General features: G+C 28.2%; 2 protein-coding genes across 11 annotated transcripts; both read right to left on the bottom strand.

Moving 5' to 3' along the window:
- Positions 1-7,926: 7,926 nt before the first annotated feature.
- Positions 7,927-183,330, bottom strand: LOC129976229 (phospholipid-transporting ATPase IA-like). 10 transcript variants are annotated; one of them, XM_056089694.1, is made up of 43 exons: positions 183,192-183,330; positions 164,905-164,963; positions 70,316-70,409; positions 58,481-58,592; positions 57,605-57,704; positions 57,413-57,511; positions 55,307-55,352; positions 55,062-55,176; positions 54,637-54,706; positions 53,865-53,992; positions 53,252-53,322; positions 52,320-52,360; positions 52,185-52,241; positions 51,440-51,548; positions 51,155-51,282; positions 50,285-50,451; positions 48,442-48,499; positions 46,465-46,576; positions 44,677-44,759; positions 43,938-43,987; positions 43,687-43,756; positions 41,278-41,362; positions 40,075-40,127; positions 39,893-39,979; positions 39,726-39,773; positions 38,168-38,258; positions 37,723-37,787; positions 35,453-35,542; positions 34,494-34,576; positions 33,269-33,374; positions 32,737-32,814; positions 32,229-32,339; positions 32,065-32,139; positions 29,527-29,649; positions 29,319-29,397; positions 29,178-29,239; positions 26,755-26,811; positions 25,444-25,551; positions 25,094-25,182; positions 23,693-23,794; positions 20,086-20,174; positions 16,294-16,337; positions 7,927-14,982 (listed from the first exon to the last, which is right to left on the bottom strand). In XM_056089694.1, the coding sequence occupies exons 3-43, from the start codon at positions 70,344-70,346 to the stop codon at positions 14,929-14,931; spliced, it is 3,426 nt and encodes a 1,141-aa protein (XP_055945669.1). In that variant the 5' UTR covers positions 70,347-70,409; positions 164,905-164,963; positions 183,192-183,330; the 3' UTR covers positions 7,927-14,928. The 10 variants fall into 10 exon arrangements, 9 of the variants coding, with proteins under 9 accessions (XP_055945669.1, XP_055945670.1, XP_055945671.1 ...); XM_056089695.1 differs by lacking the exon at positions 183,192-183,330 and adding an exon at positions 175,017-175,127; XM_056089696.1 differs by lacking the exon at positions 183,192-183,330 and adding an exon at positions 173,405-173,495.
- LOC129975457 (uncharacterized) lies at positions 110,663-111,175 on the bottom strand. Its single transcript, XM_056088519.1, has one exon. It carries the CDS (start codon positions 111,173-111,175, stop codon positions 110,663-110,665), a length of 513 nt encoding a protein of 170 aa, XP_055944494.1.
- Positions 183,331-221,701: the final 38,371 nt, after the last annotated feature.

Genomic DNA, 221,701 nt, shown 5'->3' with positions numbered 1-221,701 from the left:
TCAGATTTCACTTTTTGTGTAATGACATTCTATATATGAAATGAAGGTTTTTATTTATTATTCTTTTATAAATCTGTATGAACAGAAGGAATATGTTAGGTAATTCACTGATGGTAGGCTTGTCCTTGTTTCTTTTTGTGCTGCCAACTTTGATTATGATAGATTATAAGAAGCAAAATTTAAGCATATTTATTTATTTTTATTTGCCATGATTGACATAAAAACAATAATTAGAAATAAAAAGACAGCATTTTGTATTTAAGAGTCAAACAAAGAGCTCAAAAAATAATAAAACAGAATCAGTAAGAAAAAAGTCTTTACCAAAATATGAATAAAAATAAAATTTGATCTAAATAACTATTTGTACCCAAATAACAGAACACCAAACAGATGTCCTTTACTAAAGAATTTTACTGGGATAGTTTGATTACAATAGTTCTGTGACTCCATAAATTCAAATGTTTAGGCATTAATTAAGATGAATGCATATTCCTCAGTGAATATCTATTTTATTCTTTGAAGTCTTCCCTTGCAGACACGGTCATGTTAAAAAAGTGTATTTTTGAAAGATATGATATATGTTCTCTGAAATTCAAATCAAAATGGCCTGCTGGTTTGACAATCCATTTGTATTGTATTGTCACTTTGCACTTATAACCTATGTTTGATACAGTTCTCCATCATCACCTATAGAGACAACCTCCACAGTAGATACTTTTGTTGTATCAATCTTTGTTGTGTATTTTCCTATATCTTGTTAATTAATTTTATGTCTTCTACAATGATTTGTTCTTCCTCTTTAACATTCATTTTGCATTGGTTGGGGGATTGTAAGAAAATAGAATGGTCTCTCTATCTCTCTTAGAAGTATTGCCTCCCCCTTCAGTATTTATTTCATTATAATAGATGTTTTCAGTGTAATTATGTATATATATGTCCATAGATTAGAATTATTGAATTCTTAATGTGTTAGGATCTTATGTTTTTATTGGTTTCATTTTGTCCATTTCATCTATGTCGCAATAATATTATTAACATTGTTGGAATGAAATTTTGGTATTTATTTATCTTTATAGCACCCAGGTTTTATTGCTAAAATACTTGCAATATGTATAAGGGATTTTGATGAACTTGGTGTTATCTGAAAATTGCCAAATAACCCAGGGGCTGTAAAATAATCAAGTATCAAAATTTTTATTGAATGAATCTAAATATTAGGCTGTGCTTAACATATATTTTGGTCAAGGAAAGTATTATATATTTTAAACGATTTCTTTAATAAAAATTTATGGTTTGCAAAATTGTATGCTTATGTATTAAAAAATTGTTTTTTATTGGTAAATTTTAAAATGAAACTATGTTATGATATTTATAAGAAAATTCTTTGCTTTTCTGATAAAATGTTGTGTTTTTCTTTTTAAATTTCAAATTTTATTAGATTATTTGGATTATGGATGTCATATTATAAAAATGTATTAAATGTTAAAAAAGTGAGAGCAATTTATATATTTATTTTTTAATAAATTAAGCTAATGAGTAATTCAAATTAACTGTATAAAATTATTATTTTCCCATTCAAGATCATTACTTAGAATTTTTCTTATAAGTTAAATAATTTTTGATTTTATTAGTGTATAAAAATATCACTTTCCTTTATGAGATAAGTAGTTATTATTCAAAAATGCGATGTGTACCTGAGAAATGATGTATTTGCAATCTGTCTCTTAATGTTGATGAAAATAGAAGATATTTTTGATACTTTTCATTCTAAAAGATAGAGAAAAACAATCCTGATTATTTAAATAGGTTTAGTTAACTCTTTTACACATTTAGTAAAAAAATTGGCATCACTTCAAAGATAAAATATACACATGTTTTTCAAAGTGTTACTTTGTCTTCCAATCTTCTTCCTCTTTTGATTTTTTGATACAATAGCAAGAACAATTAAAAACAGAAAACATAGTCTTTCATCTGATTCAGAGATATTTTGATAATCTAACTGCTTAATTTCTACATGTTTTTTAACAAGCTGGTTATTATCTATGAATTATGATGTGCTTGTTGAAGATTCATAATCTGAAAATCAAAATTTCTATAAGATGGAGCCTAGATCTATCAAATTTTACATATAATTATTTAGTAGATAGTTATCTTTAAGAGAAAGATTCCCAAAATTTTATTTAGTCTTAAAGTTTTCCTGCAATAAGGTCAATGTATATTATTGCATAGAAGAATAATTTTTACATTACTTAAAAAATTAATTTTTTTTAATGATATCGGTTGTATTTCCATACTATATATTTTTTTTCTAATTTTATTAATTTTTTAAAAACATTTTCAAATATATTTTGCAGTACTTTTAATCATTTTATTTATTGTATTTATACACAAGCACATTGTGACAATATCAAATACATTTCTTGTGTGCATGTTATTACAACTATATAATTACACTTAAAAAATAAAATAACAATAGAAATCAAGTCTAAAATATTATCATGTTATTATTAACATGTGTGAAACTAGAGGTTTGAATCTCCTTTAAATTTTTTACACTATGGTACATATCATTGTCAAAATTTTATTATTGATCTGCAAATATTCTCATGGTTTAAAAAACTAAAATCTAGACTTAACTTTTATAATTAGGATATAAAAGAATATGAGAAGACCTTTTAACCTTTCTCCGCTTAAAGCTCGTATTAGGGTGGAGAATTTAATCGTAATACATAAAAACTAGAGGGGTGGAGGTATGTGAAATACTAAATGATTATTAGATTATAAGAAATTTATTTGAATACATTTGTTTGGAAAATTTTAAAGAAATCTTTAAAATAAAAAGGGATTCTATAAATTATTTTCTCTTATCATTATTGAAGATTGGGATATTCTGTTGGGATAAAATGTGGTGTTTATGATTTTTTGATTCCAAAATTCATATAGAATATTTATTTTAGAGTTGACACTCATAGATTAAGAAGCCTTAAATAAAACAAGTATCTGTGTATCCATTGTTGACTGTAATTTTCTTATGTAGTTTAGATTATTGGTATGATTTTATGTGACTCATTTTGATTAGTATTTTGTGATAAGAATAAGGAATAAACCATGTAATCTAAGCATAAGAAAACAAACAAGTATTGTGCCAATGTGTCATTTTTTAGATAGTTCCATTAGATATTGGAAATAAAGTTTATTTTTATTTAGTGCTTTGTTATTACTGTGAATTTTCTTTATATATATATATATTTATATATCTTCAGTGATTTTTACTATGAGATTTTGATAGAGATTTCTTTGACACATGTTGATTTAGGAAAGGGAATCTTAGGTATCTTTAAAAGAATGTTGTAAGCATTAGGAATTTTTATTCTTCCACTCGGAGCGTGAGAAAATTCTGAAGTCAGTACATTTATGGAGCACGTATAGAATTAATTAAATAAATAAAAACTGAAATTGGGTCAGAAAATAAGAGATTATTTTAGAAAATTAATATGGGCCAATTTAAAATAAAAATTAGGAAATTAATTAAGATGCATTTTAGATTTTAAAATATCATTATATATGTATAGTGTAAACACAATTTTTTTAAGCAGTTTCGTGGCCGAAGACAGAAGACACTTTTGAATTTTTAAACTAAATTTATTCCATTCCATAATTTATGCATAATTTATCCCATTGCATAATTTATGTACAAGAACAGATGACGAAATTGACATCCGTTCACAAGTGATACAAGAGCAGAAGAGAGCGAAATTTTCCCTTCGGTAGTTTTTACAATGAGATTTTGATAGGGATTTTTTACACGCGTCGATTTAGTAAGGGAAACTATAGGTTTTTTTTAAAAAAGAATTTACCTAACTTGACAGATTTTTATCCCTTCAAGCGGAGCGTGTTAAAGTGCTGATTAAAGAGCTCGTGTAGTATTAATTAAAAAATGTTTGGTAATATCTTAAATTCTTTCTAAATAAAAATGACCATCTATAAGAAGTTATGTAAAATTGCAGCACAAATTGTTAATTATTGGGTAAAAAAACAGCTCAGTTTAGAAATACGCTTAAAATTAATTCATTAATTTTAAATACGGATTAATTATTTTAGATTAATTAATTAAATTTTTTGTTCATTATTTATTTGCATCTACATCTTCTTGTGACATTTATTTTTAGGGCCTCGCGATAACTCTTCAAAAATGCAAATCTTCGCCAACCATCTTGCAAAATCTTGGTACCATGTTTAATGGAGTTTGGCGATTTTGGCCAATTGGTCGTAAAAGTAACTAAGCAACTCTAGCCATTTAGATCCCATCAAAATCTGTCCTGTCCAATAGATTATCCCGAAGATGCCGGTTGGTGTCGTAGCTCTGGGAAGAGTTAAATAATGTGTCACCTTAGTAATTATTTTTTATTAAATGAGTATAAATTTAAAATATATATATATATTCTAAGAGAAAAAACATTATGGAACAGTTTATGCTATTAAAGACAAAGAATGTTAAAGTATGATAAAGTTTATATACATTTTTTTACAGTTTTTTAATGAAATGTTAGTAAGATATGTGTCCATTCCTCATTACGATGCATACATAGCATCAGTTGCACATGCTCTTGATCAGCTAATCTTCCTGAAACTGTGGTAAACTCTGTTACTTTAGTTTAGGTGCCATCGGAAGATCTTTGCTGAATGGCAGTGGATTGTGCTTAGCCACGCGTTTCTTAAGGTTTTCATATATATGTAATATGGAATTAAAGTCAGTTGAGCACACAGACCATCCTTTCAATATAATCCTTCTCTTTCAATAGTCACTAAAATATCCCATATAATGATGGCAGACATTATCATCCATGAGAATTGAAACGAAAATTGTGTGCACGACGTTCCATTATGTCCTGCCATTAAGTAATCTGTTTCTTTAGTGATCTAGACTGTATCATCACCGTCAACTTCCAAGATGGCGGAAGAATATTCAATGTACGAGAACCTTGAATCGGACAGTAAACAAATTCTGCTTTCATCGGTGAGCCAGTACATTTTCCCAATACTGAACACTCCTATTGTCGCACTGGTGATGTCTCTCTTTTAATTGTTGACAATATTGACAGGAGCGCATTTAAATGGCTTTCTCTTTGCAAAAGCGGTCATATACATATATATATATATATATTTATCAATTTGACAACATCTGATTATTTCTTATCCGATTACTTCTTTTTTAGGTAATCTTTATATAATGATTCTTATTTGCTAACATTTTGACTAGTTGATCAGAACCATAACATTTAATAACTGTTCCAACTTCATAAAATGTTATGTATTGTAATATTATTATGTAACAAAATGTTAACTACATGTATTTTTTATTCTGTTAGCACAAAATACTCAACAATATGTCACACTATCTTCATGACATAGTTCAGCATTCAGAATATTGAGCAACTTCAAGGAAATATCGTTGTTTAGTTAGTCTACTTAAAATATATTGTATTAATTGCATCATATCATTTTCTATATCAAGAAAAAACATACGTACAAGGCATGCAAATGGCATTATAATTTACTCCATCTATTCTCCTAGTCTATGAATTATATGCCTATCATATAATTCAGTATATTTGCTTACTTTTCAACCAAAGAGCAACCCATTTCTGGCTAACCATTGGTCATTCACAATATATTTTTATGTGCAAAAATTAGTATTATATGTTTGTACCTTAATTTATAAACATCAGTGTATTCAGATTATTAAGGAGAATATATATGTGTGTAAAGGCTCTATATAGGTTTGATTGTTTAACTTGCAGCTAACAAATTTCGCACAGACATGTTTAGGACGGCGAGAATATGGACTTCGGAGCAATTTTTTGAAATGCTCATTGAAATTTTAATTAATTAAAAATTAGGCGAGGTGTTAATATTTTTTCCGTTATTAGTCCCCAAAATAAAAATGTGCAAAACTAATTTTTACACCATTTAAAAAAATTTCTTTTTTAATGATACCAATTTATTTATGCATATATTTTTTTCTTAATTTTGGTACTTTTTTTTAATTGACTTTAACAAACAGAAAAAGTACGAAATAGACTTATAACAGAAAATAGAAACATATTGTCACATCTTTCTCAATATTTTATACTTTTCTCCTTCTTGGAAAATATTAATAATATTTCATACTTTTGTTCTTCTTAGCATTTGCTTGAATTCAAATGCCAGCCATCTTTCCATGAAAACCCAGGAAATATACATAATTGCTGTTTTATTTCTTTTACGATATGTATGAAATCTTGGAATGGTTAAATAAAATGATAATGTTATATTCAATTAAGAAATATTTTGCTAAATATTAACATGAAAAAAAGAATTATCATATCTTTAATTTAACTATGCATACAATTAGATCTTCTTATGCTGACTTGAGCAAGCAGTAGTATTTAAACTATCTATGAGTAGAAGACATTCTACAGTAAGAAACATTTTAAAATAATTCTTTAATTTTGGTTTCTATTTGTTTGCCTATATACAAACAACCAGTATAAAGAAGATTAGAAGAAGAAGAAGGAAAAAAAAAAAATATTCTAATACCAAGTATAAAGGGGAGAGATATTAATAAATCCATCACAAAATTAAATAAATAAAAAAACAGCATAGACAAACCAGCATGATTTCTAACATTAATTATAAGCTCTCTGCATTGAAAAGATGAAATTCATAATTACTCATCATTTTGATATATTAATATACTACCTCAAAGGAAAATAAGGGCTTTTTTTAGGCAAACGTCATGATGCAGAATCATAGTCAGATAATGAGGATGGCATCTGAGCAGGTAACACATTCTGCACCAAATTAACATATGCATATATGGCCTCATTATTAATTTTTAATATATACACCAAAGCCACCTCAGTGCATTTGATTTTCATGAAATTAGGTTTTAAACCTGGAACCTTCTGGGAGCAAAGCAAAGCTAAGTCATTAAGCTACCTACTAATAACTCATGAATATGCAAAGGCATAAGTTAATAATCTCAATGATTATGAATCAAACAGAAGACCATTATTCTTAAGTTAATAATTCCTGGGATATTTCTTATAATTTGGTGCAACATCATTACTAAGGAACCAAGAATAAAAGTACTGAACAATGTAATAACAATTTTATTCCAGAAACTTACACTTATTACACATAACAATGAGAGGCAGAGTATATAATGAGCAGTCATTTACAACATACAGAATATAGTTTAAAGTTGTCTGACTAAATTAACATAACAATTCTTAGATAAATATCAGAAATTCAAACAAACAGATACTCAAAATAATCTACATTTTCTTCAATACTGATATTTTGTACAATATTTAAAATAATAGAAACAATTTCAAGACTAAAAAAAGAATTTTCATTTTGTATATAAATATATATTTTCAGTTATTTTTTACAGATTTGTAATAGTTTGAAATTTATGAAAAAAGAAGTTTTGATAGTTTGAAACATAATTTATTCAGATAACTTTTTTAGATTTTTTCTAACAGAAATACCCATAATTTTTCACTTATGCCATAACATTTAGAAAAATAGATGAAATATTCTTTTTTCTTTAAATAGAATTAATTCATATTCAGTCCAGACATCCGTTTTTATATTTTATAACTAGAATAGCAATTAATTAACATTCTAACATAAAATTAAAGATTTATCAAACAATAACAAATATAATTATATATACATAACTATTTATAAATTTTGAATATACAATTTAATTAGTGCTTTATTTGATTTCAGGAATAAAAAACATTTAAAGTAAAATATTAATTTCAAAATAAATATTTACATTTTTTGAAAAAAAAATTAATAAAATGTTTTTTGCTTGAAAATAAAATGTTAAAATTATATATACCATCAAACATGGCTTTTTTTTTTTTTTTTTTTTTTTTTTTTAAACAGGCAACAAAATTTGTAAACATATTATTGAGATCAGAATTAGAATTTTGGTCCATATAAATATACAAAATTATTTGCAGTTTACAGAATTTTGGATTAAAATAGTTTTTTAAAATCAATCCATTCAAAAACAATAGTTCAATATCACAATAATTTTGATAAATATTGCATAAAAAATTGTGCAATATTCATATTAAGTAGAATCTCTTAAACTTGACAGCCAATATCTCATTAAGTCCCATTATTTGAAAAAATATATGGTTTCTTAATTCTAAACATGAGCATTATGGTAACAAAACTTGAATTTCTGCAGCATTGTCAGAACTGATACTGAACATGACTCGCAACAATTGCAATGAAATATTTATTCCCAAACTGCAGTTTCATTTTTCCTTTCCTGATCAAATCTGACAGTTCATCACTCATTAAAATTCAGGTCCTTTATCTTAACTTTGGGTGCTATGCTTTTGTACATGTTGGACCTCATCATAACATTTGTAACAGATATTCTACTAAACAAGTGAGAAAGAATGCAAATTTTTGCTTCTAAGAAATGAAACTATACTGGCCTTAAAAAAAAAAAGGAACTCTTAGTTTATGAAAAATGCCACATAAAATACTTTTTGAAAAGATAATTAATTGAAATACTAATGCAGTATGAAAGAAAAAAAAATTCAAAGGTCTTGTAAAGTCTCCCAACAAAAGAGCGAAAAAAAAAAAAAAGTGTTGCGGAAGGAATATAAACTTTCATACTTTTTCCAGCACAATAATTCTATTTCACTATACTTCTACCTTGTATTTGGTTTTAAAATTAAAAAAAAAAGTTATATTTGAGTTAAGAATGAATTTAATTTGTAAATTTCTCCTGTATTAATATCTATCTTGGCATTAAGAATTATTTTTAATTGTACTAATTATTGTACTTTTAAAACAGGTTAAGAACAAATTAGACTTATGTTGTGTTAGCTTCAAAATAGTTAAAATATTTTAATTTAGAAATCAACTTCAATTTTTTATTCATGAACACATCATCCACTTTTTTACATTGACTCTTTTATATACAATTAAATTCAAAATTCATACATTCCCAATTTAACAAATTAAATAATTTTAATATACTTACAGATAAAAATTACACATAAAACCATATATCTATTTTACTTCCTCAAATAATATAAAAATATTAACAGTCAATTCAACTAATACTAACTGTTTTTACAAAAAAAATCTGTACAAACAAAATCAAATACTTTATTGGTTCAATTTTTTTTAGCAATTAGTGATTATTCTTAATTAAATGTTGGGATAGGTTTTAATCAATTGATCATTTCAGAATAAATAAGCAAAATATTACAAAAATCAAACCGAATAAGTATTTTAACTTATTACATGCACATAAACAAAACTACACAAAATAATTAAGAAAAATCCACAAATGATATAATTAAATAACAACAAAAAAAAAGGTACTAAAAAGTAAAATGACTAGTAGTAAGATGTGTAACTAGAAAATTTGCTTAAATATAAAGATGCAGTACATTTAAATAACACACTGATACTCACACAATAAACATCATTTGTACAGTATTAAAAAACTATTGACGCATGAAAGCAGGACATTTTGATAAAGATATGAAGACAGTTGACGCCATTACTACTTCAAAACAAAACAGTGCTCACATGCATTGCTATTCACATCTAATCATACTACTACAATAGCACACTTAAAAATTTGGAATGCTTGCTTTAAATGTAAGATTACACACATATACAGAAAAAGTTTTTAAAAACATACTACCTATGTGAGAAGAGATAAATTGCACATACACATCTTCAAAAATACAATATGTGAAAATAAGTAGTTCCTATTGTTTGATTTTATCTACTTCATTGTTCTTCCATTATATAATAAACTGTATACATGAGCTGCACAAAGATTTGATAGCTGACAAAAATTTGAACATCTATTTGAAATCATAAACATTTCCGGACAATATGAACAAAAAAATACCAAATTTGCATATTCAGATAATTTTCAAATACAGATATGTAAATCATTTGTAGAGCAGCATATGTGTCACAGATTTAAAACAAATTTTTATATAGACTGATGGAAATATATTATGAATGAATTAAAATTATTAGAAGCCCCAGAGCAAATAAATTCAGATTTAAAAGTTTTGATTTTAAGAAATAAAAGCAAACAACAAAAGTCCCTAACGTTTTGCTTTTGTAATTTTATTTCAAGTTATCTATCCATATCTAAAAACAAATGACTAACATAAATTTTTGAGGAAAACATACTAAAGTTAATGTCTAATTTTGAATTCTATTTTAGGTTGGAATTATCAATTTTGAATTTATATAGATGAGAAGGGCAATGTATAAACTAATTGCTTTGTTAATATATCGCATATCACACTAGAAGACATATAATCTGATTAGAAGAGTAAATACTAGGCCTATATAAATAACAGAACTTTGGTGAAATTGCATTTTGTGTCAGTATTTCTCCAACCAAACTCCGTAACTGAGATATTTGACTTGTAATGATACAAATATGAAATATTGGTTATTTGTTTTAAAGTTAACAATATTTATCTTTAATACACACAGAAAAAATCTCAATTTTTGCAATATTGAAATATTAGAATGTTTGAAGGTATAGATTCGAATAAAAAAATTATGCCAATTAACAATCTAGAAATGTTGTATGTAACACCTTATTCCATGCCCTTGCATTGCAGATCAAGAAACATGCAGAAAGAAGTTGACAAAGGTTTGTCAAGCACAATTTGTCAATATCAACTCACGAAATCACGAAGCTTCAATATGTATGGAATGAAAATTCTGACAACAAGTAAGCTGGCATTTAAAAATATATTAGAAATGTGCAACTCTCAGGTGATAATATATATTGTAATTTTAAAATAATATTTTTTCTTCTGAATAATAAAATTATATTAAGGTATTTTTTCAAAAAATTCTGCTCGATTTTCAATATTATTTAATTAGCTGTAACTGATAAGATTAAATATGATCATCAAATTTTACATGCAATAAAACATGAACAGGTAAGTTTTACAGACATTTTCAATTATTAAAAAGAAAAAACAATCTTTTCTGACATCAATCAGCCTAATGAATTAAAAGAGATCCCACAATATATGTAAATAAATTAAAATTTTGATTGCATACAAAATCCTTTATTTTAGCAATTCAATAATTTAAACTTATCATAATAGGTAATAAAGTTGTTCCCATTAACCAGAAGCATAAATTGTATGCTTATGGAGGAAGCACATATATAAGTCAGAAGTTCAAATTTGAAGTATACTAAAAAACAAATTAAAGCCAACATCAGAAATTTTATAAAAAAAATATACTGACTATTGTTTAGAAATAAGGTATTGGTATTTGAATGAATGATTTTTTTATAACATTTCCATAGTAAAGAATATATATTAGTTACGCTTGGTGAAAGCACACCAGTAATACAGGATCTATACAGACACAAATATCATATCTTAGCTACCATTTCTTATAAAAAAGGAAAATTAATAATAATCCATAATAATCTTAATTTTAAGAATTGAGATCCTAATGACGCTATACACATAGGTCTCATGGGTTTAAAGAATAAATTCTGAATTAATAAGAGTCAATGAAGTATTAAAAAAAAAAAAAAAGAGAACTGACATAAAAAGAGGGATTGGAATTAATATTTCCAAACAATTGATTTAAAAATAATTTTATATTTAAAATGCTTGGAAAAATCCATAGAAATTAAAAATTTATATATACTTTGAGTATCTGGCATTAGGGAATGACAGCCTGTGTTGCTAAAGATCCAATTTAAAATCAATCAATGCTCTGAGTCTTCCAAATGAGTAAGTTAATTGTTATTAAAAATGAATAAAATTCTTGTGACAAAAATATTTAATCTCAATAATATACTACCAATATAAAATTAACTATAAAATTTCATAAAATATTTTGTACAACATTATGCAATCATGATAAATTAATTGCACAGCATTTCTTAGGGGGGGGGGAGAGCCATGTGCATTTTATTTCTTTGCAAAGTAACATCTTTTTAAACAAAGCCTTGATACAAATAGCTAAAAATCATGCATCTGAAAGGACTAATTTTAAATATTTTATTTTGTTCAAACATTCAACGACAATTTTGGCTCTGAAGCTTAGTGTATTAAAGGCAATGAAATACTATCAATGCTCTAAAAAAAAAAAAAAAACAGCTCTGCTCTTGGGGGAAAAAAAAAAAATGCATAGGGACAGTTTTTTATAAACCGTTTTTTGCACATATGTCAGGAAAGCTGGATTATCAAGCTAACTGCTAAATAAGAACAAATAAGAGTATTTTAATAATTTTATTTAACTTGATTTGTTTCATACTTGTAAAGATAAAATTTTATAACTTATATTAATTTACTTCCAGTACTAGCATCCTAATATTTCGTAAATTTATGAATTCTCAATAACAATATAGTGTTTTATTATTTTCTGAGCTTAATTATCATTTAAAAAATTAAATTTTGATTCCATGAGTGGGGCCAATTGGTAGAGAACTTAAGAAAGAAATGATTTCAAGATTCCATAATATTTACAGTAATGAATTATAAATTATAGACTAAATGTTTATTATACAGTACTTAGAATTTGAAATTCCTCATAGATTTTCCATGCACTGAATGCTAGGAACATGAAAGAGTCCATTTTAAATATTTTTAAAAAGGAAAGTAAATAAATAATAAATTAAACAGGTTTTTAAAACTTATATTTCACTTATGTTAAATAATATTAGTGAAGCATCGTCAGAAAAATGGAATTAACAGATTTTAGAATGCAAGTAAACAATGGAAATAACTGGGATTCTATGTGTCCTGACTTTCCCATCAAGTTAGTGTGAGAAAATATACAGGACAATACAACTAATATACAACAGTTGAATGTTTGACAAAATAATATAATTAAAATAGCCATTTAAAACATCTAGAGTAGTAAAGTTAAAGCCACCTTCTATATAATTGAAAACAAGACAATTAGTCTTCTATAGCTAGAAAACAAACTCTATGCATATGAAATTACAAAACTATATATTGCTTTAGCAATAGAAACATCTATAATTATGAACAATGCAATAAATATCATATAAGATATTTAAATAAATTACCAGATTAAAAATAATCTCATGAATCAGATTGGATAAAATACATACTAGTTACATAAAAATCTACAAACAGTATAAAAAAAGCCACATACAAACAGTCGACACACATGCTGCACAAGGATCCCAAATAAGGCTGATACAAAAGCCCGATAATGTATCACAGAGAACAACACTTACCAATCACACCAGATTAAGAGAAATAATTAAGTGAACTATGAATAAAATTATTTAAGATATCTAAAACCTTAATAATAAAATGAAAATTTAGAGACTTTTTCAAGTGAAGTACTTAAAAATCTTTTAATATTATCACACTTAAGCAATAATTAATGTTATCCGTCCACAGGACCAAAAAGATTAAGCTATAATAACAAAGAATATATATATACATATCTCATAAAAGAAATCTATTACAATTTTTAAATGTTCATTAAATAATTTAATGGTAATATTTAATTTTCATATTATTTGCAGAACATTTTTCATTTCAATATAAAAATTTCTTCAGTCCTAAGTATAATAAGTGAAATTCAAAAATCTTATTTACACAGCCTCATTAAATGTTTTCTCATTGTTTGGACCACAGTTAAAGTTAACTTCTCTGTGATGATAAAGTGATTTTAAATGCATGATCATCCAAGAATTGGAAATTCTACTTACGAAGAAAAGATGCTGGCAAAAAATTGCTGTACAGACTCATTTGCAGTAATGATGGAATAGAGCTGAAAATTCTCTTTGTATCAAATATTCGAATTGTTTAACAATAATTAAGTAAAATTTCACAACCAAACAGCAGCCATAATTATGCCGGTGAGGTATTAAATATTTATAAGTACTGAATACATTAAATATAATTGAAAAAAGTTTTTATATTCTTTTTTATTTCTATCAAATATAATTATATTTCCAGATGAAGAAGAATATTTAAAGATGCACATATTTTGAATTAATAATTAGAGAACTTTCACATTAATATCTTATAATTTTTAACAATATTTTTAGAATAAAGTACTTAATTGAAAAATGTTATGTTTTGGTACAAAGTACTCAACATTTAAAAAATAGTATTTGAATGCTACAATCTTCAAAATGTTGAGTACTTCACACTAAAAAATAATATTTCTCAGCATATTTTTTAGAACATTTCTTCTCTAAAAGATTCAAAAGGAGAATGAGTAAATCTTCCCTTATTAAATCATAATATCAATTAAAATCCGAAAAAAAATTTCAAAAACCAAACAAACTGTAATTTAAGAAGTACCACAATAAATTTTCATCCCAAACAAGAAATTGTAACTCTGAAAAACTCACACAAATTGGAAGCCTTTGCAAATAATGAAATCACTCCACATTTTTAAACAATATCTGAAAGTTCTCATTATATATATATATATATATACAGTTTTTAATTAAGTTGAAATGCTGTAATTCTTATATTGGCAATAATGATAGTTTATTGAGTTTAATTTGAATTTAGTTGAAAAGAATACTCACCATTTCGTTTCATAAAAATAAATAAATTTCTAAGAATAAATATCTTTTAAAAGTCATAATATGTAGAAAAATTTAAACCAAAATAATAATAGTAATAATCTGGTGTGACAAGCCACATTTTAAGTACATTTATCAACAAACACATAAAATGCATTAAAGTAGTATTTCTTGTTTAATCATTTAATCACATATCTTGACATGTCACAACAAGACCAATTTAATGGTGTTCTTTTCACATAGTTTTGGAATGACCAACATTGAAGTTGCTCGAAAAGTGGCAACATGATGATTCCAGGTATGTAGTATTACACACCTTGTGGCTTCGTTTTTGTAGTGTCATAGGCACGGATCAATTCAGACTGCACAAATGAAAATTATTTTTAAATGATGCAAAAATAAATAATAAGTGTAACAAATATCATCACTTTAATATGATATAAACTGGTTTTTCTGAGAATTAACACTCTATGAATAGCAAATAATTTACAAAAATCACGTGAAAGAAATTAATTAAGATCAATAGTAACAGACAGAAAAATCATAACCATTGGATAATATGAAAAGTATTTATATGCTGTTTGGGCTATATAAAGAATTCCACAAATTTAAACTTCTATTATACAGAATACTGATGGATTGAAAAATAGTATATAGTCTGATAGCATTTGAGAATTCAAACAATCCTACAAGACTATAAAAAATTAATTTGTCAATTTTTTGAAAGTAGCATTGTTTGTGATCTATACCATTTAATATCATTAATAAAGCTGAGTATGTGTGTATTGACATTCTACAAGTAAGACTGCTTGATCTACAGCTAACAAATTTGCATATGTATACATATCTTGAAGGGTGTGAATATGCACCTCAGGGCAATTTTTTGAAATTCTAACTAGAATATATATATATAATTTTAGTTCCTAAAAATATGTTGCATTATTGCCTTGAAATTCAAACTACTTTCATTATTTGATTAAATATTGAATGTCATGATTTTCTTCCAACACTAAAGAAGGAGGATTCTATTTCATATTTATATAGTTTACAAGAGAAATAAAACAGTGGAGCTATAACATCATGAAGTTTAGAAGATAGATGAAAAGAATATTTACTTTTTTAATAAAAATATAATATGGGATGTTATGGGATTATCTGCATTAGTAAAGTTCATGCACACAAAAACAACACAAGTAAGACAATTAAAATTAAATTATTTTATGTCAGATAATTTGGTGTAATCATGGACATTTGATGAATGTCATAACTAAACAATTTATCTGAAATAAAATATAACCAATATTCTTAGTAAATAACGGTAAGAAGTTAAAAAAAAAAAAAAGTTATATTATTTTGAAAGCTAATTTTTAATAGTACTATTATGTCATGGAATTTAATTCTATAAAAATGTACAATGGACAGAACAGATATCAGGTTATTAAAATTACACTGCTTTAATATCAGTTATAATTTCATGCTTAAAAATATCTTATTGGAGAAATCATGTAAATTAAATTATACACAAGAGATTTGATTGAAAGTATAAAATCCCATTTTCCCAGTAAATTAGCTGATTCTCAAAGATGGCTAGTACACAGTATTTTATACTATGAATTTTTTATCAATATAACCGGCACAAATAAAATAAAGGAAAAATGTGTAGTAAAACATACCTGAGGTACAGCACCGTGTTCTTCTTGAGAAAATGCAAATCCATCTGGAGGGAAAAAATAAATAATAACATATTAAAATGAGTTAAAACTAAGTGAAAGAAAATGTACAAGATGCCTCAGAAACAAAATAAACTCACAAGCATCTTTTAAAACTATAAACATTAATATTCTTAATTTTTTTTAATATAAATGTATTTCAAAAGTTGTTAGTAACTCCTATAAAATTAGACTTTATAAAGGCACAGCCCCACCCCCACCAGCTATAAGAAATTTGACTTGGTATATAGTGAGTAGATATTACTACGCTGAATGCATTTTAATCATCAAAAACAAGCATATATATTGCTTCATACAGTTTTTGATAAATATTAGATTTATATTTCGGACCTGGTCATCAATCAACAGAAATATAAAGGGCAAATAACAAGTTAATAAAAGTTAAAATAATTTTAAAAAATTTAATACCATTTAAAAATACATAAAAAAATAAAATTAATATTTAAAATTATTAACATGCACATATCTTCCTTAACAAAGTGTGGATGATTGTTCATTTTAATAAAGATATTTCAGATAGATAAATTTTATTATTATTAATAGTCAAAAAAAGTATCTAAAATATAAGTTGCAAAATTTTTGAACTTTATCGCTTAAATTACACCACCATCAAATGTTGCTATAATATCTCAGAAAAATGCATATAAAATGCTTATTTTAAAATTTTCTATTAGGAACTTTGGCATTTAGAAAATCCAATATTTCTCAAAACTTTTTCCCATGCTTACATTATTGTTCCCCAAAATGCATTTTATAAAAAATTTTTTATTATAGAATTATGAAGCTTAAAGTCAAATACTCTGGATATTACATTTTATCATATAAAAATTCTATTTGTTGATCTGAGCAAATAGCCTGCCTTATCAATTATGATTGAAGGCAAATATTTCTATGCGTAAGTGAAGTCCACTGAAAAAGTGTCCTGGGAAAATAATTAGCAAATGATATTTATTTCACAACTACATAATTGATATCTTTTTTTTTCTCCAAGGATATAAACTATCTTCAGTACGAGAAGTATAATTCAAATTTGATTATAATGTAACAGAAGTAAACTCAAAAAGGTTTATATTATTAATGGTACATCCTGGGCACTTAGAGACTTCAAATTGTTAAGAATTTGAAGTCTCTGAGACTGAACATTTTAACAATAATTTCCTAATTCTTCCAACATATGGAAAGATACTAAGATTTAAATCTCATATATTATAAATTAAAAATATTGGATTTCATTTATTAAATTCAGTCACATGCCATTATTCTTAACTTCTTATGATGCAATTATATGATGTATTTTGAATAGAATGTATTCTGAAGATGAAGATAGATATTTAATAATCTTGCAGATTGAGCTAATTTATTCAATGTGTATAGAAGCAAGCAGAATATCAATATATGATAATAAAATTCATTGAAACTCTATAGCAAAACAAAGTACTTGCATTTGGTACAAATATTCATTAGATAAATGCAAAATGAAAAGAATTCTAAGAATTCTTATCATATTTTATTTCTGAAAGACACTATTTCAATTAAAAATAGTTCAGCATTAGGATTATTTTAAAGAAAATTTTCTTCTGATAATCCAAGTGTACCATCATTTTAATGAAATAAAACTAGTAAATCTTTCATACTTCCATTATTTGTGAAAAAAAAAGAAAGATTAAATAACAAATTGAAAAATTATGTCTAGAACAACGGTAATTTAATTTTTTCAAGTTAAAGCTTTATACTAATTTCATTAAACAATTGAAAGTCACTCACAGTAATATTATAAATTCTAACATTTTTACAAAGCGAGTCAAGACAATGAAATATTCAATACGAGGACATACTTAAACAGTAAATAATAATAACACTTTTGAAGCATTTAATATTTATATGCAGCATTAGCTTATCATCTAAAACGGAAAAGAAGACATCTTTCATTAAATTGATTTAATTTTTTAGTTGACTACAAGTAAAAGAAAAAAAAAAAAAAAAAAAAAAAAACATGAACACTGTATGAATTAAAATTTCAAATTCAATCCAAACTCATACAACCACTCATAAATAGAAATTTATCCAACAAAAAAAGTTTCTTTTAATGCATATATTAACATTTATAAAATAAATATCAAATTATTGGTTAAATATGATTTATTAATTTTAAAGCAATAGTAAAATTTATTACAAAGTTAAACAATGCATTCTTCTTCTTCTTTTTTTATGGAAGAAGAAATGAGATACTAATTTAAAGAAGATATTTTAGAAGATACTTGTATTCTAATATATATATATATATATATATATATATATATGTATATAATACAAGTATATATCTATATACTATAAACACATTCTTGTATTCTATTAGAGGTTATTGTAAGCAATTTACTTACTAACAAACAACAGGTTTATAAGTTGAGACAACATAAAAATACTGTTATTGTCAATAATATTTAGTCTCTACTTAGGAATTATTTACATAGGTCTAAAATTATATTTAATAAATAAATATATATATATAAAACATTTTTCCTATTAAGTTAAATATTAGACTACATATTTTGAAAATGCCTTGAAAAAAATTATCTTCAGTTATTGATAAATGTCATTATATGGAAAATAATTTCTCTTAACTATTTATAAATTACATGCTCATATTTAATAATTAAAATAAAGAATACAAGGCTGATGTGAAAAACAGCTGTATGCCAAATATTAAGAATTCACTATTTTTTTAATACTATAACTAATAAGCATAATAAATATTTTATTTATAGATAAAAAATATACTTGTCTAAATTCTGCATGGAAAATTCACTGCATATGCTATACTTAAGATTATGCATTCCATTTGCTCTAAATTTTAAAAATGTACATTTAAATTATTTAAACAGGAATAACTTTTAACAATCTAAAAAGCAATTTCACAACACTTTTGCTGACATTGCAGTAACTGATGCCCTAGTTTAGAATTTTCACATCAGTACTTTATAGAAATGGATGTCATTGATGAAATTAAGCAGTCTTAACTAATCCTGAAAACGGAAATTATTAATCCTCATAGAAAGACTAGTACTATGCCATCACCTCATCTGTAGAAAAATAAAGTTCTAGATAGGGAGACAGCGATCTGTCTCATCTGTACTCCAAACTGAGTCCCTAAAAAAAGACAATTTTCTTGATGAGTTTCTTTTAATTAAAAAAAAACAACTAGTGAGGAGTAAAACGAAGGTTAGGTATTGGACATCAGACTCATGGAGTCGCTGAAGGAATGAATCTCCAACACTTCACCACGAAAACATTTGGAATTTGCAGCACTGGACAGTACAATACACATGGGGTTTAATTTTTCGTACATTTCACAATATTAAAATTAATTTCATATTTAACAATAACAATATAAATAAATAAATAAGATCTAAACAAAATTAAATATAATCTAAATGGAATATATTATTCTATTTAAGCATATGATTTACTACAAATCTCATATCAGCAGTTTAGAACTTTATAGATCGAATTATCACTAATATTTTAATGATTCCACATTTATGTTTATATGTTTCGAAAATGTTTTATTCCTTTAGAATCTATTTCTAGATGGTAACTTAGTAATCTCCAAAGGGGAAAAAACCTTTCAAGCTAAATCTTAGCTGGTGAATATTATATGATTTATATTGCACAATTAGCAACCATTTGTACCGCCATGCAACTAAAAAAAACTATGAATATCAAAAAATTACTCACGCTGAAGTTCCATCTCTAGTGGAACAGCAGAAACGTGAGATGAGGGTCTTCGAAAAACATTTTTTAGCAATCTAGCTGTTTCAGTAAGCCTAGATAATAACAAAAATGAAGCTATACAAAATAACTAGAATTGAAACTATTAGAGAGTGCAATTTTTTGTTATTAAAAAGTCTAGAAATTCATTCTAAAATGTTACAAAGCAAAAAAAAAAAAAAAAAAAAAAAAAAAAAAAAATTGATTAGTAATATTAATAGAAAATGTGTTTCATTTTTACTATTCAGCATTCATATATGTAGTATTGAAATTCTGCATGAAAAACAATGATTTACATAAATCTTATAATGATTTACATAAATGATTTAAATAAAATATCATTTAACACAACTTGATGCACATATTCAGAACTTCAGCAGGAATTATTCAAACTACAATTACCAGTTTCATCAGTTTGAGAAAGAAGAAAAGAATCTATATTAGACTAAAACAAAGCCTATACAACTTCCAAAAAGCCTTGTTGCTAAATATCAATACAGAACAATAATGTTCTTTATTGAATGGATATTATATAGATTGCTTCTTTATTATTCTGTATCTCTCATCATATATGATAATTAAAAGCAGGTTAGCTCCCAATATCAAATTTCATTGCCTACAAATAGGTAGGTTTTTCTATTCAATTCTTATATTTCTATCATGGATTGCAATTGTGATACTAATCATATCATCATTCTAATTCAAATCTAAGAGATTATAATTTTGAAATTAAGTCTAGCTTTTCAAAAATTAGACAATTTAAAGGAATCGTTACGAAAAATTTCAAATATTTTCTTCTTAAAATGGTTTAATACTATATTAGACAATTATTATAAATCTGGCACTAATTTTCTTAGAATATTTTGCAGAATATGATGTTTAAATGTAAAAAACAAAAACCTCTTTCATGTGCAATAAAGAAGATAAATCGAATGAGGAAAAAAGTAAGTGCAAATAAGAGAATATTGATTATATTTAAAAATCATTCAAGATTTTATACATGCTTTTATAAAGAAACAAACTAGACCATTTTTTTTATGCAGAAAAAAATCACTAATAAAGTGTTAAAGGAAGGAAGGGATAGAATAATGCATGCACAAATTCAAATTAAACGTTTTATTACAAATATAAATATACACAAAAGCACAATCACATTACATCAGGAAGGTAATAACACAACATGGAGGGAACACATAACACATATTTTAAAATACAAAAATAAACTTGTAACATTTAAAATTTATAAAACATCAATAGAAATAAATATTTAATATCTTGTACATAAATATTTACTTGTAAAATTTATAAAACAACAATAGAAATAAATATTTGATACCTTGTACATAAATAATTACTTTTAAACTTTAAGTCAAAAGTTTTTTGGCAACAAAGAAACTAGACTAACATTAAAACTCTTTATATAATTTTATTTCCAGTTCCTTTTAATTTAATACTAGTGATGATAAAGAAAATACCTGAATTACTACATAAAATATTATTTGATCAATTTTCTTTCATTTGTATTTGGAGTAATTTCTTCATTTATTTCATGTCATAGTGAAGATTTTAAAAGTATTTATTTTAGAGGATGACAGGGAGACTGAAATTTGATAAGCTTTGAATATTAAAATTTCTGAGTATATATTCTAAGCTACACTTTGTGTACACTTTTTTTGCATTTCAGGAAGACTTGTGTATAGTGGCACATAAGTAAAATGAAAATTCTAACTCTGGGGTTACAGATATCCCATTTATATCATATCTCTATTAGCAAAAAATGCCTAAGAACATTTTATGATACATTCACAATACTGATCAGCATTCAGAATATCATAAAACATTGTGGAGATAACGCACAATTGTGCTAATAGGGTCATCTCAAAGAAAATGCATAAAAATAAGGCTCAGAGGAAAAAAAAATTGAAGTAATTAACTAAACAAGATTTATAGATTGAAAAATATGTTTTCATTTTTAAAAAGTTGATAAATCTTTATTTATTCTCTCTTTTTTAAAGTTGATTGCATAAAATTAGAATAGAAGAGTATTCAGGCAAGAGCAGCAGGGAATATATAGGATGTCAATTCTAATTGTAATCCAATAGCTAATTTCTAAAATTTAAAGATAAGTACATGTTTCTAATCAGAAGACAGTTTTAAATGATGCAAAAAATTATATTTTATTTTGTTCCAGCCAATAAAAATACGCTAACAAAATTATGAAATTTAAATTAAGCACCCTGGTCTTATTAGTCACATTTTCCAAGATGTTCTTGATATGCTAACATTTTAAATAAAAAAGTTCCACACTCTTTTGACTAAAGCTGGTCAAGTTACAAAATTTTACATTTCTTAGGCTAATTTAACAATGGCTTTGAAGACGCACTATCTGTTGATTAAAGTGTGGCTATTTAAATGTTTATAATTCATATCTTTATAACTTGCTAAATTTTAGCTACAAAACAGTGGAACTATTCATTGTTTAAAACTTTGTGTCATAAATATTGCATAAAATATGACAAACAGATATAGAGCATAGGATAAAAATTGAAATTTCATTTTTTTTTTCAGAAGTAAATTTATTGATTCAAACAATATAAAAAGTAACTCACAACATCATTTAAACCAATTTTCATTTAGAAATACATGCTATCTCGAAAGGTTTAGAAATTAGCTATTGGGTCACAATTAGAATAGTTCATACCAACAATATCTTCAGTATGTGTTTGTATTTTCATAAAAATATTATCTTCTATATATGTTCTAAGTAAACATATATATATAAAGAAAAAAAAAAAGATAAATGCATTGAATTGGTGCATTCTGATGCACAGATGATGAGCTTTATATTCCTTTCCAAATATCATAAACAATAATAATTAATTGGATGCAATTTTAAAAGACTGCAAATTCTTTAACCCCAAAAATATTATGTTTCAAACTGGAATCGTTAAGTAAATTAAACTTCAATGGATCACAAACTAAATCATGCAAGCATTTTATCAAAAAAATAATTGTAAATCAAGGCAAAAAAAAAAAAAATTAATTTTACAGAACTGAAATAAAATACAAAATAAATGCATAATAAAATGTTACAATGTGCTAAAAATGTTCTACATTGTGCAAAAAGGCCAAGCAAAAGATTTTAAACGGAAATATAAAATTGAGCAAAAATAAATCAATACAATACAAGTAATGAAACACACAAGTATAAATTCTAATATAAATCTTAAAAAGAAGTATTTATGTTTTCCTTAGAAAAAATAAAAGTTGATTTACCTTCTGGTAGGTACAAAATAAAAATTAAGCTGCTTATTTTAGAATTAATAAAAATTCAACATTAAAAAGTGATTCATTGTCCAAAGATAAATCACATTAGATTTTATATTAAGCTCATGCTTTATGCACAAACCATACAAATCACAAAATAAATTACTAATACTATATATAATTTCACTATTAATGCAAAAATAGGAACTCTTTGCAAACTATGCATTGATACAATGCAAAGTAAAATATAGTTCTTTATGTTTAAAATATAGTTCAATGTTCTTTAGGAAGAAGATGCATTAGTCACCTCTGTTTCGTTGCAAGAACAATAACATTGGCAGGATCAATATTTGTAATTTCACTTTCTCGAACAGCCTCTGCTAAGCTTTTGCATGCTGTTCTTCTAATACTGAAAATTAGAGAAATTAATTATTTAAAATTAAACACCAACTACCCACACTTTCATACTAAATAAGATAATAACATTTAAATAAACTTACAAAATCTCATAATCTAAGAAAAACATTCATATTCACTACAACAAAACTCTTTAAAGAATGCTATAGATATAAAAATATTTTAAATGCTTCATTGGGTTTCTATGTTCTAAACTTAAAATAATTCATATCAAAAGAATTTTTTTATTTCTTTTAGTTTTCTGAAAAGGAGGTGGTATGACATATGTCTAATCGCTCCTCAAAGAAACTGAATATTCCACCAGGCCATTCGAAGCCTCTGCCATTATTTGTTATCTCTCATCTATATCAGTCCAGTTTCTTCAAACACCATAAAAATATGAGTATCTGTGATTGTAAAAGAAAAAATTTCATACCATCAGAACTCAAATCTTATCCTATTTTATAATATTTTGACATCCAACAACTTCTTTGAAAGCTTCAGAATAAAGCTGGCCAATTAAGCTAAATTTAACTTCAATATAATCTTACTCCCCTCTTATGTTTTTTAGAAAGGAAGAAATAGGAATTTGTCAATACAAGCAAACAAATACAGTTATTCAGCTATGGTTAAAAAAAAAAAATCTAAGGACAAAAATTTGCTAAAGGACTCTAAATTCAGCAATAATCATCAAGAAAAATTGTACTCCAGTGGTAATTTATGAAAAGTTATGTGGGTTTTCCTTGAATATTATCAGTAGCTTAGTTATATTATACAATATTGTATGTCTTGAAAAATACAAAAGTGGAAGAAAATGATAAACTGAAAAAAAAAAAAAATTCAGTCATTTAAAAAAACTGCAGAATGTTTTATTGAAAAATAAAAGAATAAAACCTAATAATTCGATAATGCAAGATTATTTAAGTTAAAAAAAAAAAGAATATCTTTATTGCAATACATTTGTTAAAAATAAATTCATACATAGCAATTTTTAAAAATATATTATGTGAAAAATTAATTTTTTGGGACAATTCTGAAATTTTATTAACAGAAAAAGAATAAATTTAAATTTAATTTAACAACAATTTATTTAATTTTCAATGGCACTGTAGTTTTATAAAAGAAAAGAAACATTAAAATATTCATTAAAATAAGTTTTGCTGCATCATGACAAGGAAAAAATTGTATAAATTTTTTTTGAAAAAATGGAACAGACAATTCATTATCCCTTAAGTGATTATGAAATAATAATAAAAACAAGCTTTCAAATTTATTAAAATAAAATTATTTCCACTTAAGATTTCATACTTACACTTTAAAAGTGAAATCTCCAATAAGAGCAATAAATGGTATAATAATTAATCCCATCCAAAATACAGCTGATGAGAGCAACATGTGATCCTATGGTAGAAAAACAACAAAATGCAATTTTTATTGGACAAATGAAAGACAACATTCAATGCTAGTACATTAAAGTAAAATTTTAGGCAAAATAAAAATAAACCAAAATTCCAATTTGGTATTACTACAGAGAATATTCTACGCCTACAAAAAAAAAAAAAAAAAAAAAAAAACTATAAAGAAGGGCTTTTTCTCTGGAATAAGATATTAATATAATAAATAAGAGCTTGAAATAATGATGTTACAATGGACTAGACTTACCATGCCCACCATATCTGCTGCAATAGGTAGGGTAGGCCAGCAATTACTGTATCCCCAGAGAAATATAAACCAACTAGCTATGCTGCCCCATATAGCAAGATGAGTTAACTATAGGAAAAAAAAAAAAAAAAAAAGACATTTGCTATATATAGAAGTGCTAATCGAAATTTTATATCTATTATGCAAAATATATCAACTAAGACAATTTTAAAAATATTATTCTATTAGATTTATTAAGGAAAAAAATCATGATTAATCAAAAATTTTATAAATGCATTCTCTGTAAAAGACCTTTTAAGTTACTGAATAAGTAAATCAAGTATTATACAGTTTTATTTTGACTTAAATGTATTCATATATGTGCAAGTTGCAATAAAAAATTTAAATTATTTGAATTAAAACAAACAAATTTGAAACTAGATTAATTGAATACTGCTTTTAAAAACTCACTGTATGCTTTTTTTTTCAATTAATGAAAAAGCATTAATTATTCACATTTTTTACTTTGATTGATATCTAAATTCATTTTAATAATAAAAACTTTCAAAGTTTTAACTGAAAGTCCTTTTCAATTCCTTTTACATTCAAATGATATATGATTTAATTTCAAACCAATAAAACTTTTAACAGGAAACAGTTTGTTTATATAGGGTAATTAAAAATAAATATAGTGATAACAAATGGCTATAACTATTTAATGAAAAAGAATTTATCAATAAGATTATCAAATAATGTAGACGGAGCTTCAAAATTTTGTATACATACGCCATAGATATTCTATGTGACTCCCCTTGCTCACATGGACAATATCTCACATGGCATTTCCTGCCATACATTCTGAAGCATGTCTGCAGTCACTGACGCAAGCACATAACAAATACATACTTTGGTTCCCATGGGAGTGCATACACATGTATGTGCTTTCCATGCCCAAAACAATTGAAGAACTAAAAGTACACATTTGTAATGTGTTTGTGTCGGTGACTGCAGACATGTTTCAGAATGTGTAGCATGAAATGAACTACTGCCTAGATACTGTTCGTGTGACCAAGGGAAGTCACATAGAACATCTATGGCATATATGTACAAAATTTTAAAGTTCCGTCTACATTATGTGTTAATCTTGTCGATAATTCTTTTTCATTAAATAGCTTTAGTCATCTATAAAAGCTATATTCATTTTGAATTACCCTGTAGTTTAAAACACATAAAGTTCTTTTAATTTTATTTTCATGATATATAATATATAAATGAATCAAATACACGAAAAGAGCACAAAGGTTAATAGATGTATATAAAAAATGAACATACCCAAGTCCAGGCATTCATTTCTAAACCAGCTTTTAAACAAACTGTAACAACCACAAACTGAAAAAAAAATATTCACATTAAAATGCAAGGTAAAAATATACATGTTGAATTAATGAGAATTATGAAATAAAAGCAAATGGATTTTATTTGTAATTTTAATTGTTAATTATATGAATTCATACATACTGGTTTTGTATTTATAATTTTAAATTTATCAGTCTTATGAAATTTTTAAGAAGGAAAATCTCATTTCAACAGAGCAAACAAGTTGACATGAATTCATTCTTTCATAAATATTACTATAAAAGGCTATAAAAAATATATGCATATTCTGTCTTACTACGCTTAGAGTTTTGTTTGAACAAAACTTATTAAATTCGAAAGATAGCAGTAAGTAATAAAGAACATTAGAATTTTTGTAAAGATTTTACTATACAATAAAAATAAGATACCAAATTTGTCACACAAATACTTTTTTTGAAAGCAAAGACCATCTAAAAGTGGATATTTATAAAATTAATTCAGAATAATGAAAATTGTAAAAAATATCACAATCAACACTTACTAATAATTAACCAGCATACATTTGTGATTCTAAATTTATATAAAAAATTAGTTTGAATCATTTCACAGCATTTATTTGAGATTTTCTGTTTTTATTCAATTAATTAAATTATTGTCACAGATAGTTATATTTATTTATCATAGTTTATTTTTGGAAAACAACAACAAAATGAGTGGAAGCTGTAAAATTAAATTTTCTGCATTGATTAAAAAAAATAGACTAATAGATGAAATAGATTAATTTATAATTCATAATTTTTGTCACTTTATAAAATAATTTTATGGGAACAAAATTCAAATCAATCTCAGTCAAGTGAAAAAGCAAATAGGATGCATTAATAGAATACTTCATTAAGTTCAAATTAATAGCTAAAAGAAATTTAGTGATGATTCAATATTTGAAATAGCATGAATTATAATGCAATTTGACAGTGATAAATAGTTAGAAACAAAACACAGTTTAATCAAATAAATTTTTTGTTTCTAGAACCAATAACAAGATATATTTTGAGCTGGATTTTTAATTTTAAATGATGGTTAGAAATGAAATAGATAAGATTTCAGTCAGCATCACCTTAATTTCAATGCAACACCAGTGAAAGTACATTTAACAAGAATGAATTTAACCTGCACTACTCTTCGTTATGCACTAAGCCATTGGCAGAATCATGTCTTGAAAAAGCAGCCCTCATGTCAAAGAGAGGGGAGGGGATAAAAACAACCACAACTGAGTTTTTATAAACAGGTTCTCAAATAAACATAGAGATGCCCAATAATTGAAGGATAGGTTCTAATATTTAGAAATAAAAAACTTCATTTTATTCACAAACAAAAGAAGTTCACCACTTTTTTTGTTTTGCTTTCTTGTATATGAAGTATACAAAGAGGAAGTGTTGCAATTCTTAAAAATAAATAAATAAAACTAGAGATATTGTTGAAACTCATGTTTAAGGATTTCCTGAGTTAGAAATACACATTTTTAGAATGATGTCTCTCTGTTTGTCTGTGAGCATGATAAATCAAAAGTGCTCTGAGATACATAGAAGAAATCTGGTATATAGACTTTACACCACATGCGTAGATTTCAATCAGATTTTGAATGAAATCTATTCAGGGGAAGTTTGTCTGTTTTCTTGTCCAAATGTAAGTAAAAAGATCAATACAAAACATAAAGAGGTAGATAAATAAATTGTTGTATGGCGTAGCATCTAAAATGTAGATTTTTATTAACTTTTGAAACAAATGGGCTTCAATCTGCTAAAGGATTGATTGTCTAATTTACCTGGAAATTGTCTACTTTACCTTTACCTACATGTGGAAATACCTGGCTGGTATTTCCACAAGAATGCAAATCCATTAACTAAAAAAAAAATTGGAATGACTTAAAAAAAAACAAACAAAAAAAAAAAAAACGAAATTTGTTATGAGATCTCACGACAGCATTTGCAAGTTTTTTGTTAAATTTTGATTTCAATTGGCCAAGAAAAAAGGCGCCCAAAATACAAATTCGATTTTTCAGATACTTGTGTATTAACTATATGTCAGGGTTTATTTGAAAATAAATAAATAAATGCCAAAGGGCACAAGAAAGATTGAATAAAAATGCTAGATTCATACCAAAGATCAATATTTTATAATTATTGTTTGCCAATGACTGGCTATTGTGACCTCTGTCTGTGACCTTACTCAATGTCAACAATTTTATATGGGGAGAGGGGGGGGGATAAAAATTTTATTAGAGAATGCTAAAAAGTTCTGGCTTTAACAAATTTTTTAAATTTGCTTTCTTAAAAGAAAGGATATTAATAAATCACCAATATATCTTTGCCATAAATATATTAAGAATCAAATCTGCTTACCGTATACACCATGTTACCAAAAACAAGGTAACCTCCATCTCTGCCATTTGACCAAACAATGTCTGAAATATAAAAAGGAAAAATTAAGCCAAGAAGGAAACAATTGGAAACAAAGGAATCTCTACAAAGGTTTATACTTACCATTATCTACGCTTAAGTATGTCAGCCAAAATAGTAACACTGAGTGAGCAATGGAATCAAATATCCAAACCCAAAACACCTAAAATAATTAGCATATTAAAAAATGCTTAGCATTTCAAAAAAATATATATATTATTTTCATTTCTTAGAAAAGTTATTTAAGTTTAAAATTTCCATTAACAACAAAAAAATTCTTTAAATTTCTTACATGCACATTAAAGAATTCAGATGACTGGGAACTTTTATACATTGCTGGAAATTTAAGCATGGTTTCTGCACTACAGGTGCGGTCGAACAAACCTATCGCCAACGGTGGAGCAGCTGTAAATATCTGAAAAATATATATATATATAAACATGAGTATGAATCATTTTATTGAGAGAATGGAATGTTCAAATTCTATACAACATCTTAAGATCTTCAGAATTTAATAGAGTATTTTTATAAAATGCATGTTAAAATTTGATTTATTAATATCCAGACTCAAAGTGCTCATTTCGGGAAACATTGTTTAAACTGTTGTCCAAGGGATGGCACTATTACAGTGTTAGGTATATACTGAGCATGAGAAATAAAACCTGAGGAAATGAAATACCATAATCCAGGATGTAAAGGCAAATCTTGTATAAGATGCATAAACAGAGCATTTACTAATATGCACAAAACAAGAACTGTTTTTATGAATTTCATCATAAATAATCATCATAGTATCATTTAAAAAAATTGTATTCAAATTTTAATCACAAATGTATGGTAACTTTACTAGCACATAACCTTAAAATACCTCACTGGATCCATTTAATTAACTGAATTAAGGATTTTGAAAAATATTTTTTTCTTTTTTAATGATGATATTTAATTAAAAAATTACTAAGGTGATTTAAGAAATAACTATTAGTTTTTACTAAGATATTAAAAAGTTAATATTCATAACATTAATCAAAAGTTGTGAATTTCAATTGTTTATATTTCCATTCTTTTTAGAAAGATCTTTCCTGTGAGATCTTAATCATATCTCCCAGGAAATATGGTTAAGATCTTAATCATAAATTCAGCTAATTTTAATTAATCTGTGATGATAACTGAAAGGATTATACAAATAAGAGGATACAAACTAACTTAAGCAAAAATAAATTTATGTTTTTGGTCAATTATTTATTGAATATTATATAAATAAAAATTTACAATAAAATATCTGAAGTATATGCTAGGCCAAAAGAGGAACATTAAAAATTTTTTTTCCTGAAGCTATTTATTGAAATATTCAGCATTCCACTCAATATTACAGAGAAATATCAAATACACTAACTACTATCTAAAAATCGCACTGCAATAAAATGCCATTAAATTTCTAGAACCTTTTAGGATTGTTACTGATTGGTCAAATTTCTATATCAGTTAAATAAGGATGAATAAGAGTTTATTTTTATCAGTGCATTTAAATTCTCACAAGAAGTGTAATTCTCGGATCACATTTTTAATCTGTCTATTCATGCTTCAAATAATTCAGAAAAAAAAAAAAAAAAACACGTCTTGGATGAAACTATTGATTATTTATCATTCAGAATGCAATAAGAACAAAATGATAGGAATAAACAACGTATAACTATGCAGGGATATATTATGTACATTAAAAGGACTGTACAATGCATATGTAAAAGTTAAGAGATGGTTGATTATATATTTCATTAGACTTTTATAGCCATTACATTCTCTGTAAAAATGCATGCAGCATGTGCATTGAAATACCTGATGGGTGCTGACACAGATAAATATTTGCACAGAGGTATTTTCAGAAGAATATGGCGGAAATAATTTTTTTCTCTGCTTTTATGTTGCTTATGGGAGAGGAAATCTTCCAAAAGGAAAGATAGTTTAAATGTACATCATATGCTTGTATTGATAATGGTGAATGTGCTTACAAACTTATAGTAAAACATAATTTTGATGTAAATATTTGGCCTAAAATTACCGAGGACTACTGATAATTATATTTAAATCTAGTCCAAGATGAAAGGTGTTAAATATTTCAAGAGAGAGATATGCCAAAATGTTCTGACAAGCATTAGGTTTAGTAATCTCAAATAATACTGCCAATGATTGCAATAATCATGTTAGTAAGCCCTCAAACATCATTTTTGGGACAAGGATAGGTAAGAAATGTCATCACAAGCCTACTTTGCTCAGAATACTTCTTTGAAACTATTGGAAAGCTTTGGCATCTGAAAACTCTTTGAACATTAATTGAAATTTTATTGTGCCAGCAAGTAAACATCTCCAACAACCATCTATGACATTCTATGAGTTTTCAGTAATATTAAAGATACAAAAATAACAATTTTAAACATATATTGCAGCTTGTGAGAGCAATTTTAAACACTTTCTATGACTGCTCATTTCACAAATATATCTATTAATAAAACCTTTTTCTAATTTGAATGAAGTCTTTTCATTTTTACATACCCTAAAAATCACATATTTATACCTCTATACTGAAATATGTTACAAATTCAATACTGATAGTACTGTACATATTGAAAAATATATGCAGAATATTAGAATATAAGTAAATTGCAATATATTGAAGATTTAAACAGTATAATATTTACAGTACTACATCAAAAAATATATACATCAAAGATAAAGCTGAGTAAAGGCTTTTCTCAGATGTACAAAACAAAACATAGAGAAATAAAAATAAAAGCACACACACAAAAAAAAGGGAATAAAATAAACAAAGGCATACCACATTGTACAAACCAATAGTCCACCGTTCGAAAAGAGTTTGACCAGACCACCCACTGACAATTGCAAACCAAAGCTGAAAAAATATAATTTTTATTCAGATTACAAACATAATTTTTATTAGCATGATTCACAAAAATACTATAAAATATGATGCCTACTTACCTCAATTACATATAAGCAAATGTTTTTGTGGAATGAATATAAAATGAGCTTGCACAAACGTCCATGACTCCAAGCTCCATGAACAAAGAGGAGTCGAGTCAAATAACGAAACTAAACACCAAAAGAAAAAAATGAAAAGGAATCATTTCAAGAAAATATTAAAAACAACTTAAAAGAATATCCCCCTTTCTCTCAAATAAAAGAACTCAGAAGCAACTAAATATCTTAGAAAATAAAATTTAATTATATAAAAAAATGCTAATCAAAAATATTGATCTCAAATATTTTATGAAAATAATTCCTGTTTATATTCAGTTCAGTTAAATTCAACATGAAGTTTTTTCATTTTATATCACTGAATGAAAACATAATACAATACATTAATCAGTATATATCATTAAATAATACACAATAATGCTATTTCTGAATGATGCTGTAAAAATGAAACATAGTTCAATAAATTTATTATCAAAATAGATATCAAATGATAACATAAGAAGTTCATTACCTGAGCAATAGAGTAATCAGATGCACATGCAGCTTGCAATCCCTCTACTCCACTAATGCCTATACCAACATGAGCAGCCTAAAAATAATAAATACATATTAAAATCAATATGCAGTGAAAAAATTTATAACTATATGAATTAAAGTATTATAAATTAATACATATTAAAAAGAGTTAACCATTTTAAGATACTGAAACTGTCTAAAAAGGCCTTAGGCAGTTTCAGCTTCTGATCAGGTGGTTTCAATCTTGAAGTCCTGTATTAATAACTTTTATGATTTAATTTCCAAAGATATAATAAAAATTTTTTCTTCAATTTAATTTGTTGGTTTCTACAATATTGACTTGAACCCAATTTCCTCTTTTTCAAATACAAATAAAACAAAAACTTCAGTTTTGTTTGTGAATTACAAATAAAATCAAAGCCATAAAAAAGAATTAAAAACAATCAAGATTATAAGAATTAAATAATCACAATAACAATTATTATAAAAGCAAAATAAGTACAAAAATCAATTTCTTCAAAACATACCTGTATCATGGCTACATCATTTGCACCATCGCCTATAGCTAAAGTGACCATATTTGTTGCTAAATGTACCATTTCAACTATTTCAGCCTTCTGCATTGGTGACACTCTGAAATGCAATAAACATTTTTCATGTTTAACAAAGAGAAGACAGTAAATAAAAGATGAAAAATATAGCTTTAATAGCATACAAAATCAAACTTATTAAAGAATTTAACAACCAAAGACAAATATTTGCATATGCATTTGCATACTGTCTGTTAAATAAATCTTTGCATAAAATTTATGTGAAGAATTACATAGCTTTAATTCAACCTCAGGTTTTAAATCAGTGAATATAAAAATTTATAAAAAAAAAAGATCTAAAAGCAGCACTAAGTTTGAATTGTGGTGAATATTACTGCTACATCTACTACAAACCAGTGGGATCTCCTTGAAACTTTCTCATATATACATGTGCGATATTAAAAGCATGCTATTGGAGAAAAATAGCTACAAAAGTGTCTATTAGTGTTTGAATTTTGGTGATTAATCTGTGAAATGGGGCTATTACACAAACACCAGAGCACTAAATGTATATTAGGAATTTGTTGGCAATCACAAAGATCATTTATCACATTTTATATATTTAAATCAATGCAGTTTTGAGTTATGGTGTTCATACAAAAGTATTGGCAGTCAATCCCTAAATAAACTTGATCCCAATTTTGATAAGTATTAACATTTTACATGTTAAACCAGCATAGTTCTTTTTGTTTTGTAGTTATTGTGTTAACTCATATTGAGATAGCCAGACAGGCAGATTGCCTCTAAACAGATTCACAAAGAAAAGCATAGTTCCAAAAATACATTTTTCAGAAAAAAGGTCTAAAATATGGAGATTTACTAAAATTTCAAGTTTAAATTTTTTGATAATCAAATACTTTTTCTTGGCATATTTTATACAGAAGACAGTAAAAATTAAATTCATTAGAAGGACCTTTCAAACACATTGATTTCTTTAATTCAGGTTGCATCTTTAAAGGAATTGACACAATTTTTAACATGCTACAAAATATCTAAATTTGATCATATAGACAGATCTTAATATAGGTCTTAAATATTACAAGCAATTCTACTAAATCAGAAATTTGGAGGTTCTGTTTGATATGTTTTGCTCTGAAGTATTATCATATACAAATCCTTTTCAGAAACAAAGTAAAATTTTTTATTCCAATAGTAATATTACCTGCAGCAGATAACACTCTTGCAAGACAAGGCAATGTCAACAAAATCCCTTCTAACATCAGAAGAAAGAGCATATTTTAAAGTCTGAAAACAAACATCAAATTATAAATTTAATTATTTTGCATACACACACAAAAATGAAGATTATAAATAAAAATAGCATAAAAATAGGAATACAAATGGAAAAAAATGAATTCAAGATCCTGAAGATTTTATCGAAAGTTACTTTCAAGCAGCAATTTAAAAGCTTTTTTTTTTAAATGAGAGGTCCGGCAATCTTGCACAAATCATTCCTGCTTTGAATCACCATCCAAGGTCACCTTTAATAAACTCTTTGGGTAGGATCAATTTTTTCCTCATTTTTATTCCTACTGTTATTCATTGAATTTTTTTTTTATTTATTTTTAGATATTGCAGTATTTGCACACTCAAATGGCAATTTTTCTTCAAATCTTTTTTTATTTTTATTATTATTATTTAAACTATTTTAATCAAATAGTTTTGTTCTTTTTTCAATTTTGCGTTAACTATTTTTAGATTTTTCTTATTTTATATGTAATTTTATCAAATCTTTATTAAATTGAGAAATTTTCAAATAAAACAGCAAAATTTATTCATAAAGGGACAAATTTTAAAAATATTTAATATTGCTCCTACTAGATTCATACAACACCATTTCAAAGGCAAAAAGGTAATCCAAATATTATACAAATCTTTGCTGAGGAATAAGATAAATACAAAATACAGTAGTTGTCTGTACTAAAAATTAGCAAAAATGTAGCAAATGTGTGGTACATGGAGAAGAGAATTTTCTATTTCCTCTAGATCATATTAGTTTCTAGCAATCTGGTCTCTTAGTCCAAATTTGGTAACTGGAGTTTTAATACCTAGTTTTACTTTTAACATAAGGAATGAAAAGTCCGAATAACATTTGAAATTTCATCTAAAAGAATGACTTGCCTTTCCATCGATAATCAAAGCAACATCATGTTCTTTCCTTAATAAATCACCAAAATCTTGCATGTGGCGTCGAATAGCTTCTCTAGTGTTCTAAAAAGAGAAAGAAAGAAGGGGTGAATGAGATGAATAACTAATAAACAAAACCTTTTACTTTCATCAAAGTAAATAATATTCAGGAAAGAAAATGTAAAATTTATACAAAAGTTAAAAGCTTAAAATGGCTATCAGATTTCGAACATATCAAAGATGCACAGATGAATATATCAAAGATTGGTAGAAAGTTCAGCTTCTGATCTTAAAACTGTATATTAAGATTACTAACCTTTGTAGAATGTCCTTTTTACAAAAGGTTATTCCACAAATGAGCTTTAAAGTGATACAGTTTACCTTTATAATGCAGCTGGTTATCCAATTTTCTAAGTCTGATTAAGAAGTGGATATAGTAAAATTACAAAAGGGCATTACAAAACAAGTAATACTAAGCAATCTTTCACCTTTGCCTTTATTCTGAAATTACAGAATAGTATGCATAATCAAAAATGCACTCAAGTGTGAAGAAAAGATTTTTAAGTAAGAAATTTATTTAAGGTATGATCTACAAAATTCTCTAAACATTCTACTGGAACAATTCTGAAATATTCTCTAAACCATTGTGGCCAGCATTTCTACTGTTTGATTCCCTGACATTTTTCAGATGTTTCTAATATCTTCAAAAGGGTGCAGTTTTATTTTAGTCTCTTTAATTATCATACAATATGTTCTTAACTTTATTTAAAAAATCGTTCTACTTTTTAAACTAAAATCAATTTAAAATAAAATTTAATTCTCAGAAAAAAAACCATAATTTTTGCTTATTGAAATTTAGATAAGCTGCAATTATGTAAAACCATTCCTTTTTTTTGCAAGTATATCAACCAACACTAGAAGATCATATGAAAAAGTTTGCAAAAATGTTTTTTTTTAATTACCCCGATTTACACTGCATTGTTACAATTACAAACATATGGCTCGTTTATTCTAAGTTCTAGCAAGAGATTGGTGTTTTGCTAGAACTTATTTAATCTAGTATTAGAGAATTTTCCAACAAAGGAAAAACGCCAGAATCTGAGCACGATCAATGCGAATCTGGATCAAGTTATGAACATATAGATAACTTATAAACTGCCATATTGAGTAATTTCGCTCTGTATTGAGGACTCTATAATCCTTAAATTAGACAGTTCAGTAAATTTCTTAATTTACAACTATTTTATCTAGGTACATAACAGGATCACCAAAAATCTCTTGTTTCACACCATACTAGCAATTTCTTTGAAATTCCTGCATTTCGACAGTCAAAATTTCCCCAAAAAATATTTTATTGAGCAAACATCGCTTCCTTTAATTAGTTTTAAAAGTTTCATTTTTTTTCTTTTGATTTATAACTTGTTTAAATGAAAAGAACAATTCAAAATTAAAAGTGGAGATCCATTTTGATACTTTATGCCGTGCGGAACTCTAATAACTTTGAGAAGCCCCCCCACCCCAAGAAAAAAAATCAGTTGGCAGAAGCCTGTGTTTTTATTCCTCGAATAAATACGAATCCCTACAAATTGCAGTTGATTTCATTAAAAAAAAAAAAAAAACGCACACACAGAATAGCAACCGAAAAAAACCTGAAATACTTTTCCCCCTTAACATTACATTTGAAAATTGTAGGTGGCATGTATACGGCGCTCTTCAAGCATAAAATCATAAAAATAACAGAATCTGGTTTTAGTTACGCTCTTTTTTTCCATAGAACGCAAAACATTTTCGCTAATTATGTCAATAACTTGTTGTTCTAAAAAAGTAAACAAAAACTTTAGTGAAAATATTATATATTTATACATATATGAAATAAATTAGAGATGATGTTTAATCTTTCTCTTCCATAGTCTCTTTTAGATTACCAGCAAAAGTTTAATTTTCATTTATTACTAACGATGCTTCATTCTACGTATGAAAAAATACCAGCAAATTATCATGCTCGCTAAAAATTACTAATTTATAAAAAAAATTTCCAATTTTATAATAAATTTTCCTGGCTTTTTCCGAATTTCCTGGTTCACTGGCCATCCTGTAAACATTCTGAATCAATGTTTTATTTAGCATCATTTTATCTAATTATTATTCATATTTTATATTATAATTAAAAGTAATAAATATACAATTTCAACAGACATGGGAAGGGGAATTAAAAAACAATAAATAAATATATTTCTTTTCATAACTTAAAGCTAAAAACTTACATCCAAACTATTTTCATTTATCACCATAAGAGCCATGGATGGACTTAGTAATTTGCAAGAGTAACCTACAAAAGAAATCACATTATTGATTTAATATATAAAAAAAATCCCAATTGAAATGTTTTTGAAATTTCAGATTACGAAAACAACATTTTAAATTTAATTCTGTAAATATATTATGTTTAAAGAATTTATGGTAACTTTCCCAAATTTCATATAAATATCATTTTTTCAACTAATTTTTTAAAGTATTTTAAGTGTAACAAATGCAGAGTGAAATAAATATTAAAGTATCAATATCACTATATATATGAAGCTAGATGATGATTCACAAAGAATATGCCCACTGGAATATAGCAACAAAGAGAAATGATAATAAACTGCTTTACAATAACATTTTTTTTTTTTTTCACTTTTAAGAAAGTAAGAGGAAGAAGAAACTCACCAATATTTATAGCAGTTTCTTGTTTATCGCCAGTTAGAATCCAAAATTTTATTTCTGCTTTCAATAAATCAGAAATAGCTTCAGGTACACCCTGAAAAAGAACACCAAACAGGTTTAACTTAAAAAAAACAAACAAACAAAAACAATGAAAAATAATAAATTTTTTTAAAAAAATGCATGCAATTTTGTGGTAATAAACACAAATATTTTGATGAACATGTACATGTTCTAAAGAAAAATATATATATAAACCCTCTGATATGCAAACAAAAGGGAGAAAAAAAATCCCACTATTAAAGGAATGAGCATCTCAAGTTGCAATAAAGATGAATGTATGTATATATTAGTGTACTACAGTCCAGACTGTTTTCCTTAGAGCTGACAAATTTGTTACATATATATTTTGGAGGTTGGGAATGACCACCTCAGTTATTTTTTTAAATGCAAACTAATTAAAAATTAGTCATAATGTTGATATTTTATTGATATGATTTTCAAAAAAGTTAGAGACCCAAAATGTTTTTTTATGTTCATCTTAGAATTAAAAAAATTATCTTTTCAATGGTAAAAATTTTTTTGCTGTAATTTTTTTTCTATTTATTTACATGATTTTCAAATATATATATATTAGGCATAATTTTTAGTATATACCACAGTTCAGGTGAAACTCAATTAATCTTCATTGATACACTTCACTGCTACAAATATTGTAAACCTCCCCCCCCCTCCTTTGTTGATGATCAAAATATGAAAATTTGGTTAGTTCCCCTCCCTGTTGAATAGATTTCGATATAAGACATAATTTTGATAAGTTTTAAAAATTTTGTTCCATTTAAAATCAAGATTTAACTTTAGAACTAAGCAACGGGAAAATATTTTTAAATCTGTCCATGAAAAATACTGCTGCTCTTTCTTCTGATATAAGTGGATGAATATATAAAGAAATACAAAGCAGATCAGAATGGTTTAAGGCTTCTAAAACATTATAAATTGAAGTTTAAAAATACTTTGATAAGGAATGTGCTAAAACAAAGTTACACAAAATATTTATTTGAAATTCTTAATATGCATTAATAAGAACAAACAATAAGTCACCAAACATGGCTAGTTGTAAAAAAAAGGAATGCAATAAAAGAAGAAGAAAAAAAAAAAGCTAAAATTAAGTTTTTAGCACAGTATTATACAGTACCCTCCCGAGTATCCATTTCTCGACTATCCGGTCTAATTTTCTTTTATCGTAAGAAAATGAGGAAGGAAGGTATCTATTAAAGACTTTTCAAAACCTAAAAATTGTAAGTTTTGATTCTTATCTTAGGATTACCTTTTCATATCTGTGTAATCATTTATCAGTGAAAAATAAAATCAATTTGAGCCAATCTTCTTAAGAACTAGGCTTACGATTTACATTAGGCTGGCTTATCCAGCTTTTTTTTTATCCGGTCAATACTTCCGCCAAATTAGGTTGGATACTCGCGAGTGTACTATACTAATATAATATTGTATTACTTATATTTATTGTACTTACTGATACTTGCAGTATATTTATAAACGTACTTACTTCTTGCAATTTATCTTCAATGGCAGTGGCTCCTAACAGAGTCAGATTCTAAAAAAAAAAATAAGTTTAAAAATTAATCACATTATTATATACAGTTAAAATCAATTATCTACATGATGGGGGGAAAAACACCTCAAATAGATTAAAAATTAATATCAATAACTTACAGTTTCTATTAGTTGAGCAGCATCTTGTATTTTCCTTTCTCTGTATTGAATAGCTGTGCTTGCCTTATGAAAGGTTTCGCTCCATTGCTGAAAATGGAGGTATAAAATATGTAATCATAGCTAAAGAAATTCTAGAATTTTTTTGGACATTTTGAGAAATTTCAAGACATTATGATACTAACCTCATAAAATTCTACAGGAATTTCAGCAACTGCCAAGCATAATGTCCTTAAACCTAAAGTAAAAGACTCAGTAAACAATGGTTTTCATTATATATATGGAAACAATTAATTCATAAATTTGATCAAAAGTCAAAAATGTTTAACAGCATATATATTTTCTTTTCCAGAAAATAATATCATACAATGTAAAGGCAGAGGTTTTAGAAATTTTATCTGAACCTATTTTAATCTAGAAAGCCATAAACTTATTAACCTAAAACTAATTTATCATAACATTAAATTCATCTGATTTCCCCATATTTGTAGTTGCAATACATTTGTATCACTATTAAAATGTTATTGTTCAGATATGGTGACATCATATGATCTTGAAGAGCTTTCATAGAAATTTACTTCAAATTTGATATTGCAGTTATTAAGGCTGACTTTTTTCACACCATCTATAGAATATATAATAATAAAAATAAATGAATTTAATATTCATGATTTAGTGTAGTAGTAGTTATTAATGCTTCAGTTACCAGTTAATTTGGAGGGGGGATGAGAGAGAGAGAGAGAGAGAGAATAAAAAATTATTTCACATAATAAGTACTTTTCAAGTTGTAGGTTATGATTCCAAATGAAATCACATAGATAAATCATAGATAGCAAAATTTATCATTTGGCCTTTTTAAAAAATTTAAATATTTGCAAACAAAAACAGTTGTAGAAAAAGCCAACTTTAAGAAGTTTGTTAAAATATTTAATAGAATTTTTATTTATCATTTCTTACTTATTTTCAAAAACAAAAAAAATATTGTTTTTATTGTTTGAAAATATTTTATTACTTTTCTGATGGAGTAAAGAAAGTTTTTTTTTTCACTCATAAAATGCCCGAAGTGAAATTTTTTTTAAGTAGCTATATATATATATGTAATGAAGCAAAAAGAAAATTAAAATAAATAAATAAATAAATAAATAAAAAATAATCCCCATTTTGTTTTTTACACATAACATTTATTGCAAGGGTAATGAAATGAACAAATCAAAATTCTATTAAAGTCTTCAGTGAACGTTTATATCATACAGTTTAACTTAATTACTCACTGTTTTTTTTTTGCATTACTGAAACTACTTAATACTAAGATGAAACAGGTAACAAATACACTTAGGGAAAAACCAAACCAAAATTATACAAGAAATAAACGGGGTCAGATTACAAACCATTGCTTGCGAATTCCTTCAAATGTTCCAGAGTGACATCCTTATGCATTTGGCGATCACTCAATCTTTCATAAATTACTGTATCCTAAAAAGCAAGTTAAAATTAAAAACTAGAAACAAATTAAAACATAATAGGAAATAGCAAAATTAAAAAATATAATTTCAACAACAACAAAAAAATAATGTAAATACTATAATAGGAAATAGCTTTCAAGTGGCACTTATAATGATAGTCCCTAAAAGCAACTGATGATTATTACAAAATAAAATAAATATCAAAAATACCCAATTTATAAAATTTTTATCAGAAAAAAAAATAAGTATCCAAATTTACAAATTACTGAATTATAATCTTTTATGGAAAAAAAAAAAAACAAAAAAACAAAAAAACAAAAAAAAACAGGAATCAAAATTTTGCTTTTATTAAAGTAATATAGAAATTTTATTCAGGTGAGTTTACTACTGCATTCAATTTCCAAGTATATACTTTTTTGGTAAATTAGTAAAGAAAGTTTAATATAAATAACAGAGAAAATATTTCATATATTTTTAATTGCTTTCAATTAATACATTAAGTACATTATTTAATTAAACATTTAGCCACACAAAGAATAAAAGTAAGATTTGCCAAACATTTTATAAAATACATACTTTTATTAACATATCTTGAAAAGTAAAGAAAATCAATAACATATCAAAGTTTCCAAAAATAAATGAAGGTTATTTTGCAATTGAATAAATGGAAATGAATAATCAATGTAATTTTGCAAAAGAAATAGTGTTTCAATACTTGTAACTATATTATACAATATTATATAAAATAACTGGTGGTATCAATCTGTATTATTTTCACAGAATTAATATTTTTAACAGCAAAATTGCTTGAAATATTTAAAATTCTTTCATATTTAATTTGTTATGTAATAATTAAAGAAGTTTGCAATAAGAAATTAAAATTTTTTATTTTTGTATAAAATTTTTATTTAAATAAGCTATTTAAAAAAAATTATGAAAAAGAAAAAAGAAGAAAGAAGCATTCTTCAATATCACAACTTAAGAAAGAAGAGCACCAATCACAAACATTTACAAATTTTTTATAACATAAATTCAAATTAAAATCAAAAGCTTAATGATGCTAAAAAAGAAAATAAAATGAAACAACCCCTTTGGGACAAATGCTACAGATGTTTGCTTATGATGGATTCCTTTCAGGGCAGTTCTTCGTTTCCGGCTTTTGGAACGAAATAATTTCTATAAGATGGCTACTAGTCATGTTTACAAGATCAGTTATCTATTTGGCAGGTGGAGGGTGTATATCTATGAATGATAGATCTATAGATTTATCTGAAGAGAGTAGCAAATTATTACATTATTTATGGTATAATTAAAAACTTAAATGACACATATTTTGTTTGAGACAAGATAAAAAAATGAGACACCTGCCTAGAAATATAGTGTAATATCAATTTCTACACTGATCTGCATTTTTAGATTTTTTATTTGACTTTAAAGGATTAATTATTATAATTTTTATGATGTATTTTAAAATATCAATTGCAATTACTTTTTTTGTGTTCTTATATTTTGCATCTATAATCTGGTTTTAATTTAAGTACTATCGATCATAACAAAATACACAGTACATATTATTTTTAAAAAAATTAACTATTAAGTATTTTTGTTAATTTTTTAATCATGATTAAAAATATGATATCTATTATCACATATTTAAAAACTGTTTCATATCTATGCAAGGGGTAGTTTTTAAGAATTATTATGCACACTGTTGTGAAATATAATGTTCTTTAGGCTTATCAGGAAAAAATGCTCTGGCCTGTACAGACAGTTGATGTTTGCTTGATTCCATCCTGTGTGTGATTTTTTTTTCTGCACATATCTGTCCCAAAAGGGTTAAAAAATATTTACAAAAAAAATTCCCACTTTCTGATATACAAAAGTTATTATTAAACAGAAATGAAAAATCTAATTATCAATATTGCTGTATAGTTCATATTCAAATTAGCAAATAATTTTTAAAATGTTGAAATAACAAGCATATTTGATATTCTGGAAATGGATGAGAAGAGTTTATATACTCAATAAATGAAACTAATACACAATGACATGGGGAATGAAATGGGGAAAGGAAACGACAATACACAACATATATGGGGGAATCAATATAAATTTAGGGAGGTGCAAATGCAATACAATAAAATTTAAAATTCTTTCTGAAATTATTGTGTTTTATTTCATATGCTTTGAATTCCAATACTAACAAATATTCTTTACATTTAAAAGCAATTAACAGATGAAAAGTTAATTTCAGCAATAGATACAATGAAAAATAAATAAAAATAAAAAACAAACCAGCATACTCTTAATACATTCAATTGAAAATATACTTACAGCTCCTTTGCAGTAAAGTTTTATTTTTCCATCCGGACCTCTCACAATTACAGACATTCTTTTACGATCGCTATAAATGAAAACAAATTTTAAATAATCAGAACTTTTGAATCACAAGAAAATAAAATTTCTTTAACAACTAGATTAAAATATTTTAAATAATCAGAACCAAATTTTAAATAATCAGAACTTTTGAATCACAAGAAAATAAAATTTCTTTAACAACTATATTAAAATATTTAGTATCATACCTTGTAAATTCCAGAACATTAAGGATGGCATATGTTTCCTCTTTATCCAACTGAAAAACAATATCAAATTATTATGATATATGCAGATATAAACTATGGAGCTAAAAAATGGGATATATAAATGAAGAATGGGATATAGTATTTGTGCTGAAACTGCAGAATAAGGTTAATGTAATTATTAATTTAACTAATCAATTATTAATATACATTTAGCAAAGGATATACATTTTAAATTAGCTCTAAATAACATATATTAGATTTTATTGAAAAGGAGAAAAATCAAAGAGAAGAATGTAACAAAGTAATAGGCACAAATTTACAAACAAACAAAACAAAAACATAATGCAAATACCCAAAAGGCACGCAGTTAGTTCTTTAAAGGTACAATAATAAAGACTTAAAGAAAAGTTTTTTTTTTTTTTTTTTTTTTTTTAAGCAATCACAAATTGTTACAAAATCAAAAATTCAACATAGGAATTAGACAATAATAATAATAATAATAATAATAATGCAGCTGAAAATCTTATGACTCTACAATATTTAAAATAATAATAAATATTTCAATATTTGGCAAATTTTTGAATAATAAATACTTCAATAATATGGCACTTAAGCAATAAAAAGCAACAGGCATTAATTAAGCATCATTTACTGACATTAAAGCTTCATTATTCAGTGTTAAAAATGAACATACTTCTTCAAAACCAAAATACAAATTAGATTAAAATGCAAAACTTACTGCTTTAATTATAACAGAATCTGGTGTTCGTGTTGTAAAAACAAAGCCAAGTTGCTTTGCTCCTTTTACTAGAGCTCCTTCATCTATGAAAAACATATATAGCATTTGAGAAAACAAGAAAAGATAACTAAAGATGTATAGAAATGTAACTTTTCAGGTGCTTTTTTAATAATAATAGGAATTAAGAGATTATAAAATTACATTAAAAGATCACAAAATTAAAGAAAAGTTTTCTATTATCTATAACATGTTGCAAGCGAAAGACTGCAATCATAGTCTGAAAAAGATCAAATGTTAAAAAAAGTGAGATTACAATCTCATTTACATGGTAGACAGCTGAGAACTCACAATCTGTGATTTTGAAGGAATTGGAACTGGGAAATTGGATTTGTCTGCTACATGTTCAAAGACATGGAAAATTGTGCACAATGCAAAGAGTTAATTTCAGATCTTGCTTAATAACAAAATGATTAATCCAAAATGAAAAACAAAATTTACTCAAAGTATGTTTCACTTCATTCCTAATCTTGAAAAATGTCGAAAATTAATTAGAAAAAAAATTGACATAAAATCTGAATATGAAAAAAATTCTGTGACTAATTCAATCACTTATTCATATCCTTAACTGTAAAAAAATGGCTTTTCTTATTCTTCATGTTCAATTTCAAAATAATTAATGTTCAGCTTTCTCTTACATATTTTTTTTTGTAAGCATTATATTTTATTCGCTTTGTGATTGGTAGATAGGGAGTCCCAGACACATGGCATTTGAAGTTTGTTTTAGCAATATTATTTGATGTTGCAATTATTATATGCCATAGTAAGTATTTATATTGCAATTAAGGCGAAATGTAAAAAAGAAAGAAAAAGTAAACTTTAATTAACATCAAATGCATTTAAAACAATATTATTTCTTGATTCTACTTTTAAATACACCGTTTCTGGCAACACTGATGCATAGCTTTCTATTTTATTTACCGCTCCCAAGTAATGGAAATTTATTATTTGAATATCTAAGCAATATACATGCTAACTCTACATTTAAAAAAATAATAATGAGGCATCTAGTAATGTTAGATAAAGAAAAAAAAAGAAGAAAAAAAAAAGAAAGAAAAACTGTGCAAGATCCTGCCAATTTGAAAAGAAATACTGATTGTGAAACTGCTACATTGGCAGCAAAATGTGAAAAATTGATTTAATATTTAGATATAGGCAAGACTCAATCCCTCAGAAAACCCCATTAATCTGAGAACATACGTGAATGGAGGGCAACATTGGGGTTGGCGAGCAAAAGTGAGCATGGGGGGGGGGAGCCACCCAAGTTTATTTATAAAAAAAATCAATCACTCAAAAATTCTCTAACTTAAAGTATATTACAGTAAGTTAATACAGTATATTAGTTCAATATACTGTATTAAATTCTATAAAGGTCTCATTAATAATAATTGGTTTTTTGAGTTAGAAATAGTATAGTGCCAATATGAATTTTTACTTTTAGTATTTAATAATCAGACAATGTCTAAAAAATTTTTCACAATCTCAATATTATTTCATCTGGCAAAAATTGCTTCTTATTCAAAATTTCACTTTTTACTACATACTACAAGTCTGAAAATGCTTTGTTCTCATGTCAAATAAAATTTAGAGAGATAATTTGAATATTTATTAAACATTCTATTAAAGAAATTTTGATTCAATTTTGTAATTCTGATAGCATTAATGCAAATAAAATAAGAAATAACTTCACAATTGAGGTTTATTTTTATTGATATACTATGATAATATTACCTGGAGAAGCAGCTTGATACAGGAGATCTCCGGTCTCTTCTTCTTTTTCTGGAACTACAGTGTGGCAAACTGCCATCAAGGTCAAAAATTCTTTTATATATGCAGCAGTGGGCTGAGAAATTTAAAACAGTGTTAAATGCACATATTGAAAAATAAAAATAGCTAGCAGGGGAACAAAGCACCAATTTTACCAATAGACATATAATGCAGCTTTTAAAATAAAAATTTAAAAAAAATTGGACAGGCCTTAAAATATTTTTCTGTAGTATTCTTCACAAATATAAAATGCTCTGTTAAAAGTGTCTTTGGTGAATTTCAATAGCTTCACTAGTATTTAGGTAGTTTCAGTCACTATTCCAATATTGATACATTTTTCTCAGTCTTAGAAATTGAACTGATTTATGCAGAAGAAAAAGGAAGTGATTTCCTTTTCTAACAGTGTTGTTTAGTTTTTACATCTATGACAACCATCTTTTAATCTAGCAATGTTTAAAGAGAACAGAACTTTTTAGATGAGGGAAAAAAAAAATTTTAAATTCCCTACATTTTTCCTATTTTATAGATGATTTTTAAATTCCCTGTGTTTTCCTGATTTTCTTGGTACCATAGTAACTCTGCCTTAGCTGTAGAATAGCTCATTAAAGCTGAAGCCGCATATAGAATATCATTCCCTCACCCTTTTTTTATTCCAAAAAGATAAAATGTGAATTTATTTGCTTTGTTTCAAGGATTAGTTGAAGATCAGTCAGACTTTTAAATAAAACATCTTGAATGTATAGAATAGTGCAACATACAAATGCATCCGTTAAAGAACTATACAAATGGCACATCTGCCCACATTTCAAAGACCATTTCAATTCTGTATCGAGGCAATATGAAGACAAAACTATGTAATTGGTGTAATAATATTATTCCCAGCTGCTGGTCTTGTTAAAGATTCTTTCCTTGTATGGGCTTCCTACTTACTACCTCTACCTCACTTTCCACTTTCTTCTAGACAGAAAGAATTAGAGATTGATAACTCTCCCATATCCTTCTAGAATTTTGCACATAATGAGAATAGGTAAAGAAAGAAGTTAAGTAGTATTCCAAAATATTTGTAAACTTTTCCAAGAGAAATCAAAAAATCAAAGATATAGAAAAATTTAATTAAGTTTATGCTATCCATTCAAAATGATTCCACACCTTTTTATAATATAATAAAACATTTTCAATAAATATATTACTGAATTAATATATTATACATGATTAAATTTGCCACTTCCAATAATTATACCATTTTAAAATCAGCATTTAAATTGTAACATATTTGAGAAAATTTTAAAATACAGTTCTCCATTCCCTTAGAGCACTCATCTTCTGGAACAGGAGGGGGGGGGGGAGAGTATAATTTAAATTTCAGACAAAAAGTTGATAAAAGTAATGAGTATTACAAAATAACTATATAAATGAAATTTAATCATTATGTTGTTATTACCAGTCATTGAATACAATGCAGACATTTATATAAAATAAAAACAAAGAAATTAACCAACATATGATAATAGAGACATTACTCTCTCTCTCTCTCTCTCTCTCTCTCTCTCTCTCTCTCTCTCTCACACACACACACACACACACACACACACACACACACACACACACACACACACACACACACACACACACACACACACACACACACACACACACACACACACACACACACACACACACACACACACACACACACACACACACACACACACACACACACACAATCGTTTGGAGAAGTTGAAAAATCAAGGCACAAAGCAAAAGAGACATCAAAAATTTAATCAGAGCAATACAAAGTTCAAGACAAAATGTGAAATGATAAAAAGTAGTTACAGCAAACATTAAACAGACAAAAATCAATAAATATTCATTAAAATTAATGTTTAAATTTAAATTAAATTTCAAAATTATTATATTAATTAAATAATAGATACAACTTACATGGTTATTTACGTAATTATTTAGCAAATCTGTACCATCAAAATCCATTTCAGGAGAGCTAAAATATACAAAAAATAAAAAAAGAAATAGAATTTAGTCATTTCTCATATTTTATGAGCAATGAGAATAGATGACAATAACCTAAAAGAAAATTAATATTGTTTCTCAAATAAACATTTTAAAATGAAACAATACATTCTCTACTTTAAAGTATATATTCATCAGCAAACAAGAAAATATAAAATTCAATATCTGAATCAAGATTTAAGAGGTCAATTTTGCTCACTCTATATATACATACACGACAAAAAATTACAATTCTTATGTTTAGATTTTTTTTTTTAAATATTTATTCAAACACAAAATTTAAAAACAATAAAATATTATAAGCGGGAGAGCATCTAAAAATTATGTTAAAACTTTTCAAATGAATCATTTTTATGAAAATAAACTCCATTGCAATGCATGCATAAACTAAATTAATAAACTGAAAAATAGGGATAATAATTTTACCAAAAGAAAGTTTTTAAGTGTGCCGTTATTAAAGATGGAAGAATAGAAATTAGATGGAATAATGAAAATTGAAGCAAATCAATGAAAATGACAACATTTTAGGTAAGTTATTAAAAAATACACACCAATATATTGTTTTGCAAATGAAGCAACTTCATATTCCCATTTAAATTTAAAATTAAACTAATAAAAACAGACACTTTTTCATTTATTTAAGATTTAATCTCTCAAAAATCTAGGATTATGAGTAATTAAGTTTGTTTAAAAACAGAAAATTCTTTTAAAATTCATTTTATCATGTCACAGAGTATATCATGCTCCATCATGAAGCTATATTCATAAGACAAATAACTCAGCAACTTTAAGAAATAATAAATAATTATGTTAAAAGACATCTGATTTTATAAGTATTAGGATTTTGTAAGACTGCAAGAGTTTGCAAGTCAATTTTTCAAAATCCAAAAATTTTTTTACTATAAAATGCATTTTTTCAATACAATTTTTAAATTTCAAGTATACTGATTTCCGAGTTATAAATGATACTGTAAGAAGAATAGCTGAGTATAAAATTTCTGAAATATGTTTGGCAAAAATCATGCATTAAATATATAAATAAGCATTATGTAATTAAAACTTATTATTGAAACAATCTAAAATCAAAATTATTTCGGAATCAAACTAAAAAATAAAACAGAAAAAGCACCATTGTATTTAGAGAGTGCAAATGCAGCTACTACTAAAACACAGATGAATCTAGACAATTAGTAATAAAAACCAAGTTAATAGGGAAAAAAGTATCAAAATTAAATAAAATAAAATAAGAATCCGGCCTGAAGACTTTCTCAAGGGTCACCCTCAGGCAGGGATTCACAATAAGGGATTCTTTCTGTGAGGAATCCAGACTAATTTGTCCAACAGTATTGATTCCTCGTGATCCGAAAATAAATTAAATGAATACAACCACTAATAAGCAAAAAAAATAAAAAATAACCATATAACTCTCATAACCAAACCATATACTTTTAATTTATTGTTTTGTTTCTTTTCTGTTAAAATGGTGTATCTCTTAGACCTAATTTCAGGGGATTTTCGGATCACGAGGAGTCAATACTGTTGGATTCCTCACAGAAAAAATCCCTTATTTTGAATCCCTGCCTGAGGGTGACCCTTGAGAAAGTCTTCAGGCTGAATTCTTATTTTATTTGATTCAATTTTGATACTTTTTTCCCTATTAACTTGGTTTTTATTGCATTTAATTCTAATCAAAAAACAGTACTATATTCACTATTATCAAATCATTTAAAAATCGTATTATATTTATTAATATTACCCATATTTGACACCAGCAATAGAACATTGTTTGAAAACCATAACATTTTCTGTCAATGTGCCTGTTTTGTCAGAGAATATGTATTTCACTTGACCCAGCTCTTCATTTAAGTTAGATGTACGAGCCATTGCTGGAGTATCAGTAGCCTTATCATACATATTGATATCCTGTGCAAAAAAAAAAAAAAAAAAAAAAATGCAGTTTTTAATGAAATCTAGCATAATTAAAAATCACATAAATAAAAAACTAGAAATTAAATCACATAAATAAAAAACTAGACATTAAATCACATAAATAAAAAACTAGACAAAAAAGAGTAAGAGATCTTTTTACATTCGTTAGAAGAATAGATATGTTGTTACTACAAGGTTTTACAAACTGAAGATAGTTCAATCTCATTTTTCTTCAATAATAAGAAATATAGCCTTTATATATATGTTAAATCAATGAAAGAGTAAAACTATCTGTAAAGTTATGATAGGGAATCTGTACAATAGATTTTAGATTTTAAGGAAACAGAAACTCTAATGCTCTTGTAGTACATTATACAAATAAGTTCATATGCAACAGAGGGGAAAAAAATCCTGCTAGTATAGATTCTGTATTATTAATAAGGAAAGGTTTCAGAAAAATAAAAAATGACATAATAAATATATTTCATTATATCATTTTCTAAATACATTTTTTGAAAGAACTTATATTTAATATTGAAATGTATAATTGCACTGCTTACTGACAATAACAATCACATTATGTAAGACAAGACATCAGAAGACAAAGGATATTTTATTTTTAAAACAAAAGAAAAATCCAATTTTTATCACTCAAAAGTAAAAGTTTGAATCCCATTTTAAGAGAAGAAATTCTCACCATGTTAATAAATATGGCTTGAACATATCGCACTAACTCCAAGGTCACTTGAAGACTAATAGGTATCAAATTGTTGTAGAGGATGATAAAGGTCAGAAAGGTGTATCCAAAATTTGAGCTGGAGAGATCTGCAAATGAATTCAAACAATATAATTTTTGCTAGTATAAAGCTCTTTTGTTTGATATTTATTATTTTAAAATATTTAAATTTTAAAACCAAACAATTTTCTTCTCTATTTTTTAATGTTCAGTTGAAATTTTGCAGGCAGTTAGAAATATACATACCATCAATACCAAGGTACCAATCTGTTGCAACATGACCCTTCATCCATAACTCACTAGCTATTGCACTTATAAGGCACAGGATGATGAGAAGTAGAAACAACATCAAAATCTATAAATTAACAAAAATCAATTTTTAAAAAATAACTAATTTTGATCAAAAAGTGAACAATTGATGTCAAACAAGCTTGAAATTACTATCAAGGTACAGTTGAAATTACTTGCTATTTAAAAAATAAGCACAAAGAAAAGTAATTAAAAATGAACATATTCATATTTTAAAATATTATGATCTCTTCATATAGAAGAAATTCAAAAGTTTTTAAAAAATATATATTACACAAAAGTTTTAAATGGCTGAATCCCTGCCTCTAATTTCTTAAGTTATTTTGAATAAAAGAAGCATTTAATATTTTAAATTAATTTGAAATAAATAATTTATAACAATCTTGGGATCAAAGTTATTTTTATAAAGCATGATAAAGTACATAATAATTTTTACATGTAAAATATCTAATAATTTATTTAGCAAAATTTTTGAACACATATGTTTTATATTTCAAAAGCAATCAAAGTTAAATTCACATAGTATATACAAACAAAGCAGAACATAAATGAAACAAAGAATTTGATGAAATTAACTATTTAAAAACAATCAAATAAAATTAACAATAAAAAATTTTTTAATAAATATATGCAATTGTAAGGAAATAAAGTTTTTAAATCAAATTAATTCTAAATAAAATACCTGGTTATTGGTTATTCGGTCCACAGTGGATCGCTTAAGAGGAGCTGTTTTTGAATTCTGGAATACAAAAATAAAAATAAATGATCTTTAAACTTAACAGCTAATTAATAACATTAACAGAATTGTTATACATACCATCATAAGTTTTGTTTCATGTCCAGTGTAAACAACAATTCCTAAAAAGAAAAAAGTATATGTTTTAAATGGTACATATGCATTATCTATAAAAGTATATTAACTATGCACTGGTCAAGTTTCTTAATCCTGGATACACATTATCCAGGTATAAATATGACAAAAACCCAAATTAATGCAATGAAGCAAGTAGGAATTGCTTTTAAAATACAGCTGTAATTTTTTTTTCAAAACATAAGCATTTGAATGCAACATTTTTCCAAATATGTCACCGTATTATATATGTACGTTATTGTGCAAATAAGAGAGTGTTTAAATTTGCACAGCAAATCATATTATTAGGTAAGTTTCAATAGCAAATACAAAAATTCATAGAACTGATAGTTGGTTCTTTATTAAATAAGTACATTTATTTAGAAGCTGTAAACTAATCTTCAAATTATAATACAAAATTAAACATTCTGTTTCCACACATCTTCTACAAACAAAATCTTCTTTTAATAGGACTAATATTATTATAGAAATAGATGAAATATTATTATAGAAATAGATGAAATATTATTATAGAAATAGATGAAATATTATTATAGAAATAGATGAAATATTATTATAGAAATAGAATAAAATAACCCCAAAAGATGTAAATTCCTTTGTACATCAAGTATACATTTTAAATATTGAAGAAATAAACAAATGTGTCTATTTTATGATAAATATTTTCAAGGTAATATGTCTTAAAATAGTTTTAAAAGAGGCTTGATGGATTTTAATCAAAACATTTAATGGTCATTTTAATTTTAAAAAATCATTAGTGAAAACTGTGTTTAGTGCCATCTGTTGTTATGATATTCAATAATTCTAGAAATAATGATAATTTCTTTATTTGTCATATTATTAAATATATTACATGAAAAGAAAATTTGAATATTTACCAAAGACCCAATTTGTATTTCTCAATTTAGCTCCTCGCAAAAGCAACTGGTCAGCTCCCAATGGAAGTGTTCTGCATAAATTGATAGACACAGTTAAATGGAATAAACCAAAATGTAGTTTCATCTAAAATAATTGCTATAACTATTTATAGCTAGTAATAATTCAAATTTAGTAAAAGAAAAGCTACACAGAATATATAGTAATATTCTGTGTGCAAACAAAAACCCCTCAATATGTGCAAACAAACACATATTAACACATAAAGGTTCTGTGTGTTCCAACAAAAAGCCCTCAATATGATCTGAATTTTAAATAAGTGGCATATTTTTAAAATACTTAGTTTTAAACATCAACAAACAATATTTTGTGTAAAAGTTACATGTAGATAATAAATAACTATTCAATTAAATCATTATGCTTATGTATTATAAACAATATTTTATGTTCCTTTTCATTTAAAATGAAACATATAATAATTTAAGGCTCATTTTGTAGTTCATAGATATATAGAAATAAATGTGACATCATTCTTCATTGAAAAGTTAAATAGACAGCTGTGACTGATTGAATTATAAAAATTACTGGTACAAGTCTATGAATATCAATACTTACTGTTTGCCAGTTATTCTTAGGTTTCCAGTAAATTCATATAAATGCCTATTAGGAGCTTCACACTCCAAAGTTCCACGTAAACGCCCCAAATCCTTTGGTGTTAACCAATTAGAAGTTTGAGGAAGACCCTAAGGAAATTTGTCATTAATGTGACATATTAACAATATGATATGAAGATATTATACATTAATGTTATCAATATAAAAGTATTTTATTTAAAAGTTGCAATTAACTACTTTAAATTACATACAATTTGCAAATCAAAAAGGAAAGTCCTCTTATAAAATTAAACAGGCAGAAAAAAAATTTAAAAAATGCAACATCAATTTCAATTTATTAAATGAAAGATACTTGCATACTAAAGCATACCACTGGTGAAATTCAGTATTAAGCACATGCCATGACAAATACAGAAACATTTTATCTATACTATTAGCATGCTACTTTTGGCATTTTATCATTGGAATGTGGTTGGTTGCCATAACCAGAGAAAATGTTGACACTTAATCATTGACACACTAATAATATGTAAATATCAAATAAAATAACCATCCACTGCCCCATTTTTTTTTGTTTTACTTATAATTTCAGTCTAGATAACAATATGATAAACAAATGATATAAGAATGACATGCCAATTTAAATGTAATAATTATTTAAGGAAAAGAAACCATAAAAATTTTCCAAAATAATTTTTGATGGAATAGAAAAAATAAGCAGAAGCTCATTAGAGATAGATACAAAATGCATGCATAAATATAACTGGCCTTACTTGTCTAATTTTTAAATTAGTCTCGCCATCTAAGTTTGCAGTTTCAATGTAGCACATTGCATGAGGTTCACTAAAAGTAAAATAACAAAATACTGTTTCATTAAATAATAATTTAAACAGCTGAAATACCTTGTAAGATTTTCAGAACATTTATACATTCTCATTAAAAAAAATAATAAAAAAATAATTTATATTAAAAATCATAAAATAGAACAGTAAATAACATAAGAATGCACACATATCTATAATGTCAATAAATAATTCTAATATAGATATTTATAAATGTATGAAAATATTTATAAGTATCTTCATACATTATAAATATCTTCATACATTATAAATATCTTTATACATTAAATAACGAAATCATTCTATCACTAATTATTTAAGTAACTATATTGACAGTAATTTTAAAATAAAATCACCTAGATGATAGTAATACAAGATCTGCAGGAAAGAAACGACCACTAGTGATTTTTAGGATATCTCCAACAACGACATCAGTCCACTTAATTGTTGTCCAAACGCCATTTCTGAGACCTGAAATAATTGATTATTTAAAGAATGGTAATCAATAAATTCTTACAATGTACATAACTAACAATATTATTTTGTTTTAAATAATTATTTTAGAATATTATAAATAGAAGGAAAAAAAGTCATAATTTACCTAAGACTTCAGCTTTATTTACTGAATCATCAGCAAAATGTCTTTTCTATTAAAAAATATTTAAAAATATGAATTTTCATATTAAATAAACAATATAAATTTATTGATTTTATAAAATAAAATTAAAGGTATTAAATTCGAGTTCAAAGGATTTAAGTAAATTTATATGCAAAGAATAGACAACATTAATATTGCATAAAAGTGATTTAAATGAATTTGTAAAATCTAAAATAAAATAAAAATAATAAACATAATTCAATTAATAAGAGTATATTTTTATATCAGAAAAATAATCCAAGAAATAATCATGCTGCAAAATAATTTCATATGGTTCAAATGAAATCAAATATCTTTCATCTCCTCTCTCTCCTTCTTATTAGTATTTCGATTTCCAACAATTAATTTTAGAATTAACAAAACTTAATGTCTTAGATTTTGGACTTAATTATTTTTAAAGTGCTAATTCTTACAAATATAGCCATAAATAAAATATATAAAAAGTGTTCATCAACTGATTAAATATAAAAGTTAATTTGTGTGATGACTAGAATATAAGTCTAATGTTATAAAATGATGATATTCGATTAATAATATTTACTAAACTTTTCAGTTTGACATTTCTTGTAAATTAAACTGAAAAACTGATAAAAGATTTTATTTATTCAATTGTTTAAAATGCTTCTAGCATTTAATATCAGTAGAGAAACAATAGACTGTCCCTTTATTACGTAAGATGATTTCCTGAAAATGTCATTTTTATATATAAAGGTTTAGACAAATCTTATGATTATACTGAGGATAGATACCAAAGCATATCAGTTTCATTTAAGAATACAAAAATAGAAATATCATATGAGAGTATGAAGGAGGATTGTTTAGTCTAAAACCAATTGTGTTAGATGAACTATTATTAATTCCAGTAAAAAATATAGTGCTAGTAGAACAGAACTGTACAGCAATGTTGAGATAAACTTAGTATATGAGGCAGCAACTCAAAATGAGCAAGAGATTATGCATTATATCATATGAGATTTTAAATAATGATGTGTTCCATTTTGAATCATTTGCTCTGAAAGTTGCTTGATCTTTCCTCATTAACCCTCATTATGGCAGAGCAACTTCAGCAATATCATTTAACAAACTCGCTCCATCATATTTCTTTACAGTGTGCATACAATGTTTCCTCCTATTCATTTCTAAATATGCTTGATTTGCTTCGAGTACCTGACCTACTATTAAAGTTTGCAGTAAAATTTTTAATTTTCTGAGCAATCAAATATTTTGAACTTATAGCTTTTAGGTTAGAAAATTAACTTCTGAAATGAGTGACCTAAATTGTTTTGTATTTAACCATATCTATGAAATATAAAGAAGGTTTTATCCATGGATGTTTAATATATATATATATATATATATATATATATATATATATATATATATATATATATATAAATACGACTTAACTGCTTTAAAATCAAACATACAAAATGAAAATAAATAAAATCGATTCAGCTGTTGAGCTGTTTATTCACCTTTACTTTGATTCACTATCTAAGAATGTCTTTAAAACGAAATAACAACATGTAGAGCTTCATTTTATTGTTAATATTAACCTTTATTCCGTTTACTACTAACCTGGGCATGCAAGTTTTATATTGGTGGGCCATTTTTGGACTAGTTTCTGTTTCAAAAAAAGTGTGCAGGAAGTAAAGGAATAATAACCAAGGATGCTCTCACTTTACAACCTGCACCCCTTATTTGAAAATAACCAATATAGAATACATTGCCAAGTTGGGCCGGGTTAGTAATGAGAGGGTTATATTAAAATTCTTTAAATCTAAATTAATATCTATTGAAATAACATTAATTATTCATATTTTATCATAATGTTAAATTTAAATGAAATGTAACATAGTTGTAAAATCAGCAAAAATACAGGTTAAACTTTGCTACTAGTTTTAAAATTTCACACATTAAATTAACAAAAATTTCACACATAAACACATTCATAATATCCTAAATTTAAATACTACAAAATCTAATATTATCAGAATAATAAATCATATACTAAATAATATTTATAAAAGAAATTTAATAAATACTAACAATATCTTCAGCTATTTCCTTAATTGCTGATATACTTAGAATAAAAATCAAAGGAACAGCTGTGGTGTAGCGACCAGTAGGTGAGACATTTGGAATTTGCTATAAGAGAAAAAATTACGTTAAACAGGTTTTAACAGTTTTAAATGAAGGCAAGATTTTAAAATAAAAATTAGTTAGTAAACTAAAGCATACTTGAAGAAGTGCAATAAATAAGAAAAATATGTTTGAGTATCTTCTGAACTGTTCAAATAGAAACTTTGGCAGAAATGAGAAGACATTGTATTTGGCAGTGCTGGAAAATAAATAAATAAAATGTATTACTATTACAGTTTAAAATATTCAGAATTCTTTTCTTATATACAAATTTTCATATTCACTTTTAAAACATTATTAAAGAATTACATCTACAACTAATTCATTAATGTTTAATTGCAAATTTACTTACTTGGATATATTTACTAAATTTATATTGTAAAAATAAATTTAGTAAATATATCCAATTCTTCTTAAATCAAATCAAATCAAATATTATAAAATAATATTTTTTTTCACTGTTTTAGGAAGATAGGAGCATGTCTTTGCTTAATAAACAATATCATCAATTTGTAATTTTTCAAATTTGATAAGAAGAAAAAACAGAATAATTTGGAAACAATAAAGATTATTTTTATTTTTTCACATATGATACTAATAAGCTATCTCGTGTAATATGAGAAAAAAATGCCGACCCCCAAAAAAATATGGAAAAATGTGATAGGCTGTGTTATTCATTAAGCAATGACATAGTATGTAATTTATAGGTGATTCAGTTGCTCTTCGACATGCTACTTATATAAATTAGACAATAGTACAACATACATCAGAAAATTAATTTATAAATCAGATTCTATACTGCTGAAAAAACTACTACAATCTAATTTTTTATTAATTCCTATATCACTAATTTATCTTATAAATATAACAACAATAAAGTGATATCTTGTATATAATATTTATTTAATTCAGGAATGCATAAAATCCATGTGCTAATAATCAAGATATAAAAATGTACATGATATAAATTATTACCTTATTCTGTTGATGCAAAATTTTTGTTTTTGAACAGCATTTAAGTGAATGACTCTGTGTTCTACTATGTCAGGAATTTCTGTAATCCCAGAAGTCTGGTCATCATCGTCATCTGATGAAATGAAAAAGATTGATATAAAAAGTTTATATTTAACACTTTTGAACAAGAATATTTCTAATAATTAGAGAACTTTAAAAACAGAAAGAAAAAAAAAATATCTTAACATTTGGAGACTTCTGAATAACGTGTGGCAGAATCTAAGTTTTTCAAAACAAAATGTATCTCATTCAATGTTATGGCAGGCAATATGATTTGTAAGATTTTTAAAAACCAAAGTTTCTCACTTAAATTTGAAAAAAAAAAAAAAAAAAAATCTCTAAAAACATCAATAAATTTATTAAAATAACACATTAAATAAAAGTTTTTGAGTAATATATATTTATTTTGAAATTTTACATTCCAGTATCTTGGGCTTATCATTATGGTCTGCATTCCTTCAGATAATTTCAAAATTATCTGATGGAACAAAGTAAAATCCAGCATGAGATGGTCTCCACAGTTAATAATACTATATATCTTATCATGCTGTAACTTCCCACCTAAAAAAAATTAATTTTGAGAAATATGTTTGAATGCAAAGTGTTTCAAAACTGTTTTTGAGGATTTTATTGACAGAATACATCTAAATTCACTCTGCAATATATAATTGCCACTCAAGCAGAGAAGCAGTAATTACTGCACCTTGAAATGACAAAAATACAAAAACTGAAAAAGAGAAAGCAATAAAATTAAGGAAAAAATCATGCAAACTCCTCAAAAGAACAATCACCAATCACTGAGGCAGTAAGTGGTAAAGGCATCATATATTTCTTCTGTAATTGTTGCAATTACATTCTAGGAACAAAATAATTAGGAATGTAGATGACCAAAATATGAACCCTCATGTAAATTCAGATATAAGAGACTGAGTGACCATGGTTTTATGATGTTATCACCTAAAGTGGAAAGTATTCTCTAGAACTTTATTGTTTGGGTCTACATATATAAGTGCAATTCATTAAACCACTGTGATGAATTCTATTCATATAGGTGAGCCGCATTTACATGCATGATGAATAGAATATATATAAGTGCAATCATCGTATCACAACACACCTTAAAATTTGTATCATGAATTATACTCTGACAAATGAAAACATTTAGTTTAAAGATTCTCCTAAAATTTTTTAGAGAGATTACATTGCTTTTTTCTGATGTACTATTTTCAGCTAACTTTATTATTTTTTTTTCAATGAATAAAATGTTAAATTAAAATCAACTAAAAAAGAAAGAAAGAAACTCAACTTTTCATTGCCTACAAGAAAAGCATTACAACATTTTTCAAATTCATGTAATGTTGCAGTTTTCAAATATTTAGGTTGGCATCACTAACTGATCATCTACTCAACATATTAGAAAATGATACAAATTTTATTAGTATTCTAACAACAAAAGCCTCATATTCTAATGGATATATATAGCATCAAAACTTTGAAAAATGAGATATTGCTTGAGTTTATTCTTTATGGTCACTTTTGAAAGGACTGACAGCAAATAGTTAAATATCGAATCAAAGCATATTTTGCTGTATTAAATTAAATATACTGAAATATCCATAACTTTATGTACAATATTGTTTGGTATCTATTAAAATCAAATAATTGAACAAAAAAATGCATAATAATTTTTGTTACATATAAAATTATGATTTGAAATCTATTTAAACATGAAAACCTAATTTTTAAAAATTCAAAGAATTTATAACTAAATATCATTTAGAGATAACAGATTTAAAAACGTATCAATCAGTACTGATTTTAAAATTTTGTTGTCTTTAAATATAATTTTATATATAATTTTAAATCTTTCTGCTAGTATAGTTGCTGTATGTCCAATATAATAAATGAATCAATAACTTCTGTTCTAAGATCTTTTTCTCCCTTCAAAATTGTCTCAACTCAAATGTAAAACATTCGGATAAATGATATTTCTTCCCATCATGATGTTTTGAAATTCATTTTGTATTTCTAAACTTCCAGAGAAATAGATAACATTATAAATTCAATTCTGAAGAAAACATGAAACATGAATGCCTAAGTATTTATTTCCAGTGTTAAAAAACGTAGAAAAATTACTCAATAAGAATAAGAGCTTTTCAATAATAAACAATATTGAAAACAATCAAATCAAAAGTGCATACTGAAATTGAAAAATCCAATGAATAATTTAAACATTATATGTTAAATGAAATACAGTTATATATTTCGATTTGAAATTTCTCTTAAAAAATAGTTCAAACAGCAGCACTAATTATATAATTAAACTGAAAACTGAAAAGAAATCCACTTCTTTATTTCAGTGCATTTTGCATAGTAAAACATTTCACTTTTTCAAAATAAATAAATAAAAAATTCACCAACATTTAACTGTGAGAATAAATGTCTGTAATATTTTATAAACAAAGATAATTGATTATATAACTCAAACAAAATTTGAAGGAAGCTCAAATATTTAATTACCACGCCATGATAATTTCAAATCAATTATATATATATATATATATATATATATATATATATATATATAAACTTAATCTAATATGATGAATGGCATATACATGTACCAAAGTTTTGTAATAGTATTTTCAAAAGTATCTTTGCATTATTCTGTCTAAAGTGAATCATATTATTTTAAAAACTTTCATAATTTTATTATATACTAGCTATCTTTTTCAAACAGCTGGTTTGCCAGGATTAATGCTCACTAAAATTTTCAATTAAATATTTTATACAACTTGGTCTCTTAACAGTATCTTTAATAAAATATTTATATGCTCAAAATTCTGATAGTCATATAACTCATATTATTACAGAAGCCTTACGATGTTCTGTTCAATGTACTATGTACCTCTCTAATTTAAAGTTCCCATAAACTTTAAACTTTAAATTAAATTGGAAGTGATTAAACTTCAATCAAAACAAAAACATTTTTTTGCTGAAACCAAGCATTTTGTTTTTAAAAGATTGTTCAGCATTTTAGTTTTATGTGCACTAAAGAATAATTTTCATAATTTATACAATATCTCAAAGAATTCAATACAAATTTCTCTGATTTACCCTGAAACTCAGTTTTTAATTTTTCTTTCAAAAGAATTTAATTGATGTAAATTTATTTTATAACAACAATTTATTTTGTTTTTATCAATAAATATACTTTAAAAAATTATGAAGTTTAAATTTTAAACTGTCTTTTAGGGAATCAAATTTTGTGAATTATTCTTGACACTCCAACTTTTCAAATTAAAAAAAAAGGGGGGGGACAAGATCTGTAATCAAATTAGACTAAATTATGAAGTTTTGAATGTTACAATATTAAAACAAACATTTTCATAATCTTAGGCAAATCAGCTTTTGAGACAGTCAATGAAGTGGTCTAAAACTCATGTTTTTATATAATATTAATATTCAAATTATCATAACTTGTTCATTTCAGTCCCAATATAATGAACTTTTCTTTTTATTTAAAACTATAATCTTTGGCAACCAACTGGTTTGAGAGAATATTGATTATATTCTCCCAAGACATAACTTCATATTCATGATTCTGTCAAATTATCAACACATAAAAAAACTTGTTAATTTAATTGTCAAATACATATGCTTGTTTTATTATGTACTTGAACCTTTCTCATAGAGATCAGTTCCATGACATCATGGTGCTACTGAAAACTTAAATATCCAATTCATTTATTTTCTAAATTTTGAAATATTGTAATTTCATTCTTTATATGCCTTATATACTAAATCAATGTTAAACAGAAACTTTATTTTTTAGCTCTCAAAAATGGGGGGGGGAAGGAAACATGATCAGATATTTGAATAAATAATATAAACATATGAACTTTAGCACGACAATTTAATGTATTTTTGAAATCAAACAAAAAAATTCTTTTAAAAATTTGCATAAATTTATATATCTATTAAATTGGTATCATGAATATATATATATATATTTATATTTTGAAATGGCATAAATTTATTTTTTGTGATAATATTTGTAGAAGTTATTGTTGAAAAATGATAAAATTCAGCTTTAACTAATAAAAATTTCAAAAAAAAAAACCTCTTATGTGCATTTTATTCACATTCTCCAAAATATACAAGTGCCAAATTTGGTATCAGTAGATCAAATGCTCTGGTAGAGTACCAACACACCCATTCACCTTTATTATTAGTTAGACTTTAATAATTATTTTTTCTAATAAACCATACAATTCAAAAACTTTTTATTAATTTGAAAATGCTATAAATTTTATAATATATGAATAGTTAATATTCAGGAGAAAGAAATCATATTTTAATTAGTAGATAAAATAGCGTTATTCAATTTACTTCGATGTTTCTCATCATAATTAAAAATAATTCTCTTATTATTACTGAAGATTTATTTATATATATATAGGCAATTGAGTGGTAGAGTTATCCAGATGTAGATTATTTTACAAAAGGAGATACGAAGAAGCAGATAAGAGAAAGGTGGGGAATTGTCCATTAATGTTATAAGAAATTCATAATAAAAATTCAATAAAATCAATTTTAAGAAGCATTGAAATATATTTATATATATTAAAAAAATAAGAATAAATTAAATGAAGTGTTAAAATTTTTTGTAGGAATTGTGACATTTCCAGTTTTTTCACTTTCAATTTTGAAAAAAAAAACAAAAACAAAAAAAAACACACCTTAGATTGAAGTTTTGAAAATGTGAGTTAAGAAAATAAGAACAACAACAAAAATACAATTTCAATGCCCCTCCCCCCCTTCATGCATTGTTCTTTTCAAAAGTGTTCACAAGAATTCAAATAAACACTGAAATTATACGTGATTCTGTCAAAGAATCTGAATTGCATCTCATGTTTTAGTTAAAAGATTAACATCCTTTTAACATATGCATTCACTTATGAAGCAAGTGATGTCTATAACTAACATTAAAAGAAACTACAGCTATTTTTAATCAAACTACAATTTTAAACAGTAGTTCCCATCAATAATAAGTTGGATTAATTATCTCAATTATAAAAATCTGGGCGGTTCTTTTTTTTTTCTTTAATAATTGTAAATAACCGTGCATATTAACTAATCTGTTATGCAAAATCAGCATGCAATTATTTAGATTCCATTTTTAATCAGCAAGCAAAAAAGTAGTTTTTGAATAATAAAGTGAGTACTGATACATAGCATACATCCAACCATATTTTGACAGCTAGCTCCACATACAGCCATCAGAAGAAATAAATAGCAAGTGGTTTTAAGCAGTGCTGAAAGGTTTTTTGTGTACGGTTTTAGTGATCAAACAAAATGTAAACAAAGTAGGAGGTAAGGTGTTGGGGTTGGTTTCACTGTACGTCATCCGGTGACGATTATTTCAAAATCCATATTATTACATAATCTTGTTATGTATTATGATACTTTATCGCATATTTAAGGAAAAATCAGGCAAATTTTAATTATCGATACCTCCAAGCTCTCCTAAATCCCCATAAATTCCAGGTTTCATGGTCGCATTTCCTAATTAAGTGTCTGCAAAAATTGAAAAGTTTACAATCCTACTTCATAACTGAAAATGCAACGAAATACCGTTGCCATTCATGAAGAGATAAAAAAAAAAGACCATTGTTGTGCTGCATCTGGCAGTAGATATTACGTCAGTTGTAACAGCTACAAGAGGATTTGTCGAAATGGAATATCAGATTTACAACTTGGCGCTGTTTCTCTCCTCAGCTTTGTTTTTATTTCGCTTATTTCAAAATTTTTGGCGAAGCAGCCTGTAATTTGACGGGGTGATTTAGATAGAGATAAAAGGCAGTGTTAACTAAGAACTCAAAATGTCAACGGAGGTTTCATCTTTGCTTTAAAAAGAAACTGAAGCTGAGAAGATATTTACAGCAAAATTAACACTGAATTTACTGTAATGAATAAAGTTTTGGGGGTCAACAGCCTCCATTAAAAATTTAATTTCAAAAAAAAAAAAAAACTGGAATAAATTTTGAAAATTAATTAAGTTTAAAGAAAGCTCCATGCTTGCATTTCATTTTCTTGAGAATTATCGTAATTACAAGGGATTATTTATGTTAATAACTTCTACATATTTTTAATCTTTTATTATCAAAGGAAAACCTTAGGGAATGCTCTCCTCGAATTTTCTCGCTTTCCACTTTCATGAAATTGCTACCCTTCTTCCACCCGCATAAAATTATGGATCTTGGGATAAGCATGTAAAGACAAGCGTGCTCAGATTATCAATTTTTAGAGTTCGACTCTCATGAGAATTATGCGCTTCTAAATATAGTTTAAAAAACTATTTCTTTTACATTAAATGCATGGTAATGGTGTATAATAGTTTCGAACAATAAATTTTTCGTCTAAATATAGCATTTTTAATGAAATTTAACTTGTGATCTTTGGCGATTAATCTCTGACACACAATGCATAAGTACTAAAAAATTGAATACATATTTGAATGTCTTTTTATCCGATCGATTATCATCGAATTTCGAAGTAGTACTACAACTGTAGTCACAAGATCGCATGAAAAATTTTAGTTACTATATTTACATGCACGTGAAAGTACGAATTGTCAGACGTTCAATTCCTTTTCTGATTTGTATCAAAATTTTATACGTATCTGCATTTTAAATACTAAAACTGTGTGCTAGATATTTTCCATCCAGCTCTTTACGTTTTGTAGTTATCGTGGTTATTTGCATTCTGAGAACCGAACAGACATATTTCTTTTTAATGGATCTCGTTTAAAATTTTATGGAAATCTACATATTTAATGTTAAATTCATATACCAAATTTCATTCATCTATCTCAATGCGGCTTTGTGTTAAGAAACAAGCAGATATAAATCGATAATTCAAGGGTGTCTGAAACATTTAAATTTGTCAAAATATCAGGTTTGAAATTTTTTGACGATTATGCTTTATATATATATATATATATATATATATATATATATATATATATATATATATGAGAAAGTAAAAATTAAAGAATATTCAAGTCTAATTCCAAACATCGTAGTAAAATATTGCGAACAAGACATTGTGTTAAGACCAACTTAGTGCATCTAATATGCGCACAAAACATGTATTTAATATCGTATAGGAAGCAACAATTTGAACAAAGAAAGTATTGAAAAATATACTTGAGAGAAATGGGACGTGCTTGGCACCGAAGATCACCATAATTTGGATTGTGAATAAAATGCATGATTTTTCAAATAAATATTATATCTGCTGTAAAATTTAGTGTGTATAAAAAGAATAAGCTAGGAATTATTGTTTCTTAAAGAACTTGTTTTTTAATAAGAAGTAGAAGTGAGATTCCCCAAACTTCTGAATTGAACAATTTCTGTGAAATTTTGATATCTTAATTATATTGGAGCTCGCCTATCTCAGTGAAGTCTAGAAATCGTCGAGTAACAGTGAAAATAAACAAGCATCGAATATTAAATAAGGTTTCTGTCTGTGTAATAGTTTATTAATTCATTGTTGCTGTAGATTTTGAAGTACATCTAAATTAGAATTATCTTGATATTTAGGTTTTCCTTGAATGTTTTAATATCAAGAAAATCTAAAGCAAATTATTATCTTGGCTTTTAGAATGGTTACTTTGATTCATTTTGTTTGTGTGTGTCTCTGCTCTTGTGTATGTAGATGGAATCTCTTGATGCCTACATCTGGAAATAGGGGATAATAGCTATTGTTGCTATAAATCCTTACCTATTATTTCTTTCAAGAACTAAGGTTTTGCTACTCCCAGAAAAGAGGGAACAGGTCGCTTTCTTCCAATTATGCTATCTACAGATTTAGAGGAAGGTGAGAACAGGGTATCATCCGTATATTGTTCACCGTCTTCAGTTCTGCAGATTAATCTTTTGATACCACGTTTGAAATAGATAACATACAATGTAATCTATCTGATTCAACGTTTCTGTTTAATGTTATGTAATAGGAACCAATATGAGTCTTGGTCTTCATTCTGAACTCTTGGGATCTTGGTCCTCATTTTGATTTAGAATATAAAATTCGAAGATTGCATTTTCTAAGCCAAATGGAGAAATCCCTTAATTTTAATGCTTTCCAAAATGGTAAAATATATTATTAAAGTAAATTTTGAAAATAAATAAAAATCATAGCTAAGAAAATGCGAAATCTTTTATGTTAACTCATTTTTTCATATAAATCGTTCTTTTTCTGGCTTATACAAATCATCAAATGAAAAAGATTCTAAAAAGGTAACATATTTTTAAAATAAACATTATACCGAACATTTTATTGTAAGCTGATCATTACAATAGTCGCTGGAAAGCAGCGGAAAAAACAAACAAACAAAAAAACAGCAGCTACTATTTAAGGTTAATCAGATAAATTTAGCTGTTCAAAAGCTTGTTTAAAAACATTATTATCAGCTGTCCTTTCTATAAATATTATTTTAAACTATAGCATAAATCATAAAATAAAAAGAAATGAAGTTTTCTAAAGGCACACAATATATAACAAATATACAATATATATTTATGGAAAAGTTTATTATAAAACATTGCATCTATCGTTGGAAAGCATTGAAAGACTAATAAAGAAAAGAACAGCTGCTGTTGAAGGCTATCCAGGTAAATTTAGCTGTTCAAAGCTTTGAGCAAAAGCATTATTATGAATTCGCTGTTTATGCAATACTGTACACTGTATTGTACCCAGCTGTCTATATTTATCTTTCAATTCATCGACCGTTTTTACAAAAGCGGTTTTTATTTGTTCTAAAATACGCGTGTAATGATCAAATAACATGCTTCCATGAAATTAATGTAACACAAATAAAAATATCCATAAGGTCAAGGATTTAAAATAAATATTTTGACGGCAATATGGATGCTCTCTTCATACTTTTATGATCTCACAAAAAAATATTCTAGTTTTCGTTTTTATGTAAAAGTATATGTACTTTTTTTTAATTAAAAAAAAGCAATCGCTGTTTATTATCGTTATATAAATATAAGTAAGAAAATATGAGATAAAAAATAAAATGACACGAATTTATTGTTTTGAAACATAGAATTTATAAACTTGTTATGATTTTTCTTTGATTCAAAATCAGAAATATTTCAGAGAGAAAGCTTTTCTTATCGCCCCCTTTTCCTTCATCTAGCTGTTTTTTTTTCTAAAAATTAAAATAAACACAGAAATAAATGCTTTATTAAAAGACGTATTTAATAGGAAGATCTGATATGATAACAGAACTGAAACGTTAAATTACTAGGGAAACAATTTCAAAATTTTAGGACATTCTATTAGCATTATTTAAATACATCACTGACTGGAAAAATAATGATGTGCATTGTCCAGTTAAGTTTAGGCCAAACAAATCTCTCTAATTTATTCTCATTATAAATTCTACAAACATGTTCCTATGTATATATGCTTTATTTTGTCATGCCTGAATTATTCTTTAAGTTTATACTAGAAACCAGGGGCAGACTTAGAAGGCTAAGCAACAGGTTAGAACCCTTGAATTGAAGAAGGTCGCAGGCTGATCGACTTAAAAATATTATTAGTTTAATTCCCAAAGTAATAAATTTATAAAAAATATTAATTCTACGAATTACTAAATAGTAAGGCTACAATGTGTGTTTATACTGAATAATTAAAATTATTATTAAATAAGCACAAATAAAATCAATTACATATTTGTAACATATTGGATAATTATTTATTTGTTGACATGATTATGCCATGTGATAGCTCCTGTAATAAATAAATTTAATGCTATATATCAATTAATTATTTCCATATAATCTATTATAATGAAAAAAAGATTTTATTTGTAAATAAGGAAATCAGTACCAAAATTCATGGTAAATGTTTTATTACCTTAGTCATTTGTTCCTTGATATACATATAGAAACAATAAATGAATAAAAGCACATATTTTCACAAGTTATTAAATTAAACCAGCAAGGATGGTCTCCCAAAAACTTTCTCGCATGCTCTCCAACAAAAAAAATTGTGGATTTTGAGACGCGAACTTGTGGACTCTCATAAAAATGTGTACTTTGGGTAAGGCTATGAATGCCCCACATGGGGTTGTCGAACATAGTTGCAAAATATAGATTTGTGGTATTATATATATATATATGTATATAGCATTTTAACTGAATCTATCGTGTGATTACGTACTTTGGTACCTTTTTTTTCCCAATCGTTTGGAACTGAAATTCAACATGGATCACATGATGATGATGTTGTGTCCGCGTTACCACGGAAATGGGTTGCAGTAGCTTTTGAGTGTAAAGACCCCTGAGCACCCGAGGGCAGCAGTCTGACTTCTAGCTCATGAAACTCACACACATTTGCTTGCACAACCCCTTTTTAAAGGGGGGGGGGCACATTCACGCATAGAATACAGATGAAGAACAACCATGCCCTAATCAGGATTCGAACCCGGGACGCCCAGATTACGGGGAAGAGACGCTACCCCAATGCCAGGACGTCGACAACATGGATCACATACCGAATTTCATTGATTTAAGTTATTGCGTTTATTTGAATTCTAAAGTACAGACCGACAGATGGTCAATCCCTTGATAGATTTGGTACAAAATTTGATATGAATGTGCATTTTAAATGCTAAACTTGTGTAAGAAATTTTATCTGTTTAGTTCTTTACGTTTTGCAGTTCACTTGCATTCGAACATTCAGACAAACAGACTTCCTCTGAATAGATTTCGTTCAAAATTTTATAGAAATCTACAAATTTGGTCAAAAATACGTATGCCAAATAATACATATCATCCTTCTAGCTCAAAATGGATTTCTGTTATCGTGCTTACAGACAGACAGACATAATGCTAACCAGTGTGAGAAGTCTCCAAAAACATTCTTGCAAATTCTCTAATAAAGGTATTATCCCAGAGAACGCCTTGTTTAGCATTGATGTACAAAAGTTACGAAATATTCACCTTTGGCGTGAATTCAGCCTTTTTCTGAAATTATCGTGCAATCTTGGCGAATTATTTGGCGACAAATTGCTAGCACGCTGTTAATAGTATCCGAAAATCGAATTTGTATTTTAGACGCATTTTTCGCAACCAGTTGAAATGAAAATTTAACACAGAACTTAAGTTATAGTCACATAATTACACATCAAATTTGATATATTTGAATCACTGCGTCTCTGAGTTGTTATATTTACATGTTTTTCAAAGAACAGATTGATTGACGATGGTCAATCCCTTATGGATTTGGCTCGAAATTTGATATGCATCTAGACTATAGATGTTAATTCTGTATATCGCATTTTATCTATCTAGCTCTTTGGAATTATCGTGTTAAATTATATTCAAACAGTCGGACAGACAGATTTCGTTTTAGAGGATTTTGCTCAAAATTTGATAGAAATCTGGAAATTTGGTGTAAAGATCGTATACCAAATTTCATTCGTCTGGAACAAAGTGTTTCTGAATTATCTTTGTCATGGTCAGACAGAAAATGTGAGACATTTTTAGAAAACACATTTTCTAAAAATGGAAAGGTCGAAACGTGGAGGTACATCAAAATCTCGAGTTCAAATGACTATTATAATATTTTATAATCTCTTCCGCAGAGATTTTTTAAACTTGCTGAAATTTTATTGTATTACTATAAAATTTATCGAAACGTCATTTATGCAAAAATAGCAATTCTTTCCTTGGCATTCCTAAAGTAAATGTCATTCCTTCTCACAATTACACTTACCATGTACAGTGCCGGGATTCTGCTCCGTCATCTTGATATCATACGTCACATGAAAAACTGTTTGCCAGATTTCGTGAACATATGTTTCATATACCTAAAGAGGAGAAATGAATTGTTTCAATAGTTGTTTAGAAACAGTTCATAAAAAGTAATAAAGGGTCGAGAATTCTAATGATTTTTATGACATACAATATACGTTGAATGTAATTTTATGTTTAAGGGAGTGGAAACATAGGTATATAATTAAAGTCTTAAAAATGTCTCTATCTTTTCCTATATAAATATTTATGTATATTATATCTATATTTATGTATGTATATTATATTAATATTTATCTGTTTTTATACTATAAGTAATATAATCTCTTGATTTAATTTAAATCCTAATTAATTTTCTAATTCTTAAAATAGCCCATGTTACTTCATTCTAAGATGTCATTTTATTTCTTGATCCAAATCTCACATTTTTATTTAATTATTTTTGACACGCGCTGTAGAAAACTGATGACTATTGCAGTTTCTCACTTCTCCAGAAGGGATAAAAGTTCCTCACACTTGCACATACCTTTCAAACCTGCCTAAGATTTTTTTTTCTTAGTGGGCGCTTGTCAAAGAAATCATTATCAGAATCTCTTAGTAAAATCCCTCAAAGGAAAAATTTTCTTTTCTTAGTGAACGTTTAACAAAGAAATCATTATCAGAATCTCTTAGTAAAATTCCTCAAAAGAAAAATTTTCTTTTCTTAGTGGACGCTTGTCAAAGAAATCGTTATGAGAATCTCTTAGTAAAATCCCTCAAAGGAAAAATTTCTATCATTTTACTCTTGTGTTCTGGTGCAAACGGATGTATTCCACATTTCTTCCCCTTGTACAAATTATGGCTCCCGTGGTGAAATAAATAGAAATTAAATATCAAAATTTGTCTTCTTTTCGGGCACGCATCTGAAATATTATACTTGTCACTATCAAATTATTATGTTTACAATATTATATATGTAAACATACTTTTTCAGGTGCATGGCCGAAAAGAAGAAACTTTTGGAATTCATTTCAACTTATTTTATACGGGAAGCAGATTGGTGCGATAAGACGGAGCGTCAGTGTACATCGCGACATTAAAGCAAAAGAGGCTGACACTGTAGATAGACTTAGGAAAGGGAATCTTAGGTATTTCTGAAAAAATAAAATGTGTAGGAGTTTGGAGTTTTTATCTCTTCGTTCTGAGTGTACAAGCCATCAAATTTTTTAGAGCATGTGGTAGAAATAATTAAATAAAAAAGTACGATTTGGATTAGGAAATAAGTGAAAGGGCTAATTTAAGATAAAAATCAGGAAATTAGGATTGAAATTAAATTTTAAAATATCATTACACACACACACACACACACACACACACACATAAACACACAAACACATATTTGGTTAAATAAAAGGAAGACATATATTTATAAGACATACATTAATCTTTATATATAGAGAGTATATTTATAGTTGCATAATAGTATTACATAAATAATGAATAACATTGAAAGAAATGTCAGTTAACCTATATTTTGTTGAAACACTTGATATCAAACTGTTGTTTTTAAATCAAATAATGTGATCGATTCACCAAAAATATGGATTTCACTCCCACGGCTTCAGCAAATAGTTTGTTTATTCAGCTTATCAGTAGAAAAATAGATTTATAGTTTTGATCGAGAATTCGGTCGTTGAATATCCGAACAAACATGCAGATAAATGTTAGAATTACTCATTTTATATAACAAAATTGTTACATAACGCCGCTTGCTTTATTATTAACAATGTGAGTAACAGTTTCTATATCCAGTAATTGGTGAATTGGATACTTTGGATTCTTTCAGTGATACATAAACGGTTATCGATGAACACGGTAATAAATCAGTTTTACGGCGCCGTAGTCGTGAGTTAAAAATACGTATCTTTGTTCTGACATAATTTGTTTGGACATATGCCGAATGATTATATTCGGTTTTCTTTGTCTGGTTGCTTCTAACGATATGCTTGGTTCAATTGACAAAGTAGGATCTGTTACAAAAATTTGTTAACTATGAATTTTGATCCAAAATTGAATTGGAGATAAACTGACGATGTGTGCATCGATTGAGTTACTAAATTTTGCAAATATAATAATTTATTTGGAATTTTGAGATTTGCGTATTGATTCCATAACATTGGCGAACACAGTCAAATTTTAGCTATGAATAATATGACATTTTTGGATTTCTTTTGGCGATCAAACGCTAGAATGATAATAATATGATATATTTGGCGAGTGTTTTTGGTAATCACGAGCTGACATGTAATTAATATACGGTTACAAAATATCTCTTCTTAATTCTTCAATTAATAAATAAGAAGAAAGTGCCTATATTGACTCTACAGACCTTTCGTCCCAGAGTTACTAAATGTATCATAAATAAATTTTGGAGAGTGATAATGTGTGTCTCGAAGTGATTTGTTCGAAATTTTCATTAATTAAAAATTAAAATAGATATTTTGAGTTCTTCCATGTTACCTCAAAAAATATATTGCAGAAAACTGATTTTTACACTATTTTAAAATTTAGAAAAATTATCATATAAATAATTATAATTTAATTCATGTGCGGATGTTTCCAAATTTTGATCAATTTTTTTAAAAATGTATTTTTTTAGAATTTTCAAAAACATCTTGTACTTTAATGAATTTCAAATCGTTTTCATCAATTCATTAAATATATAATCATATAATTATCTCTCATTATTGAAAGCTAAGAAAGAAAGATTCTATTTATCGTTGCCACAATTTATATAAGAAATCTTAAAATGAAATTTGAAATTTTAATTAGTTAAAAATTAAGGTAATTATTTTTTGCGTTCTTCCGCCCTAGCTCAAGAAAACCTAACTGCCCAAAATTGATATTCATACTCTTTTAAAATTTAAAAACAAATATTTTCAATAACGCCGTGTATTTTACAAAGAATTTGAAATCGTTTTTGTTAATTTATCAAATATACAATGACGTGAGTATTTCCCATTATTAAAAGATTAAAAACGAAAGATTTAGCTTATCGTTGCCACAATTTATATGAAAAATCTTAAAATGAAATTTAAAATTTTAATTAATTAAAAATTAAAATAATTTTTTCCGTTCTTCCATGTTAGCTCAAGAAAATATGTTGCACAAAAATGATTTTTACATTATTTAAAAATTTAAAAAATTATCATTTCAATAATTATAATTTAATTATTGTGCAAAAGTTCCTCAATTTTGGCAATTTTTTTAAAAAGGAATTTTTTTGGAATTTTCAACTATACTTTGTATTTCAAGAATTTTAAATCGTTTTCATTAATTCACCAAATATATAATCACGTAATTAACTTCCATTATTGAAAGCCAAAAAAGAAAGATTCAGCATATCGTTGCCACAATTTATATGAGAAATCTGAAAATGAAATTACGTTATCTAAACGACAAAGTAAAATGTGAAATATATTGCTAAATAGTGATGCTTTTAATGGCATTATAATGTCTACTCCAATTCCTTTATCTCTATTAAAATTGCGTGATATTCTTTCATTGGTGAAAACAAGGGGAAAAAGATTTTTTTTTAATATCTACGCAGTTTGCATGAAAAATAAGGAAATGAAGTCACAATACCACGAATGACAGAAGATAGATAAATCGGAAAATTACATTTTAATACCACCATCGTGTTATAAGACCTGATCCACTAGAATGGTACCTATACGCAATGAGCAGAAGAAAAAAACTTTTAAAGTAAACGTTTTAATATCTGTCACATTTTGATGTCAAGAATACTTTGTTGAAAGAATCATAATCATCAAATTATGTATCAGAGATGTAAATGAAATTAAATAGAACTATCATCCAGTGATCACAAAAAGTAATAAATGGAAGTTTGGTTGTATTCCTTTCCTGTGAATCTACAGTTTTTACCTGATCTTGATAAAATTTTGCATGTATTTTTCAAAACAAGAGAAAAGTCATGATCAATTTTTCAAAGTCCAGAAGTTAATTAAAATATTAATTAAAATTTAAACAAGTTTTTTGGTGTATTACATATATATATTTGGAAGATGTTATCCCACAAAAATAATTTTTAAACTATCTTAAAATTCAAAAAATATTTTTATTTTTCTTTAATTTTAATATTTTAAAAATTATTTTGATATGCAATCTATAATAATAATAATATTTTTTTGTATTTGTTTTTATTGCTAAATTCAAATTATTATTAAATATTAATTTGAATTTATAAAATTCAAATTATTTTTGTCATTTCATCAAACAATTCAATTACATTCCTGTGTCATTGCTGAAATTTCGTGTCCAATCATGACAATTTCAGTATTCACGAAAAAATGAGGCAGTTGCAACCTGTTTCAAAGCAGATTGTAATGCAATAAATCCATTTTCATCTGGTCTAGCTTAAAAGCGGTAGTTTGTACACTGTCTCAGAATTTCCGACAGTCCTTTGATGAAAGAATAAGATGCTTGGAGTGTAAAACGACTTCCTTCCATAGTAACAAGTGCCGCTACCCATTTTGTGAGAAAACTGCGATGTGAATAGGCCGCATTGACAATGCAATGGTTTGTCTTTATATCATTATAATAGTCTTACTACTGAAAAGGGCTTCTGATGCTTGTCCGAAAAATAAACAAAGTGTCGGTATCCTTATATATCATTCATCGTTACCAGAGAACATCAGTGGAAAATTTCTTTTATAAATGGCCATAAAATCTTTCCAATTTTGAGCTAACAACACGTGAAAATAGAAAGTAAAACCCTTTCAAAATACACAATATACGCCAAAAACCTATTTATAAATAGTGAATTCCTCCTCAACCCCTACCGCCCTAAGGCACAGGGGAAACTACTGTGAAAAAGCCGCGATTGTCGAAGATAACGAGGACCTCCTGCAGTGGTCAGTAGAGTAGCCACTTTTAATAACCATCTCCCCTAAAACGGCTGGCAGCCGCCCCAAACCGACCCATGTGGATGTTATAGGGTAAATTCTCAAACCGCCCCGCTGGAATCGAGAGGGTTAAAATGTTTTTGAGTCCCCTTGTTCACAAATATAATTCCAACAAATGGGAGGGATCACTCTGAAACTCTCTCGAATATTTTCCTATAAATGTTTATCCCCTCCTTCATATAAAATTGGGACCTTGGGTACGGCCAAGAATACCTTTCATAGCATTGGTGAATGATATTTATGTAGTTCCAAGATAACATATTGAAAATTCCACTGATTTAAGTCATTGCATTCTTAAATTATTTCGTTCACATTCATGCGAAAGTACAAACGGACGGATGATCAAAGACCATTAGGCGAATTTGATTCAAAATATGGCAATTACATATATTTTAAATTCTAAATCTGTGCATCCAATTTTATTTGCCTTGCTCTTTTCGTTTTGAAGTTAACGAGTTCACTTGTACTTGAACAATCAGAAAGAACTCTTCAGAATGAATTTCGTTCAAAATTTGATATAAATCTACACATTTAATCGTTCTCTTGACGATCGTGATCTTTTCCGAGGTCCAAAATTTTGTATAGGAAAAGGGAGGAGGCTACATTTTATTAGCTAATATGCAGGAAAATTTAGGAGGAACTACTTTCGCTGGCGTTTTCTTCTAATTGTGTGACCGACTAAAAGTAATAATTAAATGAATAATGATGACAGAAAATATAAATTAGAAAAACTGAATGATATTTCAATTTTTTTTTCTTTTGAAATTACAGAATTGAAAACTTGCTCTAATTATATTGCTCAGCAGAGCTAAAATTACGCCTTGTAAATGATGTCTTTGTCTCTAAATTTCAGTTCTAAAAACTAAAATTCTGAGACTGTGTTGATGAGAAATTAAAAGTTCAACTTCAAAGCCCTCGAATTTGCAACACCCTAGTAGTATAATTTCGGCCATGAGGCCGGAAGGCTCTTGGCACGGAACCTGTCTCTGTTGACGATCTGTCAGGTATACAGATATAATGGTCGTTAAATCCGACTTTGGTGGTCAAGCATTCTCTTACTTACGTGGTGCGCGAATTTGGGAGTTCCTTCCAAAATAACCCTCACATTACTTCAAAACTGGAAATTAATGTAGCTAAACTAAACTCGCAGAACGATAGATGTTGGACCTGAATTGGCACAGACAACAAACTGCAAAAGGTTAAAATCTACGAAAATGCGATGCTTTTATTTTACCGCAACTAATAATTTTTTATTTCAATATCTACCGTAAATAAATTTATTTCTAGCAATCATCTTTTTTTATGAGATTAGAGGGGAAAAAAATCTATTGGAAGATTATATTTGTCTATCAATAAAGTTATCTAATGCAACCGACTCTTTTTATTGGAATAAACATAAACAGATGTGAAATGTGCGTATGCAACTTATGACATAAAATTTGAAATGACTTAAAGATATTTAACTTATTAAATATAAAAAAATATTATTTTATTTATGATACCTCTACTAATCATAAAAATTAATGTTTGTATGCTTGTGTGGGTTGGCGCTCTACAGGTGAAACAGTTTGACCAAATTTGTCGCCTATATACCTTGGAAGAGGGAAATGAGTACCTCGGTGCGATTTTTTCTAATTAGAATTTTAATTAATTAAAAATTAAGCGACATTTTGAATTTATTCGCATTAACTTTCAAAAATATTTTTTCATAAAAATAATTTTTACCCCACAAAATTAAAAAAAATGTCCATTTACTTATATAAATTTAAATGTACAGCATTTTTTTTTTTCTGAATTTTGGCATATATCACTTTTTTTTATCTGATTTTTAACAACATATTATTAAATTGTTGCCCTGAAATTGAAACCGTTTTCAATGTTTCATCAAATGTTTAATGACGTGATTTTTTTTCCATTGTTGAAGAAAAGTCTGTTTATTATCTGTGTAGTTTACAAGGCAAATAAGAAATTTAAATCGCAATATCACAAAATTTAGAAACTATTTGAGCTTCCAGTTTCCTATAGCACTAGGACATCTTAGGACACGATTACGTTAGAAACATTCACACACAGTACAAACAGAGGAGGGATTAAGCTATTAACCAATTAAATGCTTCGACGTATATATGTACGTCAATTCAAATCTTCCTTTTGGCGCAATCAACGTGCAGTTTTTTAATCTAATAAAAATGGAATCTTATTCGCTTTATTGCGATTTTTTCTCAAACTAGTACATAACCACGTGCATTGCGTTCGACGTGTATGTGTGGCATCGCTTCGCTTTAAAAAGGGGGTCTCGAGGGACATTCAAAAATAAATTATCGGTTAACAAATTAAAATAACAGATTATTGTAAAATAAATAAGATTTTGATGAGCATTTCGTTTAATATTATTCACAATATGGGGAATAAAAATATTTCGTTGAAGAAATTATTTGGATCAAGTTATGCAAAAGAGATTCATTTGAAACTAAAGACAACTAAAGACTACATGACCGGTGAATTGGCTGGTCACCAAAGGCAACTAGCATTTAATAAACGAGAAAATGCATCAGAAGTGGTCATTCTGAAACTTTCTCGCATGCTCTCTAATAAAGTACTTGTGCCGTGTATTAAGCTTATACCATGGACAAACAATAATAACGAAAGCGCATACTAGGATGCGATCTTTGATGATTAATTGCAGGGATTCTGTTAATACACAAGTGTTAAAATAGGAATGTATATTTTGGATGCCTTCTTTCGACCCAATAAAAATTAAAACTTGACCCCGAACTGCAATTGTCAAAAAACCACAAACTAAATTTCATATATTTCTGTCTTAGTGTTTTTGACCTATCGCGTTTACCTGCTTGTGAAAGTGTAGACCGTCAGGCTGCACTTAGTTGAAATTTTTAATTGAATTTACTTTAGTTGAACTTTTTTTAGTTGAATTTGCATTAGTTGAATTTACTTTCAAATTTGATACTTATTCACACTTTAGCTATTAAAACTGTTTCCCAATTTTTTTTTTTTCCATTCTGATTTTTTCCTTTCGGAATTACCATATTAAATTATCGTATTCATGCTTTAGCTGTTGAATCTGTTTTCCAAATTTTTCCCAATTGGATATTTTTTGTTTAGGAATTACCATATTAACTTATATACGGGCACAATTTTACCCATCTAGCTCAAAGCATTTTTGAATTATCGAATTCACTGGCATAGCGATATTAATTCCAAAAATGTATTTTTTCGACTCAGGGTGGTCTGAAACATGAAAATTTGTCAAAATCTCGATTTCAAAATTTTTTTTTTAAAAAATCAGTACTCTTTTTCTTTATATACTTCATATACGAGAAAATAAGAATCACCAAAATCAGAAATCAAAATTTTAATTAAAACTATCAACAATAGGGAAACATAATAAACCCGAATGGCCCCCCTCCCCACCATTATCTTAAATATTTTACCGCCGGTTAAATTCCGGCATGTTGTTAATATTACATCTGTCATTTCAGCTGCGAATGCAAAACAGCATTGCAAAAGTACAGGTATTCGTCCCCAGTTAATCTTCTTCAACCATCTAGAATGAGTGATGTAGTTTCAAACAAAAATTATTCAACTGGTATTTCATGAAAATACTCACCTGTTTGTTCAGCCGTCCCAATTCTTATCTCTTCATTCCGCAGCACAAATTTTGTTCTCATTCGCGATATTTACTTGAAAGACGAAGAATAAACACAGACGACTTTCGTATTTCGAATCTTTTTCTTTAGCTGAAGATCCACCCTTTTCCAATAGCAGGAGAAGGGAATAAATATACAAATAAGCGTAATCTCGGAAGATGTAACTTCTTTTTTCTTGAAGATTCACGAATCTTTCTGGCGTATTATTCCTTGTCAGTAGATCGACGATTGTGGTTTGTTATCTGTGTAAAGGTTTCTTCGGATATCGATGTGAAGCCATTTCGAAAGTGAAAATAGATACTCGTGGGTAGTTTATCAATTTGTGATAACAAACGATGTACACGGGATTCTCATATAATTGAACACTCAAAATGAGTCAAAAATATGTTATTGCGTCATGTATCCGATAAATAATCCTATATAACGCTTACAATAAATTTAACATCATCATTAATTTTTTACTTACTCGTATACCTACGTAGTATAGAAAAGGTAAAGTGAATTCGAACTGGAGATTTTGACGATTCTTCACGTTTTATACCTCCCTGAGTTCGAGAAACACATTTTTGGAAAAGGTATTCTGTCTGTCTATCTGTAACAAAGATAACTCAAACACGATTTAAGATAAACGGATGAAATTTGGTATACGGGTTTAAAACCAAATTTGCATCAAATTTTAAGTCCGTCTGTCTGAGTATAAACATGATAACTACAAAACGAAGAGAGCTTGTGACAGAATTGGGATTAGTGAGGATAGAACCTGGGACCTTGTGATTCGCAGCCCAGTAACATGACCATTATACAAAAGCAATTGCTCTTATAGCGTAGCTGTTAACTGGCTTTTAAGCTTTCTCCACAGACTCTCCCTCCAGTGAGTCGAACGATATGACTGTTGAGTGGCGATGTTTTAGCTGTTGAATCTAATGCGCCTGTACCCATTTGAGTAGCGCCAAGCGTTATGGCGAGCGTGTGTGGGTGAGTGGTCGCTGATGCTGTTGCTGTGTCATGTGAGTCTGATGAGTTTGCGATGCTGTGGGTAGATTTCGCCACAACAGCTGTAAGAAAGTTGAAGGATCACGTCCGGGTCACCAATGTGGCGGATTGCGATGCGCGAGGATAGAACCTCGGACCTTGTTGTTCCCAGCCCAGTAACATGACCATTATACAAAAGCAATTGCTCGAGTAGCGTAGCTGTTAACTGGCTTATAAGCTTTCACCACAAGCTAAATCGATAAAATCCGGTACACAGATACAAGATATAGTACACAGAAGTCTGTCTGTCCGGCTGATCGAAATAAATTAACACACGAAAACTAAAAAAGGAAGAAAGCCAGATAGATAAAACTATCTATCTCTATATATATCTAGATAGATAAAGATTTAACATTGATAATGCAAATATTTATCAAATTTTAAGCTAAATCCAATAAAGAGTTGATCGTCTATTGGTCTGTACTCTTTGGTTGAACTGATGACTTAAATTTTAAATTTGATACGTGACTTTGTGACCACAATTGTAATACTAAATCAAATTTTGGTTTCAATCAGATGGTAAGTCAGCCATCTGACTCTCCGACCCGCCACGAAGGCACACGGATTTAAATCATAAAACTGAATGACCGGACCGCAGCAACAGCAACGCTGGCGGGAACTGTGGTTGAGTCCTAAGGGCCATCACCGGTCACGGTACAACCCTCCCCGAAGGAAGTACGTTCCGTCATCGATGGGAGGAGTCAGATCCCCCACCTATTTGTGTACCCTCCAGGGTGGCGAGATCCAACCACCATGCCAGAAGCATCTCATCCTCATTTCGAGGTGCCCCCCCTCCCGTGAGTTACCAATCAGATGGTAAAAACGCGCCCGAAACATGAATTCGACTATCGCATACAATTAATTGCGTGCCATAGAATAACCGCTAAAAACTCGCCAAGAATCTTACAAAAGATTCAGTAAAAATGCTAAATCCATGTCAGAGGTTAATAATTTTTAAGTATTGTTCGCCAACCCATCCAAGGCATTCTCTGTCTTAACTAAGGTCTTTAATATTTCGTGGGGTGTAAGGGGTAACACCTTTATTAGAGAGCGTTGACATTAACATTACGGTTTGTTTTAAAAATGATGATGTCGTGCCCACGTTACCACGGAAAGGGGGTGCAGTAGCTTCTGAGGGTAAATATCCCTGAGCACCCGAGGGCAGAAGTCTGACTTCTAGCTCATATGAAGATGAAACTCACACATTCGCTTGCACAACCCCTTTTCACAGGGGGGGAACATTCACACACCTCACAGATAGAACAAGAACCATGTCCGCACCAGGATTCGAACCCGGGATATCCAGATCAGATGCGCTACCCCTATGCAAGGACGCCGGCTGTTTTAAAAATTGTTTTCAAATATAAAATAATTTTTTATAAGAGAGGTACTGAAACCAAGTTTCTTGAAGGTAATCTACTACTAAATATTTTTTTTTTATTTCTAATTGTCGTAATATATGTTTGCTAAGAATTGCTTGTATAGATATTAAGCGAAAAGAAATGAGACATACCAGTTTTGGGAAAAAAATGGAGTCCCGTAGCTCACATTGAGGACATATATGGAATTTAATACCACTCTGACTTTCTCATGCAGCAATTCAATCAAGTCATCGAAGTCCACTTGTTGCCTATGTAGAAGCTTTAGAGGATTTTGATTCGCTGTCACTTCGAATGCGAAAGTTTCTCCGAATAGAATGGTTTATCAAAATATTGGAGATAACAGATATCAAGTATTACAAAAACTGCAGCAATACATTTCAATATTACATTATACTTATAAAAACACCCAAGTGGGTTGTTAAATGGTTAGCACAAAAATGAAAGATGACTGAATTTTAGTGGATAATCTTTAAGCAAAAAGTATACATCTTTGTCAATTTCCAATGCAATTCGTCAAAGAATAGATAGTTTTTTTATTATTTTCTCATATACGAAGCATACCCGAGAAAGTATTGTAAGTGTGAAAAAGATTCGAATTAGAGATTTTGGTAATGTGTCTTCCTATTGTCCGACAAACACATTTTTGTCTATATGTATATTTTGGTATATGGTCTTCACACCAAATTTGTAAATTTCTATCAAATTGTAAATAAAATCCATTCAGACGAAGTGGTTGTCATGTTTTCCGAATACACGATAACCACAAAACTTAAAGAATTAAACGTATAACATTTAATACTCAGATTTAACATTTATAATATAGATCCTTTCAAATTTAGAACCAACTCTGTGAAGCGGTCGGTTGTCTGTCAATTTGCACTCTGACATGCATTTAAACTTGATAACTTAAAAGCAAGTTGACTTAAATCAGTGAAATTTGATATGTAACTACTTCTGATTGGTGTTCTGTGACTCCATTATAATTTTACGTAAAATTTTAGTTTCAAGCGGCTGTAAAAATGTTTCTCAAAACATATATTCGGATTTTTGGTACTTTTGCATTAACCTCATGTCAATATTAATCGTCAAAGATAGCATATTAAATTCAGTAAAAAATCTAGAATGATGCGACAAACAGATCTTTTATGACTATTGTTTACTAATGTTAGTTAGGTAATACACAAGTAAAGATTTTCTTTAATGTACTACAAAGTATGCTTTCGTTCTTCCTTACTAGAAGAATTTTACAAATAGCAATCCATATAATTAATATAAATATCAAATTCAAATAACCAGTCCTACAGCCTTAACGACAGATCCGATTCCGCTGATTTTCATATCATATAAAAGCTCATGACACCTAGATATGTCACCAGTTGTCGTTTGTCTACCACCATCTTTCATTTTCAAAGAAAAATTTTTAAACACTTCATTACTGTATACTCTATTTGGGGAAAAATCACGACAGAATCCCCAACCCCAATTATTGAACAGATTTCGCCAATTTTTATTTCATTTGAAAGTGAATCACCTTTATACATTTTAAATGGTCGCTTGTCTCTCTACGCCCTTAATTGCGGAAAGATATCACAAAATAAAACTTTGGCAGAATCTTCAGTCTCAACAATTAAAGTGATTTCACCCATCTGCTTATTAATTTATTTTTTAATTAACACTAATAGCAAACCCCCGAGAATGTCCCAATTTATTGATCAAATATAATTTAGAATAGGATTTACGTTTGGAGTCATAAGATGCAGTTTATCAAAATTGGTTAATATTACTAAATTAATGCTATTGATATGGAGGGAGTAGCTGGTCGCTGAAGACGGATAGTATGATATAATTAATAAACAATCACGGTCTGTTCGATATGAGTCATAAAAATACAGTTTACAAGTTTAGAAACATTATCAATATTTTTTTCCCTGGAATGTTCCAAATACATGCAATAACAATGTATCCATGAGTTAAAAAAAATGTCTCAAGAATTTTGTTCACATGAAGGTCGAATGAGGGAATTAATAAATCTTTCATTTCATTGACATCAAGTGAACAGCTTGTCAAAATCAGTATTATTCTATTTAAGAACAATAAGTTTATGAGGAAAAAAAAATCTGAAAATTTTTTAATAAAGAATAATAGTAAATAATTATAATAATTTGCTGAAATTCTTCTAATTCTTTCCGTCTCTTGTTGGCAATAATATGACAAAATAAAACAGCCTTCGACAAAAAAAAAAAAAAAAAAAAAAAAAAAAAAATCCTTCTACTTTATGACACGTGCAACATTTTCTTCTTATAAATAATGCAAACTGGGCCATTCTAAATTGAAAAGCATGAACAAGATTATTATTAGAACAATAAAGATTCCAAGCTCCAATTAAAGAAAGCCATGGAAAAAAAGGAGTGATAAAAAAAAGTTTGATACAAATTATATCACGTGATTTATAAGTGGATATAATTATCTAGTTTTACTCCGTCCGAATTTCGTGCATCAGACTGTAAACAAAAAATGTTTTGTGATTGGTCAAAAGTTAATTGCAAGAAAATCCTTGTAATTAAAAATAAAATAAAAGAAATCAAAAGATTTAACAGATTTCTGGATTCTTTAAAGAATGTAAATGTTTTGAATTATTTATTAAAAAAACATTTGCAATGTCATTTTTTGAAAACGATTGTTTAAAAAAAATGCATAAAATGAGAGACCTTTTTTTATTATTGTAAAACAAAATTATGCTTTTAGATTTAAAACTAGGTTAAAATAACCGCCTATACAAACTACTTACTGTTAATAATAAAAACGAAAGTATGCATGTCATTTGAGCTAGAATTGTCAAATTTAGCCTTATGCTAAATACCTTGAATGAAGAAATTGTGCACATCAAGGCCATATTTAAGAATAATTATTATAAATTAAAATGATATGAGAATGTTTGGCATTTTGTAGCACTAGCAACTGAAAATAGAATCGCTAAAATGATATTACATCAATTTAAAATTCAAAATATTAATGTTTTAATGATTCCAATTTAGATATTTTATAATTTACTATTTTTTTAAAAAAAATCCTACAATATTTGTGATTTTTCTTTGCATTTTTATCACGAAATCAAATTGAAATTATCGTTTTATCAAATTCTTTAATCACATCTTTGTTTTATGGGATTCTTTAATCACAGTTTTAAAAAGAAATTACCTTTTTCTTTGACATTATCTTCCTTTTCACTTGCTCTTTTATTTCGAAAATCACATATCTAACAATATACATGGGTAATAATGTAATGTTTAAGACATTTTACTTTTTTATATCATTTCAACTAAAATGTTTAGGTTTTCTTTTTTATTTCAGTATTTTAAAATCTGAAATGCATCCAGTTGACTTATGGTAGTTTTTAAATGTTAGAAACTCGACATTGTTAACATATCTAATACTCTATTATATAAATTGAATTATATAGCATTTTTTATTTTTCCTTGAAGTTCAAATTTTGGGAGATATAATAAACTTTTAATTAAGATTGCTTATGATATAAAAATCAGAACAGATATGAGACTGTTAAACTTCCTTAAATGTCTAACATAATCGGTAATTCCTAGTAACTTATTCAATGAAATTTAAATAGCATGAGTAGTAAAAGAGATATAAATTATCGGATATACAATTTATAAAATATAAAGAGAACAATTTGGCTGCCAAAAGGATTTAGCGCATAATTTAATTTCATTTAACTCTAAAAATATATAGGGTAATCTAACAGTTTTAATTAAAAAGTTACTCAAAATAACTTTAATCATATATTCTAAATATATTACAAATTCAAAAAGTTTCTATACAATTCATATCTAATAATGATAACAAACAGTAATTCTTTTAATATATATATATACTAAACAATATTAATTGATTAGACAAGGTTTAAGAACTTAGAAGAACTGAAATATTCATTAAAGTTTTAATATAAAAGGAATAATTATAATACAAAAGAAGAAAAATAATGTAGCTAATTTTAATAAAATATTTAAACACTCTTTTTTATTGAACTGTAGTTTTGTTGTATTTTAATTATATTCCGCTCATTAATTTATAATCCATCTTTATAAATAGCACGGAATTTTGAAATATTTTTTTAAAAAATTCATTGCATGATGGGTAACAGATATGGAATCAAAATTGGTTTAAACTGATAGATTAATCAATTATCAAGCTTTGAAAATACTGAAGTAATGCATTTTCATCACAAATGAAGAAAAGATGAGAACTTTATCAAATGCAGGGAGAGAAAATTCAATTACGATAATTTATCTTTGCAAAAATATAACAAATCAAGAGAGTAAAGCTGAATAATTATTTCAAACAACAAAATAAATTTTCATATAATTACTATAGCAATTCAAAATGTAAAATGAATTCCCGTTTTGAATTGCTGTGGTGCCCTTTAACATGGAACACGTGAGCACAAAATCAATTTGATTTTATAAATAAATCACCTTCTTAAATAAAAATAAACGAGTAATTAGAGGATAGTATAAAAAGCTGAAAATTTTACAATTAAATATTATGAAAATGTATATTATTATTTCAAATTGTTGATTCGTATGACATATTAAAATAGCAGACGATTTTTTTGCTTTATCATTTTGCAACGCAGTTAAAGAACAATGCTATGATTATTTTGATAAAAGAGACATTTATAAATCGAAAAATTATGAGGTTTAAGGATGTAACTAGGTAAAATATCTAAATTTACAAAATTCTTCTTTTAAATCAAAGAAATTTCATTCAGATGTTTCATTTATTTCACAAAAGAACATACTAAAGCGAAATAAAAGAGATAATAGCATGTTATAGCGGGAAAATAATAATTAAATTTTCCGCCAATTTTGTTATTAACTGGTTCGAAAACTTAACTTCATTTTTTTAATAATCATTTCGTTCGCTTTTGAATTTAAAAATGCTTCTTTAATAAGAAATCTTTTGAAGCAATGTTCTAAACGTACTCATTAAATCCACCTTAATTTTTTCAAATCAACGAAAATGAATGCGAAGAATTTGTATTCAAGTATTCGAACTTTTGTCTCCGATTTCAGGAAGGTTAACATCACGTATTCCATTAAAGAACAAATCTCAACCAGTTTTGAACATTTTAATTTAGTCAATGTCATCTTCAAAACGGACTCGTGTTCTGTGAAATGTTTTCTTAATTCTTTAGTAGCGCAACAACTTAACTTGAAATGGGGGCACAATTATGCCATGTAAACGCACCTGTTTTGCAGAAACAATGAGACTGCATCCAGTTTATCATGATTATGAGTTTTTTTAAGGAACTCAAGGGCAGTCAAAAATATAAACGGAATACCATTTCTTTCCTGTTTCGTATTAACTTCTGAGGGTAGGCTATTGAGTGCAAGTCCTTGAATCAGACTTTGATAGCAATTTCTCCATCGCAATTTATGCTATATTAAAGGAAAATATGAGAATATCGAACAAATCAGCGTTTGCATTTTTCATATTTCGGGCAAAGGAAAACAGCTGTTTAAAAATAAAACTGTTGCCATTGAATCTTAACAATAGCTAGACAGAATTTATATAAACAAATTATTCATTGAAAGTAATCCGATATCACATATAATTTCATATCTTCTTTATACCATATTGCAGGAAAAAGTGAGAAAATCGAGCAAATCATTTACCTTTTACGTATTTCAGAGAAGAGGAAAACAGCTGTTTAAAAATAAAGTATGTTGCCTTCAAATCTTCACAATCCTTAGGTCGAGTTAAAAATGAATAAATCTGCCATTGAAAGTAATCCGAGCTTATCTATTTTTTATTTCTTCATAAAGAGGGAAAAATCAGATATATAAAACTGAGCATAGAATTTGTAAAAAAGTTCAGTCATAAAAGTTGTAAAAGTTTATTATAAGTTATTTATTACTTATTTTTCTTCAAAAAGCAGAGATTCTAAATTTTACTATTTTTTAAAAAAAAATTTAATTTAGTTGGAAGATAACAAAATTCTAAACTACCATTAAAACTGAAAATTTTATGAAAATTTCCATAAAATATTATTCAGAAACCAAGTCGTTCCTCATAGTTACAAGGAAAATATTTTAGGAAAAAAGGATTTGTTTATAATTAGTTTTTAGAATATTTTGTTAAATTCTAAGTAGAAGTATGTTTGACTGCTCAAAAATCGTTCGCTGAATTTGATTTTTTAGTAGTATCATCTCGATCAATATCTCGATAATTTTAATATTAGTTACATTAGGGTTTTATGCAGATCAAAAAAGTCAGATTCAATCCATTATATATTTATTTTGTAAATCTAAAGAAAACTGGAATAAGTAAAACCAGTTATAATTTATTTTTTCTTTTGTTTTAAAATAAAATAATTTGAGATTATTTTTAAATATAACGAAAGAATTTGACTAAAATTTGTATTTTAAATCCTAAAACTTGTGTTTTAAATTGCCTGTTTAAAACTCTCTTTCAAAACATTTTTCATGCAATTTTTAAAATGCAACACTAACAATAGCAAAAAGAAACTCCACATTTCTTTTAAAGCCCTAATTGTTTTCCAAAAGATAAATGTCCTTTTTTTCCTCCAATATCTGTGCTCTACTTTTCTATTTCGTTCCAAGAAAAAAAATAAAGATGTTTTATTTTATGTCTTTAATGGAACGTATTGATTTCTTTTAATGTTACACGAAATGAACATTCTGTCGAAAAAGATAAAGACAACGGCTTTGATACACGATAAAAAGAAATTAGCATTTACGGTATGTTTTCCTCATACTTTATTATAATGCAATTTTTGCAAACAGATTTCAGCTTTCAGGAATTGCAAACTTTAAATGAATAAATAAGGGGGGGGGGAATCAAATAAGCAACTGTTCAAAGTCTGAAAACGAAGCATATGTTTTTACAAAAAAGAAAAAAAACAACAAAAAAAACAACTAAAGATCTATTGAAAGAGCAACAAAAAAAATAGCAGTATTTTTTATTTCTTTGCTTTTGCCGAATAAATTCTAGACAACATGTCCATATTTATTATTATTGTTTCAGGCATTATAGTGTTTCTGTTTTTGTTATAAGAACTGTCTGAAAATCATGCAGCATATAAATAGGAATTGCTCATGTAGTATTTATTGAGTGAGATCATTTTGTATACACATTTTATGTACAAACATGATGGAAACTTGGGAAACGAGGTCGACGTTGTTATTCTCTTCAACTAGCTTTTTTTTTTCATTTTTTATTTCACCTTACTGTTATATCATATTCTAACCTTTCAAAGTCATCTCTTCCATTGCAAATAATAAAGTTTTTGTTAATAAGATTGTGTTAAGTTAAATTCAAAAATCAAATGATGAATCTTAAGAACATTTAAGAACAAATTTAATGATGATCTTAAGAACATTTATTGAATCTATTTTTTCCCCTTTTCTTTTCATTCAATTTTTGAAATAATATTTGATCATTAGTTTGTTCACCGGGATTAATGGATGCTAAAAATTTCGATTAAATATTTCATGCAATTTCTTGTCAATGGCATCTTCAGAAAAAGAAAAGCTTCATAATTTTTTAAAGCTTCAAATTTTGATAAACATGTGACTCGTACTTTTGAATGAAGCTTTGGATCATTTTGGTCACTGTGCTTTGCATCTTCTTAAATTTCTATTATTTTCCCCTATATTTGAATTTTAATTAGCAACTGAATTTTAATTTATATAATAACTTTGAGGGCGAAACTAAACATTTATATATTTATATTATATATATGTATATAAAAAATTTATATTAATTATTTAGCTAAGTTTGGTAATTTACATATCTCAGGGGAGTATTCATTAAAAAAATATAACTAAAAAGATGTGTTGAAACTAAGTTTCTAGCTAAAAGAAAGGTAATACACTTTTATACATCTAATTATATCATGGGAAAGATCAGCAATGTTTAAAAATGAACGCACTGAAAAAAGTTTTTAACCATCGCTTAGTTGCAAAGTTAAAACTTAAGATTAAATAAATTAAAATTTTGTTAATAAGATATGTTACAAAAATTCAAAAATTTCATCAAAAGCATAATTTAAATATAAATTTACTCAAGATAGAAAAATTTTTCCTTCATATTTTAATCTCAAAAAGGGACTAAAGCCAAAAAGAAATATCAGTAGTAACAATGAAAATAATTTCAGATTCAGTTTAACAACGAAATATCTCTGTCTCTACAATTAATAAAGATCTCTCTACAAAAACTACTCTGTCTCTACAAATAATAAATATGAATGTCTCTCTGTGTGTGTTGACTCGCTACAGCCCAGATTGTTTGAACTAAAGCTAACAAATTTAGCACTGTTATATCTTGAAGGGTGCGAATGTGCACTTAAAAGAGTTTCTTCCCTTCAAAATTTTAATTAAAATTTCAAGCAATTACAAAATAAGCTGAATTTTGGAATTTTATAGCGATAATTTCAAAAAAAAAGTTGCACAAAAATTAATTTTATATCGTTTCCAAATTTAAAATAATGCCTTTTCGATGACAAAAATTTAACAAAAGTTTGCAAATTTTTACTGAATTTAAAAAAATTTTTCAAAATATCTTTTGTTTAATTTCAACAATAGATTACAATTGTTACCCTAAAATTCAAACCATTTTCATGATTTCATCAAATGTACTATCGTGTAATTTTTCTCCATTATTAAAAGCTAAATAAGGAAGAATTTTTTTTTTAAATATCTGTACAGTTTACAAGAAGAACAAAAAGTTAATTTACAATACCCTTAAATTAGAAGGTAGATGGAATACATATTTACATTTATAATGGCGACATGATGTCTCCATAAGCGAAATTCATGTGCACAATGAACAGAACATTTGTACTTTGGCTTTAATGTGTGATATTTTGACGGTCATGAAGGTATATTTAAGCGATTTAACTGAAATTAAATATAACCTATACCTCCGGGAAACCATATAGTCCGCTAAGGTTACGAGTATTGCGACAAGTGACGGAGACGCAACATGAAGTGACTTCACTTCAAATTTCACAAAAGAATAACTTAAAATATTATAATTCTTCTGTCCACTGTATTCCAGATATTTCATAACTAACAGCGGAAAGGGTCTTGAAATTTGCTCGTGTAATTACAGTACACTCCCGATTATCCGCGGAATTGGGTGGCGCGGCCGCCGAAGATAACAAAAATCGCGGATAATCCGAAAAAAGCTAAAAACGGGTATAGCAAAAGAGAAAATAGTCATTCCAACTTTGAAAAATCGTTTTATGTACAATAAAACGTAAAATAAATATAACGCTTAATATTTTAGTATATCACTCAAAACTAACCTAAAATGCATTTTGTTAAAGAAAACATAAAAATGCTTTGTATTTACGAGAGGCGTCAAGAATACACAGAAAAATTAATACATATGTACTGTTTTAATACTGTAATGTATTATGTAATTACAAAAGCATAACTGTAAAACTGCACCTTTTTAAAAAAATCAGTCAAAAAAAAAAAAAAAAAAAAACTTTATGCGGCAGGCGCGGATAATCGGGAGTCTACTGTACTAATAAAGGTGTTGTCTGGACTTGTACAAAATCGTAAACAAGAAACAACTCTAGACAAAGAGTGCACTAAATCCCGCATGTGAACTTTTTATATTTCGTAGTACAGAAAAGAAAACAAAATATGTATTTTGAATGCCCTTTTTTTAACAGATTGAAGCAGAAATTTGACACGTAAGTACAATTTTAATAATCAGTTTACATAACAAATTTCATTTATCATGTTTACTTATATGAGAATGTGCAGATAGACAGGCAGTTATGCTCTTAAAGAAATGGATACAAAATTTAGTTCAAATATATAATTAATATATCAAAATTGTGTACTAAATTTTATTTACCTTGCTATTTGTATTTTGTAGTTACTGTGTACTCTAACCGAGAGATAGTCAAAGTTTGTGTGAATGTGTTTCGTTCAAAATTCGATACAAATCTATTAACTTGTTTTAAAAATCTCATATCAAATTTAATTCTTCTAGCACTCTCTTATTAAAGATTCGCCAAAACATCGAGTCAAATTAATTTGGCAGATTACAGTACACATACGGAATCTACTTTGCATATTCCATACTCCAGAAATTTAAATTAGTCAAATGAAATTAATTTTGAAGCAAGAAAATTATTTGTAATTTATAAAAGTATACTTTTAGTCCTAGCTGCAAATATGTCCAAACAGAAAACTTCCCATTTTTACTTTATACATTCTGTGTTTTGTAGTTACTGTTTTATACTGTGCTTTATAGTTACAATTTCCTTTGAATTTTAATAATATATTTGTATATAATAAAATCCACGAGACCTTCATTTCATAATTGAAATGAAGGTTGAATTTTGTTTTTGAATCCATTTTTTGGAAAGTTACACTGATTTTTATATTTGCAATTATATACGTTTCAATTGCTATTTTGCATCTCTAAAAGCTATTTTTTTAAATTCTTTTCTTTGGCAGAATTTTCTTACGAAAAACCTCATGAAATAAAATCTAATGCATATTTTTTGTTCAAATTTGGTAAATAGTATTTTAATATGTTCTGCAGTTCCTGAGTTAGTGAATGTTTCTAAATGATCTATTCATTTAGAAACATTCTAGTGTTGTTTTAATGTTTCAAAATACGAAAAAAAGGGAAAATTTCGTGTTATTTAACATTCTGACTTCAATATTTAAATATTAGATAACAATACAGCTTATTTTTTAGTTCAGGAACTTGGTAATACAATTCTTAAACTATCTGTGAAATTTTAAACAAATTATTTGATAAACTTATATGATATATGAATTAAAACTTTTGCTTTATACATCTTTTTAGCCAAAAACGCCTCCTTTTTTTAATTGATATATTTTGGTTTCATGCAGGTTTCTTTCAATCTTTTTTATGCAAAAATTCGAAAATATAATTATTTAAAAGTGTTTATAAAAATTAATCCCGGACGTAATCGCATACTTTTTTAGATTTACCATCATTTTATATTTTTAAAATATATATAAGTAGAAAGAATTAAATGTTTCTTTATCATTAGAGATAATTTTTATGGCGGCATGTATATAGATAAGAAATTAAGGTCAGAGTAATGAAAGAATTTATTACTTAATTGATATTGAAAATTGTATGATTATATTTGAATATATAATAGTAGTTGCTAATAATTTATTACAAGATCAAAGTTTCATCATTATATTGTTGAAAGCTCATTGAAAAAATGAAATGGATTTCCTTACAGACTGAAATATAAAAATTAATTATTAAATAAAAATTAATTATATTAAATCAAAAATTAGCCTTTAATTAATCTAAACTTCCCATATAGTAAGGGCTCTCCAAGCATATACTTTACATAACGGGAAAAAAAGGCCGGGATAACATGGTTGGTAGGGTATTAGACTCGCATCTCTTAGTGTGTGAGTTCAAAGCCCACCGGCTGAAGACTCTCCGTGTGTGTGGTGACTGGAGCACGTATAAATCAGTCGTGGTGACAAAGTCCTCCAAGTCGAGTGTAATACCGCTGGGGATAGTGGTTCAAGGGTGATCGTTTTCTGATTCATGTCTAAATTACGATCTGAGGATGAGTGAATGAAATGCATGAATGAAGTCCGCCCTGTAAAAAGCTTTGTGACGCGTGTGTAGCTAAGTCGTACGCTTGACCCTAGTTAGAGCTACCGAAAAAACAAGAAACATTCACTCGGCTTGAATCGCTAACAGATAACTGTCAGCGGGCTTGTAAAGTACCATAGGTCACAACAAACATAACAGAAATAGTATCCATAAGTATTTATTTAAGATGAATATTTAACTCTGTTACTTCAGACCTCTTTTTCTCTTCAAATAATAGATGAATTGCATAATAATAAAAATAAATAGCGTTAAAGCTCCTATAAGTCTAAAATATTTTTTTCAGAAATATGGATATCATAATAAAATCATAAAAGCCCGAAGTTATGTGAATTGCTTTTTTATGTTATTCATTTCTTTTGATTATAATTTCCTTTCTTTTAATATTTTTAACCCCTCCTGCTATTCTACTTTTAATTAAAAATTGTGATTTATACATTTTAAAATATTAATTAAAAGAGTGTTTATAGAAACTTTTATTTTTATTATTTTCTAACTTCGATATAATCCTTAATCTATTAATATAAGCATTTTGGAATTTTCTAATAATTTTTTTTTTCAAATTCATTAGCAGAAGGTGTTTCTCGTATGAAATGAACAAGGTTAATTAAAAACCATTCGATTAACTGATATTAAAATTCTACAAAAATTAAATATTACATGTTGTCTAAAATCTACAATTTTACGAAGTTTTAGAGCCGTAGTACATCAGGAGATAAAGGAAGAATTAGTTACAAAATTTCACATTTACAAACTTGAAAGAAGTCAAGCGAAATAAATAAGTGCAAAAATACATACCTTTGTAGACGAATCATGTGATCTGTAATTTCAGTCGAAAAAAGATGGCATAGGTACACGAATTCTTTTAACTGTTAGGTTATGGAAGTTAATTGCTTTGTGTCAACTTTGTTGTCATTACTGTAACTATTTTCACTTGTATATCCCATTGCATTTTTTGAAAACATTTCGTAAAGAACAAGCATGCAGTGTTTCAATTGAGACGGGAATAAAGGCCATTAAGCAGATTAATAGAGCAATCTGCATAAAGCAAGAAAGAGTAAGTAATTATGTTAAAAATTTGATGAATGCATATGAGAACAGTTGAAAATTTTTAGTTCATGATAAAGTTTGCTGAAATATTAAATATAATGTTATTAGTGTTAACTATATAATTAATTAATTAATTAATTAGTCATTAACTAATATTCTAAATAATGAATAAAGAGCTAAATAAATTTTAACTGCTCTTTATAATTAATATAAAACATATTCTATATTTATTTTATCTTTATATCTTATATTTATTATATTTTATTATATTTATATCTTATTTATCTTATTATCTTAGAGATATATTTGAATTTCTATCCTTAATATTAATAAGGATGAATTTGCCTGTGCGTGCATTGATGCTGTGCAAGCCAAAATGTTTTCACTTAGAATTACCAAATTTTGCAAAAACATATCCAAAAGAGTGGAATTGGACATAGAGTTATTTTTTGAAATTGTAATTAATAAAAAATTAACCAAATATCGAGGGGTTTTTTTCATCATAGTTACGAAAAATTGTTCAATTTAATTTTAAATGAATTCCAGTGGAATTTTTTCTTAGATTTTAAAAGATATTTTTAAAAATAATTTTTAATAATTTTAAGCAACAAATTTCATAACAGCATTGAAATTCAAACCATTTTCATTCTTTCATTAAATATTTAATCGCATTGTTTTTTTGTTTTTTTTCATTTGCTGAAAGCTAAGGAAAGAGAAAGATTCTGCTTACTATCTGCACAGTTTTCATGAGAATTTAGAAGGAATAATTACATTCGTGCAATAGACAACGAGAAATTTGAAATAGATTATTCAGAAACAAAATTTTAATGGTAGTATGATGTCATGAAACTCGACTCCATTAAGAAGGCTTATGGTGCCCAATAACAGAATAAGATAGGAGTTAATAAAATAGCCGGGCTATAATATCTGTCATAATATATCTAAAAATATTTTATTGATGGAATCAAGTATCTCAAATTTTGCATAAGATATTTAATTGAAATTAAACACAACCAATATTCCTAACGAAAAAGTTGGCCCCCCAAAGGTGGCAAATATCTCATTAAACAGATAATCTTATTGTTATAAACCTTTCTGTCAATTGACATTGCTGAAGAAAGATTTGGGCTTAAAACTGGATTTTAAAGTCATTTTTGAATTTTTTAGTGTAAAAATCTCGGATGAATTCGTAGATGGACCTTCCTGCCCAAAAGGGGGGGGGTGAAGGGTAGAAATTTTCATTTCTCTAAAACTTCCTTAATATTGAAGACAGAAAAATAATTCAAATTAGCGCATTATTAGGACGAACAACTTGTATTTTGAGTTTTTCGATAGTTGCAATTGCTTCGAAGTTAGAGTCTAAAAAGTGATTTTCTAACAATAATTTTGTCTTATTCTAACATCAGCATTTTATGTTGCCAGTTTTGGAAAAAGAATGAAATAAAACATCTGCTTTTCTTTCATTTCCATAGTTAAAAAACGATTAAATGCATGTGGATTAAAGATTAAAAACCTAAATAAAACTAATTAAATAAGAATTAAATTAAATTAATAAAATAAAATAAAATAAATAAAATTACATTGAATTAATTGAATAAAATAAAATAAAATAAATAAAATTACATTGAATTAATTGAATAAAATAAAATAAAATAAATAAAATTACATTGAATTAATTGAATAAAATTAAATAAAAATTAATAAATAAAATTAAAACTAATTAAATAAAATAAAGAGAAAAAAGATCTAATGGCAATATTATTTAAAAATGATCAGCTTAAAAATTTCTAGAAGCTGCGTGTTTTTTTAATTCTTCCTCCATTTTTTTTAAAAACTGAATCTTATTATTCCTGAGTTTTTGTTAATTTGATGATGCTTTAGTTTGGTGTCTGTCGCATTACTGAGAGTATACTGTATTAAAAAATACCATAATAATAAAAGACAGCCATTATGGTTTTAATCCACGTTTGGATGCTTTTATTAACCGCATAAATCGTGATTAATTACCCAAAAATATCATGTTAGTCGTTATGTTCTATGTTCGTTATGACTATGTTCGTTAAAGGCATGTCGTTAAGCCAAAAGTTTGCAATGACATGCAATTAATGTACAAATGCCAAGAAATTTTTTGAAAAAAATGTTGATAAATTTCTTTTTAATCTAATGAATAATTATAATGAAATATTTAAATTCGCATGAGATAAGATCCAATATTAAATAAGAAAAGCAGACGAATATTTTCCTCCAACATATATGAAATATTAAACAATATATTCGTACTTTCTACCATAAAACGTTATTTATTTTATTTAAGCGAAAAAACAATATTTGCAAACGATAATTATTTTCTTCAAATGTATTTAAAACGCAGAGATAAATTTTCAGTTGTTACCGATTAATACAAACTTTTAGCTTCACAGCTTTTCAATAATATAAACTTAATAAGAAATTTAGATTTGTATATTATTTTTGTATTTTGAGTTATTTGTACTATGATATTATTTATGTTACAATAAATACTGAATTTTTCGATAACAATATAAGCATTATCTATTCAATATGTAATATTTTATTTTTACTTTATCGTGTACGAAGTATAGAAAAGGTAATGTCAAAAAGTTCAAGCTCGAGATTTTGATGAAACTCTATCGGACGTCTCTGAGACCGAAAAACATATTTTTGACATTATGGTTGTCTGTCAATCCGTCTGTCTGTGACAAAGATAAGTCAAGAAAATTTTGAAATAGAAAATGATATTTCATATATGGTCTTTTCACCAAATTTGTAGATTCTCATCAACTAGCGAGAAAAATCTACTTGAAGGAAGTCTCTTTGAGTACACATGGACTCAATAATTACAAAACGCAAAGAACTATGTAAATAAAATTTGGTACATAGGTTTAGCATCTAAAATAGAGTTCCGTATCACATTTGGAACAAATTCTTTCGAGCGGTTGATCATCTGTCGGTTCGTAATTTTTTCATGACAGCAAATGCGATAATTCATAAACCAAAGACTTAAATCAATGGAATTCATTATATATTTTTGAAACTACAATTGTAGTTCCTTTTCAAATACTTTTGTGTGATTCGGTCTGCAAAATGATGTTCAAAATACGTATTCTCAAAATAGATTCAGTAGAAATGGTAGATTCATGCCAACGATATGTACTTTGTAACTATCGCTGAATCTGTAATTTGTAACTACTTTGCATGGCGTTAGTGAGCGCCATTAAAGGTATTCGTGACCTAAATTAAAGGCCACAGTTTTTATCTGGAGAGAGGGGTGGGGATTAATTGGAGGATATTAGAGAAATGTTTAGGGAAAAGCATTCTCTTTAGTTTTTGTCTAAGGAATGAAAGAAACATGATGAAAAGCAATCTACCTTTTCCTTCCAGCTTGCCGAATGGAATTATTTTAGTTATATTTTTCCCAAATTTAATGATTTAACACAGTATGTCATTAATAAATCTACCAGAATCCAAACGTAGAAGCGATTAGTATTAATTTGCTTTTCTCATTTATAAGCTATACAAAAAGAAAATATGGAACTTGACAAAAAAAGTTAGAACACAACAGCTTGATAATTTTTATGTTTTAGATTTCCTTGAATTCGAAAATTCAGTATTTAAAATGCATGTCTGTGAACACAAATAATTAAAAAAATAAGATGTTATAATTTTTGATATGCATATCTTAACACGAAAGCTGCATATTTGTATATAAATTTGGACCAAAGTCATCGAAAGTTTTTCTATCCATACAAACCCGAATACTTACAGACCAGCGAGGCAAATATTGAGAAAATATCCGTCCTTTTTTTAAAAAGACACTTGTTTGACTTAAAATTAAAGAATGATTTATTTAAAAAAAAATTTATCCACAGAAACAGTCATTTCTCCATCTTTCGTACATTAAACGAATTCCGTGAAGAAAAAGGTTTGATTGTTTAGAGGTAATCCAGCTGTGAAGCCACTTTTTGACATTTGAGTGGATACTGAACCGCTCACCAGTGCATATAGTGAAACAAGTAGTAGTCTGTAGGAGCAATATCTGGTGAATATTACAGGTTGGGAAACACATCCCAATGAAATAAATTTGACGTTTCATTCACTGGTTTGGTAACATGTTAGCAAGTTTATAATGAACGTTTCTTCTTCAAGTGTTGTTCTAATTGATTAATTGTTACTTGTATCACTCACCATTGGTGGTTTGCATCCAAATTAGATTTAGATTCATTTGTTTTTTGTTTTTTTTGCATTTTTCTTTGCTCTTTGCCATATATATTGAAATAATCATATTTAAATTTCTGATACTACTCTGCAAACTGTATGCGATGGGGCATGCCCACCATAAATGTCCAATAGCAACCAATGTGTTTTTGCTGCAGTTTTCTTTATAATAAAATGATTTAACTTAACCTCTCCCCCCAAAATGCTGTTTATTTGGCACAAAACGGCATCGTTTATTCATTGTCGCTTTTTAATTCCCCTCAGCATATTTAATCCAAACAAGAATTTCTATTTCTTAACTGGCAACTATTCAGTTCCTAATACACTCAAGTGCGTATCAAATGTGTCTCTGAAACTCTGTTTTTATTGAATTTTCTTAATTTATGTTCATTATCTTTCTATGCTTAATCGATAAATAAGTTACTTTTATTACTGCTTATATCAAATTAAAATGTTGTGTTACCTAGAAGAATTATTTATCTTCACGGGTATAAAAGATCCCATTTGAAAATGTTTGATTCAATTATGCACTTACACAAAAGGAAACTTAATCAACAATTATTTTAAAAAATGGTTAGAAAACAAAACAAAAAAAAATCAAATAAATTAATGGAAAGATATATAAACAGGATGCAATTCTTTACATCGGCGACAATTCTATACCCACGAAGCCCTTTTTAGTAGTTTTGGTATTTATGGAATGCAATGAGACAAATTTCAAATAATCTAAGATAATATATCTTTCATATGAAATTCTTCCGATTTAGCTTAATTAACCAGAGAAGATCTTTTATTGAATTAAAAAAAATATTTATACTTTACAAAGTTTTTGCATTTTTTTTCTTAGCTAGAAAATACAAAATGACTTGAAATCCTATAGTTTCAGATATTACAAATTGATTGCAAATCAAGTAATATTATCACACAAATGAAAAAAAATTCTTAAACAAAATAAATTGACAAATTATCTTATAAGCTAACATATGCATCAATAATTTATAAATTTATGTCACAGCCAAGGAAATTATTACTTTTATGTTTAAATAATAATCAGCTGTACTTCGTTTAATGGAAATAGAATGCATATGAAAATATCGAAAAAGACTGTTATAATAACCTTGCTAAGTAGATCCTTATTAACAATTAGGCATATTTTATGTAAGTATATATTGGCAACTTGGTATATATATAGTATATATTGGCCTTGGTATATATAGTACTTGGTATATATAGTAAAGTATATATTGGCCAAAAATATAAACGAAAGCACAAAATGATTTAGAAATTTGTATAAATTAGCTCACAGGTGGGCGGTGCGATGCAATAAGATACAAATAGATAGAAAAAAAAATGTATAATTTTTAAAATATTTTCCAATTAAATTGTTTTAAAATATGTGGGGATTTATTACAAATATTATAATTCTAAATTATTTCTGACTTTCTGATTGCTTTCAGAATTTTTTAAATGGGATACCAGCCACCTCTTATATACTATTACGTCAATGATTTTGGCCCAAGCCGATTGGTTTCCGACTTCAAAAGAATAAGAGGGTTCTGGAAGGACATAAATTCTTTTAGCGGAAGAAGCATAAAATAAGTCCACGTGAGGAAAACTATTTGATTTTTTCGTCCTCCAGATGACTTAAACCCTCCCTCGAAAAATCTTGGAAACACCATTTATCGGTTGGAAAAAAATAGAAGAAATACAAGTTTATTATGCCACACTAAGTGAAAAGCACTCTGCAGGTATCTCAAACTTTCATTCCCCGATCTGTTAAGTGCTTGTAACTCATCAAGGCTTTGTATAGGCACCGATATTTGGTGATTTCAGTTTATTTTATTGCAAGCCGTATATTCCCAAATACACCGCTTTACGTGAAACACTCTAAACTTATCTGTGACTCTATCATCCCATCTCTGTTTATTGGTTAAGGTCAGGTGTAAAATGTTCTGTAAATTTATTACACTTTAAAACATTCGCAACCTATTTTAATTACTCAATCTCTGCCCTGGTCCACTTAGATAATTAAGCGAGAGGGATTGTTAATGATCACATTTTTGGCACCTGGATGCCAACTTTAAAAGGAAATAAAACGTAAAAGAAAAGATAAGAAACGTATAAAAAAGAGGAAAAATTGGAAATTCGCAACATAGGTCGCAGAAGGTTGAATTTTATTATTTAGGTTTTTCATCGATTTGGGTTGGAAAAAGAAAAGAGATTTTATTTCTTTTAATGGGGAATGCTCTAAATATAAATACTCTTTAATATTCTTGACATTTCTTTGGGATATGCCAAAACAGATACTAAAAACGGCAGCTATTTAAAGACAAATAAATGCAGCGGCAAGGTTTGGCACACCTACTTTTACCTGATAGAAACTGTGCCGTTATATGTGAAAAGTCGCTTTAAAATTATTCGATATTAAAGGAGAGAACTTCTGAAGGTTTTGCTTATATAGCTGAAGGACATATAACGGCTTAACTTATTGCTTATATAGCTGAAGAACATAAATTCGATTCATAAATGACATTTTATATCTTCTGTAATTGTATCTTAGATAAAAAAAAGAAAAAAAAATTGCAAGATTTGCGGTGCATGTGGCAACAAAGAAAATACTTTGTTTTAGCTTTCTCAGTACATCTGATGGTTTATTTAATAAAGTAATGCTCTTTTAATGCCTTGACTTAAAATAAAGAAAATGCGCTACATTTTAATGGCTCTGAAAAGTATCCATACCCATATGACATAAATATATGTATCCTTTCGAGCATTCTGAGGATATCCAAGCTTATTTTGATTTTGAAAGTGAGAACAGGCATACAAAGATTGGATTTTTGTTTTTCCAAATTTTTTCCATAAGCTGTCCAATGCTTCTCGAAGCTCATTGGTGAATTCAAACTGCTTTCAACCAGCAAAAATTTGAAGAACAAGTTTTGTTCAGATGTTTTCCATCATGTTAAAATAGGGATTTTAACTGAAACAATTTTTAACTCCATTGACAGTATGAATGGAGGCACCGTCTTGTTTAGACCGCCATTCTTCTTCTCTCAATTCGAAGCCATAAGAAAGAAGTTTAAAAGTTAGCAATTGAATATAGTCTGTATGCTTCTGTCTACCATTAAGTTCTGCATATTCAATGATAATCAAATCCTTGAACTTCCACCTCCATTTGTGGAGTTGCATAAAACTATTCTTTATTCTTCAGACAATGCCAGTAGTTATGATAATCGTCTGGAGCATTCGAGTTGAATTTGTTGTCATCTGAAATATTCACAGAAGTCCATTTTTGGTGTATAGCATGTCTTCTTTAGTCCGGGAGGATAAACGGTGATCAATACGTGTGTGATTCCCTTTCGATTGATGCTTCCACTTTTTAAAAATGAGATCGTTGGATCTTTTTATGTAATTGTAAACTGTTTGCTTTGACATATGACTAAGTCCTGCTTGATTTTGAACCTTGGCAACATTTTCATACTCTTTTTAAACTGGTGAGCAAATTGTCCTTCATTGGTAGGCGTTCACTTTTTAAGATTACCCGTCTTCTTTCTCTTTTCATTTCTGTCTGGATTTCTGATAAAGTTGGAAACTCTATTGGGACTCTTTGGGAAATCTCTCAGATACTTTTTCCATCAATTTTATATTTAAAAAAATTAGTCCCTTTAAAATCATTTAAGGGTAATTCTCTAGAACAATGTGAAAAGAAATAAATAACGCAATTTCTAGCAAAATGAACTTTTTTTGACGAAATAAATCAAAGAAAAGTCAGCAGTTATTCTTTTATTTGCGCACAGACAACCAAATAAAAATTTTCAGCAGAACGTACTTCTACTTTTTTTTTTACACAATGGAAAGCATACATGCTAGTTGGTTTTTTAAATTAGCGTTACTGGTAGACATTTTATTTTTACGTGAAATCAAAGGAAAACTTTTTAAATAAACTCTGTACAAGAATCTGGTAATCAGGATAAAAATATAAAACATAATCAATAAAAAAACAATTATCCTTGTACGTTTTTTACACAATGCATGTCTTGGTCGTTTTCTCTGTAAAATAATTTTTAACTTCAAATTTTGATTGACATGTGACTCACGTTTTTAAAAAAAATTTTACACCGTTATTTTCATTTTGCTACATAGATTTCCCTAATTTTTTTCTCTGTATCTTTAATGCATTTAATATTATCACAGGAAAGAGCAATATTGTTTAATAATGGATGCAATTTAAAAATCTCACCGTTGTTTGATTCTGAAATTAAACCTTTATTGTAAGTGCAAAAAAAAAAAAAAAATTGGACAGTTTTCTTTAAAGTATATCTAACATTGAAAATTACTCAGTGTGAAGCCGAATCTGAATATCTTGAACATCGACAATGGGAAAAAAGATGCCAAAAATGAAATAATAAAAGCAAAAATGAAAACTATTTAATTTTACTTCAACAACAAAATATATTACTATAAAATACATTTAAAATATTTTGTATAATAATTAAAATATAAAAAAAATATATAGAAAATAAATTGGTATTATTCAAAAGATATTTTTTTGGTTTTTAAAATTATCGAAAAATTATTTTTGTGCTGTAATATTTTTGGAAGTTGAGGTGAATAAACATCAGAATTTTGCTTCATTTTTAATTAAGAAATATTCTAATATTAATAAAAAAATCTAATATTAATAAAACGCCGTTTAATGATTATTTTCAAATATATGGTTACATTATTTCTAAATTATTCATTTTATCCATTAGTTTTTTATGATTTTAAAAATGTGTGCGCTATTTTCAGACATATGTAATGATTATTATCCGAGTTATTAAGATAGTGTTATTACCTATCAATATGACTCAGCATTTAACTCAAATGCCATAAATATTAAATATAGCTACTAGTTTACTGCGAAATGTATGAAAAATTTTACTTATGCAAATTTGGCTGGAAATTTTAGGTCAAGGGAAAGAAATCCTCACCATTTTTTCTGAACTCTAACACCCACAATAAAATAACAGAATATTTGTGGTTTTTATGTGGTATTTCCCTCAAATGAACTTTTAGTGACATCAGCACAAAGAAAGAAACGAGAACCACTTCTTGAAGTGAAATGACTAGCGATCGTGGAAGAAGCATTGTAAAAGAAGCATTACCAATTAAAGCGAGATAATAACTCTGAGAGTTGAAGGCCAATCGGTGCAAAGAAAATAAGAATTTAAAGTAATAAATGAATAAAGACAAGTCAAACGTATAAACAAATCTTTAGGTTAATGTGTGCAACATGAATATCTGTGATATATGTTCAGAATCGCCGTAAAATAAACATCCGTTTGAAGACATCTGCTGATAATATTAATGAACAGAATGAAACAGAATTTTATATACAAATTGCCGGAAGCTAGAAGGGATTGAAAAAAAAAGCACCAAACAATAGAAGCAAGTAATTTCGGTACTATCGGAAGGAAAACGTTGAAATCAACAATTACAACAAATGTATAGAATGCGGATGATGCTAAATTTTATTAAAGTTATAAAAATAAATTTATAATCAGTAAATAAACAGCTTTTATGTTAACGTATGTAATGTGAACATCTGATTCACGTAAGGATGACTAAAAATCACTGTTCTTGTTTGAAGGCTTCTGCAGCTAATCATTTCTTTTTTTGTTCCACATGAGGTTAAATCAACATTTAACCTAATTTAATCAATATTTTTAAAATGCTGATCTGACATTTGTGTAAAAGATAAACATTATACAACTATTTTCTTTGTGTATAAGATGAACATTGACAAGTTTTTTGCCTTTTTTTAAGCAATTTATAGGGTTTGTGTATGAAATTTGATTTTATTCTATTCATAGATTTTAGCAATAGTTGCCTCCAAACGGAGAAGGTTATTTCATTTATCACATGACCACCACTGGGGTGGGGCACCCGAAATGTGGGGTTTCGACTCTAGCCACCTCTGTGGTCTTAATAACGGTATGAATTTAAATCATTCTCTCTCCCCCCCCCTAATGATAGGTCGTGCCTCATTCAGAAGGGATGGTATCGTGGCGGTAATGCCCATTAGGTTTCATGCATAATTCCTACCTCTTTCCTATAACAGCACCCCAGACCATTGAATCAACTCCATGCAGGATTGAACATTTTGCTGAAGCTCTTGTCTTTAGTTCTCTCCTAATGTAAAAAGACCAATATGCATTCTCTCTGGAGGGTCCTTTATTATTTGAAAGTGTCCAATATCATCAAATATCGTTTGTTCCTTCGTGCTAGGTGGGGTAGTTCTTCGGCGGTCCCATCAAATGTCCTGCATGGCCTCTGGCTAGGTCGGGGTATTACTTGCATTCCATACAGGGTAATTTTGGGATAGAGCGAATATAATCCAGTTATTTATTTACTGTATAATGATTTCGTAAATTGCTCTTTCAAAGACAAAATAGAGGAAACTTCTCATAATAGAGAGGAAATTTGTGATCCTCATATAAATTAATGAGAATGCAGCTTTTCCCTTCGGAAGTAGAAGCTTGATTATAAGACATAAATAAGTATAAGTACCTCAGGTTCAGATTATTGAGAAAGAAAAACATGGAATATATTTTATATAAAATGTTCTTGTACCACGAATTAAACATCACATTATTTATAATTTTACTGTATTTTAGATCATAAAAAGAAGTTATTTAACTAACAAATTAATCATTTGAGCATACAAAAAATATAATCCATTTTGAATTTGACACGAAATTATAAAAACAAAACACACATTTAAAAATATTGCTATAATAATAGACTTCTCTGCTAATCAATACTTTCTAGATTGATTTTTCTGAATCATTTAAACAAGAGCGTATACACGCAAAATTAATGTAAAATCAATAACGATGTTCACTACCATAGCAATCTAATTGTCCAGCAATTTTATCGGGTATCATGTTTGATTCTCTACAAACAGTAAAACAAATAGCCTCCAAACTGGATAAATGGAATTAAAATTTTCTCATTCTCCTGCCGAAAGCAGCAATTTACTCTATGAAACGATTTGCATTGAGCTTTTTTCAAACTTTCCAACACTTTTTCTTATTTTCATATGCTTGCTCTTATTTGTCGCATCACGTAACAATGATTCGAATTCATATTAAATATTCATCATCTGATAAAAACTAAAAATTATTAACCTCCAAATTGCTAACTTGGGATGTTCAAACAAATTCTTTAAACAATTTAAGAGAGAATCGAACTGTAATTAAACTTCCTTCATCTGTCTTTATTTCATTTTAAAAATCTACTCTTAATTATATATTTGTGGTAATTACGTGTACAATTAAGATTATTTAGTATCGTCACAACTCGTATGAATATCAATTATTCAATAACTTTAAAAAAATGTGAAATATTATTTTAAAATATACTTTAAAATATTTTTTAAAAATTATGAAATTCAGAGAAAATAATTACAATAATAAAATTTGAGTTTTTTAACTCTTAATTTTAAAATTGTACGAAAATCAATTAAAAATTTTAAAATTGTTGAAACAATTTTTGTGCTAGATCAATTTCTAAAATTATTGAGCAAAAAAACTTTAAAATATTGATTACTTTTTATTATAAAAATTTAAATTTTTAAGAACTGTTTATTACGAATACCTATTTATCATTCACAAAATTTGCATTATTTTACAAAATTATTTATTTGGTGACTACGAAAATAAAGTTTTTTAATCGACCTTCTTGCGAGCCTGTTTCAGATGTGTGGCCATAGACAACTGCCTAGTCTGGCAATTCGGAAATCCGGACAGACGAAAACAATAATAGGATTTACACTTCTCGTATAAGAAATATATATATAAAAAATAATACAATCGTCCAAAAAATCGACATCCAAATTCCGATTAATCTTAAAGCTTTATCCCTCCCCCCCCCCCTCAAGATCTAAAAAAAAACTTTGGAATTATGTCTGTCTGTCCATTCGTCTCACTTCCTGTCCACTACACTGTTTCAATACCTGGAAGACTATAATGCCATGAACATGAAGTGGTGTTGCGTCTGTCACTCTGCCTGTTCGACAGCATGTGAATACGATAACTTAAAAACGGATAGAGTTACAAATGGATGAAATTTGGAACAAGATTTTATCATCGGAAATATAAATGTAAAGTAAATTTTAGGCTAAATGTATCAGAATTTAACCACTTGCTTGCCTCTTTGTTCGTGTGTATTTAAAACGCGATAAATAAAAAGTACAACAACTTAAATAAATTAAATTTGCTATGCCATCTTTTGATAAGAATATTTGTCTATTAAAATTTGGACCAGTAAGTCGAGAGGGAGGAATTCAAAATTCAATAATCCGATAACAGAAGTCCAATTTTCATCATTATACTATCAAGCATAAAAAACTATATATTGAGTCCCTGCAGTCTGAAGTGTGGGAGGTAAGGACGCATTTTTGCGAACTTGCTGAGACGTTTTAGTGTTTGTCGCTTCATTCTTCCCCTTTGACACGTTCAGGGGATGCACATTTTCGAAAGGAGAACTGAAAAGAAGGTATTGTTACGAAATTTCCGGGGGTTCGTTTGGATAGTGGGAGTTATATGGTGTGGAGAACGCTCAATCAGCAGGCGGCAGTAGAAAATAAAAACAGCGACGTTTATTTACACGAAGACACACAGAACAGCACAAAGACGACAACTAGATACAGCACAGAAGACGATTATCTTCAGCCGAGACGTGCAGCAACAACAGCATACACAGAAGCATATAACAAGACTCTACTGCAGACAGTAGCGCACAGCTTAGTTCAGCACTAGCTTCACTCCGTCGCTGCTCCGCTTAACTCTGGAAGGCTAGTTCTTTAGCGTGGATTCCGACTACGACTGGTTCACGACTCTCTTCTCTGTCGCTTCCGACTACGACTCAATTCACGACACTCGACAGCTGCGGCTGCTTCCTTTTATAGGTCTCAGGAGGCGGGGCTAGAAGCCTCTCAACCAATCAGGAACATTCGAGGAGTAACTCGGTTCCTACTGGACGGTTCGGGAAAATTCACGATGTTTCGGGTATAATCTATTTTGGCGCCCAAGTCGCCAAATTCGTCGCCAAGTCGCCAAATGGTCGCCAAGTTTGTCGCCAAGCTCTGGGACCTCCTATGGAACCAACTATGCTGGGAAGCAGTATCACAGATTCGTAACTATTATATTGTCTACGAGTCGATGGGTGAGAATTCCCGCTGGCTCCATTCAGTTTTGTGTTTTACGACAGTTTGATGAATTGGATTTTTCTGAATAAGTAAAATTGATGTTTATCGACATACCTAGACAGTTTACACAAAAGGATGCGTGACCTTAGAATTAACAACTTTACATTATATGAAGTGTTTGCGAATGCACGATGTGCAGAAGTTTGTAGTGATCGAACTGTGTGATCATCTCGCTTCCAATCGAGGTTAAGTTTTATGTCTCCCAAGAGCAAATGAAAACATATTTGGCAAAATTCCTAACTTACTCATAACTTAAATCGCTTTTATGGGAATAAAGTTACAGTGAATGAGGTCAAACGCGATATTATGTAATAAATAAAAAGGAGTTTCATGACAATTTATGAGCTTTTTGAAAAAAATAAAACTAAAGTAACGACGATGTTGCCAAAGTTTAAACTGAAAATACGTTGCTTTTCCTTTTACTTTTGGCTGAAAGAGTTCCATAAATTAGGAGAAATGAAGTGCACGAATATTGGATAACACAACATAAATAATCCATGAACATCGATTGAATTTTGCGAAAAACTTGCAGGCGTCAAATACGCATTTGTTTTTATCATCTAGTTACCAAAAATAGTTAGAGAAAATTATTTTTTTTCCTTTTTGCTAAGGGGTGAGTTAAACATTGAATCTTTGTGTTTGAAGATGAATATTTGTTTGTATGTCTTATACGCAGATCAGGAACTTTTGTCTTATTTTCATTAGATTTGGTTCACCTACTCTTAAAAATACACTGTCAACATTCAATTTGATATCAAATCAAATAAAACATTAATTAATTAAAAATAAGAAAGTTTTTTTGATGTTTTTTCATCTATATCTGCCGAAGATGTTATCTTTTATATACTGTTCTAAAGCTCAAAAAATTACCTTTTTAAATGTTACAAATTTCATTTCCTTGTAGTTTTTTTTCTCTAATTTTAATAATTTTTAAAAATTTAATTGCATGGACAACCTGCAGTACTATTTTATCATTATGATGAAATTCAAACTAACTGCATTGTCTGTCGAAATTTCACATCTTGCCAGAGTTGAAATGAAGATGCAAGTTACTATCTTTGAGCATTAACCCCATTTTCGCATTTATTTCATATAAAGCATTCACTTTTTTTATTTTCTCGTATATATAGTATCGAGGAAATATAGCAGTCATCAAAAAAATTCGAACTCGAGATTTTGAAGAATCTCCAAGTGGCAGACTTCCCTGAGTTCGAAAAACACATTTTTGGAAAATATCCGTCTGTCTGTCTTTGTGTGACAAATAGGACACCGGTGGCCTGGTGGTAAGGCTTCGGCTTGTGAGCCGTAATGTTTCAGGTTCGAGACCCGATTCCACCGAAGAAACGTCGAGTAAGGGGGTCTGTTGCACGTTAAATCCGTCATGCCAAACGTCCTCCAGCTAGTGTGGGGCGGAGAGCGTTCTCATCATCTGACCGCGGTTCAAAATTACAAGGTCCGTCCCAAAAGAGCCCTAGTGTTGCTTTACAACGGGACGTTAAAATACCTAAACTAAACTAAACTAAATAACTCAAAAACACTTTGAGCTAGATGGTTGAAATTTAGTATGCGTTTTTTACACTAAATTTGGAGAATTTCATCAAATTCTGAGTAAAATCTTTTTGGAGGAATTCCGTCTGTCTGACTGTTCGAATAAAGTTAACACGATGTTAGCAAAACGAAGTGAGATAGATAAAATTCGTCATACAGATTTTATATCTATAAATACCAGTCAAATGTTAAGTCAAATTGTACTACTAGTTGACCGTATGTCAGTCTACTTTCAGAAACATGTAAACGCGATAATTCAAAACCGCAATGACATAAATATATCAAATTTTGCAAGGGATTTTATTATTATAATGACGGTTCTCTGTCAAAGTTTTGTTTCAATCGATTGATAAAAACACGTGTAGGACACAAATCCTATTTGTGGATAATACTAACTCATTCCAGGAATTAATCGCCAAATATGGCACGATAGATTCAGTACAAATGCTAAATTCACGCCAAAAATTAATATTTCGTAATTATTGTACACCAGTGAGGCGTTTTCTGGCATGACAAGTTTGTTAGAGAATATGCGAGAAAGTTTTGGAGAAACCAGTAAAGCTGGTATAACTTGCGTGCATTCAAAAATGTGTAGTAGACTGATTGCACTAACTTCAAAATTTTCATTCTTATCATAGAACATGAGCGAATTTTAAATATATGAATTTCACATTAACAGAATTATATTATTATTATTTTTTTTAAATTTTGAAGTCTTAAAAGCCAAAATCCCAGAGAACGGGTTAGTAACTCATAACTAGGCATTTTATAAAGAAGAGAATAAAGAAAGGGAAACTTCTATATCAAATTTTACTTTGTTACGTACAAAAAAATTGTTTTCTAAAATCGTGCCAAACTTTTTTTGATTCTATCGGTACGGCGGAGATCATACTTCAACCTACTCTTTAGTACCTTAATTTATCATTTAGTTTCTATAAAAAGGTTTTCGTTACCAAGAAACGAACAAGAGATTCCAATAATTACTCCAATTTCCTATCTAAGTCGGAAGAAAATAAGTTTGTATTTAAAGTTTCGAAAAAACCAGAAAAACTTTCATATCAAAAGAGAAGTTGCATCTACTGCTAAGTTATACTACTTGCTAAATTATACGACCCCTTTAGATTAACTGGAGCTATTGTTAGTAGATCAAAAAATTTTCTCTTCAAACTTTGGTTAGAGAAAATAATTGGGACAATGAATTTTCTGAATAATTTAACTATGAATAGCATCACTTTGAAGTAAACTGGAAATATTTCCATAGATATTTTTTGAATGATTTTCCAACATTTACCGTTTTTCTTAGACATTATGAAACTTCCGCTGCTACATTTGGAATAGCAATATCTATGTTAAGTTATAATGAAATTTTTTTCCAACAACTGAATTGCTTGCAAGTAAATCAAGGATATCATCTTTACTGATGTTATCAGAAAAACAGGAAGGTTAAGTATCTCTATATGAAGATGACCCCTTAACAAAAATGTAAAATATTTCTCAATGTAATTATGGCATAATAGTAAAAATTGGTACTCCTGAAACCGTTCTCATGACATCAGATAAAGATAGTACTACTTCCTCTAAAATTCCATCTTTTTCCCAATAAGAATTTTCAAGTTTTTCCACATGACGGCAATGAGCCTCCCATTCCTTGGAAGACACTCCGCCCAAAGCATCGCACAACAGATTCTGTAAGTTTTCTAAACTTAAGTCTCCTGTTATATTTCTCTCTTTGATGAGTCTTTTGACTGAAGACCAAACGTATTCAATCGCATTTAAATCGCAATGGTAGGGGGGAAGTCGCAAGACATAATGCCCATTTTCTTTTATTATGCTGTCAATTTTATATATGATTTCTTTAGGGCGATTCCTATCAATTGGCGAATACAGTTCCGCTTTCCTCATTTTCATATCGCATTCTATTCCGTTATTAATCAGCCAATCGGTCATTTCTTTCTTCGTACTGTATTTGGTAGGTGTCGGATTTGCAACTTTTGTGTGATATGGAGCATTGTCCATGCACACGACACTTTTTGGGCGCAAATTTGGAATGAGTTTTTCCAACACTCATTTCTCAAAATTTTCATAATTCATTTGGCCATGATAATCACCAGTTTTAGTTGACGCTTTGTAAATTAATTGAGCGCCAGGAATAAATCCCGTGGACGAGCCAGCATGCACAATGATCAATCGATTTTTGGAATTTACATTTATTTCGGCTCCTGAAATTGTATCACTTTGCCAGCATTTTCTAAATGTTAGATTACTGTCGACCCACGTTTCATCAATGAAAACTATTTATTTATTTTTACTTTTACTTATTTACTTTTTTTATTTACTTTTTCTGTACTGCCTCATTTGTTTCTCCAAAACACAATATCAGGTCCTTCGATGAGAAATTTTCTTTTATTCGCGCATTTCTTCCAGCGAAAATTCATTGAATGCAAAACTTTCCTCAATGATTCCTTATTCCAATGAAAATTCAACTTCTCTCTCAATACGGGAAGTAATTTTCTTAAAGAAGGCACTTTCTTTTGCTGGACGTAAAAATCTTGAACTGTTTGACGAATAACACATTTGTCGAAGTCGTCAATTTCACAATTTCGGTCAATAGGCCTTTTACGGTGCTTTCCAGGAGTACTCAAAACTTCCGTTTTGTCCAGTGTCGAAACTTCATTTTTAATTTTTCCTAATAGTGCCTTCCGACACTCCAGTCGCCTGAGCAGCTCTTTTCATGGCTTGTGGAAGAGGAACCTTCAAAGATTTTGCTGCAGCTTCTTCGGAGCAGAACTCTGCAACATTATGCACAATTTTACGTGCTTGTGATTTTAAAGTCTCTCCTTTCTTAAATCGAAAAGGCATTTTAAAGGATGTCAAAATTTACGAGACAAAAAAATATTAAATAATAAAATGCAGTTAATATTAACCAAAGAAAAGATTAATAAAATATAAAAGAAATAAGTTAAGCGAATATAAAGATACGTGCAACTGCGATTAAAGCGAGAAGACGAATGAGCAATAGATTTTCTGTTATCGCTTCACATTGACGCCAAGAAAAACAATACCCCCCCCCAGACTTCTTTCCGATTCCACCCATTGAAAATGGATCATCCCTACCGCAACCTGTTTCTATAGCGCCCGCCGTAAACATAGACGAATGTCTAGCAGTATTCTTGTCGTGGACAGACAGTATGTAAAATTTTAAATAGATATAAAAAGGCTTGATTTCTCCCAAGGATTTTCTATGCACAAGACCTTTAAATAGACGATACTACATTTAAAATGTCACTTTTCGTTTCCATCTACGTTGAAAGACAGCAAAATAAGGTTGAATGGATCGATTTTCTTTTCCACGATAGTACATGAACTTTCATAAATATTCTATAAGGTACACTGATACTTATCCTACATTATCAACTTGAGTTATTCATTGTTTACAAATATGGATTACTTTCATTTACATATGGTAAGACATCGATTTTTCATTTGTTGAAAATAATGGAGAAAATAGCTGCAAATTTTGTTTTAAACCGAGTTTCGATGGCATCAAAAAAGGACATTACTATACGAAATTCTGAATAATAATCTGAGTTTCTGTTGAAAAATTCTGAATAGTTTTCGCATGATGCAGTTTTAATCTAAGGCTTATAAATAAAAATGCATGGTTAAAAAACAAAAAAATTATAAAAAATAATCTATACTTATAATAAAGCTCAATGTGTGTGTGTGTGTGTGTTGGCACTCTACAGGCCAGGTCATTTGACATAAAGCTACCAAATTTGGTACATGTATACCTTAGAGGTCGGGAATGTGCACCTGGGGTCATTTTTTTTGAAATTTTAATTATTAATTAAAAACTAACTTTCCCGCCAAAAAAATCTTCCATTTTCCCCACCGCCAACTTTTCCGCCAAAAAAATCTTCCATTTTCCCCACCGCCAAATGAGTAAGGCTTTATTTTTATTTTTTCTCCCAACAGTAATAAGGCTAGGGTTAACATTTTACGGCGGATGATTTCAAACGATTCTGTTTATTTTCTTAATGTTTTATGCATTTAAAATTAAACATTGTTAATTAATCCATGTTTCAGATTCATTCTGAAGTACTTTTGAATTAAAATAACACAGAATAAAGGAAATTAAAAATGTCTAATCTGCATAGCGAACCCCAACTGGTGTAGAAAAATTCACGCATTTGCGTTACCGTAAAAGGCGAAGAAAATTCACGCATGCGCACTGTGTTCTGATTGTTGGCATGGCAACCATTATCAACGGACGATTTAAATTACTTTTAGGTTAGTTGCATGCTTTTGTAATTAAATTGTATTTATGTTAGTTATATATTTTTTTTATATAAGCTTATAGTTTTAAGTACATCGTTTTTTACGTAGTTTTTTTAAACCTGTTTTCGACCGATTATTTTAAACGATTAATTTTATTTTCTTAGTGTTTGATGCATTTAAAATGAAACATTGTTAATGAATCGATCCGTTCATGATGAATCTGAGAAAATTTTGTTGACAAATTCTTGAGATATTACATAAACTAAGAAAGATATTCTTTAGTGCCCATAAAGTTTAAACGCTCAGTGACTCTATTATCAGTAATCATATTATTAAAAAAAATGCTTTGTTTCAATAAAAAAATATTATTATATTAATTGCAGATTAATCCTTTACACTTTAATTTAAAGCATAAATTCTACGAGGGGTAACAGAAAATTAGAGAGATACATATCACGATATGACTGAAGGCCTTTATAATATTATGAGTGAATTATATGACTATCAAAATTTGAAGTTTTAAAATATTTTGCTGAAGAATCTATTAAAGTTGGAATTGCATAAAATATTTAATTATTAAAATTTTAACGAACATTAAGATTGGCGAACCGGCTGGTCGCCAAAGGCGGCTAGTAATAAATAAAATAGAAATTAGAGGAAATGCCCCCAGACACAGCTTTCATAAACTTTTCGTATATTTACATAATATAGTAAGTTTTCTACTCAGTATTTAACATAGTAAAGGAAATAGAACATGCATTTTTGTTTTCTCCATTGACTAGTTACATTCGAAATTTGACGTATGTCTAGAATTTCAGGGTCAATACCACAAGGAAAAATTTCATTTATATAGCTTATTGTATTTTTGAGCTATTGTAATCGAACAGATAAATCGACAGACGCAATTTCATTCTTGATGCTATCTAAGATGCGGAACAGAGAAACCAAAATCTAATAGTCATTTTTTTTATCAGTACAATAATTTCTTTTAGTTTATTTTGTAATCTGAAAAAGTAAAGAAATAGGCTTAATGTAATAAATTTTTAATAAATATTACTTATGTGCTGATTATGTAAAGATTCACATGATAGATTCAGAAAAATTGCAAAATTAAGATTAATATTTCAAAGTATTGTAACCAAGGTCATGGGACGTCGCTCTAGTATAAAACCTTTATTAGAGAGTCTGCGAGAAAGTTTTAGGGAGACCACACCTGCTGGTTATTTTACTGCTCTTATAAACTTTGACTTTATATATTAAATACAATTTTAAAACTTTTGAATCTGATATGTTTTACACAGGATATTTATTATATGAGACGTTGGAAAGAATATTTATGATCCGAATGCTGTAAAGTGAAAATAGTTTTATGCAAGGAGTAATCAAAAAACTTTTTATCGCCAAGACAAAACAAAAATTGATAATATAAGAATAAGATTCTATTTATGAGATTGTAAACTCATAAATAGAGTAAACTAGTAAAATCATATCCTTGTCTTAACTTAAATAATCAGGAGTACTCAAAATACACCAAAACACATTAATGAAAAAGTAAACATTTTAAAAGAAATCCATTAAATTATTATAATTGCTGATTTCTTTATTTTAAACTGCATTATGTCATTAAACAGAATATATCATTTAATAGAAACAAATTTCTTTGAGTATTGCATATTATAAAAGACATATTAAAAAACATATTATAAAAGAAATTATATTTATTCTCTCAGATGATCGATGTAAAAGTATGTTTTCTAATAGATAATAATTTTCTGGGATTCTTTCTGCAACATAATAAGATATCGAATCAAATAAATTTAAAATAAAAAAAATAATAATAACTTTAATTTTAACATGCAGACGATAATTTTCTCGAATTCTTTCTGCAACATAATGAGCTATAGAATCAAATAAATTTAAAACAACAAAAAATAATAATAACTTGAATTTCAACATGCAGACGATAATATTTTAAAGGTAGAACAATTCCAAGAAAATGAAATTATTTAAATCCTTTCACAAATATTTCTTAAACTGGTTTTTAGAATTCCTTTTGTGATCCATTAGACTTTCAAGAACGACTTTAAGCCCTGTTTTCAGAGAGTTCTTAATAATTTATTCATGTATATATCCAAGCTGGCAATTCCAGTTTGTTTATTGAATTATTTGAAAACTGTTATTATTTTGTCAATCTTCAAGCAAATTTTGCTTTTAGTTTGATAACAAGATTTTATACTTTGAAAATTTTCTTCCTGTATTGGGAAATTTGTTAAATATTTTATGAATGCAACGGATTTTACTTTAATTTGTTACTTTATTGGAATTTAAAAGTGTTTTTTTTATAAAAACTTGAATCAAATTTTTATAAGGTCAGATATTCATTCATTTTCATTTGTGCATTTCTATAAAATTACATGCACAAAACATTCTTTAGATTGCATAAGCTTCATAGTATGTTAAAAATTAGTGTTTATTTACTTAGAAATCTCATTTCAAAGTTATTAGATCAAAGTAATTGGACGTTAGAGGTTATGCATTGTTCGGTTATAATCATTCTTTAAAGAAATAATGTAAACATTTTGTTTAACACTTACATAGATATGAGAGACTTATTTTCAATTCATTTCAAAGAATTAAAAACTGAAGCTGTCTTGGTTCATCGGAGAATCTGACTGTTTTAGTATAAAAGAGATACTAAAGAAATTGAAAACAGCGAAAGTAGACTTCCTAAAAATTTACTCATATTCTCTCAAATAAGGAAATTATTTCCCTCCCGACCTCCAGATAAAATTATGCATATGATGCAAAATCGTGTATGTCTGTATGATATTGGCAAAGCATAATTACGAAATATCGATCTTTAGGCTTCAATTTAGCTATTTAATGAATACAGCCTGCTATCTTTGGTGATTATTCGTTGACATACTGTTAATACGCAAATATCAGAAAACCGAATGTGTGTATTACATGCCTTTTTTACATGACGATCGAAGTTATATTTTGACAAATACCTACAATTATAGTCACAAAATTACATACCAAATTTTATTTAACTAAATCATTGTTTTTTCCATTCAGATATTATGTTTGCATGCATGCGATTGCATGGATCAATATACCTTCAGCCCTTTGATTAATTTGATTTAAGAGTCGGTAAGAATTTACATTTAAAATGCTAAGATTGAGCACCAATTTTATTTATTTAGATTTTTGCATTTTGCATTATCATGTTTACTTGCACTCTGACCGACATACAGACTTCCTCAATATAGATTTCCTCCGAGTTTTGATAGAAATTTACAAATTTGGTGTAAAATCCTTATATAAAATTTTATCTCTAACTAAAAACGTCTTGAAATATCACGTTCCGAGAAAGAAAGAATTGATTCCAAAAACTTTTTTAATATATACTCAGGAAGGATTTAAAACATCGACATTCAACAAAAGTTCGAATTTTTTGATTATTATTACATACTTTCTCGCTGTGTACTTCACATTCGAAAAAAAAGATAAGATATAAGGACAAGGAAGTAAAAAGAAAAAGAAAGGGAAGTACACATCATTTTAGTAGTTTACTTTCAGTAAGTTCAAGTAGGAAAAGTAGGCCTTTGCATAGAGCCTCACAACTTAGCGATATTTTTTGTGAGAGTTTCAGAGAAATTTATTTTCCTTTACTTGCATCGACTCTTGTATTTGTCGATGTACTTACAAGCACTCATGTTAAAATCAGATATCGTTTCAATTTCTAATAATTATTATTAAAACTTTATTTATTCTAAATCATTGTCATATGAATGTCTTCCAAATGCTTTTTTGCAGTAAGTTGATTTATTCACAAATCGATACTGGCAAACTTTGTATTATTATATTTAATTACCACATCACTAGCCGGCGTCCTGGCCTAGGGATAGCGCATCCTCCCCGTGGTCTAGGCGTTCCGGGTTCGAGTACTGGTTCGGGCATGGTTGTTCTCTTCCTTGTGTTCTCTCTGTGAGGTGCGTGAATGAGCCCCCCCCCCCTGTAAAAAGGGGTTGTGCAAGCGAGCGTGTGTGTTATCTTCAATTAAGCTAGAAGTCAGACTTCTGCCTTCGGGTGCTCAGGGGTCTTTACCCTCAGAAGCTACTGCGCAAAAAATTGGCTTAAAATAGTGACACGACAAAAAAAAAAAATACTAGAGCTTTATCAAGAAGCTCAGTGAAATCTGTATAGAGAAAGTTTATCTGTCCGAGTACAAGCATTATAGTCGCAGGGGCATGGAGAGGTGTTATGTTCGAATACAATTGGATATGATAATGTAAAATGCAAACAGCTGGATAGATTAAATTTTGGTAAATAGTCTTAACGTTTAATGTGTAGAATCTTACGAAATTTTGGACCAAATTAGTCAAAAGTCTGTGGGTCCGTACATTCGAAAGCATATAAACATGGTAAGTAAAAAAAGAAATGGCTCGCCGGCGTCCTGGCATAGGGGTAGCGCGTCTTCCCCGTGATCTGGGCGTCCCGGGTTCGAGTCCCGGTTTGGGCATGGTTGTTCTTCTGTTGTTCTATCTGTGAGATGTGTGAATGTGCCCTCCTGTAAAAAGGGGTTGTGCACGCGAATGGATGATGCGTGAGTGGCAAAGTCGTACTCTTGGCCCTAGTTGACGCTGCTATACAAAATAAGAGACGTCCCCCTCAGGCTTAAATCGCTGTCTTCGTAACAGCGGGCTTGTCAGTGGCAAGTGCCATAAGAAACAAACAGAAATGGCTTAAATAAATGAAATTTGATACTAAATCTTGTTATAAAAAGTTCTAGTTCTATATCAAATTTTAGAGACAGTCGGTCAAAAGAAAGGCTCCAGAATGCATAATTGATTTTCTTCACTCTACTATGAAGTACAAAACGCTCAAATGCTTAACTTTGAAAATAAAAATCTGAGAATTCGTAATGTTCACTTCCTTACTCAAGATTAGAATTCTTATCTGGAGAGAGAATCATAATACTTTCGTTCGAGAATATGCGAGAAAGTGTCTGTGAGACCACTCCCACTGGTTTTATTAATACAAAACTAAACAATCCGGCAGCACTTGATTTCTTCAAACCAGGCCAAAGAGTCAAAAACCGGGAGTGTCCCGTAAAATCCGGGACGTCTTTTATTATTAATAAACACTTTATGTCTAAAAAAAAGATTAATTGCCCGCATAATCGAACGGCTACTCAACCGAATATTTATTATAAGATTGAATAAATGTCTTTGAATGTGTAAGTGTTATCACAATTCCGAATGTTCTAGAATAAAAATGAAATATTCCACTACTTTAAAAGTGAAGAAGAAATACTTTGTAATTTCTTTTTGTTGCAAAACGAACGTCAATGCCTTATATCCTGCAAGCAAATCAGCTTTATTAACATTGTCCTTCTACAGAAGCGCTGTTTTATACGAGATGGAATGTTAATTTCCATCTATGGCGTGAAATGCATAAATAAATTAGAATTATGATTTATATAATGATGAAAAATGCTATCAAAAAAGATAAGAACAACTACTCATAATTCTTTTCAAATAACATTTTGTGCATAATATACCCCATTGAAGCTATTTAAAAAAAGAAAGGAAGAAAAAAAAGAAAAAAACCAACCATCTGTCTTGACGTTTCTGCAGAAAACTTCCTGCTACTGTAATGATGACGTCATGTCTAGGCCTGACGGGTAATATGTATTTCATTGTTTACCAAGCAGATGACTTCCCTGTTTTCTAATGGGAGAAGGTTTTTATTAGGCAAATGGTTATGACCCTAAGGCAATTTCGGTGAAATTGCTATTTGATTTAACGCAATTAATTTATTCATTTTTTGACGAGATAAATGCGGTACATCATTGTGAATGTTCAAACATTGATGACGAAAGCCATTAATGTGGTGTAATTAGGTTGTTATGACTACTTAAAGACCTTCTTTTTTTTGTGGAAGCTGATTAAACATCATAAAAGCTAGGACGGAATTTTTGAAATTGAAAGTTTAAAACAGAGTATTGTTCAATTAATTAACCAAAAAAACATAGTCAAACTATGAATTAAAACCTCTGATATCATTTATAATTGAACACACATAGACAAAACGGAAATAATTCAATAAAAAATAAGATATATTTGTGTTCAGAAAATATTAATGAGAAAAATATTTATGTTGCTTCCTCCCCCCAAATTAATTAAAGCATTGTATATAGTCTGTTGGGATTAGAAATGGTTCCGTTTTGCATTATGTCGCGTAACGATTTAATTTAAACATTTCACTTTTTCAATTTCTTGAAGAAATGCAAGCGATAATTTAAGGAAATTCTTTCAGCACGCTTTTTTTTTTTTTTTGCAAATATTAATTTTAATAAAAAAATTTTCTTATAACTGTGAGCGTTATTTTGTCACACAATCGAATTTGCCTAGTTCCATATCAATTTTATGGATTAAAAACCAAACTAATGTTCCAGTATTTTGGTTATTGGAAAAGTTTTATTTATAATATTTTGTCGATATTAAATACTGACTCAACACATTAAGTACTGCTGCCAGTAATCAGCTCGAAATCTATAAAATAATGGACGTTCATAATAGCATTACTGAATGCAGTTTATCTACAAGAAATTGTATTATTTTTAGTCAATTTCCGATTGTAATTTGTTTACTCATATATGATTTATGAATCATCAATGCAATCAGTTTTTTTTCTCGTGAAGTCAAGTTAATTTATTTACTTAGTTATAAGAAAAATGGGTTAAATGTTGTTTTTTATCACCTTTACCATATACTAAAAAATATACTTTTACTAATAGACAACTATTAGATGACCGACTATAAAAAAAATTTGATTATGATTAAACGTGAACTTTCAGAAAATGATAATTACTCATCGAAAGGTTTACGAAGTATTTTTTAAATGATTAATTTGTTTTGAAATTGGCTTAAGACAGATAAATATAAAACATTCATATTTGGTATAATTAAATCAGAATGATGGAAAATCTCAGCAACATGAGGAATGCCGAAGTTCATTAACGTGTACTATGTGAAAACCGTGTTTTAAACCGTTTTTATTTGAGGATTGAAAAGAATTTGAAAATATCAATTCAATTGATAAAGAATCAATTTTTGCCTTCCAGGTTTACAAAGCGATTTTTTTTGTAGTTGTAAATTTTGTAGTACATTTCTAAATCATTTCTGATTTTTACTTTCTACGTAGTGTAGAGAAAACATAACAATCGTAAAAAAAAAAATCGAATTCGAACTCGAATTTTTGACTAATCTCCACATTTTATCCTTCTGTCTGTCTGTGACAAAGATACCTTGAAAACGCTTTCAGCTAGACTTTAAAATTTTGTATACTGTCTTTACATCAAATTTGTATATTTCTATTGAATTTTTGGTCAAATCTATTCAAGGAAAATCCATCTGTCCAGCTGTTCAAATATAAATTCATACGATAAGTACAAAACGAAGAGATCTAGATAGATAAGATTCTGTACACAGATTTAACATCTATAGTGTAGATACTACTCAGAATTTGAGACAAAACCAACAACAGGTTGACTGTCTATCAGTCCATGTTATGGTAAAATTATATTTCTATTGAAAACATTAAGACCAAGATACGAATAAACGAATTTATTGAAATAATTTTCAAGCATTCATCTAACAAACCAGATGGTCGTCAAAAGCGATTGGAACAGAAATATACTTGAAGACTTATTTAAAAGATATAGATGCTAAAAATAAATACAAAGGAGGGAAAAAATCTGTTTTATTGTTGTCTACCTGACAAAATGTTACTTCTTTATCATATGAGTCATTTTCTGCATCAGTAAATCGTAATCATTAGATAGAAAGTCAGCGATCAACCACATACATATGAAATACCAAATGTTAACTTTGATTAAATAATGATCCAACAAACGAACAACGAGATAAATCTCATTGAATATAACTGCGGCAATAACCTTTCAATAAGCTTCTCTTCTATTATTGTTTGGAGATATGTACCTGTGTTGGCAGCTAAATGAAAGGAAAAGAATACTAAAAATAATAAAATATGGATAATGATAAGTCAAGGTTCGAAGCTGAGTAAGTCTGGCTTTGATCAAACAAAGCTGCACCTTGGAAAAATTCCGCCAACGTGTCTTTACAGTAGTGAGATTCTCTTTTAATGCCTCGTATACGTAGTATAGAGAAAGTATAGCAATCGTCAAAAAATTCGAACACCAGATTTTGATGAATCTTCGCGTTTCAGACCTCTTCGAGTTCGAAAAACACATTTTGGGTAAATTTCCGTCTGGGACAAATATAACTCATAAAGGTTTTGAGCTAAACGTTTTTTTTTTTTTTTTCCTTGTCGTGTGACTATTTAAGCCAAATTTTACGCAGTAGCTTCTGAGGGTAAAGACCCCTAAGCACCCGAGGGCTGAAGTCTCACTTCTAACTCAACTGAAGATAGTATACACACACTCGTTTGCACAATCCCTTTTATACAGGGGGGGGGGGTTCATTCACGCAGCTCACAGAAAGAAAAAAAGGAAGAGAACAACCATGCCCGAACTAGGGACGCTTAGATCCAGGGGAAGACGCGTTACCCCTAGGCCAAGACGCCGACAGCTACACTGTTGAAATTTGGTATAAGGTCTTAGCATATACCAAATTAGCGGATTTCTATCCAATTTTAGCAAAATTTGATCGGAGGAAGTTTGTCTGTCCTGCTGTTCGAATATAAGTTAACATGATAACTGCAAAAAGAAGACAGTTAGATAAATGAAATTCAGTATAGAGATTTAACATCTATAGGGAAGATACCTGTTAAATTTTGAGACAGATCCATCAACGGGTTAACTATCTGTCGGTCTGTACTTTCAGAAATATCAACTCATAGCCGCAGTGACTTTAATATATCTAATTTGATATGGAATTTTGTTACTACGATTGTAGTTTTGTGTCACATTTTTTTTCAGTCGGTTGAGAAAAAGACGTCAGAAGCACAAATTCGATTCGGGTATTATTAAACACTTGTCAAGGATTAATCAACAAAATCCTCGCCCAGGATGGCACAATAGATTCAGCAAAAATGCTAAAATTCACACGAAAAATATTTCATAATTATTGTACGCTAGTGCCACGTAAGGCATTCTTTAGGATGACAAGTTTATTAAAGTGTATGCGAGAAAGGTTTTGGGAAGATCACTCCAGCTTGTATATTATGTAAACTTACTAAAACATTACATTTTTTTCAAGCAGTTCACCGTTGCTTATAACATACTTCAATGAATGTATCGTGTTAGAAACATTGTATGGAATTTATAGATTAAAGTAGCCGTCTTTAGTGACAAGCTGTTCACCCACCATTTTAATGGCTTTAATTTAGTAAAGTAAAGCCTTTTTTATTAAATATATTTCATAACACCAAATGAAAATACAATTTTAAATAATATTCACAATGCAAACAGGGAACTTTCTGATAGTTATTTACGTAAAATTAAAAAAAATCTTGAAATCGTTCTATTTGTTGAAGCTGGAGGTTCCGCCAAAGCTTTACTTTGCTATATCTTTTGAAAATGGAAGGCAGATGGGGGCAGGCTATTAAAGAGGATATATTTAAGTGTTTTCAGCTTTTAAATAAAACAAAAATTTGCGAATTTATGTAATGGATAGCATTGGGAAATTTGATAACAGTTTGTTTGTTTTTCTGTAGAGGATATATAATAAAGTAGTGATTTAGGATATTTTGTCGAAAATGGAAAAGAACAGGCTATCATTGATAACTTATAAAAGAGTCGTGGGCTCTTCTGATGAAAGGGATAGAATGTTTAAGTCTGGGTAACTCTGTCTTTTTTTTTCATACTTTCTCGTGTACGAATTATGTAAAGAAAAATATTGAAATCTTCAAAAAATTCGCACCATATATTTTGACAAACATCCATTTTTCAGACCTTTTTGAGTCCTAGATGAACTCAGAAACTTGGAATCAAATTCGTCAATGGTTTATAGTCTGTTGGTCTGTTTTTTCAAAAGCATGCAAGTACAAAAACTTAAAAATTCAATGACCTAAATTTAGTACTCGATTTTGAGACTATTGCAGTTCTATGTCTAATTTTGATTCCAATCTGTCAGAATATAGGCATCCAAAAGACATATTAGGTTTTCGGTTACTTATGTATTAACCGCACACCAGGATTAATAGCCCACCAGCGGAATTGATCTCCCAAAACATTTCTCCCATACTCTCTAATAAGCTTGTCATACCAGAGATTGGCATGCACTAGTTACGAAATATTAATTTTTGGCGTGTATTTAGCATTTTTACTGAATGGATCGTCCTTGGTGAGTTATTTGGCAATGAATCCCTGGCACGCGTTAATAACATCCCAAAATCAGATTCGTGTTTTAGACAGGTTTTTCTCAATCGATTGAAACAAAAATTTGACTCAGAACTATAATTGTAGCAACAAAATCCCATATCAAATTTGATATGTTTAAGTCTTTGCGTTTATATGATGCTATTGCTTTTGCATTTTTCTGAACTTACAGATTAACAGACAGTCAACATACTGTTAGATTTGGCTCAACATTCTATTTGCGTCTACACTATAGATGTTAAATCTTTGTACCGAATTTTATCTATCTAGCTCTCTTCGTTTTATAATTATCATGTTAACTTATATTCGAATATTCGTTCACACGGACATCCTTTGAACAGATTTTACTCAAAATTTGACAGAAAATTTTTCACATTTGTTGTAAAGACCGTATACTAAATTTCAATCGTCTTGCTCAAAGCATATTTGTCACAAACAAACAGACAGACGGACATTATCCAAAAATGTATTTTTCCGACTCAGTGAGATCCCAAAAGTGAAGATTCATCAAACTCTCGAGGTCTGGATTTTTTTTATTTTTTTTTGGCAATTACTATATTTTCGCTATACTACGTATACTCGAAAATAAAAAAGTCGCCAAAGGTCGATCGCATGAGGGATTCAATAAAAAGGCCAAACATCTATTTCGTAACTATCGCTCGTCAATGCCATGCAGGACATTCAAGACTTTATCTATACTCTATAATTTTATTTTATGCGAGTGTACGAGTGGGCCAGTTTCTCTGATTTCTATACGGATTGTAAAATGAAGCAGTCTTTTTGAGATTTCTTGCGAAAATGGAAAGCTTAGAAACAATTGACCCTTCATCACTTATCTGGGGTTCATAACATTTTATGTGAATTAAAAATTGACGAAATAGGTCCAAAGTTTGGAGCCAATGGGCTCTGTTATACCTCTTCGCTTTTTACAATTTACACAGTGCACTAGTATTTTTGAGAAGTCTCCCAGAAATATGTGAAGGGAACGTAGGCAATCATTGATGACATAGTTAGAGATCTTTCAAATGAAATGGCGAAATCGATCAGTAGTTGGAGTTATTTTCAGATTTCCAAATTATTTTCAATATATAGATGGCAGTATGGTAGCAAAGAAATTATTTGTATCCGAAAATTATAGAACATCCATTTAAAAAAGAACCGGAAAAAATGTTTTTTTCAACCATTACAAGCGACGAATGCAACAACAAAATCAAGAATAAAATATTTATTCTTGAAACTAAATAAAACTTATAGTAAAATGTATAACTGAATAATTTAAAATTAATTAATTAATTATTTCTGAATAATCATCTGTATTTTTAAGACGACGGATTAAGAATAATTACTGTGTTTTCACAACGTCATGAATTTCTTGATATAGAAACGGTTGTTAAGCAACATCTGAGATAAATAGAAAGAATAAAACCTTTGGTTGCTAAGCAACGTATATTAGAGTTTGTTTGCACTTACAAAGAATAAATATATAGTTTGTTGTCTTATGTATTGATTCGCTAAATTTTTGATAAATGTTGTAAGATTTATGCATACTTAAAATGTAATTAGTTATAGGTAAACATCACTGCTTGCACATTTAGTACCTGAAAAAAGTTTCTTTTGAATATATATATTTTTTATTTTAATTCACATTTATTACAAAAAAATGCACAATGTGCGTGCATTTTTGGTAATAAATTTGATTTATAGGGAAGTAAAGACATCTGAGCTTTCCATATAGTATACTTTTCATTTAAGAAATCATCATCACTTCCATTTAATTGAAATTTTGAACCCAAATTCAAATATGTTTTTTGAAATTTCTATTATTTTTATCATTATTTTTTCGTGTCTTATTTTTTAACGAATTACACTAATAAAAACATTTGCATTCTAAGGGGATTTAAATTGATCAAACTACAAAAAATAATTAAACTAAATAAATATTAAATATCCAATTAAGCTTTTTAAAATAATTGCAGAAAGATTTTAATCCTTTTGACTTGGCCGTTGAAAATTTTAATTTATCTTATTTTATGCAAACGAAAATAGTCTTTCTGTTAAAAGACGATTTTTAGTTTATCTGGAATTTTGACGCTAATAATAAAATTCCAAAACATTAAAATAAATTAAATATTTTCAGTAAATTTAGTAAATTTAATTAAAACTGATTCAGGATATTACTTGACCTAAATGATATATTTCAATATTATATGAAATTATATAACTATATATATAATATTATATATATTATATAAATATAATATTCTTATATTTAGATATACGAAACTAGCGGTAGTGATTTCCTCGAAGCTTCCTCGTATATTCTCTAACAAATATACTTTTGTATTATTAAATGTATGTAACTGGTAAATAATAATTGGACAGAGGCGTGTTTGAGTGTGATCTTTGGCTTTTAATCGCTGAAATGCTGTTAATACACATCCCATAAAATCGAATATGTGTTTTACATACCTTTTTCCCGACCTATTTAAAGTAAAATTTGGCACACAACTGCAGTTGTAGTCAGAAAACATACCAAATTTTATACCTTTAGGTCATTGCGTTTTTTGAGTTACGTGCTTACACGCTTGTGAAAGTATAAGCTGACAGTCGGTCAATCCCTTGAAGATTTTGATTTCCAATTTGATACCTACGTATATATATTTCAGATGTTAAATCTGTGCATCAAATTATACCATCTAAATGACTTTATTTTTTTTGTTAATTTATATTTGGGCAGCCGAAAAGACGGACTTTCTGTCTGGAGTTCGTTCAATATTTGATAGAAATCTACAAATTTGAAGTAGAGACCACATACCAAATTTCATCTACCTAACTCAAATTATTTTTGAAACTATTGTATTCACAGACAAACAAATTCTAGAAGTGCGTTTTTTGGACTCAAGGAGTTCTGCAATACGGAGATCCGTCAAAATATCGAATTCGAAATTTTTGAAGGTCACAATATTTTCTCTTAACAAAAATTACCCAATTTTTTGCTCAAATATTGATATCCAATATTCGTTACATAATAAAGGTGAAGCTACAGACTCTGAACATATATATAAATTCTCGATAAATAGCGAAATTCTGAGGGAAATAAAAAGAAAGAAAAGATACGAGAGAAGACCGAAGCTTCTACTAAGGAAAAGAATTATATGACATTTTTTTGCAATGGAATAATAAGAATATTAAAATGGTCATTTTTGCAGGATGAAAAGTCAACCATCTAACTCTCCGACCCGCCCTAAGGCACACGGATTTAAACCATAAAACTGAATGACCGGACCGCTGCAACAGCAATTGGCGGGAACTGTGGTTGAGTACTAAGGGCCGTCACCGGCCACGGTACAACCCTCCCCGAAGGAAGTACGTCCCGTCATCGATGGGAGGAGCCAGATCCCCCACCTATTAGTGTACCTTCCAGGGTGGCGAGATCCAACCACCATGCCGGAAGCATCTCATCCTCATTTCGAGGTGCCCCTCCGAGGGTCTTTGCAGGATGAAAAATAAATTTTGAATTGAATCATTTGGTTTATACAGCAGTTCAGCTAAGAATAGCTGTTTAATATTAACGTAGATAGTATTGTTGACACAACTTTCTGGAAGAATACTATTACTTTTTTCGGTTTCCATGTCTTCGAATTTCTGGTTTTACTTATTAGATTAGCAATCTAATAAGTAAAAGTTTGAGTTTAATATAATATAATTTTTTTAAAGAGAAGAGGTGGGGAACCTTTTAAGCACTTCAATCTACATTTTAGAAACCGAATCTGCAGAGAACCCTTTCATCTACTGCACATTGAATTTTTTCTTCCTGAATTGGTTCCTGAAATTTCTTGTTGTTCCTTTCAGGTCTAGGAAGTGAGGATCTAGGCCTCTTGTACCTTTTTCTACGCAGAATGAAAGGTCTCTGCTGGCCATAAGTGTCGTAGCCTGTGTTGACATTTTTGCTGTTGGCTGAACATTTTTTGTTGTATCTCCAACTATGCTGTAATTTTGAATTACATCGTATGCGCGGGCTATTTGTCTGAATGACACAACCATTTTCTTGAGCATCTTGTATTTGTAAGTATTGAACAAATTCTGTGTCATTACGTTGCTGCAATGTGCTTCAAGAGCAGTAGGTAAAGATTCCCATTTCCATCCGTCTTTTTCACTTCTTGGCATTGTATCCCAGGCTGTAGTTGTTGTTTTGTCATTCAAAGTAGCGTACAGGGTCACCACGTTACAACAAGTTTTAATCCTTTTTTTAATCATCCTTCTTGTCATTCTTCCTTTTCTGTAATTCCTTTTTTTAAAGTTGTAGCATGAGGTCCATCGTGTCCTCCTCTTGTTCAAATTCCGACACAAATAGCACACGTTCTTTCTGACAGAAGTTTTAATGGGCATAAGAGATCTTTAGCTTAGAGATAGAAGGCAAATATTACTAAATACAATTTTATAAAATATATTTCTTGATATAAATATGTGGCTTGATGAAGATTTCTACCATAAAAGATTTTTGCAAATTATGTAAAGATACGTAAATATTCAAGGTCTTCATAGTGCCTTATTAATAATAATCTTGCAACCCAAATTTTAGAAATCTCTTTGTTTATATATCACATAATGTGATAGATAGCAGATTTTTCGTTTAATAGATTGAATCTATAATTAGAATCGGCTTTGATCTTGCAATTATCCAGCTTCGAAATTGAAGCTCCATCGCTACTTTACAGTGGGTTTAACAGATTTCCGAAAAAGAAATTAATTTTTGCAAATTTTTTTTATTTCATTTATTTTCCGATTTGATGTAAACGTATCTAAGACTGGAATCTGGCTTTTATTTTGCTTTTTTTAACAGTCTAAAGAAAACAAACCGAGTTGATGTCCCTCCTCATACAGTAAGTAGTAATTTGATGAAATCGAGCATCAGACCTGTAATTTTCCAGCTCAGAAATCAAAAGATAAGAAAAAGAAAAAAAATTGCGGTGCACATTTCCACCTTCCAAAGTATATATGTGCTGAATTTGGTAGTTATAGATCAAATGAGCAAGCCTGTAGAGCGCTAACACACAAACTTTTATTTTTATTATTAGTATAGATATTATTCAAAAGATACACTGTCTAAAGCATTTATTTTTTAAATATTGTTTTAAACACCTTTTATCGTGTCAAAGACAGATATATTATTTGATTTTTCCTTTGGAACATGAATGTAATCTAAAAAATTGTTGCGCTTCAAAGATTTTTAACAATATATCCATCTTTTAACAGCATTTCATCACTTCGTTGCATTAGAATGAAACAGTAAGACTGACGAAATTTGCTGCAGAATCAATACATTATAAATGAAAGGAAAGTGGGAAAAAAAGAGATTCATATCAATAGACATTCTTTTAGCGTACAAAATAAAACCATGCCAGTTCTCTGGTTATTAATCATCACGTTAGCTAAAAATACTTTTACGTAAGAAAAAAAAGTTAGACTATTCTCTTTTGGTTTTGCCATGAAGTGGATAGTACAAAAATAAAAATTCAAAAAGTGGGACGTTCTTGAATGTGGGCATATTCGAGAGGCGTATTACCATTGAGCTGCTTGCTGCCTAGGGTCGTTAAGTTGAGAGGTGGTGGTAGGCAAATTAGTTAAAAACGTTATTTTCCTAGTTGTAAAATTGAATTAGCAAAAATATAATAAGCAAAAAAAAATTATTAGGATAGTATTAAATTTTATTAAGTCTAATTGATCAAATTTCTACAAGCTTTATTGTTTTCACTTAGTTATTTCCGTATTTTAAAACATCGAACTTATACGCCAGTGATAATTTTTACAAATATGCAGTTTTGATTCGTATTAAATAAATAAAATTAAATGCATTTCCGAAATTATCATTATAAGAAATAACCTAAAATAATTCATTAATATGTTGTTTAAATATTAAAAAAATGTGTTGAAGTGCGAAACTAAATTGACCAGTTTATTAAAAAGTAGAGGAAGCCTCAAAAGAAGTAAAGAGCCTTGGGCTGTAAAATGCCTAAATCTGCCATTGGATATTTCCACATTTCGACTGAATCCAACATCACACCATAAAAATGTTCTTTTGAAAATTAAAGTATGCTTCAATGGAGAGAAATAATTTAACTGAATAATGATCGAAATTTAGTCGAACATTAGGCTCCACATTTTTTAAAAGTGCACGGAATTTGTAAACAAAGTAAATAAATAAAATATGATTTCGTTTTGTCTGTTTAAACAAATTTTTCGTAATCGTCATACGCATTAACTCTTGCCGATCGTGATGATTATATCTTTAATGCATTTTTTTAGAACACACCAAAATCGCGTCCTTCAGCCTTAACCTTCAATTCTTATTCCAATAAGAAAGTGAGTATAATTTATACCAGCAGACTGATCAGCTCATAGTTTTCTCATATATTCTCTAATAAATGACGAACATTAGTTACGAAGGAGCCTATTAGATATTAGGCAATTCTTTTGGTGATTAATCGTTGATGCGGTTAAAACATAAGTGAAAGAGAAACCAAATATGTATTTCGGGCGCTTCTTTTTCCCGAACGATTAAAATCAGATCTGACACAGAACCACACTTGTAGTCACAAAATCACATGCCGAATTTCATACATTTAAGCTATAACAGATCTGAGTTATAGCATTTACATTCTTATAAAAGTACAGACAGACAGATAGAGAACCCCTCCACAGATTTTTTCAAATTCGATAAGTATCTACATTTCAGATGGTAAATCTGTGCACTCATTTTTTATCTATCTATCTCCCTTGGGGTTTAATGATCATTTAGCTTATATTCAAACAAGCTGAAAATCATTCAAAATTTCATAGAAATCTTCAAATTTGGTGTAAAAACCATGCATCAAATAGTCAAGACATCTTTACAGAGAGAGTGGAAAAAAGACATAATTCCAAATATGTATTTTTTGGATTCCGATATATTGGAAATGTGGAGATACTTCAAAATCTCGATTATTAAATTACTTTCTCTATACGTTTCGGGACCAAAACTTACCACCAGGCTAAAGCGGGCCAGTATATTTATTACAAAAAATACAAGAAAGCTTTAGAAAGACCATTTCCGTTGATTAATAGTATGTTATAATTTTTTATAAATTGTATTTATATAAATGCATTAATTTTTTATAAGTTAAAGGTATTTCGTGGGTTTTTTTTTTTTCTCCTTTTGCTGTTTTCAAAGTCGGGTGATATTAAAAATCATTCAATTCTTTATTCGTCATTTCTCGATCGCAAATCGAAATAAATTATTCTGCTTCTTCTTTCATACCTAGAAGCCCTTTTTAATTAATTCCTTTTGCAATTTGTACAATTATTTAGTTTCGTTTTCAATATGGTAACACAACCGACTTTCAGCATCTCACTGCTTATAAATAAAATTTCAGCCATGGACAAATTAAATGGAAACATTTAAGATAACGTGCATGTGTAAACTCTCGTTCTGAAAATCCTCGCTCAGCAAGGGTTTATTGTGCAATCGCAGAAGTTTTTCAAATAGCTCTGTTTCGATCATCCGATGCTGACTATGATCATCCGGACTACAAATGTTTACGAAATCAGATTCAGGTTGACTATACCTACCCCTGGTATTTGACAATAAGTGATGGCGCTATATAAACCCTTGAACCACATATTTTCGTGGAAACTTAATATAATTTTAATTGCAAGTTTTAAAACCAAGTAAGGGTCGGTATAACCTGGTTGGTAGAGAGTTGGATTCACGTCCCTTAGGTTGCGAGCTCGAACCCCGCCGGCCGAAGATTCCCCACGTGCTTGGTGGCTGACGCGCGTATAAATCTGTCGTGGTCGCAAAGTCCTCCATGTCGAGAATGATACCACTGGGGGTACTGGATCAGGGCTGATCTTTCTCTAATTAAGGTCTCAATTACAATCTGTGGATGAGTGAGTGAAATGCATGAATGAAGTCTGCCCCGTAAAAAGGGTTGTGACGTGTGTGTAGCTAAGTCGTTCTCTTGGCCCTAGATGGCGCTACTATAAAAACAAGAGACACTCCCTCACCGGCTTAAAATCGCTGTCTTCGTAACAGTGGGCTTGTCCATGGCAAGTGCCATAAGAAACAACAACAAAACCAAATAAAGATGAAAGCTGGATAAATTTTAAATGACATAGTCAGTATTCATATATCAAAGTTAGTGGGGTAACTTTCTCAAGTTTGAAGCAAATAGTTATTCTCCAAGCAATAATATAATAGTTATTAAACTTTTGCTTTTGTACAGTTTTTATATTAAAATGTTCTTACAAGCTTTATCAATATTTTTTTAACGAAGGACATTCGCAAGCATATAGTAGATCAAAAAATCGTACAGAACCAGTTTAAAAAGGAGCTATCGTGCTTTTAAATATTTGTATACAATTTTTAAAACTATTAACATAAATATTGTTCTGCGTATCCTTACATCTATTTGGATCTTGTGTGTTTATTTATTACGTAACATTGGAATGGCTTATTAACTATCTTTCTATAAATGTCTCAGTTATACATATGCATATAGTCAGAGAGAGATTTTGTTACATTATACGTTTCATAGCAGCACAGTAATATAACTCATATATACTAATGTGTAGACTACAGTGCTTGAAACGAAGTCAGGCAGGGATAGACGACGTCCTCGGAACTCTGTATGGTGCATATTAACCCTATGAGCCCAGTTTCGCCCCAAATTTCCCGTTCGACAAAGCCACAAATCCTGCATTTTCGGGTGCATACCTGTAGTCTTAGGATAAAAAGTAATTCGCAATCCCTCCCTCGCAAGGAAAAATCGCTTCCATTCTGTTTCCGTGCATGAAAAATTACCCCTGTTTAAGAATTGGAATTTTCTCGCTAAACAGGCTCATAAAGCCAAAGCTGATTCTTAGTTCAACATTCATCGATTCAAGACAGAAGTTAGGAGAGTGGAACTCTGATTTAGATAACATTCTTTTCATTGAATCATAATGCAAAATGACAGGATCTGTCTCCAATAGCCCTTTTTGGTTCCGAAATGAGAAATTTATTTAAGTATTCAAATTTGAAATATAATAAAAATGTCATTTTGTATTTAGGTTGAAACGTGGTAATAAAGGCTTTGTTTGGAGCTGGAAGGTTCCAGGTTCGAAACCGATTCTGTAGAAGAATTATCATGTAATTAGATTTGGTGGACGTTAAATCCATTGGTATTAAATGTGCTCTCGTTGGCGAGGGGTGGAGGCTCGGAAAAGAGTGTGTCCCTATTATCTGATCATTGCGCTAAGTTGTGTAGTTCGTTTTCTAAATACCTCTCGTTTTGCTTCAGAGCAGTGTGAAAATATAACTTAATAAGCATTCCATATCTAATAGCAGTCAGATGTTAAAAAAATAATTAAAAAAACGCCTATCATTTGTATAAAATTCTATTGCTTATTAAAAATCAAAGGCACCGAAATTGAAAAACAAAGCAAGCGTTGAACGACAAAAATTATCAAATATCCTACATAATAAGGAAGATGATTTCTCTCAGAAAACTTCCAAGTTCGCCTGAACTTGAAGATTCGGCACGCGATTGAATTGTAATCTCAATGCCATGGTGATTGATTGCGTGCTCATGAACAGAGAATAATACGAACAAGAATAATCAAGTTCCTGCGCACGTATTGTGGTCTAGCTCAAGAATAACTCAGCATGTGACCTTGAACGGGAAGGCAGGAAATAGACCAATGGTCACGTGACACAATCGTTTTCTAGGACAAGAACATCTGTGGGGAAACAATCGACTACTTTCGAAAACAAATGAAAAGGGAAAAATTGCTGTTATTAAATACTTTTAATACAATTTGATGTATTGCATGGACATTTCAGAACTGTTGATTTCACATTTCATTTGTAAAAACAAACTGTTGAACCGGCATTTTAGAATGCTTTTATAATCAACTTTATGCAAACATCAGAGGCTTCGATTAATCTTTCAATCTTTGTTTATTTTCCCATTTTCGTTTCGAAATTGTTTATCCAACGAATAAATTAACATTTGTTTCCATTTGATTATAAATGCAAATTTATAGATAAACTGTAAAAAGTATGATAAAATCGAGTGAATAAATTTTTTATTATAAAATGAAAAGTTGTATTTATTTCGAAGTGCTTTGTCTCTGTTTAAACAATCATAAACTGAATATCGTCTGCAATAATTAGCCTATGTTAATAAAAGCTTGCATATCAAAGCATATGCAGATGTTTATTATTTCGAATAAAAAAAAATAAGCATCATAAAATAAGCAATTGCCAAAATATATAATTAAATTTGCTTGCGATAAAACTTTAATATATGAGAAAATCTTGTATTCTTATTTCTTATTTTAATATTGATTATAGAATAAATATTTGATTATGTTTTTTAAAAAAATGAGAATGGAGTTTTAATTAAGAATTTTAAAATTGTATAAATTAGAATCAGAATAGAAGAAATATTGTTTTTGAAGAAAAACTGTTGATACAATGAGGCAATTAGTTTATATTTCCCTTTACTGAAGAAGCTGGAAATTCCGAATGAAATCTAATCGCAGAAATTTGTCTATCTAGCCGTGCGTATGGAGGTTATCTACAAGAACATAAAGAGAAAGATAAATAAAATTTAGCATAGAGATTTAACACCTAAAATGATATAACTTGCATAAAATTTTGTGCAAAATCTGTCATGATATTGACCGTTTATCTGTACTTTCGCATGCATGTAACGGAGATCATTTAAAACCGCTACGACTTAAATAAATGCAATCTGGTACTCAGTTTTACAGTCTTTAAGTTTAAACGCTTATTAAATTTAACCAAATTCCTCAAAGCACTGATGGACAGTTTGGCTGTCATTTTGCATGAACAAAAACATGATAACTCAAAAACACATCGACTTAAATAAATGAAATTTGGTATATGATTTTGTTACTAAAATCGCAGTTCTGTATCTAATTTCAGTTTCAATTGGTCGGGAAAAAAAGACGTCCATAATGCATAACCAGTTTTCTTTATTATACTAAAAAGTACGTCAGGTTTAATGTCAGGTTCTCTGAAAATAAAAATCTGAACACTCGTGGCCTTGTTCAAGTTCGCAAATTTATATGAGGATGTAACATCCTTTTTTATTAAATATGCGAGAAAGTTTCGAGGCCATTTGGCTTCAAGTGGATAAAGGACTGAATTTATATTACCATGCGATACACGCCAAACGTTTCTTTCAAATCCTGAGGGCTTTTCGGATGTCAGAGAAAAAGGTAGTTTCCCCTGAACATTGAGAGTAAAAGGCATGCGCGGTAATCGGATCAGATGATGTCATAGTCATATGACGAGTGTCACCGCGCATGTCTTTTACACACAATGTTCAGGGGACACTACCTTTTTACTCTCAATGTTCAAAAAGGCAGTGTGCCCTGAACATAGAGAGTAAAAGGCATACGCGGTGACACTCACCATATGACTATGCCATCATTTGATCCGATTATGGGGAAGTGGTAAATCGAGGTTCAGAATCAGAGGATCACAAGTTAGAGTTCCGATCTCTATTAAAATGCAACATGCAGATGAGTCTTGACCAGCGTCCTGACCTAGGGGTAGCGCGTCTTCCCCGACATCCGGGCGTCCCGGTTCGGTGATGGTTGTTCTTCTGTGTTTTATCTGTGAGATGTGTGAATGCGCCCCTCCTGTAAAAAGATGCTGTGCAAGCAAATGTGTCGCATGAAGTAGCTAAGTCGTAACTCTTGGCCCTAGTTGGCGCTACTGAAAAAACAAGAGACGCTCACTCGACTTTAATCGCTGACAGACAACTGCCAGCGGGCTTGTAAAGTGCCATAACCCACAACACACAGATGAGTCTTGTCAGGGTCATATAGAACTCTGTAGGAGCCCTAAGGCAATGCAAGCTTCGAGATCACCCTTCCCTTTCTCAAGTTCCAAAGCCAGAAAAAGATAAAGTTTCCTATTGATTTTAGTTTAATTATATAAGCATTATTTTAATAATAAATATTATAACAAACAAAGCATTTAATTGAGATTTATTTTTAAGAGAACTAAGTTCAGTAGCTCACAAATAAAATATTTTAACTTAAATTTTTTTTAAATGTATTTTAGAATGGTAAGAAAAATTATGCATTTTTAAACATAATTTAAATACTTTTAATACAAAGTTTACCCGAAACTTTTGACATGTCAGTCAGCCAATCAACGCTGAAAAGATTGGATTACTTTGGTTCGTTAGCTATTATGCTCTGGAATTTAATCTTTCTTGATTTGAATTTGAATAAATTCGAATATATACAACTTGCATATCAAATGAAAGCATAAAGTTATATTATCCTAAGATCCCTCCCCCTCCAAAAAAAAAAAAAAAAAAAAAAAAAATCTTGAAGCATCGAGGCATCCCTTAATCGTGGGACACTTGCCTTCATCTAGTACAGTAATTAAATCCATCATCAACAGTCAAATATTCAGATTCTGATATGATTAGAAAGTTCATATGGTTACGGCAGTATCTGTCATTGTCTGATTTTACTTATAATACCACTCTTTTAAATTGATGGTGAACATTGATTTAAGAAATCAAAAATCAATGAACTAATCATAAAAGTTAAATCAAAGAAGTTCAAAGTAGGAGATTGCAATATCCATCCTTATCTGTTTCTACTTATAGTACTACTCATATAATTTGTTAGTGAACGTTGATTTAACAAATCAAAAATCAAAGGAATAATAATAAAAATTCAATCGAAGAATTGTTATGCCTGAGATTTATATAAACAAGGGTCTATTGCTCAAAAAAAAAAAAAAAAAAAAAAAAAAAACTTTCCTAGAACTTGATTTTTATCTTTTTCTGCAAACAATTACATAAGAATGTTTACATGCAATTTGTAAATACTACAAATGTTGTTGATCATTAAGGAAATGATTTTAAAAAATACAACTTTTAAAAAAGAACTTTTTCTACCATCTTAACAATTTTGTAAACATCTAAAAGAATGTTTTTAGGGAATAAAAACTACGCACTAACTTCTCACTAACTGTTTGAAATCTATCTTGAGGGGAAAACCCAAATCTGTCTCTCCATTCCACCATTATTATCCAACTAAAAAATAACATCAAATATAAAAATAACCTGAGCGATGGAAAAACTGAATAATGCGTGTTACTTTCCCTTAAAGTCATAAACTGATAAAAAAGCAAATATATTTTTATCTGTCATGTTTTTTCAATAATCTCACCATTTCTGCAAAAAGAAGAATTGTTATCATGTAAGAAACAATATATATGTAATATTTCTAGTGGAAAAATTAACAAATATGAAAAAAAAAAAAAATTAAATTATGAAACACGATCTTTCATGACAAAACGAATGTCTGCTTTCCCTTCTCGGAGATTTATGCATAAATTTGTTCTTTTATTCTTGTTACGTCACATGACAAGTTCGCCAGTTTTTCCCACATGTCGGAGACTCAGAGATTTAACGAACGGCTCAGCCTTTTTTCACTACCATCAAATGGCGGAAGTTTGTTTTTCAATCTTACGCAGCGTCTGATAGTTTCTTTTGTAACAAATTAGTCAATATTTCCTATAATACAAGAACATTAAAAGTTCCATCTGCTAATATGCAAGAAAGAAAGTTTATATGAAATGCGAAGAAAAAGTGTATTTCATTGAAAATTGTTTGTAAAAGCATTAAAAATACAGAATATTCACTCTGAAGTTGAACCAATAGTTAATTTATAAACCATTCGATGTAGGCGTATATTATCAATTAGAAAAATTCTTTAAATTAAGTAAAGAATGGTGTTTTATATTGTTTTAAGTTGTTTTTAATCATTAAATATATTACTGAAAAAAAATTACAAAATCTTTTTTTCACTACCCCTTTCCTATCAGTCATATTTAAAAAATGTCATTAATACACTAAATTGTTTTTGTTTTTTTTAAAAGTTCCACTTTTCTGTGAGTTTAATGAACCGAATTATGAAATTCGAAATTCTTTATCTTAAATAATTCCGTTGTCTTTCTCAAGTAAGACAGGCAGTGCTTGATAGTCATTGATTGTTTTAACATGATGACTCAGATAACATAAAACAATATAATTTAAGTAACTGGAAGCATTTTCCAATATAGTCCATGGAAATATATGCTAATCAATAATGGTTAAGAAATTATCTTTTCGGCTACGATAAGGGTGGACACTCTGTATATTGTTGAGATAATTTCACTATCGTCTTTTTTACCTCCCAAATCTGCTATGGACTATTCTATATGATTAGTATATTGTATAATATTGCAGCGCGTATCTCAAGACGTAAATCGTCTTGGAATGTATCGAGTAAAGGGAATGCATTTTTATGTTCTTGCAATTATGTTTTTTTTCTACTTCCATATTCAATAATAAAAAGGACTCCAACTTATTTATAATGCCTCTTATCAATCGACTCTACATAAAGTATTCCTCAAATAATAATTAACACACACACACACACATTGTGTGTGCGTGTATGTGTGTGTGTGTGTAATGATATTTTTAAATCAAAATTCATTCTAAATTAATATTCTAATTTTTATTTTAAATTAGCCCATATTCTTCTAAAATGTTCTCTTATTTCCTGATCCAATTCCCACTTTTTTATTTAATTAATTCAAACACGCCCTTAATAAAACTGTTGATTCCATGGTTCCCACACCAGGAGCAAAGGTACAAAAATCCCTATCATACACATATACTTTTTAAAGATACCTAAGATACCCTTACCTAAATCAACACGTAGCAAAAAAAAAAATCCCTATCAGAAACTTCTATTAAAGTCACTAAAGTTTTTTTTTTTTTTTTGCTCTTGTGTCGCAATGTAGATTCACGCATTGTTCATCGCTATTTCTCTGTACAAAATATAACTCCAAATGGTAAAAGAAATCGAAGTTAAAATTTTTAAAAAATTTCTTCTTCTCGACCTCGCATTTCGTCAAAATCTTGATTTCGATATCTTAAAAATATAATTATAATGTTTTCTTTTAGCAAACGCCATATACGGATAAGTAAAAATTTGTACTCTTTATATTTTTTAAATAATATGCTATAATTTTTTTAAATATACGTTAAAGTAAATAGGGAGCACAGTTGACTAAATAGATTTTTTTTTAAAAAGCGATGCTATTTTTTAAACTTTACAGTTAATGTGTAAAAAGGTTAAATTAAGTACATTTTTAATATGCAGTGGAAATATAAATTAAATTAAATTAATTAAAATCAGTTTTTCCTTTTTTTCTCAATGCCCTCTAGATGCCCCCTAGAAGATTTTGACGCACCACTGGCTTTGAAATGATACAGATTTTTATTTGTTTTATGAGTAATTCCAAAAACGTTCCTAGACTTTTATCCGAAACATTAAATTGCAACTGAGAGGAAATTGAATTCACGTGTTTATATTTTAAATTTACTAAATACCTGCAACCTAATTTTGTTACCTGCTTAAGGTATAAAGCAGAAGATGAATTTTAATGCCGTGATATTTATTCCTACTGTTAATTACGAAATAACTTGTGGTCTTTCTTGAAATACAAAATATTTTTTCTGATGTGATTATTCTTATTTTTACACTATTATTATTCAAAATTCTGTATAAATCCAATATCCGCAATTCAAAAGCGAATAATGTTGTGAAATATTTGTTGTTCAGTGTCGGATTTCAGACTAGGCAACTACCCAGGATTATTGAAATTACCAAGCCGCTATTGATTAAAAAATGTTATTAAACTAATTTGTAAAAAAATTTATGAAATAGTAGCATATTATTAATATTTTTTCAAATATTTCTGGTTACTTTCGTGTATGTTTAGAACGTTCATTTAGTTATTCTATTACACACCGAGAATATGTTTAAATATTATTGTAGATAAATGTGTATGCTACACAATCATAAGTTACAACACAAAAAAAAATTTAAAAACATTTAGCATTCATTTCATTTTTGATTTCTTTAAATATTTCATGCTTGCTATATTTTTCTCAATACTTTGATTTAAAAAATAGAAATTCTGATTTTCTAATACTTTTTCTTACGCATGATACGAAGAAGAACATACGAGGACATACGAAAATTATTAGTAACCAGTAGGATTATTACCATATTTAAATTAATCAATGGCACGTGCATGGTTGACCTTGATCACGAAGACGTAGAAGCGCAAGAAGGTTAATGTCAAAGTCTTACTTTAATTTTTTGAACAAACTGTGTCTGGCAAGACCAAACTGAATTTGTGTATCGCAGATATCCTTGACATATTTTAAGATTTTAATGAAATAAAGAACGTTAAATATTGGTATGCGAAAAATACAGCAAAAAATGTTTCAATAAAATATCTTGCTTAGAAGAAAAATGCTACTTAATATTTGATCATCTTTGTTTATATAACAGAGATGAATTCATGTATAATTCACTTTTTAAAATAATGAAACATAAATGTAAATTGAGAATAGAATTAGTTTTAAATTATTCTGAAAGAAAAGCTTTTATTTAAGCCGAAGATGTAAGGTAAGGGTGAAATAACTATAGAACTTTGTTCTTTTAAGTATATTTCTTACTGCCGTAAATGTTAAGCATAATGAAATTAATCTTTTACAGAATTTTACCAGAATTAAATATATATATATCGTTTGCTTTCCTGAAATCTACTTGGCGAGTAATGATTTGAGTTATAATAAGGCAAATAATTATTTATATTGTAAAATGAAAAAAATATCTGCAGCTTTAATAATGATTTTAAGAATAACTTTTGTGTTCTTTCAGAATTCTTATGTTTTTTATTATCACTCTTGATAAGTTTAATATGAGTACATAATTCTAACGATTCTTGTTAAAGATGTTTAAAATAATTTTTTAAAGTTGATTAAATATAGAAAAACATTTGTACGCCACAAAATTGATATAATTAAAATTATAATTTTACGATGATGTAAAAAATCATTTTTATACTGAAATATTTTCGGAAAACATAAAAATTGTGCTTACTTTTAATGAAAATTCTAATTAAATTTTTTTTTTAAATCTCTCTGAGATGCATATTCCTATTCTTCAAAATACATTTGCGCCAAGTTTAAAAACTCTATGCGAAAGCTCTAAGTCTGTAGAGCACCAGCGCATCCAAACACGCATTCATCTTTATTGTAAGTAAAGATAAAGATTAGTCGCCTTTGGCGACTAGTTGATTTGTCAGAATTAATAATTGATAAAAATTTCAATTAAATATTTTGTATTTAGTCTTAATGGTTTCCTCAACAAAATATTTTTAAACTTCACATTTTGATAGACATATCAGTCAATGATTTCAAAAGTCTTGCACCGTTTCTGTTCAATGTACTGCATGTATATATATATATATATATATATATATATATATATATATATATATATATATATATATATATATATATATATATATATATATATATATATATATATATATATATATATATATATATATATATATATATTTGCTTATGCCTTTATATATCTAATAGTATCAAAGGAAAGAGTAGCAGTGTTTAAAAATGGATGAATTATAAAATTTCACTAATGTTTGGTTCTGAAGCTAAGCTTTAATTGTAAGTACAACGAAATTTCATAAATTTTATTAAATGTATACTTTATACTGAAACGTATTCAACAAAAAAGACGAAGTCAGATCTTCATATCCTTATGATTAAAAGTGGAAAAAAATCAAAACAAAATATTAGTTGCAAAAATGAAAACGATTTGATTTTTAATGCAGTGTAAATGTAAAATGCGCTTACTTTTACATGCAAAATGTATTTAAAAATTTAAAAAAAATTGATTAAAAATGGAAAAAAATATAAATAAAAAAATTAGTATAATTAAAAACATAATTTTTTGAATTTTAGGATAATATAAAATCATTTCCATGTTGTAATATTTTAGAAAGTTTTAGCGAAAAAAAAAACTTTGCTTTAAAATAGTATTTTTTTATTTTGATTAAATTTTGGAAATTTAACAGCGATTTCTCTGTTTTTTCATAAATTAGTGTCCCTCTCTTGCCTTGAATTTTGTACGTGTGCCAAAATTCATCAAAATTGAATGAAAATAGCAGTTTTTTTTATTAAAAAAATGTACACACAAATATTCAAAATGTAAATAAACCCCATAGATTTTTGAGGCAGATTCGTGATTGAAGAGAGAAGACACTTTTGAATTTTTTACATTTCGTTTTATTCCACCCCGGGAGGCATAATTTATATACATGAAAGAAGCGATGATACGTCATTCTATAACGCGACACGAGAGCAACAGAGCGAAAGAGACATAAATATTTTTTCCGGTGGTTTTATACTATGAGATTTTGATAGGGATTTCTTTACTCGTGTCGATTTATGTAAGGGAAATATAGGGATCTTTTAAAAGAATTTGATAGATTTTTATCCCTTCATTCGGAGCATGGCAACTTACCGATTTCAGTAGTTTTACAGAGCTCGTGTAGCATTAAATAAATAAGGTGGAATTGGATCAGGAAATAAGGAAAAATTATATATATAAATATATACAGTAGACTCCCGATTATCCACGGGCGGGTTATCCGCGCCTGCCGTACTAAGTTTTTTTTTTTTTTTTTTTTGCTTCCAAGCAAAGAGAAAATGCTTCCAAAGCAAGAAGCAAACACAAATGACTGATTTCTTCAAAAATGTGTAGTTTTACAGTTATGCTTTTGTAATTACATAATACATTACAGTACTAAAACAGCACATATGTATTCATTTTTCTGTGTATCCTTGACGCCTCTCGTAAGTACAAAGCATTTTTCTGTTTTCATTAACAAAATGCATTTTAGGTTAGTTTTGAGTGATATACTAAAATATGAAGCGTTAGTTAAACATTTCCTGCTGTTTATTTTACGTTTTATTGTACATAAAAAGATTTTTCAAAGTTGGAATGACTGTTTTCTCTTTTGCTATACCCATTTTTAGCTTTTTTCGGATTATCCGCGATTTTTGTTATCCGCGGCGGTCGCGCCACCCAATTCCGCGGATAATCGGGAGTGTACTGTATTATGTATTAGTGGATTATTAGTGGAACCCATCAGTTTATTAGTTTATTAGTGAAACCCATAAACGGTTGTATTTTAATAATTTTTAATCATATTTTGAAAGTCTTTCAAGATAAAATCTAAGAATTTTATAGATTTTAAAAGAATAATTACAAATCCCTTATGATAATCCTTTTCTATAAGCTAATTATAAATCGAATTTCTCATATTCTTTTATTAAACTTGATCTACCTTGCATATTTTTTAAACTTTCCCCACCACCATACCTTCCAGGAAAACGAAACTAACTTTAGTAATTTTCAATGCAATGCGCGTTTAATCATAAAATTTTAGATTTTACATCAACGACATAAGCAATGTAAGAAAAAAATTAATGAAATGAGAAAACAATATCATTATCTGCTGATTTTATTAACAGCAGTTCTTTATTTTGATGTTTAGTATAAATTTTCGCTATCAGCAAATGAAAATAAATTTTATCGTAAAATTCTTGACGAAGGGAGCATTTCTGTAACTTTTTATTTCTGAATAAATTGTCAAACTATGTCAAGGATGTTTTTAGAATACGAGGCTGGTGAATTTATACATATTACGTCAACCATAGTGTGAGAAAAAGATGCTACATTTCTGGTTCGGTCATAGCATGTTTTATGGAAGGGAGTTAAGGAGATGCATTTGAAATGCATTTCCTGAGACGAGAATTTCATTTTAAAAATGTTATCGCAAACTGTTGGCACTAATAAATAATGGTCTTTGTTTTTGGAATTCTGTTCTTTTTCGGGAACAAAGAACTGATCTGATATGATGATGGATTTCCACTTCCATGGCTGGAAAATCTAGGGCTCTAGATTCAATTACACAAAAAGATTAATGTGTATGCCAAGTGAATAGTGCTCATATCTTTGAGATCAACGTCCTCATAATAATAGAAGAGTGGCTGCCAACTCCATGTTCCTCCATCAATTAGCGGATTTAGACAGTTTACACTCTTTGCTAGACACGTTATGGGAAACCTTTTTTAATGAATGATCAATTTAATTCCCCATTTTTAACATAATCAATGTGTCAAGGAATTGTTAGTTTATTATTTTTATGTTAGTAAGTTTGTTAAATCAGATTTTGTACTTATTTTTCTATATACATCATTAAAAACTTGACTAAAGCAATATAATTCTTGAAAAAATTGATTATATTTATTAGTTAATAATCTTCTTGTTTACATATATAAACATTTTACATATATAAACATCAAAAATTGACGCGCACCCAGCAATTTAGGAATCCTTGATCTATTAGAGTTCCTTTAGAAGGAATAAGAGATAACTTTGAAGCGAATGGAGCAGTTCAGAATGCACAGAAAAGACAATCTTACAGACCTTTATTATCGAAAGATGCAAATTAAAGGATACTGGAAATGTAATTTGCAGATGTAGTAAAAATACCAAAGGATAGTATCATTCATATTTTGAAATGATTTAAATCGGAAAATTATACACTGGTAAAAGTACATGCCCTCATATAGAAAGATCTAGATAGATAAGCTGAGTTCTGTGAATGGCAAAATGTGAAAAAGACCAGAAATTGAAAAGACGATTATTTTTAAAATTATTTTGATCTTTTTTCTTAAGAATAAAATGTATGGTAGAAAAAAACCCTGCCTGAACATGTAAACGACTTCAAGGTAGTCATCGAAAGAAAATGTGTTAAAATTTTAAATGAAATGTTTTTTAAAATGTGTGCGTTTTCTATATCACTGCTGTATAGATCAAAATACTGATCAGTTTGAAAATATAAGCAAAGTGCAAAGCAAAAGGAAAAATACATTTCGTACTTAGTTATAATTACTGAAAGCATATCGAACTAAATTTAACTAACTCCTCATAAACAAGAAGCAGTATGTACAGCATTATTTATTAACGATATCATCATTTAAGACTAAAGATAACTTCAAATCCCGTTGAAAATAGTTGAATCATGGAATGACTTCCCTGGACGGACTATTTGCAGTTTTTAAAAGAAGGCAAGAAAATATATATATTTGTTACTGAATACTTTAATAATGTTAAATCTCTTTTAATTACTTTTTATTATTTTTTAAATTATTTTTTTAAAATATTTTTATTTATTTTATTATTTATTTAATTTTTTTATATACAAATTCTGCAATTGTCGTTATTAAAAAAAAGTCTCATAGCATTTTACTTATTGTTTGCCTTAAGGCCTTCCTCCTTTATATTTTCTTGAAAAGTATTTTGTAATAAGCGCAAAGAAAAGTTTTATGAGAAAATTGTTTTAATACTATTTTCACCCACTAAATGAAATGTTTATTTTATTTCTGAGAAGTTTTAATCACCTGAACTTTAATGGGATTTTCTTCTTCAAAAATTTCACCACTTTACATAAAGTAAAGTTTATATTTGATTTTCCTTTTAATCGTCATATTCAACAATTTATTGTTTGAGCAGTTTCATCAATGAATAGTAAACATTTCAATGAATATCTTAAAGAATTTTTTTATGTATTTTTATGTTTTTTATGGTTTTTCCTGATATTTTATACGCTTTAATGGGTTTTAACAGTGTTTATGTTTTAAATAGCTTTTCTCGTTTTTTTAAAAAACTTTTTTAATGGTTTTTCTTACTTTTTTTATTTTTTTAATAATACCCTGAAGGAAGAAGGACATCATGAGCACATGGATGAGAAATATTTTAATAAGTACACAGTTTTTCACTTCTTTGGAAAATATGAAATTGGGTTTGGGTTGAGTTATTTCTATTTCGATGATAGAAAGTAATTTCCGCGAGAGGAGTTGTATTCTGCCAAGTCATGATTCATATGATTCCACCCTTAGTTTCTGCATTATTTTCATGATGATTATCACATTTTTCTCCTGAATACTTTGGCAGAGTGGAGGTAGTTCTTTACAGCTATGGCTCCGTTTATAATATTTTTTTGTTTTTGATTTTTATTGAAATTGCTCGAATAAAATTTAACTTTTTTCATTTATTTATTATTTTTATTTATTTTGTGCCTATAATGCATCTGAGTTAAATAGCACTATTAGAATTATTTCATCTAACTTTTATGATTTTTTTTAAATACTGATGGGGTTTATTATCAAGGGTTATTTAAACACAAAGTCTATTTTTTCAATCTTGAGAAAAATATATTTACATAAAGCATTTTTTTGTAAATTTTTTAAAGATTTGTATTTTAAATAAACCTGCATTTGGCATTTGTCACATGTCACAACCAGAACCGGCCGTTGTGCCATAAAATGGTAATCAGTCAATTATTCTTAAGCATTAAAATGTACATTACAAACATAGTTAACGCGTTAAGCGTAGGGATTGCAATACCGGTATACCGGGATACCGAATACCGGTATTTTGAGCCATTTGTACAATTTTGTAATACCGGTATTCCCAAGTTTAAATACCGGTTTTTCGGTATTTACTAGAAATTTTTAAAATTGTCTCCATTATATGTTCAGACATCGCGAATATAGCAAAATAGTATACGTTTTTGTTTTTATGTCTCCCTAACGGGCAAATTAATGAGCTAATTAATGGCTTAAATCTAAATTAGCGAAACATGGATTATCCCTGAAAGAAAATATCGTATCCATAACGACTGATGGACCAACAATTATGAAAAAAGTTGGAAAGTTGATTGGTGCAAATCAGCAATTGTGCTATGCTCATAGAATTCAGTTAGGAATAATAGATGTATTATATCAAAAAAATAAAGAACAGAAGAATCCAAATACTGGGGATATAGAAACTTCGGATTTCAACTTTGAAAAGATTAAGAGTGAGAGTGATATTGACAATGTAATTGTTGAAGAAGATATTGCTAATGAGGATGAAATATTAACCTATCAAGAATTGCTTCCTATAATTTATAAAGTTCGAAAAATTGTTAAGATATTTAAACGTTCCCCTATAAAAAGGATATTTTACTAAAATATATACTAACTGAAAATAAAACAGAATATATGTTGATAATAGGTTCTAAAACACGTTGGAACAGTTTACTCCTAATGATGGAATGATTTTTGAAACTGAGAAATCCCATCCAAAAAGCAATAATCGACTTAAACCTGTAAATTAATTTTTCAGATAGTGAATTCGACTTAATATCCAGAACTATATCAGCTCTACCAATAAAACTGACTATTGAGGCATTATGTCGGAGAGATTCTAATTTATTAACAGCTAATGCAGCAATAAATTTCATGTTGCAGTCACTGAAAGAATAGCACACATCACTATCTGAAGAATTATATATTACATTGAAAAACCGCACAGAAGAAAGGCATACCGAAATAGAAAATGTCTTATGGTATTTACATAATTATAGTAATTTTAAAAAAGAAAATGAAAAATAAGAAAAGAAAATAAGCAATTCAAATCTGATTAAGTTTAGAGTAAATTTTCTTAAAATTTTTTATCCACATTCAGAAGAATTCGATTCAATCATCGAAGATTATGATGTCACTACTGTCGATAGTGAAAAAGAATTGTCTCTTGAACAAAAATTAGAATTTGCGATAAATAAAAAAAAAATTCAACGAACCAAAATACAATACAGAAAGCAGCTATATCCAAAACCATCCGACGAGAAATCGATTTATTTGAAGATGAGGGATTTAGAGGTAAATACTGGGAAAAAGTATATCGTGCATTGCTAACAGTACCACCAACTAGCGTAGATGCCGAAAGAGCGTTTTCGACAGCTGGTAATTTTTACACAAAATTATTTTTCAGGCTTAATGACAGTACAGTTGATGCATTATGTTTTTAAAGATAACATTTCAAAAATTTGTATTAGTACCACAGACTGAATAGTGATATTTACACTTTTTTGTGATTTAAATAAATAAGGTGTTTGTTTACTTTTTTGTGATTAAATACTGTTATAATTTATAAGTTACAAATTATTTTTTGTGATATTTACACTCTCCAATAAAACTGGCAAATAAAACAAAGAAACACCTGTGTTTTCTTTCTTTTTCTAAAATTTCTAATACCGGTATTAAAACCGGTATCCCGGTATTAAGATTTAAAAAATACCGAATACCGGTATTGAAATTTTGGTCCGGTATTGCAATCCCTAGTTAAGCGCCAAATCTGTTTTACCGACCTTTCCATCTAGCCCCCCCCCCACAATATCCGATTTCTTTGATATTGAGATAACCACAAATTTATATGAAATTGCGATGAAACTGCATGCATCCAAATACATTATTTTATGATTTTCAAATTAAAATTTGATTCATTTGAACTAAATTTAAGAATATTCTTTAGGAAAGTATATTTTAAGAGTATATATATTATTATTATTATTTATTATGCTTTTTTATTTTGTTTTATTTATTTTTTTAATATTGAGAGAACATATTTTAAGAGAATATAATTTTTTGAAAGTCAACAATGTCTGCGCAGCTAAAATGAAAAATACATTGTGTCAACATTGACTGACATTTGAAGGATAAATTATAAAAATCGATTACCAGTGACTCACGAGATACGGAGTGAAAGTTTACTGTCAGTCACCGGTGATTGACAATATATGCTCAACGTGTTAAGCAATAAAATTTTCTAAACAGCTATAATCCAAAAACTCTGGAGCAAAGGGCTAAACAATAGAGATAGGATGAAAAAAAACTCATTTATTATGAATAATTCAGGGTACAAAAAAGGCGACATTTTTTTTTAGTTAATTGAGGAACGGATGTAACCGTTTAGCAATCCTTTAAAAGAAACCTTCCGGGGACTTTAATCCTTTGTTACCAAAACGCTATTTTGCACACAAAAAAATGTACTGATCTATTTTGAATTTGGGAGAAAATGAAAAACAATTTTAAAGACTAAATGTATGTAATAAGTGGTGTAAATCGATGATGAAAATTGAATTTTTTTTAATCGATTGTTTATGAATGTACCATGCATGCGCTAATACACAATTACTGATCTTTTCCCTATTTAAGAAGATTTACAGAATTTTAAGCCGGTATTAAAAAAGATTAACAAATTAGATTCGCATTAAATAGATAGCATTAAATAATAATAATAATCCATTTGAATGACCCAGAAATTGAATTAATGTTATTCACAACAAATTTGAAAAAAAAAATTTCATCAGTAACAAGGGCAGTTTTTGGAAAACCGTGTTGTGTTTAATATTTTTGTAAAATTATAAAACCAATTTTCAAAATTCCTTAATTAAGATGGGCAATAGAAAAAAATATATTACGAATAAAATCATGATGCATCAGAAGAATTAAAAATGAGGGAAACGATTTCAGACAAATACTCTGTAGTTGAAAAATAATTAATTTATTTCTTGAAAAATAATTAATGCAATGATTTTGTGGTTATTGATTGCTGACGAACCATGAATTGATTCGAATTCATAAATTCGAATTTCAAGCTTGGAAGTGAATAACTGTTTCGAATGTCTCAGGATTTTAATGTAAATCCATAGTGAAAACTTTTTTTGAATTTATAAGATTTTAATTTTACAGCAACAACAGTGAACCAATATTTTCCCGAAACACATTAAGAAATTTTTTATTACTATAAAACAAGCTACTTTACAGGACTTCTTAATGAAAAATTGTGCTTAAAATTATAAATTTCATTAAAATATTTTGAAACTGCGATGGTTTAAAATATAAATTATAAAGCAACTGTGGATAAATCAAAACTCGTATTCTAAATTAATAAATTTACATTCCCTTAAGAAACTTTATAATTAAAAGTTATTATTTTTTCACAAATCAAGGTGAATATTTAATGAAAAAAATGGAACAAATTGATAACAACTTTAAAAAAAAAAGGTTTTTTTTTTATTAGATGACAAGCAATTCATTCTCAAGTTTATTAAATTTTACTCCTTTCGAAATAGTATACTGTTGGATTTAAAGATAACAACTACAGCTGGTTTTTGTTCATTTCAGCAAACGATTATAAGGCAAATTATCTATTTACTTAGCCTATCTGTTTATTCTTCAAAGGTGATTAAAATTCTTTCTTCTATTTTTTAAATTAATTAATGCCCATTGTTTTATTTTTATTTTTAAAAGTTATTAAGCAATCTGAAAACTGTTTTATTTTAAAATATGAACAATTTTTTATATTCTATGCAGAAATGTTTTCAAAAACTTTGCTGCATGGCAACAGAGCTGTTGTTAAGGTTCTGTTCTAAAGACACATGCTGGTTTCATCATTAAGAAAACGATTATGATAATAAAGAGTGTCCCAAAATTAATACAAGATTTGAACCATTTGCCACCATTCATGCAGTAAAGTGTTGACAACTCTATTAAAAAACATTTTATAGCTAATAGTGTAGGGTCAGTAAAAATGGAGCGTTACATGATGGCACCATGTCTTTCCATTGTTGAATAATATTTCAAAAATAATAAAAATCTGGCCGCCATAATCCTAAAATTTGAGAATTGGCCCCCTAGATCGTGCGATTTCAAACCATTAGATTTCTTTTTATGGGGTTATTTGAAGTCAAAAGTCAAAGCCAACAAGCCCACAAGCACGCGTGGATTGAAGGAGGAAATTCAACGCTGCATCAATGAAATTCAGCCACATTTATGCAAAATGGTCACGGAAAATTTCGACAAAAGAGTGCGTATGTGCCAGCAAAGCCACAGAGGCCATTTTACCTATGTGTTATTCCGTATTTCAATTTATTACCCTGTGTACTTTGCGATTCAATAAAAGTAAAACAATTTTTTAAAAAAAGCCGCGCTTCCTCAATTCCTACTATTAGTTCACACTCTTTCTATATATATATTTATATATCTTGTTCAAATTTTCAATCGTTAATAAAATACTTTTTATTCATCCACTCAAGTTCAAATACATTTTTCCAAACTTGTAGTGGATGACATTTGATGTTAATATAGTCTTTACAAATATTAATTCATTAATTAAATTTAATTAATTTTGAATACTTTAAATCGAGTTTTAGCAGTTTGTAATGAAAATTAAAATCAACAGGCAGTAGCTCAATCGGTAAAATGTAAGGATTTCAGTATCTTTCACATGAAGGTGAAGAATGCGAGTTCAATTATTGCGAAAACCAATAATTTTTTTATACTTTTCATAATAATTTTTTTGATAATTATTTAGCAAAAAGTAATTAAAATAAAAATTTTCTTTGTTGACCTAAGTAGCAATTGAATTAAATTCTTTTGTATATTACTTGTTTTTATTTAATTCAAATCTTGCGTTAACATTATGTCCTATCGTGTAACGCTCCATTTTCTTTAATTCTAATTTTTTCTTTAATTTGCTGTCGAATGGTTTTTTTAAATAAGTTTCCAACACTTTATTGCACGAATGGTGGCAAATTCAAATCTTGCGTTCATTTTGAGACGCCTTTTATAAGCGTGAGGATACCGAAAAGTTATAATTGTAAAACGTTTTAGATGGCAAAACATTTTCAAAAATTTGGCGTCTTTAAAAATCATCATAAATTACCTTTATGATGATTGTTGTGATTGTAGTTTGATAATGATCATGAATATTTTTAGAAACTGTGAAATAAAATTCAATTAATTTTCCTTTTTGTTGAAAACAATGAGATTTATCTTATTTATAAATGAGTTTTAGAATAATAGCAGCAGCAAAAAATGTAATTGAAGATAAAAGTGAAATTAAATTGAACCTGGACAGAAATTTTAATTCTGAATTTTTTTTTAACAAACCATTGCCTGAAAAACAATTTTGCTTCTTTTAACAATCTTTCAGATATATGAGTGCTTTCAGTTGCGATAAATAAAGAAATAAAAAATAATATTACCTTTTTTTAGAATTGTTTGGTCTTCCAAATGCACTTTTTCTTTTAAGAAACAAGGACCCAGATAATCATAGAGCCTTATGAAATGCATATTCTTTTAAATTAATTGACATTAAAAGGGTATTTGTGCATGCCAAGCACGAAATACCTACAGGCAAAATGTATCATTTTTTTTTTTCTGATGGCTTCTTTTTTTCCTACAGAAAAATTTGACAGCATTGACGTATATGAGGTTCAATCAGCTCCAAAGATATCCTAAATATTGCAAAAGACATTTTTATTTGTCCCTATTCAGCTAGACAGGTTCCTACTAATTAAAGATGGCGAAACAATGTGACACTTTCTCACGGATTTTACTTTTTCTCATTTTTTTTTTTATTTGTGGTCAATAATATCTATTAGGGCTTAAATACAAAAAAGATGTAGGTCTCTTCTATCTGGCAATTTATAGGTTGCAGATAAAAGCCCTGCTTACCTGTGAAAGAAGCTACATAAAAGGCACCCCGTCGAACACGTGACGCACGTTCATTATTGGCACATTTTCGACACATGTGCACTTGACAAGGTTAAACAGCCGTCTCACAGCGTGTTCTTGACAAGGTTAGAAAAAGAGCAATGGACTGGAATACATCCCGCAGAAGAGTGATTATGGCGCTCTATACAAAATTGTTTATTATTATGCAGTTCGATTGCGAAGAGGGGAGGGGTCTAACTGAATCGAACAAGTCTTTAAAGCATAGGATGATTTTTATGTATTTATTTATTTTTTTTACTTTCTTGCATACAAAACAATGTGTTGCAATCATCAAAAATTTAAACTTCAGATTTTGATAACTCCGTTTCAACCCTCTATCTGCCCCCCCCCAAAAGAAACCCATAATTTTAGAATTATATCTATCTGTTCATGAATATTGTAATTCAAAAGCACTTTGAATTAGACAGATGAAATTTGGTATGAAATCCTTATAGATGTTTCGCAAATTTTGAACGGAATCCATTCAACGAAGTCTTTCTGTCTGGCTATCCGTATCCAGGTAAATACAACAGCTACAAAAAATAAGAATTATATGGGTAGCACTTGAAACACAGTTTTATCAGCTCAAGTGTGGAATCGTCCCAACCTTTGTACCCGTCATTCAAGTAGTTGACCGTCTGTCCATTTGTGCATTCGCTTACGTATAAACACGCTAACTTACAATATAGTGATTCACATGAATGAAATTCGATATGTCATATTATAATTAAAGTTATAATATCATGTCAGATCTTGGTTTCAATCGATAGACAATAAGACTTTAAAATGTATACTAAGAAGCACAAACCGCTCATGTGCGGAATTCTGAAATTAGAAATCCAAGCATTCATGATGATCACGACATTCCACAAAGTCTATACTGATGGGGAGCTAACACTTTTATTAATTTTAATTTGTTACAACACTTTTATTTAACTATGCAGGAAACTTTCGTGAAGACCATTCCTATTGGTTATAGTTGCAACTTCTTTCCAGGGGGGAATATATTATTTGGTATCCTTTTCGTACCAAATCCAATTGAACAGCATTAAATTGAACTTGAAGACTTTGGTGGAATATAACATAATAGATATTAGTGAAATATGAATTGTACACTGCAGATGAAATTAGTTTTTTACACATGGAATAATATATTAATAGCTAAGAATTAATTATTTAATTAACTGTTCAAAAAATGTTCCTAAAACTTTCCTTATGCTTCATAGTATTTGTGAACAAAATTTGAAGAAAACCTATTAACAGTTGGGATTTTTATAACACGTTACTATTATTAAATTTCATTTTTATTAATTCAGATTTGTTGCATTTCTTTGTTCCATTCGATATCCATTTTCCCTCCTTTTTTTTAATATAAACTTTTAGATAAGATTGAGAATCTTATTTTTTTATTTAATTTAATATTATTAGCGAAGATAGTAATATTAAATTAAATTTTAAATATAACTAGATATTTCAGCAAGGCTTTCAATCGTCTACAGGGTTTAAGCTAACTTAAAACTACTATTTTTACTACACTTTAGAATGATAAATAAAAATTTATGTATTTAACTATTAATATTTGTGGTTTAAAATTCATACTTTCCATTTTTGAAAAGATATAAATTTTTATATATAATCTGATTTTCTTCAAATTTTTTTCTGTACAAACAAAATAAAAATATTTTTTTAAAGATTGCATGCCTAATATCTAATTATATATGAATAATTAAATAATTTTTAGTAAATAATTTAAATACTATTAGATTATTTCAAAACGTTTTTTAATATTTCAAGAAGTTTGTATATAATATATAAAGAGGCTTATATCACTGTTTTATATAATTAATTGCTTTTAACTTTAAGCTCTTAATCTAGAATTTAAAACAAAATGACATTTGTCATCGCCTGATTTAACCACCGTTCTTTCGGTATCTGTACATTTATTTTTGAAAAAAAAGTATTTACATGAAATTTTATTTACTCTATGACTTGAATTGCATTAAATAGAAAACGCGCGCTACTGATAATAACAAGTTTCAAATTATTTGCTGACTTTATTATCTGAGCCGATCCCATCTAGTCCAAACCAGCTGCAGTTAATGAAGCCATTACAGAGCTTTAAAGCAATTTTCGTTTTCACCACCAGAGGGCAGGAGAATAGTAAACAAAGTCTGGGCTAAGAATACACCTGCCGCATCATATCCTCGATTCATAAACGGAAACCAAGGTTATGATACATTAATTGAAATGTTTAATAATAGATTTGTTTTGTATTTTAACCATCCCTTTTTTTTTTACATTTTACTGCGTAGTGTGCGTTTAATTCAAGGTGGTTTCTTTTCTGTTAGCTTTAACTTCCTGAGCTAAAATAAAAATCATTATTTTTGTCTTTTTGAAATAATAGGATTTTGTCGGAAGTTCCTCTCTTTCACGCTCTACCTCTCATTTCTTTTGTTATTGTTAGTGTTTAATAACTTTAATCTTTTATCTGTTTTTCTTGTTAAATATTCCTTTTAAATTACAGTTTCAAAAAAATCATACATTCTAATAAATACAATCTAAATTAATATTTTTTGTAATATTAATTTGTATCAGTATTAGTTTTATTAATATTTTTATTGTTATTATAGTATTATTATTATGTCATATTATAAATTATAGTATTATTATTAATGATATTAATTAATATTTGTATTATTTATAACAATTTTTAATATTTTTTATAAAAAAAGTAATCTTGAAATTATTTGAATTAAAATATCACATGGCAAAAACAAAGCACTGTCATTTCTGTCTGCCTAAATTGATTAAAATAAAATACTATTTTATGCAGTTCAGGCTTATTCCTATAAACTCTACCAAATATTGTATAGGATCTTTTTAAAAGCAAGCCTTAACCGTATTTACACAATTACAAAAAACACTATTCGAAATACAAAAATAATTCTAAAAAAAATTAAACATTAAAATTTTTCTGAAATATTTGGCAGAAATGCAACAGGTTTATAAATTTTAATCAATTAGATTTTACTGAAATAAAAATATGAATAATTTTAATTGTAGAGATCAGTACATATCATTGCCGGCGTCCTTGCATAGGGGAAGCGCATCTTCCCCGTGGTCTGGGCGTCTCGGGTTCGAATCCCCGTTCGGGCATGGTTGTTTTTCATCTGTGTTCTATCTGTAAGGTGTGTGAATGTGCCCCCCTGTATAAAGGGGTTGTGCAAGCGAATGTGTGAGTTTCATCTTCATTTGAGCTAGACACTAGCTTCTGCCCTCGGGTGCTCAGGGGTCTTTACCCTCAGAAGCTACTGCACCCCCTTTCCGTGCTAACGCGGACAAGACATCATCATCAGTACATATCATTAATATTTTTCCTCTAAATTTTAATTTTTAAAGAACAGTAAATAAGTTTTTAAAATTATTATGAAGACTTTTCCTTGTGTTATATGAACAATTTACAATATATTAAATACGCTTATACCAGAGAAATTTAAATTAAAAGTCAATTTTAAAAATCATAAAATTTTGCCTTAGTAATCAAAAATTCTTTCTTTCTTTTATGAATTTATGAAACAAATAAAAATTCCGTCAACAATTCCAAACTTAAGATTGTAAAGGATCTCCACATTTCATTTTCCTGAATTCAAAAAGAAACATTTTTAGCATTATGTTTGTCTGGCTATGATCAACATAGCTTGCAAACATTTTGAGCTAGACGGATGAAATTTTGTATATGCACTTAGACCAAGTTGGTAGATTTCCTTCAAATTTTAAAGGAAATGCATTCAAAGAAAGTTTCTGTCCGACTCTGGGAGCATACGTGAACTCTATAACTACAAAACGTAAAGTTCGATAAAATTTAGTACACAGGTTTAGGATCTAAAATGAAGATTTTTATCTAATTTCGGACTAACTCAATCAAAACTATTTATCGGTATGTATTTTCGCATGCATATATACGCAGTAACTTAAATCAATGCAATTTGGTCGAAAAAAAAAAGGCATTCAAAATTCATATTCGCACAATAGATTCAATAAAATGCCAAAGACCTATATTTCTTAGCTACTATTAGCTGTCTTATCGAAAATTCACAATTTCATGTAGGATGGATAAGCCTTTATTGGAAAATATGCAAGAAAGTTGAAGACTTTCATTTCAGCTGAATATAACAGAAAATAAAAGGTAAAAAAATTTGTAAACCCTTTTCTTCCCAACTCTATTTTCTTTCGACCAAAAATAGAACATATTGCCATTAATTCTCTCATTTTTTCCCTCCTTCAGCAAGGCCTAGGTGGCCTAGTGGTAAGGTCCCGGCTTGTGAGCCGTAGGGTTTCAGGTTCGAGACCAGCTGGGGTGGTGTGTTGTGGGGAGGGGGGTGCCAGCTCAAGTGTCGTCCTCGTCATCTGACGGCGGTTCAAAATGACGAGTTCCGGCCCAAAAATAGCTCTAGTGTTGCTTTACAATTGGACGTTAATATAACTGAACTTCATGTCCCCCTTTCAGCAGATTATTTTACAATATTTAAAACAACGTCCTTTTTCATTTTTTTTATTCGAAACTATCTTTTATATTATTTAATGGGTTTTTCTTTTCTAAAAATTTTAACCAGTTACCACTTATGCGTGCAAATTAATCGGCAAAAAATATAATAAAGGATTTTATCCTTTGTCATTTCAAATGTAATATGGAAGAATTCAATGTCAAGGGTTAAACTTTTTTTACTATTTGCCAAAATCTTTCCCAAATTCCATCTTCGGTTGAGTCGATTTATAATTATTATTTTCCTTGATATTAGTTGGCCCGAGTCTTGAACATTAATAGAATTTCATACAAAGAAACGCTAAGCGGTAATATTCAATTTCCTGTGTGATTTAAATTTTGAAAAATTATTTTTGTATTTCATGTCTATAACTTATTTATTTTTATAATCAATTATGTAAGAATCAAGACCATTGTCAATACATTGTTACCGAATTATTTATTTAAAAAATAGTATTTAGTTTATATACTTGTTTGTCTTTATTATTGTTATCAGGATACAAGTTATATTATCTTGCCTAATAACATTAAAAACCTAATGTCACTGAATCAGTGGCATATTTCGGTCGTGTTTTTGGTGACACAACTGATTCGTCGTGATAACAAATTTTATGTTAAAAATAATATTAAAGGATACTCGTTCCGATTTCGCCGAAACAGCTCAAATTTTGACTATCTGTCCTATATTGATTCAAATTTAATTTATAAATAAATATCTTATAGCTGAAAATAAATTAAATATAACTAACTTTTTTACAAAAGCGTAATCATGGCGATGCATATTTCAATCAATTTAATATAATTTCTAAAATGACACAACTATAATGATAAAAAAATGAAAAAAATCAAAGTAAACAATATAAAAATAATTTCTTTTGATAAAAACGTCCTGGAATTTATACAATTGCTTTCGCATCACCCGATTCAAAATATTATCGCATATAGGCAATGAATTGTGTCCGTGCTCAATCCCAGTTAGCACTATAAAAATAAAGTAAAAAAGTTTTAATCCCCAATTATTACTATATGAATAATTTTGTCGCTATTATTTGGTTGAAGAAAGGAAATGAAGTTTATTCTTTTAAAAAGAAAAGAAATTCCTGACTACTCGGCATAACGTAAACTTTCGAGTTTTTAGTTCAGTTTAGTTATATTAACGTCCCATTTTAGAGAAACCCTAGGGCTATTTTGGGACGGATCTCGTAATTTCGAAACACGGTCAGATGGCGAGGACGGCACCTGAGCTGGCACTCCTCGCTCTAAACTTCGCACCACACAAACGGTAAGGCGTTTGGCGCCGACGGATTTAACGTGTCCCAGACCCCCTTACACGACGTTTTTTTTTTTTTTTTGGTGCAATCGGGTCTCGAACCTGGAACCTTCCAATCCCATAGTCGGGTCTTCAAAACAGGCATCACGGCCCACCTTAAATTTTAGAGGGGTTTTTTTTTTATTGGACTAAAAAAATGTATCGGATTTGTATTTAATTTCAAGGTTCCAAATTGGTCTTTTACTCATTTAATCGTAAATAATTCATAAAAATTTTTAATGGATTTGTTTTTGCTTTTCAAAAGTCCTCTAATTTGATATCAATTTTAATAATTTATTTTGTCCGATTTGCTTTTTTCTCTAACTTCAAATTCAATGCAAAAACTATTACTTTATTTTAGAAAAACACTGACAATTTAATAATTTCTTACAAACTGAAAAAATTCACAACGATTTTTCAGAATATCAGAAAACAATCGACTCTTGGAAAAATATCGGAAAAACTGTTGATGCATTGTAATTATTTACCATAATTGCGTAATCACAATTTATAATCACCATTTTTAAAAAAAGTAGTCAGTGGCGTTTTTTTTTTTTTTTTTTTTTTTGCTTTGCTTTTTTTTATATTTTATAAAACTCGTTGTTTAGCAAATATGTTAGAACCAGGAGAAATACAAATGATTAATATAAAAATTTCTCTAATTATGTAAAACCTTTTCTCATTTTTGTTTTGATGAAGGTGAGGACATAATATAATTATACTGTCAGTTACTGCAAATTAAGGCAATTATGATATTTTAAATATCTGATAAAAATCACATGCTCATGCCAGTTAATATGTAATTTCTAATTCAATAATAATAATTCGTACTGGAATCTAAACTTAAATTGATTCATTGACGAATATGGCAACAAATTAATGTAGTTAAGTCATGTGATCTAACATTTAATGAAGTCATTTCAAGTGATGCCTCAATCACATCATAAACAACTTAAATGTGATCGTCCTAACATCTAACCATTACTATGAGGTGATATCTTGTTATTTTTTCAACTACAAAATTCGCAGTAACTTCCAGAATAAAACTTGTGCAGCGCATTCACCACATATCGCATAACTGTAATCGATTCCTTTAACTTCAACCTTTTGTTCTGTTTCTGTTACAAAAACATATGCTTATTTTCAGACAGGAAATCCCTTCGATCTTATGCTCATGCACCAAGAAGTTTGGTATCACCAAATTGAAGTTGAAATGAGAAATGAGAGAGGAAATTTCCACTTTTGTTTAGAAATAATGTAACCAATGATTATCAGCGGAATTAGGTGGCGTATAATCGCAGAATAAAGAGGAAAATTGAATTTGCCAAATGAACTATAATATACAAGTTGTGAATTTATATAACACAATTCAAAATCATCAGCACAAAAAAAAATAGAAAGAAAATGCATCTATCAGAACGAAGATAACAAGAAAAGGAAGATCTCCGGAAATGCACTCATCTTACTCACAGCATATCACATCTTTGTGGCGTAAAATCCTCCAAAAGAGATAATCCCACGCTCTGTATTGAGAAGTGCATTGAATTTAATATTTGAAATAGTTGTCATTAGGATTCTTTATTTTTAATTAGAATTTTCGGTTATAAGAAAGTTTCATTGTTCATTATTTCGGGAATCTGATTTCATTTAAAACAAAAAAAAAATATTATAAAGAGAGAAGCATAAAGCACTGGAATCCTTTTTTGTTTAGCTCATAATTAATATTTTTTGTGCAGTTTTTATGCAGAAATTTTCTTGTCCTCGGCATTTTCTCAAGGTCGAAATTTCAATTAATGATCTTTAAAATAATTATAACCTCTAGAGGATAGATGAGTTTTTGCACTTTTTTAGCTTCTCACCTGAAGCGTGTTGTAAAATGTGAGTCTCTGAACAACATAAAATGTTTTGAATAAAATTGACATATTTTAGTAATAATTTATCCATTTAAGGTGTCAAAAGTTTTTCTCATTAACTATAAATTTTAAATAGACAAAAATTAGCTCAAACTTATGTTAATGAAAGGAATTCTCAAAAACAATTAAATTTTTGCAAAAATGGTGTAGACCTCAATTCGAATTCGAAAATTTAAATCCGTCTAACTATGGAAAATTTTCTGCTTTTTACTGTATGACATCTCAAATTATTTTTAACGTATGTTTGTTTTCAGTTCTATTACAGCATAGCCTTCAAAATTAAATGAAATTATTGATTTATAATTTCTATATTTCTCAAGATGAAGAAAAATAAAGCTATTTTTTTAGTAATTAAATTTCAAAAATTGTATCCATCCATAAGCATTTTATAAACACTAACAAAATATGCTTTTTTTGCTATTATTTTAAAATTATTTAAGTGTTCAGCAGCTATTATAAACATTAGATTAATTTTTTAAAAATGAGTCATAATACACAAAATGTTTTTACTGAAAAAAAGCATTCAATTTTTTTTTTCTGTTATAAAATTATTTTAACTCTTTAAGAACGATTTTCGGTATAAAACTGCTTTATGTCTATTATTCCACGGATTTCATTCGAATAAAAAATGCTAATATATTTATAACGAAATTGGTTTATTTTTATGCTATTTAAAAATATCGATAAATATAAAATTTGAAAAATTTTATGCTATTAAAATTATAATTTAAAATTTAATTTATTGCAGAATTTCTGCAGACTGTTTGGTTGAAATATAGTTGGCAATTTTCTAAATGTTATTAAAAAATTTATTTATACTTAATATTTAAATTACATCACTCTATTATACATAAGTAAGTCGACAATTTGGAATGGAAATTGTAAAAAAAAAAAGGCTTTATAAAATAAAATATTGAAGATAATTGCTTTTCCATAACATTTACGAGCAATTTGCGAATTAAAAAATTATTATCATTACTATATTTATTCTATTATTATTTCGCTATTATATAAAAAAGAATACCACCTATGAAATATCCCTTCTTAGAGGTTGCTGAGAAATTTATATGAAACTTCAAATTTCGATGGCGACTAAATTGATTTTTTTTGTTTAAATTAATTATATTTTGGATCGTTTTCCACGTATTCAATATAGAAAAAAACATGATGATATTTAACGTTTTGCAATTTTTGAATTAAATGCAAAATGCACATAAAAAGATTATTTTCTACATCCTGCTTGTTCTTCATTCTTTTTTTCGCCTTAAATTATTTATACAGTAGAAGATAAGCGTAAAGATAGGAATGAATAAAGGGAGCATTGAATTTTTAATCATTCTTAATATTTCATAATGTGCAATATTTTAATCTTTTTTCACTTTATTTAAACATTTTTAACATGATAATTAATTATGTTATTATGAAAATTGCATAATGTATAATACAAAAATAATAAAAAAAAGAAGAATAAATTTAATACTATAAAAATTAATTGTAACAAGGAAAGACAAACTGGCAAGCAAGATGACAAACAGACCGAGAAAGGAGCAGAGAATCGGAATGGCTGGTATTCCTTCTTCAAAGAATTTATGATATAAAAATCATTATACAATGAAACGGTTGTATAATCAAACACAATCAAAAAAGCATAAACGAATTAAGTCTAAAATATCATCATGATACGATGTTTGGAAATAGGAAATAGAAATAGATATCTTTGATTAATTTTATTTTTACCAAAATGTATCAATAATTTGCATTTCGCCGTATCCTTTTCTAAATTCTCATCTTAAACAAAACAAAACAAAGGCTGTACTTGACCATAAGAAGTTTACCTTCATGTCTATCATATAATAAACTTCTTTCATAAACTAAATGGTAAATGTGATATTTGAAACGAAAAAAAGTCTTAGTAGTATAAGAAACTGTAACACATTCAAGCTAGCCATGTATTGAAGTTAAGCGACAGCCAGGATACAAATGAAGACCTGCTTAGCTGATGTACTCTAATTGAAATGAAAAAATATATATATTTCATTAATTTTATTTCAATAAAGCTAAATAATTTTAATTTAATAAATTTTTGCATGTTTTTTAATGAACAATAAAGTAATTAATAAATTTTTATGAAACCTTCACTAAGATCCTTATTGAGTTTAGTATTCATGAAAAAAATTTGAAGTAAATTTAATACAATGACAGTTATATATATAAAATGAACTTCGAATAATACCACAATGTAAACAAGAAAGAATTGAAAATATGCAATTCATATATATAATCGTTATACTTACATAATCAACGGGATACATACAAGCGCGCAAGTAAATAGATTTTATATTCAAATTTTTTAAAGCATTTATAATAATTTGATGCAAAAATATTCTATATAAAATGTCAGAATGCAAGAAAATCTTATTTCATCCGTAATATTTTTAAGATAGAATGAAAAGTATCAAATGAACAAAATAATTATTGTTTCTTGCATCTTTAAAAGAATTAAAAGACTGCAGCAATATTTGTAAACGCTTGGAAATAAATCCTTTCAGCATATTATTAATATTTTTTTTAAACTATGAGGTATTGTATGTGACGACTGGGAGGTAAATAAATATAATTTTAAAATTTATAATATCTTCAACCTTCAGAAATAGTAATACAAATGATTAAGATTTGTTCTATGCACAGAAACACGAGTTTCAATTAATTAAAATTAATTAATAAGTCACTAAACTTTTATTAGGGGCAGCCTAATATTTAATAGTATTTATGGATAAAATCTGAAGACCCTATTTTATAACTTAATTTCTATGACTTCTCTTAGGGATTTTTATTTTATTTTTAAAAAAATTTCTAATTGGGTTTTCAGAATTGTTATCTTTCAACATTATGATGTTCTTTTAAGAATTTAAAAAATAATTTAAATATCCAAATTTAGTCAAATGATAAAAAAGTTAAATAAGTTTTATAAATAATAGCAGGATGCAAATGAGAATGAAATAAATTACATCAATAATGTTTTGTCTCGTCATTTAATATAATGAAATTATACTATTAGCTTATCCAAATTAACAAGCATTTAATTTAAGTATAGAAGCACACATTAGACCAATTATATGTATTTAATAAGTTCCTTTTTTCCAGCAAATGATATTCTGCAGAGCTTAGTAACATGCTGTGAATATACTCATTAATAAAAATAACTGTTTAATAGAAATTCTATATTCATTTCAAATTTTTGAATATTACAAATGAATGGAATTTTATTGTACTGTCTAAATTGGATAATTTTTGCATTTTTATAAAAACGAATGATTGAATAATTAAATCGGAGTTTGGATTAATATTTAATATATAAATATTTAAATAATTTCATTTTTTTTCTGCTCGTAAAGTAGATGAAGTTCATAAGATTTTCTTACAAAACTAATTTTTTTTCTTTTTCCATTAATTTTTTTCTTTAATTTTTTTATTAGAAATGCATTTATTCCTCTACAATAACCACTGAAATATAAATTTGTTTTAATTTATTCAGTTTTAACATATCTTTTTTAACATTTTCAACGTATTTTTAACTTGCATTTCTTTTTGTCGTTATGCAATAAAATATTTCACATTAAATAATAAAAGCATTAAGAAAAAAAAAGCTTTAAGTTTACAATCATTGAACAAGTGCTTTTAACCGTGAATATATTTGATTTTTTCCTGTTTACAGAATAACTATTAATCTTCCAAGGTGACCTAAAGTATAACATGTTATTATCGCTCTAATTCCAACTAAGTGGAGCATTTAGGTTTTAAATTCTGATCAGGTTTAACTAATGGAATAGAATGTGTTAAACAGGCGAAATACCAGACTGAAAAACAAACCGTTAACAGACTCGTGCTTAAGAAATTTAAATACAGGGGGCTGAATTTTCTTTTGGTTCATCTCTTTTTATAACAAAAGTGTTGAATTAAATTTAATAAGAATCAAACAAAATCATTTATTCAAAATCAAATCCTAAGTAAGTTATACAAATACTTTACATACCAAAAGTTTGGAATGGAAAGTAATGCAAGCAAACATTCATTCAGTAACAAATTATTAAGAAAATAATCATAAGTAAAATAAAAAAAATAATGAAAAGAAAGTGTACAACTCAAATTTTAAAAATAACATATTACAATATCACATAACTCATATAAAAAATATGTTAACTTAAAGGAAAAAAATTAAAATTTATTAAATTTATTTTTTATTTAGTTGCTTGTCCATTTCAAAAAATAATTAAACAACTAAAAATAATTATTTCTAAATCTTTTTGATAAATGCAAAAAACTTTTTCTTAAAAATTAAATAATCTAACAATATTTTTTAAAAATTTAAAAATATTTCTTCGAAATTGAGTAAAAAGTAGCTCAAATATATCAAAATTTAATTATTAAAATTCTTTATTTCGCCATTTGCCATTAATACAATGAAAAAGAATGATTTTGGAAAGACGATTAAAGTTTCTTAAAAATAAAAAAATAAAAAAAGAATTCAAATTTATACGCTTTAAATAAAAATCACCTTTTAGTTATTCTAAAATATCAAGGTGTATTTTTACATTTTTTGCAAAAAAAAAATCCTGCAAATTAGATATGTTTTAAAATATCATTAAAATTACATTTCTAACAAATATCAATTTGCTTTGTATGTTAGTACAAAATAAGTTAGAACTGAAAAAATAATCTTTAAAAAATACTTTCGTCCAAATCCAAGACTTATTTGAAGTTGGAAAAAATGTATTTAACAAGAAATTTTAAGAGGTTTTAAAAAATTTTGTAAAAAAAATATTAAAAATTGAATTGCTATTTATATTATTTTGCACGAATACATACATTGGTTAAATTTATATTACATTTGTTTATAAAAGAAATGAAAAATGTTGTGCCCTACCTCAATTCAATGATCGTTTCTCTTTTGTTGATTCCATTCTCTTTGTAAAATTTCACTCCCTATAAAGGATAAGAAACACTTTTCTGTTAATTATTATTATAAAATCTTCAAGCAGTTTTTTATACAACTTAAAATGGCTTTAAATAAAGCATTTAATATGACATTAATTTTAAAATGACATGTAGCTGAAATAATGGCATTTTTTTTTCCAAAATCACACTTCTCAGCATTATCTAAATTCGAAAAGGAAACATGCTGTGTATTTGGAGATATTCATGCCTTCTTACTGCAATATTTCGCATAGAGATAATTACATGCATGAGAATAAATTCATAAAAGTTACGAGGTGAATTCAGAAGACTTAGATATTAAAAAAGTGACTCAAATAATTAAAATTCCAACATAATATGAATAAAAACTAACTGCACACAGATGCGGCATGGGGAATATTTATCCACATAATTGAAATATTTCAAATGATAAATAAGTCTAGACACCAGACTGTTTATTTTTAACCTCGAAAAATATTATGTACTGTGCTAAAATTCGGAGCTAAGATCTAGGCTCATTAATATCTTCTTAAGGACACTGTAGTAAGACGGGATTTGTCGTTTGAATTTATCATGGTAGAAATAAAATTATTTTACGTTAGTTTTAGTGAGGAAACACAATAACATTTTAAAATTAAAACAAAGAAATATTTAATTGCAAAGAGGCAAGCTGGCAGACCCTTACCAATAAACATTGTGATCGTAATTGAACTAGGCCTATTTAGATCCCTATGTAATAAAAATATGGGTTGATTGGAAAACTTGCAAATAGATAGTTCAAAAATTGCACTGAGAAAACTCTAGGGATTAGCAGTGCAGAAATCATCATTCTTTATAATGTCTTAATGTTTAAAATATGAAAACAACAGTTTTAAATGCCACAATGTTTGAAAATTTTCAACTACCCTGCGATTATTTTTTAGATGTTTTTCCAAGCTTATTAGCGGAAATGTTTTTTTAAGAACTTTTTTATTATGTATTTATTTATTATCATTTTATTTTTGGAATCTTTCAGCTCATGCTTTGAATTATCAATCTACAAATTTTTGAATCTATCTGCATTTTAGTTACAGTTACGGAATTCATGGGAAAGGATAAGTTTAATTATCTTGTATATGAATCTGGAGATCGAAGTATACTGTGACAATATGCAAACAGTAGTTTCACTAAGTCCCCCCACAGGAAGTATAAAAATTATGTAATTAGGTGCATTTTAAATTTTTTTATTACTAAGAATGTATGTGTGTTTGTTGGGCCACAAAATTAGGTACATAAAAAATTGAATAATTGTTAATATCTGTATCGGATATAAAGCACAAACAATACTAAAAGATGCCTCACTTTTTGATTCAATATAAAAGCGTAAAACGGAAATTTGCATGTATTTCAAATATATTTCATGTGTGTTTCAAATATATTTCAGATGTATTTCAAATTTCAAACTCTTAATTTGACTCTTTTATTTCATTTCAACGATATAAGAATATATTATGCCTAAAGAAGATTTTTAGAGAAGAAAGTTTAAGCTAAAAGAGTTTAAAATATGTTTCGCATCAATGACGACGCCTCAACAGATTTATTTTAAAAGTCTGTTTATGCAATAACATTTCACATCTGAATGGCTGATCTGTTACAATTTCTACAATGCATACTTAGTAAATAGCAAAATTATATAGTTAAAAATGTAAATAAATCAAGAGAAGTTATTTAACGTTGATAATTTTAAATAAAATGATTTGAAAACTATAGCTGTTTGCTGTTAAAACTGCAATAGATTAAAATCGACTTATTTTTCAGTGCTCAAATACACATTTTTTAAAATTTGAATTTCAAAATAAAATTTGAAAATCTTTTAAGATGGAAATTTTCTTTGAACGCCATTAAATTTATATCTTAAAAAAAAGAATTCATGCGAAACATTATTGTCAAATACCTTTTTTTTTTTTTTTTGTTATTTCCACATAGTTTGTAAAAAAAAGAAAAATACTGAATTAAAATATAAATTCTTGATTTTGATATTTGTATGTACATTAAATATTTTATTACATTAGTAAGTAATATATCAAATGTTGCATGAGATAAAAATATTTATATTTTTTTAACTAATTAAGAATTAATTAATTGATTGTAACAAAAAATTCATTCAGATTCTTAATTTTTTTCTTCTTTTTCTTCTTAAATCTTTTTAATTCTTCTTCTTTTTTATTCCTTAGTATTTGAGGACAAAATTTTAAAGATACGTTATATGCCAGAAAATGAAAATTTATTAAATTTCAGCACTCTATAGAACGATAGAATTTCTATACGCGCTTTAAAATAACTTATTTCCAATGCAAGAAATAATTAATTTAGACTATTTTAATACACAAAATAATTCAATAGTCTGCAAATTTACTATTTTTAATTAAATTGAGAAAGATTGTTGTTTTAAAAAGTATTATAATCGCGCAGTTCCTCACAAAAATTACGGACAGAAACAAAGCGATTTTTAAGTACTTCAGAAAACTCATTTTCGTCGATTAATAGTAATTTTAAAAGAATTGTTGAAAAAATTAGCTAAGCATTTTGAATGTTAACTTAAATATGAATTTAGAACATGGAATATGCAAAACATTAATAGTCATTTTTGAAGATGAGTTTCAATATCCATCGGCTGTTAAAAATTTAAACAATGAGTTTCGGTCTACAATTATTTTGAATCAATTTTTAAGTAACAGGGGATTTTAAATTCCAAAATAAAGAAAGATTTTTAATATTAAAAAGGTGAAATAAATCTTATTTAAATATCTCCTATCCCGTATTTCGATTATTTTACCTTCAGTTACTAAATAAATCGTAGAAGCAATCTGATTATTTGCTTAGTAAATATTGCTTGAACGCAATGGAACAAACATTTAGGCATTTCGGGTTTGTTTATATTAATATTTTAAAAACTGATTTGAAACTTTCGCCCTTCTCGTGTAGATTAATTTTTATTATTCGAAAATTTCAACAGATACTATATTAATGAAATTAAAATCGAGTTCTGGTAAAAGTAAGTAAAAAATTCCATTACTATCTAGCACCATGAAATATACAACTGAATAAATACGCCAGTCTGAAATTCAAGCAGCCTTTATAGTTTCTAAATAATGAGTAAATGATTTTCAGATTTAAAAAATGATAAAATTAAATTTATTTTTAAAAAAAGAAAATCGAAACAAAGACTAAACATTTTTAAATTTTCTTTTCCTGAGAAGGATTAAAAGTATTCTTGCCTGAACTCGGTTTAAAGTACTAAAATAAAAAAAAAATGAAGAATCTGTGTTTTTTTACTTCATTTGGTAGACACTAATTGAGCTTATTTAAGTTGTTATTCTGAATGAATTATTTCTAAAATGAATATTCTGAAATACAAGTTACTTTTGAAAACTGCTGGAAAAATTCTAAATCTTTATTTTTTTCTTCAATGTTGAATATTTTTTTATAAATTATCCATGATTTAAGTGAACGAATTTGATCCATCATTATAAAAAATTGTCAAATGTAGCTATGTAAAACTCCAATAATTTTTTTTTGAAAATAGTAAATAATATTTTCATATGTTATGTAAAAAATTAACAAAACACACTTTATGTCATAAAATATCCTCTTATTTCGTGATCCCATTCCACTTTTTCTTCTTAATTAATTCAAGAGAAATTTTGTAAAGAGGCTTACATTTGCACTTTCACACGCTCGCGTGAAGGGATAGAAAAATGTCCAGCAAGCACATTCTTTTAAAAGATCCCTGTGTTTCCCTTATCAGAACAGACATGCGAGAGAAATCCCTATCAAAATCTTAAAAGTTCATAAGCACTGTGAAAAATATTTTCGCTAGCAAAATTTGGTATACAAGAGCAGGGATAATTTATTTCGCTCTCTTCTTGCCTTTTTCGCTCTTGTGACGCGTTATGAGCGGACGTGCCTTGTCCGCGCCTCTTGTAAATAAATTATGCCTTCCCGGGTATCCAACTAGACAGCTGCCTACAGCCGCTAGGCTGTGGAGCTGGTTGATTAAAAATATTATTAGCGTAATTGCCAAATAAATAAATTTGTAAAAAATACATACCTTAAATAATACAAAATAAAATGGATATATAAATAAAGCATATAATATAACGCAAATAAAACATATATCAAGAATTATAAATAATATTCTGAGTATATAATTGCTTTAGTATATAAGCAAAAAATACATATATAATAAATAAATTTGTAATTATGAATATTGTTAATTAAAAACATATCAAAATTTTACTGAATATTATTGGTCAAATTCCTATAAGCATCATTACATTCTTTTAATTATTACAGCAATTATAAACACCGAACTTCTGCTTAAATAATATAGCGTACGAAATGTAGATGCCATGCAGTCATGAGTAATAACAAACAAATAAAAACAATTGTATCTTCAAAAAGCTACTAAAATTAATAATAATAACATAAAATAACCATCAACAGGCTAATTAAACTAAAAATGTTTTTACATGTAAAACTAAATTGATTAATTTATCAAGTGAGGAATCCTCGTAGTATGCATTGCCTAGGGAAATCTGCCAGTGACGACTAAAATTAATTAAAGTCATATCGTGCACCATCTTTCAATTGTAAAAGGAGATGCTAATGATGACGCAGTTTTTTTTTCTATTAAAATAATTTAATTTACTGTAAAATGTTATAAAATCAAATGTGTGATGAAATATATTCATATAATTAATAGTTCAATTGCAATAGAATACAAATGATAATTATAATAACACGAACCGCAGAATCCTAGGCTTCGCCGCTATTGAGTTCTTTACTACCCTGAAACTCTAGTTAATAATGGGATGCATGAGTGCGTAGCCCAAAGAATTTTACTTCTAGTAAAGACTATAAAAAAGAACCTTAATAGTCAATAAATAACGAGATACCTCTTTCCAGAGCAGTTGCTACCTTTTTATTCTCATATGATGTAAGGAATCGAACTTTTTTTATATTTCCCGTATCTTGAGAACTAAACGTCGTCAAACTTCGAGACCTGGTTTTTCAAAATAAGTATTGGGTACTAAATTTGATCATCAATTAAAAAGAAAGTTTTTCTATTCAAAAACATCGCAACTTTGTAGACAATAGAGCTGAATTATTCTGTAATTCCTTATAATACTGGTGGTAAGGTCTCGGCTTCGGAACCGGAGGGTTTCAGGTTCGTGACCCGATTCCACCGATGAACCGTCGTGTAAGGGGGTCTGTTTCACGTTAAATCCGTCCTGACCAAACGTCCTCCCGCTGGTATGGAGAAGGGGGTGCCAGCTCAGGTGTCGTCCTCGTCATCTGACCGTGGTTCAAAATGACGAGATGCGAGTCCCAAAATAGCCCTAGTGTTGCTTCAAACGGGACGTTAATATAACCAAACCAAACGAAACCCTATAATAATTTCAGGTAATGTACTGCTTCAGTTTAATTTGGAGCTGAATTGCAAATTTTGCTACTAAAGAAACAATAGCTAATATGCAATTAAATAATATGTAAGTTACTATTGTGTATCGCGACGCATATTCGTCTATATTTCGAGGTGAAACTTGATTATAATTTGAGTAGAAGCTTTTAATTTTCCATTCATTATTTTTCCGCATGCGAAATATACACAGAAAAAGATTGTAATCGTCGAAAAATTCGAATTCAAAATTTTGACGAATTCGACTTCGGCTTCTTCAAACTTCTTTCAACCGACTTTTCAGAATTCTCTGAGTCCTAAAAATTCATTTCCGGAATTATTCTATCTATTTTCCTGTGAACACGATAGTTCCAAAACGCTTTGAAATAGACTGATGGAATTTTGTATGTGCTTTTTTATATCATATTTATAGATTTTTATCAAATTATAAATAAAATCCATTTGGAGGAAGTCTGTTTGGTCGGCTGTCTGATTATAAACAAATACGATGACTATGAATGAAAAAGAGTTATATGGATGAAATTTGGTAAAATTAATCACCAGATTTATCAACTAAAATATAGATCCTTATCAAATTTGGAGCCAAATCCGTCAAGGAATTGACCATCTTCTGGCCTGTACTTTCTCATGCAAGTAAACACAACGACTTAACTAAATGCAATTTTATATTTGTGACTACATTTGTAATTTTATGTTAAATCCTGATTTCAAAACGCTTGGAAAATGCATATTTGGTTTTCTGGTACCACTGTCGGTGATTAATTGTCAAAAATCTCATGCTATAGTCTGTAAAAACATCAGATTCACGTTAAAGATTCGTTTTTTTTAACTATTATTTTTCAATGTCATTCAAATAATACACAAGTGCCTGCATTCTTTGCTTTATTACGAAATACTTAACTTTTATGAGCGAAAATAAAAATGTGAGCACTCGTTGCATTAACAGTCTAGTCCAAGATCCACAATTTTATACAGGAAAAGATAACGCATTGGATGCGCAGGAATGTTTCGGGAACTCTTGTTAGTTCAATGTTTTTGTTGCAGCAGTGTATTTTTCCCCTATTGAAAGCACGTAAACATAAGCAGGATCTTCTTATGACCTGGCCATTTTCCAGGTTTTAAAAAGGTTAAGCAGAAATTTCCTAACACCACGATGGGCAACTTTCATACACATGATGTTATTTTAACTTCTCGTGTCGTCAAAGATTAGTTTTCATAAGTTATGAGTTTTCGTTAAAAGGTATTTGACACAAAATAATTTGCTTTAAATAAATAAATAGGTGTAAACAACTAGAATGGATGTTTTACAAATTAAATGCGCAGTAAATGATTCAGAAGAGTTAACATTCCCTCTTAACTTATTCAGTTCTTTTGGCAGGTCGGGTTATTTCTTATGATTAACTTTCAATATTTATTAATAAACTAAATTCGATAAAAAGTTCAATCATAAATATATAAAGGTTTAAATTGTTATTATTTTTTGTTTATTTCATATAGAATTAGAGTAATTTTTCTATCATTTTCCATTTCAAAATTTAGTATTAATTAATTTCATTTAAAAGTAGACACCTCTGGCGAATAGGCGCTTCGCTGAGATATTGGTTTTATTTAATTTCAAATAAATCGTTTAGATAAAATTTTATGTCCGTGATTTCCCCAGATATTAAAGTTATATTATTTTAATTGCCTTACATATGTTCTCATCACTGTGTGCAGGAAACTCTTTTAATGGAAACCAGTACCTCTACAACATAGAGCTAATAAAAATATTAATGTGCAGCCGGTATATCTCCTAAATTTCGCGTTATTGTTCGCTCATTTTTTAATCGCTTGTAAATCACACAGATATTACTCAGGATCCTTCTGCTTTAACTTTAAACAATGGGAAAAAATCCCGTGCTTAGTTATTAAATAAAATCAGTTTGAATTTCAGGGCAGCAATGCAATCTATTGTTAGAAATAAGACAAAAAAAGAATGCATGTTTAAAAAATTGCAAATATATATAAAAAAAAATCTTTGCATGATTATTAAATCCTTATCACTAAAAAGATAATTTTTTTAAATCTTGTAATGATGTAAAATTTATTTATAATATTTTCGGAAGTTATAGCATAACACCTTCAAAATTCAGCTTAATTTTTTATTAAATAACATGTGAATTAATTGTTTTAAAAAATTGCTCCGAGGAACACATTTTTACTTTCCAAAGTATATGTATGCCAAATTTAGTAGCAATAGATTAAATGATCTAGCTGAAGACCGCCAACACGCAAGTACTGACTATTATCTTTATTATTAGTAGAGATATAGTAAGAATAATTTACATTTTCCATACACTTGTATAAATGAAATTCATACTGTGCAAAAGTATTTGGACAGCTTTTACAGTTTTCTTTATTTTACAATTTACCTTTCAGGGCATATGTTTCAACATTGTTTGAGGCATATTTTAAGAATGTTTATTTTGATTTAAATCTCTGCAAGCATAGAAGATAGTTTAAACAAATTTCATTTCTAAAATTCTTTGTTCGCCTAATTTCTCCAAATAATGCAAAATGAGGTTGAATGCGAATTGATAATTACTTAATTATTATTAAAATTAAGAAAATAATCATTTTAATTAATAATAATAACTTATTAGGTATTTTTGTGAAATTATTCATAGAACAGAATAATGCATTCTGGCAAAATAACAATGCATAGAATCGCAATCAGCATTTTAATTCTAGGAAGGCTGTACATAGAAATACATTAAATTAACTGGTCCAACAGTAATTAGTTTTTTTTATTTATTTATTTTTATTTATTTATTTTTATTTATTTATTTGTAAATAATATCAAGTTTACTATAAATGAATTTTTACGTAATTCAAAAGCTTTTAAAGAAAATTATTATCTTTGACGTTATATCAAAAATTATATTTGCAGCTAAAACAAAGCTGAAAAGAAAGAATAAAATATATGAAGCTAGTTCAACAGGTATCCTACCTTAAATTCTCATGGTGAAAGTTTTGAAATGAAGAAGGCATGGTTCGATGAAAGTATGAAGGTAAATCCTGACGGGCATTTGAATTTCTATCTATACTTGTTGGGACTTTAAAATTTCGAATAATTCCTGTTACATCAGACATCGATTGGGTTTATGTTTTGGAAATCCTGATAGAACAACTCAAATAATATGAATCAAAAATGTTAGCGATTGATCATAAATTTCTTTCAACAAAATAGTTTGAGTAAAATATTTCAAGATATATTTTTGAAATAAATCTAACATTTTCTATCCGAAATAATAAAGGATTAAATTTTTATTCAAAATAGCTGCAGATTTTTTATTTTTAAAAAATAGGTAAATAATTCATTAACTTACGAAATTGCTCTAAATATTAGAAAGACTTTAGTTAAATTACCTTTGATTTAAGGATTTAAAATAATTCAAAAAATATGAAACTTATTTTATCTTGATTGACAACGTCTTTATTTATTATACAAAAAATATTGATTTGATCAGCCCACTTTGTCTCAATCTAAGCTCAGTATTCTGTCTTTATTTTTTTTTATTTATGGTAGTACTTTCCAAAAGATTAGTAGCTGCATCCAGTATCAATAAATTAAATTAAAATTCCCATTGAAACCAAATTAATTTTAAATTAGAAGCTTAATAATTGTAAGAATCTGGCCGTACGCCTTACCTACATCCATTTGCCTCTGTCTCAGAATTTTATTTAGGTTTCGAATTAGTTTCTAGTGCATTCGGGGGTTCTTGTAAGATTTTGTAAAATAAATAAATGAAAAATAATACACATTCTTGCCGAATTTTCCTTACCTAGCAAAGAATAAAATTTCAAAGAAGAAATAAATTGAGAGACTGAAAGCATACATATATTTTGTGAAATTTTTCTCTTATTTATGAGAAATATTAAAGAAAAAGATATTTATAACTCAATTAACATTTTATTTTATTTTATTTACTTAATTTTAAATGTTTGTCTTCATTTATCTTTTAAAGTCTAAAGAGAGTTCCAAGCAGAGTATTTTTAATATGAAATATGTTGAAAATAATTCATAATGGACTTGATTCTCATATGCATTGTACGCCCCAAAATTATACCTTTGAGTTCTAAATCTTTATAACCTTTTATTATATTCATTCTGGTTTGATATGCTGTTAAGCCAGATATACGAGGTTTCAATAACAATTTCAATATTAGTTTCAATATTAGTTTATTTATAATATGAGAATTTATTGAATTTTATTTCCAAAATATTTGCATTTTTAACTTATAATCATTTTAATTTATGATACAGATTGAGTAATCTTATAATAACAGATTTATTTTTAATAAATATAGTGAGTTTAAAATTATATAAAACATTAAGTTAAAATTCGCACAAATAGAATTTATTTCGATTTAAAAAAAAATCTTATTGCATTTTTATTGGCAACACATTTATACTAATGAAAATCTAAATATTTTTCAACATTTAAAACTCTCTTATTCAACAGCAAAACAACAAAAAAAAAATGGATTTGAATTCTATAGTTTGAAGTTCGCGATAAATCATGTCGTGCAATAAAGATTTAATCTAAACTTTTACTTACCGCAGGGGATAACTTAGAATACTAGCATTCCGTTCACTTAGATGTAGATCGGTGATGCTGTTTTAAGACTAACGTCATCCACGATCTGATAGCTTATTTACATCCGTTTTACAAGGTTATTCAATAGAGGATTCTAATCACATCGTTGTAGCCTTGAAAATAATAAATTCTGAGCAGTGAGAAGATATATTATTTAGAAATCTTAAAAGGTTTTCTAAATTTCAATTGAGAACACAGGAAATTGACTATCACTGGAAGAAAATCACGTCCAGAAGAACTCTTCATGAATCTTTCGCAATTTTACCAGTGAGTTGAATTATTCTAATATTTATAATAACTATTAAAGAAGTGAAAATGAGTACAGCCTTGACGAAAAAGATTTATACGAAACATTTTTATCTGTAGTAAATATTATAACAAAAGCATATGTAATGCTTTAACGAAATTTATTGTATAGCCATATTGTGCAGTAAAAATTTCGAAATGGTAATAAATTATAAAGTACATGCCATAGTAAAGCATTTCGGTCGGTTTTATTAAAACAAGATTACACGTTAATATTTTAATAAGCAACTATATGGACTGTGATAATGATACGGTTTATTTTTGTTTATACACTGTTTATCCACAGTTATAGTCAGCCTGTTCAGTATTCGACATTCACCAGGAGGTTGTGGTATTTATTTGTGTTAGATGTCAGTCTTCATAAAAATATGTTTCCTGATTTAAATTTCACAATGCAATAAAAATATGTAAAATCTGTCTAATAGCTTAAGATGCATAATCATGTATTAGATTGAACTGTTGTTTTCTGAATTATTTTGGATATTTGATGAAAATACCATAAAATTTCTTGATCTCTATCAAATTCAATAGAGTAAAGATGACACATACTGGTGATTAAACGAATTCCTACACTTTTAGATTATCTGTATAAAATTTGCAAAGATATTTCATTTACAGATCACTTTGAAACTGGTTTGTAATGATTTTGAACAGTATTGAAATATTAATCATATCAGGTGGAACAACATTTCTCTTTTCAAGTTCTCGATGTACAAGTTCTGGTTCAATTTATTAAGATAGAAACATAGAGAGTTGTGCCCAGCTGTGTACGTGAATTATGTTACGTTTGTGTTCATAATGTTTATATATGTTAATATATGTTTAAAATATAATAAGAATCTATTAAATAAAAGCATATATTTTTTGCCAGGATTTGTTGCCTTCTTTTTGTAGTCATACCTAAAGAAAATTCACATTAACGAAACGAAAATTTTATTTTAAAATATCAAAAATTTGCTTCCGTTTTGTTGCTGATATATTGCTAGCTTTTTCCGATTATTGTTGTTAGTACGCTAGGATTCGTTTTTGTTTTTGATGTTACATGTTAAGATTATAGTTCTTTAAGATACCTATTTTGTATTCTTATTACCATTCTTAATTTTGAGTTGTAACTCTAATATATTTTGAATTTATATTCTTCGAAGCATCTGTTATTCGATTTTTGTATATCTGTATGGACACAAGGAATTACAAAATGGTAATTTTAATCGCCATGTGGTGTATAAAAAATTAAAAAAGGTAGAATTATCTTTATCACATAGTACTCGATATAGTTAAACTTTATCTAACTTACTTTTATAAAAAAAAAGTTCCATGATGTATAAAAGCGTTTAATTAAATTTGTTTCTAGTCATTTGAAATTGCAAAATCGTAAAAAGAAAATCTGAGTATTTTTAAAATGCGCTACTGATCGATGTTTTCTATCATATCACACCAGCTAATTAAAAGCATCATATCTATACTTCATGTTTCCAACTACTGTCCAATATAATTTAAGAACAGTTCTATTTAATCCATCCAAATGAATTATTTGAGCTTCATTAGTCTGACATGGCTATCCTTCAAGTTCATCCACTGAAATCCACTTTTCAGTCAAGCACACACAAAGTTGCACAGAAAAACTTAAATTAAACTCCAATTAGACGATAGAAAAATTGTTATCGGAAAAATATTGTAAAAAATAGCAATGACATTCAATACTGCTATCATCTAATAGGCGTAAAGTCGACTGGTATGATTAGCTAAGCAACCACCTTGGTTGATGTTGCCTAACATCGGCGTTTTAATAACAGCGAGACATACACGAGCGCAACAAACAATTGGATCTTTAAATGATGGCAAAAACTTCGGAATGGATTTTTCCAATTATGATTCTTAATTGATTTAGAAAGGAAAATGGAGTATCAGGTATGAGGTTTTCCTTATTTAGTTTTTGGCAACAATTTCTTATCGCTGACTTTATCTTTTTAATAGATTCAGTTCAATAAGCCATTTACGAACTGATATTTTATCGAGATCTAATGCCACCGAGTTTCTTCGGGAAAACATTTTATTTCTTTTCGATATTTTAAGAGTTGCGAAAGTTCTTGACGCAATACGATTTCGTAATATATTATACAGTTTTTATTTCCTGGAGTATATCTTTTTATTTTCTCTTCACTGTGAACAATTTCATTAATAATAAATAATGTTTTCTCCCTTAAAATGACCTGGTCAAACGTTACACCCTTTTGGCGTCTCGAAAACTTCTGGATTGACTGAGTTTTTTATGTTCGAGCAAACCTAGAATTGTTTACGAACGCTTGTTTGGTTCTTTTTGCTATTTTATTAAGCAATTTTCATTCCGTATTTGACAATGCAATTTTTCTGTAAATAGATCCCACTTGCCCCAAAGTTATTTTTAAAGATTTGTTTTCATTTGAATATTTCCTAAATTATGTAGTTATGGGATCGCAAACTTCACATTTTTATGCCGAGTTAGGCACAGATCATTGATCTGAGATCTGCTAATGTTTTCTGTCAGAATTATTTTCTTATGCTTTGTATTATCATTTTCATACTTTTATATTTGACATCAAATTTCTGCGGAAATGCAAATTTCAGAGTTTTCGGAATCGAATCTTATTGTTCTTGAGATCGATTAATTTTTTTTGTGTGTGAAGTTATTCATTTTATTGTTCATTTAGCCATACTTATTTTACATCTCGGCATTTATTTTTGAAAGAATTCATTATTTTATAACTTTTTTTTCTAAGCCTCTGATATATTTGATTTCTTTTTTTGTAGTAGATCACTATCTATTTCTAATTATTTTTTATTAATTATTTTTGAATTGAGCCTTTATCAACATTTTGGATAGATAATATTCCAATATTAGGAAATAAAGCTTTTAATGTTACTATACACTTACTACTAAAACGTAGAACAGATAATAACTTTACAACAACAAATATTTTTTTTTATTTCTTAAACACTCAAACAATGAGCATGAGAATTTCTGGTCGAAGCTTTCGTTAGTTCATATCTACAAATCATATCCGAGATATTGTTAACAGGATAATAGTCAGTCTAAGCAGGCATAACTCCTAATAGTATAAAAAGTTATTTTATTCAATTTTTGATGCCGGATCTATTTCACAAATTTCGAAATTTACCATTTAAACTACTGCCTTTGTTCCAACTTACAAGCTAGACAGACTAGTTAAAATAGACGTTCTTTCAATCAAATTTCTTTTTTTCTGACACGCGTTGCTCTTTCCTTCATAATTCTTGCTTTTTATTCATTTCTCAAAACTGAATTTACGTATCTACAGGTCACACTTTTACTATTATTGCCGAGCTTTATTATAATTTAATTTTTTAAATGTTTTTTCTTAAAGTGATGGCCTGAATTTTAAGGAAATGAAAATCGAAAACAAACTAACGTTAAGAATAGATTCAGGTAAGAGGTAATTTGTTTTGAATAAATGGTCAAGTTTGCTTTGAAATGTTTTGTGGTTTCGATGTGGAAATAGGATTGTATAAATAAAATTAATTATTAAAAGCTTTCAAGATTATAGATAAATTTATAATTAAACTTAGAAGTAGGGAACTTTGAGTTAGAAATTTATTATTAAACTCTAAGAAATTGCGCCGCATTTTTTTCCTATATTGCGTTTGTTTTTCAGTTGGTAACATTCTAAGTTTTTTTTTATTTGATTTATATAGACACTTGAAACCTTCTATAAAAATTCAACATCTATATTTTGTATTGTCTTTCTCATAAATTCAGTTAGATATTCTAGAAAGAATACTTATGTCACGGTTAATGAGTTGCATCAAATAATATTATTTATATTTCAAATGAACGTTAAACCCAATTGAACTCAATTTTCAAAATAATTTAATTTTAAAATAAAATTTAAAAAAATAATTACTTGAAAAATAATTTGAAAAGCAACAAAAAAAAGCTCAGTTTTGAGATGCTTTAACAATGCTTTTTAACATAAGATAGTTTTTAAAAGAATATTCAAAATAAGACAGTACAACAAAAATAATTATAAACTCCATCATACACAATGAGTTGTTTACACAAGAAAATTCTAATTATATTGTTCAAACTGCGAACTGCTTTTACCTGATACTGTTTTCTTCCTTAATAAAGTGAAACCAAATACCTTTTCATCTAATACACATGAGGTCGACTTTAACCCAATTAAAATGTATCAGCAGCAGAAACGCAAACGATTATATGAAAGTGCTCGTCATTTCAGACATTCTACACCGAAATCGTATCATTATAATGGCTTTTCTTATGTTATAGTCTTCGCCTAATTTCTTTTTCTTTTTCCTTGAAAGCGGATTTTCCCAACTAAAAGAAACCCTGTAGCGCATGTCTGCAAATTGTCAAAAACATCCGTAGACGAAAAGAAAAGAAAAACATTATGTCCTCTATCTTTTTGTCCGATCCCACACAAAAACTAAATTGGATTATATTCATGTCAAAATCATGTAACTTTACAATAATGCATAGGGAACCTGGTTTCTTAATTGGCAAAATTTAAAAAATATTGAATTAATAGGATTTCTCTGAGATGTTAATTATCTGAAACTGAAAAAAAAATGTTTTAATTTTCATAAAAGCATTGATAATTCGAACCATGTTTTTAATTAAAGCGTAAAGAATTTTGATAAATGATGGCATACATTTTTAGGTAAATTTTGTATAATTTTTTAGTATTAAAATCTTCAGACAATTGAAACAGAAAGTGCATATTTTCTTTGCAATTTTTACTCTAACCTTATTTATCCCAGATATTGACATTTTTGCATTCATTTAAAAATTTGATTTCATTGATAATTCGGAATTCAACTTAATTACATGAACATATATAAAATATAAGGCTGTTATATTTAAAAGCGGCATTTTACTTCAGTTAAAGTTTTATATCTCTTGTTCAGAAGCTGATTAATCTTCTTATTTTTAAATTTTATATGATATCCAAGCATATTTAACAGTAATTATGGTTATGTGTGTATGTTCCCAAATAATTCTTAAATAACTGGACCGAATTTAACCAAACTTTGCATACTTATTAATTAAAAATCAGAGAAAAAAACACTGCCAACTGTCAAAGTGAAAAAGTTAATTAAATATTCAATTAATTAGAAATTTCTCGAAACTTTGCCGTTTTTTCGCAGTAAGTTATTCCACAAAAAATACTGTAGACAATCTAAAAATTCATAATTTTAAATTTTAAATTATTTTAAGCTCATTTCAGTATAAATTTTCCTTCGATTTTAATTTAAATAAAAATTTTAAAAATTGCAGATGATTTTGAAAAAAGAAATTTATAAATTCCTCGGTAGTAGGCAATGGTGATACTTAGAGCTTCTGCAAAGTTTTAGTATTTCTTCTTTTTTTTAAAAAAAATATTTTTGACAATTTTTTTTCATTGTTTTTAAAAGAATTCGTTAATTGATTAAATCTAAACTACAGACGATAGAAACATTTTTTGTACAATAATATTTTGTATGTAGAAATTTTCGAAAGAGTGTTTGTTTAAGGATGTATTAAAATTCTGACAACAGTTAATATTAAATAGATTAATGTTTTAACATGCAATGCATAATTAAACCTTTTCACAAATACTGAAATATAAGTAAAGTTTTAATGAAGTTTTTGTGGCAATGAATTAAACCATAAGTTTTTCATTAGTAAAAAAAAAAAAAAAAAAAAAAAAACATGAGAATTTTATTCTGAACAACGGTGGGGATTTCCGCTAATCGATATATAATAATAGAAATGGTTAGTATTTCTGACAAAAAAAAAGGGTTTTGAAATGCATTACTATCAAAATAAAAGGAACAAGGATTCTTTTCTGAAAAAAAAAATGATAACTTTTTGTCAAGTTTAAATTGGTTTAGTTATGTTTATATTCTGCTTTGAAGCAACTTAGTTTTGGGGTACACATTATAATTTTGAATCGTAATCATATGATGAAGTCCAAATTGAACCGCCAGTCTCTAAATTTCCGCACCACACTTTTTGTTGAAATACAATGCAAAATCTGAGTTTTGATTAGCATTTTATTAATTTATTCAATAAAAACTAAAATATTTAAAGGATCAAATGATTGATTATTCAAGGCACAATTCGATAGATAGAATTGCTAAGATTTTTTTGCCAAATTTATAGAAAATTATTTGCACGTGTTGAATTCTTAACTTTATATCTGAAAACCTTTTGACAGATTTGCGAAAAAAGAAAAAGATATATAGAAATAAAGATGAAAAATGGTGATCATAGGAAGAAATAAAAAAGCATTCAATACTAACTTATTTTTATTACTTCATATTCATTATTAAATAACCCATAATTTTTGTGAGTGCATGGACATTATTATTTTGAAATCAATTAACTAATTAATTAGATCGTATCTACATTTTTTTTCCTTTTATAATATGTCTACAATGGCACCATTAGACGTTCGAAGAAGGGAACGATCTTTGGAAAAATCTGAGTCTACAATTTTCTTTTCTTTTCTTATTAAAATTTACCTTTCAAAATAAAATCCCTATCTTCTTAAAAGTTAAGGAACATTCTTTAAGAAAAAATATTCTTTCTAGTTCAATAAAAAATTATGACAAATAAAAATCGAAGTATATATTTTGTTCAAGGAAATAGCATTTTGACTGAGAAAAACGATATTATATGAATAAGAAATTCAACAGAATCAATCATTTCTTTCATTATAGCATTCATTTGTGTTATTTAAGACCCTAGCATGGACTTATGAGTTTTAAAAAAATCAGCTTGAATTGCAGTTGTATAATATTCGTTTTTTTTTCATGCAAGAAAGAGATCCTGTTCATTATTTATATGAAAGAATTTTACCATGAAGGAAAAAAATACAAACTTTTGAATGACTGAAAAGTTGTAACTGAGCCAACAATTTTCTTATTTGTGATTACTTAACAAGACGTCAAAATCATGGCAAAGGAAACTGTCCTTGGCATTTAATATTTAATCGAAATTAGATTTACTCAAATGATTACAAAATTGATTTGACATACTGTGTATTATATCAAATGAGCAAAGGCAATTTCATTTTTTGTTGTAATTAAATAAGCATGCATTGATGCCGCATTCAATTAAATTGACAATTAGTTGCTTGCATTACAGTGTACATTATTTTAGATTCTGAAAAATTAATTAAAAATGTATTTTAAATCTGTCAGTCTGTTATGGATCATTTTAAACTTGGACGAAGACTGCTAAGGATAAATAGAAATATAAAAAATAAGTCTGTACGCACGAAATAGATCAAGATTTAATACGATTTGGAACGAATCGGTTTACTACTTTACTTTTTATGTGCTTATATGAAACATAGTCGAAACAAAGTTAAGTCTTTAATTTATATGAAACAAAGTTTATGTTCAGATATAAATTAAAATGGCTAAAGGATTGATGTGAGAATTACTATTTAATGAAATATTTTTATCTGACATCTTATAACACTGCAAAAAGTTATTTTTTTTATATCTGAACATTTAACGCATGTATTAGCATGAAAGTAATTACATTGGTATTTCATTTAAAAGTGCACAAAGATGTGAAATTTAAATTAAATTTAGATCCATTTTGTTTTTTAAAAAATTCATATCTTGCAGAATCATAAGGAAATGAAATCTGGATTTCTGGAATGAAAAATTTAATGAGCCAGTTCTCAGGTCTTCTAGAATCATTTAACAGACTTCTTTTCGACGGATCCAGATTTTGAAATTTCACAAACAATAACGCAAGACAAAAATGATAGAAATTCGAAAATATAAGTATGTACTTACTCTTTCTCAAAATATAAGATTCTAATAATCACAAAAAATGTATTACAGATGATATCCTTCCCGTTTAAAATTGGCAGAAAAGAAAAATGTCGAAGAAGTTCAGTGTATCCGAATGTCCTTCCAAAGATGTGAGCACAAAAGGTGCTAGAGAAAGACCCTTGTTTATTCTGAAGTGGAGGGAAGAACAGAAATAGCATCGTGGTTCCACATGCCGGAAGTACCTGAAGCCTGTGGTTTTTCTTTTGCTGAAAAAATATTGCGACAGCCGAATGACTTAATTTTTTTCTCCCTCGTCTTCCTAATGGTACGCCCTAAAAACTGTTCCATTTTTACGTCATTCATTGAAGACTTTGCTGTGAAGCTTAGTTTCTTTTCCTTTCTAAAGGAAAAGAAACAATTTCCGTTTGCAAAATAATATTCTTTAATTAAAGCTTAATTAGAACTAATATTTTCGACAATGTTTACGTGTTCTGTTTTGTTATTAGTTATCAAAGATTTTGAAAAATTTATGTTTCTCCTTTTTTTCTTTCTATGGAAAAGGTAAAAAGCGTTTTTGTATGCTGATTTTTTCTATAACCGGAACAATCTGCGCACAAACAAACGACGAGGAGATATATTATTTATACTAACTGTTATCGATTAAAACTAAGAGAAAAAAAAATTTGAATCAATGTTTAAGTTTCAATTGCGAAACAGACTCATATCACACTTCTATTCAACTTGTACGTTTTGTATATTTACATTGCAATGGCAGCAGATGTTTCCTCATCATTATATTTCTTTCTTTAACTATTAAAAATTTATTTATTAAAATTAAATGAAAATCAATTATTACTTTATTAAATGTGTATCTTTTATTTCTTTAAGAGCATGTGGAACCATAATTTATTTAGCTTGAGCCGATTAAAATTTATTTTATTTTGTTCCATTCTAACGTGCAGGAAGAGTCAGCAAAGAAATCGAGTCTCGAATTAATAATTCTCCGTTTCCAAAGCCAAGATTCAACTATCAAACGACGTCGACTTAAGACCAGTTTTCTTGCAATCAAGGCAACATAGAATTTAAATGAAATATGGTTTGCTTCTTCATTTATACCTGCTTGGGAGCATCTAAAATTTTCACTTTGAGATGAATCGTGAAATTTTGAATCAGGTTTAGAAAAACATGGAAAAGGGTTTGATCCTGGACAGATTTATGTATCCCATATTCGTACACATGGCAGATCTACATTGTAATTAGATCTCGAACACACGACCATCTGATTAAGATGCCAAGGCACTAACAAGAAGATAGCGTGACCTCGAATGAAATGGATGTAGGAATAGTAAAATCCATTCAATGTTCGTGATTTCACAGTAACAGAAGAAAGGTAACGGCGTATGTCATTCAATATCTATTGACTAGTTGCTTCACCTTGTATTTTGGCGTCACGTCCTATTTTTTTCTTCTGAAAGACGCGGAAAAGATTCCAAAATTAAATAAAAGCTGGATAGTTTATTTGTCTTATGTGGGCATTTGAATCTACTAAATTTAATGCGAAAATTAATTTATCGACTATAAATGCATGTATCACTGGCAATATTAAAGGTGAATGTTTGTCTGCCTGTTGGCACTCAATAAAGTAAACCTTCTGAAGTAAAGCTACTTACTGATTTCATAAATATAAGCTTGGAGTATAAAAATACGCACTTCGAAATAATTTTTAAAAAAATTTAATCTGTTTTAATTTAAAAATATAACTAATTTTAATTGATTAGAAATTCAGCAATATATAAATTGTTTTTCTGTTATTAATTCACTAAAATATTTTAGCACGAAAAATCATTTTTATACCATTTTACAATTTAAGATATTATCTATTAAAAAACAATAACTAAATCATCGCGAAATTCTTTGAAAAGGCTTATTTTCAACAAAACTCTCATTATTGCATTGGAATTTAAGGAATTTTCATTCATTCATCAATTGTAGTCATTTTCCGTTTTTTATCGAGTATTTTTTGCGCTGTAGAAATCTAAAGAAAAAAAATGTATTTGCTATTTATTAATCAATATAAGGAAATAATAAAATGAAATTAGAATAGGAGTAGCAGAGTCAAAGACTAGTTATAATGGAGGTAAATTGTAACTCTCACGCTGCGTAATGTTCTTTAAAATTTTTAATTAGAATTTCCGTTAAACATTACTCTTATGAAGAGTTCTATAACGTCAGCATAGTCAGTGTCTGGCCTAAATGGGTATTCAGAAGTTGTGAATACGTTTTCCATTTTAACTAATAAATGAAAAAAAAAATACTTTAGTAAATTTGGATTTCAGATTTTTAAAAAGTGATCTTTTTGCTTTTACTTATATATTTTGCCTATGTATTAAGTTTTAAAAATCTACTTTTTATTAATATTTTTTATAAATTAACAAAAATGCCCGGCTCTATGGAATGAGGTAAATTATGACATATTACAGCTTGCGAGATTTATCTTCATTTGCGTTTGATTCATGTAGTTAGACTTTTTCTTTTAATATTAGTATCCTCAAAGATATCTCCCTAAAGAATCTCCCCTCCCCTTCTTGTAAAATGTGGGTGCAAAATGTGAGCGACGAGAAGCAGCAGTCATTTGATTTTTAATGACGCAATAATATAATTTTGAAGTAGACTGACTTTTATACAGATCTCTTGAATAATTTTATCATTATTTTTCTATAACTTAATTAGTATCATTTATTGCTTTTATGCCAAAAGATAATAATTATCAAATATCTTAGATATTTTAACAATAAAAGAATGGTAAAGAGAAAAATAATTTTAAATGTTTTGTTTCTCTTGTTACAGTTTGTCTCCATATCTAGATAAGTTGTCTGGCGACAAGTTTTGGAAAAAAAAATATTTATGGTTCTAAAACTAATAAAATTATTGAATTTCTGTGTGTATATTATAAATGAATATCTCAGCTATAAAATAAAAAGTTATAAATGAGGAATCAGAATTACATTAAAAAATATAAACATTTTTCCCAAAACTGTTACAACTTGACCTGGTGTTCCCTACTATGAAAGTCAACATGCTATTAGAAAATCGATGACGTAACATGACAATTTTTAATAGCTCTATGACATCATAGAACTTCGTTTTATTCGGAAGATTTAAGTATGGAATAAAAAAAAGGATGATTGAGGCTTCTTTGCATGAGAAATATTAAAATGTAGTACCGCAAAAGGCAACATGCAAAGATTTAAGTAAAACCTTGCTATTACTTCAAAATTGTGTTATAAAGTTTTTGTTTTGGAGTTGTGTTTTTTATTTTTAAATTAAATATAAACAATCGGGTAAAAATAGATTGCAATAAAAAAAAAATGTCTTCTTAATGATTCCTCTAAGAGGCAATTTTATACATGAAAAACTTGACTCCTAAAGCATTATATTAAAATTATTGCTTCTAATAAATGAAATTGATTACTTAGAGTATTGAAAATATGCTTGTTACAGAAATTAAAGGATATTTCGAAATTAATATGATTTATTTTATTTTGCTTGTTTTATTGCATAAAAACATTCAGTAAAGCATAAGATAGTCAATGGAAGTTATTCGAGTACTTAAATGAAAATATTTGTTTATTCCTAAAGATAATCAATTATGAAGATTGAGTAATTGTGGGGATCAGGTAATTGTAAATGTAGAAGTAATTGTAGTAATTGTAGAAACAGGTCAAATTGGATGAGAGTGGCACACATTGACTGTTCAGGTGAATGTATAATCAATTAAGCCTGCAAAAATTCGCTAACAGTGATGGGAGTATGGATAGGATCGGATTCCATCTCAAGAAGCGTTGTGGGAGGCTCTAGGCTATTTGATAGGCATTTTCCTCTTGAATAATCATGCAACTTTTTTTTTCAACTTGTCATCAACTTTTTTGATGTTCCAACTTTTCAACTTTTTTGATGTTTTTTGATATTCACTTTGAAATATTTCTTAATTTTTGTTAGAAGTAAAAATGAAATCTTACAGCTTAAGGGAAGTCACGTATCCTTACAATTTCAGTCTATTAAAAATTGGTAGAAACATTGCGGTGATTTGCATGTATTAAGTACTAATCATAAAAATGGATGCTAACATATTTTTAACAGATTCCATGTATTTTGTTCTTAACTTTTTATATTTGACTGGCATTTTTCTTTGGTTTTCACGTTTCTTTATTGCAAAAATTTGATAAAATGGGCACCTTTTACTATCCAGCTAGCAAAGTATACAAAGTGAAATTATAGGAATCGTCAACTCGATAAATTTGGCGAATGTTCACACTTCAGATCACCCTGAGACCGAAAAACATTATTTCGTAGTAATGTCTATGTATATGAACACGATCTCAAAATCAGTGTGAGTTAGAAGAATGACTTTCGATATAGGGTCGTTTCTCCAAAATGTGTAGATTCCAGTAAATTTTGAATGAAATCTATTCAGAGGAAATCTATCTGTCCGACTATTTTAATGTAAGTTAACTGATAATAACAGAATGATGAAAGCTAGATTGATAAAAATTGGTGTACAGATCTGACATCTAAAATGTAGATACCGGTTGAATTTGAAACCAAATTAGACAAGAACTTGGAAGTCTATTGGTCTATGCATTCACAAAGATATTGTTACAAATCTGTAATTTTGCTACCCGGCATGAATAGTGTCATCGTGAGAAAGACCGTTGTAAGATCTGTACTGTGCGTACTGAGCTTGGCGACCATTTGGTGACTTGGCGATGAATTTGGCAAGTTTGGCGACTAAATGTATACTACCAGAAAGTTCGAGAAGTTTAACGACCCATCCAGTAATAACCGAGATACACCGAGGTACGCCCTGATTGGTCTGAAGATTCTGGCCCGGCCTCCCGGAACTATAAAAGACGAGCACTCTAAAGCTGGGAAGAAATGGTGTGTATCGTCAGAAGTGGTGTGTGAGAGTAGTCGGAATCGACAGAAAGAACTGACCTTCCAGAGATTAGCGGAGCAGCGACGGAGTCAAGTGAGTGCTGAATTAAGTTGTGCGCTACGGTCTGCATTAGTCTGTTGTGTGCTGTTGTCTGCACGTCTCGGCTGAAGATAATTGTGTGCTGTATATAGTTGTCGTCTTTGTGCTGTCCTGTGTGTCTTCGTGTAAATAAACGTCGTTGTTTTCATTTTCTACTGCCACCTGCTGATTGAGCGTTCTCCACACCATATAACTCCCACTATCCAAACGAACCCCGGAAATTTCGCAACAATATAAACGCGGTAATTCAAAAACGCGCTGATTTACATATATGAAATTTTTAACATGATTTTGTGATTACAATTGTAGTTTTCAGTGAAATTTTTGTTTTAGTCAATCGGAAGAACGTCCAAAATGCACATTCGGTGTTCTGTTTTTCGTGTAATAACCTAATTCTAGGGATTTATCGCCAAAGATCGCATGGTAATAGATTTTTTCATAACTATTCTTCTCCAATGGCGTGCGTTTAATAATACGCTAAATTTATCAGTAATTACACAAAAAAGTTTCGGGGAGATAGTTTCCACCTGTTTTCCCATAAATTTAAAAATCTAATATTCCATTTTTAGCGTATGAATAAGAAAATACAATAACCAATTAATTATTTTTTTATATTTTTGTTTTCAATAAACTGATATGACAATGAGTGAAAAAAGATCATCACAATTATGTAAGACTTCCGTGCAGACGAGATTTAAGAAAGCGTTTTACCTCAAAAATGAGCATGTAAAGTGAAAAATTACAATGAAAGTTATCGGAAAGAATAAGGAAAATAATATCCTATTCAAGGTTAGTATTTCTTACTCATTATCTATTCTTTTAATGCCTAAACATATTACGTTCTCCTAAAATAAAACCCTTAATAGCTTTTAAACACTAGCTTTCAACTATTATTACATATTATTCAATCGTTGATATTCCAAGAAGGATTTGAATAAGCACTCAACACTTTCCTTCAGAATTTCATAAATCATTGAAATGATATTATATCAACAGTCATCTAAATACGATTCTCAGATATCCAACATTTTTAACGTAAAACAGAACATTTTCAGGTGATAATATCACTAAGTTTTTCAAAAATTAAATATTTTTTCCTTCTTTTAATAAAAGAATTGACTTATTATAGTTTGATTTTTTGATTGCAAAAATTCCCAAAAATACTATCGAGCATGCAAAATAGAGAAGTTTAAAATTCTTCTCCAATTTCACTCTAAAATAATTTTAATCTACAATGAGCAAAAATATTATTCGACTACACACGTGCGGCTCAAGAATAATCTAGGGAAAATTGTATGAATAAATATTATGCATTAAAGCGGCACGTGTTTAAGAACGAAAATATTAAACGTTACAACAGCTTCGCAATTTAATATTTGAATTTCTTCGCATTCGCAAGGTAGACTTCATATATAAATGATGTAATTCTATTCTAGCAAATAAAATTATTTTATTGAAACGAGAAAAAAAATATATAAGTTATATATATGAGCAATGTAATTATAGTAATGAATATAAACAATGATACTATTAACTGTTTTTAATATAAACAATTTTGTTGTTGTTGTTGCTTATGGCACTTGCCATAGACAAGCCAGCTGACGAAATCAGCGATTTTAAGCCGAGTTTTAGCGTCTCTTGTTTCAGTAGCGTCATCAAGGGCCAAGAGAACGTCACAACCATTTTCATGGGATGAACTTCATTCCTACATTTCATTCACAGATCGTAATTTAGACCTGAATCAGAGAACGATTACCTCAGATCCAGTACTCTCAGTGGTATTGTCTCGACTTACCACTGAGGAGGACTTTTGGGGGACCTTGTGGCCATGACAGATTTATGCGTACACCAGCCACCATGCACACGAGGAGTCTTCGTCTGGTCAGGTTCGAATTCACTACTCATTGGATGGGAATCCAACGCCCTACCAAACAGTGTATTCCGGCCCCTTTTTTAACAATAATATATATATAAACATTGTAGAGATGCAGAAATGTCTCATAAATGTCATTATAACAGTCCTAATCATACTCATCGTAAAACCACCGATAAAATTTTTGAAATATTAAAAGTTATGATATGAAATTTAAAATTGCTTTCAATACTCAATTAAAAACTTTCATATAACAACGCGCAACTACTCTGAGCCAAAACTTTTGACCAGTTGAATTTCAACTTCGTATTATTCTCTAGAGAAGTCATAATTATTATTAAAGTATTTGTGAAAAATATGTAAATTACATTCTGGTTTGAGAGAATTCAATAAAAATATAGTCTCAAATAAGTTTTTTTCTTCTTTGCTTAGTTGAAAAGAAATCGCAAAATTATTCCCTAAATATGTGTTGCCTTACTTAATTGTAATCATTCCGGTTGTAAGCTTTTTCTTCATGTTATCGCTGCAAGAAAAAGTTTTTAGACTTCAATTAAAAAAATAATTCCTATCGGCAAGCTGGAAGGCAAAGGCTTCCTTTACATCTAAGTTACTGTTTTCAAATTTCTTTCAATCCTGAGATTGAAATAATAACCCATAAATTGTTGATATTAGAAACAGTCAAAATTAGGGCTTGACAATCACTTTTTAGCTCCTAACTTCTAAGATATTAAGACAGTTACCGAAAAACTTAAAATACAAAAGTCGTTCATCTTAATCAGGTTGAAATTCGGCTAATTTTCTTTCTATCTAATGTTTCTGTCTTTAATATTAAGGAAGTTATAGTGAAATAACCCCATCGTCCCATTTCCACCAGTTTACTTTCTCTATCTGCTTTTAATAATCATTTTTAATCTTCAATTTTTTTAATCTTTTTAAAATGCATGATTTTTTAATATCTGCGTTTTTATTGAAGGCTCATTATACATTGCGATATGACAGCATAATATATTTATCTATTGTCTACAACTCTATTAGCAGTTTGTAATGGATAAAACAACAATAGTTCAAAATATAATTTCCTTTAAAGATATTAATACCCATTTATGAATTTTAAAAAATTACAGAAAATGCTTATAAAGTTTTTTCCAGTAGATATAGCAGTAAGAAATACATATAAAATAATAATAAATTGAAAATGTGTCTATAGAAATTAATTTTTTCTATTTTCATTATGCTCTAACATAATGAAATAAAAATCCTTGAATATTCCTGAATCAATTCTAGGAATCCTAGAAACATGATCTAAATGCAGGAACATATGTGAAAAATAGAAATTTGTATACAAAAAGAACTGTAGAAAATTATATATACCTCAATAAAGACTAAAAGATTGTGGTGTTCTGATTCTATATGAATCTCTGTAATATTTCCATTATTATTATGAATTAACTATAAATCATTATATGACTATAAAAAAAGCATTCCTTATGAGCGGGCAATCACTGGCGTTAGAAATGTCTATGCAGTCTATGGTAAATTATCTGGAAATTCTCCAAAATTTAAGATAAGTAGAAAAAACTCCGCCTTCTGTTCAAAAAGATAAAAAATGTTTGTCCTATTGAAGATAATACGTTTGTCTGTCACCTAAATATCTATAAATAACTGTAATAGCTTTTAAATAAATTAATTTTGCTTGTTTTATATACATTTTATGCTTAATTCTAAACACAGTTTTGAAAATATCCTTGATTTTCATCTGCTAAATTTATGACGAGCTGTAGTTTTTGTCAACGCTTGAAAATTGCTCTTCTCTTACTTCCTTTAAGTTTCTTTCATAAATAACGACTTAGGTTAAAAAAAAAATGTTAATACATTGATCGAATTATTCATTTTAAAATAGTTAATTATTTTTTCTTTTAAAATAATTAAAAAAAATTTTGAACAAAACATTTCCACTCTTTCCTTATAGAAGATTATTTAAAATGTTAAAAAAAAAGCAATGTCAAAAAAAATTAATTTGATCTTTTTTTCTTTTAAATTTTCTTTTAAAGTTACAGAAATTACAAAACAAAAATACGGCTACTGAGAACGTATGCCGCGGTTTTAATGTAGTGATAAGAACTGCACTTAAGTAGATAATTCCTCTTCAAATTTCCACACCATATCAATGGCAGAACGATTGTCTCCAACAGCCGTAACTGCATCACGCCCCTGTACATAAACTTTTAGTAAAACCAGATGTTGAAATTTGTATCTGGTTACCGGTATCTGGTATCCGGTATCCATGAAATTTGTATTCATGGTTATCGGAAGCAATATTATTAGAATTATATTCTTAAAGAATACATTTTTAACACACATTAAAAACTTATTTGCTATTTTAATTGATATAAACATTGAAAATTTGATGAAGTAAATTTCTATAAATTTTTTAATCATATTGTGTTTTTAAAAATACCTTATTTCAGTATTCACTAAGTCTTAAAGATTATTAAAATTATTTAAACCAAATTAGATTGTTAAAATTAGGCAATAATCTACAAAGAGGAATAAATACAGATAACTACAGATTAAAAATACAATGTAGACATCGACAGATAAAAATGCTTATCTAGAGATAAAAAAAAATCATAAATAAACAAATCTAAATTTAGACGGCTTTTTGTCACTCAAGCAAATAAAAACCCATTGGAACTCGCAGATAGTTCCGAGAATTTGAACATGCAAATATGTGAACAGTATATAAAGAATTAATAATAAAGGAAACGATTTAATTTCAAATTAGTATAATTACATTAATATCAAAATTATTTTTGTTTGTTTTTAAAAGAAAGGACCAATAGAATTTATTAGATATCTTAAAAATTGCACTTTTATGATTTTATACAAGGGCAAAAAATACTTTGTGTACTCACCCGAGTTGCTTCATTTTTATTTACACTTTGGAGTAAATATGCCCATAAAGAACATTTTCATGGAAAATGTAATTTTAATTTGTTGATTGATTTATAAATATAATAAATGAAATTCGCTTCCATCGCCTGTCGAACACAAGAATTTGAATAAATACTTAATAAAAAAATTCCAAAACATCTAATAATGCCATTCAAAATTTCATAAACTTGGATAAAACAAATAACTACAAAAATAAATAGAAGTAATTCAGATAAACAGACGAAACAGATAAATAAATCGTTTGCTTGCGTATTACTTAGCATAAATAATATTCTCAATAAAAATGTTGGTATAGTTGAATTTATTGTTCCGGAAAATAAAAACAGTTCTTTTAAAATATTTGCTTTTTTGTGTCTTTTTATTTTTTATTAAATATAATTTTTTTTTTCCTGTTTTAAAGTAATGGGATTGAATGCAGGATGAATTTTCTTGAAGAACGCTGTAAAATAGTTATGTTTTTGAGTTTTTGTATAAAATAGAAAGGGAAAAAAAATATTTATGAAGCTAAAATATACCAGTTAAATACCAAAAGACTTTTTAAAAATTGGAAAAAACTGGGTTTTTATGGCTAAAAAGAAGTATAAAGCAAAAAATCTTGTAATTTAGAAATTTATCAAATAAATCGTTTGAAATGTTGAAAATAGCTAAAAAACTATATTATTTAGTTCCTGAACCAAAAAATTAGCTATACTTTTTATTCAATCATTATATATTGGGATTCAGCTAATAAATGACATGAATTTTTTAATTTTTTTTCTCGTTGCAAAGCATTAAAACAGCTGTAGAGTATTTCTAAATGAGAGATTGTATATTCTTTTGTTCATGAATAATAGAACATTTTCAGATATTAGTATTTTACTATATCAAATTCTGAAATAATATATGGATTGAATTTTTTTGAGAAAAGTTTGTTATGAGAAAGTTTTTGAAGTTTTTATGAGAAAATTTTTCTAAAATCTAAAAATTGAGAAAATAGTATTTAAATAAATTGCATTAAAACGTGTGTATTATGCAAACATAAAAAACAATATACTTCTAACACACACACGCGCACAAAAGAAAGAATTTTGAAATAACATTCATATATGGAGAAGATTTTTCTGAAATTGGACTTAAAAACTAAAAGAACATAGAAGGCAATGCTACTGATAACAGGTTTCGAAAGAGTTGTTACAAACCTAAGTTAACCCTTTCTTTCTATTTCTTGTCTTTCTATTTTCAATAGTACAGTAGATATGGAAATAAAAATTTCAACATCCAACATTTCCAGTTTTTCTGAACTGGATGATCCAACTACGAGATCAACCTAGATTTTTCTTCTCTTTGCAATCCTATGCTTCTATTAACTTTACCAAATATTTAAATAAAAACATGACGTATTCTATGCATTATACTACAGTAAACGAAAATTAAGAATGCTATTTCAAGACTTCATTTAGACTAAATAATTCGAAAATTCGACAATGAAATGAGATTTTAGTGTTAAAATCAAGCATCAAATTTCATTTTATTTTCATTTCCTCATATACAAAACATGCAAAAAAAAAAAAAAAAAAACACCTGTAATCGTCGAAATTTCTAGTCCGAAAAATATATTTGAAACTTTTTTCTGGCGTTCAAAGACCCTTTACCAAAAAACACATTTTTGTAACTGTGTCCGTTTATCGCTCTACCTGTTTATGAATTCGATAACTAAAAAATATTTTGAACTAGACAAATGAAATTGGCTTGAAGTATTTGCTTTAAATATTGTTACGAATCTGTAATCCTGCTTCTCAGCATAGTTGGTTCCATCATCAGAAAGACTGTTTTACAGTCATTGGTATTGGCCGGAGTCCGGGTATCGCAACTTGGCGACCATTTGGCGACTTGGTGACGAATTTGGCGACTGTGGCGCCAAAATAGATTATACCCGAAACATCGAGAATTTTCCCGATCCGTCCATTAGGAACCGAAATACGCCTCGAACGTTCCTGATTGGTAGAGAGGCTTCTAGCACCGCCTCCTGAGACCTATAAAACGAGGCAGCTTGCAGCTGCTGGAGTAGTAGAAGGGTAGTAGGATTCGACGGTGAGGAAGGAGTCTTCCAGAGATTAGCAGAGTAGCGACGGAGTCAAGTAGGGCTGAACTAAGCTGTGCGCTACTGTCTGCAGTAGAGTCTTGTTGTGTGCACGTCTCGGCTGAAGATAATTGTCTTCTCTATGCTGTATATAGTTGTCTTTGTGCTGTCCTGTGTATCTTCGTGTAAATAAACGTCGTTGGTTTTTTTTCTACTGCCGCCTGCTAATTGAGCGTTCTCCACATCATATAACTTCCACTATCGAAACGAACCCGGAAATTTCGTAACAATATATAAATTTTTTCTAAATTTTTAAGGCAATCCCTCAGGCGAAGCTTATCGGTCTGTCTGTCCAAGTGCAAGAGAACTCAAGTACAAATGTAAAGAGTTAAATAGATAAAATTCGGTACATAGATTTCACATTATACTTATAGATTCGCATCATATTTCGAAACATATCCGTCAAGGTCTATACTGTCGGTTTGTACTTTCTTTTGCGAGTAAACCCCATAAAAACGCAAAGAGTCAGAAAAATGAAAGTTGGAATGTAATTTTGTAACTAAAACTTTAGTTCGTTGTCAAATTTTGGTTTTAATCAGTTAAAAAAATGTTATTCAAAATGCATTCTAGCTTTTATTCTCTTTACTAAGAAGCACAAAATGCTCATGTGCTGTTCTCTCATCATCTTGTTCAAACCCTAATGTTTGATTGTGGGAGGAGGAGTATTAAGAAGAAAGAAAGAAAGAAGTACGCTCTCGTTGATTTCTGATGACAGAATCGAATGCTTAATTTTATATATCTTGCTCCAAGTATTTGTTAACATTCTACTCATTTTCTGCCAAAAATATAGACTTCCATCAGATAGATTTCGTACCAAATTTGATCAAAATCTATTGTGTGAAGACCACGGACCAAACATATTCGTCTAGCCCATTCAGTTTATCAGTTTTCAAACATGCAAACATTATTCCAATTTTTTTTTTTTTTTTTTTTTTTTTTTGGACTTCTGGTGGCTAAAAAAATGCAGATTTATGAAAATCTCAAGATCAAATTTCTTGACGATTATATTATTTCTCTTTGCGCATTTCGCATACGCAAAAATAAATACTCATTTCAAGACATTTAAAACACAGAAATCAAGATATCTACAGTAGTGGCCAAAATTATAGAAATCCTTTGGAGATCTGATTCTCCTTCACAGCAATAGTGTTTGTAGCAATACCTTAAAGCTATATATCTTTTTAAAGATAATTTAAACCAAGAATGTAAAGCATTGATTTATGTTCAATTATCTTTATTTTTTAAGTTATAGTGAACTAACAAGAATAATTAAAATCAAATATTAAATTTCAACCGTCTAGATCATCTTATGTTCTAATTCATAGATAGACAATTTTACTTTCATGAAGAGCATATTCGAACTTGGGGTGACGTTAAAGATGGAGGCGCATTAAAATATAAAATATAATAGACGAATTTTTTGAATATTTAAGATAGTTGTCCTGCATACTTGCAATGTAATGAAAAAATAAAAAAAGATTCAACCATATCTTGCTATGAAATTCCAGCATGTTTTCTTAAACCGTTCCAAACTGTCTTTAACAGGTTTTTCATAAATAAAAAAAAAAAGACTGAAAATCCAAACTAGTTTTTACCTCTTTTATTCAGTCATCAAATATCGCATAAACCATCACGCGGAATATTTCCAAGGTATTTTTGAACAAAATCGTATTTTAACGCACATCTGAAGCGATAGGACTTCTATATATAAATCTTCAAGGCGGTCTATTTGATTTCTGAAGAAAGACAGTATTTATCCTTGAGATAAAATTAAAATTCGTTCGAACACTATTCTATCTTTGTGTTCATGTCAGGCACCCTCTCTCGATATCAGCCAGTTTTATCTTACTCTGGCAGCCCTTGAACAAAGTGATATCTATTCTGATTTGTAAATTTAAAATTTTATTCCTTTCTATCGGTAAGGTATGGAATAAAATAACGAACTCTATCAGATTGGTAACTTATCTCTCGTGAACTAAGGAATCTAAAACGGTTAAACAAATAGATGCGTTCATTATATCACGTGACATTTTCCAAATAATATTTTTCATTTACATAATACATATACAATATTTAAAATAACCTACTTTCTGTTGAGAAAAAAAATATTTTTTTAGAAACAAAGTCAAGCAGAGGTTGTTTTGTGCTGTTGAATATATAATCCTTATATATATATATATATATATATATATATATATATATATATATATATATATATATATATATATATATATATATATATATATATATATATATATATATATATATATATATAAGTTCTTAGTTAATTTCCTAATATTTTGAATGCATTCATTATAAAACTCACAACAGTGTACGAATACATATACATACATATATATATGTGTGTGTGTATGTTTAATAATATCTCTTAGTATAATTTAAATCCTAATTAATTTCCTATATTAAATTAATTCACATTATTTTATTCCAAAATTTTCTCTTTTTTCCTGATCCAAATCCCATTCTTTTATTTGATTATTTCTGACACGCTTTCTTAAAAAATTGCTTATTTTTTTGTTTCCCACGGCATGAGCGAAGGATAAAAATTCTTAACATCTGCGCTTTTCTTTCAAAGATACCTTAGATTCCCTCTTACTTTGCTCTTTTTTTTTGGGGGGGGGGAGAAGGAATGCGTTCTAACTTCGTCCCAATGTGAAAATAAGACTCCCATGGTAACCGAAAATAAACCAAAATAAATCGAAATTTAAATTCCAAAAGTGTCATCTACGACACATGTGTACATCTGCGCTTTTCTTTCAAAGATACCTTAGATTCCCTCTTACTTTACTCTTTTTTTGGGGGGGGGAGAAGGAATGCGTTCTAACTTCGTCCCAATGTGAAAATAAGACTCCCATGGTCATAGAAAATAAACCAAAATAAATCGAAATTTAAATTCCAAAAGTGTCATCTACGACACATGTGTACATCTGCGCTTTTCTTTCAAAGATACCTTAGATTCCCTCTTACTTTACTCTTTTTTTTTGGGGGGGGGGAGAAGGAATGCGTTCTAACTTCGTCCCAATGTGAAAATAAGACTCCCATGGTAACAGAAAATAAAACAAAATAAATCGAAATTTAAATTTCAAAAGTGTCATCTACGACACATGTGTACATCTGCGCTTTTCTTTCAAAGATACCTTAGATTCCCTCTTACTTTACTCTTTTTTTTTTTTTTTTTTTTTTGGAGAAGGAATGCGTTCTAACTTCGTCCCAATGTGAAAATAAGACTCCCATGGTAATAGAAAATAAACCAAAATAAATCGAAATTTAAATTCCAAAAGTGTCATCTACGACACATGTGTACATCTGCGCTTTTCTTTCAAAGATACCTTAGATTCCCTCTTACTTTACTCTTTTTTTTTGGGGGGGGGGAGAAGGAATGCGTTCTAACTTCGTCCCAATGTGAAAATAAGACTCCCATGGTAACAGAAAATAAACCAAAATAAATCGAAATTTAAATTCCAAAAGTGTCATCTACGACACATGTGTACATCTGCGCTTTTCTTTCAAAGATACCTTAGATTCCCTCTTACTTTACTCTTTTTTTTAGGGGGGGGAGAAGGAATGCGTTCTAACTTCGTCCCAATGTGAAAATAAGACTCCCATGGTAACAGAAAATAAAACAAAATAAATCGAAATTTAAATTCCAAAAGTGTCATCTACGACACATGTGTACCAAAATTATGCTATACACACTCTTTGTATGCGTGTCTATATGAGAGAAAGAGAGACCGAGAAAGTGAAGTTTTAAAAGAGCCATATTTGTTCTTAGCATGAAATATTTTCAAAAACACTATATATTGCATTAAATACTTAAACAGACAATAAATAATAAAAATTTAATAGATTTGCATTGTGATGTCGAAATCTCTGGAATTAAACACAGCATTTTGAAACGTTCTTTTCAGCTCACAATCACTTACACAATAATTCAAACTTGTTTAATGCTCTAGGTAAAATTTTATATCATAAATGAAAATCCGTGAACAATTTATTAATCGTGAGAAATCCCAATAATCATAAAAAATCCCAGAAACTCAAAAGTTTTTTTTCAGATTTTACTTTCCTTGAATTGGAAAGGATCCATGAATGTTTTGTGACAATTAGTCGAATAATTAATGTTTAACCCTAAAATTGCTTATAATCCCGATTGTCGTTGATGCAACGAATAATATATTTTTTTTAACTAAAAAAAACTGAAGTATTCATTCACAAACATAATTCTGTTCATAAATTACATAAAAGTATTGTGTCCCAGAGATTCTTAACTGAATCAATCAACAATAATGCTCCAAAATATACTAAATTAAATTACAGAGTTAATGATAAAAATGTTTCAATGTAAATAATCAAAAAATTATGGTTCAGCGCATAACAATTAAAATTTCATTTTTACCATTCTAATTTCTTTTTTATACGAAATTTTCAATGTTGTAATTAGTCTATTTGTCAACTTTTAAATTTCTATTATCAATTATTAAGTAAATATGAATAATTTTTTTAAGAATTATTGATAACTTATAGAAAAAAAATAGCTTTCGGTAATGTGTAAAAAATGTTTGGCATAGTCTGTCATTTTCTAATACTTAAAAACATAGTAATGAGATATAAGTATTATTGTTGCATTCTCATTTTAATTTTAAAAAATGTTGTAAACCAAAGGAGAAACTTGTGTATTATAAGGATTATACCCCGATTCTTTTCCCTTTTCCTTTTTCTCCTTAATTGAGAAAAAATAAATTTCTTAACCATTTCAGTATAAAATTCGTGAGAAGAAGATATTCTGTGCTTACTATTTCTCTTGTTGTATATCGCTTATTCATTTAAAGATAGTTGCATTTCAGATTTAAACAAAATATTTTGAAATTCTTTATCATTACTTTTGTTAGATCTTTACTTTGACTTTCATAAATTAGGCTTATTCATCTATTTCTGCTTATTTAATACAGCCATAATGCAGTACTTTAACATCGGATTAACTGATAATTCAATTTACTGACTATATAAAATATGTAACACAAAAATCTTGAATCTATAAGTACAATTAGAGTAATATTTTTAAAAGTACATTTTTACTATTTAAAAAAAAATTATCTAAATACTTTTCAATTTTTGAAATTGTAATTGAAAATTCTTTATCACAAACATTTTACGTCCTTGAAATGGATTCTTTTGTCAAATTCCGTGTTAGTTTTCGCTATTTATATGGAATAAAAATTTTATTAAATTAGCCTATTAATTTATAATTAAATGATTTAAAGCATTAATAAATGCAAAAATACACTCAAATAACTGTATTTCTGTAATCACCACTTGGTGAATGAAAACTGAACGAAATAGAAACAGAAAATAATTTACCTAAACTAATTCAGATTCCCATTTGAAATTTCGATATACGATTGCTTTTCAAAATCTGAATTATCAAATATTTGGAACGTTTACTCTGACAAGAGAAGCCAAAGCAAAAACTTGAAATCTACCAAATTTTTGAGACAAGTATTTTGTAAGCCACGTTGATCCTGATGCGACATTTTTCTTCTAATGTGATACACAGGGTCATTATTTTTCTCGAATTTTATTTTTAAACAATTATAACGTTCAGAGACAAATATATAATATTAAATTTAAAATGACATATTATAGAACACCATTTAGCATTGGTAGTCAAAACGCTGTAGTGCTATTGAGAAATTATTATCATTTCTCTCTCTCCGTGTGTGTTTGTGAGTGAGTGAGTGAGTGTTATCACTACAGATCGTTGAATCCAAAAGTACCGAATTCGGGTATATGCATTGGATGGTGGAGTGGCCTAAATATTCTTAGACGTAGTTTAACCCCCCAGGGAGTGGGATAATTAATTAAACCCCCTGGGGGGCACCTCGAAATGAGAATGAGATGCTTCCGGCATGATGGTTGGATCTCGTCACCCTGGAAAGTACACAAATAGGTGGGGGATCTGACTTCTCCCATCGATGACGGGACGTACTTCCTTCGGTGAAGGTTGTACCGTGGCCGGTGATGGCCCTTAGGACTCAACCACAGTTCCCGCCAGTGTTGCTGTTGCGGCGGTCCGGTCATTCAGCCTTATGGTTTAAATCCGTGTGCCTTCATGGCGGATCGGAGAATCAGTTGATTGACCAGACGTAATTTAAAAAAAAAATCGGATTAAGTAAAAATAATGGAAAATTTTGGCATATTCAGCGATAGCTTCAAAAATATTTTTGCATAATTTAATATTTAAAAAATGTATATCCTTTTACTGGAGTTAAATCAGTTGTTGTTCAGTTTTTTCCCACCTGGACAATGACATTTTCTTTAAAGTTTACTTTCAACTAAATCTCTTATTCCTCATTATTATAATTATCAATTAATCATCATTATTAATTGATAATTAAATGATTTAAAACATTTATAAAAGTCCAAATAGACGCCAAAAACTATGCTTCGAAAATAAGAGCAAACACATAAAATGAAAATAGAACAGTTAAAAGAAAATAATTTATTTAATATAATTCATTTTTTTCATTTACAACATTGAATAGCTTATCAAAATCTGAATCATCGAAGATTTGGAACGGTCCACTTTTACAAAAGGGGGAACATGAAATCCACCAAACGTTTGAAACAAAACTATCCTGAAGATTCCAATCAAATCTGGAGTAAATGCGTCATATCTGCTACTTTAAAATGTAGACCCATAATTTTTCTCAAATTTTATTTTTGAACAAACATATCTTTCAGAGAGAAATATATAATTCCAAATAGAATAATAACATATTGTAGAAAAACTTTCAGCAATAGAAGTTGAGATGCATTGATGTTATTGAAGAATTATTTATCATCATTTTGATCTTACATTTTTGAATAAATATATTATTTGCTTTGTTTTCCCCCAATAAAAACGTATTTATGAAAGTTTTTTTTTTCATTTTTCTTAATTTCTACTAATCACCTTTAGCGGCCAACTGATTCGCCGAGAGCATTAATTGAGTTTATTTTTAATTAAATCTCTTGTGCATAACTTAATCCTCATGATTTTCCAAGGAAATATTTTTAATCCATTGCAATTTGAGGATATCAAATCCAAGTGATTTTAATAGCCTTGCACTTATTCTGTCCATTGAACCATCCTAATAGAGTCGAATCCCATGACATCATAATGCTTGTAAAAACGTAACTGTCTGTATAATCTATCTTCTTATTTCCGTAACTTCGCTTTTTCTGATTCCTTAAGCAAACTGTACAAATAATTAGCTAAATCTTTTGTACTTAGTTTGTAACAAATGAAGAAAATCGTGCAATCAAATATACAATGAAACAAAGAAATGGTTTAGATTTCATTGCAAAAACGACATTAATCAAAAACCCTATAAAAAGATTTTTTTAAGTTCCAAAATTCAGAAAAGTTTTGCTCTACAATTAAAAAGATATTCTTAAAAAAAGGCAATTTTTTTAATTTAAAATATTTAAAAATTTGTTTTGAGCAATAATATTTTTCCGAATTATTAAAAAAAAACGACAAAATTTCGTTTAATTTTTAATTAATTAAAATTTTAAAAAGAATTCTGAAGCTCCCATTTTCTATTCTGCAAAGTTTATCTATGCAAAATTTTGGAGTTCTAAATCAAATAATCTGTAACGTTGAGTGCCAAAACACGAACTCAAATAAATTCTTCTTTATTATTATTAGAGATGTTTTAATGTTCGATACTTTACAGTTTATTACTGTAAATATTTCAAAATCTAGTAGTCAATTGACATTCCAACATCTCCACCGAATAGCATTATCTGCATGGAATAAAAATTTAATTAAAATTAATAGATTAAATGATAATAATTCATTTCTGATTATATCAAGAAAATCTACTTTTATCAAGAATACACAAGTCTACAAAATTTAAAAATTCTTACAGCTTACGAAGAAAGTGCGATGTAGAGTTCAAAATTCCATCTTCAAAAATATAAAGTAAATCAAATTTGAAATTAAATAAAACTATATGAAAATATTTCTAAAGTTTTTAGATAATAAAATACCTCTCATGATTATTTATACAAAGATTCCTTAGAATGTTTATTAAAAAGAAATCACAAATTTATAAATAAAAGATTTTAAATAACTTCGCTACGAAGTGCTTAGTAGAAACGTGGCAGAATTTTAATTACCTCTATATAGAGACAGCAAGCTTAAATGCCGTGACGTCGAACGGTTTGTTTAATAATTCCCAATCTTGCATTTTGATCTTATCAACGCAACGGTTCGACGATTCTTCAAAATATTTTGATGAAAAGTAGTAATATCATATCGATTATTTCTCTTTCTTTCCTCGATGTTAGCTTTAATTCTTTGTATTAGTCGTCGCTATAAAATTATATTCTTATTTGATGGAACTATTGTGGTTTTTGATTGATTAATATTTGTTCAATATATTATTGATCGATCGTTGCTATACAATTATTTGATTTCCTTGCATTATAAAGAGTTTTTTTTTTTTCAAAAATGCTGCTTTCAAATGAATACAATAATGAAACATGAATATAAATATTATTTTATAAAATTTGGCACCACTATTTCAAACCCTAACAAAATGTGTATGGTTTTTCCATTCAAAATAATTCATTTTATTTTATTTTTATTTTCGGTCAAAGCTCCCTTTTTTTATTTTTATATCTTTTGTTTTATTTTATTGTTTTATTTATTTCTACTAATTAGTTATTTTTACCACTAGTCCGTTAAATTAATCTAAAAGGCTTTCAAATGCGACGGATTTTACTTTCTGCCTCAAAATATACAAATTATAAAATATTTAAAAATATTATACTGAGATTTTTAATGAATTTGGATGCTTGAAATACTTTGTGAGGGTTAAAAAAAATCGACTTCGAAATATCTTAACATTAAAACATTGTTGGCTTAGCTCGCTTTGTTTTTTTCGAATTTTATTCTAAAATAGCCGCTTTTGGCGACCAGCCGGTTCGCCAATCTTAATGTTCGTTAAAATGTTGATAATTAAATATTTTGTGTAATTCCAACTTTAATAGATTCTACAGCAAAATATTTTAAAACTTCAAATTTTGATAGTCATATAATTCACTCATAATATTATAAAGGCCTTCAGTCATAACGTGATATTTATCTCTAATTTTCTGTTACCCCTCGTAGAATTTATGCTTTAAATTAAAATGTAAATGATTAATCTGCAATTAATATAATAATATTTTTTACTGAAACAAAGCATTTTTTTAATAATATGATTGTTGATAATAGAGTCACTGAGCGTTTAAACTTTATGGGCACTAAAGAATATCTTTCTTAATTTATGTAATATCTCAAAAATTTGTCAACAAAATTTTCTCATATTCATCATGAACAGATCGATTCATTAACAATGTTTCATTTTAAATGCATGAAACACTGACAAAATTAAATGAATCGTTTAAAATAATCGGTCGAAAACAGGTTTAAAAAAACTACTTAAAAAACGATGTACTTAAAACTATAAGCATATACAAAAAAATATATAACTAACATAAATACAATTTAATTAAAAAAGCATGCAACTAACCTAAAACTAATTTGAATCATTGAAAACAGGTTAAAAAAAACTACTTAAAAAACGATGTACTCAAAACTATAAGCATATACAAAAAATATATAACTAACATAAATACAATTTACTTACAAAAGCATGCAGCTAACCTAAAAATAATTTAAATCATCCGTTGATAACGGTTGTCATGGCAACAATCAGAACACAGTGCGCATGCGTGAATTTTCTTCGCCAGTTACGTTAACGCAAATGCGTGAATTTTTCTACGCCAGTTGGGGTAACGCTATGCAGATTATACATTTTTAATTTCCTTTATTCTGTGTTATTTTAATTCAAAAGTACTTCAGAATGAATCTGAAACATGGATTAATTAACAATGTTTAATTTTAAATGCATAAAACATTAAGAAAATAAACAGAATCGTTTGAAATAATCCGCCGAAAAATGTTAAGCCCAGCCTCATTACTGTTGGGAGAAAAAAAAATGAAGCCTTACTCATTTGGCGGTGGGGAAAATGGAAGATTTGTTTGGCGGGAAAGTTGGCGGTGGGGAAAATGGAAGATTGTTTTTGGCGGGAAAGTTAGTTTTTGATTAATAATTAAAATTCTAATTAAAAATTCAAAAAAAAGGGAACCCAGGTGCACATTCCCGACCTCTAAGGTATACATGTACCAAATTTGGTAGCTGTATGTCAAATGACCTGGCCTGTAGAGCGCCAACACACACACACACACATTGAGCTTTATTATAAGTATAGATTATAAAATAGTGATAATGTGTATTCAAAAGACATATTTACTGTAATCGTAAATCTAGTACCCTATAAAAATAAAAAGCATTGCTTCAAAATATTGTTAAAAATTTCTATATATGCATATAAAACGCTAAGTGCCAAAGGAATCGTCCTTATTACTTATTGTCAAATGGCAGCAGTTAAATGTAAATAGATCGCTGTATGAATGTTTGCAACTGCTACAATGAATGTTTTTATAACTACACTTAATTCACGGTTCAATTATCTAACTAATGGAAAGGCAAAATGTTATTAAAAATGCTTGGAGGAGCTGCCGAAACTCCCATTCAGTGAAAGAAAAAAAAAATATTAAATAAATTAGGACGATAGAAATAGGTATGAAACAGGAGCCTTTTCGAGTCGGCAATTGGCTCAACCATCGCATAATCGGTAATGGCTATAAGTTGGCTATTAAAAATTGATCTTCTTAAACTATTATCTCACAAAACGCATATTTGTATTCCTTAAAACACAAAGCAATTAATTTTTAATGATATCAATTTCATTGCCTAAATTTTATAAAATTTGAATCATTTTCTAAAAATATAATTTCATGCACAATCTGTATCAATGTTTTTAACGTCATGATGAATTCAAACTCGTCTTTCAAAGCATTTAATCACGTGTTTTTGCCATTGTTAAAATCAAGATTCTAAATAAAGTGTTTTCCTGCTTTTTAACTTCGAAATGTACTTTTCACTTTCGCTTTTATTTCGTGATATATATGCGTTTTAATTTGCATTCGCGGTAGTTTCCTGTAGACTAATTCAATTAAATCCTTGTTTTTTCAGTCTTCTCAATAACGAGGTGAAATTCAAAAATATTCCATATTAATAATTTAACAATCTAAAAAGTTAATACTTTGAGCGAGGACGGTGGTCGTCAAAGGCGGCTAGTAATTTTTAAACATTTCTTAAATTAAGCGAAAAATTGGGGAAGAATAAAATTAATGTTTTTGAAATGTTTTTTCTTTACTATTGCAAAAACTATTAATTGAACTATTATTACCACAATTAATTGAAATATTAAAAACGATTACTATCACAAATTCTTATTGCAAATAGTTTTTGCAATAATATTTTCTTACGTTATTAAATTAACAAGAATTTTGAAATGAGTGAACAATGAGCCTGTTATGTGACCACACTACAAATTTAGTTGCTCTGTGCTTCAATTTTCTATTTTGTGAGCGTTAACGATTTTCTCATAATTTATGTTACAATTTTGGAATTCTGTGCTATTCTATAAATATTATATTAATAAAAAAAATTAGAATTATTTCAATTAGTTTGTCGATCTAGCATGTTAACTTCCAAACACTAAAAACTAATTATTAAAAAACAAATTAAATATGGTGCGTAGTCTTTTCACCAAAATTGTAGATTTACGTCAAATCTTGGTTAAAATCCGTCAACAGGACGTCTGTAAGTTTGTTTAATATTTTGCTTGTAAACGTAATCATTCAACAAGCTAGTTGAAAAACTGACAAACCGTTTTATCATTAAAATTTTGTACCAAAATATTATTAGCTTCACTGTTTGCTGGTAGGTCTGCACTTAAACACAGTAATTCTAAAACCCAATAAGCTTTTGGGTTTATAAATATGATTCGGCTCATTTTTAATAGATTGCATTAGTGATACTGTTAGCCTCCAAATAAATCGAGAAAGTTTATTTGAAAGGTTTGGTCACAGTTTTAAAAAATCAATGTGCACCTGTTATTAATATATATATATATATATATATATATATATATATATATATATATATATATATATATATATATATATATATATTAATAACAGGCTGTATTCACCAGTTGTTGCTCCTTCAGACTACTATTTTTTTTTCACGCCAGGCAGAAAATTCACCATTCAGATCAACTCGCACACAGATATCAAAAGTCCATTTGATAAGTGGGTTACATCTAAACAAACCAAAGAATTTTTCCCGAAATGCGTTTACCGTCTTATAATATACAAATGTTACATAAATATATAAAATATGCAATATAAACTATATAAAATGTCCAAGAAATAAATGAATCTTTCTATGAAGTTTTCTCAAAAAATTTTACATATCAAATTTTGGCCCAATTTGGTCTAAATTTTGGATCAAATGGAAACGATACTCTTCCTATGCATACTGGACTCTCCTCATTATACAGCGACATTAAACGCAAAATTTGTTTCTTATATAAGTGTACTAGAATCGATAGAAAAATTCTTTCGGTGGTTTCTTCATTGTTTGCTTATAAATGTAAGCCTAAAGGAATTCAAATGCTGGAATTAAGCTGCTGGATTGGACTGCAAAAACTTTCTTACATATTCTGTAACAAAGGTGTTTCCCCTTCCCCGCCACTTAAATAATGAACCTTGGTCTAGACCGTGATTGTTACCAAGTCATCAAGTTTATATTGTCAGAATTCAATACATGAAAATCATGTGCTTCCTAGTTTAATAAAGGAAACTGGTTCTTGTGTATAAATTGCATGGCATCGCTTTGGCACCTTTGGCGCATTTTTACTCAGTCTAGCGTGCTATCATTGGCAATTTTTTGGCGATTAATCGCTTTCACGCGGTCAGTCATTTCACGTGTAGTTAGTAATCAGAAAATCGAATTTATATCTTCGAAATCTTTTTCCTGACCGATAGAAACCAGAATTTGGCATAAAACTACAATTTCATTTATTATACATTTGTTACTGTGCTTTTAGTAATAAATTAAATTATGACGTTTACATATTATCTGAAAACACAGATAATATGTGTGGATTCGGTGTATTTGGATTTAAATTTGATATGGATCTATATTTTAGATTGTGGATCTGTTTACCAAATTTCATCCTTATAGCTCTTTAGGTTTTTTTTTTAGTTATCTTGTATTTTTGTACTTGAATAGCCGGACAGCCAGGCTTCTTGTAAATGCATTTCATTCAGAATATGATAGAGATCTGAGAAATTGGCGCAATGTATTTCATCTGTTGTGTTCGGAAAAAAACAGACATAATTCCAAAAATGTGTTTTTGGAATCAGAGAAGAAATGCGAGAAAATTGGAAAAAATCAAAAAATATTTAATAATAAATTTCTGAAACAATCATATAAATAAATATTTATACTCTAATGCCTATTTAATTCACTTTTTACTTAAACCAATATTTTTAAGATTTCTTAAATTCTTCGAGATTGCATAATGTTTAAGAAACAATGACTAGCAACAGAAAACAGTAGCAAAGAAATTATGAGTTCCAAGAAGTAGAATATTACCTCATTATGTAGCTGAAGTTTTCAAATTCACGGAAATTGCCTTTGTCGAAATAAAATATTTATTACGCTCTGCAATTACATTTTGAAATAAATTTTATTCAAAAATGTTTGCAAATACTTCCAATTATCAAATACCTAGAAAGCAGAAGTGAAAAGTTAAATGGAAATGTCTTTAGCCAGCTGATTTCCATTTTGCACTTTAGATAGAATTCGGTAATTGATTTTGTTGTGCACTTTTTAATATTCTATACTTTTGCCATTTTTTTTCACTTGTGTGTTCTTGATAACAATACGCTATTTTAATATTTTCGGTATCTTTGATAGAAAATCGGAGCCTGAATAGAGAATTTGAGTGAAATCGGTTTCAAGATTCTTATAGCACATTAGATTCGCTCTAATCAGACACTCGTTACTCCGACTTAACCGACATCTGTTAAAATATATTTCTTAATGATGAGTCATTCTCTCTTCTTAAAGAGTGTAACTTTCCCCATTTCAGTATATCATTTGTCTATTTCCACCGAAGAACCGTCGTGTAAGGGGGTCTGTTGCACTTTAAATCTGTCATGACCAAACGTCCTCCCGCTGGTGTGGTGCGGTGTGGAGAGGGGGGTGCCAGCTCAGGCGTCGTCCTCGTCATCTGACCGTGGTTCAAAATTACGAGGTCCGTCCCAAAATAGCCCTAGTGTTGCTTCAAACTGGACGTTAATATAACTAAACTAAACTAAACATTTGTCTATTTAATATGCTATTGCTCATCATCTTAGCATGGTGTTTTTATCCTTTATATATTTTTGGGTCATTTCCCACATGTAAGAAAATGGGTCATTGTATAATTCAGTGATGTCTACACAGTACTCTGTAGTCCAGTCATTCTATAATCCGAAAGGTCCGGTCCTGCATGTGTCGGATTATAGAATGTTTATTGCATTTATAATAAGGAATAAAATCTAAAAAAAAAGAAAAATAATTTAAATAAAATTCTGTTATACCGCACTAATAAGTGTATGCTTTTATAAACAAGTTTGTTAAGAAAAAATTAAATTTTTTGCAGTTTTTACCTACAGTTAATAATACACAAGTACATTCATTAACCCTTTCGCCGTTGAAGTGCGTTATGGACGACGAAGAAGTTAAAGAATATACGAGAAAGTTTCGAGGAGCTTACTCCAGTGCGTTTTGCATGTATTATTCAAAAATCTGCTCGTAACTCCCTTCCATGTTAGATATTTATATGGATGTTCTGTGCTTTTCTTATCTCCCTTTTATTTATTACTTAGCTTGCGTCCTGGCATAGGGGTAACGCATCTTCCCCGTGATCTGGGCCTCCCGGGTTCCAGTCCTGGTTTGCGCATGTTCTATCTGTAAGATGTGTGAATGTGCCCTACTGTAAAAGGGGGATGTGCAGGCGAATGAGTGATACGTTAGTAGTTAAGTCGTATTCTTGGCCCGAGTTGGCTCTAAGTTAAAAACAAGAGACGTTCCCCCTTAGGCTTAAATCGGCTGTCTTCGAACAGCGGGCTTGTCCGTGGCAAGTGCCATAAGAAACAACAACAATTTATTATTTAGCTTAATTTGAACCAATTGTTATTAAATAAAATAATTAAACTATTATTAAACACAAAAAAATCTAGATTCCCTTTATTTTCGATTTTTCCTCCACTATAAACACCAATCAAATTAGTTTTTCTTGTTTACTTATCTGACGGAAGCCCGCATATTACACATCCATCACCCTAAATGCATATTTCTGAGATAATCAGAATATTTCAGAAATAGATGGGTGCAATTATCTCTTATGGGGAGATATTATTTCGTTTTGATGTTCCGAATTTTAAGGAAAGGGGTTAACTGAAAACGGATTTAACCGACAGTTAACGCTTTATTATAGACATTTTCAAATAAAAGTTAGAAAAATTTAAAATTTATGATTTGCAGGATTTAAAATTTATGATTAAAATTAATCTGGTATGACATTATATGATTATAAGTATAGTTTTATGTCAAATTTTTGTTTCAGTCAGTTGAGAAACATCTGACGATATCTATGATCTATCTCAAATAGGAATTCGATTTTGAGTATCATTAATCAAATTCCAAGGATTAATTGCCAAAAAAAAAAAAAAAAATTCGCCAAGATAGACACTATAGACTCATGAAAATGCTAAATTCACGCCAGAAGTTAATATTTCGTAACTATTGTACGCCAATGCCATGAAAGGCGTTCTCTGGGATGTCACCTTCATTAGAAAGTACGCGAGAACCACTAGACTTCTGGAACGAGTATATTATTTTAATTTGAACATAATTTGAGTGTTTTACTACAAAAATGTTTTTTCTTCCTCGCATTTTCTAACAAAAGTGAGAATTATGTCATTTTTTTATCTATATAATAAATATAAAAATAAAACCTTAAAAGGCTTTTTTATCAGCGTATAAAAAAAGAATGATAATTTTTTTAATCAAAAATCTAACATTTAGAGCAAAATTCGTAAAAACATTAAGATCAGACAGAAAAACTCTTGTAATAAATCAGAGTCGTAATCGCTCTTATAATATAATTTATTTTTTTATTTCTCATTCCATTCATTGTAGCTTTATAGTCTTCTATTATTCTCTGTACTTCACACTTTTAAGATTGGCTTTCGAAGTTTTTTTTTTTTTTTTTTAATTTTTTTTCTTTGTATTGATTATTTTTTAGTTTTTATTTACTAGAAGTTTCTTCATTGCAGCTTAGAAAAGATATTAAGTGCTTAAACTTATTCTGAAAGCAAACGCAGTCATGCTTGACGCTGCAGCTGGCTTTATTAAAAATTTATATCTATATTCTAAATAGTGGTTTCAGTTTCATCATGTAGAAAATCACATTGCATTAACATTCTAGGTTTCAAAGAATAACAATTTCTGATATATAATTAATATATTTAACATTCTTCTAGAATATTTAATATTCTATTCTAAGAACATTTTCTAAATTCTTTTTTATATTTCATTCTTATTTAAAATACTTTATTAAAAATATGAAATTTGAAACTAAAACGTAAAAGCATTAGATTCTGACAGAAATATTCTAAGTAAACTGGAATTTTAATCACATTTATAGTACGTTTTAATATCAAATGAATATAGGGGAAATTCTTCCTTATAATTATATTGTATTTTAATTTCATTATAATAAATATAAAAAATTATGATAAAAAAATTATTAATTATATTAACTACATTAATAAAGGGATATTTAAAACCATTTTAAGACATTTTTTAATAAATCATGATTACAAATATTATGGAATCTTAAAATTAATATTTCTCAAATTGCTAGCTCATGCCACTTCTATAATATTAATAGATAGTTAAAATCTCTAAAATTATTAAAATATTCTACAGCCATCAGGAACTAATAGCTATATAAAATTCTAGAATTCTAGTACATGAGTAAAAGTGTGAAAAACGATTGCAAGATTCCATTCTTATTATTTTTGGAACATACGAAGTTAAATAAAGCAGTTACAAGTTATTTTTCTTGAATCATTTTATGTAATTGGAGTTTTTCCTTTTTCTAAACATTATTTCTTTGTTGACAAAGCAAATGTGAATGGAAGTTCGAAAAAGGATTCAAAAGAATTTGAATTATATGTTACCATAAATTTAAATCTGGAACAAGTGGCTAAAATTATTATTTTTTTATCCATGGAACTCGTATAAGAAATTTAAATTATCAGTTTTAACAATGAACATTGGTAAATAGCATTCTTTTAAATGCCACAACAAAAAAAGAGTAAAACTGATGATAGACCCCCACAACAAAAAAAGAGTAAAACTGATGATAGACCCCCACAACATAAAAGAAGAGAAAGAGAACACATTAAAAATGGACTTTTTAAAACCATTTGGCAGGTAGGTAAATATTAAACTTCAGCAGGATGAAAAAAATGTAAGAATTACGCTTTTGATATTCTTGTATTTTTCTATACGAGGAGAGTCACAAATAAATTGAAATAAAAAATAATTACTGTCTCGTATATTTTTAAAAAAAAAAGACTGAAAACTAAAATTCATCCATATAGCTCACAATGTTTTAAACTATTGTAAACATGTGTACACTATAAAAAAGCAGAAGATTAGCGCATTGTTGGAGAAAAAAAACGAGACAAATCACGTAAACAAAATAAATCATTAAATTTTTTGTTAAATTTAAAAAGAAGGATTATAAGTCTCTTGCTTCGAATGAATTTATATGGAATATTTGTTTAAAGAAACAGATATATAATTTATTTTAAGCATCCGACTATTAGGAATTGAAGAATTGTTTTAAAAAAAGAAAGAAGAAAGAAAAATAGAAATTTTCTAAAAGAATCCATTAAATTTCGTCAATCTCTGTCTTTATTAGTTTTAGTTCAGTTTCCAGTTTACGATTACATCAAAAGAGAAATCTATAATTTATTCAGTATTCATTTTCTATGAACTAGTTAAATTTTTGTTATTTTAGAACTATGCTTCAACCTTTCCTCTTTATTGCCTTTTTCTACATTGATTCATTCTCAAAAGGAAAATAAATTGCTTCCTTTCTGACTCAGTTCACAAGTAATCCGTTATCTTAAATAATTAAAAAATTCAAAATGGTTTTTTCTTCTTTCTTCCCTTCATCAATTTTCGGAAAATGTCATAGAAATTTATTTCTACAATGTATTTATAAATCTCAAAAATACAATTTGTTAATGAGTATAATTTTTACAAAACATTGAAAATTCATTACTTATAATAGTTTATTTTCTGTTAAAAATAATTCAAAAAATTATTTTTTTAAATAACATGAAAGTATTGCGTATCTGTATTATAATTTGGACCTGTAATCTATATCTGTATCTTCTGTATCTGTAGTCTGAATGTATTTGCGTATCTATATCTATAACTTGAATCATTCTTTTTAACAAGGTATTTCTTATTTTGCCGAAATTGAAATTCACAGAAAATTGCATATGGATGCTGATATATAAATTTAACTTATTTTACCAGTGTTGCTTCTAGTCATAATTAATTCATAAGTCCTTCCAAATCTTTTTTATAAATGTGTCACTAACTTTTTATTCACAACATTAAACTGTTTCTCAGCCTTACCTACCGAATTTCATAATCCAAATCTAGCTTGTGCTTACCTTACAATAAAATGGTTTGTATAAAAGAAGATGATTTTTTTAGAATAATAATTCTACTTTCAAACAATATATCGCATTGTAAGTAGAATATAATAATAAAAAAATTAAAATTAAATCTACGATCGCAAATTTCAAGTTATCATGTGAGAACATTATTATTTTTAAGTCATTATTTGTCTTAATTAATTTAAGTCATTAATCTGTTTAAACCGATTTGAAGCAATCACGAGACTTCTCTATCCCTATATAAATATAATTTTATTAAACTTTCATTTTTAATTTTTTTATCAGGCAAACAAAGTTCTGGAGCTCGACCGATTTTGAGATTAAATAAACAGCTCTGATGTCATAGTTCTACGTCAACCTTTTAAAAATGCGTCTGCTGTCAAAGAAGCATACGTAATAATAAAGCAATACTGATAAAAGCAGGTCAACCTTTTAAAAACGCATCTGCTGTCAAAGAAGCATACATAATAATAATGCAATACTGGTAAAAGCAGGTAAAAAAATATATTATTCTAAAATCTGGGATTTCCATTATAAAATTCCAATGCAATTCAGAATTTCAATGTTTTAGTAAGTTTAAATAATAATAGTGGAAATATTAGAAATTTTTTCTTGTTTTATTTTAAAGAAAACTGCATCTACTGTCAAAACGCTAGTTGCTATTTAACTAATGATGACTGGCGTTAATGGTTTTCAAGTTGAAATCTGAGTATTTCCGAATCATGTAAACTATTCTATAAAAAAAAATCTTTTAATTTTTGGAAATTCTATCGTAATATTTTTTGTTATGGTTTTGCACATATATGTAACTTCTCCATATTCAATGATTATTTTATGCACTTCCTGGATTTAATAATAAAAGTGAAAAAGATTTTTCCAATATTTAAACTACTAAATATCGAAATTCTTTTAGAAATTAATAGCGCTCCAGCAAAGTATAAAATAAAAAAAATTCCATTTTTTAAAACTATATTGAATTACTAAAAAGATTAAAAAGCATAGGATACTTGTAGTATTTCATTATACTGCACACAGAGAAAGAGAATCAAGATATTATGAAATCATCATTTTGTTTTGTATTTTTTAATAAATCAACGTTTGAATTGATTATCATGTGAGAACATGATGTTGTTTTGGTTTGAGGTTTTTTGAAGCCTCAAAATGCGTAGGCAACAAATTAGCGATTTATCGCTTTTGAGGCATCAATTTCTCGCTTTTTGGGTTATTAGAAAATAATGCAGAAGGTTGTTACATTTGGCGATTTATAGCCAACTAAAGTTACAACTTGGCGCGAATATCCTACATGTACCCGATTCTCCTGCTTTGGAACTCCACCAATTTTGAGATTTAAAAAAAAAAAACAAAAAAAAAAACATCGTTTTTCTAAATATTGACGCATGCATAATGTGATAATCTCGTGGTGGTTTCAAACCGGTTTAAACTGGTTAATGATTTAAATTGTTTAAGACAAATAATGACTTAAAAAAATAATGTTCTCGCATGATAACTTGAAATTTACGATCGTAGATTTCATTTTAATTTTTTTTAAAGTTTGTTTTATTTAAACTTTTAATTTTTATTACACATGCATTTAAACAATTTCAAACTATGGAATGAAAAGTAGAAATTTTATTTCATTTTCCTTATTTATTTTTTTAAGAACTGCTTTAAAATTTTTACAATTTTAAACTATTTTTTTTTTCGAAATGTCAATAATTAAAAAAACTTTTTATAATTACCATTTTTTAAAATTTATTATTTTTTTTATTTATTTATTTATTTTTACTAAGTGGCAAAGTTTACCATTTCCAGTTCCGGCTTTATTAAATAAACAGAATTTAGAATTTGCTTACTTTTACGAATGCACATGTAAATATTTCCAGTAATTTGAATTAAATTATTAGAATATAAAATCAAATATAAATCAAAATTATTCAGCCATTTCAAACACTTTTTCTTATTTACTAGTAAGATTTATTCTTAATTATTGCTCAGTAATAGTACACAAATATAAGCCATAAGAATGTATCCGTTTGTGTTTAGTTAAGTTCTTCAGTTTTTGAATTATCAGATTTGTATGCTTTTAAAATTACAGACTAACTCATGGCCAATCCTTTCACGGATTTGGTTCCAATTTGTTGTATATTTATGCTTTAGATATTTATATGTGTTTCATATTTTATCCATCTAATTTTCTTGATTTTGTAATTAATATGTTAACTTTTATTCGGACAAACGGAAAACTTCCTCCAAAGGGATTTTATTCAAAATGTGACATAAATCTTCAAATTTAGTGTCCAAATACCGAATTTCAATTTTCTAGTTCAAAATGCTTTTGAATTACATTTTGAGAGATCGATAGACAAAATTCCACAAACGAATTTTTTTTCATGTGAAACTTGGGGATTCATCAAAATTTCGATTCTGAATTTTTTGACGCTTATAATATTTTCTCTTTGTATACTTAATATTTGAGAAAATAAAATTGCTTTTAACGAAATGCTATTCCGGCACTTAAATGTGTCTTTATTTAAGACTAGCCGCCTTTGGCGACCAGCCGGTTCTCCAATCTTAATGTTCGTTAAAATTTTAATAATTAAATATTTTATGCAGTTCCTACTTTAATAGCTTCTTCATCAAAATATTTTAAAACTTCAAATTTTGATAGTCATATAATTCACTTATAATATTATAAAGGCTTCAGTTATAACGTAATATGCATGTCTCTAATTTTCTGTTAGCTCCCGTAGAATTTATACTTTAAATTAAAGTGGAAAGGATGAATCTGCAATTAATATAATAATATTTTTTACTGAAACAAAGTATTTTTTTTTTGTAATATGATTACTGAAAACAGTCACTGAGCGTTTAAACTTTATGGGCACCAAAGAATATCTTTCTTAATTTATGTAATATTTCAAGAATTTGTCAACAAAATTTTCTCAGATTCATCATGCGCAGATCGATTCATCAACAATGTTTAATTTTAAATCCATAAACACTAAGAAAATAAAACGAATCGTTTAAAATAATCGGTTGAAAACAGGTTAAAAAAACTACTTAAAAAAACGATGTACTTAAAACTATAAGCATATACAAAAAAATATATAACTAACATAAATACAATTTAATTACAAAAGCATGCAACTAACCTAAAAATAATTTAAATCAAGCCCGCTTCCGTTGAAAATAGATGTAAAGAATCAGAACACAATGCGCATGCGTGAATTTTCAACACTAGTTACGGTAACGCAAATGCGTGAATTTTTCTACGCCAGTTGGGGTAACGCTATGCAAATTAGAAATTTTTAATTTCCTTTATTCTGTTTTATTTTAATTCAAAAGTACTTCAGAATGAATCTGAAAGATCGATTCATTAACAATGTTTAATTTTCAATGCATCAAACATTAAGAAAATAAACAGAATCGTTTGAAATAATCGGCCGAAAAATCTTAAGCCTAGCCTCATTAGAGTGGGGGAAAAAACTGAACCCTTACTCATTTGGCGGTGGGGAAAATGAAAAGATTTTTTTGGCTAGAAAGTTAGTTTTTTATTAATAATTAAAATTCTAATTAAAAATTCAAAAAAAGGGACCCCAGGTGCACATTCCCGACCTCCAAGGTATACATGTACCAAATTTGGTAGCTGTAAGTCAAACGATCAGGCCTGTAGAGCGCCAACACACACATTGAGCTTTATATAAGTATAGATAAATACTTTACATAAAAGCTCTCTCTTTTAGTTTTTTAGAGGGATTATTGTGTTAATTCTTTTAGAAATTTAGTTTCATTTTCGATTTCATCAATTTTTTTAAACACCATTACGGCAGTTTGCACATGTAATACATATGTTTACATAGATATGTGGTAATTATTCTTTCTTTTTGCCAATTTCGGTCAAAAATAGATGATTGATTCAATATCGTTTTTATTAAAATATTTTTATTCAGAAAACAAATGCATATCAATTAATAAATGTTCTTCGATTTTCATTCGATTGTTACTTTTTAATCTGTCAAATAATTATGGTGACGTTATGGAGACATTTTAAGCTATCCATATAAATAAACAAATTGCGCCATCCATATAAATAAATAAATTGATGAGAAAGTTAATACTTGCGACTAGCAAATTGGTCGACAAATTAGGCTATGTTTCAATGCAGGTTGTGCAATGAATCTGAAACTAATAAAATAAATCCTGAATAAAGAAGCAATTCCAAGCAATTTCGAAACAATTGCAATATGATCATTAAGCATCATTATATTATATTTTTATTATATCATCATTAATATTATATTTTTGGTCTAATAATCTCTGTTCATATTTGAATCAAACATCATAACTAATTGCCTTTACACGCTTATATGATACCAGAAAATCTGGTTTTGAGAAATTTTGTCATTTAATGATATTATAATTTGAGCTAAGATTTATATTTTTCTTTTGTCATCCAACTGGTAATAGTCTTCATTTTTATTCGTGCTTCGCTGTTGAATATTTTCGTAGATATTTTTGCAAATAAAATTACAAAAATAACTGAGAGAGATACACGAAACCGAATGAGAGATGACATGCGATGTTGCTTTTTGCATGTGATTGTGAAGTCATTAGAATTAACTTTTCAATACCTGTTAAACATAGGAAAATTGTGTATGACAATTTCATATATAAAATTTGTAATGCGATGCGATTTTAAATCTTCCAATTATTTGACAATTTTTCTTACTCTAATGCAACCTCCGGGGGGGGCACCTCGAAATGAGGATGAGATGCTTCCGGTATGGTAGGTGGATCTCGCCACCCTTGAGGGTATACAAAAAAGGTGCGGAATCTGGCTCCTCCCATCATCGATGGGAGGAGCCAGATTCCGCACCTTTTTTTCCAGATTCCGTACTTCCTTCGGAAAGGGTTGTACCGTGGCCGGTGATTGCCCTTAAGAATCAATATATATGAAAGTTGACATGATAATTCGATAGATAAAAGTTTCAAAATCTTCCTACTCTTGCATATTTTCATCTTCACCTGATCAGCTCAATAATGTTCGTTCATAAATGTAAAACAAATATAATATGTAATGAATGATCTACAATGTTTATCGTTTATTACATGCAATACTTAATGATGATTAATCCCTCATACAAATTTTCTGCTGATTAACTCTCTAGAAAAGTATCTATGTCCCGTTTCTTCCTAAGAATGGCTTCTAATAAAGGACAATTAGTATCCAATAAAAAGTATATTGTTACGAATCTGTAATGCTGCTTCCCAGCATAGTTGGTTCCACCATCGGAAAGAATGTTTTACAGTCATCGGTATTGGTCGGAGTCCGGTGTCGCGTCGGAGGGTCCCGGAGCTTGGCGACAAACTTGGCGACCATGTGGCGACTTTGGCGCCAAAATAGATTATACCCGAAACATCGAGAATTTTCCCGATCCATCCAGTAGGAACGGAGATACGCCTCGAACGCTCCTGATTGGTTGAGTGGCGTCTAGCCCCGCCTCCTGAGACCTATAAAAGGAAGCGGCCGCAGCTGCTAGGGCAGAGTAGTCGGAATCGACAGAAGAACTGACCTTCCAGATATTAGCGGAGCAGCGACGGAGTCAAGTGAGTGCTGAATTAAGTTGTGCGCTACGGTCTGCATTAGAGTCTGTTGTCTGCACGTCTCGGCTGAAGATAATTGTGTGCTGTATATAGTTGTCGTCTTTGTGTCATCCTGCGTATCTTCGTGTAAATAAACGTCGTTGTTTCATTTTCTACTGCTGATTGAGTGTTCTCCACACCATATAACCCACTATCCAAACGAACCCCGGAAATTTCGTAACAATATGTTTCTGCCGTGGTAACAAGAATCGAAATTAAAATTCATAAACATTCAAAGACAGAGAAAAAGAAGTTGAATTTTGAATGGGAATGAAAGATAAAAATGATCACCACTTCAAATCAAATTTACACTGACTGCAGCTTAAGCGCCTCTAAATTCAAAGAGAAAAATAGATTACTTTTTCCTTCAATTCAACCAATCAGCTGTCCATCTGGTGGGCTTTCACGGGCTTCAGAGGGAATCGTCCTAACCTGCGTTCTCTTGATTATTGGCTCATTTCCAGCTTTGTTTTTATATTTTTATTATTTTTCCCATTTTTATTGACTATCGATAAAAGGACAAAGTGATCATTAACAAAGTAAATAAAGAACATCGGAATCTCAAAATTAAAAACTACTAAAAACATTCAATTAAAAATTTTTAAATTTTTAAAATAAATTCAAAACTGAGTTCTCAATTCTACAACCCTAATGGATGAGTAGCCACTAAATAAAACTAAATGAATATTTAGGATTCAAATAAGCGTTATAAAATAAACTATATATATTATATTATACTATGCTGTACTGAAATTTTATACTGCGAATTTATTTTATCATGGATATGCAAAACGCTAAGCATATGGGAAAAAATCTTGAAAAATTAATCATGCTTGTCAGAAAAAAATATCAACATGATATTTACGATTCATAATATTTCATACTAGAAACATTTTCGATGCCTGTTGCAATACGCATTTCCTGGATAAATAATAATTTCTATTGCATATAAATATTGGGAAAATACGAACAACCAATAGAAATTGTCACCCTTAAACTTCCTAGCATACTTTCTAAAAATGTATTTGTATATAATTAATCGTATATTATTAGTGATCAATAGATACGAATGAGCCTATTAGAATGCGATTTTTGATAATTAATCGCTGGGATGATGTTAATACACAAGTACCAGAAAACTGAATGTGTATTTTGGATTCCCTTTTCTCCGACCAATTAAAACCAAAATTTGAGAAAAACTACAACAACAGTCACAAAGTTACACCCTAAATTTCAAATATTTAAATTGTGTTTTGAGCTATCGTGTTTACGTGTTTTCCAAAGTATAGTCCAGCAGACAGTCAACCCTTTGAAGAATTTGGTTTAAACTTTGAAACATATCTAAATTTTAAATGTTAAATTTGTACACCAAATTTTATTTATCTATCTCTCTTCGTTTCATGGCTATTGTGTTAAACTATATTCGAACAGATAGAGAAACATATTTCCTCTTAATGAATTTTGTTGTAAAAATTAGAATTTGTAAGGAATCTACAAATTATGAGTGGCAATCATAAACCAAAATTCATTCATCTAGCTCAAAGCCTTTCTTTAGCTATCATGTTCATAGACAGAAGTATTCAAAAATATGTTTTTGGACTAAGGGAAGATGTGAAACATGGAGACTGTAAACATCAAATTCTCGAATTCGTATTTTTTGATTATTACAATACCTAATTTTTGTATATATCGTATGCAAAAAAATAGAAAACTGCATGCAGATTAATTTCTTCCTGAGTATTATTTTGTGAAAATAAAAGAATAAGATATCCCCTCCTCAATTTTCTGTCTTCAATACAGTTTTTTAGCCATAGGTTTACTTTCTTCAATACATTATTTCGAATTTATTTTTTCAATCTCGAATTTTTCAATAAAAACCTTAGCTCAGCAACAGACTTGAAAAAGATTCAGGAACTCTTCTCCTATGACTTTACCCCTTTTGAGATATAAAATTACTTAAAGATCCCAGACATGAGACCAATTATCTTAAAATAAGTCTCATGTGGCAAGTAACAAGTATGCAATTAGATTCTTATTTGTGGCAACAGTCTATATAAACATATCAGGGATAAGAAGTCATTATACTTCGCCCGAAGCCTCATATGTGCGCGATCTA

Source organism: Argiope bruennichi, chromosome 7 (assembly GCF_947563725.1).
Source record: "Argiope bruennichi chromosome 7, qqArgBrue1.1, whole genome shotgun sequence".
Taxonomy (NCBI): domain Eukaryota; kingdom Metazoa; phylum Arthropoda; class Arachnida; order Araneae; family Araneidae; genus Argiope; species Argiope bruennichi.
This window is presented reverse-complemented; position numbering and strand designations above follow the sequence as displayed.

Excerpts from the sequence above, each read along its gene's own strand:
- LOC129976229 (XM_056089691.1), bottom strand. The coding sequence starts at position 79,006 with ATGAGAACAAAATTTGTGCTGCGGAATGAAGAGATAAGAATTGGGACG. Across the intron at positions 48,500-50,284 it reads ATTGCTGGTGTCAAATATGG|CTCTCCTGAAATGGATTTTG; the intron begins GTAATATTAATA and ends TGTATATTTTAG. Across the intron at positions 40,128-41,277 it reads GAAGGAATTCGCAAGCAATG|GTTTAAGGACATTATGCTTG; the intron begins GTTTGTAATCTG and ends CTTTTACTTTAG.
- LOC129975457 (XM_056088519.1), bottom strand. The coding sequence starts at position 111,175 with ATGGACAATGCTCCATATCACACAAAAGTTGCAAATCCGACACCTACC.